We start from the raw sequence: 288,358 nt of genomic DNA, 5'->3' as shown, positions 1-288,358 counted from the left end.
CTTGTATCGGAACCTGCCATATCTTATCAAACCTCACACTCTTCCTTTTCACCCACCAACTAACCATTTTGTTCCAACCAAGTTGATGTGTTGAAACTCTACATCCTGTCTTATTTTCTCTTTGCCACGGGACCTTTGCTAATGTCACTTTCTCCACCAGGCTGACCTCTGGTCCTCGGTCCTTGCCCATTACTACCCTCACTCCAAGAAACTTAATCTGGCAAGCCCACCGTAACCTAACATTCATTCATTAAACCCCCATTTACTGAGCACTTAGTAGTGCCAAGCCCTGCTTCTATTTTTCTTATGAATGTCTGTATGCAACTTTAAGTCATATAGGGTACATTTGTATGTGTATTCGTTAGTTTGTGTATATATGTATATTTTTTCCAACTTGATTTTTTTTTTAGGTGACTTGAGTTAATTTTTTGACTTTTTTGTAAGGTGTTCTGTGTTCATTAAGGTTATTGAATGAATGAATGAAAGAAATAACATGAAACTAGTTTAACTCAGAGGAATCTGAGGGAAATATTTAACTAGAATTTAAAAGTCATTCTAAGTCCAGCTTTGAGAGTTAGATTGTAGAAGATTCAAATGAGTGGCCTATTTCTGCACTGTGAAGTCTCCCTCTAAGTATTTTTGGTTGGAATTACTCATTTTTGACCCTCATTTATTCACTGTTTACATTATTTCTTCTCTATAGAAGTTGGCCAAAGACTGACATGTTAATAAATGTCATATAATTATTACAATGAATTAATGTGTATTATTTTTAGCCTCTGCAATAAAAGTAGAAGTTCCTTCAAGGCATGGGGACCTCAATATTTGAATCTTTTTTACACACAGACTTTAGAATTAATACAATTGTGAGTTTACAGTGGGTACTTCATAAATACTTCTTGAGTGGATAAATAAATTGAAAAGAAATTTACTTTTCCCTTGGAAGAAAGAGTCCTCTTTCCCTAAGTCAGCATTTCTCAATGTCGTAGCAGTGGTCCCCAACCAGAAATGGGCTTCATGGAAGACAATTTTTCCATGTACGGGGGGTGGTAGGGCCATGGCGGAGCTCTGCAGCCCAGTCCCTAACGGGCCAGACCAGTACCGGTCCACCACCAGGGAGTTACGGACCACAGTAGTACAGGACTTCCTATAATAGAATCACTTGAGATTCTTGTTAAAAATATAGATTCTTCAAAACCAAGACAAAAAGTAAACAAAATATAGATTCATCAGTCACACTACAGTCCTACTAAAATCACAATGGGGAGGGAGGGTTGGTGTATGGACCAGAAATACGTACTTTTAAAATTTTTTTTATTTTTTATTTTTAAAAATATATATTTAGTTGTCCAGATAATTTCTTTCTATTTCTAGTAGAGACGAGGTCTCACTCTTGCTCAGGCTGGTCTTCAGCTCCTGACCTTGAGCGATCCTCCTGCCTCAGCCTCCCAGAGTGCTAGGATTACAGGCTTGAGCCACCACACCCGGCCTGAAATATGTACTTTTACCAAGTACCTGAGATGATTCTGATGCTTTCTTAAGTTTGAGCACCATTGCCCTAAGTATAAGGTGGGACTATAAATAAGGCTCATTGGGCTGGGCATGGTAGGTGGCTCATGCCCTGTAATCCCAGCATTTTGGGAGGCCAAGACGGGAGGATCTCTTGAAGCCAGGAGTTCAAGACCACCCTGAACAACATAGCAAGACCTCCCTCCATCTACAAAAAATAGCTGGGTGTGGTGGTGCATGCCCCTAGTCCTAGCTGCTGGGAGGCTGAGGCAGGAGGTATGACTTGAACCCAGGAGTTTGAGGCTGCAGTGAGCTATGATGTGCCAGTACACTCCAGCCTGAGCCACAGAGTGAGACCCTGTCTCTGAGAAAAAAAAAAAAAAAGAAAGGCTCATGAAGGTAGCTTCTCAGCAGTTAAGAGTGTGGACACTGGAGCTAGACTTCCTGGGTTCATCAAACTGTATGTTCTGGTCACGCTATTTAACCTCTAACCTCCCTGTACCTCAGTTTCTTCATCTATAAAATGGGAAAAACAGTATAATTACCTCATAAAGTTGTGAGTATTAAATGAGTCAAATATGTGAGATGCTTGGAACAGAGCCTGACGCAAGGTAAGCACTATGTGTATGTTTGCAATTATCCAAATTTTAAGTAGCCACTTTCCAACAAAATAGTACATTTCTTTATAAAGCCTATTTTATTGTAGAAAACCCATCGAGGCGAGGTGGCTCACACCTGTAATCGTAGCACTCTGGGGGGCCGAGGCAGGAGGATCCCTGGAGCTCAGGAGTTCCAGACCAGCCTGAGCAACATAGCAAGAGCCTGTCTCTACTAAAACTAGAAAAATTAGCCCCAGACGTTGCGGTGTGCACCTGTAGTCCCAGCTACTCAGGAGGCTGAGGCAAGAGGATTGCTTCAGCCCAGGAGACTGAGGCTGCAGTGAGCTTCAATGATCCCATCGCACTCTACCCAGGGTAACGAGAGCAAGACTCTGTCTCAAAACAAAATAAAACAAAACAAAACAAAACAAAAAAACTCCAATCCACTGAGTTTGTCCTTTCTTCTTTTCTCCTTTTCTACTTTAGAAAAGTAGATGCTTCATCATAAGGAATATCGTTGACCTTAAAAGTGAAAAAGAAAAGTAGACACTTCATAGCAGTCTGCTGCCTACTGCAGGGTAAACCCGCACAAAGCAGGATCATTACCACGTGTTGATGAGCCAGAGGATCAGTACTCAATCTTTTGTGCAGCTTCCCCATAATTAAAATCACACAAAAAGGGCAGAGATTCCAATGAGTATAACATGTTTTCTCACTTACCAGAAGGTTAACAAAACACAAAGGATAACAAAACACAAAGCCTATTGTAGCAACAACCCTTTGGCCAAGTCATCTCCTGTCTCAAGTCTCAGTGTTGACTCCAGGGCCTCTTCTTCCTTCCTACTCCTGTCTCCAAGAGGTTTGCTAACTTCTGATAGACAGAAAACATTCCCAAGACGAAACTAGACAGCTTATAACAGCTTATGACTCCCCATCTCCCACCCTTTATAGAGTGAGATGAGCTTTGGCAACTGACAGCTCGAGGATGGATCCTTGAGAGCAGGTGGACCTGGGAAGTTAAGACAGTTTTTCTAGACTGGGCTTCCTGTTGCTGTATGAATCTAGAATAGATATGATTAACTGACTCAAGACTTTCCTCTTATCATGTGACTTCTGGAAAGTTACTTAAGATTAGAATTTCTATTTCCCTATTTATAAAAAGGAACTTACAATAGAATGGGAGTGCTAGAAGGAATTTCTAACACGATATAACTCCAGGCTGGGCACGGAGGCTCATGCCTGTAATCCTAGCACTCTGGGAGGCCAAGGTGGAAGGATCGCTCGAGGTCAGGAGTTTTGAGACCAGCCTGAGCAAGAGCGAGACCCCGTCTCTACTAAAAATAGAAAGAAATGATCTGGACAGCTAAAAATATATATAGAAAAAAATTAGCCGGGCATGGTGGCGCAGTAGTCAAAAATAAATAAATAAATAAATAAAGATTCTGAAGGCTGATCTGAACGAAATGAGTTATCTCACTTGATTGTTCACAGTGAGTTACAGGTTGAACTCCTTGTTCTACTACTTTCCCCCCTTCTCACTACTGCACTTGACTAGTCTAAACAAAAAAGATTTTTAAATATAATTTCAGATATACAGAAAAGTTGCAAGAATAGTACAAAGAATTTCCAGATAATCTTCATATTATAACATGTATATATATTTCTACACTTACATTTACATCCACACTTTTTTCTGAGATATTTAAGAGTAAGATGCAGACATGATGCCCTTCTAACTTTAATTTTTTCTTTTATTGAGACAGGGTCTTGCTCTGTCTCCTGGGATAGAGTGCAGTGGCATCATCATAGCTCACTGTAATCTCAAACTTCTGGGCTCAGGCGATCCTCCTGCCTCAGCCTCCCAAACAGCTGGGACTACAGGCACCGGCCACCACTTCTGGGTAAGTTTTCTATTTTTTTGTAGAGATGAGGTCTCCTCTTGCTCAGGCTGGTCTCAAACTCCTAGCCTCAAGCAATCCTCCAGGCTTAGCCTCCCAAAGTTCTAGGATTACAGGCGTGAGCCTCTAACTTTAATTCTTAACTGGAAATAACATACGGCACCCAGTAATTGTAATCTAGTATCGGTCTTTTCAGCAACACCCACTCAGACAGATAATAATCATTGTCAATAGCATCATTTTCAAATTGTAGCATCTTCTAACTTGAACAATGGGAGATAAAAATCTAGCCGTAAGAACAAAGAATATAGTCTTTTAGCTCAATAGATACTTACTAAAGAGAACTTTGGTGCTCTGGTGGATGAAAGAAGAAAACAGGTCCACATTTTGCTCATTTGAGAGTTGCCAAGCTCAACAAAGATGCCTTTTCCCCCCTTATTTTTCCCTTATATATGGAAGCATTTTCTTTCAGAGTAAGATGAAGAATTAAACTAACATTGCATTTGCTTTTATTAAATGAAGGATCAAAGGATCAATTCAGAGACCTAAAATGACCACCTCTGAACTCTCTAAGAATTCAGTTTTGTCCTCCACAGTTTCATTACTGTGTTACCTTGTTAGCTATTTCTCTTTTTGTTGAAGTTGCAATGAAATTGGAGGGTGTCAAATAGATATTGAACTAAGTAGAAGTTTCTCTTTCTTCCAATGACTGTCTAGAGCATTGTCTTCCAATGATGTTAATATTCATTAACATCTATTCCATTCAATGGATGCTTGCAGTACTAAGAAAACCCTCTTACCTGTTATTTTGAATACATTCTATCCAGATCTCCACGCGAATCTCGACTCCCCTGACATCAATAACTACAGGTTTTGTGAAATCGTATTAAGGGTACAGTGGACGGTTAACAGAGGTGCCCTTATATGAAAACTGCCACAGGAGCTCTGAGTAGCAAATGGGGAAAGAGTGTCAATTACAACACTTGGCATTTATTAAGTACGCTGGAATTCCACTGCTGTTCTTTGTGAACATAGCACCCTTGTGTAGGATGTTAGTTGTCATCACTGTAAGATCAGCATAAATCAGAGCAAAACGGCCTGCCGTGAGCCAAGTTCATTTCTGTAAGCAAGAGAGTTTGTGGCAACAACTTAATAGCAACAATTAGACTCGTATTTTCATTTCTAAACATAAACCTTTGGAACACACCTATTTGTCATATTTGAGAGGACAAATTTGTGAACACACCTAAACCTTAGCTATAATCTCATCATCCTGTGCTCCCAAGGTGAAGCTGGCTTCTTAGCAGATGAAATGCAACATGACTTACTATTTGAGTAGTGGCTTGTCTTGTAAGGTCCTGCGATCTTTCTGGTGCCAATGTAGCTTTGGTTAAGGTGAGAAGAAAAATACTTTATAACGTGAACACAAGTAAAATGCCCTTTATTTTTGTTGTGCAGATAGTCAAAAAGCTAATGGTAAAAAAAAATCCCAAATTATTGCCAGCTGTAGGAATGTAGTGTCAGTTATTTATTAAGCACTCCTGGCACATGATACTCTTTTATGTATTCAGGAATGTAGAAATAAATGAAAACATTGATGATGCAATTTCATTAGGTTACACTATGATTTATGAGGTTATGATTTTTCTCACAAAAATGTTTCTTTTCAGACTTTGATGCAGGATAGCAACTAGTTAAGGATGAGAGCACACCCAATATTAAACAAAAAATTCCCATATTGAAAAAATCCTAATTAAGTAGGTGTCATTGGAGCTTCCTGTTATTTTGTTGCACCTCGTTCATTGTTTAAAATGACATCTTTACTATAAGCAATGAATACCACCGAGTTTTGTCTTAACCAGATTCTTTCATGTTTTTTAGTTTATATTTATTTTCTCAGGTATTACACAGTTTTTTTTTTAAAGGAGGAAGGTGCTTGCTTCAGTGACACAGCTTCTGTAAAAATTCATTACATAATTTTTTTTTTTAGACAGAGTCTCTTTCTGTTGCCCAGACTACAGTGCTGTGGCGTCAGCCTACCTCACGGCAACCTCAAATTCCTGGGCTCAAGTGATCCTCCTGCCTCAGCCTCCCAAGTAGCTGGGACTACAGGTGCTTGCCACCACACCTGGCTAATTTTTTCTATTTTTAGTAGAGACGGGGTCTCTCTCTTGGTCAGGCTGGTCTCAAACTCCTGAGCTCAAGCGATCCTCCCATCTCTTACCTCCCAGAGTTCTAGGATTACAGGCATGAGCCACTGTGCCCAGGCCATAATTTTTGATATGGAAGTCAGTCTGTTAACTTGGGAGAACAAGTGGGCATTGCCAGAGGCTTTTCATAAGCCCCTGATAACTTTAGATGCACTTTAGGAAGAAGAAAAAATATTTTACCTGCATTATACTAAATTAACAGGATCTGTTTATCTTTCATGAAGCTCTTATTCTATGAAACACTGCCCACTCTCTGATATGCAATATAAGAGAACGGGACCATTTCTTACTATTGTGTTCTTTGGTGTCAAGCATACAGTATTACACAGTGTAGGCATTTGATATATATTTGATCAATTGGAGCAAAATCCAGTTTGCAGATAAAAATTCAATACATAGGGCAAAAAAGGATTGGCATGGGGAAAAAAAGCAACTTAGTTCTTCTAATGTTCCTAACATTAAAACCACATATATCTCTATTCAGAAATATATTACCAAATCCAATGGGTTACTATTTTAAGTTAAAGCTTAGAAAATAAGATAAAATACACTAAGAAAAGGTAATTTTTAATTTCTTATGTATTGGTGTATTGTTGTATTTGATAGTGTTGACATTCTCCTGGGAGAAATAACAAGGGTTCTTTTGTAACTGGCATGGAAAGAAAGTATTACGCTACTAATAGGGATGGGCAGCAGAAATTTCATAGAGCACTTAATTAAATCAGTGGGGGCTAACTAAAGTCACACCATCTTGGATGCTAATCCACCAAATTGATTTCTGATTAATCTCAGTCCCAGGCGTACCTCCAGGATTCCTACTTTATTTACTGTTTCTTGTGTAAGTCAAGCCAACCTTGATGTTATCGTAAATACGTACTTACCATAAATCTTGGTCTTAGGCAAATTACAGGCTATGCTGCACATAGCATCCCTGTCTGTCCCTGAAGGGTCAACCTTAATTGCCCTTCTCGTTCCTTCTGAAGCACATGTACCTTTACCCTACGGTATATACACCCTGGTCTGGGGCATGGTGGTACAAAGATCTACCTGTCTTATGGCCCAAGACTACGCTTCTGTCTGTAAATTCCCCGATAAATCACCCTCTGCTGCCTCCTTTGGTTTCACGGCTCCTTGTGTCTGGGGGTTGCTCTGCCCTAATCAGTTGTCAGTGCCAACTCCCTGTCACAGATGTCACGTCCTGGAATAGTCATGAAATAGGAAGTATAAGAAATGTCTAAACAGACAAATTATAATATAAAACTTAAATATAAATGCCTTTTTTATTAAAGAAATGAATGAAAGAAAAAGTCTTATGACCTTAAGCAAGTTCTTTAACAGACTTAAGCTGCCTTCCACACAGCTTAATATGTTTTTCAGGATCAAAAAGTTTTCATGGCTGAAACAGGAAATGACCAAAAGTAGTTACAATGAGAATAATAATGACGACAGAATAAAATATAGCACCATTCGTTCGGTAATGCAAATCACAGGCACTATGTTATTCACCTGATGTCATCCATATTTGTAACATTTTGCCAGAATTTGCCATTAAAGGGGTCTGTCGTGTTCAAGAGATTACATGACAGTGTGGCAGTCAGGAAGCCTTCATGCCAGTCTTGGGGTTCCAGCTGTCTGAGCTTCCTTCATTCTGCAAGTTATTTATTAGTCAGGTATTTACATGCTGGTATTCTCCACTATATAGTAATCTCTTGGAGGGCAAGGAACACCCCGTATTCATGTCTATATCCCAGTCTACCTTACATAATGCTTTGCAGATCGTAGGAACTCAGTAAATGTCATTTGATGATCTCTTTGTTAAATAATTGTGAAACCCAGTTTTTAAATGGCATTTCACATTAAATCATATAATATTCATATAGTATCGTCACCTGAAATGTTTGGTTTTCATTATACTCATTAAACATTTGACCCTTTCTTCAGGGGTCAAATCAGGTTCCTCCTCTGTGAGGCACTAATTGGTTGTTGCAGCCCTTAGTGACAGCTTCCTCTTATTTACTGTACCATTCCCGTGGCTGGGCATACTGGGTAGAGTCTGTATCGTCAGGAAGAATTAGATTTTTAGTTCGGCACAGGGAAGAAGGATTTCATGTCTCCTTGTATCCTGTAAGCATGGCGCCTTCAAGACGAAGGTGCCAAATAAATATTTGATGATGATTATAATGATCAATAAGTGATTTACTATCAAAGGGTTATACCAGTTACTTATAGCAACTCCCAAAATACTTCAACTACATGTTTTCTAGAAGGAAAGTTCTTTGGGAGTGACAGCTTTGCTCCCACCTCGGTCCAGGCTTCCCTCCCAGTCCCCTGCAGCCTGTCTCAGACTATACCCAGGCCCAGCTTTCTCTGTATTTTCTTCTCTTAGCTTTCCTGGAAGCCAGGGGATTTGGAGGAGGATCAAGTGGAAAGAAGGAAAGAAGGGAGGAAGGGAGGAAGGAAATTAAATTATTTTTCTATGACTTAGTTATGAACATAATGTACAAAGGGTGACAAAAGAACAGATAAGCAGATTTTGAGGACATTATAATCTATTGGGATAATCTGGATACACACAACTGAAAATATTTGAAAGTGTATAACACAGAAATACAAATGTAGGCGGGGCGCGGTGGCTCACGCCTGTAATCCTAGAACTTTGTAAGGCCAAGGCGGGAGGATCGCTTGAGGTCAGGAGTTTGAGACCAGCCTGAGCAAGAGCGAGACCCCATCTCTACTAAAATAGCAAGAAATTATCTGGACAACTAAAAACAGAAAAAAATAGCCAGGCATGGTGGCGCATACCTGTAGTCCCAGCTACTCAGGAGGCTGAGGCAGGAGGATCGCTTGAGCCCAGGAGTTTGAGGTTGCTGTGAGCTAGGCTGACGCCATGGCACTCTAGGCCAGGCAAAGAGCAAGACTCTGTATTATATATATACAAATGTAATATATAATATATAAAAAATTATATCCCTATACTCAGAGCCAGAACTAGTCAGAGAAGACCTGAGGGAAGGAGAGTGGCAGCAGGAGGAGAGAGGAAGGGACGCAGAAAGCAAAGGCAGGATGACAGTGGTTACTGTGAAGGAGGGACAGTGTTAAGTGAGGCTTCAGGGTGAATGTGGATGGCCCTTGTGTGAGTTAGGAGACTGGATTACTGGAGTGAAGCTCACACTCCATAGCAGGTTAAGAAACTGGCTGAGCTTCCTTTTTGTCCGACATCTTTTTTTTTCCTTTTTTTTTTTCTTTCTTTCTTTTTTTTTTTTGAGACAGAGTCTCGCTCTGTGGCCCGGGCTAGAGTGAGTGCCGTGGCGTCAGCCTAGCTCACAGCAACCTCAAACTCCTGGGCTTCAGCGATCCTACTGCCTCAGCCTCCCGAGTAGCTGGGACTACAGGCATGCGCCACCATGCCCGGCTAATTTTTTCTATATAGATTTTTAGCCGTCCAAATAATTTCCTTCTATTTTTGGTAGAGACAGGGTCTCACTCTTGGTCAGGCTGGTTTCGAACTCCTGACCTCGAGCGATCCACCCGCCTCGGCCTCCCAGAGTGCTAGGATTACAGGCGTGAGCCACCGCGCCCAGCCTTGTCCGACATCTTAACCAGGCTGCTGCAGTTGCGGCGCTTCTCCAACCTTCGCAATGACGCCCAAGGAGGACAAGAAGAAGAAGGATGCCAGAAAGTCGGCCAAGAAAGACAAAGACCTAGTGAACAAATCTGGGGGCAAGGCCAAAAAGAAGAAGTGGTCCAAAGGCAAAGTTCGAGACAAGCTCAACCATTTAGTCTTTTTTGACAAAGCTACGTATGACAAGCTCTGTAAGGAAGTTCCCAACTATAAGCTTATAACCCCAGCTGTGGTCTCTGAGAGACTGAAGATTCGAGGTTCCCTGGCCAGGGCAGCCCTTCAGGAGCTCCTTAGTAAAGGACTTATCAAGCTGGTTTCAAAGCACAGAGCTCAGGTAAATTTACACCAGAAATACCAAGGGTGGAGATGCCCCAGCTGCTGGTGAAGATGCGTGAACAGCTCAAACAAACTGTATATTTGGAAAAATAAAACTTTATTAAATCAAAAAAAAAAAAGAAAAGAAACTGGCTGAGAAAGGAGTGGGGGGGGGGAGGTAAACTGATAAGGGGCCATAAAGCTCTGTATAAATAGTCACAGTTTCTATGAGGAACTACTAAAAGCCAGGCCTTATGATGTATTCAAGCAGTGCTTGAGGAAGATCATTCTTGCCATAATAAAAGTAGACAACATTTACTGAACATATCATATGCCAGGTGCATATATGCAAGTGCTTTACATATTAGCCCATTTAATCTTACAACTACCCTATAAAGAAGACACAGTTATCTCTATTGTATAGGCAAGGAAACTGAGGCACAGATCTTGGGGTAACTTGTTTCCCTAAGACCCTATTGCTCCTAAATGGCAGACCTGGACTATGAACTCAGGTAGTCTGACTCTACCTGCTGTTACTGTCTATTATAAGACATGGTCTCTCTTCCCATAGAGCTATGTATCTGTGTGGGAGATAATAGGAGATTCTTTAGGAGGCAGTATTAGTCTAAGACATATAGTGATTAGACTCTGAGGTTGGACTGTGATCACAGAAAAAGTGAGGAAGGGATGAAGCTGAGAAGAATTCCCATGGGAAATCAATCAGACTTGCTAGAGGTATTTGGAAATAGAGGTAAGAGAGATTAGGATGATAAGAATGATGTCTGTGTTTATAGTATTTCCTTCCAAAAATATTTATTGAACACCTGCTATGTGCCAGGAACAATGTTAGATGCTGTGTTAGGTTAAGAAACAGCAAAGCAGATAGACAAAGTCCCTGAGCTTATCGAGCAAAATTGTGTTATTAGTAGAAAACAGGCTATACATGCAGTCTATGTCTAGAAAGAAACACAACAAACATGAAAGGATAGCATGGCTGATAAACTCTTTAACAGAGAAAAAAGGGAGAAAAACCACAGCACACAACTGCCCCTTTGTTTGCTTAACCACCTGTGGCTTACCTTGTTTTTTTAAGAGCTTGTTTTACAGAACTGGAAGAGTACTGAGCAGACAGAAAAGGGTGTGTACCTCCCCTCCACATCTGCCAGACCACATTCTGAGAAGTCTGATAAAGCCAGTCTAGCAGAGAAAACACACACACACACACACACACACACACACACACACACACACACACAAATTGCCTCCTGTTATCATCCTGCAACAATAACTGCTCAATCCTTTATCCCAATAAAAAGCCCAAACCTCTTACCCTCGGGGCCAGCACTTCTCTCTTTCTTTCTTGGTTGTGCCCTTTCCTCTCTTGGAAAGTAAAATAAACTTCTTCCTTCAAATCTATCCTAATCTTTGAGTCGAGAATTCTTTCTCATCCCGGGTTACGATGCTCCCACCCTAACATAACTGGTAATACTGTATAGGAGGAGAGCAAGATGGAAGCAGGAACATGGACAGAAGAGAAACCTATTTAGTTTTACAGTTCATTTACAATTTATCTAGCAGGTGTCCCAGTAAAAAGAAAAGGAAAGAAGAAAAGAGAAAGAAATCTATTGGATTTTAACATATGAATGTGTTAACTATTAAAAAATTATGGTTTTTTTGTTAAAAAAAAAAAACTGAGGTACTAAGCCTGTGTACCATGTACTAACACACACACATTTGCCTGTATATGCATAGACTTTCTGGCAATTCATATAAGAAACTAGCAAAAATGACGCCTCTGGGGAAGAGAATTGGGTAGGTGGGGAATAGAGGTAGGAGAGACAGTGATTTTTTACAATACACTATTTTGAACCATTTGCTTTTTATGTTTAAGAGACAACGTCTCATTCTGTCACCCAGGCTGTACAGTGGCACGATCATAGGTCACTACAGCCTGGAACTCCTGGGCTCAAGTAGCTAGGACTACAGGCAGACAACACTATGTCCAGCTCCATTTATGTTTTTATGAATTCAATTATTTAATATACTATGTACAAGCATTACTTAATTAAAATATTAAATGAGTTCTTAAAATAGCAAACAAAAACCTGAGAATGAATAGACGTTTTGTGAAGACAGAGGATCCCATAAGTTTTCGTTTGCTTGTTTGTTTTTTAAGAGGGTCTTGCTCTGTCACCCAGGCTGGAGTCCAGTGGCATGATCATAGCTCACTGTAACTTCCAACTTCCGAGCTCCATCCATCCTCTCGCTTCAGCCTCCCAAGGAGTGGCTGAGATTACAGGCGTAAGCCATTGCACCTAGCCCATAAGTTTTGAATTTGTTTTATATATTGGTGTGCTCTTCTTTAAATTGTAACTTTTACCAAATTAACATTCAATGAAAGCATGTGTGTGCATGCATGCTTGTGGTGGAAGGGAACTAATAAAAATTTGGTGTTGGTGAAAAAAAGGGAACTGAAATATTTTGGTCTTTGGTCAATGTGGGAAAAACTCCTCAGCTATCAAAATTCTGTAGATAAGTTTTCAAAAAAATGCCAAAGGCAGTTTCACTTGAAACAATAGACACTCTGTTGAAACAGGTTCAGGTGGTAGCCAACCTCCACCCGTAGGCTGCGGGGCTTTTGTGCTTTCTTGTAGAACTAACCCTGACATGACAGCTTGTACTGGGTTTTTTATTTTTATTTTTCTATTTGGGAGGCTGAGGCAGAAGGATCACCTGAGCCCAGGAGTTTGAGGTTGCAGTGAGCTATGATGATGCCACTGCACTCTAGCCATGGCGACAGAGCAAGACTTTGTCTCAAAAAAAAAAAAATTTTTGTTGTTGAGATTATAGGTTCACATGCAACTTTAAGAAATAATACAGATAGCTCTTGTATACCATTTACCTAGTTTCCCCCAATGGTAACATCTTACAAAACTACAGAACAATATCAAAACCAGGATATTGACATTGATACAATCTACTGATCTTATACTCCACTGCATTTGGTTCTATACAATTTTATCACATGGATTCATGTATCTACCACCTACCACCACCTTCAAGATACAGAATGGCCTTATCACCTCAAGGATCTTATTATGCCCTCTTATGACCTTATCCAACACTCCACCACACCCCCCCCATCAGCTTATTCCTTTTTTATTGCTAAGTAGTATTCCGGTGTGCAGATTATACCATGATTTATTTATTCATTTATCTATTGATAAACATTTGGGTTGTTTCCATATTTCAACTATTACAAATAAAGCTGCAATAAACATTCACATACAAGTCTGTGTATGAACATACACTATCATTTCACTTGGGTAAAGATCTAAGGGTGGAATGGCTGATTCATATGGTAGATGTATTTTTAACATTTTAAGAAACTGACAAACTCTTTCAAAGTGGTTGTACCCACACCAGCAGTGTAGGAGAGTTCCAGTTACTACACATTCTCTCCAAAACGCCAACCTTTTCTAAAAAACAGCTTTGAGACATAATTCACCCACTTAAAGTGTAAAATTGTTTTTAGTGTATTTACAGAATTGTGCATCTATCACCATAATCAATTTTAGAACATTTTCACCATCCCAAAAAGAAACTCCTGTATCACTTAGTGGTTACTCTTCACTCTCCCCTCAAACCTTTCCCCCTGGTCCTATGCAACTAGTCTTATTTTTTGTCTCTATGGATCTGCCTATTCTGTATGTTTTATGTAAATGGAATCGTACAATATGTGGTCTTCTGTCGGTAACTTTTTTCACTTAGCATACCATATTTTCAAGGTTCATCCATGTTGTAGCATGTAGTACTTTATTGTTTTTTATTGCTGAATAATATTTAATTGTATGGATATACCACATTTGTTTATCCACTCATCAGCTGATGGACATTTGAGTTGATTCCACACTCCTCTCTGACCTCTTAAATTGTCGCTATGCTAATAGATGTGTAGTGATCTTACTGTGGTTTCAGTTTGCATTTCCCTATTAATGATCCTGTATATCTGAAAAAGGCTTTATTTCACCTAGGGTGTTTTTGTTTGTTTGTTTGTTTGTTTGTTTGAGACAGAGTCTTACTCTGTCACCCTGGCTAGAGTGCAGTGTGGTATCATCATAGCTCACTTCAACCTCAAACTCCTGGGCTCAAGCAATCCTTCTACCTCAGCTCCCCCAATAGCTGGGACTACAGGTGCACACCCAGCTAATTTTTCTATTTTTTGTAGAGACGGGGTCTCACTCTTCCTCAGGTTGGTCTCCAACTCCTGAGCTCAAACGATCCTCCCACCTTGGCCTCCCGGAGTGCTAGGATTACAGGCATGAACCTCCTTGCCCAGCCGATCATAAAGTTTACATTCTAGTTAGTAGAGGGAGCTAGACAATAATAGTAAGCATAATACTTAGTATCTAATAGAAAAAATAGTAAAGATTAAAAGGAATTAGGATTTTTGGCAGGATCAGGTTGCAATTTATTTTTCAGAGACAGGATCTCACTGTTGCTTCAGCTGGGCTTGACCTCCTGGCCTCAACCCTCCACCCTCAGCCCTCCTGGCTGCTGGCATTACCGGGATGAGCCACCATGCCTGACTAAGGCTTCAATTTAAAATAGGATGGTCAGGTAGGTTTTATTGATAACTTGAGCAAAGGCTTAGTTTGGTGAGAGAGTGAGCTACGTAGATAAGAGGATCCCAGGGGACAACTAGCACAAAAGTCCTAAAACGGAACCAGTCCTGGTGTGTACTACAAAGAGCAAGGAGCCAGTGTACCTGCGGAAGACTGGGCAAGGAGAAAGTAGGTTAGAGATGGGAACAGACAGGGTGTGAGGGGTGGTGGGAGGGGGATGCTTTGAGACAGGAACACCACAGTGGAACCTTCGGTTCACCACATAGCAGAAAACAATGAAGAAATACCATTAAGATAATTGACAAAGTATACATTAAAAAAACGTGCAGTAGTGATTTAATTTTAGCCCCAAACTTTTGTAGCTGACTTATCTTCATAAATTGCCTCTAACACTTAAAAAGATAAGTCTCCAGCCCCAATGTCTTACTTATTTTGAATGGAAACAAAGGAGGCTTTCGTTTACTAATAACACTTGAGAGTTTTTTATATTATGACCACACAGTAAGTAGTACATCACATATATAGTACCATTTAGTCACAATGCAGTATTTGTGAAGGAATCCACAATGGACGTTTTGGTAAAAAGAAATTTATCAAATTGTTTTGCAGAACACAGAACAGCTAGTTACTAGATTAGGGACTTATTAAACATAACAGTCTGGTGCACGAAAGGTCAGGTTGCTTCAATTAGGTTCTATAATGTCCTTGAGAAGTCTTGCCCCAGTATAGTAACAATGATGACTTTAAACAGAATGATCTATATTTCAGCTCTAAGAAACTACTTTGTTCTTCTAGGAGGTGGGTGTTGGCATACTTTCTAATTTCACATGTACTTTAATATCATGTTTTACACAAGTCTAATAAAAACTTTAAAGAATTATCCAGTATTATTCTGCCTTATCACATAGAATTCATCTGCTTTGGAGGTAGTACTGGCGATTCTTTTTTTTCTTTCATCTTTTTTTTTTTCTTCTTCCTTTTACCTTCAAGTAGTTCAAGTGGTGATTCTTTTAAACAACTGAATGAGTGAGCTATGTAGTGGGGGTAGCATCTGGCCTTAAATGCCATTTAGATCCCTGCTTCTTTATAAGGGTGGCAGGACCTGCACAATGGCAGGAAAATAACCTTTACGTCCCTTCTCCTTTCCCAGCTTCTACACTCTAGATTGGCTACAAAATGTGGTCTCTTTTGACTAGCATCAGTCTCTTTTGCAACAAGATAAGCACAGAAACTAAGAGGACATGTTTAGAGTTTTTGTAAGTATTTGGCAGAGTAATTTTGTCTGCTGACTAGATTAATCTTTAAAACTGAGGACATTATTTTTGGTATTCTCTTAAAAATTCATTTTGACTTTTATTGCAGTTTACAAAAGCATCAGTCTGTGACAGACTGAAAATAAAAACTGGTACCTCATACACACCAAAGATTTGAGAAACACTCTTCACGATGACTGTTAACCCCAAATGCCATCAGAAAACTGCCTAGTGATTTCCTGCATCAACTCAGCCTTGTGGTTTTGAATGCCTGAATGGATTGGTCTCAGTCTCTGACACTGTCTGGTCTTTCCTTAACCTTGGTCTCCTTTTTCTGCAATCAGGGCAGCCACATACAGTGAAACTATCTGCACTGCACAAAGCTCAATTTTCAAGCTAGGGCTGAAATCCAGTGATGCTTAGTTGAGCTTGCCATTCCTCCAACGGGCTGCGTCTGTCCAGAGGAAACTGCCTTCTGTTTCACAAAATACTAGCACTGCATGGGCTAGGTTATGGTAGGTGGCTCAAGGGAATGGGTGAGCAACTGCAGGAACTTTTCTGTTAAGCCGTTCTTGTGTACTACTCAAACGGTTCATGTACATTGTAGAAATAAACAGATACGCAAACGCATGCCTGCAATCCTATCACCGAGGTAACACTTTTGAATTTCTTGTATTATTCAAAACAAAAAAGGTGATCACTTACTCTTGTTCTATAACTTGCTTTTCCTCACGTAACATGTTATAAAAAATTATGCCAATATGAATCTATATGAAGTCTTGATAGTTTCAACTTTTTCAATGTGTTTAACCAATCCTCTACAGGTGCATGGGTTTGTTCTACCTCAATGTGACATTTATTTAAAAGAAATTACTTGCAGAAAAGGTTAAAGATTCTTTCTGAAAGTGCTCAGAGGACAACGGTTGTTTCAGACAAGAGTCTCCATCCTCGTCATTTGGAGGCAAAGTAATAAAATGCTTCTTTTCTTCCTCCTCAAACCACTTGTCCTCATTCTTCTTACTGGGCCTTGTGGACAAGAGGCAGTGACAAAAGGTCTTCCTTAATCTTTAGATGGAGGATCCATAATAAACAACTGGGAAATTACATATGGAGACTGGGATAGATTTAGATCAGGATGGAGTATTATTAAGCCTTAAACAAGGAAGGAAATTCTGACACATGCTACAACATGGACGCACTTTGAAGACAGTATGCTAAGTGCAATAAGCCAGATGAAAATGGACAAATATTGTATGATTCCATCTATGTGAGGTACCTAGTCAAACTCAGACAGACAGCAGGGTGTGTGGTGTTGATTGACAGAAGTTGGGGGAGGGGAGATGGTGAATTATTGTTTAATGTGTACTGAGTTTCAGTTTGGGATGATTAAAAAGTGCTAAGTGTAAAAAAAAGTGCCCATAATCCCACAATCCTACCATAGCAAATCTGGGTTTCCTTCTTTTTATTTTTAAAAATCTTATTAAATTATTGCTCATCTTCTCTGTATTGTTCCAATTTTAGCATACATGCTGCCAAAGCAGGCACAGCCCGGGTTTCTTAACGCACCTTTTGCCTCGTTAAACTCAACATATCCAAAAGCATATCTTGTCTTCTATCCCAGTCCTCCTCCCTGTCCTGTCAGTGGAATGAAGCCATAGAAGTCTACGTTTTAACCTCCTTAGCCTCATATTTATCCTCTTCTGTTCCTGCCACTTCCTCACATTAGCCCTAACATTTACCTCTCTAGTCTAACTAGTCTCCTGGCCTCCAGCCTGACTTTCTGCAGTCTCTTTTGAAATTGCACAGGGATTACCTTTTTTGCCCTGTTAAGCCCCCGCCCCCCAACTACTCCAAATGCTTGAAATTTATTCAAGTATTTTTCTTCTTATACAGAAATCTTCTGGATGAGAACGATTTCTAGAGAGGGACTCAGCTGTGAGCTGCCAGTAGCCAATACTCCTGATAACTAAGGGAACAAACGTCTCAGCCCAGGGGCAGCTCTTGGTGTAGCTCGCTGGCACCCACTCCAATCTTTCCAGCCATCATTTTTTTTTTTTTTTTTTTTTTTTTGAGACAGAATCTCACCCTGTTGCCCAGGCTAGAGTGCTGTGGCGTCTGCCTATCTCACAGCAACCTCAAACTCCTGGACTTCAGCGATCCTACTGCCTCAGCCTCCCGAGTAGCTGGGACTACAGGCATGCGCCACCATGCCCGGCTAATTTTTTCTAATATTTTTTAGCTGTCCAAATCATTTCTTTCTACTTTTAGTAGAGACGGGGTCTCGCTCTTGCTCAGACTGGTCTCAAACTCCTGAACTCGATCGATACTCCTGCCACGGTCTCTCAGAGTGCTAGGATTACAGGCCTGAGCCACCGCGCCCGGCCTTTTCCAGCCATCTTAACTCCTACTCCAGCTTTACACCAGGTAGATGGAATTTCAACAAGCATTTCGTCTCTTTGCGACTAGATTTGCCTTAGAATGCCACAACCTTGCTTGTCATCTGGGGCAGTGGTCCCCAACATTTTGGCACCAGGGACTGGTTTCATGGAAGACAATTCGTCCATGGACAGGGGAGCAGGGGGCGGAGCTAAGGCAGTGACGCATGGCCTGGGGATTAGGCACTGCAGATCTAGGGGACTCCTCTTCAGTCATCTCAAAGATGAACTCCTATAAACCTGTCCCAACCTCCAGGCAAGGCTCTCCTCCGTGTGCATGCCTGTGTCATCCCATCTGCTTCCTCTAGATAGTAGAGACTAGACTGAACTCCAAGCGGCAGAGGTTATGGCTTTCATTTTTATATTCTCAGCATCTAGCACTATGATGGGCATTTAATTTATAGTAAATCAGTATTTTTGAAGTTCTTGTAGTTTCATCTGGTTGTATGGAATTACATAGGCTTTATGACATTAACCAGCACCCTAATTTTTGATGTTTAGGTTGCTTCTATGTACGACTTTATATACAGCTGTGTTATGTTTGTTCTGAGAAATTCAGGCTGTAAATGTAACATCAAATTGTCCTCCCTAGGAACTGTTTACCAGGCTACTAGCAAAAAGATGGTATATTTGTGTATTCTCATGAGCACTGGGTTACATTGATTGTCCTTATTTTGCAGGCTTTCAGGTTCCTCATCTCAACATCCTTTACATCTAAAATGCTAAAAGTGAGGCTGAAGTCACCAGAACCAAACATGCCATCAAGGATGGCGAGTTCGTGAATTATAAAGTCAGAAGTGAAATAACTGAATTCCCAAGTTTTAGGGGGGTGTGAAAGGCAGGCTTGACATAAAACCAGCAAACATTGATAGAATACTCAATGTATTTTTGCAAAAACTCAGAACAGGGCAAGGGTGTAAGCCCTTAGTAGAGAGCAGGATACAAGAGAATGAAGCAAGGCAAGACACCTACGGAGCAAAATACAAGTACTCACATTCAGATGCCCATTCTATACTTCCATGGCCCTGAAAGCCACCTTAAATTTTATTTTATTATGTACCTCACCTTAGTCACAGCTCTTGCCACTTCTACTGAACACGTATTAGGGGTCCTAACCAGTAAAATAACAAAATTTTTTTTAAAATTGCATTTCTATAAACTAGTACCATTTGGAAAAAGAAAGTAACAAGTCCACTTACACTAGCATGCAGAAACCTAAAATATACGTTACAAAAAATCATGAAAGACGAAAAAATCATAAAATACATCACTGAGAGAAATGACGACGACTTAAACGGAGCTATGTACCCTGGCTGGAAGACCCCAGGGGAAGCGGCTCACCCCTATCATCCCAGCACTTTGGGAAGCCAAGGCAGGGGAATTGCTTGAGGGCAGGCAACAAAGACTGGGCAAAGACTCATCTCTATAAAAAACAAAAAAGAAAACATAGCCAGCAGTGGTGGTGCTCAAACCTGCGGTCCTAGGTACTCAAGGAGCCTGAGGATGCAGAGTGAGCTATGATCACACCACTGCACTCCGGCCTAGGCAACAGAGCCAAACACTGTCTCTTTACAAAACACTTATCTATATTATTAGATCCAACTCAATTCTAATCATAACCTCTCACCTGGCTTTTTAGACCACTGCTATTCAAGACAAAAAAATTAGTACTCTGTGATATTATAACATGGATAGACTAAAGTGCATCAATGAAAGAGAATCTACTCCAGAAATAGACCTGCACTCACAGGCCCAAATTCAATGGCAAAAGAAAGTCCTAACAAATTTTGTAATTTGATGGTCATAAAATAAATGTTAAAGCCTACCTCATATCACATAAAGAAATTCATTTGAGACTGACAGACCTAAATGTAGAAGTTTAAACTATAATGTTATATGAAAAACCAGAATATTGCCATCACAATCTGGAGATAGGCAGATTTATTTAGATAGAAGGTCCATTTAAAAAACTACTAACTTAAGATGTGTTTGAAGATAACTTATGCTCATCAAAACAGTAAGACATGTGAAAGTCAACACACAATGGGGAAAAAATACTTGCAATAAACCTGACAAAGAACTTGTATTCAAAATACATCAAGGATTCCTATAACTCAGTAGTGAAAACCACCCTAATTTTAAAATGTGCATTTATATTCAAAGATATATTAAAAGGTCGACAAACATGAGAACATGTTCATTAGTCAGAGAACAGCAGATTAAAACCAGATACTGCTACACATCCAGAAGCCACAAAAATACTTGTATGCAAATATAACAATTTTACTCATTTGTCAAACACTGTAAACCAGTAACACAGGAGAGTGGGCAGAAAAATGGTGGCATAGAATGTAACACTACTCAGCAGCAAGGATGGCTGAACCTCAAAGATTTATTTGCCGAATAAAAGCATTACACAAAGTTTTGTGTGGCAGAGAACATCCTAGTCTATGGTGAAAAAAACTGAAGGATTGACACTGGGGTGGGGGTGAGGATTGCTTAATTGCCTGGGTAGGAAGATATGGGAGATGCTTCTTTTGTCCTGGTAAGGGTGTGGGGCTAAAATGGAAGGACCCCTTGAGTCCAGGAATTCAAGACTAGCCTGGGCAACATACGCGCGATCTCTGAAAATAGCATACTAGACACATCCCTTGGCAAGTCCCTTTGATGGTTTTCTTACCATCTTACAGTCATAGGACTCTGGCTTTGTTCCTCAATTTCATCATAGAGTTCTGTTGAGCATCCAGGAAAATGCTGGGTATTACACAAGTATTTTGGGAGTTCAGTTTTGGAGCAAAAAAATTTGGACAACTGCCACCATTCAAGGGACTACCAAAGAGGCTTGTGGAAGACCCTGAGAAGAAAAAGGTGAGGAAAATCAGAAAAAACTAATGGAAATGTTTTAAGAGAGTGATCAACAGTCAGAATATCTGCAAACTTGACTCTCAGGGTCAGAAACTCAAATCACATAAAAGAGGGAAAACATCATGGAATAGAGCCTCTGAAGACAGGAAGGAATGGAATCCACAAGAGCAGCACCTCTTCCATTATGACAGGAATAAGAGAAAGGTGGATAAGAATGTTTAGTTTGAATATGGGGAGCCAGGAATTGTTCACAATTTACTTTCCAGAAGAATAAAATAATGTTATATGACATTTACCACCTACCTATGTACCTATGATGGAAGCACCATAACTTATTAGTAACCCCCCAAATTCACTTACCCCTGTCCAGTAAATGAATCTGATGAAGTAGATAACACATACTTATGTAACACTTAGCTTTTCTAGGACCTCTATATCTTTTACTTGGGAAAATAGCTGGGTGCAGAGGCTCTTGCTTGTAATGCAGTGACTAGGGAGGCTGAGGCAGAAGTGACAGAGCAAGACCCCACGGCAAAAAAAAAAAAAAAAAGAGAAAAAGGAAAGAAAATATTTTCTAACTGGATTATTCTGAGAAAGATCAGAATATATACTGTCAGAAGATTTTTTCAGATTATAAGAGACTGTAGAACTTAAATTTTGCCTAGTTATGAAAATGATCAAGCTTATAAATTTGTTTTAGTTTAGTAGAGATAACTATGAATGAATTAAGCTTACAGTTTGATCACCCCAGCCCCCGTGTGTTAAGAGCCTAAGCTGTGATAAAGGCCAGAACCTTCCACCTTCAAACTTTGACTTCTCTAACTCCACACACACAAATGCACATTTTTATTGTTAAATAGTATAGTATCTGGTTATGTAGACTATTTAAAAAACGGGTCAACAGAAAACTTTCTGGATGTCACTAGACAATTAAATTTTTATTGAAAGCTTAAATTGCGGTACAGAAATACATTTCAACTGATTTAAGTCCAACACCAATGAAAGGAGAAATTATGGCACCAAAACTTTCCCTCCTCTATCATACTAAAGATTAATTTAAGATCACTATTCAATCTAGTTCTCATTTTTCTAGGCTGTGTTCCACACAAATGTGTAGGTTTTCAATATTAGAATTCTTAGGAAAGAATTCTATTAGGAAAAAAATCAGACCTCAAGCCAACAAATGTCATCAAATCTACTGGGATACTGTTCAAGAACAAAATCCACTATTTTTTGAGCTTTGGTCCTCAAAACATTAGGTGCTATGGTCATTACAGAATCAAACTGATCATGTTGACTGAAAACTTCCTCAATGAAACTTTCCATCAACATGCTTAAAATAAGTCAAAAGTGTTCCAATCACTTGATTTCATATCAAGTTGATTTTATGTTTAGAAACACTAAAAAAAGGTGTTTCGTTTATAAATACAGAAGGAACAAAACAGCACTCCATCAATCCAGTAACTATCAAAATATTGTGAGGACAAGAAATACAAAATTTAGTCAACTTTCCTATTCACTCAGTTGCTTAAATCCCACAGTATTTGCAAATATCTATAAGATGCCAACTCTTGAAAAGCCTGTATTTTAGTCATTTCCCATTGAGTACTTTGGAATTTTGTATGTTATGATTTAATGACTTATTTACTCATTCATATATTCTGCTTCACGGTGTTTATCTGAATAACCTGGATGGTTCTCATTCTGGGCAGTCACTCATTTGATCCTGTGAATTCCATGGTAAAAGAACACCACAGTTAGAGGAACAGATGCAGTCAGAACACTCACATGCATCACAAAAGTCACAGAACTTGAAGTCACAAGATGGAAAAAGATATTGAATCTGCTTTGAACCAAAGTTTACGGTACATTATTAATGGAAACTCATGAAAATGCCTGATAAAGTAAAAGTTAAGGTCAATGATCCAAGCTGACCTGACTTATTGAATCTAGTACAAACCTTATGCTAAACCTTCCTGGTAATCAACTTAGTAATAATAAAAACCCTTTTATACTACTACTTAGCAAGTTAGTAAAGGCATGGTACTCATTAGAAGCTAATTTCATTTAGTAAGGAGCACAGAATTACATATGATTTCCACAGCTCAGGCAGTACACCATAATCTCCATCTACAATTCTCTATGGGTCTTCCCTGCTAATTAACACTGAAGACGTTTATTTTTGTTACTTGCATCCAAAAGAGCCCAAAATTAAGCCCAGGGACCATCTCCCCCTTTCCCCATCTGGGGTATAAGATTTATATAAACCCACAGTGTTAACAGTGTATTGCTTTATTTGGAGGGTTTGAGGAAAGACACCTGGTGAGAGAAGAAATCAATCATAGGACTACAAATGCATGGACCAATAATTTTAAAATAGTAATACACAAAATAACTGGAATCATTTTCTTAACAGGACCCGACTTGTGGAAAAAAAAACTTTAATTGCTATTGCAAAAAACATCTGTATGAAGTAGAAATTGGTTCCAATAACATTAGTAAAGAATTAGTTCTAGAAAGTGGAGGTAACTGGATGTAAAATTCTGGCAGCAGTTTAATAGAACAGTCCCAGATGGTTTGGCTGAGGCCAACACCTAATGAGGACGAAAGCCTTGTCTGTGAGGAATTTTGGACGATACCTGGAGAAATATTACACTGTGCATAAACCAAATTGAATTGTTTTCACAAGTGTTGTAAAGTTCCATATAGTAAAAGTTTTTTTCTACATGCATGTCAATTTCACAGCAAGAGTGGCATAGAATACCTAAACACAGAAGAGAGCATTCATGCAAGATATCTAACTCTTTGATATAATAATGCATACAATTCAAAATGATTACACTATCATTACATCTAGGGCTTTCTGCAACTACAAGGTGGTGGTTATGGAAAGCATGGCCCCCAGTATTAACATCTAGAAAGCAGCCACCACCTTCTACGTGTGTTTTCTTTTTGCGTTTTTTCTTCATTTTTCTTAATCAACTCTGCTGTTGTTGCTGCTTCTTAGCAAAACTGGTAAAAACAAAATTGTAATCACTAAACATAGCACTCTGGCAATCAAGACGTTTAAAGCCTTCAATCTTCTGGGGCGAAGCAAGCACTGTCCGACATTTAGAACTCTGGGGGAAAAATTTAAATAACCATTACTGTTTCCATTCTGCACAAACATTTTCAAAGAAAATAGATACATAATAAACAGACCTTTATCTTAATGAAACTATAGCATCTGAGTTATTTTAGCTGCCTTCCTCTGGGGTGGATAGAGTGGGGCATCTTATGGTCCCCCACCAGGCCTGAGATTAGGGAAAATAAACAGGACAAGAGGAGTCCATCAATTGGGTTAGATATTAAATAAGGACTGATAGAAGTCTAACGAAACACAAAGCTTCTTTTCATCTACTGGTAGCTTCAACTAGTATTATCTCTGGATATCTGAGAGACTAGTAATGTGTCCCATCTTAGAATACACCTTATCATATGCCTCACTGTCTTCATTTCCCTTAAAATTTTATTGCCAATAGGAAATTACATTACCTGATTAACAAACAACGTGGTCACAAATTTTCCTGGCTTGAAGACTTCAACAACTTTCCTGATCAGGTCATCATAGGAGGTCTGACTTAAGTTTGTTTCAAAGCTAACATAAGAAAATTCTGGTTCTGGAGTGATGTGAATAGTCCAATAAGTTCCCTTAGAGAAATAGTTTTACGTTAATAATGGAAAGGGTACATTTAAATATTTAAATAATTACCAAAGCAAGCTATAACTACTTACATCCGATTTCATTCCATTCATTGAATACCCACAAGGATTGAACAATGTGGCATCAATGACAGAACCTGGTATCAGGTCACGAATTCCACTCTCCTAGAAAAAAGAGCACAGACTCAATTAAAGACTTGAAAAATAACCTGAAAACGAGTTTTAAAAAACTTTAGTGACCATGTTAGAGGTGAACACAGCCATCTGTGGAAAAAAACACAAAAACTTAGTGGCCATGCTGAAGAAGCCAGCAACAATCACTACTGAAAATGCTTACACGAGTGACATCCTTTGCAGTAACACCGTCTTTCATGTAGAACTGGTCCATAACTGCTGGGTCAAGCTCACTCATCAGAATTTCCAGGGTCTGATCTGGCTGACTGATTACTCGACTCTCTGGGAAATCCAGAGTATACAAGTACCTAAATAAAAGTAAAAAGTAGTTTTAAAAAATGACAATTGGCAGTTTAAAATAAATCTTATACAGAATAACAAAAGATCCACAAAATCACATCAAACATACCAACAGTCAGAATTCATACGTCCCATACAATATGCTGCTCCATCTGTTAATAGAAGAGAGTATCAAATAAACATAACAGATTGGTTTTACAGGATGGCTTATTACCACCCTCCCAATAAGCAGAATGACACTATCTGCCCCCTATCAGCAATGTCATCAGTGCAGGGACACTTAACTGAGTAAATGCCCAGAGAGGCAGGATCCCCTCGCCCAACCTGTACCCTCTCTTTTCAAAAAAACATTTTTTTCTGGCCATGATTCAGAGATATATTTCAGCTACTGAGTCAATCTAAATGGTACTGAGAAACTGTGCCTTACTCTCTCACTAAAACTTCTTTAAGAAAGAAATGGAATTTTGCCCCCATTTTATCTACTCTCCCAAATAAATACAAGTCATTTTATTTCACCCCAATTATCACATAAAATGCCAGACCAGAATTTCTTAACACAAAGGTCTGTGAAACCACTGGACATTTTTCTAGAAGGAATAACATCCTTCTTCCTATGGTCAAAAGACAGGAGTTAGGCACAAATTAAAGCATCTTGCTAGATGAAGATTATTAAGGCTTGCTCAGGGTGAAAACCCGGAAAGTATGTATAGGACAGAATGCGGTTAATGGAAAACTTAGATAGTGATCATAAGGCCTGTAAAACAGATGCAGAAGTCTGGAAGAGTCGGGAGGTTGTAAATCTAACTCTGACCAGACAGTTGTGGTAATGCTGGCAGGAACCAGTTACTGTTCAGAAAACTACACCCTCCCCAAACTTCCATCCAAACCCCCTATAAAACCCACCACTCTCCCCCATTCCTGGTGTGGATGCTCTCTTCAGCCTCTACCCATCTGCACCCAGATGCTCAAATAAATAGCATTTTGCTACACCTGAGGCTGCGTTTGTCTCTCTCTTGGCTCCAGACCTAACAAAGATGAAGACTCCCTCTGCTATATGAAAAAACCAAGTGGCAAGTGATCAATTCCACAATCATCTTATTTCATCATTTCAACAGCACTGACTTGGGATGCACGATTATTGTTACTAAGGACCTGTTTACACAAACAACACCTTTGTAATAAGCTAGCTCATTTATCTTAACTAAAAACATTTTATCTGATTTTTATGCTCTTTATAAATTCTGCATATCTTGAATTATAAGCTCACTATTATACTGAAAAATATCCAAGTTAAAAAACTGAAGTATGGAAGAGTATACATAGTGTGCTATATTTGAATACATATACTATGATATACAAAAAGACCTCTGAAAGGTAATACCTTCTAAACTTAAGAAGAAAACAGGTTTAAATTCTATTTAAACTTACTTGGGAAAATTGCATTTAGAAACTCTATTTCTTCCTGGAAATTCCGGTGTGGGTACCCTTGGTGAGAAGGCTTCATGAAATTCTTACGAGAATAAAAGAAGCTCTTAAAAAGAAAAAAGGTGGATAAACTGAAGACACATTTATTTTTTCTAAACTAATTAACTATTTTCTACATATCACAACTCAGAATAATCAAAACTCAAGTATTACCCAATGCTACTTTTTTTTTTTTTTTGAGACTGGGTCTCACTTTGTTGCCCAGGCTAAAGTGGCGCCATCATAGCCCCTACAACCTCAAATTCCTGGATTCAAGTGATCCTCCTGCCTCAGCCTCCCAAGTAGCTGGGACTACAGGGGTGCACCACCATAGCCAGCTAATTTTTTTTTTTATTTTTTTGTGGAGACAAGGTGTGGCTATGTTGCGCAGGCTGCCCAAGCGATTATTTGGCCTCTGCTACCAAAGTGCTAGGATTGTAGACATGAGCCACCACACTCGGCCCCAGTGTTGTACTTCTAAACTATACACATTAGCTACCTGAGCTTGATCCCATTATAGTCTTAATGTACATTTATAATATTGCAATTTTTTAAAATTCTGGAATAGAGAATAAATTGCCCAGTCTCCTGATAATGGCTCATAACTGTTAAGACAAAGTTCATTTCTAATCTGAGCTTTTTAAGCCATATAAGCAAAAATTTTGTAGAATATTATATACATTTAGTTTTAAGTTAGTGGTCCAAGTTAAGCACACACTGCTTTAGATTTCTTACAAGGATCAACAGATAACAACAAAAACTGTATTATGCCCTAATGACAATACATCCTTTTCCTTACAAAGTGAAATATTAAAAATCAACAACTGCTCACCAGGAAATTATACCCTAGGTAAAAACACCTTAGTTCTTGAAAATTATCAGAAATTAACTCAATACTGACTGCTGGTCTCCAACATAACTCTTCATTATAAAGTCTGGATAATTTCACTAATTAAATTGTTCTTGCTTTTCCTTCTTTTCTTACCACTTCTTTATAAATAACCACATCAAGAAGTTAACTATTGAAGTGTCTGGCTTCTTCATGTCTTTCCACAATTTGAATTATCCCAACTCATTCTCTGCTTCCTCCATCTTTCTGCTGTTCTTAAGCAACAACCTAAACGTTTCAGTTCTTTCTCCTATGATATGATCATCTTACCACATGTTTCTTATGCATTATAACCGAGGTAGTAAGTATAAAAGTTTATTTACTAGGAACATAACAGGATAAGAATTCTAACACATTTACGTCCCCAAAAAAGGTTTTAAAAAGGTTTGGTTACTTACTTGAATTGAGTCAAACCCACTGTAATCCCTAGCAAGCTTCAACAGGGGAACCAGTGCTTTCAGCAAGAGGGTGGTACCACATGTCTTCAAAATGAAACGTCTCTTGGAGACAAACATGCTACTCTCACTGCAGTTGAAAAAAGTCATAATATTATAATGATGTCTATGTACTATTAAGAATGCAATTACCCTATTATGAATCATTTATAATTTTGACTAGTACTTTTTCTTTTAAGACCTAGTCCTGAATCCAGAACAAGTACTTTATACATGAAATGTAACAGCTTTCAGATGGTTGTCTATATACAATAGCCTAGCAAAATGTCACTGGTACATGCTTAGCACTATTTACTAATTTCCTACATTACCTCATCTTGTACCATGTTATTTCTGTAACCATCAGTATTTCTTTCATTAGATAATAAGCTCCTTGAGGAAAGGAATGTTTGTTTTTACTTACCACTATATCCCCAAGGGCTTGGCACACAGCAAGCATTTTGATAAATATCTGTACACGTCAAACACAAACTTAGTAAAACGTAGTGGGCCTTATGCACTTTATTTATTGAATAAATTAACTCTGCAACTATAAAAAAGTATAACTTTCTTTTATATATCCCAATATAGCAACCTTAGTTGTATGGTGAAGCTAATTTTCACTTTGCCCGAGGTTCTGATACTAAGACGTTCTTTTTGATACTAACTACGAGGAAAAGATGACAACCACGTTGAAGAACTAGCAGGTAAGGCTTGAAAACCTATTGCCCCAAAACACCCATATTAATAATCATTTTCTTTTACACAAAACAGATTACAGAACTAAGACTAAGAAGAACAATTTGATATTTCACGTGAAGTTATTATTAGGACTGAAACTAGCTAGCTAACACTAGTTCTACAGGACTTACCTGAGTACATAAGCTTCCTGCTTGTCAGTTTTTGTCACACTTATGATTGAACATTGCACATCCTTCAAAAGTATGTCCCACTCAGATCTATCATTTAATGAAAAAATATGATTAATTCACAATACGTATCTACTCTCACAAAAACTAAAGCTCTAACAATTTTCCAATTAAGATCACATTTTTCTTACAACATTCTTTATATCGTTCTAGCTTCTTATGAATACCAACATTTAGTTTCAAAATGGTCTATATTGACATATCCTAAAAGATGGATACACATTACACCATATGAAAAAATGTCATACTATATACTTACAACTTACTAAAAAATGGGCAAAAAAATGTGAATAATTCATTTACAGAGGAAATTCAAAGGCCCATAAACCAGGAAAATCATTAACTCATTACTGATTAAAGAAATTCAAGTTACAGTGGGATGGATACCCTTTTGTCTATCCAATTTGCAGGTTATCAACCTTACTTTAACACAATTTTTTTTTAAAAGGCACCATTTCACCACTCAAATTGGCAGAGTTTTAAAAAGCCTGTCTGACAGATTAGTCTGTTACTCTCATAATAAATGCCTTAAGAAGATGCCCATTTCAGATAGCAAAATGGAGCCTCATGGTGCGAACAAACCTGAGTTAATTTACGTGAGTTAAAGCAGACCTATGTACCTTCTTCTTTCATACAGTGTGCCTACTATAAATGGACAACTAAAATTAGTTCCAAGGGGCATCTTAAGATTACCAAATTAAAGGCTAGAAAGATTTTTTAAGGCCCTTAGTATCTGGCACGTCGTTATTCTACACTCAGGAAAATGGCATATCATTTCTTATCCAGAAAAGACCGTGTAAGGAAAATCCAGCAGCATGGCCAGCAACAAAATGTTTTATTCTCCTGTGTTAAAACAAACACACAGGCCGGGCGCAGTGCGCAGTGGCTCACGCTTGTAATCCTAGCACTCCTGGCTCACGCTTGTAATCCTAGCACTCCAGGAGGCCGAGGTGGGAGGATCGCTCGTTTGAGACTGGCCTAAGCAAGAGCGAGACCCTGTCTCTACTAAAAAAAAAAAAGAAAGAAAGAAATTATATGGACAACTAAAAATATGTAGAAAAAATCAGCCGGGCATGGTGGCGCATGCCTGTAGTCCCAGCTACTTGGGAAGCTGAGGCAGAAGGATTGCTTGAGCCCAGGAGTTTGAGGTTGCTATGGATGGCCCTCTAGCTCCAGGCAACAGAGCGAGACTCTGTTTCCAAAAAAATAAAAAAGCAAGCACACCACCACAAAGAATCCTGGTAGAATTTTGTGCTCTTCTCACCGTTTTTGCTAAAAGAAACTGTTACCGACCGGCCCAGCTGAGTACTGAGTCCCACCCCAAAATCTTTAAAAAGTAACGTTAGTTTTACTAATGATTATATAGTCAAGTTTTTCCATTTGACCATAACTAAGCAAGTTTTTAAAAGCTAACTATTAAGATTTTTAAAGGGCTATCTCTTTTTTAAAAGTACTAACGATTTGTTCATATATAGGAAAAAAACATACTGGGCCATGCTTTTGCTGTTTTGAACTAAAAAAATGTCATCTAGGCAAGAAAAAAACTGCAGGAGTTCTGAGTAACAAACTTTAAAAAAAAATTTTTTTTTTTTTTTTACATCCTCTTAAGGTAGTCAAGCAGTAGCTCCGAGTTTCATATTTGGAAGACTCAATGTCCACCCACGATGTACAAGCAACATTTCAGGACCCACAAGTATTCCAATTCCACAAGCACTATACTTTAACGCAAAAGTTACAACTAATCTAAAGGAAAACACAGTGAGTGCTCTTATGAAAGCCACAACTTTTCTGCTTTGCGACAATCCTTGAAATTTCCCCTGGTTTCTTCGCCTGATGAGAATGAAATCCTGCTTCACTTGACTGATGAGGATTAATTTACCTAATCCATATAAAAATCACCCACTATAATCGATATTAAGAATTCAAATACTGAATGTGAGGGTAAATAAAAATATCCACTGATTTAAGTATTAGAAGCATTACATTAAATTTGAGCAGAGTTCACCTACTGACTTCCCACTAGAATTTAGCACATTTGCACACATTCTCTTCCATCCACTGTACACACCAATAAATCCTTCCATAGCATCCCCTTCTTGGTTACATCCGCTATTTATATTAAGATGTTTAAACATGTTCCATGGCTGAGCTAGATACTATAACCTTGTTTCCCTGTATTTAAAAGCCATCTTGCTTTTTCAATTTTCTTTGTTTTCTATGAACTTACGCAAATTTATTTACCCTCAAAATTTCCCATCTGTGTCCTTTCAACATTTCTGTTAAGTGATACTTGGCCACAGTTGGATGCTAAGAAAATTAGCTCATCAGAAGCTCTATGCCTGTGGATGGGCCTTGTTAACTGTAGGCCTCACTATGACTGGGCTATTTCACTGGGTCCCATGTCCACGCTTTCTAGTTCTTAGGAAGGCCAAACAACCCAAATATTCTCATCTTTTGCTTGAACAACATTAAGATTTCTGGGAGGAAAATGAGGGTTAAGTGTTAGGGATCTCACACTCGGTATATAAGATTTCATTCCTTTTCTTTAGTGTAGTGACACTAAACAGTGCCTGTTGTCCCCTCATTTCATAAAGATCCTGTTTTGCTGCCTCCAGAGGACAAACCATTATCTATCTCATCTACAGACCTCCTGGCATCCCCCTTCTCATCTGACAATGAATCTGAAACAAAAACTGAGTTAATTAAGGTATACATTGGCAGACACACAGATAACTAAATCCTCATTTTCTGTACTCCAGCTTGTGGCTTTTACTACAAGCTATTCTCTCTTCCTAGAAATAGAGCACCATGTATTTGATCATGCTAACCAAGACACTTGAGAGTGAGAGAATGTCGTAATTATGCTGAGACAATGTATATACAGGAAACGTCACCCTACCTAGAAGCAGCATTGTTGTTAGCCCCCTTCCCTTCAGCTTAAAAGTCAACCCTTTACCCCTGCCAGATTGCATCTGTCAATTAAATGGTTTCAAAATTCACAAGGCTTACTGCAGTTTTGTATATGGTATGTCTATTAAGGCATTCATGTCAATCCCACTATACCTCACCATTAAGTTCTGCCCTCAAGCATGTGTTGTATCTGGCAATAATTCTGATCTTACTCTAATTCCACATAAATGAAGCTTACTTATTCTACTGTCACATAACTTAGTTGTTATAGAACCCATTCATTATAATGACAAATGTAGAAGTGGATTGTTCTCTTGTATTCTGCTGCCCCACACTCTTTCTGGGAATCCACTGACATGAATTATTAATAACCTTTTTGGTGCTGTCCCACAGGTCCCTAAGGTTCTGTACATTTTCTCTGAACCTTTCATCTTTCTGTCGTCCAGACTGGATATTTCCCACCGATCTGCTACCTTCAATGTCACTCATTCTTCCTTCTGTCGTCTTCTCCATTCTACTAAAGCCCCATCCAATAAACATTTTATTCCAGTTATTATATTTAGCTCCAAATTTTCCATTTTCTTTTTTAATGTCTATTTCTAAGTTTTTCTAGCTTTCCTTTTGTCTCAAGAGTGTCCACTCTTAATAGAAGGGTTAGGACAGCTGCTTTAAAATCTTGGGTCTGTGTTGCCTTGAGGTTTGCCTCTTGACTGTCTTTTCTTTTGAAAGATGTTGAGATCTTCCTAGTTTTTCATATGTGGAGTACTTTAGGATTACATCCTAGACAGTTTAATAGTAGTAAATAATTCTGGGTCGTTTATTTTCAAAAAATTGTTTTAGCAGACAATCACCTCATTAGGTTCAGGCTTTTAGTCTTTTTTTTTTTTTTTTTTTTTTGAGACAGGGTCTCACTCCACTGTCCAGGCTAGAGTGCCGTGGCGTCAGCTTAGCTCACAGCAACCTCAAACTCCTGGGCTCAAGCAATCCTTCTGCCTCAGCCTCCTGAGTAGCTGGGACTATAGGCGTGTGCCACCATGCCTGGTTAATTTTTTATATTTTTAGTTGCCCAGTTAATTTCTTTCTATTTTTAATAGAGAGGGGGTGTTGCTCTTGCTGAGGCTGGTCTCGAACTCCTGAGCTCAATCCTCTCACCTCAGCATCCCAAAGTGCTAGGATTACAGGCATGGGCCACCATACCTGGCCAAGGCTTCTAGTCTTTATCCAACCCCTGTGAGTTATGTGCCAGTTCTGATGTCAGGTTTGTTATGAAAGCCTTTGTCATGCTATTCAGATCTTTCCCACTTATGTGCTATACCCAATGTCCAGTCTGGGTCTTGCGGAGGTTGTCTATCCTGTATTTCAGTTTTCAAAGCCTTTGATGTGCTGTTTAGGATCAGATTCATGCATGAGCAGCTCAAGGTTGTTTGTATAAAATTTTATGGGATTATTTTCATCAACTCTCCCTGAAAATGCCTGGCTCCCAGGAAGGCCCCTTTCTTTATCCACTGTCTGTAAAGATAGGTCTTATAAGTGTCTCCACTCTGTAGCGCACTGCCTGTGACTTTCTCTCTGGCCAAGTGGGGACAGGAGAAAAAGAGGGAAAAAACCAATAAGGATTGCCATGACCCTGTTTGCTTTTAGGACCACAGTTCCTCTGGTTTAGAAAGAACTCCCCACCTCTTGTAGTTTTATGCATGTGCCTGACAGCCACATCTGCTAAAGGACTGCACAGGTCCACATAGAACAGAAAAAAAAAACAAAAGTAAAGAAGGGATTTCCTCCATTCTCTGGACCAGTAACAGACAGACTCTCCTGAAGCCCTTTCTTTGTCTGCACCTAATGTCCAGTTCCGGGTTTCTGGCTGCCAGAAACCAGCCCAAGATATATGAGAGGGATAAAAAGAAACAGGTATCCAAAACTGGGTTAATGGTATTTTAAGTTTTAGTTTCCTTCTTTAATTTATCTGCTAACATTTACTTCTTAGAGTCATCACGCAGCTGCTCCATGCATTCAGTCCAGGGCTTTCAGGTGCATTTATTGAGACACAGTGTAGTATGCTTCCTCTATCTTGACAGAAACCAAAATGAATGTACTCATTCATCATTAGTTAATAAACTCTGCATCCAAACCTTTCTTCAACAGTAATGCTCAAGTAGTCAGCATTTTTTTCAGAGTAGTAGTATAAAAGAAAGCAATTAATTGCTTTCAACACCCTAAAACAAACATATTAACCAAGTGAATATAAAAAAATCTATGACCATTGCTACGCTCAAGAAAAATAAGAAATCAGGGGACAAGAAAGGTGAAAGAAAACTGAGGAAATCAATACAATGCTATATATGAAAATAAAAAAGAAAGGTGAAAAACTAAATCTGAAACAGCCGACAATTTCAGCACAAATTATTTCTATCACATTTCTCTGGGGAAAATAGCCCACTTTTATAAATAAAGCTTTACTGGAACCTTGCCATACCCATTAATTTATACATTGTCTATGGTTATTTTCTCCCTACAAGGGCAGAGCTGAGTAGTTGTTACACAGACTGTCTGCCTTGCAAAATTTCCTTTACAGGAAGTTTGCTGACTTCTGTTTTAGAAGATAGATTTTCAGTGCCTTGCTTTCTGTCCAGATTAATGATGGAAAAGACGGAAGTGCTCTTTTACAGTTGACTGAGGCATTTTATAAATTACATATCTATGATTTCAAGGTTAGATGTTATCAAGTTAGAATGTCACACCATTAGCCTGGCTAATCTGAAGTCCCAGCTACTCAGGAAGTTAAGGCAAGGAGATGGCCTGAGCTGAGGACTTTGAGGTTGCAGTGAGCTATGATGACACCACTGCACTCCAGCTGGGGCAACAGAGCAAGACACTGCTTTGAAAAAGAAAGAAAGTCAGCCACATAAGGCTCAGTAATAAGAGATGGAAGGTGTCTGTGCTTTGCTCCCAAATGCGCTCTACACTGAAGGAGACTGAATCACTAGTCTATACTATAAACTATTTTACAAAATTGGTCTATTTGGCAATCCTTGTTATTTATTATAATGTTTTAAATGGAGTTCAATAAATCAAACTGATAGATATAAAGCTGAATAAAGAAGCAAGATGATTTTGGGATGTGCTCATATTACAGGATCACATAATACTGGTTTACACAAAGAAGTATGTAGATTAAATATTTCCTGATTTGAATTACTTTTTCTGATCTTAAATGCCACCTCATTGATCTAACTCAATGCTTCTCAACTGGGGATGATTTTGCCACCCAGGGTACATATGGAAACATTTGGACTCCTTTTTTAGTTGTCACAACCAGGGCGGTTTGGTAGTGTTGCTGCCATGTAGTGGACAGAGGCCAGGGGTGCTGCTACACAGTAAAATGAACAGGACAGTCACCCATAGCAATGAATTATCTGGACCAAAATGTCATGAATGTTGAGCTTGAGAAACCCTAATTTAACTCAAAGAAAGAACAGGTATTAAAATATTTTTTAAAAATATGATCAGATCATGCTATGATTCCAAAGAAACAGATGTTCTTTATTATTGATAATACATGCACTGAATGATCATAGTCACTATACGTGAAAAGCAACACTTTGGTGGTATGCCACATATTGTATTTTGAAAGTTTTCCTAAAGAGGCTGGGGTCTAATAAAAATAGAACTTGGGAATGTTTACCAGGAACAAGATACAATTAATATAACAAGACTTCCATGTTATCTGATTCAATAAACTTGAAATGGCTAATTTTTTTTCCATGTAAAAACTAAAAAAAGTAAATGACTAAGGTCAAGTATCATGAACAAGGATGCCAAGAATACACAATGGGGAAGTCAGCAACAAATGATGCTTAGAAAACTGAGGTCTACGTGCCAACAGAATGAAATTAGACCCTTACCTAACACCCTATACAAAAATTAACTCAAAATGGATGAAAGACTTATGTTAAGAGCTCAAACTATAAAACTCCTAGAAGAATACATAGGGTAAAAGCTTCAGGACATTAGCTCTGGCAATTTCTTGGCTTTGACACCAGAGGCATAGAAAACTAAAGCAAAAACAAAGGGAACATAAAACTTAACTTCTACACATCAAAGGAAATAATCTTAGCACTTTGGTAGGCTGAGGCGGGAAGAATCACTTCAGGCCAGGAGTTCAAGACCAGCCTGAGCAACATAGCTAGATCTGGTCTCTCTAAAAAACACCAAAAAACAAAGGAAACAATCAGAGTGAAAAGACAACCTACAGTAGGGGAGAAAATATTTGCAAAACACCTATATGGGGCTAATTAATATCCATAATAAAAGGAACACATGCAACTCAACAAAAAAGATGATAAAAGGACTTAAAATATACAGTTCTCCAAATAAGATATACAAATGGCCAAAAAAACATATGAAAGGATGGTCGACATTAGTCAGAAAAATGCAAATCAAAACCACAATGAGTTAACCCCACACACAATAGGATGACCATGATCAAAAGAGCAAATAATCACAAGAACTGCCAAGACCCTGTAATACTCTGAAATAAAAATAAATCAATAAACTTGAAATGTAAAAAAAAGGTAGAGTCAGCAATCATGGTGATTGAATGAGGGAGTAAAAGCAGTCTATAATTTAAATAAATATTTATATCATGCTAAAAAAAAATTGGTGAGATGGAGAAATTGGAACACTTGTGCCCTGTTAGTAAAAATGTGAAATGGTGTAGCCATTGTTGAAAATAGTATGGAAGTTCCTCAAAAACTTAAAAGTAAAAAATTTACCATGTTAAACATTAATTCCACTTGTGAGTATATATTCCAAAGAATTGAAAGCAGGGTCTTAGAGGTATTTATGATGCCATGTTCATAGCAGCATTATTCACGATAGCTAAGAGGTGAAAGCATCCCCAAATGTGGTGCTATGTGTGTATGATGGGTTATGCAGCCTTAAAAGAAGAAATCTTGCAAGAGCAAGACCCTGTTTCCACTAAAAAAAAATAGAAAGAAATTATATGGACAGCTAAAAATATATATAGAAAAAAAATTAGCTGGGCATGGTGGCACATGCCTGTAGTCCCAGCTACTCGGGAGGCTGAGGCAGAAGGATCGCTTAAGCCCAGGAATTTGAGGCTGCTGTGAGCTAGGCTGACGCCAGGGCACTCTAGCCCGGGCAACAGAGCAAGACTCTGTCTCAAAAAAAAAAAAAAGAAAGAAAGAAAGAAAAGAAAAGAAAAAAAGAGGAAATCTTGTCATGTACTACAAAGTGGACGAACCAAGGACATTATGCTAATATGAGCTAGTCACAAAAGGACAAATACTGTAGAATTCCACTCAAATGAAGTGTCTAGAGTAGTCAAAAATCATACAAAGTAGAAAAGTGGTTAACAAGGGCTGTGAGGAAGGGTAATTAGTGCTTAATGAGTACAGAGTTACAAGATGAAAAATTCTAGCAATCTGTTGCATAATAGTGTGAATATAATTAACATTACTGAACTGTACCCTTAAAACAGTTAAGATGGTAAATCTTGTTATATGTTGTTTCTTACCACAATTTCTAAAAAATTAAACAGACTGCTGATGGCATATAGAAGGAAAACTTTTATGACAGGGTTACACTTTTAACACCTGAGAAGGTGGTAAAACACAGATTTGTGAATCCTACCCCCAGATCCAGTGGTGTCAGATACTGAGGATGGTGCCTGGAGATTTGCATTTTAAAAGCTTCCAGGTCATTAGATTACTCATTACTTCCTACAGTTAAATGGCTGGTTTCAGAGTTTATGTAATTCATCCAAAGTAGAGATAGACTGAAGCTTGCCAATTCTGATCTAAGCTCACAGCCTGACTTAGGTCTGATTCTGAGACTCTCACTACCACAATACAGTTGGGTTACCTCTATACCTTACCCCAGGTGAAAAACATTCTAAAACACGTGATTATTCTTGAGTAAAGCCTAGAATGACAGAAGTTAAGATTCTGAGATGACTTCCTAGGGCAGTTTTTTTTCTTGATTTGCACATTCACTTTTCCAAACCACATAAAGATTCACTGGAAAGCAGGATAAATTTGCACATTTACAATTATCACAGGTTACATTACATTAAAATCATCATACCTAGGGCAGTTAATTCATACATCCAGGAAATAAGCCTCCCTCTTTTGTTCAAAGATTTGAATCCAGAATGCAGCAACCCTGCTAATTATAATCACAGTACTATATTAAGTTATTTCTCCTTTTTTTTGTGTGTGTGTGTGTGTATGTGAGAAAGAGTCTCACTTGGCTGCAACCTCAAAGCCCTGGGCTCAAGCGATCGTCCTGCCTCAGCTTCCCTAGTAGCTCAGACTATAGTATAGGCACGTGTCCCAACACCCAGCTAATTTTTCTACTTTCAGTAGAGAATGGGTCTCACTCTTGCTCAGGCTGGTTTTGAACTCGTGAGCTCTAGCAATCCTCATGACTTCGCCTCCGCCTCCCAGAATGCTAGGATTACAGGCATGAGCCACTATGCCCAGCCTGAGTTGTTTCTCTATTAAACGTTTATCAGCATGGTTACTACTACTCTCAGTTTTATTACCACTTTCAACGTGTGCTTCTTAAAGATAGGTGCTTTGGAAACAAGTTTAAACCTTTTAGAAATTCTGAGGAATGTAATGAGAAGCTTAATTCAGTAGGAAGCTTTTCTACTCCAAAACGTTACACTAAAAGGTTTTTTGGCAAAGGGTTGTAAATTCCTTCAACGTAAATTACTGATACTACAGTCAAGTAATGCATGAGTTCTGGTAAAGTTAATGCTGAAGTGTGATTTACTATCTTTTAAACAGCCCCAATCCTTTACTGAAAATTATTTTTTAGTTTATAAAATTTAAGTAAAGCAGAGTAAGGATAACAAAACATCCCACCAGTCCTAAACATCATTTCCAACATTAGAGATTCTAGTTTTTATATTTTCATGTATAACTAGATTTAAAAACCTTTAACCTTTTCAAAAATCAATAAACATTTATCCTCTTCACCTCCACTAGAATTTCCCATCTAAACCCACCTCATTATTAATTAGCTCAAGGCTCATGAATTCTAAAGTAAAAGGAAAGGATTTTACAGTTCTGAAATTCTGTAACCAACATTTCTTATTTTCCAGACTTCCTCCTTACTACTCCCACCCTCCCTAAAGCTGCCATTTCTAATAAAATAAAAGGCTTTTGTTTGGTACAGCATTTTCGTGCAGCAACTAAGCCATTTTTATATGGTCACTGATTTATTCAACATTCTTTTAAAATCTGAAAAATTGGGCAAAACTGCCCCCTTATTATTTCAACTTCGAATCCTGTGTGAAATAGTTGAGCTTTTGAAGTCCACAAGTCATCCATTCCTTTATTCACCTGCATATGCCTGGACTGCTTTTCTTTCTTTTTTTTATTTCAGCATATAATGGGGGTACAAAATTTAGGTTTTGTATATTGCCCTTGCCCCCCCATTAGAGCTTCAAGTGTGTCCATCCCGTAGATGGTGCGCATCGCACTCATTATGTATGTATACACCCCCCCATCTGCCTGACACCCGATTAATGTTATCCTGGACTGCTTTTCTCCAACAGTATTCTTGAACCCAAGCCACACCAGCGAAGACCTTCCTTTGTTTAAAAAAACAAAAAAAACAAAAAAACCTCTCATATAGCAATAACAAAAATAAATAAATGGGACTTAAAATTAAAAAGCCTCAGGACAGCAAAGGAAATAACTAGCAGAGTAAATAGACAACCTACCGAATGGGAGAGAATATTTGCAAACTATATATCCAACAAAGGGCTAATATCCAGAATCTACAAAGGACTCAAGTCAGCAAGAAAAAAACCCCATTAAAAAAGAGGCAAAAGACATGAACAAAAGTTTCTCAAAAGAAATGGCCAACAAACATATGAAAAAATGCACAATATCACTAATCATCAGGCAAACGCAAATTAAAATCACAGTGCGATACCACCTTACCCCTGTCAGAATGGCTATAATAAAATAAAAGTCAAAAAACAACAGATGCCAGCATGAATGCAGAGAGAAAGGATGCTTATACACTTGGTGAAACTGCAAATTAGTGTAACCTCTATGGAAAACAGTACAGAGATTCTCGAAAGAAATAAATATAGACTCATCATTTGATCCAGCAATCCCACTACTAGGTATCTACTCAAAGGAAAAGAAATCTTTTTATCAAAAAGACACCTGCACTTGAATGTTCATTGCAACACAGTCCGCAACTGCAAAGATGTGGAATCGACTTAAGCACCCATCAATTCATGACTAGATAAAGAAAATGTAGTATCTGTATACCATGGAGTACTTCTCAGCCATAAAAAAAAATGAAATAATTTCCTTTGAAGCAGCTTGGATGGAACTGGAGACCATTCTCCTAGTGAAGTACCTCAGGAATGGAAAAACACCACATTTACTCTCTAATAATTGGGAGCTAAACGATGGGCACAAAGAGATGTAAAGGACATTGGAAACCAAGAAGGGGAGGGTAGAAACTTATCAGGTACAGTGAACTGTATTCTGGTGGTGGGCACACAAAAAGCCCCAACTTAAGCATTATGTAAGGTATCCCTGAAATAAAAACATTTGTAACCCACTAATATTTTGAAATAAATAAAAAAAGAAAAAATTCTCAGTATTACATAATTTGTTCAGATTATAGTCAAGGTAAATTATACTAAACAGCCTAAAAGAGAGAAGTGTTTAGTAAAAAGGGTGAACATTCAGGAAGAGGGTACCAGCTTAACTTGGTGTTAATTAAAGCTGGGGAAAAGGTGAGCCTATTTTGCCTTAAGTGAACTCTATCCCCTTATACCATACACAAACTCAATTGTAGATGGATTACACATCTAAACATGAAAGGTAAAATAATCTTTGGGGTTGGGGGGGACATCTTCCATTCCTTGGGAAGAGGAAACAGAGGGAGGTGTGTCTTTCTATTTCCTGGAAAAAAATATATGGAAAGGGTTGTGATAATTTCTTCCTTGAATTATGGAACACTTCTGAGAAACCATCTGGGCCTAGATGAGTAAAACAAATTCAAGTTATGTAATTGTTACAGGACTATTTTCTGTTTTCTATTTCTTCTTGCATCAGTTTTGGAAAAGTGTTTTTCTAGAAATTTTTCCTATAATATCCTTACCTTTTTAATGTCTTTAAGCATCTGTAGTAATGCTCTCTTTGGACATTTGAGCATCTGAACTCTCTTAATATCTTCTATATCTTTATGTTTAACATGTTTTATAAACAGATCTACTTGTTTATTTTAATCCAGTCTTTTAGTCTGTCACATTTAAATGTAATTTCTGAGGGTGGGATATGAGGCAAGAGCTTTCTGGCCTTCAAATTTTTATCATTAAGTAAAAATAAAGCCACTGATGATTATTCTGTAGGATGAGTTACACTGAAGCGGTCAGAAACTCTCCGGTGACCCTATTTTTTTTCTCTCCTTAAATAAAAGTAACTATTAATACATTGAATTGCTAGGGCACCTTTCGATGTGCAGTCTTTTAGATTCGAATGTGAATTTGTTTCTTCTCTAGCCTTGTGTGCTTGAAAGAAAGGAAAATGAGAAAAAGTTTTTATCTTTTTTTCAGACAGGGTCTTGGCTCCCTTACCCAAGCTGGAGTGTAATGGCACAGTCATAGCTCACTGCAACCTCAAAGTCCTGGGCTCAAGCCATCCTCCTGTTTCAGTCTTCTGAGTAGCCAGGACTACAAGCACCCACCACCACTATACCTGGCCAATTTTTTTTCTTTGGTATCCTAGCCCCCAGGCTCACACCAGCCTCCCAAAGTGCTGGGATTATAAGGCATGAGCCACCCTGCCAGGCCAGATTTTGCCCTTTTAAATTTAAGAACAAAAATCAAAAATAAAAGGTAACACTTTTGGCCAGGTGCTGCAGTGGCTCAGGCCTGAAATCCTAGCACTCTGGGAGGCCGAGGTGGGAGGACTGCTTTACCGCGGGAGCTCAAGACAGCCTGAAAAAGAGCAAGACATCTTCTCTACCAAAAATATAATAGAAAAAATTAGCCAGGCATGGTGACGCATGCCTATAGTCCCAGCTACTCACTCGGGAGGCTGAGGCAGGAGGATCCCTTCAGCCCACAAGTTTGCAGTGAGCTATGATCATCACGCCATTGCCCTTTATCAGGGGAACTGAGTGGTACAAAGCTAGACTGTCTCAAAAAAAAGACAACACCTTGTACTGTACATACATTAACCTGTTTATTCTCAGAACTACCACAAGGTAGATACCATTATTGTCTCCATTTTAGAGATGAGGAAATAGCTCACACAGCTATTCAAATGCTGTTTGAAATCAAATCTTGTTATTCCAGAGGCCAGGCACTTAACCATTTCATTATGCATCACTCTTCCAGATGACTGATAATCTTCCATGGGGTCACTGGGGCTGGTACCCCACCTCCTCAAAGACCAGACTATCAATGACTCCTTCTTGCTGGCCCTCTGATTTTAGGTCAGCCTCTACTTTTTTACCTCAGTAAACAACCTAACTAGTGCATCCTTGCTTGAGTGGTCACTGAAAAATGTTCCCACAAAGGTTACCACTAGACCTTTCAGTTAAATCCAAGATGATTTTCAGGTCTTTTTCTTGCATATCCTTCCAGTGAAAGTTTTTACATGTCTAACTGGCTTTATCCACAGCAGTTGTGATGTGGTGGTGGCCTCAACAGTGGCTTAATGAATGTTAAATGTCCACAAAATGGATGGTACTAAATTATGAACTCTACAAAAGGGAATATTCTGTGCTTAAAGTCTTACCTTTGGCCATCATTTGAAGAGCCACACCGAAGCAGTAAAAGTACAAAGTAAAAGTGGCCTTTAAACATTTAAAGAAAGTAGGCTGCCTTTTTAACCATGCCCCTTTGATTCACGAAACTATTAATAGCCAAAAAAGCCCAAGCTTAAATTCTGGCATTTTTTTGCCTAAGATCTTGAGTGAGAACAAAACCCTCTCCCTTTTATTAAGAACATATACTCACAAATCATTTAAGGCTTCGAACATTTAAAAAGCCAAGGCAACACAATCTTTGCCATTCATTTTCTAAGACTGTTCTTAACCATTATTTCTTCTAGGTAGTAACTTTGATCGCAATCGTTTTACCAAACGCCTATCACAGACACCAGTTTTCCCATCTGTGAAATGGTGGAAATATTAAGCTTCCCTGTGGTCACTGAGAAATGTAACCGCTTCCTATGATATGACGTAAAGCCTTTCTTTAGTCCCTTGCCTGGCACATAGTAAGCACTCTAGACATTATGAGTGTCACCCAAAGCTTGAAAAGTGAGATTTGTCACATTTTAGCTATCACGATTATTTTTTTTTTACGATTATTTTTTTCTACAACGGAATCACTCAAGATACACTACTATCAACTGGGTTTCCCAACGTGCCTTAAAGTCTCAGCAGCACGTGTCTGCCTGGATTCTCTTCTCCAGTTGCTTTTTGTCAAGGGACGGCTGCAAGCGCAGCCAACATTCCTAAAACGCCCATTGGCCCACACCCTCGGGCCAGGCTCTCCGTCGCGCCCAGGAGCTCATTGGTCGCCGCCTCTCAATGAAGCGGGCCATGCCGGTTCCTCGGCCACACCGCCACCCTCGCCGCACTTGCGCGCGGAGGAGCCAGGGGACCGGTGGAGGGGCCTAGGAAGGCAATGGGTTGCGCTTGGTGTGACTGCCGCCGGCAACAAGGCCCAAGCAGCCACAGTATCTCCTGTGCTTTTATTTGAGCTTTATTTCCGCAGCAAGACCACTAAAACCTTTCTTCTGCGCGATCAGGCGGGAGTGGGGCCCCAAATTCCTTTGCTCAAGCTTAAGGTATTAAAGGTATTACGCCCTGGGTCAGACGGGCCTCTACCCTGCAAATGCAGGCAAACCTTACTCCACCCTGCACCTCTCCTCCGCCCCGCTCCGGTCCCCCGGATCCTGCCGACTCGGTAACAGGTTACACAGCCCAAGGTCAAGAGACTCGGGAGCAACCCTCAGCGGGCTCCGCGGCCGCCCCAGGGGCCGTGCCTCCCACCTAGCCGCCCAGACGAGGCTTTGGTGCAGAGCGCGTTAGGGCAGCGACGGGGCCCCGCCACTGCGACACCACTGCTCCCGCCCAATCCCCGCCGCCCGAGCGCCACATGCTGCCTGCGGCGAGCGCGGGTGGAAGGCCTGCTCGCCTGTCCCTCAGACAAGGCCGGGAGGGCCCACTCTAGCCAGCGCCCGCGGCAAGACCGAGTCTCACTCCGGACCCGCTCCCTCCCTCCTCCACTCCCCGAGCAGGCACGCCCAAATTAGCGCCTGACTAAGCCCGCCGAGCCACACCTGCCGAGAGGGAACCCGCGCACCCCCGCCGACCCCCCAGGGCCCCGAACGCCAGCTAAAGGGGGAAGTCGGGAGGCGCGGGCCGCAAACCACTCTAAGCGGCGCCGCCCGCCCCGCCGGGGACGTTACCTGAGCACGCGGCCGCGCCGGCCTGCTCCCCTCCCCCAAGGCAGTGCCTGGACGGCAACGGCGCGGGAGAAGCCGGCTCGAGCCCCGCGTGGACGCGCCCGCTCCCCCCAAAACCGGGCACCCTCCACGACCGCCGAAGCGAATCCCGCCCGGAGACCCGGCCCCACCTGAAGACTGCAGGAATCCGGCCCCCAACCCGTGTTGGGTGCTTTGCCAGTAGCGACACCCCCAGGCCCGGGTATGTCAGCGAATGCCCCGGGGACCCACCTCGGGATAGTGCGAAGATCCCCAGATCCTTGGTTTGCGTCAGGTTGCTGCCGGGAGAACCAAACCTCCAGCAGCTTCTCCGTCCCTTCGAAAAAATGTGCAGCTTCCATCACCGTGAGACTAGCGAACAACCAACAACCACAGAAAATCAACTAAATTAAACCTCTTCTCCCCGCCGCTGCCGCCGCCGCTGCGGATTGTTCCAGCTGTGTTACTAAAGTTCAGGTTCCTTTTTTTTTTGCTATAATTTTATATTAACTTTTTTTTAAAAAAGGACTAATAAAATTTTCCCGGCTTCTTTTTGTGAGCGAAAGTTGAACGTGAGTCTGTTGGAAATAGAGGCAGATACAGTTCAGTCTCTTGTAGTTCGAAGCTTCCCCGTTAGAGAGAGTAGAGCGAGCGCTAGCTAATGTCGCCGGCCATACTGTTTAAGCGAGGGCGATGCGTGAGCGCCGACCTTATATACCCCGGCTCCCTGAAAGCCAGGAAGTGACGCATAGCCCCGCCCCCACGGCCCATAGCTGCCGTCGCCCGTCAATCACTCATCCCGGACTGGCGGCTGGCTGGCGGAAGGCCTGCAGCGAGCGCCGGGAGTTACCCGCTGCGCTACGGTTCGGGCTGTCGCTGTCCTCGGAGTAGGGGATGGTGCTGTGTTATCCAGCTGGGAACTATAAACTTGAGGTCGAATGCACAGTGTGTGGGGAGAGCGGGAACGGAGGGAGGAAAGGCTGTGCGGCGCAGCGTGCAACAACTGGTTAGCAGAAAACATGGGAGCGTCCTTAGGGGTGTTGGCGGGGTTCGGCGGGGGCGGGGGCCAGTGCTCTGTTGGCGTGGTGGTTTTGATCCCGTGCAGTCACCGCGACTGTCGAGGTACTTGGCCATTCTTTAAAGTGTGTGTCCCCGAGGCGAACGCAGCCAGGCATTAAAGCTCAGCAGTTGTCCGTGACGCACACGTTGCCAAGGGTCGAATTAGAAGGCGCTTTAATTCTGCTCACGCCTTGGCTCATGTGTGAATGAATGCAGTTCTCGACCCGTTTATACAATAGCCAGAAGCATTGTCTCCCTATCTCATGAGGGAAAAGCAACGTGGCGCCCAGCCTTGGAGGGCTCCGGCTCTACCCACCTCCCACCATGTGGCTCGCCAAGCCTCGGAGTTGGCTGAGCGCGGCAGCCTCCGTGAGGCGCTGGCAACCCCGTGCTCCATTAGGTCAACTGGTGGGAATTTTTTCAGAAAAACTATTTCTAGAAACTAGATTTGTTAAATGTAATTTGAAACTATTTGATATGTTTTTCTTTGAATTTTCTTAAACTGATGAACTATTAAAAGGGGTTCCCCACACCCCCTAAATTTACAGTGCCATTAAGAGGGGTTTACGTGGACATTAATATAACAGGGATTCCAGAGCTATCACTAGTGGTAATTTAAAGAACCATCCATCTAATATTTCATTAATCAATGTAAAGTATAAAATAGTTGTCAAGTTGCGGTCAGTTTAACCTGAGGTGGTAAAATTATGGCAACAAAAGTTACGATTTTTTACTTGGAAATGTGGGAGAACAAAATACCCCAACCTGACATAAAAATTACCACTGTCACAAGACAGAAAGACTTTTCCCTATCATCTTTAGAGAAAAACTTTCCTCAAAGTGAAATAAAATAATGTCAGCATGAAAAATCTACTGAAAAAGACATGGTTTGAGTTTGCACTCTAGATACCCTGCAGGGTAATACTTGTCTTACAAGAACTGAATTCACATGTCTCCATGAAACCTGTTGAAAGAAGCTATGTTGTGAGGTAGGTACACATATTACTCTTGCCATGTTTTTAAAAGCATCCAACTCAAACTGGGGATTGGGACAAAAGATAATAAATGTTGCTTATTTTATTATAATGATAATTAAAGAGAATGTGGTTATTATAGTTGGAATAAAGATAAAAGAAGTATTTCTGTTTTACAAGCTATTCAGTTATTTGATGGTTGCTTATTGAAATGAAGACTCTGCCTACTAAACCACTTCAAACACTAATTGTGGTATAAACATAATTTGGCTTATAATTGCTTATAATTAGTTGCTTCTCAATTACTATTATGTTTTTCCCTAATGCAATTTTAAGTTAATATAAAAGTGCCAAGAATCTTGGCAAAGTAAATCCTTGTTAATTTGATATAGGATAATTTAAATAGTGTCTACCAACTGGATTGGTCCTTTATAAAATGTATCATTTTTCTTAACCATCATTATCATCTTTTTTTTTTTTTTTTTTTTTTTTGAGACAGAGTCTCACTTTGTTTCCCGGGCTAGAGTGAGTGCCGTGGCATCAGCCTAGCTCACAGCAACCTCAGACTCCTGGGCTTAAGCGATCCTACTGCCTCAGCCTCCCGAGTAGCTGGGACTACAGGCATGAGCCACCATGCCCGGCTAATTTTTTTGTATATATATTTTTAGTTGGCCAGATAATTTCTTTCTATTTTTGGTAGAGACGGGGTCTCACTCTTGCTCAGGCTGGTCTCGAGCTCCTGACCTCGAGCGATCCACCCGCCTCGGCCTCCCAGAGCTAGGATTACAGGCATGAGCCACCGCGCCCGGCCCATCATTATCATCTTGAAACTCAAAATCCTTTGTACTAATTACTAAGTTGGTCAGTTAATCTTTGCTTAAATATTTCAGTGAACTCAGTTTGTCCAAAACATATTTATTATCATTCCTAAACTAGTTTGCTTTCTTATCAGCCTTATTTCTATCAGAGTGACCACGTTTCTTTCTTTCTTTTTTTTTTTTTTGAGACAGAATCTCACTCTGTTGCCCGGGCTAGAGTGAGTGCCATGGCATCAGCCTAGCTCACAGCAACCTCAGACTCCTGGGCTTAAGCGATCCTACTGCCTCAGCCTCCCCAGTGGCTGAGACTACAGGCATGTGCCACCATGCCCGGCTAATTTTTCCTATATATATTTTTAGTTGGCCAGATAATTTCTTTCTATTTTTAGTAGAGACGGGGTTTCGCTCAGGCTGGTCTCGAACTCCTGACCTCGAGCGATCCACCCGCCTCGGCCTCCCAGAGTGCTAGAATTACAGGAGTGAGCCACCGCGCCCAGCCCACGTTTCTTAAAAATGCTTATTGGGGCCGGGCGCGGTGGCTCACTCCTGTAATCCTAGCACTCTGGGAGGCCGAGGCGGGTGGATCGCTCGAGGTCAGGAGCTCGAGACCAGCCTGAGCAAGAGTGAGACCCCATCTCTACTAAAAAAAAATAGAAAGAAATTATCTGGCCAACTAAAAATCTATATAGAAAAAATTAGCTGGGCATGGTGGCGCATGCCTGTAGTCCCAGCTACTCGGGAGGCTGAGGCAGTAGGATCCCTTAAGCCGAGGAGTCTGAGGTTGCTGTGAGCTAGGCTGACGCCACGGCACTCATTCTAGCCTGGGCAACAAAGTGAGACTCTGTCTCAAAAAAAAATGCTTATTGGATAAAGTACTTTGCACATAAAAGGCTGCTTGAAAGGCTTAAAGGACCCATCCCCTAGGAATTCTTAAGGCATCTTAAAGATATCCCCCCCTTATTCTCTTTAGTAACCATTTCTATTAGGATCTCTTGCAAATTTAAAAAAATCCTTACTTGACTTCAGCTATCACCTAATTCTTTTGCTTCCCTTAACAGCAAAACTCCCTAAAAAATATAAAGACATGTCCATACTTGTGGCCTCTACCTCCTCATCTCTGCTTCAAATCCTCCAAATGGGTATTTTATCCCTAACACTTGAAATGGTGCTTCTCAAGGCCCACTTCTTGCCAAAGCCAGTGGTTCAGTCTTTCAATAGATTGTGGTATCATTAGCTGTACCTTCCTTCTTGAAACAATTCCCCAAGTTTTTGTGTCATCTCTCTTTTTTGGTTTTCCTTCTACATCGGGATTTTCTTCCCAATGCTGCAGTGCTCTTGGCTTCTCTGCCCTATTTCCTAGTGACCTACCTCATCCAGTGCATGACTTTATGACCCATTCATATACTCATGGCTTTCAAATTTATATCTCCAGCCCAAACATCTCCCTTGATTTCCAGACCTTTAGGACACTTGCCTGCCTGACTCCTTGAATGCCTAATAAGTATATAGAAACTAGCATGACTAAAAGAGAGCTGTTCCTTTTCACTGCAAAATCTGCCCTGTCTCCACAAAAACAAAAACAAACAAAAACCCAGCAGTCCTCAACTTAAGCCCCCTGGCTGACCTCTCTGCCTCCACTCTTGCCTCATTATGGTCTACCCTTCATACAATAATCACCTCATGAAATAGTAGTTCCTCAAATCCCAAGTCATCCCTTTTTTTTTTTTTTTTTTTTGAAACAAGGTCTTGCCCTGTTGCCCAGACTAGAGTGCAGTGTCGTCATCATAGTTCACTGCAACCTCCAATTCTTCGGCTTAAGAGATCCTCCTGCCTCAGCCTACTAGTGCCAGCACGCTAGGCTAATTTTTCTATTTTTTGTAGTGTCAAGGTCTTGAACTCCTGGCCTTAAGTGATCATCCTGTCTTGGCTTCCCAAGGTGAAGGATTATAGGCATGAACCACCACATCCTGCCCAAAGTCATCCTTGTTTCCATTATATCCTGCATTCTCCTACATCCAGTCCATCATTAGCCTTGTTGATCTTCTAAAGCATTTCAAGAATTTGTCCTCTTCTATCTCTACTTCTACCACCCTAGTTCAGAGCACTAAAATTAGTTCCCTTGAACTATTGCAGTAGCTTTCTAACTGTAGTAGGTCTCTTTGTCTTCACTTTGCCACCTCACTTCATTTACCATGGTGCAGCCAGAGAAATTTTTTAAAAACATAAGCCCATGGCCGGGCACAGTGGCTCACGCCTGTAATCCTAGCACTCTGGGAGGCCCAGGCGGGAGGACCGCTCGAGGTCAGGAGTTCGAGACCAGCCTGAGCAAGAGCGAGACCTCGTGTCTACTAAAAATAGAAAGAAATTATTTGGACAGCTAAATATATATATTATATATAAAATTAGCCAGGCATGGTGGCGCATGCCTGTAGTCCTAGCTACTCAGGAGGCTGAGGCAGGAGGATCGCTTAAGCCCAGGAGTTTGAGGTTGCTGTGAGCTAGGCTGATGCCACAGCACTCACACTAGCCCGGGCAAGAGAGCGAGACTCTGTCTCAAAAAAAAAAAAAAAAAAAGAATCAACATCATACTTCATGTATGTTATATCTATACTTACATAGACACACATTTAAGAATAATAAAGGCTTCACTGTTGTAAAATGTTCCTTCGCCACCATGTTCAACCATTTGAAATATCCCCCTAATTTTTGAGTATCTCTGGTGTCCTAAGAGAAGCAAGAAAATTGAAACTGGACAATAGGAAACGATACTTCATTAGGCCAAAAGCTATTGCATTTACACTGAGAGGAGGAATTTGACAAGTTAATTATTTTGTCTTTTCTCTTATCTGTTTCTGCTGTTCAAAGTCCTCCCCACATTCCAAAGCAAGGTCTTTCTTCTACTTTAACAGCAGCATAAACATTTATGGCACTTGCATTCAGTTGCCTTTTGTTTTGTAGACATAGAGCAAGGGATGTGAAGTGTTTCCCTGGGGGTTAATTGGTGTTATTTCCAGGAGTGGATGTTTCAGTTTGTAAGTCACACTATGCCAGCAGTGTGTACTGGATTCCTACTGACAAAGGTGCCCATGTGTTATTTTTAAAATACATTTTTGGCCAGGTGCAGTGGCTCACACCTGTAATCCTAGAACTTTGGGAGGCCAAGGTGAGAGGGTTGCTTGAGGACAGGAGTTTCAGACCAGCCTAAGCAACATAGTGAGACCCCCATCTCTACAAAAAATAGAAAACTTAGCTGGGTGTTGTGGCACATGCCTGTAGTGTCAGCTGCTCCAGAGGCTGAGGGAGGAGGATCGCTTGAGCCCACGAGTTTGAGGTTACAGTGAGCTATGATGATGCCACTGCATTCTACTGGCCTGGGCCACAGAACAAGACGCTGTCTCAGGGGCAAAAAAAAAACCAACCAAAAAAACAATCAGACAAAAACAGAATAGTATAAATAAGGAACATTTAAAGAACAAAAAAAGAATGCTAGGAAATTTAAGACAGGATAGCTGAGTTTTTTTTTTTTTTAAGTGGGAGATATATTTGAAGAAATCTCCAAGAAAGAAGGACAAATCCAAGATGAAAAATAGGATAGAAATGATAGGAAAATTAGTCAATCAAAGAGTCCCCATATCCAAATAATCAGAGTTCTAGCCCAGTGTGGTGGCTTCTGCCTGTATTCCCAGCTACTTGGAAGGCTGAGGTGGGAGTCTATGGTGAGCTATGATTGTGTCATTGCACTCCAGCAGAGGCAACAGAGTGAGACCTCATCTCTAATAAATAAATAAATAAATAGTTTTAGAAAGAAAGGAGGTAATGGCCAGGCACAGTGGCTCACGCCTGTAATCCTAGCCCTCGGGGAGGCCGAGGCGGGTGGATCGCTCGAGGTCAGGAGTTCGAGACCAGCCTGAGCAAGAGTGAGACCCCCGTCTCTACTAAAAATAGAAAGAAATTATCTGGCCAGCTAAAAATATATATAGAAAAAATTAGCCGGGCATGGTGGCGCATGCCTGTAGTCCCAGATACTCGGGAGGCTGAGGCAGTAGGATGGTTTAAGCCCAGGAGTTTGAGGTTGCTGTGAGCTAGGCTGATGCCATGACACTCACTCTAGCCCGGGCCAACAGAGTGAGACTCTGTCTCAAAAAAAAAAAAAAAAAAAAAGGAAAGAAAGGAGGTAATTATCAAAGAAAATATAATAAAAAATATTAGAACAGAAGGACATGAATTTCTACAATGAAAGGGCTCACCTAGTTTCCCTGGAAATGAATGAGAAAAAAAGACCCAGACTAAAGCACATAATTGTGAAATTTCAGAACACTTTGGATAAAGATTTTAAAAGCTTCGATAGAGAAATAATAGGTCACAATCAAATGATAAAGAGTCAGAATGCACTGAACTTCTCAACAGCAACACTGAAGCTTAAAGATAATGAAGCTTCAAAATTTTCAGGAAAAATTATTTTTAACTGAGAGTCTAGACCCAGAGTCAGGTAGTATCTAGGCTTCTTGATAAGCACTGTGTTAAGCTGTATATATATAATGTTTTATGCAAAGTGTTTGTAAAAGCAAGTTGTCACTACAACTTATTATAACCTATTAACAATCAATAAAAGCAAATTATCACTACAAACTTTAAAAATCAGCAGTAAGCTGGATGCCATGGCATATGCCTGTAGTCCCATGTACTTAGGAGGCTGAAACAGGAGGATCACATGAGCCCAGGAGTTGGAGGCTGCAGCAAGCTATGATTATGGCACTGCACTCCAGCCTGGGCGATAGAGTGAGACTCTGTCTCTTAAAAAAAAAAAGCCAATAAAATGTGATTATTCTGTTTTTTAAATCACACATAGAATGGTATTAGGATTAGGGCAATAGAACCAAGTATTAAAAGACTGTTTAAACTTCTGTTCATGGATCATTCTGTACTCTTTTTGTTTGAGAAAGATAATACCTGGAAGAATTGGAGCACTAAACTATCACTATCAATATGTTATCTCTCTTAGGATATTTTTATGTGGAGCTGAAGAACAAAAGCTGTTGTAGCATCTGGAAACAGGTTTCATTTGGTCACTCAAAGCTCCCACTCACTTTGGAAGCTAGAGAGGCAGTTGGGGACCAAGAACTCTTACCACCCACCCCAATTTTTAATATAATAGACCAAGCTATACCTGCCACACACCAAAATCCCGCCTGGTTTTGGAATAAGGAGAACAAACAACTTGATCCTTCTTCCCTCCAGAGCCTGAACTCCCAGCTTGAGAGACGGACACTGAGAAAATCCAGCTCAGGAAGTCCAACTTCAACCTGTCTGGTATCTAGGAACTTGAGATACTAATTGTTTTGTCCCTACCCACATCCTCTTTCAGAGAATCTGCCATCTATTAATTTATAATTGTGTCAAACTATAATTTGTGAGTCAATTCTATAAAAAAGCTATTAAAATTTATTCCTTTTTTTGTTGTTGCAGTACACTTTTATAAAAAAGGCTATTAAATCTTGGTTGCAGTTCCTGACCATCAGTTTTTTTGTCGATTTAATACATAGTTTTGGGCCGGGTGCGGTGGCTCATGCCTGTAATCCTAGCACTCTGGGAGGCCGAGGCAGGTGGACTGTTTGAGCTCAAGAGTTTGAGACCAGCCTGAGCAAGAGTGAGACCCCCATCTCTACTAAAAGAATAGAAAGAAATTAGCTGGACAACTAAAAATATATAGAAAAATTTAGCTGGTCGTAGTGGCGCATGCCTGTAGTCCCAGCTACTCGGGAGGCTGAGGCAGGAGGATCACTTGAGCCCAGGAGTTTGAGGTTGCTGTGAGCTGGGCTGATGCCACGGCACTCTAGCCCAGGCAACATACTGAGACTCTGTCTCAACAAAAAAAACAAAAACATAGTTTTAAGTATATATGAAAATTCTCAGAAATTTTTCATTTATTTCCCTGATCAGCGTTCTTAAAAAGCTGAAGAAAATGGATTTCTGCAAAAAACAAATCAAATTTTATTAACATATCAACCTAGATATAGAGCTTATCTGGTAGAGTGGCCAGACTCTAAAACAGTAATGGGGATTTTGTAATGAGGAGAATTATTGTTTAAGATTATAACTTTAATACACTTAGTAAATTAAAGTCTAAAAACAAGATAAAACTCTCCTTTTTACATTGAGATAACTAATGTAACTGACAGTGGCTTTGCTAGATGACAGTGCTCTTGGTTCCTCACTGCCAGACATGGAAACAGCCCTCCACATCACAATCAAGATAGTTCCTTTACATTATTTTCTTGTTTTCTAAAGAAGTAACATTACATTTTTTGTGGAAATGGAGTTTTATTCTTGATCTTTTGTTGAAACTTTAACAAACCATATGGTGTTGGGATTTTTGTTTGAGAAAGTTTCTATTGAGAAATTATCAAAAGAGGGAACTTTAAGCCATGCAGAGAACCTACCCAGGTAGGTATTCATAAATATACCTAACCTTCTCATTTTATATATATCTAGCCTAGCATTATTTATTCAAAATCTACAACTGTAATTTTAAACTTAGCAAAATGTTGTATCTACTGTGTATTTAGCACTATGTGATACAAAAGCATGAGATCAAGACTCTTCAAAGGACTATACATAAAATCCACAAAAATAGAAATTTATACATTTCGATATAAACTCAACTAACAAATTTTATTCTATAGAATGTAAGAATTATGAAAATTTAAAGAAGAAGAGATCAATACCGTTATCAGAGATAAAGTAGATTTTTTTTTATGGGGACACATCAGGTAATTATGGGTACTTTGGTATCTGGTCATATTAATATCACAGCATATATGCTTTTAAAGTAGCTTTTTAAAAAAATTAGCTTTCAATTCAATTCTGAATAATAAAACGCATCCATTTATTTATGTAAGTCATACTGTTTAGAATTATTAAATACTCATGAAAGAAGACCAAAAACGAAAATCAGCTTTATTTTGGATGAAAGGAAATAAATTACTTCTGTCTTAGGTAATTAAAAAGTAGAATATTTTATGAGTTTAATTAGTATGCCTAATTCTTATCTACTCTGTAACAGTGAAGTCACAACATTGTTACTTAGTTCACACCCAGCGGGAAATATGAAAACTTTTCCATTCACTTTGATATTTCCACAACCTATGGCATATTTAACATTACTTTCACTTAGCCTTAAAAAGAATATAAGCTTTTCTCTTTTTTTTAGGAATTTGGGTCTTACTATTTTGTCCAGGCCAGAGTACATTGGTATGATCATAGCCTACTACAGCCTTGAACTCCCTGGCTCAAGCAATCCTCCTGCCTCAGCCTCCTAAATAGGTGGGACTACAGGATCGTACCACCACACCTGGCTGATTTTTTTTTTTTTAATTTTTAAGAGACAGGGTCTTGTTATATTGCCCAGGTTGGTCTCTAACTCCTGCCTCAAACTATCCTCCCACCTCAGCCTCCCAAAATGCTAGAATTATAGGCATGAGTCACCATGCCTGGCCCCAAGAATATAAGCTTTTCTTAAGAAAAACAATATTTTAGTTAGCCAGTCATGCTGGCACGTGCCTGTAGTCCTAGCTACTCAGGAGGCTGAGGCAGGAGGATCACCTGAGCCTAGGAATTTGAGGTTATAATAATCTATGATCAGGACACTGCACTCCAGCCTTGGTGACAGAGCAAGACCCTGTCTCTAAAAAAAAAAAAAAAGACAAAACCAAAAAACCCCACACTATTTTAGGAGGTAATTACTTCAATTTGTATAATTATTACTTTAATTATTTAGCTAATTGATATTTTAAAGCTTATTTTTTTTAAAGAAAGCAATTATGTGAACAAGGTGTAGCAGTAATTTTAGCTTTGCTTAGCTTTGCCCAAGTAGACTGGTATTAATGTATTGACTTCGTCCACTTGGAATTATAAATCGCTCAAGGAGTGATTCCTTTCCCCATTATATTCATTTATTTTCCTTTTCATGCACCTTGCTGACCTACATAAAAGTTAGCTGTAACTCATTTAAATTCAGGTCTACAGAGTGAAGCGCTGTATTGCTTCACAGGGCTGTAACCTGAAGTGTGAGCAGGGGAGCGTCAGCATTTTCCAAAGGCAAGTCTTTAGCAACTAAGGTGTGGCATCACCAGTACTGAAGAGCACGATTCCAGTTAAACATGTTTCTGCTCTGCATCTTCCATTGTGCAGTACATGCTCTAATTTATAAGTCCTAATCCTTAAAAGTAGGGAAGACAAGCCCACCTGTAAAATGGGGAGTGTTAAAAAAAAAAGCAAGGAAGAAAAACAAAAAACACCGTCCAAAATCAAAAGTCATCTACAGCCTCTGAAAATTCCTGCACATAAAGTATCAGTCACTGGATTTTCCTTCACCCCTGCCAAGTTCCACAGCCTCAGAGTAGGCTTCCCAACAGGAGCTGAGAGAGCAGAGCGGGGCAGGGAAACGTTGCTGAGTGACATGGGGTACAGGTGTGCAGTGGGCCTAGCACAGGAACCTTGACGTTGAGCCTTGTGCTTCCTCAGTCATTCCACAACGTAATGGAAGAGCTGCAATATGATGGAGATAATGCAGGATTGTGGACACCACAGGGGATACAGAGTAGCAAAATAGAGAATTTCTAACCTCAAGTGTTAGTTCCAAAAGGTCAGGTAGTTTAAGAATGATACGGTTACTTATATCTCTGAGTTTTCCTTGTTAGTCTCCCCTCTGCCCCAGAATATTCTTAGGTTTAGGTATGATCTTTATTTATTCATGAATTAATTAGTTAATTTATGACTAATTAGTTAACTAATGAATTTAAACATTTATTCATTCAACAAATATTCATTGAGTACCTATATGGCACTGTGTTAGGTACTACTTGTTAAAATTGAGACTCTTATGTTGATATTGTGAGGTTTCCATAAAAAGTTTGTTATAAAAATGAAAATGTATAGAGCTCAAAACCAGCAATTCTTTGAATTATTTATTATTGTTTAATTTTATTTTTAAGATGGAAGCTAGAGAATGAGCCTTTCTTTGATATGACTATGGGTTCCAAAACAGATATTTTCCAGTTGCTGAAGGAGGTAGCAAGGAAGTCTAAACATAAATAGCTACATAACATGTATTGAAAATTCATGGTGGGTGTGGTGGCTCATGCCCTTAATCACAGTGCTTTGGGAAGCTGGGGCATGAGGATTGCTTGTGCCCAGGAGTTCCAGACCTGCCTGGGCAACATGGTAAGACCCTGTCTCTACAAAAAATTTTTAAAAATTAGTTGGGCATGGTGGTTTGAGTCTGTAGTCCCAGCTACTCAGGAGGCTGATTCTGGAGAATTGATTGAGCCTAGAAGTTCCAGGCTGCAGTGAACTATGATCAGGACACTACACTCCAGTTTGGGCAATGGAGCAAGACCCTGTCTCAAAAAAACAAAAAAAAGAAAGTAAAATTCATTATGTTGCTGGAGTTTCCTTTCAAACCAAAGCTCTCGATTTGACTTTAAATAATTCAATTTATACACTTTTTTTTTTTTTTTTTTGAGACAGAGTCTCTTGCTGTCACCCTGGGTAGATAGAGTGCAGTGGTATCATAGCTCACAGCAACCTCAAACTCCTGGGCTCAAGCGATCCTCCTGCCTCAGCCTCCTGAGTAGCTGGGAGTACAGGTGTGTGATACCACACCCAGATAAGTTTTTCTATTTTTAGTAGAGACGGGGTCTCACTCTTACTCAGGCTGGTCCTGAACTCCTGAGCTCAAGCGATCAGCCTCCCCAGAGTGCTAGGATTACAGGCATGAGCCACTGCCCCCAACCAGCAATCAGTTCTGAAGGGGACACCGGCTTGGTGTCCTCCAAGTCAATTCTGACACTTTGTACCATTAGATAGCATCAGATCCCACAGGTTGAGGGCTCAGTCCTCAAGACTTTCCCCTCTTCAGATACCAGCTGAAAGTCTAGGCCTCTGAAACTTCTGACTGACCAGCTTCAAGTTGGGTTTCCAGGACCCACTTTATGGGTTTGATTAATTTGCTAGACTGGCTCACAGAACTCCAAGAAACACTTAACTTACTGACTTATTATAAATCGGTAAGATGCATAGGGCAAGGTATCAGGGAAGGTGCCTGGAGCTTCCACGTCTTCCCTGGGTACACCACCCTCCAGAACCTGTGTTCAGCTATCCAGAAGCTCCCCAGACTCTGTCCTCTTGGGCCTTTTATGGAGATTTCACTGGATAAGCATTACTGACCACCATGTAGAAATGTGACTGGACAAAAAGGGTATAATCTAGCAATAAGAGACTGAGTGGGGAAAGCCAGCAAGGCCTGTCTGTTCAGATTCTTCCTGGCCTGTCTGTGCAGCATTCCTTCCTCCAGGGTATTGGGCAGGACCCCTTGGGAATTGAGGGTCTTGTGACCTACAATCAGGCAAGGTAGGTCAGATAATTTCTTTCTGGCCATCTCCAAGACAGAAAGGGGTTGGGGGAGATTCCTGCCTTGGGGAGAGAAAGAAGCAGGTGAAAGGAGGGCAGGAGAAGGTCAGAGAGAGTGTTTTCTGAGGCCTGATTCTGAGGCCCAAAGCGTCCCAACATTGTAATAAGAGCTATGGCCACATTGACTGAGTAGTTATTGAAAAAAAAGAAAGAAAAGAAAAAGAAAAAAACAGCTATGGGAGTTATGAGCCAGGAAAAAAAATGTGTGTGTGTGTGTTTGTATATATAAATAAATTTTTGGGGGGGGCGCTGGTGAAGTGAAGCAGTAGGAGTGGAGAAGGAACAAAGAAATCTGTGTTTCCTTCCTTCCTGTGATCAATTCCTTGTAAACAATAAACAACACAGCACTGGGACCAGCCAAGAGGCAGGAATACATATATCATAAATCACACTTCCTCTATTTACCTTCCACCATGGGATGATGGAGCAAGAAGGCCCTCACCAGATGCCAGCCCCTCAATCTTCTTGTCTTAGCCTCAAGAATGTGAGCCAATACATTTCTAAATTACCCAGTCTGTGGTACTCTGTTATAGTGCCACAAAATGAATTCAGATAGAAATTTCACACCAGGAGTGAGGTGTAGCGGTAATAAATACCTGAAAATGTGGAAGCAGCTTTGGCACTGGGTAATGTGTAGAAGCTGGAAGAACTGAGGAGCAGGCTAGAAAAGGCCTAGATTATCATAAACAGAGCGTTAAGGGCAATGTTAGTGTGGACTCAGAGAACTATAGGGAAAGTCTGAAACTTCTTAGAGAGTACTTATGTGGTTGTGGTCAGAGCGTTGGTAGAAATGTGTATGGTAAAGGCAATGCTGATGAGGTCTCAGATGGAAATTGTTACCTAACCAAAATGGGGTCCGCTCACCGGGTGAGCTCAGCCAAGCCAAACACTGAAGCCCAGAGTTGCAGTGGCAGAAAAGAGCTTTATGGGAGGGTGCCACGCCAGGAGAATGAGCAGCAAATACTTAACACTCAGATTCCTAGATATCTTACAAGTCAGAGTTTTTAAAGTCAGGGGTACATTTCAAACAGGCCTCGATCAAAAAGGTGGGAATTCCTGATGTGGGGGAGGCATTGATTCAGAGATTTTTGGAATGTTAGGATGGGTGTGACAGGCCCCTCAGGGGGAAGTTTAGAACAAAGGATGGTGATCAGAGTTCAATCCTCAGTACCCCCCTTATCTGCATATTCCATCAGGTGGGGGTTTCTGCAAAGGAACTCCAGAACAGAAGTTAAGATGCCATCTTTTAGTTTCCATAGGGAACCAAAACACCTCCTGGCTAGTTTGCTTGCAGGGCCATTGTTCTCATCAGGCTGCCCATTCACTTTTCAAGGCCAGTAAGATGCCTGGAACTTCCCCGGAAGGAATTCAAGATTTTCCTTTTTCCCTTGTGTGGCATCCCCCCCTACCCTAAGGCCTCTCAGCGGGATACCTGCTTGGTTTCAAAATGAAAAGGGTATTGGGCCGGGCTTGGTGGCTCACACCTGTAATCCTAGCACTCAGGGAGGCTGAGGCGGGAGGATCGCTTGAGGTCAGGAGTTGAAGACCAGCCTCAGCAAGAGTGAGACTCAGTCTGTGCCAAACATAGAAAAATTAGCCAGGCATGGAGGCTGAGGCAGGAAGATCGCTTGAGCCCAGGAGTTTGAGGTTTCTGTGAGCTAGGCTGATGCCACGGCACTCTAGTCTGGGCAACGAGTGAGACTTTGTCTCAAAAAAAAAAAAAAAAAAAAAAAGCCTGAAAAACAAAATGAAGAGGTTATTGGAAACTGGACTAAAGGCCATGCTTGCTACAAAGTGGAAAAGAAGTTACCTGAATCATGTTCACTTCTACAGGCTTTATGGAATGCTGAATTTAAGAGCAATGAATTAGGACAGCTGGTGGAACAAATTTCTTTCTTTTTTCTCTGGTTTCACCACACTTTCTCCAAAGGTGGAAGAAATTTCTAAGTAAAATATTGAGGGAGAGGCATTGCTTCTTTTAACTGTACACAGTAAAATGTGAGAAGACAGAAATGGTTTAAAGATGGAATTTATAATTAAAAGAAAATGAGAATTGGGTGACTTGAAGGATTCTCAGCTTGGTTGTATGGCAGAGAATGAAAGAGCAGGCCTGGTGTGGTGGCTCACGCCTGTAATCCTAGCACTCTGGGAGGCTGAGGCGGGAGGATCGCTCGAGGTCAGGAGTTTGAGACCAGCCTGAGCAAGAGCAAGACCTCATCTCTACTAAAAATAGAAAAAATTAGCTAGGTGTGGTAGCGTGCGCCTGTAGTCCCAGTTCCTCTGGAGGCTGAGGCAGGAGGATCCCTTGAGCCAGGAGTTTGAGGTCACCATGAGCTAGGCTGACGCCACGGCACTCTAGCCTGGGCAACAGAGTGAGACTCTGTCTCAAAAAAAAAATTTTATCAAGGTCTTCCTGGGGGACAATGTCTAGAGGCATTCAGAACGGTCCAGTATTTGACATAGTCATAGGCTTTCTTTCAGTACAGACTAACAAAACTAGGCTGTCTTGAACCCCTAGTAATAGAATTGTTTACCTTTATACCAAGAAGGTTGAGAAAGCACCAGAATCCACATGTGGCATGTTTCTAGGCCAACTTTGAGGGGTTCATGCTGTGAGGCCTAAAGTTCTTATGAGGTTGTCTAAAATTAAAAACCATGTCAGCAGGGATTATGGTGGCTCCATGTGTGCTAAATGTATCCATGATAGCATTAAGTGTGCTTTCCTTATCAAGGAGCAGAAAGTCCTTGTGAGTGCACAAAGCACAGAGTCAGAAAGCTAAATACAAAAAGGAGACTTTTGAATAATAGAAAAAAATCAAAAGACTAAAAAGAATTTATGGAATTCTTCTAGCATACTGAGAGAAAAATGAACAAAATCCACTATTCTTTATACTCTTTGGTAATTTTTTAAAAATTTACAAAAAGTATGCATTTATATTTGCATATACATTTTTAAAAAGATTTGGATGACACAAGCCAGATGGTTAACAGTGGTTACTACTTCTGTGGAATAAGATTGGGGCTATTCAGTCTGGATTTACATTTTTTATATTATAGACCCTTCTATTGGTTAAATGATTTTACAATGATCATATATGATTTCTGTGTTTCAAAAATGACTTCTAGGAGGCCAAGGCAGGAGGATCACTTGAGGCCAGGACTTCAAGACCAGCCTGAACAAGACCCCTGTCTACCAAAAATAGAAAAATTTAGCTGGGTGTGGTGGCATGCCTGCAGTCCCTGCTACTCAGGAGACGGAGGCAGGAGGATTGCTTGAGGCCAGGAGTTTGAGGTTGCTGTGAGTTATGATGACACCACTGCACTCTACCTGGGGCTACAGAATGAGACTCTGTTCCAAACAAACAAACAAACAAAAAGACTTCTGAATACCTAAAAAATGAATCACAAATAGACTAAAACCAAGATGTCTTCTTTCCAAACAATCACCACCACTCAGTCTAGGTTTCTGTCAACTAATCAAGCAAACTCTTAGAGCAGGAGACAGGAACCTTTGGTCTTAAGGCCACATGTGGTTTTCTAGGTCCTTAAGTATGGCCTTTTGACTGAATCCAAATTTTACAGAACAAATCCTTTTATTTTTATTAACATATTTTTGTTCATCTTTTACATTTTTATTTTATATTTGAAATGAATATATTTAAAATACCAAAGAATAAAATAAGTTTCAACCAAATAATCCTCCCTTATTGACTGGCACAATTAGAACATTAGTAAGCCCTAAGGGCTAAATTGACCGCTGCTATACTCATGATTTAGTTCTAACTTCCCCTGCCTGACTGGCTCCACTACCCCTCAGGGCTGATTGGTGAGAGTACATGGGATCCATTACACCAGTCTGTTATCAGCTTTTGACAATGGTGGACTGAGTTTCTGTTTGAAGGGAATTGGTGAATACTTGCATAGCTGGACAATATTTTTTTTTTGAGACAGAGTCTCACTCTGTTGCCCAGGCTAGAGTGTTGTGGTGTTAGCCTAGCTCACAGCAACCTCAAACTCCTGGGCTCAGGTGATCCTTCTGCCTCTGCCCGAGTAGCTGGGACTACAGGCATGCGCCACCATGCCCGGCTAAATTTTTCTGTATATTTTTAGTTGTCCAGCTAATTTCTTTCTATTGTTTTAGTAGAGACAGGGTCTCGCTCTTGCTCAGGCTCATCTTGAATTCCTGAGCTCAAATGATCCTCCCGCCTTGGCCTCCCAGAATGTTAGAGTTACAGGTGTGAGCCACTTCACCCGGCCGACAGTATATTTTACTTTGTCTGCTTAACAGCCCATCATGTCAAAGGAAACAAAGAGAATGCTGAAAGGAGAAAACATTTTTTTAAGGAGGAATTGCAATGTTATCTCTTTTTTTTGCTAAAGATGAGATGATTTGCTTGCTTTGTGATACTGCAATACCAACATTAAAGAAATTCAATGCTCATCAGCATTATAACACCCATAAGGACCACAAATGTTTTAAATTAGAGGGAGAGGCGTGAAAGGTTGTATAGCAGAAATTAAAAGATGAAAAGCAAAAGCAAAGACGATTCTTTCATGCAGCAATAAGACTTGGAAATAATGCCACTGAAGCAACTTATAAAGTAGCTTATATACTCAGGAAAAAAGGGAAGCTATTTAGTGATGTAGAAATTGTGAAAGAATGCACTGGCAAAGCTGTAGGATGCTTAGACCCCAATAACATTTCAAAGTACAAACATTTGCCTCTTTCAAGGAGAACCATAACACATGAGCAGCATGAATTAGCCTTCAACAGCTACAATACTTCAAAAGGAAAATATATATCATTCAACTGTTTTGGCTGAATCAGCTGATACTACTGACTCAGCACACGTTTTATATTTCCTTTGGGTCATAACAGAAGATTTTCTTTGCTAGGAAGAAGTACTTGCTTTGGGCACTCTTGGGAATAGAACACAGGGAACAGATATCTTCAACAACTTTCAAGATAAATGTCAATGTTGTGACATTGGACTGAGTTTGGTAAAGTCAGTGAGTGTATGTGTAGACACTGTACCTTCCATGACAGGAAAACATGAAGGGTTTATTGCACAGATTAAAAAAAGTATTAACAGATCCAGATGCTCTCATTTCTTTTCATTGTATTTTGTATCAGCAAAATCTCTGTGCTAAAGCTACTATTTTAAGTGACACTTTGCAACAAGTTATAAGTATTGTTAACTATATTCATGCAAATGCAGCACCGGTATGGGTATGGTATTGACATGGTCAGTTTTGTAACATGCTAAAGTTGAACAATGAGGTATTCAGTGTGCCATATCATTCTAAAGTGTTGGCTATCACAGGGACAGGTGTTAGCCAAAATTTTATCTCTGGGAGAACAGATAGTTAAATTTTATCAAGAACAGAATCAGCAATGTGAATTATTAAAAGAAGATTTCTATAAGAATGCAGCACTTCTGTGTGATATCATGTCAAATCAAAATGACTTGGATATTTCTTTGCAAGGTAAAACTAAGTCTATATAAGATATGTGGCAAAAAATTCTAGCATTTCAGAAAAAGCTATCTTTTTTCAAAATACTTCTTCAAAAGGAAATTTTAGATGAACATTTTCCCCAGTTAGCAAAGGTCATTGATGAATAGGATGATATATGCAAATCATTTGAAGAATACACAGCTGTTATAGACCCATTAAATGGAGAACACAATGAAAGGTTCACTGACTTTGAGAATCGTGACACCACACTCAAGTTAGCATTTCAGCCTCTCCTACTTGATATCACCAAGCCACCTAAAGAACTACAGGTGGAACTGATTGAGCTCTCAATAGATGACATTTTAAAGTCATTGTCTGATGCTAAGGAAGATCCTATTGAAATATGGAAAAATGCAATAGAATACCCAAGCCTTTGGCTACATGCCCAAAAAATGCTTTCTTGCTTTTCACTCACTTATTGCTGCAAATCTATATTCTCCTACCTTACCCAAACCAAGATGCCCTTAAGGCCACAAATGACTTATAACCTGTCTAGAGGATCTACTGAAACTGCGGACCTGCATTCTGCAACCAAATATTCAAATGCTTTCCAACGAAAAGCAGACACAACAAAGTCATTAAAAGATTAGTTAACTTTAAAATTAATAAATAGTTTTCATTTTTTGAAATTATTAAGTACATAGTAGTTAGAGTTTTACAAAATAATGTATATTTTAAGTATATCTAACTGAAGTTTCTTTCTTTTTTTTTTTTGAGACATAGGCTCACTCTGTTGCCCGGGCTAGAGTGCTGTGGCGTCAGCCTAGCTCACAGCAACCTCAAACCCCGGGGCTCATGTGATCTTCCTGCCTCAGCCTCCCAAGTAGCTGGAACTATAGGTGCACGCCACCATGCCTGGCTAATTTTTTCTATTTTAGTAGAGTCGGGAATCTCACTCTTACTCAGGCTGGTCTGAAACTCTTGGCCTCAAGCCATCCTCCTGCCTCAGCCTCCCAAAATGCTAGGATTACAGGTGTGAGCCACCTTGCTCAGCCAAAATAAGATTTTAAAACTTTTTTTTTTAATTTCAGAAGATCTTTAGGCATAAACAGTCACATTTCTAAGTAAATTTATAAAATCCAATTTCAGAAATTTCTCATAAAATGTCTAAAAACATTTTGAGTTTAGGGAGTACTGACCTCAATTCTCTGGAGTCTGTGTGTCTCAGGAAAAAAATTAAAAAATATTTTGAGTTGAAAAATAAAAGCAGATCAATATCTTATGAATTCAAAAATGCCTCTGTATTTTGTAGAGCTCTTTTCACAAGGCCATGACAATAATTATTTTTTTATCCACATGCCATGTGAGTTGAAAGGTTTTATGAGTAAGTACAGTTCATTTTAGATGCATTTACTTTAAAACTCTATGAAATTTTATTAAAAAAACCAAAAAAACCTGAAAAAGAAGCAAAAAATACCAAAAATATTCTATTTGCTCATTCACTTCTTTCTTTCCTCCCTCCTTCCCTTCTCCCTTTCACTCTCCTCCTTCCTTCCTTCTTGAATGTGGTTAACAAGACTGAACCCTTAATAAGTGCCTAACCCTTGCTGGGCTTTTTGGTAATTATGAATGTACATTATGGTTGATTTATGTATTTCTTTAGCAAAAACTTCTTTTCTTTCTTTCTTTTTTAAAATATCCACAGTGTTCCTTAATTGTTTCTTTATCAGGAGAAACTATTCCTTAGCCCACATATTCATGTTTCATAGCTCAAGAACACAGATCAGTGACACACTTCTATGTGATTCAACCCAAAGAAATTCTTTATATTTCAAAATCACTTTTCACTCTGAAAGATACCAGCCTTCCTTATCTCCTCAAAATAATTTCTGTAGAAATCTGCACATGCCCTCTTTCTTCGTTTAGCCACAGCAAACTTACAGAGAGCTGCAACTCCCAGGGATACAACGAATGTTCCAACAATATGAAACTGCAGACACCTGGCCAAAAGGCCACACATCTGAGGTTTTGTCAAAGCACTGGAAGCCATGGTAGTTACTGTCCTTGATAGGTATGTCAATCTCAGCACATCCTTCCTGGCTAATGGAGAAATTAACTGCCTCCCAATTTTTTGCCTTCCTACGAGGTATTAGGCAAAGCACCAGCTACCAGGAATTCAATAGTGAATAAAGTATGCTCCTCCCTATTCCTGAAAGGAGTTATGATTCAGTGGGAGACACATACACACCGGTAAATAGTACAGTTGTCCCTCAGTATCCATGGGGGATTGATTCCAGGACTCTCAGGGATTCTCAAGTCCCAGATATAAAATGGCCTGGTATTTGCATATAACCTATACACTTCCTCCCATATACTTTAAATTATCTCGATATTACTTATAATACCTAATACAACGTGAATGCTATGTAAATAGTTGTTATATTATATTGTTCAGGGAATAATGACAAGAATAAAAGTCTGTACATGTTCAGTACAGACCAAATTATTTTTTCCTGAATATTTTCCATCCACAGTTGGTTGGATCCACAGATGCAGAATCCACAGATACTGAAGGCTAACTGCATTTACTTCCCCTTCAGGCACTCAGAATGAGACAAGAAAAGCAAACCTGAGCCCAACCTACAACCTGAAGCTAGCCACAGAGCTGAGCCAAGCTAGATCAGAAACCACAGAGGATCTGCACACCAGGAAGCATGAAAATAAATGCTGGCTGTTAAGCCACTGTGTTTTTGGCATGGTTTGTTATGTAGCATATTACAGTAAATGTCTGGCTAATGCATATTTTGGAGTTTCTTTGTTCATCATTTCTCTTTGCATCTCATGTCTACTTGTACTTTCTTTTAGCCTAAAGTTTGTCCTTTAGAATGTCCTGAGAAGGTGGGAGGGGGAGGAGGAGTTGGGTTAATTCACACCTAACAGGTACAATGCACACTATCTGGGTGATGGGCACACTTATAACATTGACTCAAACTGTACAAAAGCAATGCATGTAACCAAAATGTTTGTACCCCTGTAATATTCTGAAATTAAAAAAAAAAAAAAGAATGTCCTGAGAGTCTCTGGGCAGTAAATTCTCTGAATTTATACTTACTTGGAAAATTACTTTATTGTTCTTAAAATAAAATTTTTCAGTAAATAAGTGTAACTTGACCATTTTTTTCCTCTGAAAAGAATAAAGGTATTATTCTTCTGTCTTCTGACTTTCTGTCTTTTCATTTTATTTTTTTAGAGATGGGGTCTCCCTGTGTTGCCCAGGCTGTAGTGCAATGGTGTGATCATAGCTCACTGTAGCCTGAACTCCTGGGCTCAAGTGATACTCCTACCTCAGCCTCCCAAGTAGCTGGCACTACAGGTGTGTGCCACCCGGCTTGTCTTCTGACTTTCATTGTAGCTGTTAAGTCAACTATCAGTATAGTTATTGTCCGTTTGTAGGAAAGCTCTCTTTTCTCTGGCTGTTTTTGATATAGTAACTTTCATTTTGGTGTTCTGAAATTTCATTATAAAGTAACTAGGTATAGAGTCTTTTTATTTGATGGAAATTGGGATTCTTGAACACATGGATTAGTGTTTATAGTAGGCAGAATAAGGCACCCTCAAAGGTATCAATGTCCTAATCTCCAGAACCTGCGAATGTTAGGTGACACAGCAAAGGAGGATTAAGATTGCAGTGGGATTAGGATTGCTAATCAGATGACTTCAAAATAGGAAGATTATCCTGGATTATCTGGGCAGTCCCAATATAATCATAAAGTTCTTTAAAAGAAGAAAAGGGAGGCAGACGAGATCAGGAATGATATGATGTGAAAAAAATTTAACTTGCTGCTTCTGGCCTTGAAGATGGAGAAAGAAGGCCATGAACCAAGAAGTGTAGGTGCCTCTAGAAGCTGGGAAGGGCAAGGAAAGATAGTCTCCTGGAGAGCCTGCAGAAAGAAACACAGCCCTGCCAACATCTTGATTTCAGCCCAGTGAGACCTGTATTGTACTTCTAGCCTACAGAAAAAAGTGGTAATAATGTTGTGGGGTTTGTTTGTTTGTTTGTTTTTTGAGACAGAGTCTTGCTCTGTTGCCTGGGCTAGAGTGCCATGGCATCACCTAGCTCACAGCAACCTCAAACTCCTGGGTTCAAGCAATCCTCCTGCCTCAGCCTCCTCAGTAGCTGGGACCACAGGGGTGTACCACCACTGCTGGCTAATTTTTGTATTTTTTGTAGAGATAGGATCTGGCTCTTGCTGAGGCTGGTCTGAACTCCTGACCTCAAGCAATCCTCCTGCCTCGGCCTCCCAGAGTGCTAGGAGTACATGTGTGAGCCACCCCACCAGGCCTTTTACTCAAATTTTGTTTTTTTTTTCACCCCCTCTTTTACTCAATTTTTCAATGTTATCTTTTATTTCTTTAAAAATATTAAACAGTCTTATTTTATATTCTGTATCTAATAATTCTAGTATCTGAGGTTTTTTTGAGACAGCATCTAACTCATGGTATCTTATTTTCTTGTGTGTTTTATGACTTTTGACTAAAAGCTCATGGTTCTCATCATCTGTGGAAATTGTTTGAAATCTGGGTTGAAGAGTGTTTTCCAGAGAGGATTTTCTTTTGCTTATACCAGCTGTCTAGGGACACTACCAACCTAGGACAAACTTAAAATAAATTTTTAGCATAAGATGTTTGGGACCACATAGATATTAAGAGCTATGAAGAGTCTGAGATTTTACCCTGTCACAGTTGCATGGATATTGGCAGAAAGACATGCTACTCTTGGGTCAGACACAGTTTATTACTCAAAGCAATAGCAGTAGTCAGAGTATTGGTTTCCCAAGTCCCAATTCCCACAGGGCAACACAAAGTGGGCCAGGTGACATCTGTACATGCAGGGGGTGGTTCAGGAAAGCAACCCTGAACTTAGGGAACATGGATGTTTTGTAATGGGCAGTAAGCATACCTTTCTTTTTCTCCCCAGAGATAGTCATTACCACTATCTTCTAACACTATAAACAAATCTGGCCTCTGGTCTGGAGGGAGATGTCTTTATCTTCCAAGACTGCTGAGTACACAGCAGTCCTACACTAAAAAGATAGTGTGGAACAAAGGCAGTTAGTGTCTCTGCTCACCAGATGGGCAGAAATGTGAGACTCATGAAGAATTTCTCCCATAATAGGTAGTTTGAATCTGAGCCATGAAACTATGCTTGTATTTAAACAGATGTTTTTCATGTCCCATTTGGCATTTTAATTTTCCTTTTTCTTTCCTTCCTTCCTTCCTTCCTTCCTTCCTTCCTTCCTTCCTTCCTTCCTCCCTCCCTCCCTCCCTTCCTTCCTTCCTTCCTTCCTTCCTTCCTTCCTTCCTTCCTTTTTGTAACAGGCTTACTCTGTATCTAATCTGCCTTACTGCCAGGGTGCCTGAAATGCAGGGAGACAATCATAATTGAAGCTTGGGGTTCCATGAATCACCTAAAGGAATGAATGCTAAAGGCTGTTCAGCCTTCTGCTCTTAATCCAGAAAGCTGTCAGGTTTGGGAAAGAATATTGTTAACCAACATGTCTGGGAAATGAGGTTTTTCAGTTAACTAGGTTTTTCTCCTCCAATTACCTAAAAACTTTCCTGTTTTGGGATTCATACCATCCCACATAAGGTGGCTATACAAAGGATTCTCTACACTGTATATAGTCACTGCACATAGTGCATTCATTGACTGGTTTGGGTTGGCACCTTTATTTTTTTAATTTTTATTTTTTTCTTTTCTTCATTCGCTTTTTATGTTTTTTCTCCCCTTCTCTGTTATCTCAGGTTGGCATCTTTAGAAATGCAGCATATTTCCAATTTCATAACTTTAATATAGGAACTACTTGGATCCCTGCAGTGTTAACACTCTCTGAAAACCTGCTACTCAAAGTGTGGCCCATGACCGGCCCCAGCAGCAGCACGGGGTTGCAGTTAGAAATGGTGACTCTGTAGCCATAGAGTACACAGAGACTAGTAAAAGGAAAAAAAAAAAAAAGAGAGAGGAAAATGGGACTGCAAATTAGTGCAACCTCTGTGGAAAAGAATTTGGAGATACCTCAAAGAGCTAAAAATAGAAATACCATTCGATCCAGCAATAGCACTGTTAGGCATCTACCCAAAAGAGCAAAAGACATTCTATAATAAAGACATCTGCACTCGAATGTTTATGGCAGCACAACTCACTATTGCAAGGATGTGGAATCAGCCCAAGTGCCCGTCGATTTATGAGTGGATTATTAAAATTTGGTATATGGATACAATGGAATATTACACAATTATAAGAAATGGCAGTGACCTAGCACCTCTTATATTTTCTTGGATAGAGCTTGAGCCCATTATCCGAAGTGAGGTATCACAAGATCGGAAGAACAGGCTCCACATGTACTCGCCGTCAAATTGGCACTGACTGATCAACACTGTGGTGCTCACACAGTAGTAAAATTCTTCAGGGATTAGGGGGTTGGGGGGGGCGGTAAACTCACAACTAATGGACACGGTGAGCATTGTAGAGGGGAAGGGCATGCCTCTAATCCTCGCTTGGGTGAGGCAAAGACATAAAATGTAACCAAAATGTTTGTACTCTCATAATATCCTGAAATAAAAAAAAAAAAGAAAAAGAAAAGAAATGGAGACTCTCAGCTTGGGTGACACAGCGGGACCCTGTCTCTCCAAAAATGTAAAAAAATTAGCCAGGCATGATTATGGGTTCCTGTAGTCCCAGCTACTCAGAAGGCTGAGGTGGGAGGATCGCTTGAGCCCTGGCATTCGAGGCTGCGGTGAGCTATGATCACACCACTGCACTTCAGCCTGGATGACAGAGCAAGACCCCGTCTCTAAAAAAAAAAAAAAGAGAGAGAGAGAAATGCAGACTCTTAGGCCCCTCTCCAGCCCTACCAAATCACAATTTGCATTTTAACAAGATCCACAGGTGGTTCTTATGAACATTAATGTTTGAGAAGCACTACTCAATGCTCGAAAAAAATATTTTGAAGAAGTTTCGGTTTGTTGCGGATGACTTTAGCAGTAATAAAATTTGGAGGCATTGTAATATAACTGCGAAATCATGGTTTTAAGAATTAGAACCTGAGGTCCACTCCCAAAAACAGTGTGACCTTCAACAAGTCCCTTAACATTTCTAAATGTAGGTTTTTATTTCACAAGATTGTTAATGGAATAAAAAGACATAATGTAAAAAATGTCTATGATGGTGCCTATCACATAGTTGCACAATAAATGTTGGTTTACTTTCTTTTCCTTTCTCATGCCTTCCCTAGAGAGAATAACATAACTTTTTCTCCTATTATTCAAGTGTATAGAAAACAGTTTTTTTATAAATCTGTGAGAAATGTCATATATTAAAATGATTAACATTTGTTCATAATAGGTGAGATACAAATCTCACCTATTCACCTAAAATTCCACCTTCATGGAGACATACAAAAAAAATTTAGATTAAAACAAAAGTTAAAATTAGGCAGAGCCAAGGAGTTCAAGGCTGTAGTGAACTGTGATGGCACCACTGCACTCCAGCCTGGGTGACAGAGCATATCCTATCTCTAAAAAAATTAAAATAGGCTGGGCGCGGTGGCTCACGCCTGTAATCCTAGCCCTCTGGGAGGCCGAGGCGGGTGGATCGCTCGAGGTCAGGAGTTCGAGACCAGCCTGAGCAAGAGCGAGACCCCGTCTCTACTAAAAATAGAAAGAAATTATCTGGCCAACTAAAATATATACATATAGAAAAAAATTAGCCGGGCATGGTGGCGCATGCCTGTAGTCCCAGCTACTCGGGAGGCTGAGGCAGTAGGATCGCTTAAGCCCAGGAGTTTGAGGTTGCTGTGAACTAGGCTGACGCCAGGGCACTCACTCTAGTCCAGGCAACAGAGGGAGACTCTGTTGCAACAACAACAACAAAAAAAAGTTAAAATAATTGAAAGTTGAGTAGGAAAAGATGTTTACTATGTAACCTAACACAGTTACTACAGGTGAGTTTGAAATGTAATACTGAGCTTCCTAATCACCCAAGCTAAAAGGAAAATTCAGTAAATTACATAACGAAATTATTCCAGAAACAAATTTCTTCATACTAAGTTCCAAAAGGAACATATTGTCTATGGCCATACCACCCCAAATGCGCCCAATCTCATCCAAAAGGAACATTTTGCATGAGTCCTTGTCCAGGGAATATCAAATATTTTAATGGGATATATTTTAATGGTTTAATTGAAAGTAGTTTTTACCGTAATACAAATGTGACTTTTAAGAAGTCTCTTTTTTTTATACTATTAATAGTAGACTAAAGGCAGATGGAATATAGGCTGAAATTTTCTCCTCGAATTACTAAAAAACAGCAGAAATAGAAAGAAAATTTTTTAAGCTGCCTAGAAATGGATTATCTCTAATCCTTAGAAAACTTAATTTACATAATCAAAGGAATATGTTATGTATCAGTTATGAACATGGTAAAACTTCAGCCTGAATTATTCTAACCTGTAGAGAAAGCATATAGGCAACTGCAAGGAAACAATTTTTGCTACCTACCAAAACTCACTAGCCTATAAATAGTATCAACTTGCTCTTCCCACTAGGTTCATTCCTGGTAAAATAAATGAAAGTACATTAAAAAAAAAAAAAACCCAAAAAACCAAACAACCTCAGTCAGGACAGAGAAAAGTGAAAACATTTAATTTTTTTTCCTCTCGAGATGTGGTCTTGCTCTGTTGCCCAGGCTGAAGTGCAGTGGTGTGATCATAGCTCACTGTAGCCTCCATCTCCTTAGTGATACTCCCACCTCAGCCTTCCCAGTAGCTGTGATTACAGGTGTAAGCCACTCTCCTAGCTTAAAAAATTTTTTTAAATAAAAAAAAACCCAACCTTACATGTCTTACTTGTGCTTTGTTATGATTTTTTTTTTTTTTTTTTTGAGACAGAGTCTCGCTCTGTTGCCTGGGCTAGAGTGCTGTGGCGTCAGCCTAGCTCACAGCAACCTCAAACTCCTGGGCTCATCAAGCAATCCTCCTTCCGCAGCCTCCCGAGTGGCTGGGACTACAGGCATGCGCCACCATGCCCAGATAATTTTTCTATATATATTTTTAGCTGTCCATATAATTTCTTTTTATTTTACAGTAGAGACGGGGTCTCACTCTTGCTCAGGCTGGTCTCGAACTCCTGAGCTCAAACGATCCACCCACCTCGGCCTCCCAGAGTGCTAGGATTACAGGCGTGAGCCACCACGCCTGGCCGTGATTACTTTCTTAAGACTTCTCAAGAGTGCAATTATTAGGTCAAAAGGGAAATGCATCACAATTTCTAAATTCATATTGCTAGACTGCTTTCAAGAAAGATTATGTTAATTTACCTTCACATTGAAAATGTATAACATCACCCAATTTCCTATCATTTATCGTTATTTTATTTTTTAAAAATTTTTTGTAGAGACAGGGTCTTGCTCTGTTGCCCAGGCTGGTCTTGAGCTCCAGGGCTCAAGTGATCTTTCCACCGAGGCCTCCCAAAGTGCTGGGATAACCAGCATGAGCCACCATGCCTGGCCTAACTTTCCAATCTATAGTGAAAACCAAGCACCAGTCAATTAAATATTTGCCAATCAGAGAGGTGAAAGTTGATTCAGGGATTATTTTCGGTTATACTGTCAAAAGAAAGGGAGTCAGGGAAGCAGAATGATGTAGGGGGGAAGAAACCAAGTTGGGTTATGGTCTTAGCTGGAGGCTAGCTGAAGCTTCAGCCTGCTCCCAAGGGGAGCTCTTTCACCACTACGGTGCCACCTTGAGGCAAGGGGACCACAATATGTATCAGTTGGTCACTGGCTGTGAGCTGCCTCTGGGAGAGGTAAGTAACTTCTTGGATGAAACAGCTCCCTTTTTTCAATGGCAATTCTTTAGACTCTACAGAGAAGACAGCAGTGAACTTTTAGCAGCAACAATCACAGCTCAGGGGTAGGGTGCCTTCCTGTAGCGAATATTGGTGGGTATAGGAGGTCGAGTAGTGTCTCCCCCATTCTGAGCCAGAACCTCAGAATGTGACCTTATTGGAAAATAGGGTCTTAGAAGATGTAATTAGTTAAGATGAGGTCATACCAGATTAGAGTGGTCCCTAAATCCAATGACTGGTGTCCTTATGTGAATAAGAGAGGACATACAGAGATACATACACAGGGAAGAAGGCCTTGTGAAGATGAAGTCAGAGATTGGAGTTATATGGCCACAAGCCAAGAAACACCTGGGGCCACTAGAAGCTGGAAGAGACAAAGAAGGATTATTCCCTAGAGCTATCTGAGGGAGCATGACCCTATTGACATCTTGAATTCAGAAAAATGAGGGAGCTGGTATTGCTCATTTATATGTTTTTCTTGATTATACATTTAACCAAAGACCACACAGTCTTTTTTATTTTTGAGACAGGGTCTTCTTCTGTCACCCAGGCTAGGGTGCAGTGATGTTATCATAGCTCACTGCAACCTCAAACTCCTGAGCTCAAGGGATCCTCTTGCCTCAGCTTCCTGAGTAGCTGGGACTATAGGGATGTACCACCACACCTGGCTAATTTTTCTATGTTTTGTAGAGATGTGGTCTTGTGTTGCTCAGGCTGGTCTCAAACTGCTGGCCTCAAATGATCCTCCCACCTATGCCTCCCAAAGTTCTGGGATTGTTAGGGCAATAGTTAGGATCTCCAGCTCTTCTAGGGACAAGGGTGCCCTGCTTTGATGATGTCTCAAGCAATTGCTCCACCTGGGAAGAAGGATAAATACGGGCACTCGGTTTTGGTGCTGCCTCACCCTTAATCCTATCTTGAGCAACACTTGGGGAAGGAGGGACTGCTTTATTAATCCGGGAATTCCCCAGTCCAGGCATGAGATAGGATTTAGAAAGTGACCTAGAGTAACCTAAGGATAATTATTATGCCATTAGCTTTTTTATTTTTTAATTTCCCCAGAGTACAGAATGTAGATGCCATTAGCTTGAATCTCCATTGTGGTTCACCCCCCAGGTGGGCTTTTGGAGAGGGAGCTCATATAAGCCGATGGAATTTTGAGGACATCTGTTGATCATTTGATAACATACCACATCTCCGGAGAGCCTTCCCTTAGACTGGGCTAATAAAAGGAAACACTCTGAGAATTCAGGAAGAGAGTGAGTCTCTCTGTCTCTCTCCACTCTCGGAGACAGACCCGTTTTGTTCTATAATAAAGAGCTGCTCGTGTGAAACTGCTTCCTTTCTGGGGTTACTCTGTTGTATTGGCCCTGCTGGTGGTTTTTCCAAGATAATAGTCTGGACTTGACACTTTGTGCCTGGTCATTCTTCGGCCAAGAGCACACCAAGAACCGTAGGCAGAATGCTACCCTGACAGGATTATAGCCCTGAGCCACATGGGCAGCCTATTTATTTATTTAGAGTCAGGACCTTGCTTTATGGCCCAGGCTAGAGTATAGTGGTAAATCATAGGTCACTTCAGCCTTGAACTCCTGGCCTCAAGGGATCCCCCCACCCCTGGCCTACCAAAGCACTGGTATTACAGGTGTGAGCCAGTGTGCCTGAAGGAGTTTTGTTTTAAAAACAACTTTAATCAAACTAATTTTTACAAAAGTTTATAGGTATATAGACTAGGTATTATTTATCAATCAATAATGCTAAGGGCAATGAGAAAATATTCAACTAAACTATTCCTGAGAATAGTCAATTAGCATCTTGCAATTCTTTCCCCAGATTTACATGCTGACAGTGGCTCCCAGGGTAACCGGCCCCATGAACAAATTTCAGTGACTCCTATATGTTTTTATAATCCCCTCCCTTAACTATCTACTTGACCTTTTGAGTTGTTTCCCAGAAACGGTGGATTTTCTGCAAGACAAAGGAGGTGAGATTCTGAAAGTGTCCCCCCTCCCCTGGGCAGACTTCCCAACCTGCCCCCAATTCATGTAGCCCCTTGTTAGTTATACCATGACCTGCACCAAGGCACCTCTCCTTTAAAAGCCCGTGATCTTTGTTAGGTTAGTCTGAGAGATGGATTTGAGACTGCTTCTCCCCCGACACCCCACCATTCTCCCGACAACCGTCTGTGGTATTAAAAAATTCCATTCTTCTCTGGCAATCCTCATTGTCTCAATAATTGAATCTTTGTGTGATGAGCAACTAGACCTAGGTCAACAGCTCCTTGTGGTTTCTACAACGCCAGTTTCCAGTTTAGTTCAATCAATTCCTAAAATTAGGCTATCTGAAGTGTTCTTTTTTTGTTTTTTACTGGTGCATAAAATCATTTTTAATTTTTCTAGATGCACTTGCATCATCAAAACTAGTACTATATCCCAATTCTATTGCCATACATATTCTCTAGGCTATTGTAGATGGTAAGTCAACAGAAGAGGGAAAAAGTCTTTGGATACCTGAAGCATTCTTTTATTTCATAAATTATTGAGTGTCTACGAAGTACTAGAAACTGCTAGGCACTGGATATTTATTGGTAAATAAAATAGACATAACCTTGCCCTTGTACTGTGATTCTTGCTTCTGGTTAGAGATGGGTGTGAACTGAACATACATGTTTCATTTCCCTCGTAAGACACCACTGAAATAAAGATTCAGAAGTACAAAGAGGGATAAATCTAATGCAAAGACACTTGGGAATAAGCTTTCAAAACATTTCTGGAAGACTGCTGACAAATGTAATAGAGTATAGGAAGCTGCAGATCTCAGCTACAAGGCCGGAGAGACGCAGGTGGTTTGCCAGAAACCTCTGTGAAGTGCCGGGGCTACCAGAGTTGGCATTCAAGGGAGTCAGCAATGGACTTCAGAACTGGGACAGTAATTGAGGAACTCCATATAAAACAGTTGATTTTCTCTTAACTATTCAATTTCCCCTGTGGGCAAAGCGTTGTCAGAGCAATGGCATCAGACATTTAGCATCAATCCTAAAATAGGAGTGCTGTTCTCTAAGAGAAGGGAAATGTTAAGGCCCCTAATGTAAATGTTAGATCCTCAGAGGAAAATGAAAGAGGCATTATAAATGATAGGCATTAAAAATCAACCTAAAAAAATTCCTGCCGATTATATGGGGCAGGAAAAGAAAAAAAGAAAAAAAAAAAGAATCAGAATCAATCTAAAAGGTCCAACATCTCAAGAATGAGAGTCCCCAAAACAGGTGCAAAATTGAGCAGGAAAGTAAACATCAGAGAAAATGATAGCACAAAATGAATTTAAAATACCTACACTCAAATACATCCTTCTGAAAGATTATTTCTTCAAGATTAAAGAACAGGTCATAAACATTTCCATGGAAAAAACAGGACACTTAAAAAGAGATAAAGCAGACTTTTAACACATCTGAACCACTGAATGTTAGAAAATAGTGGTGCCTTCAGGGTTCTGTGGAAAATTCATTTTTAACTTAGAATTGTATACACAGCCAGAAAAACAATCAGATCTAAGAGTTTGGAAAACAACCATTTCAATCCTTGCTCACTGAGGAGCTCATAGCCTGGCTGGGAAGAAATATAAATGTTATATGTACGAGGTAAGAGAAGTGGAAAGAAGTCTGTAGGGGTATTAACAGGATGGATGGCCCAGGCGCAGTGGCTCACACCTGTAGTCCAGCTACTCGTGAGGCTGAGACAGGAGGATCCCTTGAGCCCAGGAGTTTGAGGTTGCAGTGAGCTATGATGATGCCACTGCACTTTAGCCTGGGTGACAGAGTGAGACCCTGTCTCAAAAACAAACAAGCAAATAAAACAGCATGGATGGATGAGGTGCACCCAACTCAGTCTCAGGGAAGCCAGAGAAAAGTTCCTGGAGGAGATGATCCTGAGCTGAGCCTTAAACCATGAGGAACAACTGGGTAAGTCTCCTCAATAAATTTCCCTGACCTAGATTAGACGGTGATAGGAAAAATTTTATCTCCATATTAAAATTTGACTTCTACATAGCTGATTAACTGATGATGACTAAGGGCATAAGCATTAAAAAATAGCCATAATTTTGCTTACCACTTCCATCGTGTATGCAGTGAACCTGACTTGCAAGATTTGCAGCTCGGTTTTCCCCATGACTAATGCATTGGATGCTAGGCACACCCACCTTTCCTTTTGGCTTGAACAAACTGTTGAAACCATCACTTTTTTCTTTCACTGTGGGCTCTCCACCTGTGCCAAGTACACTCAACTTTTTAATGTTTAGACCAAACTTTTCAAATTCCTTATTGGTGTGTGATTAGGTCTTATTAATTATTCATGGCATTATCATTTAGTTGTTTTTTGTTTAAAGCATAGGGCAGGCTGCATTCCAGTGTCAGGGAACAATTTCTGGTATATTGAAGCTGAAATGTTTAGAATTGGGGCTAAAAAGTTGAGTATACAAGAATGACTGGCAATGTCATATTTGGGAGGTTTTTTTCTCTTTTTCTGTTTTTGTAGAATCAGTAAGTCAGAGTCAAATAACTCCTACGTAGTCTTGCTACTACTTTGAAGAAATTTGATTTTTTCTTTTCTGAATTAAAAGAGAAAGTCCCAAGCCTTTTGAAATAAGCATCCAGTTTGATAGCAGGACTTGTCAACTTTGTTGTTATTGTTTTGTAGCAGTGTATTTTTTTTTTTAATTTTATAAATTTTTCTTTAAGTTGTCATCCTTGTGCAAGGGCCATGCTATCTTCTCTGTATCGTTGTAATTTTAGTATATGTGCTGCTAAAGCAAGCATACACATGTATTTATTATGTATTTGAGGACATCCTACGTTTTCCCACACATGATCTACTAAAAAATGGCAATAAAAAGAACAAAAAGGTTTTGTATCCTGTCTATAGAAAATACTCGCCTAATTTTTAAGGATCAGATTTGTCCACCATGCCATGTTTTTGTCATTAGCTAGAGCCATACCACTAAAAGATGAAGAGGGCGTTTTTTTTTTTTTTTTTTTTTTTTTTTCTGTGATAGTCTTGCTCTGTTTCCCGGGCTAGAGTGCCGTGGCATCATCCTAGCTCACAGCAGCCTCAAACTCCTGGGCTCAAGGGATCCTCCTGCCTCAGACTCCCGAGGAGCTGGGACTACAGGTGCATGCCACCACATCTGGCTAATTTTTTCTATTTTTAGTAGAGACAGGGTTTTGTCCCTCTCTCTCTCTCTCAGGTTGGTCTTGAACTCCTAACCTCAAGCCATTCTCCTGTCTTGGCCTCCCAGACTGCTAGGATTACAGGCGTGAGCCACCTCGCCCGGCCAAGAGGGAGTGTTTTAATAACATTCTTGTAGTTAGACTCTCCTTTATGGAAAGAAAATGAGTAAGAAAGTCCAGCGTAGGGATGCCAAAGATTCCCTCCCACTCCCACTGAATGTGGTGTGGGATGAGGGCAAGGGCTTTTTTTTTTTTCTTTTGTGCCTTTTCAGGATGGTCTCTCATTCAGTGACAGAATCAAGGCTTGGGCACAGCACTGGGTTAAATGGTGTCCCCCTGAAATTTATTGTCTACCTAGAAACTGTGAATGTGACTTTATTCGGAAATAAAGTTAAAATAAAGTTACACTGGATTAGGGTGGGCCCTAAATCCAGTATGATTGGTGTCTTTATAAGAAGAGAGAAATTTGGACACATAGACACAGAGGAAAGACGGCCCTGTGAAGACAGAGGCAGAGACTGGAGGTATGCTGCCATAAGCAAAGAATGCTAAGGACTGCAGGGAACCACCGCAAGCTGAAGATACAAGGAAAGATCCTCCCCTGTAGGCTTCAGAGAGAACAGGACCCTGCAGACATCTTGATTTCAGACTGCTGGCCTCCAGAACTGTGAGATGATAAATTCCTGTTGTTCTAAGCCACTCAGTTTGTGGTAATTTGTCACAGCAGCCCTAGGAAACTGACACAGGCATTAATCAAACTCTTCTTATACCCCATTAGCAGTAAGTGGGCAACCTTCCCTTGGTCTGGCCTGAGTCCTCATCCAACAGGGAGGAGCCTGACTCTCATCCCACTGTTTCCCATTCCTCCTCCGCAGCTGATCTGGCACCCACCCTGTACTAAGGAGACCAGAGTCTGTTTCCCCAAAAGCCTTCAAGCTTAGGCCATCTTTATTTAAAGGAGCTTTGTCCTCAGACTTTTAATCAATGTTTAAGTAGTCTGAATATCCCTCCTGGAAGAGTAACAGGTATTTAAATGGCTGTTAAATGCTCCGAAATCTGATTGGCCAGAGAAGCGTTGCTGGTAGAGTGGAAAGGGCAAAGGCAAGAAAGGCCTCATACCGAGACCGTGGACTTCTCCAAGGCAGTGGTAATTACACATTCTTTGTATTTCACAAGCTCTGTGACCCTTGTGTACACTGAGAAAGAGGAAATCACGACTGATATCAGCCATATGTAGAAAAAAAGAAAGCAGTGGTAGTCATTTTAACATATACAAAACAGAATTTAAGATAAGGAGGATAGAGTTATTCTGTGGGATCATTTAATTGTGATAAATGGCAATATTGATACAGTAGTCTCCCCTTATCCATGGTTTCAGTTACCTGTGGTACAGTACAATAAGATATTTTGAGAGAGAGAGAAACACCACATTTACATATTATTATGTAATTATTATGCTTGCTCTATTTTATTATTATTGTTGCTCTATTTTATTATTATTGTTGTTAATCTCTTACTGTGTCTAATTTATAAATTAAGCTTTATCACAGGTATCTGTATATAGGGAAAAGCAATGTATGTAGGATTCAATACTATCCAGGTTTTGGGCATCCACATGGGAGTCTTGGAATGTATCCCCTGAGCATAAGGGGGGACCACTGTACTGGACATTGCAGTCTTTGTCCTTTATAGTCTTAGAGACCTGGGGTTAAATCCTATCACTGATGAACTGTAACACAACATAAATTATCCTCCTGGAGCCTCAGTTTTCTTATTGGTAAAATGGAGATAATATAATACATACATATATAATACATACAGCAGCTATGAGGATTAGTTAACTCATGTCTGGGATTCAATAAATGTTAGCTCTCATCATCACTTTATTTACTTTCTAAGAAACATACCAAAGCCATCATTCTTTCCTCAAGCCCCTTGCCCTTATTTCCATGCTTTTTTTCTCTGCATTTGATCATGCTTTCCACTCCATATGAAAAATAAAGTTATGATTTTTATTATATTGAGGCTAGGAATCACCTTCACCTTCTCAATCCCCTTTTGTTCATGTGTATACAATCTTTCTCTCCTCACCCACCTTTGGAAGATGCCCTTTCCTCCTTTCCACGTGAAGCTACATGTGCCTGGATCCTGCCTGTTGGGGCTCCATATATTAGCCCCATTATTTCCTGTGGTTCACCTTTTCTTTCTTTACCAGCTCTTTTCCTCAATATATGAAAAGTTCCTTTCTCTTATTAAAAATAAACAGAAAACAAAACTCTCAATCTCTCTTAACCACAGTAGCTACAATCCTATCTTTCTCCTTTCTTTCTTAGCCAGGCTCCTACATTTTTTGCCCACTTAAATCATATTTATATGAAAAGGAAACATCTCATGGATCAAAATTCAAAAAGGCATGCATACCACAAAAATTCTGTCTACTCCCAATTCTCAAGTACACAGTTTCTCTTCCCTGAGCAGTTTTCTGTAGTCTTTTTTTAGAGCTAAGTCTATGCATATACAAGCAAATGTGTACATTTTCTTTTTTACAAAAATGTTAGCATATTATAAGTGCTCTTCTGATTGTTGCTTTTTTCATTTAAAATATATCTTGCAGGTCTTTTCATGTCAGTACATAAACAATTTATTCTCCTATTGTTTATGTCTTCAGAAAAACAGATGCCAAGATAGGATTAGACACTCAAGAGATTTATTGGAGGTGATGCCTGTGAGGAAGAAAGGGGAGGAAGCTGGAGGAGCCATCAGGCTGTGATGCAGGTCTGACCCCTGTGAAGGGGAGAGGGAAGGAAGGAGGGCTGGGTAGGCAGTGACTTAGATGGTAACACAGTTCTAAGAAAGTTTTAGCCAGGCTGATAGAGAGCCCTCAAGCAAAGCCACCATTAGAGGAATCCTGCTTCCTGTGGGAATGGGCCTGCCTTAGAATCCTTGCTGTGCTCAGTCATGGGCTGGGAATAGCTCATGGGAAGTGCAGCCTAGGTGCAAATGCTATAGGTCCAGAGCTCAGCAGCTGGCACTTCCCTGCAGAAGGAGATCTGAGAGGAATATTTTCACAGCCTTCATATTATTTTTAGGGTTGCATAATCATTTATTGATGGAAGTGCCATACTTTATCTAGTCCCTTCCCCATCAAAATTTCTGTTGTTTCTAGTCTATTCTTACTACAAACAAGGCTCAGTGAATAACCTTGTTTTATATTATCACGCATGTAGGGGGAGTATCACAAGTTGGGCTCCTGGGGAAGCAGAGTCTGAGATAGAGAATAACATATCACTTTATTAGGCAGTGTACTTGGGTTCTATATCTGTGGAACGGAAAGAAAGCAAGCAGCATTGGGGAGATTAAGCAGTTGGTTTGCAATGCATTCTTAGTGATTGTCTCAATTAACCCCACAGGGAGTTCTGAAGACAGGACGATCTGTTAGAGTCATCCTAAAGTGGGGTGAGAGATTTGGGCTTTTTATGCTCCTGCATTGATCAGTCATTGAAGATAGGTCGTTCTGGGAAAATGGCATGAGCTTCAGGTGAGGTGACTCTTCAGCCAAGGCAATTCCTGAAGAGGGCTGCCAGCTGAAGGTTGACTGTGACAGCACTCCGAGCAGCAGCCTGGGAGAATACATTCTTTAGCCCTGAAGAGGGATCTGGGAGGCACATCACAACATCCACCACAAGGAATAAAATTGTTGGATAAATTCCTAGATGGTATTGCTGAGTCTTGGCATATATACATTTGTAATTTTAAAAGATGTTGCAAAAATAAAAAATATAATGCATATATTGGTAGGTATTTTGCCAATATATACTTCCACTGGCAATGCAGGAGAATATCTGTTTCCCCATATCTTTGGTAACACAGGGTGTTGAAAAACTTTTTCATTCATTCATTCATTCATTCATTTATATACATATATATGTGTGTGTGTGTGTGTGTGTACACACACACACACACACATTTTTTTTTTAGAGACAGGAGGGACTTGCTCTGTCACCCAGGCAGGAGTACAGTGGTACAGTGGTGTCATCATAGCTCACTGCAGACTTGAATTCCTGGGCTCAAGTGGTCTTTCTGCCTCAGCCTCCTGAGTAGTAGCAGTTGAGTATTAGTAGTTGTCCTGGGACTACAGGAACATGCCACTACACCTGGCTAATTTAAAAAAATTTTTGTAGAGATAGGCTCTTGTTATGTTGCCCAGGCTGGTCTCGAACTCCTGGCCTCAGGCTGATCCTCCTGCCTCAGCCTCCCAAAGTGCTGGGATTATAGGTGTGAACCATTGTGCCCAGCCCTTTTAAATTATTTCAGTTAAACTTTTTAATAATCTATATATTTTTACAAACATACTTTTCCAGTTTCTATATACTCTTAGTACATATTCATTAAATCCTGGCTCTGCAATTTACTAGATGTCTCAGTTTGTTCATATGTAAAATGGGAAAATAGAACATTGTTGGTTTTCAGAAAACAATACCCCCAAATATGACACTTTGACATGTTGAACTAAAGAAGCAGCCTCAAGGTCTCTCTGATCTCCCCCTATTCCTTTGTATCTCAATCCTCTGCCTGTTCCAAAAACGTGGATGAGGCTATTCTCTTAAGTTCCCTTATTTACCTAGAAACCAGACCTGCCATAGAAAAACACCATTGCCTTTAATCTTCTCCCTGAAATTTCTTTAACCAGAGAAGATTAAATTTCCCATAAGAGAGGAAGAGAGTGAAAATTAGACACCACATCTAGAGCCCAGACGAATTTTATTCCAAACTATTGTCTGTTGTCTTGTCCCATTTAGTTCCCAAAGAGAACCATTTAGCAACACTCATCTGAGCATTGGGCCCACTCGTTTCCCCTAAAAATCATTTACGTCCCTTCAAAATTGCCACATTTTCCCCATCTCCCTCTCCCCTATGAAGAAGAGTATATAAGATTCTGAATCTCATTAAATAGTTGGGTAATCAAATCATTCTCCTGTGATTTCTCCATGTTTATGCACATTAAATAAATTTGTATGACTTTTTCTCCTATTAATCTGCCTATTGTCAGTTCATTTTCAGCGAATCTTCAGAGGGCAGAAGGGAAGCTATTCTTCCACTCCTACAACCTGCCTTATAGGGATATTTTGAGAGTTTAATGATATAATGAATGCAAAACTCCATATTTATAAATAACAAACAACCAAAAAGTATTCTCCACACCCCACTCTCATACACTAATGACTTCTAAATTTGTACATTTAGGCTAGACTTATTGACAAGTAAAAATATTCATCTGCTTACTTGTTATTTCTACCTTGATGCCCCATACGCACTTCAAATTCAACATACCCCAACCAAACTCTTTTCTCTAAAAAATTGCTCCTGTTCCTGTGTTTCCTAGCTTTCTGAAGTTTCTACCATATGACTGAAGCAAAAACCTTGATGTTATCCTTGATTGTTCCCTTGCCCTAAACCCCACATTTAATTAATCACCAAGTCCTACTGAGTTTTATTCCTAAATAATTCCAGTATATGCCTTTTCCTCATAATCAGCACTGCTCCTCCATGGTTTGGATCCTTATTTTTAATCAGTGTTAATGCAATAGCTTCTTTACTACTTTCTTTCTCACATTCTTCCAATCTATCCTGAACACTCTGTCAGAAAGATTTTTTGAGTACACAAGAGTTATAGGCCAGGAGTGTTGGCTCACGTCTGTGATCCTAGCACTTTGGGAGGCTGAGGCAGGAGGACTGCTTGAGGCCAGGAGTTCGAGACCAGCCTGAGCAAGAGGGAGACTCTGTCTCTACAAAAAATAGGTACACTATTGGGCGTAGTGGTGCATATCTATAGTCCCCGCTACTTGAGAGGCTGAGGCAGGATGATGGCTTGAGCCCCGGAGTTTGAGGTTGCAGTGAGCTAAGACGATGCCACTGTACTCTAGCCAGAGCAACAGAGCAAGTCCCTGTCTCAAAAACAAACAAACAAACAAAAAAAATCTAGAAAAAAATAAATAAATAAAATAAAAAAATGAAAGGACTGATTATAGTTCTTCTTAGCTCAAAGGTCTTTAGTGGCTTCCTATTGCTTACAGAATAATGAAATCTAAAATCTCTGCTCAACATATGTAGCTTTTCATAATTTGACTTCTGCTTATCTGTCCAGTCTCCTCTGGACTGGATAAGGTTTCCTTTTCCTGCTTTAATCTGTAATATTCAAACTAATTGCATTCCTCAGAATATATCATGTTCTCTCATGATATATGTACATGCTGTTTTGTCTCACATAATTCTGTGCCTCCTACTCCCCTACTTGTCCTTTGAATAAGGTCCTACTCATTCTCTAAATTTTGGCTCAAACCCACCTAGTTCATGAAGCCTACTATGATTCACCTAGAACTCTGCCTATTCTACCATTGCTCTTTGTACTCATGCAGTATATTTTTAATTTGCTTGTACGTTTATTTCTTAAGTAGGTTTAGTACCCAGGTGGAAAATGACCAATTTTTGTCTGGTATTTCCAGCACTTACTGTAGTACCTGGCAATAAAAGCAACTCAGATTCTTCTAGATTGAAGATACCTTCTGGGTCTGAGGAAGTTTTCTAGGAGGGGCTGTCATAGGAAATAACAATCCTTCCTCTTTTTCCCTTCTCGAGTTTTCCAAGTTTCTTTCAAAACCTAGCATGTAGTGCACTATTAACTTTCCTTATCTATCACTTCAGGTAGAATTGACCACCCCTTTCTTTGTGCTTCTGCTGAATGTGTTATATAAGTCCTATCCTAGCACCAGTCATGTTTAAATTTGTATCCCAAGCATCTGAGACATTAGGCACACCATTGTAGGGGAGGAAAAAAATGGCTTCTCTCTACTCTTCTAGGTTCTTTAGCTGGTCTATAAATTAAATTGCCATAAATCATATTAACAGGAGAAAAGTAGTTTTAATTAGGTATGTATGTTTGGCAGTCCCACAAAATATGAGACTCAAAGAAGGGACAGATGATAGCATAGCATCCTGACCTACACAAAGGAATGGGCCAGGAGAGGTGGTCCCAGCTGTAGGTTTGGGTGGGAGGATCATTAAGCCAAGGAGTAAGTAGCCTGGGAAACATAGTGAGAACCTGTCTGTTTAAAAAAACAAAAAACAGGCCGGGCGCGGTGGCTTAGGCCTGTAATCCTAGCACTCTGGGAGGCTGAGGCGGGTGGATGGTTTGAGCTCAGGAGTTGCAGACCAGCCTGAGCAAGAGTGAGACCCCGTCTCTACTAAAAATAGAAAGAAATTGTATGGACAGCTAAAAATATATATAGAAAAATTAGCCGGGCATGGTGGCACATACCTGTAGTCCCAGCTACTCGGGAGGCTGAGGCAGGAGGATCGCTTGAGCCCAGGAGTTTGAGGTTGCTGTGAGCTAGGCTGACGCCACGGCACTCTAGCCTGGGTGACAGAATGAGACTCTCTCAAAAAAAAAAAAAAACAAAAAACAAAACACACACACACACATAAAAAAACACAAAAAACAAAGAAAAATCAAAACAAAACAAAAGAATTGGGGGTTGGGACTTCTGGGGCATGATGGAGACAAATTAAGGGAGGGTTGTGGGTAGAATGTAAGATGACTAAAGGTTGCCTTGTTATGCAGATAAGTCTCTCAGGTGATAAAAGCCGACTAGAAGCAGCTCTCCTCTGTAGTACTGATACCTCATTAATGAAATTTTCCTTTATATAGATGTAAATTTCTCTTTACAAAAAAGGAGTTTTATCTCTTCTTTTAGGCAGTAGAGGGGGAGGTGAAGCACTTTTCCTGTGTGGCTGGTTCTCAATTTCTTTTAGCTCAAAGTAATCAGTATGTCAGAGTGGCATATTTTGGGGTGGTATATTCTGGACTCCTGCAGCCATATTTTGTCCTGAGCTCCAGCACCATAACGAACCAGTGTTCACCCTGATTAAAGGGACTTTCTTAAAGATTCTAGGGGAATCTCACCTTTTATACATAGGCTGTAAAAAATCCTTTACAATCCGACTCAAACAATTGTTTCTAAAACGATGCATCCTCCAGGCACTTTAATTGTCCTTAGACAGATGGCCAAAGCTTGGCTACCACAACAGCATATGCTAGGAGAGAGCTGACGAGCGCCAAGCAAAGGATGATTGGTTGCCGGGGCTCACAAGTTACAAGTTATCCTCAGACCAACGCAGGAATTAAAAAACTGCTGAACGTTCAGGTTTTGAAATACGGTTTATGCATCCTAAAGAAAAAAGATTAACCTATCAGGAAGAACCGAGCACATCCAATTACCAATCAAGAGCGGGAAAGAAGCCAAAGCCTGGGGATACCCACGCACCGACGAGGACGTCATTCCCCAGTCCCCGCCAATGAGCGGCTGGACGGGGGGCGGGGCAATAGGCGGACTAATTGCCTTAGAAAACAACGATCTGCAGTACAACTGTGCTAACCACTGTTCTCGCAGCTGGAGCAAACTCCTGAGCAAGGCGCTGACTGCATGCTTTCCACTCTCCTGCTCTCCTGGTGCTAGCCACAGTGGAGCATCCCTTATCCACCAGAACAGGGGCTTCCTTTCCACTACGATCCACAGAATCGCAAACAGCACATTGTAACTTCGCACTTTCTACCTTCCCAGGAGCTGGGCGTCCGTTGCTACCTGAGGGGTGCGGCCCAAGTGCGCAGGCGTGCATGCCTTGCGGGGGCGAGGCCGTGGCGCCCCGAGGTAACCTGGGAGCTGTATTTCCTACGCGGCCCGAGCAGCCCCTGCTTCTCAGGCCTTCGGGACTACATTTCCCAGGAGCCTCCGCGACACGGGGCGGGCGGGCTGGCTCGTTAATGAGCTCGGGGAAGCTGCGGCGCGGCCCACCAGGTTCCAAAACAAGGAAATGAAGGGGGGAGGCGGGATTGGGGGTGTCTGCGGGAGCCGCCGCCGCCGCGGAGGAGGAGGAGGTGGAGGAGGTGGCTGCCGTGGCCGCCGAGGAGTCCCTTGCTGAAGGCGGCCCGCGGAGCGGCGGGCGGCGCGCGCGCGCCCGAGAGGCGGCTGTTAGAGAAGTGGAGCGGCGGCCACGGGGGGAGGAGGAGGAGGGACTGAGCGGCGGCGGCCCCCGCGTCCCGGTGCCTCTATGGGGGAAGCAGACAATGGATTATGATTTCAAGGCGAAGCTGGCGGCGGAGCGGGAGCGGGTGGAGGATTTGTTTGAGTACGAAGGGTGCAAAGTGGGACGCGGCACCTACGGGCACGTCTACAAGGCGAGGCGGAAAGATGGGTAAGAGCAGGGGCGGGGGGAGTAGGCTCGCTCCGGTTCTCGCCCTACCCGCGACTCGGCGGGATGGGTGGGTCGGAGCCCAGCGGGCCGCACCTGAGGGGCGAGGCGGCGGTGGTCGTGGGGCTGCGTCCCGAGGCGGACTCGAGGGACTCCCATTCTGCCCGCCCCCCCCGCGAGGCCCCATCGCGCCCCTCGAACTCCCGCGGCGGAGCCTGGTCGGGGGCGTCGGTGCGGTCGCGGAGGGCGGGCGCCCTCGGCGTGCGTGGAGCCGGTGGCGGAACTCGAGCTGGGACCTCGGTCGGAGGTTGAGTGTGTGGGGTCTGGTCTCTCGGGGGAACGCGGAGGGCTGGGAGAGCTCCGCCGATGAGTTACCGCTCCGGCCCTGGGCTAGTGACGGTTGTTGGGGAACTTCCAATCGGCCGAGCGCCTCCCGAGGGCGGCGGTTTGAAACCTCGCCGGGTAGCCCGTTGGGCGGACGAGCGCCGGGATCCTCGCCAGCCCCGGGAGTCTGACCTGTTGGGCACCGCCGCCCCTAGCCAAGCCCCCCTGCCTGCGGCCAGCCCGCCTGTTGGCCCCTCAGCACAGTCTACCCGTCCCTGTCTTATACCTGGGGACTTCTGGACCCCTCTTTCCACCCGCCCCGGGTTTCTCATTGTCACATTCTGAATTCTGTACCTTCCCCCTCGAAGGGGACCTCCTGACAGACTGCATTTTGCAAGCGACAACTTCAGAGTTCGCTCAGTTCTTTGGTACCTACCCACCCACCCCCTTGTGTATCTGGGGTATTATGCCTTCCACGCCATCCTCTGCCAAATGACTGCGTGGTGGGGCTTATCGAGCACCTAGATTATCAAGAACAGAATATGGAGTGACATAGAGCTGGGCCTGAACCTTTGTTTTTCTTGGAGTTGAGGGAGAACTGTAGGAACCCCCTGGGAAGCCTCTGCCGATTGTTCTCTTAGGAGAAGACGAGCTGGGTAATGTATTGAGAACGCCTCTCCTTCCTCCTGGAGGGCGGATGAGCTCGTACAGCAGGACAGGTGGAACCAGCTCCCCGCCTGCGATGGGTAGCTTTAAACCATTCATCACTTCTTGTCCCATCCTGGCAGGAATTACCCTCCCCCAAGGTTAGGGAGCCTAGGAATGTCGGGGAGCCTGTCTGTCATAGACTGTAAAGACGGTCAATCTATACGGAGAGACTTTTTAGGATTGTAACGGAACATTTCTTAATAAACTGATTATCAGCCACCAGTGACGTTACTAAGATTTTAAGTGTTGGTTCTGTTTCTGCACGCTATTGTAATTTATGTGGTTGGTTTTTGAACTCTAGGACCAAAGTAGGTAGGCTGTCTGCGCGCTAATTTCATACAAGGAACAACAAAATACAACTTTATTTTTTTTTTTTTTTTTTTTTTGAGACAGAGTGTCACTTTGTTGCCCGGGCTAGAGTGAGTGCCGTGGCATCAGCCTAGCTCACAGCAACCTCAAACTCCTGGGCTTAAGCGATCCTACTGCCTCAGCCTCCCTAGTAGCTGGGACTACAGGCATGAGCCACCATGCCCGGCTAATTTTTTTGTATATATATTTTTTTTTTAGTTGGCCAGATAATTTCTTTCTATTTTTAGTAGAGACGGGGTCTCACTCTTGCTCAGGCTGGTCTCGAACTCCTGACCTCGAGCGATCCACCCGCCTCGGCCTCCCAGAGCTAGGATTACAGGCGTGAGCCACCGCGCCCGGCCCCAAAATACAACTTTATAAAATGTTTTATCATAAACTATCACGAAAATCAAAAAGCACTATCCAGGTGTAAAGCATTATTACTGCAGATGATTTTTTCTCTTGTAATAACTGAACAGACCCCATGGTACTCAGTTGGCGTAATTCTTTTAGTTAATTACCAGGTGTTTTTGAATATATATCATGGAATGTGAGGTACTATAATTAACTTATATTTTGTTTTTGGAATATCCACTCTACCTGTTATACTGGTGTTCCTGTGGAAATCTTATCAGATATATTTGGGGGAAGCACATCCAGTTTTCCTATTTGGACATTGTTGTTACAGAATAAATCAGAGTCTCCCCGCCCAGCACCCCCATACTCCTATGCTAACATTGTAATATACTTTATTTAGAATTTTAAATATGTATTCTGATTTTTTTGTTAAAATAACTTTCTTTTATCAGGTAACTTTTGAGAAGTTAAAAATTCTGCTTCTGAATTGTATTTGAATAGCTCAGGCTTACAACAAAAAACAGATAATCCCTGCTTCTATATGTTCTTTTTAATTATTTTCACCTCTAATAAAGTTCTTGGTTCGAATATACTTCCTTCTTGAGTGAAATTTGTTAATTAGAATTAATAAAGCTGCCTTAGTAGAGTAAGATAAGCTTGTGCATCTTCAAATTATAATGCTCTTTTTGTTTTTTGAACTTTTACGATCTGAAAGCATTAGTTCCAATCACTATAGTACATGTAAGAAAAACCCTAATAAAAAGGTTTTTTGCTTGGACCAAAGGTTTGTTTGAGATTTACAGCTTTACAGTGAAAACCCACATCGTTTTTAATTTTTATTTTTTAAAATTTATTTCTTATAAACAGGGTCTTTCTCTGTTGCCGAGGCTGGAGTGCAGTGGCGTATCATAGCTTACTGCAGCCTCAAATTCCACATCTTTTGTGGGTTGGTAGTGGGATTAGTGTTATGTGCATTGATACCAGCAATTTGAAAGAACAAAAAGTTTTTAGTGATGGTTCTAAACTGTGATCCAGATTTGCATAGTAAAGGATTTTACACTCTGATCACGGTAAATTACAGTTTAGCTCTTTCCAGATTTTATTTTGGTTAACTCAGAATATACAATACTATTTTAGGGAGCAAGAGGGAAATCACACAGGTATGTTAAAGAAAAATTATTCTGGTGTATATAATGTAGTATATAACTCAAAAATTGTTCAGGTCTTTAGAAGAAACATTGAAAAAAGTAACCACATAAAATATCATTAGAAAAGCCTCTGCTCATAGTTTAATACTATAGTTTACAAAACCTGAGAATGTTATTTCCCTTGAAATATGACTTTAGGCTATGTTATGTTACATAAATTTATAACAGGCTGATTTACATCTTGAGTTTTTCACTTTTGTAGAGGTGTTTTGTTTACCTTTCTGTTTTGAAGGAAGAGAGGCTTTTGACCAACTATCTTTTAAAAAAAAAATCAGGCTCAGAAATGAGAAGGCCAAAGCGGGGGAGGGGGAAGAATAATAAAAAAAATCAGGCTTAAAGTTAACCTTGAGGAATAACAAGTTCAGAATATTTCTAAACTTTTTAATATGAGCAAGAATTTGTAAAAGTTTTTCTTTATTATTAAAAAGTCATACACACATGGTTACAAATCTCAGGACTACATTTCTTCAGTTGAAGACATTTTTAATTTTGATTGATAAAGGAATATTAAAAAGTTCTTTTGTCAACAGAGGTTCAGATGAACATGATTCCATAGCATATATTATGTCTGAAAACTTGTACCCTACAATACTACCATTCAACTTTGCAGACATTTAGTCTCTTGAATCACTCCAATAAAAGAATGCTCTTTGGATATGTGTTTTTGAAAAATACTTAGTAATGGAAAGTGAAATGGCTGACGGACATCTTACAGAGTTTCAGTTTTGTCAGGGTTTCAGATGAGTAATTGGTGACTACATAGCTTAATGTATGTCATGAAATTCTTCACAAATGTAGTAAGTACATGTAGATACATAAAGGTAAATAATAGACACAATAGTATCTGCCTGTGTTTGATGGGTTTTTCACAATTGGTTTGTAGTTAAAATAGATTTTCGTATTTGCATTTTTATTGGAGACCTCCAGAAGATTAAAGAGGTATCAGTTTGAGCATAGTATAATAGAACTTTTAAGAATTTTAGATCATCTAGTTCAACTTCCTCTTTTTACAAATGAGAAACCCAGAGCTTTGAGAGGTTGTCATGGCCATAGTCTCACAGCAAAGATGAAGCCTGTAATCCAGGTCTAACTCTCAATTTTTGTATTTTATAGTATGTTTTCCTTCCTAATACTATGGGAGGAAAACCAAAAAAGGCCATGTTACCTCCAGTCTTATTATTTATTTGTTTTGAGACAGAGTTTCACTTTGTTGCCCAGGCTAAAGTGCTGTGGCGTCAGCCTAGCTCACAGCAACCTCAAACTCCTAGGCTTAAGCAATCCTTCTGCCTCAGCCTGCCGAGTAGCTGGGACTACAGGCATGTGCCACCATGCCCGGCTAATTTTTCTATATATATTTTTAGCTGTCCGTATAATTTCTTTCTATTTTTAGTAGAGACGGGGTCTCACTCTTGCTCAGGCTGGTCTTGAACTCCTGACCTTGAGCGATCCTCCTGCCTCGGCCTCCCAGAGTGCTAGGATTACAGGCGTGAGCCACCCGTGCCCAGCCACCTCCAGTCTTATTGTATAAACTTTTTCCATGCAAAAGATACATTTATACCAAAAAATATGGAAAGGGAAAATATATATAAGGAGCATTTTAAAAAGTAGAAATGTAGGCTTGCAGATCCTACCACACACGTAGCTGCTTTTTTCATTTTGTTTCTCTTCATCCTCTGTGCCACCACTTTTGCCCATTATCTCTGATTCGGACAGTGGCTGAATTAGTCACAGCTATTAACCTTTCCTTTTTCTAGTCTAAAATCCAAATTGCTGCTAGTGTCATTTTCCTATAAAAATCAATCATGTCATATCTCTTTTTGGAAAACTGTGCATTCCTTGTGGCTTATATGATCAGATGCAATCTTAATTCCTTAGTTTGGCATGTAAAGACATTTGCATTTGGATCCTGAAGTCTATAGCCTTTACACCTACCACCAATTCCCTCCTTTTTCCAATGTATTCAAACTATATACTTCTGTAGCATTCAAATGCTTGTATTCTCTGGGACTTACCGAGTCCTTTTATGTCTCATTTTCTTTTCTTTTTTTTTTTTTTTTTCTCTTTTGAAGACAGAGTTTCAATCTGTTACCTGGGCTAGGGTGCTGTGGCATTAGCATAGCTCACAGCAACTTCAAACTCCTGGGCTCAAGCAGTCCTCCTGCCTCAGCCTCCTGAGTAGCTGGGACTACAGGCATGCGCCACCATGCCCGGCTAATTTTTTTCTATATATATTTTTAGTTGGCCAGCTAATTTCTTTCTACTTTTAGTAGAGATGGGGTCTCGCTCTTGCTCAGGCTGGTCTCGAACTCCTGAGCTCAAACGATCCTCCCGCCTCGGCCTCTCAGAGTGCTAGGATTACAGGCGTGAGCCAATGCGCCCGGCCTCATTTTCTTTTCTACATTTAAACTAGAATAGTGTTGCTTTCCTATTCCTCCCTCCCCCTTTCTCTTACTCCTGCAAACCTAGCAAACTCCTGCTTATACTTAAATACCCAACTCAAATAGCTTTCTTCCTAGAAGCCTTATTCACTTAGTGTACACCTTCGTTCTTATGAATGTAAAATCACTGTGAGTGTTATTAATATGCTTTATAAACAATTAGCCGCAAAGAAGTCATTCTGTGTCTAGTGTCTTGCATAAGGTTAGGCATATAATACACACTTGAAAATTACCTTGAGTAAAAAAATGCCCTAAATTGGTAAATGTACTTCACTGATCTAAAAAGCAGATTTAAATCCTTTTTAAAAATAAGTTTATTTACTTTCTTTAAAAAGTGGTGTTTTCAGTAATTGTTTTGAAAGCCTGAAATACAGTGATGTTGCGTTAGATAGGTGGTTAGATGTAGATATTTCTATAACACTAAGTCTAGTGTATTTTTTCTAAGAAATCATGTGCTGCTTTTTGAGACAGTTGATACATTTTTTAGTAGAAATTGCTAAGGAAAATAGGTAATTTTTTTTTTGAAATATTAAGCATTTTTTTCCTTTTTGGCCAGCTCTTTTAGAATTGCTAGGCTGTAGTAATCTCTATTCTGTGCTTTTACTAGCTATTTTATAGAGATGCTTAGAAAATGTCAGTATTCAAATGTATTTTAGGAGATTTTTTGATATGGATTTGTGGCAAAACTTAAATATCTTTAGCACTTAGAAAATGAAGTGGACATTGGTTTATGTTTAATTTGTCATTTTTGCAATGCAAACCTTTAAAAACTATTTTTGAGTCCTAAGGGAAATAAATTTTTTCAATGAAATTTGATAGTCTAGAGGAGTAGCAGTGGTCAACAACTTTTTTATGTAAAGAGGCAGATGCTAAATATTTTAGGCCTTGTGGGCCACACTGTCTCAGTTGCAATTACTCAATTCTGCTGTTGGAGTGCCAAAGCATCCACAGATAATATGTAAACGAATATGAATGAGGATGGTTGTGTTCCCATAGAACTTTATTTACAAAAGCACATGGTTGGCTGAATTTGGTCTACAGGCTGTAGTTTGCTGACTCTTGGTCTAAAACAGTGGTATCCGATAGAACTTTCTGCCATGATCTGAAAATGTTCTGTGTTTGTGCTGTCCAGTATGGCAGCCCCAAGCTACACGTGGCTCTTGATCACCTGAAATGTGGTTACTGTGATTGAGAAACTGGCTAGCAGCTATCACATTGGACTGTGCAGGTTTAGAGTCTTTTGAACAAGTGGCTTAGTAACACATTTATAATTCTGTGATCCATGAAGTAACTTTTCATTTTTAAAAATTTCTATTTATTTTTTTTGTAGCTATAATACAGCATGACATTCAAGACCTTTCAATAAAAATGTATAAATGGGCTGGCTGTGGTGGCTCACGCCTGTAATACTGGCACTTTCGGAGACTGAGGTGGGAGGATTCCTTGAGACCAGGAATTGGAGTCTGCAGTGTGTTATGATCACACCACTTCTAAAAAAAAAATGTATAAATGAGGGTGTGGAAAAACGAAATAGGAAAACTATTCTGTGTTCTTTCAAGTTATAGGAGAAATTTTGAGGCTGAAATAGCTTGATAAAACAAAGCAAGGCCGGGCGCGGTGGCTCAGGCCTGTAATCCTAGCACTCTGGGAGGCCGAGGCGGGTGGATTGTTTGAGCTCAGGAGTTCGAGACCAGCCTTAGCAAGAGCGAGACCCCGTCTCTACTAAAAAATAGAAAGAAATTACATGGACAACTAAAAATATATATAGAAAAAATTAGCTGGGCATTGTGGCACATGCCTGTAGTCCCAGCTACTCGGGAGGCTGAGGCAGAAGGATTGCTTGAGCCCAGGAGTTTGAGGTTGCTGTGAGCTAGGTGGACACCATGGGACTCTAGCCCGGGCAACAGAGTGAGACTGTCTCCAAAAAAAAAAAAAAAACCAAAACACAAACCAGTACTTGATTATTTGATTACGTTTTCAAAAAAGCATTTTGTTAAAAAGTGTGTTTAGTAAGTTTATGTTCACAAAAAAATGCACAATGTAACATAAGTCTTCCCTTTCCCAGCCACCCTTTCACCCTTTTCCATTTCTAGAGGCAGTCGTTCTTGGTTGTCCTTTAGAGAGACTTTTATTTTTAGAGATGGGGTTTTGCTCTGTCACCCAGGCTGGAGTGCAGTGGCATGGTCATAGTTCACTGTAACCTCAAATTCCTGGGCTCAAGTGATCCTTTTGCCTCAGCCTGTTGAGTAGCTGGGACTACAGGCACATGCCCGCAAGCCTGGCTAATGTTTAAATTTTTTGTAGAGAAGGGGTCTCAATATGTTGCTCAGGCTGGTCTGGAATTCCTGGCCTCAAGGGATCCTGTCCTGCCTTGGCTTCCCAGAGTGTTGGGACTATAGGCGGGAGCCACCGTGCTCCTGCCTTGATGTTTAAAAGCTGAAATTTTGTGTTTTTAAAGGCCAATTTGTTCATTATCTTGTAATGTTGTGACTGTATAATGTTAGTACTACTTTTGGATTCCAAAACAAAGGGAGAAGAAACTTTTTTTCAGAGTATATTTTAATATTTTGAATAACTAACACGACCATTTCTTTAAAAACAGATAGTGTCTAGAACCATAAAGAGCCATAAAGCTATTTAAAGATTTTTGTCCATTTATAAATAGCTGATAGTCCAACACTTCCTGTAATAGCTGTTCTGAGTGTGCATTGTGAAGGATAAAAGAGAGTCTCAAGAGAGAAGACAGGATGTAATTCAGGATACAAGTGTGCAGCAGTTGTTATTTATTGAGGGTTTGAGTTCTTACCCAGAAGGGAGTGATGGATCAAAGAGAAATAAAAGCCTGTAAAGTGCTCAAATAATTGATGTCCTTATAAAATATCTTTAACTTCAAATATAATAAGTCTTGCTAAAGGAAAATATGCCCTTCTTATAGAGGCTTTAAACCTGCTGTGTATTTTCTATTTAAAAACACTTTTCTGGGAGGTTTTGTGGTGGATAATTCCAGTTACTAATCTGAATGTGATGAGGGAATGGATTTAATTACCAGGTTGGCCAGTTAACTTTATTTTGTTCTGCAACCACAAATCAAAACCCAATCATGGCAAAATATTTTACAGATATTTGTAGATATTTACATTTGTACAGAAAGGTAAGTCCATGGTTGCTGGAAAACTAAGGTAAAACTTTTGCCTTCCAGGTGGTTAGTTGTGTCTTTCTGTAGGAAATGACTTAAATAAGCTCACTTATATAGGTACCATGAAGTTCGAGGCATAAAGTGTGTTGCTTTTCACAGTAGTTTCCTTTTTCCCTTGCCCTTTTGCAATATAATTATTTTAATTGCATTTTAAGGGTGACTTAAAGTAAATCCTATTGTTTTGGGTTTAAGTGCAAATTTAAAAAAGTTGGACTTTCTTCTGAAAAGTTTTATATAATTTGACCTTGTGTAATTTATAAAACCAGAATTCTGTTAACTTTACTTTCTTAGCAATCTCTTGGTCTTTGTAGTATAGTTACATCAAAGTGGAAATATTTTTTATATTTATGCTACTAAAAATTGTGAAATAGTAGTTGTGCATGGTAGAAAGCCTCAACAGTACAATCGTACATAAAATGAAAAGTAAAAGCCTTCCTCCTTACTATCTATGGCTGTGTCCACTTCACTTAGAGGTAACTGCTGTTAACCATTTCTGTTTTTAAGTTTTGCCGGTGCTTACCATTACAACTTTAAATAATATCCATATAATTCAATTTCTTTACTTTTCTGTTTTTTTTGATACAGAGTTTCTCTCTGTTGCCCAGGCTAGAGTGCCGTGGCATCAGCTTAGCTCACAGCAACCTCAAACTCCTGGGCTCAAGCCATCCTCCTGCCTCAGCCTCCCAAGTAGCTGGGACTACAGGTGCTCACCACCATGCCTGGCTAATTTTTTGTTTCTGTTTTTAGTTGGCCACCTAATTTTTTCTATTTTTAGTAGACATGGGGGCGGGGAGCTCTCACTGTTGCTCAGGCTGGTCTTGAACTGCTAAGCTCAAGGGATCGGCCTCCCAGGGTGCTAGGATTACAGGTGTGAGCCACCATGCCTGGCTTAATTAAGTTTCTTTATTTATCAAATTAATTTCTGTTGACTTTCCCTTAGAAAAGCTGATACATTTTGAGAAATCTCACTACCTCCTCCGTTTTCCCTTTTTGCATCTTAACTGTCAAATTATTACTTTTATTTCAAAATTTTTCTAATAAATACTTTTTATGGGTTTAAATTACAAATATAGGTCAGGTGCAGTGGCTCATACCTGTAATCCTTAGCACTCTGGGAGGCCCAGGTGGGAGGATCGTTTGAGCTCAGGAGTTCCAGACCAGAGTGACTGAGACCCCGTTTATACTAAAAATAGAAAAAATTAGCTGGGCGTGGCCATGAATGCCTGCAGTTCTAGCTACTTGGGAGGCTGAGGCAGGAGGATGGCTTGAGCTCAGGAGTTTGAGGTTGCTGTGAGCTAGGCTGATGCCATGGCACTCTAGCCTGGGTGACAGAGCAAGACTCTGTCTCAAAAAAAAAAAAATTATAAATTTAACTTTGTTTTCTTTATTTATGAACTTAGATGTTATCTCCAGTCTTCTCAATGTGAATGTTAAAGGAAGTATTATAATACATCTTTCCTATTCTTTATCATCATATCCCAATTTTCAAAGTATAATTTTTTATAATGGTCTGATTTGTTCAGTGCTTTTTTGTCCATGGGTTGATTCTAAAAAGTGAACATTGGAAACCATTCAACAGCATTAAAATATTAATGGTTATGAATTTTATTTACTACTGAGTGAATTAGTATGTTTTAAGACACATGGGCAAGGAAATGTAATCTTGAGTGCAGTCAACACTCTGTATCCTCAGATTCCATGTCCATGAATTCAACCAATCATGAATCGAAAATATTTGGAAAAAAAGCAGTAAAAAATACAACAGTAAAATGCAGTTTAGCAATTATTTACATAGCACTTACATCATAATATTAGGTATTATAAGTAATCTAGAGATGATTTAAAATGCATGGGAGGATGTGCATAGGTTATATTGCAAATACTATGACATTTTATATCAGGCACTTGAGCATCTTTAGATTTTGGTAGTGGGGAGTAGTGTCCTGGAACCAAACACATACTCAACATTCTCCTTCTCCCCCCTATACTGAGGGATGACTGTATTAAATAAGTGCTACTTGAAACAGTGTTCCAGGTATTGAAGCCTATTGGTTGGTCTTCATTTATTTTGCTCATTCTTCAATTCTCGGTGTACTCAGCTAATAATTTTTCTTTATATCCCATATGTGGTTTTTCTTGGATTCTTTTTTGTTGTTGTTGTTAAGGATATCTTTTTAAGTAGCTTTTTCATATAGGATGTGTAGATTTTCTGAGTTCTTGTGTATCTGATAATATATTTTGTCTTCATCCTTGATTGATGGTTTGGCTGAATTTAGATTTATGTATTAAGAATAATTTTTTTTCTCAGGACCCAAAACTATTGCTTCATGTCTTCTAGTATCTCTTGTTATTCGTGGGAAGTTTCTTTTTTCGAAACTTGTTTTTTTCCTCCCTGGAATCTCTTAGGATTTTTTACTTTATCCACACGTTCTAAAATTTCACAAAAATTTACATAGAATATGTAGGTCTTTAAAAAAAATTAATCTGAATTTGTTTCCTATGTCTATAACAAATTATATATTTATTTGAATAGGTAACCTTTGTAAGTAATTTGAACTTCAAAAGTTAAAAAGTGATATTCAGTAGCTTTAGTCTCTTACCTCATCCTCCACTCCCTTACTCCCCCAGTTTTCCAATCCTGCCAGTTTCTTATGGATCCTTTGGTGGGCTTATTCTTTTGTCTTTGTTTTAGGGAAATTTTTATTTCCAGTTTTTTTATTCAATTATTTCTTCTTCTCCCTCTGTTACCTCTCATGTTCTCTTATTCAGGCATACTTATTAACAAATGTTGACCTTTTGGCTCTATCTTCCGTGTCTTTTAAATTCATGCTCAAAATTTTCGGCTCTTTCACCTTAGGTCTTTAGTCGGGGATCCCCATTCTTTTATCCAGCATGACTTGAATTCAGGAGTCTGGCTTCCTGAGTTCAGCAGGGACTTAGTTTAATTAAATAAATTCTCTATTAATATTTATGATTTTTCTAGTGTTTCACCATTATTAACAATTATTATTACTATTATTTTTTGAGATGGAGTCTCATTTCATTTGCCTGGGCTAGAGTGCTGTGGTGTCAGCCTAGCTCACAGCAACCTCAAACTCCTGGGCTCAAGCGATTCTCCTCCCTCAGCCTCCTGAGTAGCTGGGACTATAGGCAGGAGCAACCATGCCCGACTAACTTTTCTATTTTTAGTAGAGATGGGGTCTCCCTCTTGCTTAGGCTGGTCTCGAATTCCTGAGCTCAAGTGATCCTCCTGCTTCAGTCTCCCAAAGTGCTAGAATTAAAGGTGAGAGCCACCTTGCCTAGCCCCTTTACTAACAATTCCTAAGTAATTTTTTTTGTATTTATTATGTGTTGTTTTTAGCTTTTCCTTCTTAATTTTTTTTAATACTCTTGAGTACTAGGCCAAGACAATGGAAATATTTTTCTGTTTTCACTTATAAAAAAACAGTTTTTATTTTTACTTTTTATTTTTTAGGGACAGGGTCTCACTCTGTTGCCCAGGCTGGAGTGCAGTGGCACGATCGTATCTCACTGAAGTCTTGATCTCCTGGGCTCAAGGGATCCTCCTGCCTGAGCCTCCTGAGCAGCTGGGACTACAGACGCACAGCAATGCCAGGGTAATTTTTTTTTTTTAAATTTTTTGTAGAGATAGGGTTTTGCTGTATTGCTCAGGCTGATCTCAAACTCTTGGCCTCAAGGGATCTTCCCACCTCAGCCTCCCAAAGCGCTGGGATTACAGGTGTGAGCCACTGCACCCAGCTTATTTTTAATTTTTATTTATTTTTTTAGAAATGGAATCTTGCTGTGTTGCCCAGGGTGGAGCGCAGTGGATACTTTTTGTTTTAAAAGGGATCTTCCTCTTGTCTCCCAGGCTGCAATGCAGTAGCATTCATAGCTTACTACAGTCTTGAACTCCTGAGCTCAAGCTATCCTCCTGCCTCAGCTTCCCGAGTAGCTGGGACTACAGGCACATACCACCATGCCTGGCTAACTTTAAAAAAAAAAAATTTTTTTTTTTTTTTTTACTTTTTTGAGAGAGAGAATCTCACTATGTTGCTCAGGCTGTTCTTGAATTCCTGGCCTCAAGCAATCCTCTTGCTTTGGCCTCTCAAAGTACTGGAATTACAGGCATGAGCCACTGTGTCTGGCCAAAACTTGATTTTTAATGGATGTCTGTACTCTTCTATTAAATAACTAATACGGTGTTGTACTTAACCTTTTATTCTTGTTGAATGTTTAAGTTTTTTCCAGTATTTTGATAATACATTTAACACTAATAGATATTCTTGTGTCCAAATCTTGGTCCATATATCTGATTGTTTCCTTACAATAGTCTTATAAATTTATTTGCTGTGTCAAAGGGTAGTTGTTTCAAGGCTCTTAATATATATTTCCTAATTTCTTTTCACATATAGTTTTATTTACCACCACTAACAATATTAAAAATGCCCCTCATCTCAACCTCAGGGCCTTTGAATAGTCTTTGTCACAATTTGATAGGTGAGATGGTTTCTGTTTTAACCCCTAGGAATTAGAGCTGTTTTCTCTATGCCTTGCCTAAAGCTAAGCTAAAGGTCTGAGGAGGCTTATAATTACATCACTTTTTAGCTCCTAGGGACTGTAGTTCATGGTTGAGATACCTCTCCCTCCTCCTCCTTCACCAGTCTTTACCCATTTTATAGTTGGTAAGTATTTTGGGATCATTAAAAAGCAATTTTTCCTCGTAAAACTATATATGTAATCTTGTCATCCACATTTTTCTACTTTTATGCTAAAGATATGTTCAGAATTACAATTTGTTAGTATGTGACTCACCATGAAGTTTTCTAGTCATCTTAACTTCCTACTTTAATTTTTATGAGAATAAAATGTGATTTTTTCAAAGATAAATATTATATCATTCTAAAAAATGAAGAATAAACAAAGTTCCATGCTGTGTTTTGATGTAGAAATTGTAAGGAGCATTTTTTAAAATTTCAAACTAACTGGAGAGGGTAAAGAGCAGATCTAGCTGTCCTTTAAAACTGAGACAGAATACACATGAAGGTGTTTACAGTGTGTGGATGTGTCATTTTGGCTATGTGCAACAGCAAAACCGACTAATATTATCTTAAACAAATAAGGGATTCATTTTCCTCTTGTAACAAAAAGTCCAGAGATAGGGGGTGCAGGGCTGGTGTAGTTGTTCAAGGATATCACTCCTTCCCTCTGTCTGTTCTGCTGTTTTTGTGCTGGAGAGAGGGAACTTTCCAAAGTGAAAATATATATAGGGTGATAGAAAAGAGTACATAAATCAAATATACTTAATGATTTTTTACTTTAAAATGATCTAATTTTGAAACTTCAAAATGGAGTGAAAATGGAGTATTTCTTTGTCTTTTTATGTTGATCTGCATAAAGTAGACGTTTTAAGAACCTGTATGATTTAATTAAAAACTTATTCTCTTCTTAGATGTACTTATGGGTAGCAGTAAAAACACAACATAAGCCTTTGGAGTTTCATGGAATCTTATCTGGTTTAAATTGTTTGCCTCAAAATAAGTCCAGAAATATAAAATATCTCCCTTAAAATCACATAGTGTTTCAATGTCTGACATATTTCTGTTGACTACGTGAATAATTATATACAGGTTTTGCTAACTGCTACCCCATCACTTTTATCTATAATAGGATGTTTAATATAAGGGTAAGGAGAATTACAGTTGACACTTGTACAACAAAGGACTGAACTGCACTGGTCCACTTATACGTGGATTTGTTTCAATAAATATGTATGACAATTTTTTGGAGATTTGCAACAATTTGAAAAAACTTGCAGATAAACCAGGATCATTAGGAAAATATATTTTATTAATACTATTTATTAAGTGGAACTGGATCATCATAAAGGTCTTCATCCTCATAGACTTCACACGTGAATAGGCTGAGGAGGAGTAGGTCTTGCTGTCACAGGGGTGGAAGAGGTGGAGAAGGTGGAAGGGGAGGAAGAGAGGCAGGTGTAACTTTATGGAAATACATTGTAATTTCTGTCTTTTTTGCTTTTTCATTTCTCTAAAAATGTTTCTACATGGCACCGATCCTTCTTCCACCATTTGCTTTAGTTTCAGTACCCATATCAGAGAAGGGTTCATATTATAAAAGAAGTCAAAAGCAGTCTTGAATAACTGGAACCCTGCTGCCAGATTGTCTAATGTCAATTTATTTGCTGCACTGCCTTTTCTAAGACTTCTTCCTCATCATCTGGCACTGATTTGGAAGCACTCATCTCCATCAAGTCATCTTCTGTTAATTCTTCTGGTGTGTTGTCTATTAGGTCTTAAATTTCTCAAAGACCCATATCTTGAAACCCTTCCCTTCCCACCTTTTTTTTCTTTTTTTTGCCACATCTACAATCTCTTTGATAATTTCCTTGATTGGCTCTGTCATAAATCCAGTGAAGGCAGGTACAATATCCGGACAGAGTTTTCTCCTACAGGAATTTATCGCTTCCAGCCTGATGGCTTTCACAGCTTTTTCTATAATAACAATACGTCATGAATGGTGTAATCCTTCCAGATTTTCATGATGTTCTGTCTGTCAGGGTTCCTTCCAAGGCGTCAATGATGATCCTTTCCACAGAGTACCATGTGTAATGAGACTTAAAGGTCCTTATGACCCACTAATGTAGAAGCTGGAATAGAGACACTCTGTTTGTGGACAAGTAGACTACTTCGACACCTTTGGTATTGAACTCATGGGGCTCTAGGTGGCCAGGGGAATTGTCCAATATCAAAAGAATCTTAAGAGGCAGTCCCTTACTGGCTAACTACTTCCTGACTTCAGGGAGAAGGCATCAGTAACAATAATCCAGAAAAATGCTCTCATTGTCCAGGCTGAACATTGTCCTTCTTGCTGAACAACCAAAAGACTGGCAGCTGGTGTTTATCTTTTCACTTCAAGGCTCAGGGTTTAGCAGCTTTATAGATAGGGCCATCCTGATCATAAACCCAACCACGTTTGCACAGAACAGTACTTAGCCTATCCCTTCCTGTCTTAAATCCTGGCACTCACTTCTCTTCCTCACCAATAAATATCCTCTGTGGCATCTTTTCCAGAATAAGGCACTTTCGTCTTCATTAAACACCTGTTTAGGGGCCAGGCCCCGTGGCTCACACCTGTAATACTAGCACTCTGGGAGGCCAAGGCAGGAGGATCGCTTGAGCTCAGGAGTTCGAGACCAGCCTGAACAAGAGTGAGATCTCATCTCTACTGAAAATAGAAAAAATTACCCAGACATGGTGGCACATACCCATAATCCCTGCTACTCAGGACGCTGAGGCAGGAGGATTACTTGAGCCCAGGAGTTGGAGGTTGTAGTGACCTATGATGATGCCACTGCACTCTAGACAAACGACAAAGCGAGACTCCGTCTCCATAAAAAAAAAACAACAAAAAAATCCCACAAACAGTTCAAGCTAGGCACGATGGCTCATGCCTGGGCAACGTAGTGACACCTCATCTCTACAAAAGATAGAAAAATCAGCCAGGCACTGTGGTGTATTCCTGTAGTCCCAGCTACTCAAGGAAGCCTTTAGGAGGCCAAGGCGGGAGGATTGTTTGAGGCCACAAGCTCCAGACCAGCCTGGGCAACACAGTGAGACCTCATCTCTACAAAAAATAGAAAAATTAGTCAGGCACTGTGATAGGGGCCTGTAGTTCCAGCTACTCAAGGAGGCTGAGGTAGGAGAACCTTTTGAGCCCAGAAGTTTGAGGCTTCTATACTATGATGACATCAGTATACTCCCACTCCAGCCTGGCAACAAAGAGAGACCCTGTCTCAAAAAAAAAAAAAATTGTTCAGACAGATATCCTAACACTCACAGTTCTTTTCCTTACAGTGTAGAAGAGCAAATCAAATAGATTATGATACAGGGCTATAAATTCTGTTATATAGGTAAGTGCTGAATGCTGTGGTAGTAAATAAGTGGGAGGGGTTAAGATTGGGCTTTGAGGTTGTACTATCTGGATTCATAATTTCCACTATACCACTTAGCTGTGTGACTTGGATAAATTAACTCTGTGTCATAGTTTCCTCATCTATAACACAAGATAATACCAGTACCTACCTCAGAGGTGTGTTGTGAGGTTTATATGAGGTAATACATGTGAAGTGCTTACAGTGGTGTCTGACATATAACCAGCACTGCTGCAGGTACTTCTGGTTTTTTTTTTTGTTGTTTGTTTGAGACAGAGTATTGCTCTGTTGCCCGGGCGAGAGTGAGTGCCGTGGCATCAGCCTAGCTCACAGCAACCTCGAACTCCTGGGCTTAAGCGATCCTACTGCCTCAGCCTCGCGAGTAGCTGGGACTACAGGCATGTGCCACCATGCCCGGCTAATTTTTTCTATATATATTTTTAGTTGCCCAGCTAATTTCTTTGTATTTTTAGTAGAGACGGGGTCTTGCTCTTGCTCAGGCTGGTCTCAAACTCCTGAGCTCAAACGATCTGCCTGCCTAGGCCTCCCATAGTGCTGGGATTACAGACATCAGCCACCGCGCCCGGCCTCTTTCCCTATCCTTTTCTTGATCTATTTATGTAGGCAGAAGTCTGCATTGAGTGAAGATGTTTGCTGATTTTATTTGACCCAGTGGTACAGCAAATGAAAAGAATGTTTTGATTTTTTTATGTATTTGGTTTGTATTTTTAAAAACCTGGATTTTGTTTCTATATCTTATATGATTTGAAATAGAGAATTATTAAAAGAATGTTTTGATTTTTTTTTCCATGTGTTTGGTTTGTATTTTTAAAAACCTGGATTTTGTTTCTGTATCTTATATGATTTGAAATAGAGAATTATGCTGGGCACGGGGTTAAACCTGTAATCCCAGTACTTTGGGAGGCTGAGATGGGAGGATCACTTGAGGCCAGGAGTTCAAGACCAGCCTGAGCAACATAGTGTGAGAGACCCTGTCTCTAAAAAAAAGTTAAAAAAGTAGCAGGGGATGGTGGCATGCATCATAGTTCCAGCTAGTTGGTAAGTTGAAGCAGGAGGATGGCTTAAGCCCAGGAGTTGGATGCTACAGTGAACTAAGATCATGCCACTGCTGCACTCTAGCCTGGGCAACAGAGCAAGACCCAGTCTCCAAAAAAAAAGAAAAAGAAGAGATCTCATTAAGTTATATATAGTCTCCGTAGTTTCCATTTGATTGTATTTGTTAAGTAGTAGAGGAAGCTGTAGGAAGGTAAAGCCAATTATGTACTTTTAAAAGTGGCCAACTTTTGAGTTTTCATGTTAAAGAAGGGGGGAAAAAATACTAGGTCATTAAATATGAAATGTCCAATTTTGAATCAGAAGTGTAGTTTATGTGAAACAAGAAGCAGTACAATTAATCAAAGTATATTCCTAAACTATTCACACAGTTTTGCCATCATAGTGGTAGCCTGTTTATGGGAGCAGAGAAGAAGCTTGGAGAGTGAGTGGCGATGAAATCATCAAAGGCATTTTCCACAGCTTTGTTGAGAATTGAATATTTTTCCTTGCATTCCTTCCAAAGCCTGGAAGAAATGGTAGTCAGTTGGTGCAAGGTCTGGTGAATACAGTGGATGACAGAGAGTTTCCAAGTACAGCCTCTGTAGTTTGAGCAACGTTGTTTGTGTGACATGTGGTCAAGTGTTATCTTCCAAGAGGATTGGCCTGTTTCTATGGACCAATCTCGGCTGCCTAATCACAAGCATCCTCATCATTTCATCCAATTGGTTGCAGTAGACATCCACTGTAATGGATTGACCAGGTTTCATGAAAGTGTAGTGGGTAATAACAGCGCTGGACCACCAAACACACACCATGAGCTTTTTTTGATAAATATTCGGTTTTGGACTTGTTTTTTCACTTTGCCTTTATCTAACCATTGTGCCGAATGCTTGAGATTGTCAAAAGAATCCATCTTTCATCACACCTGTAGATGAAATACGGTGTAGAAATGGTTTGCCTTTATGTTGTGATAGCAAAGAACGACAAGCTTCAAGATGATTTTTCTTCTGACGCTCTTTTAATTCATGCGGAACCCATCTACCCAGATTCTTTACTATGCTCATTTATTTCAAATGGTCCAATAATATTGGGATAGTAATGTCAAACCTTGCCGCTAATTCACGGGTAAATTGAGATGGACTCGCTTCCGATATAGCTTTCCGCTCATCATTATCCACCTTGGTCTCAGGTCGCCCATGTGGCCCATTTTCAAGATTAAAATCACCAAAGTACAACTTTGCAAACCATCAACCTGCTGTGTGTTCACTAGCCACATCCTTCCCAGACACTTCATTGATATTTCCGGCTGTCTGCACTGCATTGGTTCCACGATGGAACTCATATTAGAAAATAATACGGGCTGGATGCGGTGGCTCACACCTGTAATCCTAGCACTCTGGGAGACCGATGCGGGTGGATCATTTGAGCTCAGGAGTTCGAAAACAGCCTGAGCCAGAGCAAGACCCCGTCTCTACTAAAAATAGAAAGAAATTATCTGAACAACTAAAAAAATTAGCCGGGCATGGTGGCACATGCCTTGTAGTCCCAGCTACTCAGGAGGCTGAGGCAGAAGGATCGCTTGAGCCCAGGAGTTTGAGGTTGCTGTGAGCTAGGCTGACGCCATGGCACTCTAGCTGGGGCAACAGAGTGAGACTCTGTGTCAAAAAAAAAGAAAATAATACGAATTTTTGACTTATGCATGGTTTCAGAAAAATTGCTCTAAAAAAATATGAAATATAATGACAAGCCAAAACATGCATTTTAAAGACTGAGGTTGTACCTTCACAATAAATATAAAACAAGATGTGTCTAAGAGAAATGTCAGTGATATCAACTGTCAAACTTAGTATTTATGGAAATCGGACTTTTCACACCTAATAAAGATATTCTTGCTGTTTTCAGGTTTTTTAAAAACTTACTTGTTTGAGACAAGTCTTGTTCTGTTGCCCAGGCTGGAGTGTAGTGGCATAATCATAGCTCAGTGCAACCTCAAACTGCTGGCTCAAGGCATCATCCTGAGTAGCTGGGACTTACAGGAGTGTATCACCACGTCGGGTAATTTTAAAATTTTTTGTAGAAATAGTTCTTGCCATGTTGCTCAGGCTGGTTTCAAACTGCTGGGCTCAAGCGATCCTCCTGCCTTTGCCTCCCGAAGTGCTGGCATTATAGGTATGAGACACTGTGCCCAGCACTCAGATTTTACTTTATTGTGCTTTTACTTGATATAGAAATTTATAATACTTCAAATAAAGCTATTATACTCTGAAAAGTTGTGCCACAAATGTAACAAGGGTTCTTTCCCTATTTATCTCTACTCTTCCTGCCTCTGCTCACATTTAGTACTCTGCATTGTGTCTCTTCCTCCTATATCATCTCTCAGGCTATGGACGCAAAATGGCATTTTATTTACCAGTATTATTTTTTCTTTTTGTTGACTACAGAGTTTCAGGAAAAAAGTGTCACTTTATTTTATCCTTTTAAAATGTCAGTTGCCCTAGGAAATAATTTAGTGTGTTTTGGTGATGGTGGGACTATAGGCTACAGTTAGGAACAGTGTGCTGCAAGGTAAGACAAGTAAGACTATTCTTGTTGGATGATTTGTGATAACTATTAGTGGGAGTTGGATTCCCTGTTAGGAACAGACTCAAGATTATTGTTCCATTTTGTAGTCTATGCAGAGGAAGCAAAATGTATAAAATTATGAAGGAAGGAAATGCAATGGCAAATCATTCAGGGTGGCTAGCGTAAGTCCTCAGGGTAGAGGTTGAAAATGCATTTGACAGAGAAAGGCAGAGCTTGATCCTGTGTGTCAGGCTAAAGTATTTGGCTTTTAACCTGATGGAGAAAGAGAGTAATAGATTCCAAATGGAATAGATTCTAATAGTTCCCACAATGGAAATAGTGAATTTTTTCTGATTGTAAAGGGAATACGTGTTTGTTGTAAAATGCAAATAAGCAACACAAAAACGTAGGCAGCAAAAGGCCCCTATGATCCTATTCACTAGGGATAACCATTGTGTAAGTTTGCTGTATAGCTTTATGGAGGGGAATTTTACGATCAGTTTTGCAACAGTGTGGATGGCAGAGAGGACGAAAGGGGGATGAGAGTGGAACCAGGAGGTTGTTAGCGAGGTCCAGATGAGAAATGATGAGGACCTGTTCCTTAGTGGCGGCTGTCGGGTAGAAAAGAGTTCAAGGGATGTTTAGGAGCTAGGATTCAATGACCAATTGGAGTGGGGTGAAGGACAGACAAGTGACCACGATGGTAGTTGAGTGGATTTCCCGGAATCTGGTACCAAATTGTGACATCATTTGACTGGGCATAAAAAGGAAAAATAGCAACAGCATAATTTCAGAGTGGAGAGTCTATTCTTTTTTTTTTTTTTTTTTGAGACAGAGTGTCGCTTTGTTGCCCTGGCTAGGGTGAGTGCCGTGGCATCAGCCTAGCTCACAGCAACCTCAAACTCCTGGGCTCAAGCGATCCTACTGCCTCAGCCTCCCGAGTAGCTGGGATTACAGGCATGCGCCACCATGCCTGGCTAATTTTTTCTATATATATTTTAGTCGGCTAGATAATTTCTTTCTATTTTTAGTAGAGACAGGGTCTCGCTCTTGCTCAGGCTGGTCTCGAACTCCTGACCTTGAGTGATCCACCCGCCTCGGCCTCCCAGAGTGCTAGGATTACAGGTGTGAGCCACTGTGCCCGGCCGAGAGTCTATTCTTTTGCTATTATTTTCCTCCTGTATTTTCAGGTTTATTTAGAATGGGAGGGTAGAAGTAAGAATTCAGTTTTGTTTCAACAGATAAAAGCTATTATATCACGCCCTTTTCCGTTACTAATTATGTTTCTCTCTTGTATTTGTTAAGGATAGCAGGTTCCTTTGAGAAGTTGCTTCTGTTTTGGTGTATAATTGTAGCATCAGCTTTCAAACTTTCACAAAGTTCATGATGGAATTTAAAAATTTTAATTTTAGGGATATGGGAACGAGGTGGGGTAAGGAGCCACTTGGGCAAGTTATTGGCAGAGGTTCTTTGACTCTGAAGTAAGAGCTGACTGGATCTTGGAGTTGGATCTGGCTTTTACTAGGGTCTGCTATATTTCTCACCACTGGGAGCAGGGCTATAGCATTTACTTCATAAAACCATGCTCTGTTATCTTCACAATAATGCAGTCTTGACATAGACACTGAGTTAGGGGACACAGTGAAGGACCCTCAGTGTCCAGGTAACTAAAGATGATCGGCTGGTTAGTGGCTGGGGCTTATGGCATTAAGGCATTCATTCTTGGGTGAGAAAGACATAGGTCACTAATGCTCATCTTTCTTGCTTTCAGATAGGCTTAAACATGAACTTTCATATAGATAAAATTTCTGTATTTAAAAATATTTCCATAGTAGGAAATTTCACACTTACTTTTGGTGGTTCATCTTTGCATTGAACAATCCTCACTGTTGGGGCATTTTTTATTCTATCTAATTGAAACGCCTTGGACCACTATTTCAGGGCATTTTTTTTTTTTTTTTGAGGCAGAGTCTTGCTCTGTTGCCCCAGGTACAGTGCAGTGACGTCCTCATAGCTCACTGCAACCTCAAACTCCTGGTCTCAAGTGATCCTCCTGCCTTAGCCCCTGGAGTAGCTGGGGCTACAGGTGTATGCCACCATGCCTGGCTGATTTTTCTATGTTTAGTAGAGATGGAGTCTTGCTCTTGCTCAGGCTGGTCTCGAACTCCCGAGCTCAAGCGATCCTCCTGCCTTGGCCTCCCAGAGTGCTAGGATTACAGGTGTGAGCCACTGTGCCTGGCCTTCAGGGTGTATCTTGTTTAGTTATATCCTTTTTCATGAAGCTGTTATAAAGAGTTGCCTTAATATACATGCACTGTCATAGTAATACATTTTTTCTTTGAGGTTTGAGAAGATCTGAGTAAGGACTATTGAAATACAACAGTCACAGAATTAAATTAACTGTTTAATTAAGTTCATTTAGGTTACTATCTTGTTTAGCTTCTTTATTATTATTACTATTTTTACTCTTTTTTTAATGCATGTTGTTACTTATTATTCTAAATATTATGTGGTGGGAAATAGGCTTTTCTTAGGCTTACTAATTGGACTTATATAATAGATACATAGAATTCAGGAGAGACAGTGTCCCTACAATGCTTTTTCCTACTTATGCTGGAAGAAATTAAAGAAGATCATGAGAAAGATACATCCTGAAGTTTTGGTGCTGGTTTTTGTTTATGCTTTAAAATTTATTTCAGAAAGTTTGAATTTCATTTCTATCAGTTGTGCTTGCTTGCTTGCTTTTTTTCTTTCAGAAAGTTTGAATTTCATTTCTATCAGTTGTGCGTTTTCTCTTCTCTTCCCTCCTCTCCCCTCCCATCTCTTCCTCTCCTCTCCTCTCCTCCCATAAAAGACCTTCGTTCCTTCTACCTGCTTCACTGTACTTTGGCATAGCTTCCATTACCTTATAGTCCAAAATGACCGCTGGAGTGCCATCTCCTTGTACAAGTTACATTTCCAGCTATGTTCCCTTTAAGTAGCTTCCTGGGAAGTCCTGTCCCATGACTTCCACATCTATCTCATTGACCAGTCCTAGCAGCAAAGAAGGCTGGAGAGTGTACATTTTTACCTGAGTGTGTGATGCCTGGAGTAAAACCATCATCTGTTTCAAAGGAAAAATGGGAGAATGGGTGTGTACTAGGCAGCCAGTAGTGTCTGCCACAAAGAGCATAGAGAATGGAGGTAGGGAGAACAATTTAGTACAGGTTACCTAAGTGGTAATACATGTGATCTCTTGATAAAAGAGAGATTGTTTATAGTCTTGAAATGCAAGAAAGTAACTCTGTGGTTAACTCTGAGTAGAAAGCTATTCTGCTGGGAAACCTAGAGAACTGAAGCAGTTATTTTGATACTAAAACTGTTCATAAAGTTCATGAAGGAAAAATTATACTTTAATTATTTTAACCTTTGAGTTAAAAAAAACTTTGCAGTTAAACTTCTAGTGAAATTAAATAGTTCAGTACTAACGGGGGTTAACATTTGTAAGAATGATAGGACCTTTTTAAAATAAGTATATAGTATGATTTTTTTTTCCATGTGACAATATACATTTAAAAGGAGTTTACAGTGGTCTTCTGGGAGATGAAATAATGGATGATTTTATTTTTCTTTTTCATACTTCCCTTTTAAGATTTTCTATACTTAGCATATATTTTTAAAAAAATTATATTAAAATACACATAAAATTTACCATCTTAACCATTTTTTTTAGAGATAAAGTCTCACACAGTACATCTTAATGATTTTTAAGTGTACATACGGTTCAGTGGCATTAAGTACATTCATATTGTTGGGTTGCCATCACCACCATCCATCCACAGAACCCTTTTCATCTTACAAATCTGAAACTCTTTACCTGTTAAAGAATAGTCCCTATTTCTCCCTTTTCCCCAGCCCCTGGCAACCACCATTCTACTTTCTGTCTCTATGGATTTGACTACTGTAGGTACCTCATGGCCATGGGATCTACAGTTTTTGTCCTTCTGTGACTGGCTTATTTCACCTAGCATAATGTCTTCAGGGTTGCTGGAGCATTCATGTTGTAGCATGTGTTAGAATTTTATTCCTTGTTAAGGCTGAGTAATATTCCATTCTGTGTACATACTATGTTTAGTTTATTTGTTCACTAATGGACACTTGGATGGCTTCCACCTTTTGGTTATTGAGAATAATGGTGCACAGGGGGCCAGCGCTCGGTGGGGGGCGTCACAACCCCGGCGCCTGCCCCTTTAAAAAAAAAAAGAAAGAAAGAATAATGGTGCTACGAACGTGGGTGTACAAATATCTTTTTGAGTCCTGCTTTCAGTTCTTTTGCCTATATACCCAAGTGGAACTGTTGGATCCCATGGTAATTCTATGCTTAATTTTTTGAGGAACTGCCATACTGTTTTTTATAGCAACTGTATCATTTTACATTCCCACCCACAGTACACAAGAGTTCTGATTTTTCTCTGTCCTCACCAACACCTGTTATTTTCTTTTTCTGTCTTTTGTTTTTCTGATAGTAGCCATCGTAATGGGTGTGAGATGGTATCTCATTATATTGAGTTTTAAAGAAAAGTTTATAAAATATTTGAGTTATGTAATTACATGACAAGTTCAAAAACCAAAATCACTCAATTTTGCTACTCTAACATCATTGTTATTTGGATATACATTAATTCTTTTAGACCTTTTGTTTTTAAAAATGTCTATTTTTTCTTATAGTTTCATATCATAAGTGTTTCTCATTTTGTTACTATTTTATACAACATCATTTTAATTTTCCAAGAAAATGTTGCAAATGGTGAAGAATATATAGCATGATTAAATACTTAAGAACACGTATAATTGTTTGGCTTCTTACATATAGATGGGTGCCTGGTTTGTGTGATTTTAATTTCACAGATTGGATAATGTGGTGACTAAGAACATGACTCTAGAAGTGGTCTGGGTTTGAATTGCCACTTGTGTCTGCATGCTGTCAGGCAAGTTTGTTAAATTCCCTGTTTCTCATGTCTCAGAGTTGTGAAGACCAAATGAGTTAATACTTATAGAGCTCTTAGAACTGTACCTGGCACATCATACATTCTATATAAGCCTTTGCTGCTGCTATTATTTTTTGGATGGGATTTTTATTTCTTTGGTTTTTAGAAATATATGCAATATGCAAGTAATTACTGTGTTCCAAACACAGTATGTCAAAAGCACTTGGCTTAGAATGACATAAGCATTGCCTTAGAGAAGAGTGTAGTCTAGAAGGTTGTTTTGGGAATTAAGATACATCTGAAGCTGATAGTGCTTGGCAAATTGCTAAATTCGCAATTTAATACAATCATCTCTTGGGGACTGTGTGCTGCTGGTAGCCATTTAGCCTTGACATCTATTCTAGTCTCTTTTTGCCAGCTCAGCCCTTTTGCGTTGCTTCTTTGGACTTCCTCACACAGCTTCCCAAATTCCTTGACTGGGCAAGGAATATTCCTTCTGGTTCTTAGTTAATGCCTTTTATTTAAAGTTGCTAATTTATGTCAAATGCACTGACTTAAATTTTTGCATAGTATAGTATTCTGTGATTTACACCACTTTAAATATCTTACTTCATTTGATATTCAATATAAATCTGAGCGATGGTGAAGGGGTCCTCATTGAACAACTCTGGTTATACTGAGAGATTGTGTGCATGATGTCACAAAGTGATTAAGTGATCTAGCTTGAACTTGAACTCAAATCACCTAACTTCCAATGTTGTATAATACTGTTTGTTCTTTGACATATCATCATGTTTTAAGGGAATGCTTTGTTCCTTCTTTCCTAATTATATGTAGATATTTTTAAAGATTTCTAAATAAATAAAATAATATGCCCCTTTCTTTTAAATTTAATAGCTGATAAAATTTATCTGATTCCTTTTTCTCATACACCAGCTGTATTTTGTAGTCTTTATCCCTATCACCAGAAAAGAATGAAATAAATTATGAGATCTAAATATTTTTCCTGATTAAATCCTTGATTTTTTACATGAATATTTTTTGAAAAGCATTTTATGTTTCATGCTTATTTTTATTTTTAATATTGGAACAAGGTAGATTTCCTCTGTACTGCCTAGCATATATAGTATCTTGCTCATTTCAACATTTACTGTCAGAATTAAATTAAATCTGGCCATTGGAATACCTTTACAGTACTACTTTACCTTTGTCCACTTCTAGGTCTATTTTTCATTGTTTTTCTCCTAATTTCTCAACAATTTCTGGTTCTAAGAAGAGAATGTACCTTGAGCTGCAGGGCCCACCACACTCCATTTTGTGAAGTGTATTTTTCTACTTAATTTTTTTAATATTCCTTATACAGTAGTCCCTCTTATCTGTGGTTTCACTTTCTTCAATGTTAGTTATCTTCCTGTAATCTGAAAATATTAAAGGAAAATTCCAGAAATAAACAGTTCATGAGTTTTAAATTGTGCGCCGTCTGAGTAGTGTGATGAAATCTCGTCTTCCTCCAGCGCTGTGCCACTTGTCTCGCCTGGGACATGAATGTCTCTTTGTCTGTCGTATCCATGCTGTAGGCACTACTTGCCCATCAGTCACTTAGTAGCTGTCTTGGTTATTCGATGGAAAAAACAGTATATATATGGTGTCTGGTACTAGCCCAGGTTTCAGGTAGTCACTCGGGGTCTCGGAATGTATCCCCCGTGGATAAGGAGGGGACTACTGTGTATGTACTGGCTCTCTCACATAATTTTAAAAATTGAATTGCTACTTTCAGTGTATATGAAATCTTACTTTATTGCTCTTTTAGTTTTTCCAGTAGTATAAATCATTTCTTTTGGTTAAGACTCAACTTTTAGTCTTTTCATATAGTTGGCTGCATAATATATAATGAACTGTGAATGTTATTCATATATTGTCGATTTGCTCATTGTCAGATCTAAAATCTGATTTCCATGGGAGACATGTAGACTTGTGATAGGCATTTGGCATTTTATGTTTTGGGCAGTGTAACTTTAAATCTACATAAACTTCTCTGCCTTTTGCCTCTGCTGTGTTCATAGATTCCAGGAGGGCTTCGTGTATGGACCTCAAGCGTTGGAGGTAGCAGACTTTTCAGCAGAAGGTAAAGCAGAGTGTTGCCTTCTGGTGTCATTGTGTGTGTGTGATGGGGTGGGTATGTGACAGGTGAGAGGTTTTTGCAGTTGTCATCACAAAATAATTTAAAATGATGCATTAAATGATTCACTTTCATAAAATTTAAAACCAAGATAATTACCTGCACAATTTTATTCAGTATTACTAAAATCCATAAAAAATAGAAAATTTTAGATAGAACTATAGACTCCAAACTTCACTTTCTCTGCCATTAACAAAGAGTAGGAGTGATTAAGAAAAGAGATCATTAGTATAATGTACAATATATACTGTATAATTTTCTCAGACCTAGCTTCACTATGATTTCTTCCTGGGAACTTGTCCAAGTCATTATTCATATGTTGTATTCTTCCCTGCTGTTCTTTTTACTGAAAGATTGCTTCACAATAAATAGAGAGGCAGCCTAATCCATGACTCATGGCTGGAGGATAGACATTCTTGCTATAGGTTCCATGTGCCAGAAATGTTAGTTTCCAATATGCTAATTACCTCTCTCTTCAGAACTTGTTAATATGCTCTTCTCTCAAGTTAGTTCTTGTTTCAGTAGAGAAACAAACACATCCCACATACTTGTAAAATATGTTTTTATAGAGACCTTCTTAATGAGTTGCTTTTTAAGAAAATAATGTGACTAGAGATCTGAAGTTCTGACATACGTATCTTTCCTGGGTGATGCTTCTTTGATTTTTTTCTTTCTTTCTCTTTCTTTTCTTTTTCTTTCTTTTCTTTTCTTTTCTTTTTTTTTTTGAGACAAGAGTTTTATTTTGTTGCCTGGGCCAGAGTGTAGGTAGCATCATAATAGCTCACTGTATCCTCAAACTCCTGGGCCTAAGCAGTCCTCCTGCCTCAGTCTCCCAAGTAGCTGGGACTACAGGTGCATACTATCACACCTGGCTAATTTTTCTATTTTTGGTGGAGATGGGGTCTAGCTCTTGCTCAGAATGGTTTGGAACTCCTGAACTCAAGCAATCTGCCTTGGCCTCCCAAGGATTGCAGACATGAGCCACTGTGCCAACCTGATTTTTTTAAAAAAAATAGAGGCCGGCGCGGTGGCTCACGCCTGTAATCCTAGCCCTCTGGGAGGCCGAGGTGGGTGGATCGCTCGAGGTCAGGAGTTCGAGACCAGCCTGAGCGAGACCCCGTCTCTACTAAAAAAAAAAAAAAATAGAAACAAATTAGCTGGCCAACTAAAATATATACAGAAAAAATTAGCTGGGCATGGTGGCGCATGCCTGTAGTCCGAGTTACTCGGGAGGCTGAGGCAGTAGGATCGCTTAAGCCCAGGAGTTTGAGGTTGCTGTGAGCTAGGCTGACACCATGGCACTCACTCTAGCCCGGGCAACAAAGTGAGACTTTGTCTCAAAAAACAAACAAACAGGCCGGGCGCGGTGGCTCACGCCTGTAATCCCAGCACTCTGGGAGGCCGAGGCGGGTGGATCGCTCGAGGTCAGGAGTTCAAGACCAGCCTGAGTGAGACCCTGTCTCTACTAAAAATAGAAAGAAATTATCTCGCCAACTAAAAATATATATAGCAAAAAAAAATTAGCCGGGCATGGTGGCGCATGCCTGTAGTCCCAGCTACTCGGGAGGCTGAGGCAGGAGGATCGCTTGAGCCCAGGAGTTTGAGGTTGCTGTGAGCTAGGCTGACGCCATGGCACTCACTCTAGCCCGGGCAACAAAGTGAGACTCTGTCTCAAAAAAACAAACAAACAAACAAACAAACAACAACAAAAAAAATAGAAGCCTTTTGCCATTTATGTGCCAGATATTATAGATATTACTTTCTGTGAATTTATGCAGCCATTTATGAACTTTCTTCAGGTATTTAAATAGAGGTTTTTTAAAAAAAAAACATCTATAGCAGCTAACATTATGTTGTATTCTTAGACATAAAGTTAATAATGTGGCTGGACTTTATATAGATTCTGAATGGAAATTAGAGGAATGGTTTTCTTATGTCTTCTGGAAATTATATTTGTTTAGATATTAATTAAGCAGCGGCACATTATACCTTGTATTCAGGCTGTACACCTTATATGGAGTCAGATAATATGTATTAAATCTCTACTGTATGTCCAACACAGGATCACTCCATTTTACAGTTAATGGAGTTTCACTGTTTACCTAATCTGGCTGTGGTGTATTTTTGTCACTAATTGAGAATAGATTATCCGTATCAAAGCATAGATAGAAGATTCCCCATCTAGCCCCCCATGAGACTATATGGATGGTTATAAAAATATTTTTAAAAAATTAATTGACCTTATTTTTTAGGGCAATTTTAAATTTATAGACAAATTGAGTAGAAAGTACAGAGTATCCACATACCCCCATACTGCCTTCCTCAATTTTCCCTATTATTAACATCTTGCTTTACTGTGATACATTCATTACAATTGATGAGCCAATTTTTTTTTTTTTTTTTTTTGAGGCAGAGTCTCGCTCTGTTGCCTGGGCTAGAGTGAGTGCTGTGGCGTCAGCCTAGCTCACAGCAACCTCAAACTCCTGGGCTTCAGCGATCCTACTGCCTCAGCCTCCCGAGTAACTGGGACTACAGGCATGCGCCACCATGTCCAGCTAATTTTTTCTATATATATTTTTAGTTGGCCAGATAATTTCTTTCTATTTTTAGTAGAGACGGGGTCTCACTCTTGCTCAGGCTGGTCTTGAACTCCTGACCTCGAACGATCCGCCCGCCTAGGCCTCCCAGAGTGCTAGGATTACAGGCGTGAGCCATTGCGCCCGGCCTGATGAGCCAATATTGTTACAGTATTATTAACTAAAGTCCATAGTTTGCATTAGGGTTTACTCTTTGTTCTGCATATTCTATGGGTTTTGCCAAATGTCCAGTGACATGTATTCATCATGACAGTATCATACAGAATAGTTCACTGCCCTAAACATCCCCTGTGCTCCACCTGTTCATCCTTTGTTCCCTCCCTGCAAGCCCCTGACAAGCAATGATCTTTTTCTATCTCCATAGTTTTGCCTTTTACAGAATGTCATATAGTATGTGGCATTTTCAGTTTGGCTTCTTTCACTTAGTAATATTCATTTAAGTTTCCTCTGTGTCTTTTCATGGCTTGAGAGCTCATTTCTTTTAGTGTTGAATAATATTCCATTGTCTGAACATACAAAGTTTATTTATCCTTTCACTTACTGAATGATATCTTGGTTGCTTCCAATTTTTGACAATTATTAATAAAACTGCTATAAACATTCATATGTAGGTTTTGTGTGGATATGTTTTCAACTCATTTGGGTAAATACCAAAGATTGCAATTACTGCCATATGGCAAGAGTATGTTTAGTTTTGAAAGAAACTACCAAACTGTCTTCCAAAGTGGCCGTACCATTTTGCATTCCCACCAGCAATGAATGAGCATTCCTATTACTCCATATCCTTGCCAGCATTTGGTGTTGTCAGTGTTTTAGAATTTAGCTGTTCTAAGAGGTGTGTAGTGATGTCTCATTGTTGTTTTAATTTGTAGCCCTTTAATGATATATGATGTCGAGCATCTTTTCATATGGTTATTTTCCATTTGCATATCTTCTTTGGTGAGGTATCTATCTGTTCAGATCTTTTGCTTAGTTTTTAATAAGGTTGTCTGTTTTCATATTGTTGAATTGTAAGAGTTCTTGGCATATTTTAGATACCAGTCCTTTATCAGATGTTTGTTTTGTAAATATTTTCTCAGTCCATGGCTTGTCTTTTTAACTTTGTTAAAAGTACCTTTCGCAGAGCAGAAGTTTTTATTTTTAGTCAAGTTCAACTTTTCAATTAAAAAAATTTTTAATTGATACATAATTGTATATATGTTTGGGTAAATGTGATATTTCTGTATACATATATAGTGTGTAATGATCAAATCAGGGTAATGGGCATATCTATCATCTCAAACATTTATCATTTCTTTGTGTTGGGAACATTCAAAATCCTGTCATAGCTATTTTGAAATATACAATAAATTATTCTTAACTATAGTCATCCTACTGTGCTATATAATATTAGAACCTATTCCTCCTGTCATTTTGTACCCATTAACCAACTTCTCCATAAACCTCTCTCACCCTACCCTTCCCAGTCTCTGGTAACCACTATTCTGTTCTGTACTTCTGTGGGATCAACTTTTTCAGCTCCAACATAGGAGTGAGAACATGTGATATTTGACTTTCTGTACTTGACTTCATTTAACATAATGTCCTCCAGACTCATCCAGGCTGCTGCCAGTAACAGGATTTCATTCTTTTTTGTGGCTGAATAATATCCCATTGTGTATATATATCACATTTTCTTTATTCATTCATCTGCTGATTCCCTATCTTGGCTATTGTGAATAATGCTATAATAAACAAAGGAATGCGGATATCTCTTTGACATACTGATTTTCTTTCTTTTGGGTGTATACCCAGTAGTGGGACTGCTGGATCATATGATACTTCTATTTTTAGTTTTTTGAGGAAACTTCATACTGTTTTTCATGATGGCTATGTTAATTTACATTCCCACCAACAGTGTTTAAGAGTTTCCCTTTCTCTGCATCTGTGCCAGCATTTGTTATTTTCTGTCTTTTTGATAATAGCTGTTTTAAGTGGGTGAGATGATATTACATTGTGGTTTTGATTTGCATTTCCCTGATGATTAGTGATGTTGAGCATTTTTCATATACCTGTTGGCCATTTGTAGGTCTTCTTCTTCTTTTTTTTTTTTGTTTGAGACAGAGTCTCACTGTGTTGCCCGGGCTAGAGTGAGTGCCATGGCATCAGCCTAGCTCGCAGCAACCTCAAACTCCTGGGCTCAAGCGATCCAACTGCCTCAGCTTCCCAAGCAGCTGGGACTACAGGCATGTGCCACCATGCCCGGCCAATTTTTTTCCATATATATTTTTAGCTGTCTAGATCATTTCTTTCTATTTTTAGTAGAGACGGGGTCTTACTCTTGCTCAGGCTGGTCTCGAACTCCTGACCTCGAGCAATCCTCCTACCTCAGCCTCCCAGAGTGCTAGGATTACAGGCGTGAGCCCCTGCGCCCGGCCTCTTATGTTTCTTTGCTGATATATAAGAAAGCAATTGACTTTAAAAATTTCAAAAAATTTTTTACTTTTTAATTATTATGGGTACAAAATGGTTGTATATCTTTAAAGGGTAAATGTGATGTTTTGATACAGGCATACAGTATGAATTAATCAAATTATGGTAATTGGGGTATCCATTACCTTAGACATTTCTTTGTTTTAGGAACATTGCATTTCTACTCTTTTAGTTTTTTTAAAATATACCCTAACTTACTGTTTTTTTTTTTAATTCTTATTTCAGCATATTGTAGGGGTACAAATGTTTAGGTTACGTATATTGCCCTTCCTCCCCCCGCCCAGTCAGAGCTTCAAAAATGTCCATCCCCTAGACAGTGTGGATCGTACTCGTTATGTATATATACACCCATCCCTTCCCCCACCCACATCTGTCCAACACCCGATCAGTGTTATTCCTAAATGTGCTCTTAGGTGATGATCAGTGAAACCAATTTGATGGTGAGTACATGTGGTGCTTATTTTTCCATTCTTGGGATACTTGACTCAGTAGAATAGGTTCCAACTCTTTCCAGGAAAATACAAGAGTTGCTATATTGCTATATCACCATTGTTTCTTATAGCTGAGTAGTACTCCATGGTATACATATACCACATTTTATTAATCCACTCATGTATTGATGGGCACTTGGGTTGTTTCCACATCTTCACACAATTTGCAATTGTGAATTGTGCTGCTATAAACATTCGGGTGCATCTTTGTTATAGAATGTCTTTTGTTCTTTTGGGTAGATGCCCAATAATGGGATTCCTGGGTCAAATGGTAGGTCTATTTGTATCTGTTTAAGGTATCTCCATATTGCTTTCCACAGAGGTTGCACTAGTTTGCAGTCCCACTAACTTATTGTTGATTATAGTCACTTTGTTGTACTATCAAATATTGTTCATTGTATCTAACTAACTATATATTTGCACCCATTAACCATCCCCACTTTATTGCAATTGATTTTTTTATATTAACCTTTTATCCTGCAATCTTGCTATAATTGTTTATTTGTTCCAGGAGTTTCTTTGTTCATTCTTTGGGATTTTCTCCATAAACAATCATGTCATTTCAAACAGAGTTTTATTTCTTCCTTCCCAATCTGTATACCTTTTCTTTTCTTTTCTTGTCTTGTGTTAGCTAGGACTTCCAGTATGATGTTGATTAGGAATGGTGAAAGCAGACATCCTTGGCTTGTTCCTGATTTTAGCAGGAAACCATTTAGTTTCTCTTCATGAATTATGATAATCTCAATAGATTATCCTACTCAGTAGTACAAAAAAATATAAAATACTGCTCAAAAGGGATCATAGGAAGACTTCATTGCCCCCCTCCGACAATTTCTTCCCTTTGCCTCAACTTCTATGAAAAAGATGGGATTAAATGGATGGTTACACAAGTACTTTAAATAATGGGATCCAGGCAGTTATTAATATTATAGTTTATATTTAGTAACTGTGTATTAGTTTGTTCTTTTATTTTCTTGTGAACTTCTGTAGGACAAAGACTGTATCGTATTGCCCAATATGCATTACACTACACATAAATATTTGTTGAATGAAAAATTTAATTCTGGGCCGGGCGTGGTGGCTCATGCCTGTAATCCTAGCCCTCTGGGAGGCCGAGGCGGGTGGATCGCTCAAGGTCAGGAGTTCGGGAACAGCCTGAGTGAGACCCCGTCTCTACTAAAAATAGGAAAGAAATTATCTGGCCAACTAAAAATATATATAGAAAAAAATGAGCCGGGCATGGTGGCGCATGCCTATAGTCCCAGCTACTCGGGAGGCTGAGGCAGTAGGATCGCTTGAGCCCAGGAGTTTGAGGTTGCTGTGAGCTAGGCTGACGCCACGGCACTCACTCTAGCCCGGGCAACAAAGTGAGACTCTGTCTCAAAAAAAAAAAAAAAAAAAGAAAAATTTAATTCTGGACTCCTACTGTAAACCTCCATCTTATTACAAAAGACAGCCAATGATGTCAGTCATCTAATCAATTAATACATCAAATATTTGATTGTTAGCTGTAAGGTGTTATGTTGGCTACAAAGACACACATGATAATGATACCTCCTCTCTGGAAACTTATTACCTGTATAAGAAATGTTAATTTGAAATACTGTGTTCCATTTTTACTGATATGTATTTGCCAAAAACTCATATTTCTGTTATCCCTTCCTAAGCATTCTACTTGAAATGTCTTTGTGGACTTACTCTGCAGTCTCTAAAAAGTTTCAGTTTTGATGTAGGAATTGACACTTACTGAGGCTCTAGTAGGTGGTAGACACTGTGCTAGGTGCTTTATATATGTGATCTCATTTATCTTCAGAATGATTGTGTAAGGTATTATTCCCACTTTACAGATGCAAAAACTGATAATATGAGGATATAAGTAACTTATTAGCTGTGTGACTTAGTGTAATAGGTATATGAGTCCATAGCCCAAGTTCTTTGTATCACACGCTATGAAAAATTTGCCATACAAAGTGGTATATGATGAATGTCATGTGTATGGTGCAGACATGTGCTTGGTGAACGCAGAAGAGGCAGCTTTGACCTCAGGCTTGGGTGTTCACAAAATTTCTGGAAAGCTTGACTTGATGAATAAGAGGAAAGGGGAAAAGAGAGATCGAGATCAATCAATATGAAGAAGACTGAGGGCCAAAAACTGAGTATTTTTTGATTGACAGCATAAAAATTTCTACTGTAGTAGTAAAATGCAATAGAGAAAAATTTGCCTTTTACTTTATTTATTTTTTAATTTTATTTTATTTTTAGAGATGAGGTATCACTCTCTCGCCCAGGCTAGAGTGTAGTAGTGTGCTTATTTCATTGTAACCTTGAATTCCTGGGCTCAAGTAATGCTCCTCCTTTGGCCTTTCAAAGTGCTGGGATTACAGATGTGAACCACCATGCTCAGAAAGCCTTTTATTGTATACAAGGACCTTTCTTTTCTATTTTTCTCTTAAACAAAATAATTTCTCCTTGATTTGCTTACACGGTATTGAATATGAGAGAGTAGATCACAGAACCATTGCATAACTTCCAAGTTACCAATCCTCAAACTCATCTTTTTTCACTGGGTCAGCACAATCAGTGCAGCAGTAATTGAGGGAGCAAAACCCTGGGAAAAAATGGAAGATCAAAGGAATCCTAAAAAAGGGGTTTCCAAAAATCAAGTATTAATATATTTATTTATCCTTTCTCCATATCTCAGTTGGTTAAGTACTCCACAAATACTAATTAATATGCTAAAGTCTCTGGAGTTACAAAGGCTTATAGGAGGCATCATTGCTTTCAGTGAACTTAAGTGTTTTGTTGGGAAAGAGTAAACTAAAATAACTAGAGGCAACTTAGCAGTGTTGAATACCAACTAATGTAGTATTCATTGTGAATACCGTGGGATCCTTTTCCTTAAATGATGTTTTTCGGTGTTCTGTCCTCTCTCCTTTTCTCATAACTTCAATATAACTAATAACTACATACTTTCACATCTCTAGCTCTAGCCCACATCACTGTTCTAAGCTACAGGTTTGTCCAAATGCCTTTTGGACATTTCCATTTAGACAACACCACAGTACTTTCAACTTTAATTTATCTAAAACTTCCCCGTTCTGTTCTTTTTAACTCAGTGAATGGTACCGCTGTCACCCATTGTCCAAGCCAGAAAGTTGGAATCATGCTTGCTGTTCTTTCTCTTGTTTCTTAACCACATGTTCTGTTGACATTATTTCCTAATTATCTATCAAATCCATTTGCTTCTTTTTGTTCCCTTTGCTACCATCCTAATTTAGACTGTAGTTACCCCTCACTTAAATTACTACAAAGGCCTCATAAGTAGTCTTCCTGTGCCATCTTCATACCTCCAAATTAGTCACAAAAGGATAGTTGCTTAAAATCTTTACCTTTGTTCCTTGGAAGGAAGTCCAGTTTCATTAACATGGCTTACCTGTTCTGTTTCATTTGGCCCTGCCCAAGCTTTAACTGATTGATTTCCCCTACTCTAAACTAGCCTCACTGTATTAAACTAGCCTCTGAGCCTCGACACATGCTATTCTCTTTTCTCAGAAGAGGAGTATGAAGACATGAAGATAATTGCTGTAGTGACTCCAGACTCTGGAGCCAGACTACTTAGGTGTGAATCCTTGATCTGCCAATTAACTAGCTTTGTGATGTTTGGCTAGTTACTTACCCTCTCTGTTTTCAGTGTCCTCATCTGTACAATGGGGATGGTATTAATAATAGTACCTGCTTCATAGCATGTTGTGGAGATTAAAATAGTTAATATAGTTGAGGTTCTTAGATTGGTCCTTGCCATATAGTAAGTACCATGTAAGTGTAACTATTATTATAACTCTTATTATAAGTGTGTTGTATTAGTATTAATTTTTGTTTTAAAGTTGATTTAATGATAAATGAAAAAATACTTTAATTTATCATTAAATGACATAAGTTTTTCCCCATAAGTTATGAGTTGATTGGATCATTATTGTATTTATTTTGCTCTTGGATGGGTAGCAGCTTTATTTTCCTAATTTCTTATTTTTCAGCCTTTTAAGTGACTAGAACAGGAATATGACACCTTTTCATGTTGGAAGGCTGCTTTAATTTAACTGTAATCAAATGAGACCACATTCAAGAAACTTCAATTAGATATACTTAAAAATGTACATTATTTTGTAAAAGTCTAACTACTATGTACTTAATAATTTCAAAAAATGAAAACTATCTGTTAATTTTAATGTTAATTAACCTTTTAATGATTTTGTTGTGTCTGCCTTTTGTTGGAAAGCATTTGAATGTTTGGTTGCAGCATGGAGGTCTGCAGTTTCAGTTGGTACTCTAGATAGGTTATCAGTCATTTGTGACTTTAAGGGCATCTTGATTTGCCACATGTGGCCTTAAGGCTGCAGGTTCCCCACCCTGGACTAGAATTTAATCTTGGGTTGATGTTCCTATTTTTTAAATTTTATTTTTATTTTATTTTATTTATTTTATTTTTATTTATTTATTTTTTTTGAGACAGAGTCTCACTCTGTTGCCTGGGCTAGAGTGCCATGGCGTCAGCCTTGCTCACAGCAACCTCAGACTCCTGGGCTCAAGCAATCCTACTGCCTCAGCCTCCCGAGTAGCTGGGACTACAGGCATGCGCCACCATGCCCGGCTAATTTTTCTATATATATTTTTAGCTGTCCGTATAATTTCTTTCTATTTTTAGTAGAGATGGGGTCTCACTCTTGCTCAGGCTGGTCTCGAACTCCTGAGCTCAAATGATCCGCCCACCTCGGCCTCCCAGAGTGCTAGGATTACAGGCGTGAGCCACTGTGCCCGGCCAGACATTCCTATACAATGGATCATTTGACAAGGTTGAGTTTACCTGAATTGTTATGCAGAAAAATTCATGTCAACCTATATGGAAACTTTTAAAAGAAAATGATTATTATACAAGTAGTTAATATTCATCATAGAAAAATCAGAAAGTATGGATAAGCATAAAGAAGGAAATAAAATTCTCTCCATTGTTAATATGTTATTCATTTATTTATTTTTTAGAGATGGGGTCTTACTGTGTTGCCCAGATTGGCCTCAAAATCCTGGGCTCAAATGATTCTCTTGCCTCAGCCTCCTGAGTAGCTGGGACTACAGGTCCCTGGCTTCCATTGTTAATATTTTAGTGCATATACAATAATACACTTCTTTTCTTACAGAAATGAGTACATGGTTTTGTAATTTGCCTTTAAAAATGTTATAAATAATGTAGCATAATTTATGCAACATAATTTTTAATAGCAGATAGATGACATTTTGATTTGACTTTATGATTTATGTGCCATGATGATTAAATGTTTCAAGTAAAGTCTTCCAAAGGAATTAACTTTTTTCTTTTAAGTGTATTTCAGAGATTGTGGATTATAAAGTTCCAAATGAGCTGGGTGTTTTGGCATGTGCCTATAGTCCCAGCTACTCAGGAGGCTGAGGCAGGAGTATCTCCTGGGCTGAGCCCAGGAATTTGAACAAGCCTGGGCAATGTACTGAAATCCCATCTCTATTTTTAAAAAATGTTCAAATGTTTTGGGTTCTAGCAAGGATGCTTAATATATTAGGAAAGAGGCTGTCATCACAGTAGTTATGATCAGCTAGGAAAAACGTGCAAAAAGCACATTTTATCCAAAGAAGATTCCTCAGTGACCTAGGTTTTGGCAGAGCCTTTAGTGGTATGGTGAAAAAAAATATGTTTATATTTTATAAGTGTTGATTTTGATATCTTGACTTTCTTTTTTGAGTATTTGTTTTTCATTGATACTTTTGAGATGATTTCATGAAGACTGAAATCTAAAAATGTACCTAAGGGAGCAGGTTATTGAGCTATCTAATCTGATGATTTAGTTCTATCAGATCTGACAGTGCTAGATTTGAGAATGACAAAATATTTATGTTTTTCTCCTTCTCTCCAGAAGGAGGTACTTGCTTTCTGGTGAATTTTTAGATATGATTACTTTTCCAATAAAAGTATTGCTGTTTAATTATCACTGTCAGTTTAATTTTATTTTTCAGAATGTATATCTCTACTATCTTTGGAGTATATAATTTTTAAAGAAATTTTTCCAGACTTTTTTATTACAGTGAAAATATTTTTTTAAGTTGATCAAGACTAATGAACAAGTTTATTTCAATGTAACAAATGTTTAGTTCCTCCTTTCTGCAAAGTACTTTGTTAGCTCCTATAGAATATGCAGAAATGAGTAAGATAGTCCCCCTTCCTCATTTGGGGATGGGATAAGGGGGATGAGTCAATTCCAAGTAATCATAATGAAATAGAGTATGGTGAGGTCCTTCAGGAGAGAGTTCTGAGCAAAGTGTTTGGTCTACTAGTGACACTTTTGCAAAATGTCATCAACTGTCAAAACTGATGAGCTTTTTTCCATTCTCTCGTATTTGACCTTGCTACTACATTTGATGTTCTTGCCCCCCTGCACTTTAATACTTGTACCTTGGCTTCTGTATACCACTCACTTTCTTATTGTTTTCCTCTTTAACTGCTGCTTTTTACTTACTTCATTCCTCAATTGTTTTTTATTAAGAAAAGTTTTGTAAAAGCAGAGAAGTTAAACTTCCGAACAATGAACACCCACTTACCCTCTGCCTAGATTCAGACTATTATTATCTTTCTGTATTTGCTTTATCTCTCTCTGTGTGTATATATATGAAAGTTTTTTGTTGTCTTTGAACCATTTGAAATTAAGTTGCAGATGTCATGACATATCACCCCCAAATACATGAATCTACATCTCCTTTATGAATGAATGCATTCTCCTTTATAAGCATAATACCATTATCCTATGTTTAAGACAGTTAATAAAATAACTGATTTGATTAATATACATTGTATGCCTGTATCAAAACATCACATGTACCCTATAAATATTATGAACCCTTTTAGTTATTTATTTATTTTTTTTGAGGCAGAGTCCCCCTCTGTCACCCTGGCTAGAGTGCCGTGGCGTCAGCCTAGCTCACAGCAACCTCAAACTCCTGGGCTCAAGCAATCCTACTGCCTCAGCCTCCCGAGTAGCTGGGACTACAGGCATGCCCACCATGCCCGGCAAATTTTTTCTATTTTTAGTTGTTTGGCTAATTTCTTTCTATTTTTAGTACAGACGGGGTCTCGCTCTTGCTCAGGCTGGTCTCAAACTCCTGAGCTCAAGCAATCCTCCTCCCGGCTCGGCCTCCCAAAGTGCTAGGATTACAGGCGTGAGCCACTGCGCCTGGCCTCCAGCATTCTTCTTGAAGAAAAAATTTGTTGGCAAGACTCAGGTATCATGTGATTTGATGAATGTCTTATTGGTAACACCTATTATAAAAACTGATAATACTGTACCATTTTGGATAGTGTATTTCTGATGATTTCATTATTTGTATTCTTATAATGTTTGGAAAAGGAAACATAAAGGACAAATTCTTCATCGAATTGTCTGTCTTCTAAGGGATGTGAGAGAGAAGTGTCTCCAGAAATGGTTCTCTCTCTCCCCCCGAACTTCTCACCCTCCAGTTCTTTCCTGGGCATTCAAAAGTCATCTTGTCTATGTGCTACTTCTTCTAGTCCAGTATCTATGGGCTCAAACCATTTAGTGGGAAACTGTACTATGGTAGGTCCTTAGTAAACATCTTTAGGACATCTCCTTTTTGAATTTTCAGATATTTTCATTTTTGGTTGGAGTTTCTTTCCATGTAAAAGAATCATTTAAGAGCAAAAGAACCTTCTGAGATCTAACATGAACCTTGTTCTCAGTGATGTCATCCCTTAATCAAACTGAAAACCTCAGACTCACCCTTGATTCATCCTTCTTAATCTTCCTTATCTATTCATTTGGTTCTGCCAATTCCTCCTTTAAAATGACTATCACAAGTATCCCTTCCCTTCTCCTGTCTTATTGTTACCCTGCTGTTATGAAGAATGTTAGCGTTGGAATTGGGAAATCTGGTCTCTGCTCAGCCTCTAGCTGTTGGCCTAGTTTCTTCATTGTTAAAGTGAAGAGATTATACAGGATTCTCTTAAGCCCCTATCAGAGTTAACATTTTATTTTCCTAATCCAGGTTCTCACTTTCTCACACCATTATAGTAACCTCCTAATTGTATTTCATGCCTTTAATCTCAGTCCTTTCTAATAAGATTAAGAATCATATGTAATTTTCATTGGCTTTAGAATAAAACCTTATGTTTCCATGTCTCTATTTAGGTCATGCCATCATTTCTCTGTTTAATGGTGTTATCATTCACACAATTAGACAAAGTGAAAACTTCATCCATCTTCAGAGTCATCTTCACCTTCAGACGTAGAATCAAATTGGTTACTAAATTCTGTCAGTTCTGACTTAGAAATGTCTTTTGAATCCATTATTTCTTCTCCTTTGCCACTATTCTAATCTGGCACTTCATCTTTTCTTATCTGAATGTTTGCTGTAACCTACCAAATGTTTGCTCTGCCAACAGTTTTTCTCTGTAGTTACCATGGTTATCTTTCTGAGCAAAGATCTGTTAACAAACCTTCTCTGTTCCAAAAACCTTTGACTCCTCACTGTTTACATACGAAGTGCAAACTTCTTTGTAGGATTCACATGGTTCCTTTCCTTTCCTTTTCTAGCCTAATCACTTGTCCCTCATCATCATACACCTGGCTTTCCTACCATACTGAATATAAGGCATTTCCTGAATATGTCTCTGTTATTTTTCTTATGCCATACTCCTATCTGGAATTCTCTGACCTTCTTGTCCCTTCTCTGGGCAACACCTCCCTTAAAGGCCTAATTCATTGAGTTACCTTCCTTAAAACTCTGAAGAATTGTTAGTTGTTTTCTCTCTCTGCCTGTTTGTTATGCATATCTCTTGGAGTGGGGAGCATATCAGGGTTACTCGTTTCTACTTCCTGCCCACTTAGAATCTCTTTCCAGGTGGATTGTGAACTCTCTGATGTCTAGCATAGTCAATCTCTAATTTTGTTCATCCCCAGCATTTGACACACTGTTGGGACAGATAATATGAACTAAGTAGTTGTTAGTTGATATAAAATAATAAGGCTCTTCTGTTGTCACTAGAAACAAAAAAAGACTTTAATTCTGTTAGTTTGAAGACTTTTCCTTCAGCCTTGCTTGAGCTTGAGTTCCCTTTTCTTTTCTTAAAAGATGCTTCTAAATTTTTTGTCTGCTATAGGTCCTTAGGACCAAATATGGCCCAGGGCTGGATACCTAGTAGTAGTATTAATAGGAGCCAAAGAGCCTTGGGCCAGTCTAATTATGACTATAACAAATGGAGTTTTGGGGCTGGATGTGGTGGCTCATGCCTGTAATTCTAGCACTCTGGGAGGCTGAGGAGGGAGGATTGTTTAAGGTCAGGAGTTCGAGATCAGCCTGAGCAAGAGCAAGACCCCCTCTCTACAAAAAATAGAAAAATTAGCCAGGCATGGTGGTGCGTGCCTGTAGTCCCAGCTACCTGGGGGGGCTGAGGCAGGAAGATGGCTTGAGCTCAGGAGTTTGAGGAGCTATGATGATGCCACTGCACTCTAGCCCAGCAACAGAGGGAAACTTTGTCTCAAAACAACCAACCAACCAAACAAAATGGTGTTTTAGCCCCAGACCCTAACTGTACTTATTCATGTAGGCTGCTGAATGGTGCTTTACCTCGCTACAGTGCTATGGGTAGACTAGGGGCTGGTCACCAATTTGGACATAATCAAAAGGTATAAGACTATCTTTTTCATTAAACTAATTCTGAATATTTCATTTATGAAATGTTCCTACTGATCTTGCTTCTCTAGACTTGAGAAATTCTTCAATAAATTATACTTAAATTCTACTACTAAGCCTGATTTTCTGCTTGGGATTAACCTTTCATTTTAAGAGAACAATTTTTACTCTTTGCACAGATATATGCTTCTTATTTTTTCTACTATCTATAGAATTGCTTGCATCAAGAATTTTCCAGGCCAGGTGCAGTGGCTCACACCTGTAATGCTAACACTCTGGGAGTCCAAGGCGGGAGGACTGCTTGAGCTCAGGAGTTCGAGACTAGCCTGAGCAAGAGTAAGACCCTGTTTCTACCAAAAATAGAAAAAATTAGCTGGGCATGGTGGCGCTCGCTGGTAGTCCCAGCTACTCAGAAAGCTGAGGCAGGAAGATCACTTGAGCCAGGGAGTTTGAGGTTGCGGTGAGCTACGATGATGCCATTGTACTCTACCTAGGCCGAGAATGAGACTCTGTCTCAAAAAGAATGTTCTAGAATATATTGCCTCAGATGAAAGACCTAGTAGAATCATCTAATAGAATATAAATTCTATATTCTAGAATTCTCTAGAATATAGTGTCTCAGATGGAAGACCTAATAGAATCTGCCAAGTTTACTTTTCTATTTTGTTGTTACATAATGTTCCCATTGAACAACTGTTTTTCATTGTGACTGGTGAGAGTGAAATGCTATACCTTATAGATATACAGGAAAAATGTCTTTGTATTAAAATTCTATATAGCATATATCATTCTTATACTACAAATATATATATTTTAATTTTCCTGGTTTTATTTAGTAAACTTTGATTATCTTTAATATGCTGTTGCTTTAATCATACTATCTAATATACACTAAAGTATAGAAAGCAGATTCCCTAAAGGCTTTGGAATGGGTTTGTCTGCCTTTCCGTTATGCAGAAATGAAAGGAAATGAGTTTTAAGGAAGAACTAAGCTGCCTATAAAAAGCAGGCTATCATAACAGTGTAAGCCAGCTTCATTTGCTTTTGAGCCTTGTCATGTAAAAGAAGAAATTATATTTTTATGATACTTTATATTATGTGTATCTGAAACATCTAAGCTGTAGAGTATGAATCGCTGCTACCACTTAGAGGAACTCCTGGAGAGGGGCACTCACATAGGATGAGAGCAATTAAGCATCCTTTCCCTAGGTGCCTAGTCATTGAAGTATTTCTGGACATTGTGGTAAAGGATGCTTCTCTAGTCTTTATACTAAGGTATTGGCATCTGCCCAAAGATTGGCATTGACATAGTACAGTGCCAAGGAGTCCCATATGCCTTGTGGGACCTTGCCCCTTCTTCATATGGTGAACCTCAGAGATGCCACATCATCACTTACCATCTGACAGTGCACAGAGAGAAGCTGTAATGATGTATGTACTTTCTTTCGTTCTCAGTTTAAACGTTGCAAATCTTAAAATTGCAGATTTTTGAGTACTTTATTAATTTAACAGATGGAAGTTATATTTAAACTTATTAAGTGAAATAATTACTGGGTTTATTCCATGTTCCTACCCATAAAATTCAGAGTAAAAGGCCTATGCTTCAGTCTGTTCTGCTCAAGCTTTCAAATTCCTTTGACAGCCTTGATGTGAAATTCAAAAGCCATTAATTTGATGTGTTAATTTTGCACTTTTTGACTTACTGCAAAGATCTTATAGTTTCCATAGCAACGATAACATATCCAGATTGTATAATATTCTTTACAGTATTAAAAATAAAACTATGCAATTACATGAGCTTCTGGAGTACTTCATTTAGGGGAACTAGGGATTGAAATATTTCTGTTGAAAAAAATTATGGTTTCATGTGAGAAATTTTTCAGAAAGCTTTTATAATTTTGTTTTAAGAATTTACTAAAACTTACTTATTTAGCAGTAGATACCTGGTGGTTAATTTAATTATTAAATATATAAAATTTACATTGTAAGCGTTGTGTTGGAGCATCTCAGGCACACGTGCTCTCACTCCCATACCCACACATACATTTAAGGTAGAGGGGGCCATTTGGCTTTAATTACATTCAGTCACTTGCTGCTTGTGGCTTCCGAGTGGTCTGGAAAACGAGTGGTCTGCAAAACGTCTAGTATTATGTTTGGGAGGAAACGGGATGGATAAAAAGGGAAAAAATGATCACTTAGATTTTCCCTATTTTTTTACTTTGCTCTTTAAAATATGCCTAAACTATCACTTTGAAAAATACTAAAAATTGTTTTAGTAGGTATTTTCAGAGTATCAAATTATTTTGGCTTTTTTTCTTTTTCCTCCTAATTCTAATTTAAAAGGCAATAATATAACAGTAGCACTAAAGTTAGTTAACATAACTTCTACATTGTAACACAACTTTTAAATTTTTTTGTATTACCTTTAATATATGTATAGACATATATATTTATATAGTATAATTTGTGTATTTTCTCAGTAGTATATGGCAAACATTTTTCATGTTTCTAATGACCCTCACGGCCATCATTTTAATAATTGCATCACAGTCCATCCTGTTGACAAATCTAGTATGTTTTCTGTTTATCAAAATGCTGCTTAATTATTTCCTGAATGCCATGTACTGGAAGAAAAATGGATATAATTTTCAAACTGATTGTGGGAGAAAGTAACCATAACTCAGTTATTTGCTCTAATCATAGATAAGTGTGAAAATCTTCAAAAGGCATTAAAAATGATGTTTTAAAATGCACATTAGGAATAACATCTTAAACTACTTTATTTGTAATTAAATACAGGATGGGGAAAATGAGGAATAGCTATTATAAAAAAAAACTTGGAGGGCATGGATTATACCCCCATTTTGAGAACAAGCCACAATGTGAACCACATTTATGGCATTCAGCTGGGGCCTTTGTGTGTCTGGTTCTGGTGTCAGTACTCTGAGGATACTCTCTTTGTTACACTAGCCACTCATCTGATAACTATTAATATTTTTACATGCTATATCACCATTATTGAACTGCTGTCTTCTCTTGGTTAAGCACCCTGGTAACTATTGGGGTTTCTTAGAATTCCTAATCCTGTATCTATTGTTTGAAAATCCCCTCTAACTACTGGATTTCTCCTAGAGTTCCTGAGAATATGATGGTGGTGGCTAGAATTTTGAAGTCTTTTAAAGGCTATTTTTCTTTATCCTGGTCATTCAACCAATTTTAAAGGCTTTTGATTGAGGTCTTGGGGCTTTTGAATGTCTCCCTCCTAGGTGAGAACCAGAGCGTTTTACTGGGTTCTGATTCCTATAAATGCTTCTTATACTATGAAATTACTTTAAATGCATCTGGGAGTTTATGTCTGTCAGTTATTTTTGTAGTGAATGTTTATAACAGAATGCTTTCATAGACTCCAGATAATTAAGACAGGAGTGGAATTATCTTGCAATATGTTTGAGTTTATATTTATGCTTGTTTATTCTTTGAAACTAGTGCTGTGTTTAATATCCTGTTCTGTTTCAATTTTGAATTTTGTGTTTTGGCTCTGTCTGGTGTTTTCGTGGTGACATGAATTTCTTTTGGTATTTCATATTTCTGTAGTTGAAATATTATCAAAAATAATAAGCAATACATGGCATAGTGAGAGTATTTACATATGACTGAAAAATTTAGTGTGTTTCCACTGTCTTTATAGTTATAATTTTGAATTTGAAAGTAATATATGGAAAAATAAAATTTTTTTTGTTTATGTGCAGCAAAGATGAAAAGGAATATGCATTGAAGCAAATTGAAGGCACAGGAATATCCATGTCGGCTTGTAGAGAGATTGCAGTAAGTGGATATAAATACAGTTATTTCATTATTGATATCAGGCAATGATTTAATATAAAAGAGTTTCATTAATGTACACAATGCATGGTTATTTCCCATATGTTAATTAGTTTGAGGATATTTTATGTAGAATGAGAAAATCTGCATAAACTTTAATTACTTGACAGTCATCTTTGAACATTCAGTTAATACTTAAGATCTGTAATCTTAGAAATACTGAACTAAATGATTTGATTAATTAAAATTATGGAATGCGCTTATTTTACTTAATAATTTAATGTTTATATTTCTGTAATTTTAGGACTGATATATGTCTTTATAAAGGGGTCATATTATTAAATCTTATGCATTTTAAATACTTTTAGTGAAAAATACAATTTAGTGATAGATTCTACTAGTTGCCAGAGAAATAAGACCATCATAGTAATAGGATAATCTCTTAAAGAAAGATAGTTCTGGTCAGGCACAGTGGCTCACACCTGTAATCTCAGCACTTTGGAAGCCTGAGGCAGGAGGATCGTTTGAGGTCTGTAGTTCAAGACTAGCCTGAGCCAACATAGTGGGACCTTGTCTCTGTAAAAGATAGAAAAATTAGCTGGGCATGGTGGTGCATGCCACCTGAGCTACTCTGGAGGCTGAGCAGCTGAGGCAGGAGGATTGCTTGAGCCCAGCCAGGAGTTTGAGGTTGCGGAGAGCTATGTTGAGGCCGCCATACTCCAACCCTGGCAACAGAGCCAGACACTGTCTCAAAAAAAAAAAAAAAATGAGAAAGCAAACTAGTTTCTTTTTTTTAGTCTTTATATAACACACCAGTGTATTTAATAAATGATTGTTCATAAGAATACCAAACATTTACTGAGTGTTTACTAGGTACCAGGCTTACTAAGTGCTTTCCAGTATTCACTTTAACTTCACAACAATTTTCTGAAATAAGCACTTATAATATCCTCATTTTACAGATCAGAAAACAGAGGCAAAACCATAAGTATGGCTTAGAAGGCTTACTCTTTTTTTTTTTTAAGAGACGGGGTCTCAATTTTGTCAGCCAGGCAGGCTAGGGTGCAGTGACGCTATCACAGCTCACTGCAACCTTGAACTCTTGTGCTCAGACAACCCTCCTACCTTAGCCTCCCAAGTAGCTGGGACTACAGGTGCATGCCACCACACCTGGCTAATTTTTAAACTTTTTGTAGAGAGAATGTCTTGCTATGTTGCTCAGGCTGGTCTTCAACTCCTGGCCTCAAGCAATCCTCCTGCTTTGGCCTCCAAGAGTTCCGGGATTACAGGTGTAAGCCACCGTGCCCAGCCAGAAGGCTTACTCTTATATTATCTTATTTCAGTTCTTCAATAAATTGACAATTAGGGCTTTGCCATGATATCACATCCATTAGGGATTTCTCTCTCTAAATTGTTAGATATTTATCTAAATCATTGTTATTTAATAATTATTAAATAATTGTTTATGTTGTTCATATCTATTAGGGATTTCTGTCACTAATTTAATAGCTATTGTATATATTGCCCTCAGTTCCATGTTCTGCTTCACGCATATGGAAACACACCTTCATCACTTTTAGTCATAAGAAAAAGTACTTTATCAAGAGCACACACGTGTGGCAGGAAGTTGTAGACCTGGATATCTGTCTGTCCTAGTGGCTAAGTTAGTGATGAGTCCCAGTTTCCTTATATGTGAAATAAGGGAACTATTAGGTCCCGTCTTCTCATAAATTCTTTGATTCCACAATGGGAGCTTCTCCCTGAACTGTGTATACTCTGAGGCTCAGAGACCTTGTCTTTTTATTCCTAGTTCCTCGAACAATGTCTGACATAGAGCAACTGCCTGATAAGTGTTTCTTGAATAAATAACCAAATGAATAGAATAAAAAAATTCCACTAGTGGTCCATGAGTTTAAATTTGCTTTAGAATATAAAATTATTATTTGAGAAATTTTAATTTGGTGGTTTTCCATTAATTATAAAGTGGTCTTTGTAATGCCCTACCAGAATAAGTATTTGATAAGTGATTTTTAGCTTCTTAAAATTCTTATACATTATTATATCAACCAATATAAATATCACTGGTGTGCTGTTTTGCCATCTTAGAGTAACATAATTTATAATAGCATTTTTCAGCCTTACCTTCCATGAGTTAATTGGGTAAACAGCTGAAATTTAAGGTATTGATTAATAGGAAATGGGAACCCAATTGTAGATGTCCTTTTTGAAACAGATTTCTATGTGCTGAGGAATCCGTGTGTGGGTATCTTTATGTAAATTTGGAGTGTGATGAAAAAACTTACCTTTTAGAGTCAGTGACAGCCTTTATGTTTTTACTGAGATTTTGCCTAATAGAACTTTAGAAAGTGTGCAGTTTCTAGATTGAATAATATTTTATTGCTACCCTAACTACTTAGCCCCAATATGACAAGGATTTTGTCACAAGTTTAGCATGGATATTATTGCACAATGGCTATGCATGTACATCTTACACATTAAGCCCACTAATACAGTTATATAATTATTGTTTTATGCATTTGTCCTTTAAATCATATAGAAGAAAAGAGTTACAAGCAAAAAATACATGTATGCTGTTTTTTCTGTTTACCTATGTCTTTACCCTTGTAAGTGTTCTTTATTTTTTTGTGTGGATTTGAGTTACTGTCTAGAGTCCTTTCATTTTAGCTGAAAGTTTCTTGTTAGTATTTTTTGTAGTGAAGGTGTACTAGTAATGAATTCTCTCAGTTTTTGTATCTGGGAATGTCTTAATTTTTTCTTTTTTCTATCTTTACCCACCTTTCCTTTATTTTTCTAGAATAGTTTTGCTGGATATAGAATTGTTGATTGATTAGTCTTTTGCTTTCACGTTTTTGACTATGTCATCCCACTGCATTCTGGCCTTTGTGGTTTTTGATAAGAAATCAGCTGTTAATCTTGAGAATCTCTTATAACATGAGGAATTTTTTTTCTTCTCTTGCTGATTTCAAGATTCTATTTTTGTTGTTAGTTTTGACAATTTGACTATGATGTGTCTAGATGTAGATCACTCTGAGTTATCTTGGAGTGTGTTGAGCTTCTTGGATGTGTAGATTAATTTTTTTTTTTTTTTTTTGAGACAGAGTCTTGCTCTGTCTCCTGGGCTAGAGTGCAGTGGCGTCACCATAGCTTACTGTGACCTTAAACTCCTGGGCTAGAGCGATCCTCCTGCCTCAACCTCCCAAGTAGCTGGGAGTAGAGGCACACACCACCATGCCTGACTAATTTTTCTATTTTTTGTAGAGATCGGGTCTTGCTCTTGTTCAGATTAGTGTCTAACTCCTGGCTTCAAGTGATCTTCCCACCTCGGCCTCCCAAAGTAGTGGAATTATAGGTATGAACTATCATACCTGGTCCGATTAATGTTTTTCATCAAATTCGGGAAGCTTTCAGCCATCTTTTCTTCACATAATTTTTCTGTCCCTTTCTTTCTTATCCTCCTGGTAGTCCCATTGTGCATTATAGGCTTGATGGTGTCCCACAGGTCTCTCTCTGAGGCTTTGTTAATTTTTCCTCATTCTTTTTTTCTTTTTGTTGCTCAGGCTGGATATTCTTAATTGTCTATCTTCAAGTTTGCTGATTGTTTCTTCTGCCTGCTCAAATGTGCTACTGAGCCCCTCCAGTGAAATTTTCATTTTAGTTATTGTTTGTTTAGTTTTGCTGGTTGATGTGGTGGAAGGACAGAGAATGCAAGGGAGTTGAGACAGTTGAGAGGGACTGATAGATTGGGGAGAATGGAGACACTACCATAAATTAAAAAGTAGATAAAGCTTGTTCTTTGTCTTCTTTCTTCTGTATGCCATAATATCATGTAACTCTTAATATTTTCTAGTTCATATAGGTGCACGTAGGCAAGAGGCTTTTGATGTAGAGACCATTAGGAAGGAACATTTTTACTCATTACTCCAGAGTGGTGGGACTGTGACTGCAGAAGAGCTGAGAGCAAGGTTGGATGCTGAGAGAAGAAGTCAAAGAACTTGTAGGCATGAGATGAACTTGGAAGAATGTGTACAGAAAGGGAAGAAGTTTAAGAACTCAAATGTATTACCACAATTCTCATTAGAAAAGAATGTCATATTACATTTTAATTTCATTTGAACATCATTGACCAGTATGAGGTATGAGGTATGAATTATAACCTCATACCTTTGTACAGTGCTTTACAGTTTCAGTATGCCTTAACAGGGAGTAATTTTGGATGATTAACATATCAGAAACATGTGAACATCAGCATTTTTATCCTGGGATTACAGGGAAATTCTAATATAAAATCTATTATTTTTGTGGCCTGTGTGACCATAATAAGGGTTCTAGGTTGGAAATGTGGTAAATACCATTAATTCAGATCTAATTAGTTTGTTTTGTGATTATGAAATTAAAATATGTTCACTACAAAATTCTCAGACAACTTATAAAAAGGATGGTAAAAGCATCTGTATGCCAACCCTTAGAAACAATCATTATTAATATTTTATGTATATTCTTCTAGACTTTTTTCTTTATAAAAATACAGAGAATTTTCCCCCCACAAGAGTGGGGAGTCCATTAACTTTTTATAAAATCTAGTTTTATTTGGAGTATTATGAAGGTAAATTTCAACTATCAAAATAAGTTGATAGAACATTTATTAATCATTCTGGGTTCTGTGGGATATAAAAAAAATTATAAGAAATTTTTCCTAAAGGCATCTAAAAAAGCAGAGATGTTTCCAAAGGAAGGGAAGAGAAGCTGAAAGGAAAATTAGTCAGGGGAAATAGGGCTAAGGGATAGATTGAGAAGGTGTCTTAGTCTGTTCTGGCCACTATAACAAAATACCATAGCCTGGGTGGCTTATAAACACCTATTTCTGACTGTTCTGGAGACTGGGAAGCCCAGTGTCAAGGCATTGGCAGACCTGGTGCCTGGACGGCCATCTTCTCGTTGTGCCTTCACGTGGCAGAATGGGCAATGATCTCTCTAGGTACCCTTCATAAGGGAACCAGTCCCATTCATGAGGGCTCTGTCCTTATGACCTCATCACCTTCCAGAGGCCCCACCTCCTAATATCATCACTTTGGGGGTAAGGATTTCAACCTTATGTTTCAAGTATTTCTTTTCCTCTGTTCCCACCATGGCAGTGTAGCAGGCTGCTGTGTAAACTTGAGTGGAATGCTTAGAACTTTCCTCTTGGCATAGAGAAATAAACCTTTGCTTTTTAAAATTTATGAAATGGAATTGATTGAATGTACGTTTGCTGAGGATTCCTCTGAGAAAAACTAAAATGTCTAGGAGCAAGGCTCCAATTCTCATTAATTTATTTATATCAACCTTGAAACTATTTTGTTAAATTTCATGTATTGAAAGTTGAGAAATATCTGTTTAGTCTCATTAAGCTAACTTAATTCATCTCAATTGCTTTTATGTTTCACTCAGTGCAAGTTTCTTTTTAAATATGTGTGTAACGTTAGGAAAGTATAGATTCGTAGAAATAGATGTGTAAATCAGGTATTTTACCCTTTTATGAAAGGGACAAAATCAAAGTATAGTATTAAGATTTTTGTGAAAACTACTAATAGTAGAAAAAACTTTTTTTTTTTGAAGTAGGCTTTTACAATGATGTTCTTTAGTTATTATTTTCTTAAAAATATTGGCATGATTTTTAAGAGAGTATAATTAAATAAATTATATATGAAATTGCCTTTAAGCAAGCTCTGTTTTTTGGTATGATCCTTGTGTTCTCCTTAATAACAAACAAAAATTTTACTTTTGTGATTGAAGACTCAGCATAGATTTTTCCTTATTAAAATGTGTTTTTTGGCTGGGCACAGTGGCTCACGCCTGTAATCCTAGCACTCTGGGAGGCCGAGGTGGGCGGATTGTTTGAGCTCAGGAGTTTGAGACCAGCCTGAGCAAGAGCAAGACCCTGTCTCTACTAAAAATAGAAAGAAATTATATGGACAGCTAAAAATATGCATAGAAAAAAATTAGCTGGGCATGGTGGCACATGCCGGTAGTCCCAGCTACTCGGGAGGCTGAGGCAGAAGGATTGCTTGCGTCCAGGAGTTTGAGGTTGCTGTGAGCTAGGATGATGCCATGGCACTCACTCTAGCCCGGGCAACAGAGTGAGACTCTGTCTCAAAAAAAAAAAAAAAAGTGTTTTTTCTTCTAATATATTGTGATAGTTAATATTTTTCTCAAATATATAATATATTTAGCTTGACAAAATAAAGAATATTTCTGCTAACTCCTATGATTAAAAGTGAAATCTTGTAAGAGTTTGGGAGTGGAGTTTGCTATGAAGATTCTGGGAAACTGATGCAGAGTCAGTGCATAGGGAGGAACCACGCTGTAGCATTTTCCATTTCTATTTAAGAGAGAAAAGGTGCAGGGAGCCAGCCAGCAAATAGACTCTTCAGTCCGGTGGTATATTTGTCTGCGTTAGTATATCTGTTAGGTCATCAGTCCCTTGAAAGGTGTGTGTGTGTGTGCGTGTATACCTTTTGGAATATATTTCAAGGTACTTTATGTTTCCTATGAGAAGACTAAGTGATAAATCTTTGTATTGTCAAAAGGTGACTTAAACACCTATTCTAGAAGAAACAGTTTGAAAAGAGATACTGGCTTTGCTCACTAGTTTCTTGTGTGTGAATGAGTGCAGTGTGTGTGTGTGTGTGTGTGTGTATGTATGATGGTGAAGGAAGATGGGATGATGTGGTGACAGAAGTCATAGATGTCAATGAAAGCTTTTCCACTTCCCCCACTCTAGGGAACTAGACTAGTTGGCTGTTAGTAGCATCTTTAGGTACCTATGGTAGCTGCAAGTCCTTTCCTTCTGTGAAGAACCTGGTGGGTTACGATTGAAGAATTGACTTTCTGCTATGTCATTATTCCTCCCTACTAGGTACATCAGTGGAGTTATTTTAGTTCTCCTAAAAATGTAAAAATTATCAGTATCATATTCTTCCTCTAAGCAATTAGATTTAATTGGGTATTCTCTATTTTTAGTGTTGTTTATTTTTCTTTTGAATAATATTAAAGCAAAATTGTGCTAGTGATATAAATGCAGAGTAAAGGATTAAAAATAAATCTGATACTTGGATGTGAGGGGCTTGGCTCAGAGCTCAAACATAAATGTGCAGTAAATGGTGGCAGTAGTTGTTATTATTACTGGTGACAACTTTTCCTACTTAAACTCTAATCAAAGTAAATATAATTTTTAGTTGAAATTGTTTTCACTGTGGTCAAAGTAAATTATTTTTAAGACTATAAATTTAATCTTAAAATGTATTCTTATAGAAGATACCAAAGTATAAAACTTAAAATTGTTTTTAATTTTCATTTTTTTTTTTTAGAGATAGAGTCTTGATATGTTGCCCAGGCTAATCTCAAATTCCTGGCTTCAAGCAATTTCACAGATCTGATTGCTTAGTTTTGCAAAAGATATAGGAGGTTATATAATAGCTTTATTATGATTAGAAATATAATAATACTGTATCATTTCAAGGAATTATTACAATCTAAGTTTGAGCTGTGTACATTGGCTCACATCTGTAATCCTAGAACTTTGGGAAGCTGATGGGTGAGGATCACTTGAAACCAGGAGTTTGGGACTGGCCTGGGCAACATAGCGAGATCCCTCGATCTCTACAAAAAATTTAAAAATTAGCTGAGTGTGGTGGCACGTGCCTATAATCCCAGGTACTCAGGAGGCTGAGGCAGGAGGACTGCTTGAGCCCTGGAGTTTGAGGTGGCAGTGAGCTATGATGATGCCACTGCACTCCAGTCTGGGCAACAGAGTGAGACATTGTCTCAAAAAAAAAAAAAAAAAAAAAATTAAATAAATAAATAATTATATATTGTTTTCTATTCTAGCCATTCATTATCCCTTCTTTTTTGTCTTTATGAAGAGATTCGTGAATTCCCATTCACAGTCTATACAAAATACAACTATTGAACACTGAATAGTTTATAAGAATAGGAAAGAAAAATAGTTGAGTCATTTTATTCAAGAGACTGGCCTTCAGTATAACTGTCCATATTTAATTTTTTTGAGACAGGGTCTTCCTCTGTCACCCAGGTTAGAGTGCAGTGGCATCATCATAGCTCACTGCAACCTCAAGCTCCTGGGCTCAAGTGATCCTTCTGCCTCAGCCTCCTGAGTAGCTGGGACTATAGGTGTGCACCACCACGCCCGGCTAATTTTTCTGTTTTTGTAGCGACAAGGTCTTGCTCTTACTCAGGCTGGTCTCCATATTTAATTTTAATAGCCAACCATGTAGTATTGAAATAACCGGTTAGATTCCTTCATGAGAGGGACTACAAAGGGCCCAATGCTATTATATTCTTCTTTTCTAAAAATTGAGAGATAAATCACATACCTTTTAAGGTGTACAGTTCATTAGTTTTTAGTATATTCACATGGTTGTGCAACTATCACCACTATCGAATTCCAGAACCACAAGCCCTGTACCCTGTAGTAGTCATTTCTTATTCCTCCTTCCCCTCAACTCCTGTGTCCACTAATCTAAATCTACTTTCTGTCTTTATGGATTTGCCTATACAGTATTCTTTTAATGTTAGCCTGTCTCCAGCATGTGATCCTACACTATGGGCTACAAAGCTTATTTCTCCTTGAGTCATTCTATAATCCGGGGATTCTCTGATTTTATCAGCCTACATATCACCTGGGGGATCTTAAAATACAGATTCTCATTCAATAGGTCTGGGGAGGAGCCCGATACTCTGAATTCTGACAAGCTCTGATGACACTTTAAGTATTGAGGTTCAAAGATGTCTTAGAATCAGAAGAAATTTAACTATAAACATAAATGAATTGTTGAATAGCAGATGGTCCTAATCTAGGGGAAATTGTTCTACTCTGTTGAGTTCACTTAGTACTGTTTCTTTTTTAATTATCTTGCAAAGTGATCATTTCTCTCCTACATCCTGACTATTTACATGTTATGGGACAGTTTATTATGGGCTGATTTGTATCCATAATTAGGTTAGTGAAATCGCATAGTTAAGAAAACTAAGTTAGAACTTGTTCTGTAGGGAAGAACTTGTGGTTTAAACATCTTCTGATAGTCAGCCTTACTTAATTCTTGAAAGAAGCTTTTCTACAAACTTTATGTTAGTAGATTATTAGTAGATGCAAATTAGTTCTCTAACTATCCAATTTTGCATGGCTTCCTTGTACTGTCTTTGGGTTGATTAGTATTGTCAGGAAGTAAAACAGCCACTATAGCTACCTCTTACAGTACAAGTTAAGCTGAACACAGAAAACTTTTTGAGAATTCATTAAGTTTCCTTCCTACTCCCCAATTAGTTTGAGCCTAATAAACCCCATCAAGAAAGTTCCTGGGCCGGGCGAGGTGGCTCACGCCTGTAATCCTAGCACTCTGGGAGGCCAAGGCGAGCAGATTGGTTGAGCTCAGGAGTTCGAGACCAGCCTGAGCAAGAGCGAGACCCCGTCTCTACTAAAAATAGAAAGAAATTATCTGGACAACTAAAAATATATATAGAAAAAATTAGCCAGGCATGGTGGCGCATGCCTGTAGTCCCAGCTACTTGGGAGTCTGAGGCAGTAGGATCGCTTAAGCCCAGGAGTTTGAGGTTGCTGTGAGCTAGGCTGATGCCACAGCAGTCACTCTAGCTGGGCAACAGAGCGAGACTCTGTCTCAAAAAAAAAAAAAAAAAGAAAGATCCTGGTTTGGCTGTTAAGACCCCTGATGAAGGCAGAAATAGGGGTATAGTTACCTCCAGCAAGGCTTATATTACTCCAGCACTCAGCCTTGCTCATAGCAGTGGAGGCCTATTTCCCTATATAGTTAGTCTCAGGACAACTATTGCTTTCTGTCTGGGACCCAGTTGGTAACTCTACTATGTAACTCAATGGATTAATATTCCTAAATTCAGTGAAATTCTGAGCCAGGTGCAATAGCATGCATCTGTAGTCCCAGCTACTCTGGAGGCTGAGGCGAGAGGATTGCTTGAACCCAGGAGTTTGAGGCTGTAGTGTGCAGTAATTGTGCTTATCAATATCCACTGCACTTCAGCCTGGGCAACATAGAGCGGCCCCATCTCAAAAAAATAAAAATAGCCAGGAAGGGAGGGATAGGGAGAGATTTTCTAAAGGACACAAAATTACAACTAGATAGGAGGAATAAGTTCTAGTGTTCTATATATCACTGTAGGATGACTATAGTTAGCAATAATACATAGTTGAAAGTAGCTACAAGGAGGATATTGAATGTTCCCAACACAAAGAAATAATAAATGTTTGAAATGATATATATGCTGATTATCCCAATCACTATACATTGTATGTATTGCAATGTTACTATGTACCCCACATATATGTATAATTATTGACAATTTTAAAAAATTTAAAAATTTAAAATAAAAAAATGAAACTCTGATTAAATATTCTTTGTCATTGCTCTTTATCTTAGTGTAAAAGTATCTTAATATCTATCTGCTTAGTATCAGTAGACATTTTAAGCAATCAGCACATATTTATTTAGTTCTATAAGCAATGGTTTGAGGGAGCAAATTCAATTAAGGGTAAAAAGCATGGGTTTTGTGCCTGACAGATTTAGGTTCCTGTCCTAGCTCTTCCACTTAATAGCTCTGTGACCTTGGATAAATTACTAATCTCCTTTGAATGTAAAAATGGAGAAAATAATATTATTTACCTAATGGGGTTTTGTGAAGATCAAGGGAGCTAGTGTGTAGAAAGCACTTAGCATAGTGCCTGGCATATAGGGTACGTTAATTATTAGATTCTACTATTATTAATCAGTTAGTATATACTGATTATTCTACGTGCTAGGCACTGTAAGTCTGTTGGAGGAGATAGCTAATAAGCAATTATTCACACAAATATTTACACAGTATAAGGGCTAAGGAAACGCACAGTACCATGGCAGGATAACAGGAGAATATCATCTAACTTTAGGGTATCAAGGAGAATTTCCCCAAAGAAGTAACAGTTGTGTAGAGATCTGAGGAATGATTAGGGAAAGAGTAGAGGGAACATTGTGTATAAGCCTGAGGTAGCATGGTACAGAGGATGCCAGTGTGCCTGGAGTGACAGATGATGTTTAGAGTGAACTGAGAGAGAAAGATCACCTAAGAGGGCCAGGTCTCATGGAGCTGTGTAGGCTATGTTGAAGATCTTGGGCTTTAGCAGGGAATGGCACTATCAAATATGTTTTTTTAATTTACTACTCTGACTGTGAATATCAATAGATGAGAGTAAAGATGGAGGAGATATTGGGAGAATAGTTAGAAAACCACTGCAGGCGGGGCACGGTGGCTCATGCCTGTAATCCTCACTCTGGGAGCTCAAGGTGGGAGGATTGCTTCAGGTCAGGAGTTTAGATACTGATCTCTACTAAAAATAGAAAAAATTAGCTGGATATGGTGGTGTGTGCCTGTAGTTCCAGCTACTTCGGAGGCTGAGGCAGGAGGATCACTTGAGTCCAGGCGTTTGAGGTTGCTGTGAGCTAGGCTGATGCCACAGCACTCTAGCCCGTGCAACAGAGTGTGACTCTGTCTCAAAAAAAAAAAAAGAAAAAGAAAAACACTGCAGAAATCCAGGCTAGGGAAGACAGAAAGAAGTGGAAACAATGTAGAGATTTTTCTGAGGTCAAACTGATAGAAACTGATGAATTGGATATGGGCAGCAAAGGCGAGAGAGGTCACAAAGATTTCTATTTCTTAATTTTATTTTTTATTTATTTTTATATTTTTGAGACAGAGTCTTGCTCTGTTGCCTGGGCTAGAGTGGTGTGGCATCAACCTACCTCACTGCAACCTCAAACTCCTGGGCTCAAGCCATCCTCCTGCCTCAGCCTCCCGACTAGCTGGAACTACAGGCATGCATCACCATGCCTGGCTAATTTTTTCCATTTTTTGCAGAGACAGGGTCTAACTCTTGCTCAGGCTGGTCTTGAACTCCTAAATTCAAGTGATCCTCCCACTTTGGCCTTCCAGAGTGCAGGATTACAGGTATGAGCCACTGTTTCCAGCCCATTTTTGAGTATAATTAATACTACAAGGCTGTGAATGATTGTATTCTGAAAAAGTAGTACAATAAGTGGAGTGAGGCTGCTTTGGCCATGGTGATCTTAAAGTTTTATGGATAAGGAAATTTTGAAGATGGGCTTTGAAATATAAACAGTGTGAGAGGGAAGGAGAAACATTCTAACAGTAAATGGAAAAATAGGTAGTCAGTGAAAGGGGGCATGGCAAGGGTCTGGGTGGTCAGTTACTAGTTACAGAACAATTTAGTATTTATCACAGCTCAACCAAGAATCTTTTGTACATAATAAGTTGAGTTTTATACTGTGTTCTGATATCCCTCATGAGAAATTATCTTATAGAACATAATTCTATCTCATGTTTCTACCTTTCCTCCTTACTGAAAAGTTCATATTCTTTAAACCCAGTCTTATATTGTTGACCTGTAACAGGGTTATTCATACTGCTCTGTGACAGAATGTTTTAAAGATGTGCCACTGAATGCTAATTGTCCTTTCCAGCTTGGTATCTTAGGGAAAAAATGGCATGTGATTTAATTTATATGAGAGTACCTTATAGACTTTATGGAATTATGAAAATGCAAAGTGTTGTTACTAACCCTTCCATATATTCCATGTTATTCTTCAGAACCTAAAGGTAAATATTTTTTGCTCTATAGCAAAATGACTACAATCAGTGGACTTTTTTCCTATGTCTTTGTCTGACTTTGGAGTCTGAACAACCTAACTCTCTGTAGGTAGGGTTCATTTTGGAAGTGTTTAGTGATATTTCTTTCCCACTCAATTATGGGTTTGTTTCCTATAAACAAAAATATAATTCTTTATTAACACAGATAAACCTAAACCACTGGTTCAAAATGTTCTTCTAAATTACCCAATTATGGTAAGATTTAAGACCTGTCCCCACCATTCACTTAGGTAGCTATAATTAGGTATAGAACATTTTTAGGCTTTACCTGTTATCACTTGTTACTTAATCAATGCCCCTCCCCCATTTTCTCCAGGCTTAAGTTGAAAGAACATTTATGCTTTGATTTTGAGGACTTGCCAGGACTGTGAATGGGGGTGATGCTTCAGCAGTTTTACCACACATCAAACTTCTTTTGTTTCCTTATTTCTTGGGAGGACCTAATAATAATAATAATCTGTTTAGTCTTACTCAAGACAACTGCTGTTAATTTGTCTTTGCTAATCAACAATCTCCTATTACCTCTTAAAGTATTTCCTAATACTTTTCCTCCCAAGTACAGAAAGAAAAAAAGGGTTCAAAGTGCTATTGCTTCATGATCATAATATGATCGCCCAGGCTGGGCAACAAAGCAAGATCATATCCCTAAAAATAAATAAGTAAATAAATATGCCTAAAACTATAGTGTGGTATCAGGAAATAATAACATATAAACACCTAGGTGGAAAATGAAATATACAAAATCACTCAGAATTCTAAATTACACAGATATGGGAAGAGTACTAGCCAGTGGCACTGTGAATGTGGAGATGAATGAAGTTAATTAAGCAAAATCAAGGGGTCGCCAACTGATATCTACTATGTAAGCTCCAAGAGGACCGAATAACCATGCTCCTTCACCCCCACCACAGTGTGTACTTGTCTTGTTGATATGGATTTTTTCTTTCTCTCTCTTTTTGGATATTGGAATAGATAAAAGGAATGCTTCTGAATAGTAGTGCTAGAGAGTTTATTTCAGAACCAATTTCTGTTGCCTTCAGTCAGTGATTGCAATTTAGTAATTGGAATTTTGTATACTTTCTTGCATTTTTAATGACTAGTTTTTGATTATTTCCTTTTAAAGTAGTTTCTTTTAGAATGTTTTCCAGTCTTAGCTTGTGCAATAAATGATTACCATCAATTATATACTACATACAAAAGATATGTTGGGTATTATTGGGACGTTATTAATCATTCTTTCTAAATAATGGAAAGAAACTATTCTAATATTCAGCAGGGGAAAAAGCATCACAATTTATACAAGCAATTTAGCTAGCTAGCATGAGCCTGTGGCTATGACTTTGTTCATATCATTTCTTCTTTTTTTTTTCAGCATTGTTTTAAGTTCTTTGATGTGTATTATTTAATGATCTTAGAGGTGGGTAGTGTCAACATTTTAACAAGGGAACAGGTACAGAGTGGTTATCCAAGGTTATATAAGGAGCAATGATAAACTTATGAGGTAATTTTTGTACTGGTTTTTAAAGGATGTTCTGGTGACTTAAACTGTTCTGCTATAAATGAGCATGTGTATTTGTCTGTTTTCTGTTGCCTACAACAGAATACCCGAAACTGGACAATCTACAAAGAAAAGTGATTTACTTCTTACAGTTCTGGAGGCTGAGAAGTCCAAGGTTGAGGGGCTGTATCTGGTGAGAGCCTTCTTGCTGGTGGGGACTCCAAAGAGTCCTGAGGCAGCTGAGGGTATCACATCGTGAGGGACTGAGTGTGTTAACATCTGTTCATATAATTTCTATGGGGCTTATTTAAGAGTTGAAGTATAAAAAGGCCTTTGATTATCATTTGTAGAAATCAGGAGTAGTTAGTGTAAGTTTGATTTATTTAGGACTTTTGGTCGTGGACACAAGAGAAAGCCCATATGTCATTTTATTGCATTTAATTTTGTCAGTGTTTTGTAAGTCAGGAGTCTAGTATTGTTTAGACTAAAAAATATCCAATTTTAGAAATGGGATTAACTTACCCCCCATATGTAGTTATTACAGTTAGTATTGCTGCTTAATGCCCATTCCAAAACTTAGTGGCATGAAACACTTTTTATTATGCACATCGATTCTGTGAGTTGGGAGGTCTGAGTTGTGAGTGGAGATGGATTTTCTCAACTCTGTGATGACTAGGATGTCAGTTGGGAAGATGTGAGGGCTGAGATCAACACACTTGGCTGCTGGAGGCTGGCACAATTTGATGGCTTATTCACCAGCATGCCTGGTACCTGGGCTAGGACTGCTGACCAGAGTGTCTACATGTGGCCTTGCTTCTGTACAACGTGGTGCCCTCAAGTGTTAAAGTGAACAAGGAGAAAGCTGCCTTTGTTGTTGGCAAAGCCATTGTCACTTCCACTGCATTCTATTGGTTACAAGTGAGTCACATGCACACCCAGATACAGGAGGGGAATTAGACTTCACCTCTTGCTGGGGGAATGACAAGGTTCTATAAGAGCATGTGGTATAGCAGTACGGTTGTGACCATCTTTAGAAAATACATTATGCTTCAATAGTCAAGTCTAATACTTGCCACTATTATTAGTTTCAAATCTGTATTTTATAATATAGACATTAGAGATAAAAGATCAGAAATTCTTTACCTTATGAATGGAGTTTAGAACTTTAGGAAGAGTCTGTGAACTGAAAGTTGAAAACAGTTTTTAAAAAAGCATCATTTTTTTCTGTTTTTCATAGAGATTGGGTCTTGCTATATTGCAAAAGCATTTTTAAAATGTAATTTTCTTTTAATCTGAAAATTGATTTTTTTAAAACTTTTTTTCCTTAAAGTCAAAATTGCTTAGGTATTTGTTTTCCTTCCCCTGCTTTAAACAAGTATATTGGATTATTAGTGTATCCAATTAGATTATTACAGTTTTTATTGTTGTATGTGAAGACTGTATAGAAGAGTTTCATATTGATAGGAATCAATGAAAATTTGCCATGTCATATGTATTTATGCAGGATCTAGTTTACGTTTTAAAAGATCACACACACACAGACAAGAAAAAAGATGAGAAAAGAAAAAGAAAGTAGGCCAAAACTTATGTGTCCTTTGATTTAACTCTAAAGATTGAACATACTGGAACACAAAAACCATGTTTTTTTCTTATCTGGCAAAGTTCTTGTTAATGGAAGCAAGAAGCCAACAAAGCTGAAGAGCCCTTTATATATGCCTAGCCAGAAAACATATTGGGCAGTGTGAATCTTTTTTGATTAGAAGGTGGCTTAATTTGAAAAGGCTGGGAACCTTACCTAAATTTGAATTTGCCCCAACACAAAAGCTTTATCTTACAAAATCTTGCAAACAAAAGAAGTGATATGATTGGAGAGGCCTTAGTAAAAAGCCCTCTGAACTCTGGATGGTTTGTGGTTGGGGGCAGAACACTGAAGGCCTCTTTCAGATGACATTATTCCTCTAGAATTGTTGACATTTTTTTTCTTGGAGTATCACAAATCAAGATTTTAAAGGAATTGGCAGCTATGCCATTTCCTTTCAGCGTGTAACCAAATGAAATTCTATGTTTCTTAGTGAAGCTAGCTTCTCTTTTTTTGTCCTTTAAGAGCATGCTGATGCCATCAAAGATTTTGTTTTGTGAACACATTTTGGAAACTGGAAAGACCATTGAGATATAAAACAGTGAAAAGTGGCTTACCGCAAAACTGATCGAGTACCTTGGTAACACATCTGGTTTTGCTGCTTTGGTGAAGGAAGAAGCTCCACAGGTCGTTATGAATGATTGCTTTTACATTGGCATCAAAGACTCTGCCAAAGATTGTGAAAGAAGTCTTGTCTAAGGTCTTGAAAGTCACACTTTATCCTAGTCAGGGCCTTGAATCACTGCCTTGTCAAGAGCTTCTCTTGAGAAATAGGAGTGGAATATGAAGTTATTTTCTATTCCAGAGAAATTTATTGATTCTCCAAAGAACATGTCTCAAAGAACTGGGAATTCTGATTCCATTTGTTGCTGTATATCTTCATGAATCAGGGTTTTTAGAACACTTGTGGTAATCTATTGGATTGTTAAAACCATTGCTGTGTTAAAAACCATACTGCTTACTATTCTAGCTCTTTATTCAAGAGAAACAGTGGCAGCTTCTAATTGAAATGGATTTTTGTGAAATTTGTTTTTATTTTCCTTTAATTTTATTATCTTTTCTAATCTAAGCATTCTTTTTATGTTGGGAGAATTTAATCTGTTTACACTAATGTGTTTATTCCTATATTTAGATTTATTCCTGCTGTCTTCTTTTGGTGTTTTCTGTCTCATGCTTTTCTCCCCCTCCCCCTTTTCTGACTTCTGTAATATTAATTACGTTTTCCTTATTTCCTTCTTCCCCCTGAACTTATGGTTTGAAAATAACTTATACTCTTTCTAATATAGCAATTACTCCTGCATTTTTACATACATATTTGACTTAAATTCAAGTTCATCCAGCTTCTGCCAGAGTAGTGCAGGACTTTAGAATCCTTGACCTCAGATCTCTTCCTCCTGCTATTTCTATTATTTTAGTTCTACCTTGTTTTCATTTTACTGCTCTCCACCCCCAAGTTTGTATATTTTAATTTCTTTACAGTTAGAGCTTCTTTATATTTACTTACCTGATTTTTCTTTTTTTTGTATACACTCCTTATTTAGGTATATTTTTTAATGATTCTTTGAGCAAGGACCTGCCAATGGCAAATTTTTTCAGTCTTTGCCTTAAATGTCTTTATTTTGCCCTCACTTAAAATTAGAAGTTAGTTTTTCAGCACTTTGAAGATTTCTCCATGGTCCTCTGGCTTTGAGTATTGCTGATGGGATGTCTGCTATCAGTGTAATAGTCTTGCCTTTCTAGGTAATCTGTGTTTGATTTAAAGGTTTTTCTCTTTACCTTTGATGTTTGGCACACTACACAACACAAGGTCCAGGACAAACAGCAAGTTTCCTTACTACTTCCCCAGGCCAGTGGATGGAGTTTTTCTAGTCATCTTTTCACTGACACTGTAGCCCTTCCTAGGGCTTTGGACTCTGTGTAGGCGGATAATTCCAGGCCTCAAATTATACACCTAAGGCACCATCTCTTGCTTTTAAGTGGGAATTTAGACACTCAGCCCCTAGGGCCTGTATCCAGGTCTCAAATTCTCATGCCATTACATATCAGCTCATTGCATTCTTTTGGCTCTGATTTGATTTCTCTTCATTTCTGGCACCTGCTGTCTTAGTCCATTGGGCTGCTATAACAAAATACCTTAGCCTGGGTAATTTATAAGCAACAGAAATTTATTGTTCACAATTCTGGAGGCTAGGAAGTCCAGGATCAAGGCACCAGTAGATTGGGAGTCTCGTGAGGGCTCACTCTCTGCGTCATAGATGGAGCCTTCTCCTGGCATCCTCACATGGAGGAAGGGGCAGACAGGTTCCTTAGGGCCTCTTTTACAAGGGTGCTAATCCCATTCATGAGGGCTCTACTCTCAATCACCTCCTAAAGCCCTACCTCTTAATATTATTGCGCTGGGAATTATATTTCACCATAAGAATTTGGCAGGGGGAATGAACATTCAAACCGTGGCACCTGGGGATCTTTCTGTCTTTTCAAATTCACCATTTAAAATGTATTTAATGGGAAGAATAAAGAAAATGAGAGAGTCTGGAAAAGATGAGTCATAGAATCAGAAACCTTTGAAACATGGAGAATTTATTTCTCCATCTCATGAGATTTTCAGAGTGCTGTTATAAATGTTATTTGAAGTGTATAATGTGTCCAAAGCTCTAAGTTCTTATTGATTGATTGACTGATTGTCTGCCTTATAAGATAAAAAGATTTAAAGTGCTATTTTGGTGTACACATAGCCCTTCTGGAGTGATACATTTGGTCCCCTATTTCATGTTTAACTTGAGGAATCTATCAGAGCCTGAGATTACTCTAAGCATGTTCAGATAATGTTTGACTATTCTAGAAAGATTATTTAATACTTCTTTAAACTTCTGTAGAAAGATTCTTTGCTATGATCTAAGGCAGTTGTTTTCAAAGCGTGTTTCCTGAGTTCTCAGCACCAGCATCACCTGGGATCATACAGGACACGCTGTTCCCAAGTCATTCAGTAGGTATTCTTCTTTGTCATGATTTTTAAATTAAAGCTTGATAAAATATTTGAACTCATAGGTGGTTCAGTGATTGATACTTTTTATAAATAGAAAACATGAATGTTATGGCTTGCTTTATATTTTTCTATAGGAATACTTGTTAATTCTATAGTATAATATGCTAAATGCTCCGATAAAATGATAATATGTTTATATACTTAAGATTGCCTTATACTTTAGCATCCTTTATTTTAAAAGAACATTTTTAAAAGTTACGTGCTAGATGTGGAATTAAGGAAATGTTTTATATCTTTAAATTAGTTACCTTTCTTTATATAATCTGCCTACCCTAAGCTCAGAATAGAAATTATAATATTAGTTATATAATTCCTTTTAATGAACCATATGGATTTAGAACATAATTATCATTGTTACACTTCCTTCCATAGAGAAAATGTATGCTTTCTTAGTAAATGTAGTATGCTTTTGTTCATGAAGAATGTCTGTAAGTGGCTCCAAACTATTTTAGGAAGCAAAAATAAAAATATTTACAAGTCACAAATAATTTAAAATTATTCTTATAAAACAAAGATGTTCCATAATTTTTGATCTATTGCTTAATCATATAAAAATGCTGTGAAAAGCAAACTGTGTGACTTTTCAGGATTCAGAGACTTTGATGATTGGGTTTTTTTTTTTGAGGGGGAATCATTTTTTTATTTTTTCATTTTTTAAATCCTATTCCTTCTATAAGACGATCATTTAAATAAAGTTTTTTGTCAAAGAACTGAACACACAAAATGAATGGTAGAGTAATTAGTACCATTGTAAAGACATTAAAAACTCCTTTTCTATCAGATTCTTAATTCATTAAGTACTTAAAGCCCCATACAGTGCCTTGTATATAGGAGTGTTCAGAAAATGTTGGTTGAGTTTAAATGGCGAAGCTATTTTTGACCTTGTTAATCTATTAGCATAATGTTGTCTTTTTCACTTAGTGCAAAAAAAAAATCAAAGTACTATTAGATATGTTAGGTGTCATGAACCAGTCCTCAGCACCCCAGAAGGCATTGTAAGATGTAAACTTAGAGGAGAAATGAAGAAAATGTTAAAGGAAAATAGTAAACATTCTACCAAAATATTGATAAAACCAGTCTAGATTAGATTCCTCTTGTATGTTTTTGGGGTGCTATGGTCTGAATATTTGTGTCTCCCCAAAATTCATATATTGAAATCTTAACCTTCAAGGCGATGATAGAACCTTTGGGAGATGATTAAATCACGAGGGCTTCACCCTCATGAGTGGGATTAGTGCCCTTGTAAAAGGGACTCAAGAGAGATCTCACCCCTTCTCCCATATAAGGCTATAGTGAGAAGATACTCTGGGAAAGTGGGCCCTAAGCAGACACTGAATTTCCTCATGCCTTTGTCTTGGACTTCCCAGCCACCAGAATTGTGAGAAATAAATTTGTTTATAAGCCACCCAGTCTATGGTAATTTGTTATAGCGGCCCACACAGACTGAAACAAGGAGTGTATGCTACTTCTATTTAGACTTGCTCTGTGTTTTGACTGGTGACCCTGGGTTCTGTTCTCAGTTGTTTCTATGTGGTTAGCTCCTGCTCCTATAGACAAGTCAGCCAGATATGGCAGTGAGAGAGCATAGTAGTTTCAGAGCTTTTCCCAGATAAGACAAAAATGACTCCCAGGTTAAGTTGCTGAAGAGCCAGAACAGATCTTCTCTCACAGGAGCCTCAGCATTTAGACAAAGCATGAAGTGAAAGCTCATATAACAAAACTGGTTGGGTTGGCTTCAAGACTAATTTTGTTTGTTAGTTTAGAAATTACTATTTTGTTTTTACTTTTTCTAGTCATAAGTGTTCATTCTTCTCAAATGATGTTTAGTACTTTGCATTGTTATATGTGATCTACTAGTTGTATATCATAGTATTTTCACCCCCTCTGTATATATTTTGTTAATTAAGAGCAAGTTTGACTAGGCTGATGTCTGGAAGGGTCTTCCCAACATCTTCTTCTAGAATTCTTAAGGTTTCATGCCTTCGGTTTAAGTCTGTTATCCATCTTGAATTGATTTTTGTGAGAGGTGGCGATCTAGTTTCAGTCTTTTGCATGTAGCTATCCAGTTTCCCAGCACCATTTATTGAAAAGAGATTCTTTTCCCCAGTGTATATTTTTGTCTGCTTTGTCAAAGATTAGATTACCATATGCAGATGGTTTCATCTCTGGATTCTCAGTCCTATTCCAAAGGTCTGTGTCTCTGTTCTTGTGCCAGTACCATGCTGTTTTAGTTACTATAGCCTTGTAGTACAGCGTAAAGTCTGGTAGACTGATACCTCCCAGTTTGTTCTTTTTACTTAAGATTGCTTTGGCTATACGAGGTCTTCTCTGGTTCTATACAAAGTGTAGAATTATTTTTTCTAGATCTGTAAAGAATGATGATGGTACTTTTATAGGGATTGCATTAATTCTGTAGACCACTTTAGGTAGTATGGACATTTTAACGATATTGATTCTACCAATCCATGAGCAAGGTAGATTTTTCCATCTGTTTACATCTTCTACAATTTCAAAGCAATCACAGCAGCAACAAAAATAAATAAATGGGATCTGATCAAATTAAAAAGCTTTTGCACAGCCAAGGAAACTATCATTAGAGCAAATAGACAGCCTACAGAATGGGAGAAAATATTTGCTCTCTACATATCCGATAAAGGGCTGATAACAAGAATCTATCTAGAACTTAAAAAAATCAACAAGAAAAAAAATCAAACAACCCCATCAATAAATGGACAAAGGAAATGAACAGAAACTTTTCAAAAGAAGACAGAATAATGGCCAGCACACATATAAAAAAAATGCTCAACATCTCTAATCATTAGATAAATGAAAATCAAAACCACAATGAGATATCACCTATCCCCAGTGAGATTGTCCTCTATCAAAAAATCCCAAAACAACAAATGCTGGTGAGGATGCAAAGAGACAGGAACACTCTTACACTGCTGGTGGGACTGCAAATTAGTGTAACCTCTGTGGAAAAGAATTTGGAGATACCTCAAAGAGCTAACAATAGAAATACCATTCGATCCAGTAATAGCACTGTTAGGCATCTACCCAAAAGAGCAAAAGACATTCTGTAATAAAGACATCTGCACCCAAATGTTTATGGCAGCACAATTCACTATTGCAAGGATGTGGAATCAGCCCAAGTGCCTGTCGATTCATGAGTGGATTATTAAAATTTGGTATATGGATACAATGGAATATGACACAATTATAAGAAACGACAGTGACCTAGCACCTCTTATATTTCCTGGATAGAGCTTGAGCCCATTATCTGAAGTGAGGTATCACAAGATTGGAAGAATAGGCTCTACATGTACTCGCCGTCAAATTGGCACTAACTAGGCCGGGCATGGTGGCTCACGCCTGTAATCCTAGCACTCTGGGAGGCCGAGGCGGGCAGATTGTTTGAGCTCAGGAGTTTGAGACCAGCCTGAGCAAGAGCGAGACCCCGTCTCTACTAAAAATAGAAAGAAATTATATGGACAGCTAAAAATATATATAGAAAAAATTAGCCGGGCATGGTGGCACATGCCTGTAGTCCCAGCTACTCAGGAGGCTGAGGCAGAAGGATTGCTTGAGTCCAGGAGTTTGAGGTTGCTGTGAGCTAGGATGATGCCACGGCACTCACTCTAGCCTGGGCAACAGAGTGAGACTCTGTCTCAAAAAAAAAAAAAAAAAAATTGGCACTAACTGATCAACACTATGGTGCTCACGCAGTAGTAATATTCTCCAGGGATTAGGAAGTTGTAGGGGGCAGTAAACTCACAACTAATGGACACAGTGAGCATTGTAGAGGGGAAGGGCATGTCTCTAATCCTCGCTTGGGTGAGGCAAAGACATAAAATGTAACCAAAATGTTTGTACCCTCATAATATCCTGAAATAAAAATAAATAAATAATAGATGAGATACAATCTTTAAAAAAAAAGAGCAAGTTTGAGCATGAAATTAGAATTGATATTATAATCTTCTTTTGCAATGATAAATTCCTAAAGTCAAAAACTATTTATCTGCTTGGAAAAATAGTAATATAGTAATAGTAAGAAATATATTACTAACAAATAGATGATTTGTACATAAGAAGTTTTATCTTCAATTTATTTTGTCAGATTCTACCTTTGTATGTATATTTTGATGGTGTGTAAAAATTTCAAGGGCACTACAGCTTCTTAAAGTAGGCTTTCTAGGATGATTGTGAATTAGAAGTAGAATTGTGAGTTAGAATAAGATTTGAATTCCTGTTTTTTAGTCTTTGCTCCTTCATTCTGTACTTACATGTGAGTTATTATTTATTTTCTTATGGAGATAATTGGAAAATACCTTATTGCTTTCTACCTCCAAGAAATTGCATTTCTGTGAAGATAGGTCCTCTATAAAGTCTAGTTGCAGTTCACCTAATAAATTTGTAACAGTCTGATATTTCTTGCTTATTACATTCTGACTCTTAACTAAGGCAAATCTTTTCTAGGTACTTATTTCTTAAGCAGATTTCAAATGGGAGAGTAAAGGGCCACTTCAGATAGCAAGTTGTTATTTAAAACTCTTTGAAATATCTTTAACTTTTGAGTCCAAGGTGGTGATTCACCTTTCACCGTCTTGCCAGTTTTTTGTTGAAACAACCTAAATGGTAGAATGTTAGAAAAATTTATATCAACTTTGCAAAATCAAAGAAATGTCTCAGTCACAGTGTCATCATGTTGAAGAGGTTTGGTATGAAACAGTGTAAGTAAGAGTAGAGGGAGGACACGCATCAGCCTGACGATTGCTGGCCAGGACATTTGAGGGAAACTTGCTTAGGAGGTTGGTCAGAGAGCCTGTCCCTCCATATAAACCTGGTAACATAGTCAGGCGAGAAGCTGGGGATGGAAACAAGAGTGGGTCAATAGGTGAAATCTCTGTTCTCCTAGTCTGGGTAGAGCTACAGGAGAATTGAGCCACCTCTCCAGTGTACATCGTGTATGCTGCAGCTACAGGGTCAGCAGAAATCACTGTGGGGGTGGCCTTCAAAAGTAGGTAGATAGAAAGGCATTTCCTACACCAACCAGCTTCAGGCTGAAAGGGAGCCTGTGCCCTATCCAGGAGTCAACAATGATCTGCATGATCTAGAACAGTGTAGACCAGCACTGTTCAGCAGAACTCTCTGCAATGAGGGAAATATCTATGCTGTCCAATGTGGTAGCCACTAGTCACAAGGGCTTTTGGGCACTTGAACTGTAGCCAGGAACTGAATAAATACCAAATCCTGAAAAAAAGGGCTTTCCTCTTTTGGATACTTTTTGTCTTAAGAAGTTAGTCCAACAAATGTACAAAGCTATTCATTATGGCTTTGTTTATAATATTAAGAAGCACATTTAGTACTGGAATAACATAAATATACTATTTAAAACAGTGTATTTCATACTCAGGCAGTGGAATACTATGCAGCTGTTAAAACTGCTGTTCTAGATAAGACATTTAGTGCCAGAAAGGTTGTTTACAATATATATGTTAAAGGAAAAGGAGCTGGTTACAAAACCGTGTGTTTAGTGTGTTACTATTTTTTGGTGAAAATATTATATGACTGCGTGTGTGAATAGATAGGTAAGTAGATAGAAAGGTAGCTAGTTAGCTAGATATGATCTGGAGCGAAGGCATCCACATATTTATCTTAATCCCTGTACTGCCATTTAGTAGCTGTGTGACTTTGTATAAGTTGCTTTAACTTCTCAGCCTCCTCAGTTTTTCCACTGTAAAAGAGAGATTTAAAAACATTGTCTTCTGGCCAGAACTGCCATCTTCTGGTAATGTGCCAAAATGACGAACACAGAGGGAAAGAGTAGAGGCACCTGGTATATGTCCCCAGGCCTTTTAGAAAACATGGAGTTGTTCCTTTGGCCACATACATGTAGATCTATAAGAAAGGTGATGTTGTAACATCAAGAGTTTGGGTACTGTTCTAAAAGCAGTGTCCCACAGTGTTACCATAGCAAAACTGGAAGAGTCTATCAATAGCGTTTACCCAGCATGCTGTTGACATTGTTGTAAACAAACAAGGGCCAGATTCTTGCCAGGAGAATTAATGTATTATATATTGAGCATATTAGGCACTCTAAGAGCTGAGACAGATTCCTGAAATGCATGAAGGAAAATGATCAGAAAAAGAAGAAAGCCAAAGAAAAAGTTAACTGGGTGCAACTGAAGTGCTAGCCTGCTCCACCCAGAGAAGTACACTGTGTGAGAACCAGTGGAAAAGAGCCTGAGCTACTGCAACTTACGCCCTATGAATTCATGGCAGAATAGATTTCAAAAAAATAAAGACCTCTGAACTGTGAAAAAAAAAGATGTATCTGCCATTGTGTTGTTTTGAAGATTAAATGAAATAGTTTATCTGTTTTGTTTAGCATGGTGCTGGTATTATCCAGTAATAAAAGCATAATAGCCATTTTTTGTGGTCATGGTGATTGTTGTTATCATATGTATATGTGCACAGGAAGAAGTTGAGAAGATACATAAAAAAATATTACAAGTTGTCTTTAGTTGGTTGAATTACAGGTGATTTATATTTTCTTCCTTGTGCTTCTGGTCTTGCGTTTGACCATATATTCTTTGTATTATTATATTTGTATCATATATTGTAATATTTGAGCATATGTCATTTTCAGAATTTAAAAATGTTGAAAACTTTCTACATGCCTCCTTAACATAAGATATACCAGTTAAGGGGGGAAAAAAAGACTCATGTTAAGTAAATGAAAGATTTGTGACTTCTAATATGGATTTTATTTTAGAATTGTACAACCATTTTTGTGGCTAGAGGGATCTGCAAAATTAAGGCCAATGGAAATATGGTAGTGTCATTGAAACACATTGCTACATGCAGAATTCTAGTTTTAATCATATTTACATCTGGAAAGACAACAAAGTATATACTGAGTTATATTTTAACTTGCATCCTTCATAATCTGGGCAAAAATAGCACATTTATTACTATTTGAAAATGGTTCTGTTTTGTGATTGCTTATTTCTGTGGTTCAAATTCAATAGCTCTAATGGTGATGTGGAATGTTTGCAAAGCTATAGACATCTAGTTAGGATATTGGTTTCGTGAATAATTTCAAATTTTGTGTTTCTATGATTTTTGGCAGTAGTCTTTTATATTTCACTTTGCTTAGAGTCCACATTATGTGTCAAGTTCTGTTCCAGGCTCTGGAGAATAAACGATGAATGAAAAAAAGGGTTCCAGCCCCCAAGTGGTGGTGGGCTGGTCAGAAAGATAATTAAGCAACTAAAACCACCAGATGTTAACAAGTATGTGATAGAAGTAAGTGGGTATAGTGGGGTACCAATGAAAGTGACCTGTTTTATTTTGAAACAGAGTGGGTAGGGGGCAGCGAGAAGCAAAGAGGAACCATCAGGAAAAGGCTTCAAGAATGTCTGCATGCTTGAGCCGAATCTTGAAAGTGGGCATTTGCAGGTTGGGACAGGCCTTTCTGGCAACTAAGCAGCTGTGGTATGAGGCACGGAGGTGAACATGGGCAGCCGGGAGGTGGTTTTGCTGTGGCTGGAGGTAGGATGCAAGCAAGAGGCCAGCCAGTGAGAAAGGTGGAGAATCAGGTCAAGGAGCTTCAGTGTTGATACTTTCAGAAATATTTTTAGGATAAGAGAGACTCCTGACACAGTATCATTATTTTCTTTGATTCAGTCTTTTAAAAAGTGCTCACAATTAGTAGATTCCAAAGATTTAGAATTGAGGCGTTCGGAACCATGGGAGTTTGTGTGAGATCATGGGTTTTGTTTTGTTTTTAAATGATGTGCTTCTTACTGTATCACTATGTTAACAACTGAAATTAGGTTGGTAGCCCCTGAGTTAAGAATACCCTTCCTGAAGGGTTCCCCATTTCCTTAGTTGTGTCCCTCCTTACCACCATACCCTTGCCAACCTCAGACTCCCACAATGTCTTATTGCCACTGCTTCAGGGACATCTTTAAAGGATTTGTGAATTTAGAAGTAAAGGAAGATAGGAAGCTGGGAAAACATACAGTGGTTTAGTAGCTATTTTGCCATACTCACTTGCTTATAAGGAGGCCATTCTGTTCTGTACTATAATCCTATGTTGCTTGATTTGTTTTTTTCCTACTCACTTTTCTAAAAAAATTTCAAATCTTCAACAAATTAGATATTCATTTGGGCTAAAACTAGCAAATTATTTTGGGAAAGGTCGTATGTGAAATCTGAGCAGATGTTTACTTTTTCTTTCTTCTTCATGCGTTCTTTAAAAATGTTGAAGTCAATCGTATCATAACAAAACAAAACAATACAAAAACCTCTGGCTGAGCCCTTGGTGCCTCTCCATTCATAGCGAGGAGATTTCTCCTCACCATTAACCATCAAGGACAGCTTAGCTTTTGTTGCAATCTGGCTTTGTTTCCACTCTCAGTTTAGTTCCAGAAGTATTTGTTAAATGCCCACACATGGCTGGCCTTGTTCTCAGTGTAGTAGATAACAGTGAACAAGACAGACATGGTATCTGTCTTCATGGAACTTACAATTTCAATGGTGAGAACTGTTCTTTCTGAGCTTCCTAAATACCTCCAACAGAGATTGACAAATCCAATAGGTACTTCCCTTAATACTTGAAATCGTTATCTGCTCTCCTCCCTTCTGGCAGGATGGAAACCTTTCTGTGCTTTCAGAACAATATCCTCTCTTGGGAGGAGGCTTCTACTTCTCTGAGCATACATCCTGAATCTATGTGATCTTCTTTCTCTTAAACATCTCCTTTTCAGACCTTTCAATGTTTTTGTTTTCCAGAAGTGCTCTCTACTAATTGCTCTTCTCATCTTCTCACGTAAAACACTTCCTGGGCAATCTCTTCTCCATGCTGATATCTCCCAAGTTCTTTACCTCTAGTTGAGGACTCTCTTCTGAGCTCGTCTGAGTCCAAAATCAACCTTTCTCCCCACCTCAAAGCTGTACTGCTTTTCCTTATCTCTAAATAGTACCATTATTTATTCAGTTGTTTGTACCATCCTGGATCATTAGCCTATCAATTACTAAATCCTATTGATTCTGTCCTGCCCCCTTTTTATCCACCCTCTCCTTTCTGTCCTTCTTGCCAGGTATTGTCTTCTTTCCCTCAGTCTCTTTCTCTGATATATTGGCCTTACTGCTTCTAAATTTCACCTTGTTCTATGGTCCCTTACTCTTGGGGCACATGTAGTTTACCTGAATCTATTTAGTTATGGAACCCTGTTTCTACTAAAAATAAAAAAATTAGCCAGGCATGGTGACATGCACCTGCAGGAGAATCACTTGAGCCCAAGAGTTTGAGGTTGCTGTGAAATATGATGATGCCAGTGCACTCAAGCTTGGATAACAGAGCAAGACCCTGTTTCAAAAAAAAAAAAAAAAAAAAAAAAGAATAAAGGCCTTAATGAATGGAAGGGAACAAAGGAAGTAAAAAGCTTGCAAGAGTTGGTGGAGAAAAGAGAGAAAAAGATAATGTAAGGTAAATAGTAAAGATACATGAAATTGGAGTTAGAGAAATTTTAAAAAGACAAACAAGCTTTATATGGTTGCTCAGACTACATAATATACAGTACATGTTCATGAAAACAAAGTCTTTTGATTTTATTCCCCTGTAATCCTTTAATTTTACTTAATTTACTGACTGAACTATGTTCATAATCCTGGCTAATCATTTTGTAGTTATCTACCCTGATCAAAGAAGCGATTGGGCAATAGATTGTGTTTTTAACCAGAATGAACACATCCTTTGACACCAAAAACAAAACAAAAACAAACAGACAAAAAACCCAACTTAAAATACATGCCCTGATTTATTGTTATATGTATATATGTTTGAACTATGTGGTCTTCTGTCCATATTCTGGAATTTTCAGATGGCTAACCACTTTAGAAATTGTTATTTTGGTGACCTCTTTATAGATAAACAATCTACACTTCTTTTAGTCTCATCCATTCTGAAGACGTTAATGTGTATAATTTATAATGTGGAGCTATTCCAGATATATGTGTATGGGTTCATTTTTTAGAATTCACTGAGGTCTTAGTGTATGTTGTATAGCTGTCTTTAGAGTTTTCTCTCTGAAGTTTTAGAAATTATATTTTTTCTCCATTACTATTTAAATTTGTAGCATTTTTAAGTTATTCATGCTAATAATTGACATAAAAACTGTTTAAAATAAAATGATTCTTGGTTTTAAAATGGAAATTAAACATCATTAAGATTTTTTCTAAGCACCCTATTCAAAATACTATTAATGTAATGTCTTACAGTAGCATTTTTCAAACTTTGTTTGAATCTGTTTGCTGATTCTTGCACTGATTCTCTTGCTTATGACCTATGCTATGCACTAGTGTTGTCAATTTTTTCTATTCAAGTCCAGTTCAGGTGATTTCATCTGGGGGGAAAATGCTGGTTGCAACTTAATAAACTGACTTCATAATCTACTGAGTTGTAAGCTGCAGTTTGAAAAACAATACTTAGAGTTTTACAAAAAATAATTTAAAAAAATGCAGAGCAGCATAAGGTAGCAAATTAAATTTACTCATAATTTGTTCCCCCAGGTAACTCCTGTTGACATTTCAGAAATATAAAGGGAACATATATGTATGATAAGAATTCATACAATATAATAATTGCTATATTCTATTCAAGCAATCTAAAAAGATATACAATGAAAAATTTTAAATCTTTACCTGCCTTAATACCTGGCCCTTCTGCACAAAAGTAGCTAATATAAATGGCTTCTTATGGCCTTAATGAAGTTTTTTATGTATGTACCACTATATGTATATCTTTTAAAAATATAAAAGAGATATATGTTCTGTTCCATCTTTATCATTTAATATTCTATCTTAGTGATCTCAATCTGAATAAGATACAGATCTCTCTTATTACATTATTTTTTAATGGCTATATAATATTCATTGTAGGGATGGACCTTAATTTCTTCAACCAGTTCCTTACTGATGCCATTTAGATACTATTAACCTTTAAGATTTTTCCCAATTTTTATAGATGAAAAATATATCTCTATTGCTTTAATTTGCATTCTTAAATTGAGATAGTCATATTACATTTTTTACTATTTTATGTTAATTTTTATGAAATGTCTGTTCAATTCTCTGCCCATTGTACTATGAAGTTTTTCCATTTTTCTAGTTGATTTTTATAAGCTCTATAAACCAAGCAAATTAGCGCTTTACTGTCTTATGATTTGATGATGTTTTCCAAATTTGTTATTAGCTTTTTGACTTGGTTCAAGGTATGTTTTCAGTACAAGATAGTTCTGTAGTCAAATTTATCAACTTTTTTCCTGGGTATTTTATCTAAAAGATGTTTTCTCCTTAGCAGATGTTTGTTCAAAGTTTGTACTGAAGTGTGTGAATAGAGCTTATGTTGGAGAAGAACATTTCAAAGAAGAGAGTCTAGTGACATTTGGCCTTTTTTTGTTGTTGTTGGAGACAGAGTCTCACTCTGTCACCCTGGCTAGAGTGCAGTGGTGTCATCGTAGCTCACTGCAACCTCAAACTCCTGGGCTCAAGCAATCCTCCTGTCTCAGCCTCCCAAGTAGCTGGGACTACAGGTGTGCACACCACCACACCTGGCTAATTTTTTCTATTTTTAGTAGAGGTGGGATCTCACTGTTGCTCAGGCTGGTCTCAAACTCCTAAGCTCAAGCTATCCTTCTGCCTCAGCCTCCCAGAGTGCTAGGATTATACGTATGAGTCACGGAGCCTGGCGACATTTTAAAATATATATTTTTTTCAAGCAGTTTTGAATAGACATTAAATATCAAAGCTCCAAAATCATTCCAAGAAAGTTTACTTTAAAGTTGATCTCCTTATGTGCATTGCTAAACACAAAATTATTAAAAGTTATAATGTTGTGAATCATTTTTCATTATTATAATTTAGTGATTTCTAGGTTCTTTTTCCAATAATTGTTTAAAATATTTTCATAAAAGCCACATGTGTAACAATGTAGCGCTTCTTTAAAAATTAATGTGGCCGGGCGTGGTGGCTCACACCTGTAATCCCAGCGCTTTGGGAGGGCAAGGTGGGAGGATCGCTTGAAGCCAGAAGTTCAAGACCAGCCTGGACAACATAGTGAGACCCTGTCTCTACAAAACTAAGAAACATTAGCTGGGTGTGGTAGCGCGTACCACCTGTAGTCCCAGCTACCTGGGAGGCTGAGGCAGGAGGATCCCTTGAGCCCAGGAGTTCGAGGCTGCAGTGAGCTATGATCATGCCTCTGCAGTCCACCCTGGGTGACAGAGTAAGATCCTATCTCAAAAAATTTAAAGTTAACACTATTAGTGGAAATACTGTTTTTAGGATTTATTGATTAAATCTAGCCAATGCTTAGTATAAAAAAATCATTTATTTCATCGTGGAAACTCATCGCCCTCTTTATTTTCTTATAATGCATACAAAATTTTCCTAGTAGAGTGGGAAGGCAATAGATTTTTTGTTTAATTGAAACAATACAGTAGCTATTTCCTGGATTATATTTGGGTCAGATGATTTAGTTGCTTTCCTTATTCGTACTGTTAAAGTTCCTGTGAGGTCTTCTGGAACTATAAGTGGTTAATTGATCTATGCCTTGATTCCATTGTGTTTATCGTCTCTAGAAGCATAGTGATCTGAAATGCATTGAATCATGGGTATTGGTAATTTCACCATCAGTAATTAATCAAAACTCTTAACTATAATTTATAAATGGTAGTACAGTTTCTTCTGGTATCTGGGGTGGGATGTCTGACCATTGATAATGCCAGATGTTCTGAAAAGTGGAACATCCAACATGTGTTAGAGAAGTTCTGTCAGAAGACAGAAGCCCTTCCACTCTCTCCAGACCCTCAGCCAGCACAGCCTAGGAGATGGGGAAAGATGAATTCCAAGGCAGTTCTATCTGCTTGCCTGTTTAGCAAAAGCAGAAAATGCAAACTGTTTATTTTAGAAATTAGAAAGTTATGGGTTAAGTGTAAAACCAGGTAGCCTGAGATTACACTGAGATGAAAATAAGGTTTACTATGGCCACATAGGATAAAGTTACTTTATTTTGCTTAATCAAATACCAACTTCAAGTTATTTTTCAGACTTATGATTAATTTCTTTGAGATATCTAATTTTATTTGAAAGGTTTTTTTTTGTAGGTGAAAGATAATGGCAGTTTGTGTGTGTGTGTTTTGAGACAGTCTCATTCTTTTGCCCCAGCTAGAGTGTAGTGGTGTCATCATAGCTCACTGTAACCTCAAATTCCTGGGCTCAAGCGATTCTCCTTGCCTCAGCTCCTGAGTAGCTCGGACTACAGGTGCCTGCCACACACCTAGCTAATTTTTCTGTTTCAGGACCCCAGACCATAATCGGAGTCTTTCTGTTACAACAAGAGGCCCGTTCATCCTGTGTGGTGAACGTATCTTGCTCTTACTCTGTAAACCTATATTGTGCTCTTGCTCTGTGAACTCACCTTGTCCTTTCTCAATAAACTTCTTCACACTCGCCTTACTTTGGGTGTGTCTGGTCATTCTTTGGCAAACAGTATACCAAGAACTGAGAACAGATGAGGTTACCAACCCTGAACCCGACAGGTTTCCAACAAGGAGGGTTGCAAGAAAAAGTTTTCCGATTACCCCATAATGAATCAGAAAATGAGTTAGAATGCCCCTGAGAATTCCAAGTGATTAAGATTTACTTTGTAAACTCTGTTTTGGTTTGTTTCTGTTTTATTTTTTATATTTAATATTTGTATATTCAGACTGCCATTGATTTATAAGAAGTATATCCAGTTTTCTCATATGGAATTTGTTACATAAAAGATTAAATTCTTAAAAAGAACAGATAAGCTATCATAGTCAAGGCGATGTGAACTTGTTATTTATTACACACCTCACTTGGTTTCAGATATCTCTCCGACCAAGTATATGCAGAACTTAGAAGTCAGAGAGAAAAAGAAACCAGATTGTTTGTTGTAAAATGGAAAGGGAAATAACTTTTATATAGTCATAGTATTAGAACAGAATCTACTAAAGGAGTGTTTTGAACATTTTGATAAGGAAATGCTATGGCATTTTCCATCTTAGCCTACCTCTTTCTAAGTTATCTCTCTGATTGCAGGGAGTGGATAGCTTTGGAATTTTCACTTAAGTACAAAAACAACAACAATAACAACTACTGTTATTAAGAATTTATCCTTTGCCAGGCATTTACATAGTCTCTCATTTAGTCCTCATAACATTCTTGCAAATAGTAGTGGTCATGAGAGTAAAAGCTATAATTTGTCAAGTGCTCAGTATGTTCCAAGCATTGTGTATTTAAATCTACTTTTATTCATTTATTCCTTATAGAAACTGTATGTATGTTTGTAACTCGGTATCTTTATTCTTCCATGAGACTCAGAAGGGTTAAATGACTTGCTTTATGTCATACTGCTAGGAAGTCAAGTCTCAAATGCAGTCTGAATTCTAAAATCTGCATTTTTTGCATTATACATACTGCTTCACTGTCATTTGTACTGGGTGGCAATGGGAAACACTGACCTTCCAGGAGCTTATGACTAGTACCTAAGCAGTACCACAGGGTAAAATAAAGCAAAAGATTTAGGGCCTCCTTGAACCATAGCTGGCTTACTGTCTTTATAGACCCCTTTTCAGAGTATGAGTGCCACCTGCTGGAAGGTTATAATGCATCTGATCTGCTTGTAAAGACCAGCTTCCAAAAGCCCTGTCGCTGGTGAGGAGGTGTCTCAAATGCTAATTCTTGTAATACATTTAAAAAATTACACAACTCAGTACTTTCTAAAATAAAGTCGTTGACACTGTTCTCAACAAGAGGAAAGACTGATGGTCATATGAATCAAGAGATCAAACAAGAATAAAAAGTTGGGTTTACTTTGATATGAGTGAATTACTGAAGTGTAAGAGGACTGAATTTCCATTCAGAGTACTCTTGAAAAGAATCAGGGTCCCATGGGGGTACCACAGACTTGGAGAACAGAAAGTGGGAATGAAAAGGGAAGAAAGATATGATGTGTAGATAAAAATACAGATGGCTTTTGGAATTTTGGTCTAGCACAAGGCTCCCCAGATTGAATCAGGATCCTAAATAGTGCTTTAGAGAAAAAAGATTAGGATTCTAACCTTAGATTATTATACGTTTAGGACAGTGAAAAGTGGCATTTTTAATAATTACATGCCTTTAGGGGTATCAGATAAAATACTGGCATGTTCATTGAGTATTCTTCATGAGGCTCCTTTGGGATCACATTACTATGCTGTGAGTATCTGGCACTGAGGATGTTATCGTTTAGTGTGGGTCACAGGAGAATCATGGTCTACTTAACTGCTGTTTAAATACGATTAAAACATATTTGCAGTTGCATGATGTCATGTTGAACAAATATTTGTGAGACGAGAGATTAAAGTCCATTGGTAAAATCTGATTTTGCCAAGAATTAGGGAAAGTTCAATCATGACCATCTCCCTCTTTCATTGTGTCCCTTCTCAGGTAACCACGTGAGAAGCGGCTGAGATAGTATGATGGTATCCCATTTTGGCAGGTAGATTTCTGGAAAGGGCTGTCTTTTTGTGTGTAGGTGTGTATTTTTTAAATTGTAAGAGCAACACTCATTATAGAAAAATAAAAAGAAAGAAAAATCACACATAATCTCACATTCAGAAGTACTATTCATGCTTTGGTATATTTTCTGTTTTATAAACACCATTTTATATTTTATAGCCTTTCTATATTATATCATAACATAGCTTTATAGCATAAGTTTTTCCCCTGTGATCAAGTACTTACATATATTTGAGACTATAATATGTGGATATACCATCATTTACTTATCAGTTTTCTTAGTATTGAACATCTAAGTTGTTTACTGTTATTGTTTGTTTCTTTCAGTAAATAGCAGTAGAAAATTTTGCTTTTTTTGTTTGCTTTAGTAAGTAGGGGTAGCGAATACCTTCTTGGTGATATTTATCCAAGGCCTAGCATTTTATTAGCAAATCAGCCTTGGAAGTAACTACTAACTGGATTAATCTCTGCTTTAGTTCAAGTGTGTCCTCCTTTAGCTCCTTTTCCTATGTATCATTTTCTTTAGGATTTTGTAGTGTTTACTGCACTCACAGCCCTTCCAGGAAACACTCTCATGGACTCCTTTGCTGTTCAGGATACATTCCAGGTTAAATATCTTACCTCGAGATATTCAGAGCTGTTTCTGTTCTTTACATCAAGTCAGCACTCTATATTTCTAGCAGAGTAGGTGCTAATGGAGAGGACTGCTGCTTTTTAGGCCTGAAGTGAATGTAGTTTGTGGAGAGTTAGTGTCCCTGGAATAGCTATTTTTGATATGGTCTATTCAATTTGTTAAAAACAAAATTATTCAAAATATCTTTTGAAAGAAAATAATTTATGAAAGAGTAGAAAAATTTTTATAAGTTTACAAGCCATTGACTGGTTTATTTTGTAAGAACTAGTTAAGTCAATAGATTTAAATTCATTTGACACACATTTTTTAAGTACTTACTATGTACTAGGTATCATTTTAAGCACTTGGGATAGAAAGCCAACAAAAATCTTTGCCTTCATGATGCTTATATGTTAATGAAGAGAATGGACAACAAATAACATATAAACAGCATCACTTCAAACAATGAACAGCTTCTTGTCCGTGGGAGTGACATATTTCTGTACAATGAATATTAAAGGATAGATTTCACAAAAGGCAAAGTTATGACTGTGATACAGATATAAAATGAATATACTTTAAAGATTTTATTTAACTTATTAAGTGAAGGAACCAAACCAATGTTATAACCCATTCAAAGGGTTATAACCCATTCACCTAGAATAGACACATGTATAGATCTTGAATATTGAAATGAATGTGTAGGGCCGGGCGCGGTGGCTCAAGCCTGTAATCCTAGCACTCTGGGAGGCCGAGGTGGGCGGATCGTTTGAGTGCAAGAGCGAGACCCTGTCTCTACTAAAAATAGAAAGAAATTATCTGGACAACTAAAAATATATATAGAAAAAATTAGCCGGGCATGGTGGCGCATGCCTGTAGTCCCAGCTACTCGGGAGGCTGAGGCAGGAGGATTGCTTGAGCCCAGGAGTTTGAGGTTGCTGTGAGCTAGGCTAATGCCCAGGCAACAGAGTGAGACTCTGTCTCAAAAAAAAAAAAAAAAAGAAATGAATGTGCAAAACTAGCTTTTCCACTTTTGGGGTGGAAAGTCAATGAACCTCTGCTGGACAGCATAGAACTTGCATGCCTTATAGATAAGAATTATTCTGCATTGCTATCAGTTATATATAATGTACACAGTTGTAAAATAGCTTCCATAAAATCAGAATGAGATAACTGAAAGGATGTACCCTTGACAATGCATTTTTTTTCCATTGAAGTACAAATCTTTTTCCTACCTGAGTTACTAGAAAACTTTTGGTTTTCTATAATGTCTTTAGAATTGTAGATAAGGAATTCAGGGATGTAGTATGTTTGATAGTGATAGTGCTTGCAGAAAAGTAAAGGTGCAGAAGTGTGGTTACAATTTTAAATAGAAGGGTCAGGGAGACTCACTGAGGAGGTGATTTGAGAGTAGAGTTAGAATAGATAAGGTTTGTGCCTGAGTAACTGGAACGATGGAGTTGCTATTAACTGAGATGGGGAGGAGCAGTTGGAGTAGAGGGTGGCGGCGGGTGGAGATCATAACCTCAGTTTTGGTCTTTAGACATTCAAGTAAAGACGTTGAGGCAGTTGGATACACATTAACTGGAGTTCAGGGAAGATGTGTGGGCTAGAGGTAAACATTTGAGAGTTAATGCATATAGGTGACATTTAAAGCCCCCAAACCAGATGAGATCACTTAAAAACACTCCTTTAACGTGTCAGGCATTGTGCTAGTCTCTAGGGTTACAGAGGTAAAGTAAGAATTGTCTTTGTTCTCAAGAAGCTTATGGTCTAATGGGGGGACAGATGTCAACTGTTAAAACAGTGTAAAATGTGCAAATATAAATTCAGTGAGGCCAAATCTGAGAGTCATCCACCACCCTCAAACTCACTTGTTTAGTGGTATGACCACGAAACAGGTACAGAAGGTAGTCAAAGTGTGGTACCTTTTCTAACAGGTGGCTTCTCCACTAACCCATTTTCCCTAGCATGTTCTCAGTGACAATGGAGAACCTCAATGGTGACACTTCTGCCTGTTTATGAGGCCTTTGCCTTATTATATATGGTCTTTGCCTTATCTCTTGCTTTGATTCCTAGACTTCTTCCTAGACATGTAGATGAGGGTGAAAGAGGAATTAGAAGGAGACATAGATAACATTAGACAAAGTAGACATAGGTGACATTAGTTTGCTATTTCTTTTCCTCAATCTACCTTCACAATTATATTTAGTGTCTTATAGAAACCTGTAGGATAGAAAAAGCATAACAGGCATGCAGAAATAGAAAGTGTATATTGCTATGCTAGAAAATGCAAATTTGGGGATTAGGGAAGAATTCCTAGGGAATGCATGTAGTTGTATACTTTACATTCTTCCCTTATGTACAGGCATACCTCAGAGATATTGCAGGTTCAGTTCTAGACCACTGCAGTAAAGTGGATATCACAAAAAATCAAGTCACATAAATTTTTCCCAGTGCATATAAAAGTTATATTGATACTATACAGTGGTCTATTAAGTGTGCAATTGCATTATGTTTAAAAAACAATGTAGGGGCGGGTGAGGCAAAAAAAATTTTTTTTTTCTTTTTTGAGACAGAGTGTCACTTTGTTGCCCGGGTTGGAGTGAGTGCCATGGCGTCAGCCTAGCTCACAGCAACCTCAAACTCCTGGGCTTAAGCGATCCTTCTGCCTCAGCCTCCCGAGTAGCTGGGACTACAGGCATGCGCCACCATGCCCGGCTAATTTTTTCTATATATATTTTAGTTGGCCAGATAATTTCGTTCTATTTTTAGTAGAGACAGGGTCTCGCTCTTGCTCAGGCTGGTCTCGAACTCCTGACCTCGAGCGATCCACCCGCCTCGGCCTCAGAGTGCTAGGATTACAGGCGTGAGCCACCGCGCCCAGCCAAGGCAAAAAATTTTTTAAAAAACACACATATATGCCTTAATTAAAAAGTACTTTATTGCTAAAGAATGCTAATGATCATCTGAGCCTTCAATGAGTTGTAATCTTTTTGTTGGTGGAGGGTCTTGCCTCGATGTTGATGGTTGCTCACTGATCAGGGTGGTGATTGCTGAAGCCTGGGGTGGCAATTTCTTAAAATAAGGCAACAATGACGTCTGCCGCATCAATTGACTCTTCCTTTCATGAAAGATTTCTCCATAGCACTTGATGCTATTTGATAGCATTTTACCCAAGTAGAATATCTTTCAAAATTGGAGTCAAAAATTGAGAAGTCAAAGCTTGGTGCTGCTTTGTCAACTGAGTTTATAGAATATTCTAAATCCTTTCTTGTTATTTCAACAATGTTCATAGCATCTTCAGGCATAGATTTCATTTCAGGAAACCACTTTCTTCATAGCTCACTACAGCTTCAGAAAAAAACAAACACTTTCTTTGATCATCTGTAAGAGACAATTCCTCTTCCCTTCCAGTTTTATCATGAAATTGTAGCAATTCAGTCACATCCATCTTTAAGCTCCACTTATAATTCTAGTTCGCTTGCTATTTCCACAACATCTGCAGTTACGTCCTCCACTGACATTTTGAACCATTCAAAGTCATCCATGACAGTTGAAATCAGCTTCTTCCAAACTCCTGTTAATGCTGATATTTTGACCTCCTCCCATAAATCACAAATGTTCTTAATGACATCCAGAATGGTGAATCCTTTCCAGAAGGTTTTCAACTTACATTGCCCAGATCCATCAGAGGAATCACTGTCTATGTCAGCCATAGCCTTTCAAAATGTATTTCTTAAAGAATAAGACTTGGTAGTCAAAATTACTCCTTGATTCATGGGCTGCAGAATGGGGCTAGGGGAATAGGGAGATACTGTTTAATCGAGTAGATTTTCAGTTTGGGATGATGAAAAAGTTCTGGAAATGGGTAGTAGTGATGGTGAATATACTTAATTCCACTGAACCGTACACTTAAAAATGGTTGAAGTGGTAACTTTTATGTTATATGTATTTTACCACAAGGAAAAACGTGATCTAGAGGTACCATGCAGCTGTAAAAAAGAAGAAAGATGTCTATATATTGATACTGTAGTAATACTGAAAGATATCCAAGATAGATTAAGTGTAAAAAAAAACAACATGCAGAACAGGGTGTATATCATACTATCTTTTGTGTAAATAAGGGAGGATAAAAATATAAATTCACATTTGCTTTTATGTGCATAAAGAAACACTGCAAGGATTAAATAAGCAGTTAATAAAAGTTGTTACCTCTAGGGAGGTAAGAGCAGTAGTAGTGAGACATCTCAGTATTTATCCTTGTATGTAATTTTGATTTTTGAACCATGTAAATATATGATTTAGTCAAATTAATTTTTTTAATATGTTACTTAAAATGAATTCATTGTAAAGGGATCAACAATTTTTAGTTACAGAGAATGTAATTTTTAGAGGTGTTGATTAACTATTGCTGCAAGTGTCATCCCCTCTCCCAGACAAGTGAGGTCCAGGAATCTGGAGTCTGTTCAAGTGTGTGTTGTTTCAGGAGCCTGGCTGAGATGCAAAAGTGAAGTTTCATCTTCATATCTCTTTTAGGGTGCATAGAGAACATATTTTCGGAAGAAAATAAAGGCAAACTCTCAAAGTTCATCAATACCAAGGAGTCAGAAAGAGGGAGACAAGTCATTATGCCTGGGGTGAGGCCTTTTACCAGGGTCCAAGGACTTCAAGGCTGGCCAAGGCAATGGGATCATTAAAAATATTATTTGACAGAGTCAGCCTAAAGTGTTCAAAAGCAGCAAATTTTAGCTGTAGCTCTACATCTCTCCAAGATGCAACTTTCTCTGATTCCATCATTAATGAGGAGCATATTATGTCTAACACTTGCATCTGAAGTAAGAAGCAGAGCTGCTTTATATTTCCTAGACAGTACCAACTGAGATAGCAGCTGATAGCTGAGCACGGCCTAATCTCTCTCCCCACCAAAGGGAGTAGGATTGTTATGTCTTCCCTAGTCATTTCCCTTTCAGCCTCCCTTTCCCACCTAGACCCAACAGGAGATGGAGGGAGAACACCAAGGCAGGCTGGGAAAAGGGGAAGGTGGGACAGCCCAGCCTATCCTAACTCTTAACTTCATAGCTGTGTTCCAGGGCATATGGGTTAGAAGCAGAATCCAGGGAGTCATATCCTGCAATCGTGACCAATTTATAGCTGGAAGAACACTTTAAGGCAAAGTTTTCAAGGTGTAGATGAACAGAAAGAGCTGAGGTACCGAGCCAAAATGAGAGAATTGAGAACTAGGAAGTCTGTAACTGAAAATAGTAAAGAAATAGGCAACTGGAAAGTAGTCTATAAAAATTCCAGAGATGGAGTTCAGATGATTTTACATGATTCCAGGCACTCAAGCTACACTTTGCTCATTTAAAGTTATTAAAGTTATTAGAATGGGTAAGCAGTTTATTTTTCTCTGCCTCATTGATCTATTTATAGGTCTGTCTTCCCTACTACGTTGTGGGAGTTGAAGACAAGGACTTTAGCTGTAGTGGAAAAAGCATGGACTTTGGAATCAGGAAGATCTATTTAAGTCTAAAACCCTTCTCTTTCTAGCTGTTAGACACTGGTCAAGTCATTTTTATCACATTGAACTTTGGGTTCTCTGTGCATCATTGGATTGTTATAAGGATTAAATGGGAGAAAAACATTTTGTATATAATCATCTTGCACATACAGCGTGTTCAATAGATATGTTCTTCCCTTTTCCTTATTGTATCTTCCACAGAGCTTTACATTTAAAAGTTATTCAGAATACTTATCAACTTGAGTTATGTTTCTACCTAGTAAATGTGAACCCTGGTTAAGGACAGCCTAAGGCAGGCATATTTATAAGGCTTTTACCTTGAACAGTTAATGTCATTGTTGTTAAATATTTTATCAAGCAACTGTCTATTACGTGCCAAATGCTGAATATTCACTTGCTGATCTGGTCTTTCTTCCATGTTGTCAAAGTCCAGCTTAAGCTTATTCTTTGTGAGGCCTATTCCTTTTTTTTTTTCTATTTACAGGACCTCTTCTCAACTCCTATTTTTGTCAGTGGATATAAGAGTCATTTCCTTATACTCAATTCAAACAAAACCTCAATCATACAGTCTAGGCATAGATAAGTATAGAGAATGTTGAATATCTTTCTTTCTTTTGTCAAATATTTATTGAGCACCAATACTGTGCTGGGGTGGATATAACCAGTGTCAATATATGATTACTGCCTCCCAAGGAACTATTCCTCCAGTAAAAAAGATATGCATGTACCAAAGTATAATTAATTCTTTACTGATATGATTTGCTTTTGCTTACCATTTTACATTTTACCATTTAAATTGATCCTGTTTTAAAAATGTGCACATACACATAGAAAAAGGATTGGAAAGATGCACCAAGATGTTGGCAGAGCTTATCTCTGAGTATTGGTATTTGGAGTGATATTTTTTTCTTTGATTTTGCTTACCTGGATTTTCTAAATTTTTAAAAATTTCATTTTGAAATAGTTATAAGAAATTCATCATTTCCACCTCATGCTAACAGAATAGTGACCTCTCTCTTTCTCTTGCATTTAGCTTTTGCGAGAATTGAAGCACCCTAATGTGATCGCATTGCAGAAAGTGTTCCTTTCTCACAGTGACAGGAAGGTGTGGCTGCTGTTTGATTATGCAGAACATGACTTGTGGGTAAGTATAAATTCACTATATTTTTAGGATTATTTCATATAGGTATGGAGCACATATGCATATGGTACATATTGCTAATGTACAGAAAGAAAAGATTGCTCTGATAAACATAGTTCAAAATAAATATAATATATCCTATTTCAGGCTGTTAAAGATACTCAAAATAAATATAATAAATGTAAATGTTGATTTTAAAGAATTTGTGCAATAAACATTTTACTCAGAAAACAGTATTTGTAATATTCAAAAATTTCACTTCAGAAAATTTTAATGAGTGGGATATTATAATTTTATGCAAGTAATTAGTGGCAGTTTATTACTATGTGTAGTGAAAATTACTTTCTTTTGTTATACTCGTAGTAGTTCAAATTTAACTAGCTATGTACTTGTGAATAGTTTCTCTTTCCAAGTTATGGTCAACCTCCCGAAGCATTTTTCTATTTAAAACTAGCTCCACCAGATAGAAGTATATGTATGCCCATAATAATTAAAAAAAATTTAAAAAGAAGTATATATGTGACTTTGCAAATTTTAAAGATACTTTATCAATATATGATAAAAGCAAAAATTTTTAATTCTTTCAAAATTAGGAATCGGACATTTGAACATTTTATCTGAAGAACTGCTAAAAGTAAAAAAAATTCAAATTTGGCAGTAAGTTAAAATTATGGGTAATTAAATTTTGATTCAATATGGTGTGGTTTGTCATCTATATAAATTATATATCTGTTTAGGAATAACTTTAACAGACTCAGGTATTAAAGGAATTTTCAGAATTCTTTTATAGCAGATATTGACAAGAATCTCTAGTATGTTTTTCTCAGTATTTTTCATGGATGTTCATAAAAATTGTATTTTCTCTGTTTTTCTATATTCTCCTATATGACTACCAAGGTTTAATTGATAATGTATGTACTTCACTTTGAACATCAGTGGTATGATGAAAGACGTAGTGCATTAGACTAGTCAAATCCTGTAGAACTGTCCTGTACAATACGGTGCACACATTCATTGTACCTGTTTCTTTTCTTTTAATGTGGCTGTTAAAAAGTTGAAAGTTATGTATGTGGCCCCCATTATATTTCTAATGGAAATTGCTGCTATAGTATAAACTCTAATTTTCTATTATTTCTTAAAATCAAGTGAATGTTATTGAACAGTTGATAAAAAATAGGAAAGCTGCATAAATAGCTCAATGATTTTACATACCATTTGGTCATTTTAAAGTTAGTAGAACACTGATGACTTTACCAGTATTATTTAAATAGGGTTTTGAAGGCCCTTAGTGTCCATTAGGCATGTTTTGGATGGAGAGTGGGGTGGGGATGGAGGTGGCAGTGTGGGGGCTGGGGAGCAGGTAGCATTTCTTCCCTTTCATTACAATGTTTTTCTAATTCACAGTATAATATGTGGATGAAAAAATTTGAATATGATGATCCAGTTGTATATATTTCAGTGGGATTGAATTTCCCATTTTTCTTTCTTTCCTCCTTTTTAGTGATTACCTATTTAATATTAACTCCTAGGAATGTATCCTAATTCATTCTGTGCCAAAAGAAGGTGGAACTTTCCCAATAATTCAAGTATACACATAGTCAGTGATGTTACCCAAATGTACTTAGTGCTAACTTTTTATAGAATAGTAAAGATTTACAGTTTTCTTCTTCTTTTTTTAAATCTTTCATTCTGTCAGTAGAGAATATGACTAACGCTATTCTTAAGCAGCTGTTAGATATCAACCCTTTTTACCTTTTGGTCATATTTAATGAAAATCTTAATGGTTTCAGTAAATCTAGTCATTTTGACCCCATGTTAACATGATTACATTCACCCCCAACATAGATTCAGTTTTAGTTGACCTTATTATCCAAATTATTTTTCTTCCTGTCATTACTAGCCTTTAATAAGTAATTTTAAAATATAGAGCATTTGTTACAGCCTTGATTGTATTTTATCAGCATAGATATTAGCAAAGAATATATTATTATAGTATGTTTTGTTTTTTTATTTTTAGCATATTATTAAGTTTCACCGTGCATCAAAAGCAAATAAAAAACCCATGCAGTTGCCAAGATCTATGGTTAAATCATTACTTTACCAGATTCTTGATGGTATCCATTACCTCCATGCAAATTGGGTGCTTCACAGAGACTTGGTGAGTATGATTCTTTTAAATTCATCAATATGTTTTTTTCTCCTCTTTTAAAAAATATCTTTTCTTCTTGGTACAATTATAACAAAACATTAATTACAGAAAATTTTGAAAATACACATAATCAAAAGAAGGAAATAAAAACCAATCAAAAGAGTACCATTATTAACACTTGATGTATGTATGATTCCACTGTATTTATGCATGGCTATAAAATGTCAGTGTGATTTTTAAGCAAATGATTACTGCATAATATTAATGGAGTAATTGCATGTGAAAAAAGTACATTTCAATCCAGTTTGTTCTTCATCTTGTTGTTCATCATTAGTAAAAACATAATTAAAGACTAGGTTCTCATGGTTTTCCCTTAAGATCTAAACTGAAATGCTGACATGGCATCTGGTAAAAAGAATTTTGTTATCAGCATTAACAATAAATAAATGAATAAATAACTCTTAACAGGTGGGGTATACTTATTAGGCAAATTAGCCATAATTCAAATGTTTGACTTTAATTTTTTATTCAGTATACATGTAACAACCATTTATTAATATCAAATTAGGCCGGGCACGGTGGCTCACGCCTGTAATCCTAGCATTCTGGGAGGCTGAGGTGGGCAGATCGCTTGAGGTCAGGAGTTCGAGACCAGCCTGAGCAAGAGTGAGACCCCCGTCTCTACTAAAAATAGAAACAAATTATCTGGCCAACTAAAAATATATATAGAAAAAAATTAGCCGGGCATGGTGGCGCATGCCTGTAGTCCCAGCTACTCGGGAGGCTGAGGCAGTAGGATCGCTTAAGCCCAGGAGTTTGAGGTTGCTATGAGCTAGGCTGACGCCACGGCACTCACTCTAGCCCAGGCAACAGAACGAGACTCTGTCTCAAAAAAAAAAAAAAAAATCAAATTATATGCTAGATATTCATCTTCACATTGTTGTCAGTTTATGCTGATGAGTTTTTTGTTTGTTCTTAAGAAGATATGATTATGGAATAGCTGTAATCCTCATTTTATCCTCAGTTTATCATTGGAAGTTTTGTTTTGTGCTCTCTATCCCCAAAGTTATATCATGATCATTTTTGTCTTAGGCTTTTGAGAATTCTAGATATATGGTAGGGATACATCTAGGTCGATTCCATTTTATTAACTGAGGAGAGGTGTTTATTAAAGAAAAAATGAATGTGTAAAGAGACCTAGTTAGTGTCCCTCAGTACCTTGTCAGTCAGGCCTAGTGATACGACTTCATCACCTCTTGCTGTGACATTGTAATTAAATTAAAGCCAGATGATAGTGCCCACAAAAGATGCATTTACCATTTTAACAGAAATGGTAAATATAATTTTTATTTTAACAGAAATGATAAATTATAATTTTTAACTGAAAGGTTCTTCAAGACTTCCACCTAACCGCTTTACTATTAGCCATAAGTCAGCATGTTTTAAAATGATTGTTGAGTATATGAGGTTGTTCTTATCATGACATGACCTCCTTCATAAATGGGCTTTTAATCTGCTATGTACTTAATTTAACCTATGAGAGTTATATTTTTGAGGTTATAATCTTGTTTAAATCATTGATCAGAGTCTTTTATTGAGGGTTAATTAATTTGAGCTCTTCTCTCTTGTTTCACAAAATTGTATATTTTGTTCTAAACAGCATAGTTTAATACATTTTACTCATGATACTGTCACCTGACTATCCACTGGTACTAAAACTCAGTATGACCAGGACTCAGTTTTCTCCCATCCAAACTTGCTGCTGCTTTAGTGTCCTCTATTTTGGTTATGGCACTATACTCTTCCTCGCCTAGAAACTTCTTTTATCTCTGCAGACTCTTTTTTGCACTCTACATACAGAACTTGCCAAATTCTTTCAGTATTGTCTCTAAAATATCTCTTCCGTTCATATCTTTTCTTTTTTAATGTCTCTGATGCTAAAACTGAACCATTCATCTATTTTTATCTCTAGTGCCTCACTCCTAGTTCAGGCCTTTATTATATCTTTCTTGTGTTATGGTACTAGCCTCTTAATTTATCTCCTTGTCAACGATCTCTTTCTCCTCCAGTCCACTTTAGACCTTCTAACTAATTACTCAACTCCTGCTCAAAAACTTTGAAATATTATTTATTTTTTGACACAAGCTCTCCCTCTGTCACTGGGGCTAGAGTGAAGTTGTGTCATCATATTTATAGCTCACTGCAGCCTCCAATTCCTGGGCTCAAGCAATCCTCCTGCTTCAGCTGGGACTACAGGCATGTGCCACCAGGCCCAGCTAATTTTTCTATTTTTTGTAGAGATGGGGGTCTCCATTGCCCAGGCTGGTCTCTAACTGCTGGGCTGAAGCTATCCTCCCACCTTGGCATCCTAAAATGCTAGGATTACAGTCGTGAGCCATTGTGCCCGGCCAAGAACTTTGAAATAGTGCCTCACTGCTTACAGATGAAAGCTCTAGTTCCTTATTTGGCTTTCAGGGTCTTACCAGATGTAGCTCCAACTGTTTTTAAAATTCTTCTCTATTCCTGGTCATTTTTCACATATACTTTACTACTAAACTATTGGTTGTTCCTGTATCCTACTGAGATTTCCTGCCTCAATGGCCTTTATTTCCCCTGTCTTAGCTACGTATTCAAATACTTCTTGTCTTTCAGGGTCCAGCAGAAATGTTAAAACTTTCCCTCATGTCCATTTCTACCTGGAAATAACCTCTTCTTGTTATTGGTTCCTGTTGTGCTTCATTTTTACTTTTCTCATGGTGTTTGCCTATTAGTATTATAGTAATTTATATAGATGTCTTAGATCGTCTCCTGGCCTGTAAACTTCTTGAAAGAGCAGGGTCTACATCTGCTTCTTTTTGTACACCACTACCCCTGTACACAAGAGGTGTTGAGAAAATATTTCCTCCGTGAATGAATATTATCAGTGGGGATATTATTACATTTTTTGGATCAAGTATTTGAACACACTGTCCTCAATGAACATTTATTACTTTCTTGTATGTCTAAAGCGTGGAGGGATAGGGACAGTACAAACAGGACTGCATCAAAGACCTTATTCTCAAGGAGCTTCCAGTCTGAGAGAAGAAATGTGATATGCCCACAATTATACTGTAAGATAGATGAGAGAGAATGTGCTTATAGCTGCATGAGTGGTATAGACTAAATGGTATTCAAAGTCAGAAGAGGTTCTGAGTAGGGGTTAGAGGAAAGTATCAGAGAGCAGGTGGAAGGCCGGGCGCGGTGGCTCACGCCTGTAATCCTAGCACTCTGGGAGGCCGAGGCGGGTGGATCGCTCAAGGTCAGGAGTTTGAGACCAGCCTGAGCAAGAGTGAGACCCCGTCTCCACCAAAAATAGAAAGAAATGATTTGGACAGCTAAAAATCTATATAGAAAAAAATTAGCCGGGCATGGTGGCACATGCCTGTAGTCCCAGCTACTCGGGAGGCTGAGGCAGTAGGATTGTTTAAGCCCAGGAGTTTGAGGTTGCTGTGAGCTAGGCTGACGCCACGGCACTCACTCTAGCCCGGGCAACAAAGCGAGACTCTGTCTCAAAAAAAAAAAAAAAAAAAAAGAGAGCAGGTGGCATTTGAGCTGGACTTTGAAAGATGAATAGAATTTAAATAAGGGATTAGGGGATGAAGGTAACCTAAGGGAGTGTTGGATGTAAAAATTCTGAGGTTAGAAAGCACTTGGATTATCTCAAAAAAGGGCGTGGTATTCTGCCTGGCTGAAATATGGATACGCCGAATTGGGGTAGCATGAAGTAAGACTAGAAACATGGGTTGGAGCCTGATTGAGACAGGCCCTAAATATCAGGCTAGAGAGTTTCGGGGTCTTTTTGTTTGTTGAAGTACTGAAAGTTCGTGAGCAACAGAATGAAGTTTTTTCCCTCACTAAAGAAACCACCACTGATTATTATTACTTTGTCCATAGCATGAACACAATATTGAAAATGTGTTCTGAATGTGGTTCTGATCTAGGATAGCACTTGTTTATGTTTTACCCACACATTTACTGAATGCCTCCATTCCTCAAATAACTCTAATAAGATTTGAAATTTTGAAGCAACAGGAATCTAGGCTGTAACAGCCTCCCAATTCTTTTCACTGATCATGAGTCCTGTTATCTGTATATATTGTCATGGTTTTGCCAAAGTACTTTCAGGAGTAGAAGATTTAAACTGTATTTTTACTTTATAGATACAATCTGTAGTAGATACAGAAATATAAATTATACCATGTATGAATATGGGGATGATGGAGACATTTGAAAAATCATTTTTTTGTGAGCTTAGGAATAGAATTGCTGTTTTAGTCAATGATTAATTTTTTTTTAATGCTTCGTTTTCTATTGCTATAAGAAATCTGGCTTTACGCTATTTGTTAGTCACCACCATTTCAGAGTGCTCACCAAATTTTCATTTGATTAGAAACCTGGAAAATCCATACAATTAAAGGTGTTAGAGAGTAAATATAAATTTGCAGTGTAATAATATAACCCCTGAAAAAGTAAATAAAAGCCAGTGTTTTGGACATCACACATAGAAGCATTACATCATCAAAAAGATTGGTATTTTTCATTATGATTGATTTTTATCAAGAAGAGTATTTTAATTACCTCATTTGGATCCTAGAATTTAGTACAGAAACAGAGAATTTAAATAAAGTCACCAAAAAGATCATTTAAATTGAGGAATTGCTTTAAAAGGAAAGGAGAAAGAGAGCTAAATATATTCATCTTGGCTGAGAGACAGTGAAGTAGAGACATAAGTCTACAAATATTTGGAACTTGTAAACACCAAGAGAGAAAAGATGTATTTTAATTTCGCAGCAAGATATAACTAAGAGTAAGAAGATGAAATACAGGATGACTCATTTTTATGGGATTACTATTTTGGTCAACTGGAGGAATGCCAAGACATAGTTTATCTCTTATTCAAAATTATGAGCTTCTTAAGAGCAAGGTCCGTATCTCAGTAATTTTTGTGGTCCTCGCATTGGCATATTGTTTGTGTTCATAAGTTACTTGAATTCAGCAAAGCATCTGACAGTTTCACATTATTCTTTGGCAAATATAGAGAATTGCTGGCTAAATGATAACATTATTAAGTGGATTTATGGCTCCTTAGTTTTAGAATATTGCTATTGGATCACTGGCATAAATTGAACTATCAGTTAGACTATCTTTTTTCCATCTATTATATCCCAGTACCTAACACACTATAAGCACTAGGTCTTTACTGAATAAAGTATTTGAATGGAAGCTCCAAGACCTTGACCCTAGCTCTATCTTTTAAAAGATATTTGTGGAGGTTTCATTTCAAAACTATACCTTGGGTTTTGAATAATAATTATTTTCATATTAATGAGTGAATTTGTGGTCTTTTGAAGTCTATAGACACAAATTACTATATGATCTACAAACATGGTATGGTATATGGAAATTTTATGAGATCCAGTTGAGAGAGAAAATCATTTTTTTTCCTGAATCTTTTGGGTTTTGTTTTTGATTAGTATCTACTAAACATTTTTGGATTGTCAAAAAGTCATTTCTGTCACAGACCAACAGACTTGTTTATACTATTAGAGATCTACTAGAATAGTAATAATAACAAAAAACCCTTTCCAATACTTTGAGTCAGATATGATTTCAGTTGATTAAAGAAAATGATGCAACCTGTAGTCTTAGCTACTCAGGAGGCTGAGGCAAGAGGATTCCTTGAGCCCAGGAGTTTGAGTCTAGCCTAGGCAACGTAGCAAGATCTTGTCTCTAAAAAAAAATTTTTTTTTTAATTAAATGATATTTGGATCTTGTTGTTATCCTTTTTATTTAGTGGAAATATAATAAAATGCCAAAAGTCCCCTTCTTTCATATATAATTTTTCCATGTATAAAATTTGTACAAGTGATAGGGTTTGGAGTTCTAAAGAGCTAAAAAATATTATTATAAAAAATGTTATAATTATCCCTTCCCTTTTAGAAACATTCTTCAGTGATATATTTTCAGAATTCAGAATATGTTCCTTAATTTTCTCCTCCTCTCCTCTCCCCTCCTCTTCTCCCCACCCGCTATTTATTGAACCAAAAGTTTACTTAGTACAGAGGGTATGTTCAAGGGAGATCTAGAATTCATCACTTTGAACATACCTAGAGGTTTCCATCTTTTTAGACAGTCTGAGGCCTATGTTTAACACTAGCATTAGTACTTTCTTATTTATATATTTGTGTAAAGCAGAGGCAAAAATGCGAAGAAAAATTTAAGTAATGGCAAAAACATTGTTTTCCAAGGTGGGTAATTCTGCTGTGTTGTAACAGCTAGCTGAGAGGCACTGAAAAGACACCATGCAGAAGCATGAAAAAGATCTTTAGCAAAAGAGAGTATTTAAAGACATCACTGTTTGAAAGTCCAGTACAGTGTATATGAAAGTCAAAGACTGCCCTCTGTTTTTACTCAGCTGGAAGAAAAATGCTGTACTGTTAATCTTTCTGAAAGTTTGATTAAAATAAGTGCTCAGTGGTTACAGAAATCTCTGTGTGCAGCACAGTTTCTCTTCATATGTGGCCTGACAAGGAGATACAGCAAGTCTTTAATTTTATCTCGATTAAACAGGGCCTGATAAGGCAAATGTGTTATACTTCAAGGAAACCCTTAAAATCTTACTGGAACCCTCATGCCAACATTTTGCAGGCGTTTTAATATTGTTTTAGAGTTTTAGCGTTACTTGGTTCTTATGGAAGCTTTGAGAGCCTATACTTTAAAAAAAAATTATTTCTAAGATAGCTAATCTTGATCCTTAAGCCTCAGTTTATTTTTTAATATCTGTAAAATGGGGATAATAATAGGTAATTTACGTGGTTATTGACCCCCAGACTTACATCCTGAGTTCCTGAATTCCTCCTAATTTCCCTTCTGTACATTCTTTCTTGATCCCATCAGTAGCCCAAAGATGCCCTTTCTTTTAACCTCTTTCCTCCCCAGAATTCCTTTAGCCTGATATTCTTCCTAGCCCCTTCTGCTTTACAAAGTAGAGACCTAGTATAAATACATGAAACATGCCTCTTAGTGTTTTAAAAATAAAAAAAAGTAGACTATGTTTATTCCTGTTTATATTTAAATATTGCAAATATTTTTGTCAAATCTTCATATTTAAAAATATGAAAGTTTAAGCTTGATTAAGTGAGATCAAAATTAACAAGTTCTTCAAACGTTTATTCTTCTTTCTTGAATGAGATCTTAGTGAGTGGCTTTGGAGGTAACAATTCCATGCTAGTCAAATGACTTTCTATTTGCTATTTTTTTTTTGATTTATTAAGTTAACATTCTACTGAAAGGCAGTTATGGCAGGAGGTAGTACTTATTTTAATATGATGTAATCATTCTAATTTCTTTTAAAATGCAGAGCTAACAATTAAAAAGCAAAATATGGCTTGGATATCTTCTAATCTGTAATTTTAGGTGATTTAGACAATTATAAATCTTGTCATGCTGAAGAATCATCCTAGCATTCTTGCCGGTAACCTTTGGTTCCTAACTAGTTCCTTAGAGCTGGATCCTTGACAGTCTTGGCAGGTGTGCAGTCTGGAGGCCTTTGATGGTAGTGATGTCATTTATGAGCAGGACTCTTGTCCTTCTGCCACTACATAAGGCCTTGTGAAGATCAGATGAGATGTTTCTTACAGGGCTTGCTCTGGATACTGTGACACACACCTTACATACATAAGGAGGTAGTATTGAGGTGTTTTCTAAACATGGGCTTTTTCTTTTTTTTTCATGACAGTTTCTCCATCATATGTACCCATCACCCAGTAACTGGAGCTTTCAACAGAGTCCTGCACATTTGTCAGTTTTAGTATTATGCTCCACCATCTGTTCCATAGGCAGAGGATACACACTAAGAATCACACTGCCATGAAGGCAAGCTTTAAAGTGGACATGGTTTGACTCATAGTGACATATAAGGCCCCTTAATGGTTAGCTCAGGGACAGGGCTTGTTTGATGTCCCTGACTTTAACATAAAGTTTTAATAGCCTGTACTGACAAACACATGTGTTTAAAAGGCTGTTTCCCAAACTTAGAGGGCATAATCAAGATGTATTCTATAGACAGCAATGGCAGGAACTGGGTAGGAACCAAAGGTACCAGACAGGAGTCCCAGTACTTTGAGGTCTGTGATAAAAATTGAAGAATCCATTCAGGCATGCTAATTTTATTAAATTAATTTCGTTGAGGTAGAATTTATATACAATAAAATGTACACATTTTAATTACAAATTGATGGGTTTTGATAAATGTGTACTCACGTAATTACCACCATAGGCATTCTGTTAAACTAGCAACATAGATCCCTTATTGAGAATGCGAGGATCTTGTGTGCAAGAACTGATAATTCATTTTACCGGGAAATTACAGATGATGGTTATTTTGTAGGACCATATTCTCAACTAAGCACACATCTGGGTAGAAGTCTTCAAGAGGTGAGGGCCATAAATCAATTAAGTACTGTTCATTTTCCCAGTGTGCTTTTGCTCTCACAACTCTGGCCTGGAGTGCATCTCTGAGACAACTGGGTTCTTACCTGGATCTGCCACTGTGTGTAGAGTGAACTTGGTCAAGGTTCTGGGCCTTTCACCTCTGTGGTCCTCTGTTTTTTATCAGTAAAGCTAAGGTTTGATAATTTCCATCTCTGACACTCTTAATTTTTCATGCTAATAAGATTGACTTATTTGATTTGAATGTAGATGTTACACCTGTAAACAGAAAGCTACTCTCTACTAGTGTTGCTTCTCTGAGGAGAGACTGTACTTGTTAATGAACAGGATAGAATCCCAATGTCTTTGTAGCTTTATGCCTGCCATTGATGTCAATGTGGAATATATCTTGATTATACTCTCATAGTGACCTTGACGTTAGTTAGGTAAATAGCCTTCTAGATACATGTATTTGTCTTGCATTGAGCTTTTTATAATGGTTGCTTTTTACTGATTCTTGTTAGAGAAAAGAAAACCTTATCTCTGCTGTTCAGGCCTATAACCACTCTTAGAAGACAGACAAAGAAGTGCATTGTTAACTGTTGGCAGTGCTGGGTTGGCAGGCATTGTTTACTGTGAATACCAAAGTTTGATTAACATAAGTGTTGTATTACAGATACCACTAGACCAGTTTAAGGTAAAATGAAATTAATCACAGCATTAATATTTTAGGCTGCTTGTGATTTACAGATAGCCTGCACCTTGCTCTAAATACATAATTTTGAACTGGAAAGGCATTTTTGCTTAGAAATAACATTTTAAACAGTAGTTAGGTATCTGAAGTATGACATCAATGGAATTGTGGAAACTAATTGTCATTTTAAACTAGATTATTTATTTCTAACTGAATTTCTATGAAGGGAAGTACTGGTTTACAGACTCAGAATATTTGCATTACAAACATATTTTAACTTCCTAATAAGTACCAGACACTACGCTGGTCACTAGGAATACGGGGATTAATAAAATACAATCCCTTCCCTCAACAAGTGCATGGTGGGGAAGATTCTATTGATCTACAGATCATCATAAAACAACAAGGTTTACAAACACAATTATACATTCAAGGATCAGCTAAGCATAAGGTACTGAGAGCAAGGAAGGAGAAGACCTAACCAGTTGGGATGGGGGCTCTTTTGGAGGAGCCATATTGTAGGGGCCAAGGGAAACTTCCCCTTTACCCTCTGAAGGTTCGCTAAAACATCAACTCACAAAAGGCAGATTATTTGTAGAAAAGGCATACAAACTTAATGAGTATATGGGGAGAGTCACAGAGTGATTGCCCAACCCCAAGAGGGGGAAGTTTGGAAGCTTATATACCACCCTGGCAAAACAGGTTATGGGGAGGGTGAGGAGAAGAGGAATTGCCAGGGAGAATGAATGGATCGGAGATTAACTTGTAAATAGTTCTCTTTGACAGTCTGTTCAGGTGTGATTACATGCTTGGTTTTATGGGGAGGGGAAGAAAAAACAGTTGTTTTCCTTGGTGGGTCTGGATGTTAGGTAGATAAAGGAACTTTACCATTTTGGGGAGAGACTGTAGAGATGTGTCAGAGAGACCTTGAGGCTTCTTCAGTTCAGCATGTCAGGGAGCCATATTTTGGGGTATTGGTTTCTAAGCCTCAACAATACTGAGCTGAATCTAAAAGGATAAGTAGAAAGTCAAGTGAAAAGGAGTGGGTGGAGAGAGCATTTCAGGCAGAGGAGACAGCGTGAGTAGGGGCATAGGGTAAGAAACTTTGGTGTTAATGGGGCAAAGCAAGAAGTAGTAACAGAAGAAGCAGAAGAGAGCTAGGGGCCAGATTATGGTGGCTCTTAATTGTCCTATTTAGAAGTTTGAATTTTTCCTGTGGCCAGTTTCCTAAGCTGGGCAGGTTTTTGTTTAAGATAGACCAGTCAGACAGGCTTATGGAGAGTTGGATTGAGGATATGGGGATAGCAGCTTTATCAGGTTGTTGCAGTCAGGTGGTTGAGAAATGAGGAAGGCCTTGACTAGGGGAGAGGTGGTCAGCATAGACAGTAGGGGAGATAGTAGGTAAATAGGATGGAAGGTAGTCAAATCTGAGGATTTATTAGGTTTGAAGGATAACGGGGAAGGTGGAGTTCAGACTTCTGCTCTTGTTCACTGAGAAGGGAATAACCAGGCAAAGAGGCAGTTTGGATAGGGAAAAATAAAAATTCAATTTGGACAAGCTGAGTTTGAGATGATTGTGGAGATGGCCCGCCCACATACAGTTGGCATATCTCTAAGATGTATGGAAGCTTAGAGATCTAGAGGTATAGATTTGGGAGTCATTAGCATATAGGTGATTTCTGAAACCTTGAAATAAACTAAATTCAGAATTTTTTTTTGTTTTATTTTGTTTTGTTTTGTTTTTTGCTTATAAATGATCTTATTCAAGTTGAAAAATAAGAATTTTTAAAAACCTGGCTGGGTGTGGTGGGTCATGCCTGTAATCCCAGCAATTTAGGAGGCTGAGACAGGAAGATTGCTTGAGGCCAGGAGTTTAAGACTAGCCTGGGCAACATGGGCAATATAGAGACTACCCTGTCTCTAACAAAAAAGAGAAAAATTAGCTGGGCATGGTGGTGCACACATGTAGTCCCAATACTCAGGAGGCTGAGGCAGGAGGATCTCTTGAGCCCAGTAGTTTGAGGCTGCAGTGAGCTATGATTAAGTCACTCCATGCTAGCCCAGGCAACAGAGGAAGACCCTGTCTCAAAAAAGCAAAACAAATGAACAAACAAACAAAAACCCATACTCAGAAGTGAGCTTGTCATGTTTTGGGGTAAGTGCTTACTTTAGTTTCTTCCAACTTGTTTTCCAATTGGGAACTTGCCTATCAAAGGACACTAATACCTCATCCCATAGCTGGATGGATTATGAGTGCTAACCATTGGTAATTTAGTTTATTCATTTATTTGTTTACTCATTCAAAAACTATTTACTAATCATCTAGATTTCAGCAGATACATAAAGCAGTGGCAGAACTATCCTCCCTGTCTTCTAGGAGGTAGCAATTACAATGGTCAGATTTTCTATATTTTAAAATTCTTCATTATCTGATCAATGAGGTTGTTTTAAGGGGTAAACAGTTAGGGTAGACTAATGCTATTAGCAAATGACTATTTACTAAAAAAGAAAAAGGCATAGATTTTATTCTTAGGTAGTTCTCTATTAGTTATGACACAATCTTATTTGTTCAGCGTAAACAATGGAGAACAGTGTAAAGAAAGGAACATGAACTTGAGGATTTCCTCCTGGGAATGTACTTCTGTATCAGATATGAGGAGGGTTGTGTCACCACTATATTTAAATAAAAGTATAGTTGTAGCCATTACTATCAGGCCTGTACTGTTCATTGTTTCAGAAACTAGCCTAATTGATATTCTGATTGTCTTTGTTCCTATTATTCAGGATTATAGACAATTGTGTTTGTTTTTTTCCTCTAATCTTTATTGGTACTGATAAGAGCCATATTGTGAGCTTCATATTTTTATTTCAAATGTCCTGGGATGGGGAGTGCAGAGCAAATGTAGTAGAATGATTGTGTACCTTTAGGCTGTTCTATTTATGATGTGCCAATTAACTGACATAAATTTAACCCTGTGAAAAAATTGATTCTATAAAAGGAAAAAGCAAATCTGGAGTACATGTAAAACATCATGAATATAAATTCAAGAATTAACTAAATTCTGCTAAAATGTAGATAGTTCATGAATAGCTTCTGAGTAATCATATTATTTATCATGTGTTTCCCTTCCTTTTGCCTTTAAAATGCAATTTAACTAAAACAAAGCCTGTAGCATTGATTTGTCTGTCTGATTTTATTGCCAATAACTTAAACGTGAGGCATCCAACTCCTGCCATTTCTACTGTTTCTATGGTAACCAAAGTGTGCAAACCCAGCAGTATCACTTTCTTTCACAGCTGGCATTTTGTGTTCACAGTAAGAAGAGGAGTTTTAGTAAAGCATAGTCTGTGTTAATTGGGATGTAACTAGGTCAGAACAATTTTGGTATCCTTTCTCATCCTTTTAGGTTTGTGTGTGGTTGAAGTTGTGTATGTGAGAACTGCAGTTTCCTTTTTTTTAAGCACATACTTTCACTGAAATTAATCATCATTAAAGTTAGTCTTTTGAAAATAAAGCACATCTGTAAATACAATTCAGTATAGAATCTTGAGGATTGGATGGAGTTGCTCTGAAACCTGTAGACCCTTAAATATTTGCATTAAGAGAAATGAAATGATAGATATGAAACTGCTTTGGAAAGTTAAATGCATTTTAATGGTGATTATATTATTTATTTTGTTGTTATCGTCATTATTATGAAACATCAAGTGTCTTGTAAACTTTATATTTATTTACTTGTTTTGAAGGGAACAGGTCATCCCAGTTAAGGGATGCACATTTAAAAATGACCCTCGTCTGCGAGTCTAGGTTTTAACCTGCCTACAGGAGGCCTCCTCTGTCGATACTCCCCAAGCTCTGGGTTCCTTTTTCAGAATGTACAGAAGAGCTCATAACTCACTGTTCTCCTAAATAGTGTCACTGCCTCTGGCCTCATCTTAGACTCTGCATGGGCAGCACACACATAGAGCTTCCATAGCCTTCAGTATGTCATATCAAAGGTATTCTCTCCTAACTTCAGTACTAGTTAGATCTTCTTCTCTCTCATTCCATCGTATCCTCATGTCATTGTGGTGCTCATAGTCTCTGTTTCAACATAGCGTGACTGCAAGAGCTTCTAACAAGAGTTAGCTAAGTGATCTAAAACCAGCTTCCTGTGTTTCTCACACTCAGCAGCTCATAATCTATTTTTATTTCTTATATGAAGCAATTTTGCTTCCATATCTCATATTTTGTAGTGTTTTTTATCTTACTATCTTCATTTGGGAAGGGTTTAAAGGTCAAGCTTTAAGAATGGCAAATAATATGGCAAATGGCTTATTTGATAATTTTATACTTTTAAAAATTGTTATGTGCCTGAGATCCCATTCTCACTAAGGACTTCAAAAGTGTACTCTAAATCTGCCTTTACCTTCTTTCTAACTGCCCCAAGCACTGTGACCTTGCCCTTGCCCTTCTGCCAACCTTGTGGCAGCCCTCACCAACTCTCAGAGCATAGCCTAGACAATGCTCAAGAAATGCTGATACTAAAATGACTTGGCCAAAAATGGAACCATTTGCAACAGCAAGCAAGCCCTTCCTTGGGTTTTTTCTCGTTAGAATTGCCACAGCTGTATTTCTCTGTCCTTCCTGGCCCCCAGTTTTATCCCTAGCCTTGTCTTCAGTTTATTAGGTACACTTTTGCCTCAGGCCTTGCAACTTTCTTTTTCCTCTGCCTGCACCACTCTTCCCTTAGATCACAGCTTGCTCATTACTGCACTTCCTTGAGGTCTTATCCCAAATGCTACCTTCTCAAGGAGGTTTTCTCTGAAAAATCTAAAATAATGCTTAAATAATGTTGAAGATACCTCCCCAACCCACTTGGAACAATTCCTATTCACATTCCTTGCTTTATTTTTTGTCTTTATAATCTTCTTAATATATGATACTTACAAAAGAATATTTGGAACATTTATGTAATTTACAAAGCATAGAAATACAGTGAACTGTCAAGAACCTGCCACTTAACCCAGTAATGGGAAGATTGCCAATAAAGTGCTTCTGTTTATGTTTTTCCCCCATCCTATCCTGTTGCTCCTCCCTAGGGGTAACAGATATCCCAGATTTTGAATCTGTTATTCTCTTCTGTTTAAAATAGGCTTATCACATTTGTATGTATGCCTAAACAGTATGCTCTTTAGCTCTGCTTGGTTTTAAGCTCTGTGAAAATGGCATCCTGTTGTATGTAGTCTTCTAAAACTTGCTTTCTTAGTCAACATGATGCTTCTAAGATTTGAACATGTTTTTACATTTACTTGTAATTCAGTGATTTTTCACTGCTGTTTTGAAATTCATTGTGTGACTCTACCACAATTTCTTTTTAAATTACAATCTGGTATATATAAAAGTGGAATTACTGAGCCAAAGGGTATACAGTTGTTCACTTTTGCAAGGTGATGCCAAATTGTTTTTCAAAGAAGTTGTACCAATTTATTCTACCACCAGCAATGTGTCAGAATTCCCACTGACCCACTTCCTATTCAACAGTTCTTCATTTTTAACCCTTCTAGTAGGTATAAAATGGTATCTCACTGTGATCTTAATTTGCATTTCCCTCATTATTGATGAGGTTGAACGTCTTTTCATATGCTTATTGGTTAAACGTGTTTCTGCTTTAGTTAAAATGCCTGTTTAGACATTTTGCCCATTTTTCTACTTAGTTGTTTTTTATACTGACTTGTAGGAGTTCTTTATTCTGGATACCAAATCTTGTTGCTTGTATGTGTTGCAAATCCTTCTGCCAGTTTGTGCTTTGTCTTTTTATTTTCTTTATCTTTTGATGATTGGAAGTTTTTTTAATACAGCCAAACTTATTAGTCTTTTATGATTAGTGTTTTTTTTTTGTCTTTTAGTCTTGTTAAGGAAATTCTTCCTACCTCAGAATCAAAAGATATTCTACATTTTTTTCCCAAACATTTTAAAGTTTTGCTTTTTACATGTAAGTCTTTAATCTACCTGAAGTTGATGTGTGTATGGTATGAGGTGAGGATTGATTTTATGTGTATTTTCCATGTTTGGATAACCTGTCATGCCAACACCATTTAATGAATAGTTCCTCCTTTCTATACTGGTCTCAAGTTCCTTGTACCTCAGGATCGTGGGTCCATCTAGGTTCTTTGCTCTATCCCATTGACCAGTTTGTCTGTCCCTGCACCAGTATCATACTGTCTTAATGACTATAGCTTTGAAATGAGTCTTGACATCTTGTTTTGAGCCAGATTCCTCTTCTTACCCTTCTACCCCAAATATATTCTTCTTCATGAGTATATTGGCCATTCTTAGCTCTTTCTTCTTCCACATACATTTTTTATTTAAAACAACACAAATTCATTCTCCTACAGTTCTGGAAGTCAGAAATCTAAAATCAAGGTGTTGGCAGGGCAGCATTCCTTCTGGAGGCTCTAGGGGAGAATGTGTTTCCTTGTCTTTTCTACCTTCTAGAAGCTGCCTGCATTTCTTGGCTTGCAGTCCCACATACATTTTATTTTATTTTATTTTTATTTCACCCTACATGAACTTTGGCTACCCACATACATTTTAGAATCAGCTTTTCAAATTTTACACAAAGAAAACCCTGGTGGGATTTTGACTGAAATTACTCTACATTGAGGATACACATAAGTATGGAGAGAATTTGCTGTATTTTGAGTCTTCTTACCTGTAAACATGGGATCTTAATTTATTTAGGACTTTTTACATGTCATTCAAGATAAAGTTTCATGGTGTTCTGCAAACAAATCTTCAAATCTTACACATTCCTTTTTTTTCCTTTTTTTAAATTTAAGAGACAAGGTCTTGCTCTGTTGCCAAGGCTGGAGTTGCAGTGGCATGATCATAGCTCACTGCAGCCTCCAACTCCTGGGCTTAAGCCATTCTCCCATCTCAGCTTCCTGAGTAGCTATGTCTACAAGTGTGTGCCACCATACCTGGCTAATTTTTAAATTTTTTTGTAGAGACAGGGTCTCACTAAATTGCCCAGGCTGGTCTTGAACTCCTGGGCTCAAGCGATCCTACTGCCCTGGCCTCCCAAAGTGCTGGAAGTACAGGTGTGAAATACTATGCCTAGCCAGAGTTAACATTTTATCAACTGCTCTTTTGAGCATTTCTCAAGATGCTTGTGTCATTTTCTTCTTTAATCTGTTGAGGTGGTGATGAGCTTTTATAGATTTTCTTATGTTAAGCCATCCTGGCATTCCTGTTCTTGGATTTGGTTTACTAATATTTTGTTTCATATTTTTGCATCTATACTCATGAGTGAGGTTGGCCTGAAATTTTTCTGTTTCATGCTTTGTCTGATTTTCCTATCAAGATAATACTGGCCTTCTAGAATATGTTTGGAGCATTTCCTCTTTTTCCATTCTTTGAAAGTATTTGAGTAATATTGAAACAATCTGTTCATTGAAAACTTAGAAAACTTCCCCCCTGTATCATATGAGGTTGGTATTTTCTCAGGAAATTTTTAACTACAGTTTCAATTTATTTAGCACTTCTTGGTTTCTTCAGGTTTTCTAATTCATTGTGAATCAATTTGTTCATTACATTTTCTTGATTTTGTTTATTTTGTATTCATTATAAAATTAATAGATACAAAGTTCTTCATAGGATTCTTTTATCCTTCTATCATCTCCTGGATCCATAGTTATGTTCCTTGTTGTCATTTGTGATGCACTTTATTTGCACCTTCTCTATTCTCGCTCCAGTTGTCTCACAGGCTTCATAAATCCTCTCTGGTTCGTAGATTTCTGCCCTTATCTTTACCTTTTTACTTCTACTTTCTTTTGGTTTATTCTCTCCAACTTCCCTCTCTTTTCTAAAACTTCTTAACTTGGGCATATAATTAATTCATTATTTTTCAGCCTTTCTCCCCTACTAACATAAATATTTGAGGCTATAAAGTTCCTGAAGTGCATTATTGGCATCTGCTGTCAGGCCCATGCTGCCTTTCTTTAACTTTCCAGCCAGAAGGACACGTTATTTGGAGTGGAGGTAAAAGTTGTAGATATCCCTAACGTCTTGTAAGATATGAGACCAGCATGCTTTAAGGAATGTTTCCTTTCTTTTTTTCTTTTCTTTTCATTTTTAGTAATGGGGTTGAACTCCTGGGTTCAAGGGATCCTCCCATCTTAGCTTCCCAAATAGCTGGGACTACAGGCGCACACCCACTGCGCCTGGCTTGTTTCTTATGGAGCATGTAGTTGTTCTGGAAAGGTAGAGTCCCTCTGAACACCTAATTGTGGCAATCTTTTATATTTTCCTTGTTTTGTTTTGTTTTGTTTTTCCACAGTATTTATCAATATATGATGTGCAGTATACTTGTTTATTGCCTTTCTCTTCTCACCAGAATGTAAGCTCTATGAGGGCAAGGATTTTTGCCATTTTTGTTTTCTGCTGCATCTTTAGTGTCTAAACCACTGCCTGTTACTTAGGATGTGATCTGATCAATCAGTATTTGTTGAATGAATGAGGGAGGAGAGGATGGTGTAAAAAAATGAAAAGCAATGTCAAATCTTGAACTTTGGCCTTGAAATGCTTTTATACGTTCCTCTGTGACCCTTGTCAGAGTTAGGGTGTCCTTACATTTCCCTTGACTATTGTAGCCCATTTACAGCTGGTCTCTCTGCCTCTCTACTTTGTGGTGCATTTATTCTTTCTACTCCGTCCTTCACATCACTGCCAGACTTGCTTCCTAAATATAGATCTGATTATCTCACTGTTCCGTCTTGGCTTTGCCTGTAGCATAAATTCCAGTTTCTTTAATGTGGCATTTTATTCCCGACATAGTTTTCTAGTCTTATTTCTACACTGGACATTTTATGCTCTAGTCACATCAAAACACAGGCTCCCAGTATACCATGTCTATGTCCTTATGTGACCATCCCCTTAACCTGTAGGGGTCTCTGAGCCTGAAAAGTCATTCTTTTTTTTTTTTTTTATGCTTATCAAAATCTTAGTCATCCTTACTTAAAGTCACCCAAAGTCACCTTCCTAAAGACTATCCTGATGTACAGTGGAAAAAATCATTCATTCGCAGCAATTTTTCTTTTTCTTTTGATACTTTTCATAATCTGCCTCTTGTTCTAAAAAGCTATCTCTATCTTTCCCTACCAGATTTAAGCTCCTTAAAGTCAAGGTCTTCATGTTTTATTTCTCTTTGTTCCTTGAAGGTCTGAAGTACAACATTTTATACATAATGGGTCTTTGATAAATATAATAGTTGCCAGATTTGTATTTTGAAGGTCCAGATTCTGTCTGATGCTATTTTTCTCTTTCTGCTGTGGTGAACCAATCCAGTCTTATGTTTTCAGTTATCACACTCCAGTGACAATAACTTCAAACCCAAATCTTCCTGTTTCCATTCCCCGGGCTAGTATACCTTAGGCATTTCACATTGCTCAAACTCAGTATGTCATCTCCTTCTCTTGGTTATTTCCCATCCCAAACCAGTACCTCTCATAATTTTTCTATTTCCATAAAAAGGCACCTGCATTCTTTTAGTCACACAAACTCAAAACCTTGGCAAAATCTTTACTACCCCCTTTTTCTTAATCTTTTGACTTGAACCAGTCGAAAGTCCTGTTAATTTTCTCCTCTGAAATGCTTCTCAGCTCCATACCTCCCTCTTTGTTTCTGCTGACAAGACACTGGACAAAACTCTGATCACCTGACACCCAGTTCCATTAGCTCCCACTCTCCTGTATTCTCACTGCCTGTAACATGAGGGTCAGATTACTTGACCTGGCATTTAAGACTATCCAGATCTAGGGTTCATCCTACCGCCCTCAACATGAGCCCTCTCATTTCTGTCCAGTGAGACTTATTATGTGTCCTGTGCATCCCTGTTTACAGCCTTTGCCATCTCCTGTGGCATCCTTGCCTTCCCTGTACTCTGCCATGTTGGTTCTTTTTCAGGATCTGGCTAGTGGACACTGTTCCCACCCCCGGCCCCATGAACATTTCCCTTAACAGTGAAATCTCTAGTTAATCACTTCCTCCTTTGAGGTATTTTTTTAGTGCTTATTGTTTTCATTGAAATGTTCAAAGAAAATCAAATTGGAAGGAATCTGAAAAGTAATCCAGTTTAACCTCTAACCCGAGACCTCAATTCTCTCTACCTCATACATAGCATTATCTTCTAATATTATATGATGCTTCTTAATTTTCTTTTTACTTACATAGTGAGCATCTGGAGTTTAGGAACGTGGTTTTTACTGTGCTTTTGTTTTTTCTCTTAAAGCTTAGCATGGTTCTTTGTTCCTAGAAGACACTAAAATATATTCATTGATTGAATAAATGAGTCCAATAAGATAAAAACAACATATTTTCTCTCTGAAGAGTCTACACCGGAGACTGACTTGTCTCCCTCACCCAACAAAAACCTATCTCCACAGTTTCTGTTTCCAAATGTGTGCAGATGAGGATGACTTAAAAAATGTTAGGGATACATTTGCAGCCTACTGTTTTCTTTATATAGCTCTGTATTAGCCTTGGTTTTTATTTCCCTACATCTTGAAATTATATTTGGAATATCTTGCTTTTGCATGTACTATAGCTGATACATGAATTGTAATGGAGTCTGTTGAATGTTAATCATGTTTTCCTATGGTAATTTAGAAAATATTTAACAAGGAATATTGCATTTGATTTACTTAAATAAAGGCAGTTATGTTGTGGTTTGAGATTTTATAGAAAAATTTTTAACCACATAAGCTCTTTGTTGGCAGTAAGCAGACAGTTTATAATTTGTGCAGATTTAAAAATTATTAGTTTTATTCTACAGGGTGAGTAGAAATGATAGCTTTAATTGCTTTGTAGTTATTTGTATGATATAATTTTGAAAATAAGGTATGTTTCCATGGCAAGGATGTTTCTATAAAGTTAGTGCTAACTTCAGGTATGTCAAATGCTTTAACTGCTATGCAGAGGGTACTTAATATTTGATTATAGTTTTGATAAAAATACAGAAATGATATTTTCATATAAGAACTTTTCTCCATTTTAGAGCATGTCAAAAGAATAAACATAGTAATTTGAATGCTCTATTTTTATTTCTAGAAACCAGCAAATATCCTAGTAATGGGAGAAGGTCCTGAAAGGGGGAGAGTCAAAATAGGTAGGTAATATTCCTAAAATAATTTATTAAGAAACTGAAGTGACTGCAAAGATGCTTTCCCTTTTTAATACCCTTATTTAAATAGTTAATTTTAAAATTACTTCCTCATAATATTTTTAGAAAAGATGCTGGAAAATGTAGATAGATAGTCTATCAAACCCCTGGTTTTTTCCCCAAAATAAGATTCTATAATTCTAGGTTGAGGCATCACTGGAAATTAACAAGCAAGCTCACAAAAGCATTCATTCCCATACAGTATCTCAAGCATGTGTTTATCTCACCGCCACTGTCCTGCACAGTCACCCTAAACATAATTCCCTAAATCTTGCTTTTGTCTCAGGTTTACCAAATGTTCTCTCTCTGAATACTTCCCTCCCCACCCGGAACTAATACATACCAACCCTCACAGGTTCTCCCCACTTAGCCACCCCAGGTCCACATGTCCTGTGCCAGGTACTAACATATCTTTTCCAAATGAATGTATATGTTTACAGCCTCTTTCACCTGCCTGTCTTAGATTAAGGCACTGGCAGAGTCTTGCATCCCTGAAAGTTCTAAAAGAAATCAGCCTCATTTGTACCTGTGACATATTTGGAGAGAAAATGAGCTAAGAAATGCTTTATTCTAATTCCTTTTAATAGAAATTACATTAATTGGATGTTCAATGCTTTTTAGAAGGAATTTGAAAGAAATTTTGTTCATCAGACTGCATTCTCTGCCATTAGAATATAGCAAGCATGCTAGAGGTAGTGAAAAATTGTGCTAACTTGACCTACTACAAATTCATGCTGTCCTACTTCAAGCCTGCCCTGCCACTTGTTTTTCTACTTCAATTAACTCCCTAGCCCAATTCCTGAAGAAGCTGTTCTAAACCAACTTCCTTTTCTTTAAACCTCTACTCAGATTCATTCAAAAGCTTGTTGATGTTAATTAAGTACCCGGTGGCTGCTTTCCTTCTCTTCCCTCCCTCTCCCCTTTCCACCACTCCTTCTCACTCGGTTCTATTTTTATTTTACTCTTACATTTCTTTTCTTAGAGGCATTTATTGAGTCCCTACTTTTTGCCAGACACAGGTGAAAGGAGGGAAATAAAGGATGGTCCCTCTCTGTGAGAGATAGTAAAATAAACAGTTTACTATACAGTGTGATAGGTGCGCAGTTCATGTGTTACCTCATTTATTTTACACAACCATCCTGTAAAGGTAGATATTACAACAGATAGGGAAAACTGGAGTTAGAGAGGTTGTAGCTTGCTCAGCCATTCAAAGCTAAGACTTGAAGTCCATCCAAGTCCTGAGATTCTTTCCCTACAAACATCCCTGCCTAGTGATAACCAGAGCTGTCTGGTGTGACCTCACTGACCTCCACTCTTTGGTGGCTCTGCCTTTGAAACAGCCTCAGCGAGAAAGTGATTCTTCCCTTCCTAAGTCCCATCTACTTGTGCCCTTCCTAGCTTCTAAATATCTTCCTGCCATACTTAAGCTCGCCATGTTACAGTATTGCCATTTTCCCTCTGTCAAGTTTCTCCTCCTCACCTTTAAACATAGTCCTTTTCCCAATTTTAAAATAAATCTTCATATTTATTTTCTTGTTTTTTTTAGTATCATTCTGTTTATTTCCCCTCTTGTTCCTCTATTTCTGGAACACATGATGTTCACCCTTTGGTTTCAATTACCCTAATTTATTATAATCTGGTCTCTAATTCCATCCTTCTATCAAAATTCCTCTCTAAAAGGACACCTGTGACCAATACCTTACCAAATCTAGTGGCCTGTATTAGTCACCATTCTCCTTTACTGCAATAAACCATTTGTTCATCTGACCAGTCTGGCTTTGAGGCTGTCTTCTCCCTTGGTCTATGTGACATAACATAATTCCACTTTTCTACCTACAACTTTTGCTGTTCCATCTGTGTTTTATACATTATTGCCTCTTACTCCTGTTAACCTATTGTTTCAAGACACTCTAGGCACTAGCTTGGGACATGGCCTCCATCTACAATTATTTCTTTAGGGAATTGACAAGTTATGGCCTCAAAATCTTGGATTTTATGAAAATGGTTCTAAGATCCAGATCTGAGATTGTGGTCTCTCACCCTAGTTGGAGTCTTTGTCTCTCTTTACATGTACTGTTGGCAACTTACACCCTGTTGTCCCAAACCAGATTTGTAGTCATCTTTTTATGTTCTCCCTTGTTTGTACCATTTATTACATTTATCCCAGTCACTCAAGGCTAGTGTCTTCTCCTATTACTCCTCAACATAAAATTCTGTACTCTGGCCAAGCCAGTTAGTTACCTTACTTTTCAGAGTTTTAGGATTATTATTCTACCCAAAATTAGGGATAAAACCAGGGTTAAAAGTAAGCAATAATTAATGATAAAGATCTTGTGGACAAGCAATCTAGCTGATTAAAGTGCCTTTAAATTTTGTTTTAATAGCCATTATTTTTTAAAAATTAGTAATACTGATGCCTGTGCCTAATGCTTTAATACAGTTCTTAAAGAAAAGCATAGCTGAATAGAAAACACTCTGTGCCTTTCCCTGTATCTGAGCCTTCCCCTCTCCAGCCACCCACAGACTTCCCAGGCCTTACCTAAAACGTTACTGCCTGCCTTTTTCACTATGCAAAATGATTCCCCTTTAGGACCAGCCCAAGTTCCACTTTCAATTTAGTCCACTTCTAAAGAAATTTATTAAACATTGTTCCAGATAATACCAAGAAGAAGACATAGAAGAAGACATAGATCCTCCCCCCAAGGGACTTAACATTTAGTAGAAACCAGTAGCACCTTTCTTTATTCTCACAGTACTTATTCCTTTTTTTAACTTTTATCTACTCCATGTATTTTGTCATTTCTCCTCCACGTAAGCTCCTTGGATGGTAGACCTTGTCTGTTGCTGCTTTTGTATCATTTTATGCTGTCTAATGAGCACCTGCACCCGAATTTTACTTCTGCTAGCCATTGACTTGAACAAGTTCATCCATATCTAATTTTAGGAAAACAAATGTTATAGTAATCTTTAGGTTAGTTCCTTTTGTCTAAATTAATAATTATTTGAAAAGTGGTTTGAAACTCTCTTAAAGTTCATAAAATAGACAGGAATTGTTTTTAAGAGTATTTGTTATTTCCTTCTGGCCTTGATTTCATCTGACAGTGAGATGAGGCTTAGGTAAAACTAAGGAGGTAGAGAATAAAGGGAGAACCACTGGCTTTAGCCTTTACTTCAAAATGCTTTTCAGTGGATGAAACAGCATTGCATCGGACAACTTTGCATTAACAACAATCAGCATCTATTAAATATCTAAAGCAGTGCTTTGACTATTGTGTAACATTATAGAATAATAGGTATAATATTGAGAGCATGATTTTAAATATTTTTGTTTGCTACAGGGAAACTGAATTTAAAAAGAGTAGGTATCCACACAGGCTTCCTTCGATAGCTTTAGTTTTTAAGAGCTGGATACTCCAAAGCATTCTCAGGAAGTCTTATAAATTATTCAAACTCTAAAGAAACAAAATCATTGTAAATTAAAATTTTAACATATGTCATATCATAGCATGTTAGTTTTAGATTAAATGACACTATAGTTGAAACTTTTATATGCATTTGTGCATTTTATAGTACATTGGGGCCCCTTATATAATTAAAATGTTCTGTGTATATTATATACTTCAAATTATAGAGGTTTATCATTCTTGTGACCTTCTCTTTGTGACTTGCAGTTATCATATGTATAATTTATTGGGTGTCAGATCAGTGGTTAAGAATGTAGCTCCTAAATTATAACATGGTTTTTGTTCTAGTACTGGCATCTGTACTTACTATTCCTTTCCTTACTATATCCTGGACAACTCATTTAACTGCTTTGGGCAGAAGTGGGGAGCAAGATACTTATTAAACCCGTGTTCTTATAAGGATTAAATGAAGTGATACATGATATATGTAAAAGCCATTTATAAACTGCAAAGCATTTTGTAGATATCAGGTATTTGTTATTTATGAAATCTTAAGAAAATTAGCCTCCAGGACCTTATTATAGTAGTAAGTATTCTTTTTACTACTTTTGTATACCCCAAATACTTAAATTGATTAGCTTTGGTTTAGACCTTTGTTAAATGCTGAATTATAACAAATTATCTCTTATGTGTTCTATTTATGTTCTTGGAAATATGTATGTGATGTGCTGATTTCAACAGCTGGCTCTCTGGGGGGAAAAAGTCCCAATTTGTAGCATTTGCTGTTTTCCATGATGTAAATACTCCCACCGTAGCCAATTCCTAGTCACCAATATACTGTCACTGAATGCAGAGTTGGGAAGAGACCAACAAATCAGCTCTTGTGAGTTTGTAGGATCTGGTTGCAGTACACACTGAACTAAGATATACTCAGTTTTTAGATGCGTAGACATACAGAAGTCATAATTAATTGTGGAGACTTTTAGTCTACTTTAGATTTTAAAAACATTGAAGAATGTTATCGTAACTGTGTCTAAAAGCCCAGAAATCTGAAGTCAGACCTGGCTTTTAATTCTGACTCTACTTCCTAGCTCTATGACCTTGACTAAGTCAGAATATCTTTAAGCCTCAATTTCTTCATCAGTAAAACAGGCACAAGAATAGTATCTACTTCAGAGGGGAGATACTAAAGATAAATGCAGTAATTCCTATCTGGTGCCTAGTGTAGACCTTTGATTAAAAAGGGAGGAAAAGGATTGCTTTATAAGGTTAGCAACTATTGTCAAACTTGCATATTTCTAATAGCATGTTGAACTGAATTTTATATTAATTTATTTTATTTTTTAGCTGACATGGGTTTTGCCAGATTATTCAATTCTCCTCTAAAGCCACTAGCAGATTTGGATCCAGTAGTTGTGACATTTTGGTATCGGGCTCCAGAACTTTTGCTTGGTGCAAGGCATTATACAAAGGCCATTGGTAAGTTAAAGGGATTTCCTGTCTTGCCATTGAACTATCATAAATACCAAATGGTATAATAATAAAGCTACTCGATAAAAACCACTTTATATATCTTTGTAAAAGTCCTGTTGTCTTCTATATTCCTAGATTTTACATTCTGGTAGATTTGGGTTTTTAACTATATAGGAAAATATGGTTCTTTTAAAAGAAAGCATTTTCTGCTTATTTCCTTATGTTTGAGGGAAAAAAAAAAGAATTTTCTTTTAGAGAATAGAAATATCTGATCCTGTTGAGTTGCTATGGAAATAATAACATGCATATTTGATTTTGTATTTACCTAGCTATTGATTAGAAGAACTGGAGAGAGGTTTAGAATTGTTTTCTTCACAAAAAGAAAAAAAAGAAAACAGGAATAGTACAGTATTAGAGAGAGCCCCTTCTATTTGGGGAAAAGTTAGTCAGTCATATCCTTTCCTAAGCAAGAAACAATGACTAATCTTTCTCTCTTACCTTACAGTTATCAGAATGGCAATTCTCCTTTAAGGTAGGAAATAGAGTCCAGGTAGATTAGCTGCTCAGCTTCTTGCCATCTCAGCAAGTGAAAAAACTGAGTAAGAAAACCTGTTATAAACACACTCTCTGTAGGATTTAGACACTGCCTCAGAACAGAGGCTTCAGAGATTTTGCTACCTGGTCACCATAGCATCCTCAGAGGGCCCAACTGTGAGTTGAGGGAGTCAGCTGGAGAGAGCCCTCCTCAAACCTAGACATTTCTTTACAGGGAGTAAAAAGTGAGGGTACAGGGACAATAGTTGTATCTATTAGAAGTGCTAGTTCTATAAGGTACCTAAATTTCTATGTTAAACAAGCTTATGAAAAACCTGGTGGCACCCAAAGAACTACAAACAAAGTTCTCACATTTGATAATAAACCTATTCATGAGTAAAAATAAACAAAAATCAAAATATAGTAAAGTTCTCATTCATCAGAAGGTCTGATTTCTACAAAACTCAGACACCCAGAACACATTTATGTTTTGCCCAGGGACTGAGACACTAGCACAGTGCTGGAATTTTGTAAATATTTTATAAAAATACTGCTGAATGGTCCTGTTAAATTAGTGAAAAAGCCTCTGAGTAGTGTCAGAACTGTGAGGAAAACCAGAATGTATCTGACAGAAGAGGAATGTGAGACTGACATTAGACCCGTACTGGAGCAGTTGAGCCTATGGTAAGGCAGCGGTCAGAGGCTGCTGCGGCCATGCTGCCAGCAGTGGACGGTGGCAGCTGTCTGTGCAGGGTAAAGGAAGGAGGACCCTGAAAGCAAGTGGAAGGGCTGGAGTGGCCTTAAGAATGAGGAGCTAAAATCAGAGCCTGGCCCTTTTTACATTCCAACAAGTAACTTTCACTGTGGGGCAGTATTTTTGAAACTTTTAGGATTATAAGCTTGTTTTTTCTATTATTTGGGTCTCTTCTTACTCACTATTGAGAAGAGTCAAATCCCTTAGACAATCTCAGAAAGGCACCAGAAGATAGGAAGAGACTGAAAGTAAGCCAGGGAGAGGAGGGATGTGAGTTGGAAGTAACAGGTACTGCCTTAGAACAGGTTTGATGGTGCTAACTCAGGGCCCAAGGAGGGATAGAGGAGGCAGTGTTCATAGAAATCCAGACGTCTTGGGCTCTCACCAACTGCTAGTGTATCTGTACCTAAAAGGGAGATTTCCATTAAGAAAAGGCAAATTCAGCCAAAATCTTCTGTTAAACTAAGTGCCTGTCCCACTCTCGGAGAATCTAATGCAGCAGGTCCATGGTAAGGCCCATTTTTAACACGTATCCTTAGGTGATTCTGTTGTGTGTGACCCACACACTTTGATAAGCACAGTTTTGTGCATATTTTCTGATTAATTTCTCTACTGTTGAAATGAAAATAGATGTGATTTTTTTGAAATAAAGGCAATTTGGTATGAATTGAAAACCAATTATATTTCTTATTTCCTCAGGGTAAGGAGAATTGAAATTGAATTTTAACCAGCCTGCAACTTACTTGCTCAGTAAATGAAATTTACCACTTGAAGATAAAAACATAATCACTAATTTCTAATTTTAGACAAGTCCCAATTATCCATTCTGGAGAGAATTTAGAAGAAAAGTTAAGACAGAGAAAATAATCCCCAAAGCAGTTATCTTTGGGCTTGAAATATATTCACAGCAGACATACATAAGTAAATACATAGTCACTCATTCCCACTCTTCTCCATACCTGGTCCATGTTAGAAATGAGTATTTATATTCAGAGCATAGAAAAAAGAAAGTGTGATAAATTTGATATCAGTGGAGTGATATTTAGTGGGAGAGAGAAGTGACAATGATGGTGGCAGTAGTAGTGGTGGTGGGGGGTGCATGTATGTGTGTATCAGAGAACAAGTCATTGATACAGGAAAGAGACCTGAGAAGCAGGGATAGATGGTGCAGGAGCCAGGTGACCATTTAAAATTATAGGCTAATGTGAGGCAGGAAACCCTAGAATTTAATGCTACCCACCACTGTGAGATTCCTTATCTTAGCAATTCATAAGGAAATCTAGATCTTGGCTCCTGTCCTTTGAGTAGAGGACAGACGAGGAATTGCATGACTATCAGCAGGCAGTAGTAGTCCCAGCTGACTGCACAGTACAGGCAAATGGGAGAAAGAGAGATGGGACCATCAGAGGCAGCCATGTTGGGGTCAAGAGTGACAACAAACACGATGTGGGAGAGAGAAAAGAATTAAAAAGTAGACACTGAACAGTATTGTTACTCTGTTCTGTAGTGATGATGTTCATGATGGTGATGACCTTGCTGCATCATTAAGGAAGATTAAATTATTTTTTATAGCCTCTTACCATGGCAGGTAGTGTTGTAATAAAAAATGGTTATTAAAGGGATATGTTCCCATTATCCAGAAGGCTAACTTGTCTGGAAAGAAACTATTCCTGATGGGGTCAAAAAAGTGAGGGGTTACTATGTAGTTTTTTTCCATTTGGCAATTTGTTTTATGAACTAGCATACTGACACTCATTCTAGCTAGTATTCCCCCTATCTGCTAGGAATATTTTCCAAGGCCCCAGTGGATGCCTGAAACCACAGATAGCACTGAACCCTATATATACTATGTTTTAGCTTTTTTTTTTTTTCTTTCTGAGACAGGGTCTTACTCTGTTGCCCAGGCTAGAGTGCTGTGGTGTGATCATAGCTCACTGCAGCCTCCAACACCTGGGCTCAGGTGATCCTCTTGCCTCAGCCTCCTAAGTAGCTGGGACTACGGGCACGCACCACTATGCCCAGCTTATTTTTAAATTTTTTGTAGAGATGGGGTCTTACTGTATTACTCAGGTTGGTCTCTAACTCCTGGGCTTAACCCATCTTCCCATCTTGGCCTCCCATAGTGCTGGGATTACAGGCGTGAGCCACTGCGCCCAGCTGATACTGTGGTGTTGTTTTCTTTTTAATCTGATAACCCGGATGGCCATTAAATGGCTAACGGGCAGGTAGTGAGTGTACAATGTGGATACACTGAATAAGAGATGATTCATGTCCTTGGTGGATGGAGCAGGACAGTGTGATATTTCATCACACTACTCAGAATTGTACACAATTTAAAACTTATATATGATTTGTTTCTGGATTTTTCCATGTAATGTTTTTAGAACATGGTTGACTGCGGGTAACAAACCACAGAGAGCGAAACCTCGGATAAGTGGGACTACTGCAATTACACTTTTTTCTTATTTAGCTTATCTATAGAATGTGATGCTCACAGTTGCTAGGCTACTAAACACTGTGTACTTTTCTATACTATACCATAGTCCTTGCATTACTATCTTTTCTTTTTTAAAAATACTTATGTGGCTGGGCGCGGTGGCTCACGCCTGTAATCCTAGCCCTCTGGGAGGCCGAGGCGGGTGGATCGCTCGAGGTCAGGAGTTCGAGACCAGCCTCAGCAAGAGCGAGACCCCGTCTCTACTAAAAATGGAAAGAAATTATATGGCCAACTAAAAATCTATATAGAAAAAATTAGCTGGGCATAGTGGCGCATGCCTGTAGTCCCAGCTACTCGGGAGGCTGAGGCAGGAGGATCGCTTAAGTCCAGGAGTCTGAGGTTACTGTGAGCTAGGCTGACGCCATGGCACTCACTCTAGCCTGGGCAACAAAGCGAGACTCTGTCTCAAAAAAAAATAAATAAATAAAAATAAAAATACTTATGAAATGGCATTTATTTAAGTGGACAAAGGTGAATTATACATCTCACAAGAGTTAATTTCCTTATACATTTGGAAATTATACATTTCCTTATACAATTTCCTTATACATTCACAAAACATTATGAATATAATATGGTCTCAGAATATAAATCACAGTTCAATGTGTACAATTCAATGGAATAATCTATAACTGGTAATTTTAAATAGTTAATAGAACTTTTTAAAAAAATGCCTAACTTTATCCTGGGGGTTGGAAGGAATAAAGATGGGGTAGCATCTGAGTGAATATGTTTAGATAAGATCTATCCCTCCTGGTGTCATGCAGTGCTTATATATACTTGTATTATTTATGAATGTCTAGACTTTACAATTTGTTGAAAAAACTGAAGCTGGTAGTGTTTCAGACAAAAGTTCTTTTCCAAATCCTTTTATGTGGTGTGTAGTATCTATTTAACACTTATAAATTCTGCTCTATCATTATTCCTTTGATTACTTTAAGGGACTCACATCACCATATCTGATGATAATATTGTTTCAGTCTATCAGATCTAACTATTATGCCTGGTATTAGATCATCAGCTGAACGCTTGGGTGATTAAATTATTAATAGTGGTTAGAGAGGCTTTTGCCTAAATCTAAAAAATTCATTGCTTGCTAAATTGAGTTTCCCGAGTTTATCTTCATCAGAAAATTTACAAGTAAATGTTTTTTATTTGGCTTTCAATCTGTTACATGATACAGCGATTTTATGGCATTTATATGTTATTGCACTTACTATATTTTGTACATTGATTTACTGAAAAGTATTTTTATCTGTAGGTTGAGAGTATACTCAGGAATAAGCAAGGAAATACAATAAATGTGTACAAAACTTGTTTTTCTTCCTTCATAGATATATGGGCAATAGGTTGCATATTTGCTGAATTGTTGACTTCAGAACCTATTTTTCACTGTCGTCAGGAAGATATAAAAACAAGCAATCCCTTTCATCATGATCAACTAGATCGGATATTTAGTGTCATGGGGTTTCCGGCAGGTAATTCATTTTCCTTTTCAAGATAATATCTCGAGTCATATTTAAAAATCATTTCTTTTCAAAAGCATATTTTATGTATATTTTAAACTAAAATAATTATGAGATTTTAAATAGAATGAACACATTATTTTCTATAACAATATTCAATTTTTTTGTAAGATAAAGACTGGGAAGATATTAGAAAGATGCCAGAATACCCCACACTTCAAAAAGACTTTAGAAGAACAACGTAAGTTAATTCCATATTGTTTTAGTCTGTTTGTGCTGCTATAAAAATTACCTTAGACTAGGTAGTTTATAAACAATAGGAGTTTGTTTTCTCACAGTTCTGGAGGCTGGGAAGTTCAAGACCAAGGCACCAGCAGGTTTGGTGTCTGCTGGGGGCTGTTTTCTGCTTCTAAGATGGCACTTTGTTGCTATGTCCTCAGATGGTGGACGGCAGTAGGTCAAAAAGGGGTGAATGCTATGTGAAGCCTATTTATAAGGCATTAATCCCATTCACCACTAATCACTAATCACTTCCTGAAGGCCCTACCTTCCAATGCTATTGCATTGGGAATTGAGTTTCGACATGAATTTTGGAGGGGATGCAAACATATCACACATTAATTATAGGTAGTAACTTCAATGGGAACATTTAAATTAATCTTTTAAAAAATGTAGATTAGATGTAGATTATTATTTAAACCAGAAACTTCAGATTTTAGCATATTAATTATGCCTATGATTTAAAGATCTTCCCGATACTGTTAACATATATGCCAGGTTTAGTCTGTAGAATTAAAAACTTTAAAGAATTTAAGGGTCAATAGATAGTTTAAATGTCTATTCTGTTTTAGCATGATAAAGGATTCAGTTCAAGGCCATAACTGTGGTAGCTTTATCTTTATCTGAGTGATGAAAGAGTGGTAACTGAAATGCTGGACTAGGAAACCAGGAAGGATGGCAGAAGGAAGAACATATGGCCTGGGATCTGAGTAAAACAAACTGGTGGAGACACATACATTGAGTAGAAATGAGAGGAGAGTATAGGTGATGGTGTGTAAGGACTTTGTTATAAATATGCACACCTGGAGGAAATGGTGGAAGAGTTTCTTTTTGGGCAACTTACCAAGGAAATTTCAGGACAGGATGGCTTATAGGAACAAAGCAGACATCATAAAGAGAAGTAGAGAATGGCATCAATCATTTCTGGCCCCTCTTTTGCACAGTCCTTAGTAGGGTCCTTTGCCTTTGTCCATCTCTTAAAGACAGCACAGATATCAAGGTGGTTCTTGGGCTCTCTTCTCACTCTAGAAGGCAGGCTCCATGATTTTCATGGCCACAATCTACCATCAATTATGCTGATAATTCCCAATTTATATATCTTACTCAGATTTCTTTTCTAAGTTTCAAGCCCATTTATCTAATTGTCTTATGGAATCCCAACCTGAATCTTCCATAAATGCTTTAAATTAAATGTCCAAAACTGAACTCATCATCTATTCTCCCAAACCTCTTTTCCCACTATATTTTCTCTTAGAAAATGGCTTCCTGATTGACCTAATTGTTCAAGTTAAAGACGTGAGAGTTATCCCTGATCCTCCTTTTGTCTCACTCTCTTCCCTTTTACCCCCAGCATCCAAACAATTAGCAAATCTAGTCCTAGTTCTTCCTTCTAAACGTCCTTTGAATCTTTCTGATTCTCTCCATCTATGCTACTACTATTATAGTCCAAACCACCACCTTCTTCTCCCCTAGAATCTTGCAGTGGCCCCCCTAAGTGGTATTTCTAACTTCACTCTTCATTCCAACTCACTGCCTGTACTGCAGGCGTCATCAAAAGCAAATTTGATCACGTCAGTTTCCTAGTTGCTCTGAATTTACCCCTGCTTTCCATTCCTTAACATGGCTTATAGGGCTTCCGCTTCTTCATCACCAGGTTCATCTTCTAACCACTCTCCACGTTGTATCCTGTAGCCTCAACACTGGGGATTTCTTTAAGTACCTCAAACACCCTGAGCTTTCTTTGACCTCTGGATTTTTACATATGCTGTTCTCTCAGTAGGATATAGTTTCTTCCCACCCCTTTTGTCAGATTCTTATTTCATTTTTTCTACTCATCCTTTAGGTCTTGGCTCCTCTGACCTTCCAGGTCTGAGTTAGGTGGTTCCTCCTTGTAGTCCTGTCGCATCCTGTGCTGCTTCTGTCAGCACTGGTCATCGTGCACTACAGTTAGCTTTTGAATACTCTCTGTCTTTCCCTCCAGATGTATGGATCATCCCTATTCTATATGCCATTATATGTGTCCCCAGGGCCTGGCACACAGTACATGCTGATTAATTACTTGTCAAATGGATATTGAATGAAAGTAGTTCAAGTAATTAAAGATACTCTAATAATATAAAAGATGGAGAAAATTAATGGAGGTACTTAATGTCTAACTCAGTATTTAAACACCAAACGGGAAGTTTTACATAAAATGATTATGTTCACAATAACCAGAAATAAAAGGAGAAAAATGTAAAAAGATAAATGAAATTTGGTTAGAAAAATAATGGAAAAATCCAGAGGTAAGAGCCCATACTTCTTAAACAAGCAATCCTACCCAACATAAAAACAGGCTGCTAATACATAGGACAAGAAGGGGTTTGTTAAGAATTAGTGAAATCTAGTACAGTACATAAAAGTCACTAAAGTAAAACATAGTGAAGAAAAAGATTCTAGAAAATATTATTTTAAATGACATAAAAAGTAAAAGGATAACCACTTGTTTTTATTGTATCAAATAAAAAGAACCCAAAAAATTGCTCTTAAAATGAATTGGGAAGAATGACAACAGAAGTTTCTGTAATCTCTCCAAAGTGTCATCTCCAATTAGTTCATTAGAAAGCAAGGTAAAAATAGAATTAAAAGGAAATCATTAAGTTGATTTTAAACATTGAATGTTCAAATGAACATAGTCTGATAAATTGCTTCATGAAGTATATGAAGAGTTTGGATATCTTTGAAAACTGTTGCACTCCTAAACTGTAGCAGACCTGGAAGGTGATAAGTTGGAAAATGACAAACAATTGAACTTGACTTTAATTCAGTAAGATAAGAAGAAACCAAAATGAGAACTGAGTGATAGGACATCTCAAAATCAAGACCTTTTATGTTAAGACAGAAACAAATAACCTAGCATCTGGAGTTAACCTAAGTAAAAGCTGATTCCACAGGAAGGCCACACACAGGTAGACAGACCCCATTTCTACATACACTTTAAGGTTTCTTCCCATTACCACACTCAGCATGTACCTTGCCAATAAAAAATTTGTGGTATTAGAGGAATTTTTTTTTTTTACACATGACAAAGATTTTTGAAATGAAAATATCTAGTGTTGGCAAGGGTACAATAAAATGGGCAATCTCACTCCTCAGCTCCTGGTGAGAATGAGTGCTTCTCAAACTTTACCTACATACAGATCACTTCGTGATCTTGTTAAAAATGTAGATTCTGAATTAGAATCTGGAGGCCTGAGAAACTGCATTCCTAATCTAGGCTCTCAGGTGATGCCCAGGCTGCTGACAAGGGCTATGTTTGTGTAGCAAGATTCTAGACCACCTAAAAAAGGGTTTAAAATAGTCATCCCCTTTGACCTGGTAAGTCCAGGAATTTATCCTGTGGAAGTAATCAGAGCTGCCACAAATAGCTGAGTACTTACTATATGCTAGGATGGTGCTAAGCCTTTGACCTACATTTTCTCATATGATCTTCATAGCAGATCTGTAGGGTAGGTATAATTATAAATCCCCATTTCTCAGGTGCGGAACCTAAAGCTTTCATAGAAGTTAACTAACTTGCCCAAGATCACACAAATGGTAAATGACTGAGCTAGGGTCCAGTAGGGGTCTGTGATTCTTACCTGCAGTGCAGTATTGTGTCCCTGCCATGTGCATCAGATTTACCTACAGGGACCTGTGTGTCACAGCTATTATTAAAAAAACAACACTGTACCAGTAGGAGATATACAATCACTCAAAATAATAAATTTAAAGAGTATTTGACAAGGGAAAATGTTTATGAAACCATATTAAGTGAAAAAAGCTATAACAATTTTTATACCGTGATTCCTATTTTATAAAAACAAAGGAAAAAAATGTCTGTTGGTAATATATGTATATGTATAGAAACACATGCAAAGGAAAATTATAAAAATTTTGACAGTGGTTCATTATCATTGAATTATTATGATTATGAGTAATTTAAGTTTTCTTCTTTATACTTTTCTGTATTCTCTAGTTGTTTTTTTAACCATGAACATATATTACCTATTATTAGACCTTTTTAATTTGAAATATGTCATATGTAGGAAAGAATATGTGTTGAAAATATAATATATAGCATATTTAGAGTAATAATATAAATATACCCCTTCACTCCCCTCTCAACCTAAGAAATAGCATATTGCTAAGATTACTAAAGGACCCTGTATACCCTTTCTCCCTGTTCACATCCTTCCTTGAGAGTAGACGCTGAGTGTTTGAATTTGTGTATATCATTCCACATTTTTCATCATAGTTTTACTCCACATGTATCTCTAAAAATTAGTGTTTTAATGTCTTTGAAGTTTATACAAATGCTATCATACTATTTTTTTCTGCAACTTCCTTTTTTTCCTCCAGTCAACCTTAATTTTTACTATTGTATAACATTCCATTCTGTTTCTAGATAACAGTTTACCCCATTCTTTCATCTGGGTTGTTAATGATTTTTTGCTATTACTAAAAGGCTGCTAAGAACATTCTTATCCATGTATCCTGATGTGTAGAAAAAGCATCTCTTACATTCGAGTATGTGCCTAGAAATGGAATTGCTGGGTCCTAGGTTATACACATTTTCAACTCCTAATGGTTAATAAATAATTGTTTTCCGAAGGGATTATAACAACGTAAACTCTGAAGTGTAATATGTAACAATTCCCATTTCTTTTACACATTTGCCAATATTTGGTAGTGTTCCTTTTTAATCAGAAAAAATCAGTGCTTAAACACATACCTTATAGGAAAACCAGTGTTGCAGCTTTTCATTAAAAATGTAAATTGCATGTGTTCCCAGTGACATGTGACTGTCTATGTCCTTGCAGGTATGCCAACAGTAGCCTCATAAAGTACATGGAGAAACACAAGGTCAAGCCTGACAGCAAAGTGTTCCTCTTGGTAGGTGCTTCTCTCCCAGGCTGAAATTTGACCCTTAGCGCAACTCTCACTTCGTCCCATTTACCCTGGAATTGTCTCAGCTATGCTTCTTTAGAAACAAAAAAAATTGGTGGCTACTGGGGCAAAATTAAATTTTTTTTCTGTTATGATGTCACCCTTTTCTTCTAGCCTTAATTTTGTTAATGATTTATCACAGAAAAGGGCTTTAATGTTGATGATTTCTGCCAGTTTTACATTAATGTGTGCAGTATACTAATCTGTAGTGAGCCGTTCACAATGTATTAGATATTAATCCTGTTAGATATTAATCAATACAAAAGACAAAATGTGGACTTGTAAACAACCTTTTCATGTGCTATCAATTTCCTATGTGTTATTCTAGCTTCAGAAACTTCTTACTATGGATCCAACCAAGAGAATTACCTCAGAGCAGGCTCTGCAGGACCCCTATTTTCAGGAGGACCCCTTGCCGACCTTGGAGTATGTATCCTGCCTTCCCTGGGTCCTTTGTTGTAGGTGGATGATGTCAGATGGTGGCTGAAAGCAAAAGGAAGCACTTGTTGCTGAAGTGTTTCACCTTCCTCATGAATACTACCTGCAGAAAAGCTGCTCAAGAGAACGGTCCTGTATTTTGAAACAGGAAGAGCTGTGTGAATAAAAATGAGTGTTTCAAAAACACTCATCATTAATTAGAAATCTGACCATTAATCAGATTTATAGATGAAAACTAAAGCTGATAACAGATGAGGCCTTTGTAGCCTGATCAGTCAGATCAGATATTAAACCAAACCAGTAGGGAATTGAGAAAATGCAATTCCAGAGCACGTGCATTCCACTGCACTACAGAACCCCTCAAAGCCTTCATCCTTGTCACACCCAAGTACGGACTTGGTGCTTGCTTTTATTAGAGGTGCAGTTTTTCTTGAGGAGAAGAAAAAGTATTTTCTTGTTGAAGCAAATACAAATTGAGTTATTGTTGGTGCTAATGAAGTTAGTGTGGAAAACCTTTTATGTCATATATGTTGACGAGCTAACAGCCATCAAGATTTGAAATTGAAAGTGGCAATTAGTGTAAAACTTCAGACGACTAATTGTTCTTTTCTTATTGCTTAAGTTGTATTGGGAGGTGTCCAGCAAACATCAGCCACAGAGAAAGAGTAGAAAATAAGTTAGGAAAAAAGTGAAATTTTAAATTAACAAGGTAACGATATTGTAGATTTTAGGTCATTACATGTTTTTTCTTTTCAATGATTTTTAGTGTATTTGCTGGCTGCCAGATTCCATACCCCAAACGAGAATTCCTTAATGAAGATGAACCGGAAGAGAAAGGTGACAAGGTATAAACTGCATGGTACACTTTCACTTCCAGAGAGTAAGGGAGGCAAAAAGATAACTTAGGTATAATTTAATATTTCCTGTATATTTAACCACCTTTTATTTAATTATGTTTGTATTTATTTATTTTCTATGGAAGTTTGGGGATTGTAGGCATACCTTGAAGTTTGAAATGTAATAAGCTTATAGAAAAATGAACTTCCTGGTTTGTTTTATAGCCTATTCTACTCTGTGATTCCTGATTCTTGCTCTTTTTGTTTGTTCAGTGTCATTGCCATCACTTTATGGAGGTGGCTTTTGCAAGCATTGCTCTGTTCTTTTATCTTAGCAGGATTTGTCAGCCACCTCCCCATACTGCTCCACTTTTCCAAAATCATAATGAAAAAGACTTCTAAAGACTTCTTATAGCTGTTCTAATGAGTACAAAACTATTTCCTCTGTGCTTTATGGCCTTCAGTAGATGTCTGTGACTGATTTGGAGGGTCACCATGCAAGTGAAATGACCTTCCGAGAATATTTGGAGCTTGGTACATCGACCTTTGGGAACACTGTGCTCCCCGGCTGCTCCATTCTGCAGTCCTTCTCATCACTTTAGTGTTCCCCATGGGGTGTTCCCCTAGATTGGTCAGCAGTCACATGTGCATGTCAAGTTTTTCTTAATTAGTTTCATACCAGTCTTGCTTTTTTTCCTTAAAAGAATCAGCAACAGCAGCAGAACCAGCATCAGCAGCCCACAGCCCCTCCACAGCAAGCCGCAGCCCCCCAACAGGCGCCCCCGCCACAGCAGAACAGCACCCAGACCAACGGGACCACGGGCGGGGCTGGGGCCGGGGTTGGGGGCGCTGGAGCAGGGCTGCAGCACAGCCAGGACTCCGGCCTGAACCAGGTGCCTCCCAACAAGAAACCACGGCTGGGGCCTTCAGGCGCAAACTCAGGCGGGCCTGTTATGCCGTCGGATTATCAGGTACTCCTCTGCAGTTTGTACTTTTTGATGTTTATATGTTTTATGAAATGGAAAATAGATCTATAATAGAGCCTTATAAAGTGAAGCAATACTTTAACATTTGACTGTACAAACTCTACAGTCCCATTTCTAGGACATTATGTGAAAATGGAGATTTTATCATATTTTATATAATTATAAGATCTTTCATATCTTGATCTGTTTATCCTCACAAGTGAAGGGGAAGGTGGGGAGGCAGGTACCTTCCCTCTTAAGGAAAATTCCATCTTTCACCTAACAGCTGCCTTATCAGCTTTGGTATATCAGAAAAGATAGTTCCCTTGAAAAGGGAAGGGCATGGTGGCTTACTTTGGGCAAAATTAATTGCATTCTTCAGAAAGATTTATTTTTACTGGGAGGAAAGAATCAGTAAGTAGCCACATAGATATAGAAGAGGGAGGGATGAAGACTGAGACTTCTGAGAAATAACTGTCAAGTCTCACTAGAAATAATTTTGAAACTAGGCAATACTTTTTGTTATTTAGATAAAAAAGAGAAGTACAGTTGTGCTACTAATCCAGAAAATTAAAGGAAATAAATCTAAGGATTGGTATTTGGCGAGAGAGGTAAAAATTCTCATTGTGATAACCGTAGGGAATCTTGCAAAAAGAAAAACCATTTTCAAGGTGGTAACAAGCTAAGAAAAGACCTAGGAAGCAGGGAAAACTTAAATGAAAGGTTGAAAAAAAAAAAGGTTTAGAGCCATGGTCCCTCAGGGAACTCATGGAAGCAGACACTTAGGGTAGAGATAATAGAAAACAAAACCACTGGCAAGGGAGCCATAAACTCACTGATAAGGAACTGGAATAAAGAGAAAAGTTAACAAGAAAGACATAATAAATAGCTGCTTAAACTGGCTTTACATTTTGAACATCTCAACAACTACTTCTCTGAAAACTTCTCTTCATGAAGATTCCCTGCTAGCAAAAGAGTATATAATACTTTCAGTTGGTTCCAATTAAACTAATCAAGGCTTCAGTTTGCTCTACTAAAAACAGCTTGCTATTTGGGTAGCAGGCATGAGCATATTTGAGTTTTGTCACAAAACCAGTTTTTCTGCAAACTTTAGTTTATCCCTGTTATATGAGCAACAGATGTTTACTATTAATATATAATGGTTCATTTTTGTGTTTCTGATTGTATTATATTAACCTGTGTTAAAGAAAAAAATTATCTAAACACTTGTTAAAGTTGGTAAGGCAGACTTCATTCCAGAGAGATCATGGCGATAGGTTTGGAGACCAGTGCAACGTGGTCTTGCGGTGGGGCAGAGATTGGACTCAACTCCAAGGAGGCCAAGTGGAGATTTATAACCAAGGAGCAGGGTAGGGGTCAGTGGATGGCAAATAACTGAGAGGAGCCATCAAGGATAAAGGGGCTCTTGGTGAAACTGATTTGATGGGATTATTGTTGAAGGCTGGCCAGGAAAATAAACTATCAAGGGTGGGAGATTTTTGCTAATAAGATTCCCCAAGGACAGAGAGGGAAGCCCAAGGTCAGGCCTAGTCAATCAGAGGACTCAGAGGAGACTGAGTTTTGGTCTAAGGAGAGAGTCTTTGTCACCTGCTTATAGTCAATTATAGACAGATTACTGTATTTCCTTCTGTTTTTTTTCCAAATTAAAAAATTCTTCAAAATGCTTTTCTTTTCTTTGTCCATATTATTCTGTCTACTTAAAAATAAACTTTCCAGGCCGGGCGCGGTGGCTCACGCCTGTAATCCTAGCACTCTGGGAGGCTGAGACGGGCGGATTGTTTGAGCTCAAGAGTTAGAGACCAGCCTGAGCAAGAGCGAGACCCCATCTCTACTAAAAATAGAAAGAAATTAGCCAAACAACAAAAATATATACAAAAAAATTAGCCGGACATGGTGGTGCATGCCTGTAGTCCCAGCTACTTGGGAGGCTGAGGCAGAAGGATCACCTGAGCCCAGGAGTTTGAGGTTGCTGTGAGCTAGGCTGACGCCACGGCACTCTAGCCTGGGGAACAGAGTGAGACTCTGTCTCAAAAAATAAAAAAATAAAAAAAATAAATAAATAAATAAAAAATAAACTTTCCAGCATATCTATGACATAAATGGATTCCTCAGCTACTTAGTTGGAGAGACTAGCATGAGGTGGAGCAGGGAGTCCCACTGCGTGTAATTCGTAGCTCATCTATAATCTACATATTTGTTCTTGATTTAGTGTGGAAGAGCTGTTGTACCGGCTGAGTCTCATCTGCTAAGTAAAAGCAGTCATAGCTAGCCTAACAATTGCTTGCAGGGCGTTGGTCTTAACATTTTCTTCCTTTTTTCCTTACCTCTTCCAATTTGAGGTCTTCTCAGGAATAAGACATCTTTATATTTATTTCAGTTTCCATCATGAACACTTTTAAAATGAAAAATTAATAGCCATATTTCATAATGTCTAAGAAAGACTAATGGTGATATTTTGTTATATTTTATTTTCCCTAAGTTACTTTTATCTCAGTTTATTCAAGGCCAGACTTAACTCAAATTTAACTAAAAATAGGGGAACTTTTGTCATGTTTTTCAGTGGGCTCCATTAGTAGGGTTTCAAGGCTTTTGGGCTGCTTCATCAATGTATATATTGTAAGCAAGCACAATTAGTACCTTGAAAAGAAGAACATTGGCTTTTTAGAAAGATACATTACACATTAGATTCTTACATGTTTACATTGTATTTTATGACAAAATTGCCGCTAATGACTTATGAGTGGAAAGCACATTTTTCATAATAAACTTCAAAATAAAACATGTAGTTAAAATTTGGAATTTTGAAAGGCTTCTTTCACCAACACAACTTATCAGTTATATAACTTAGCAAGGCGCAAAGCAGAGTCGTTTTTAACTAAGACTATCTTACTGCCCTGTTGTTTTGGACCAGATGTTGCAGTCCAGTTTGGCAGCCTGTGAGCATTGAGGGGGAGGATCTTGCTGATTTGTCTTTCCTTTAACCCCCAGTGCCACCTCAAGGTCATTTACATTTTTAATTCAAAGTAATAACTTTATTACATACGTTCTTTCCCACTTTGCTCACCAAAAAAACCCCCCAGCCTTCTGAATATATAGCCAAAGACACTGCTAGTTCCAGCTGTGCTATGTTTAACCAGGCACCTTTCTTATTCTGTGGATGGATTTTCCTTTTACACATTTTTTCATATTTGCCTTAGGTACTGTGAAGATGAAGGTTTCATTTAAAGTAATAAAGATAGGTTGAATTGAAATACATTTTTCTTTGTCTTCTCTTGAGGACAATCACATATGAAAATTGCTTTATTCTAAACATTACCTGAAGTTTATAAAACCCACTTATTGCCACCACAGCCTGCCTGACCTTGCCTTGCTCTGTCTTGCAGGTGGGGCTGGTGAACCCCTGAGTTTCTGCTTCTTTGCTCTAAAATAATGATTTCTTTTTTTTTTTTTTTTTTTTTTTGAGACAGAGTCTCACTCTGTTGCCCAGGCTAGAGTGCCGTGGCGTCAGCCTAGCTCATAGCAACCTAAAAACTCCTGGGCTGAAGCAATCCTTCTGCCTTAGCCTCCCAAGTAGCTGGGACTATAGGCATGTGCCACCATGCCTGGCTACTTTTTTAATATATATATATATTTTAGCTGTCCAAATCATTTCTTTCTATTTTTAGTAGAGACAGGGTCTTGCTCTTGCTCTTGCTCAGGCTGTTCTCGAACTCCTGAGCTCAAACAATCCTCCCACCTCAGCCTCTCAGAGTGCTCGGATTACAGGCATGAGCCACCGTGCCCGGCCTAAAATAATGATTTCTTAATCACAGCTTTGTTTCTAATAAGAAAATTAACACGTCAGTATACATTATGAATACCATTGATTTCAATGTGCCAAAATGGTTATTCTTGTTTGTAAATCTCAGTTTTGCAAAGGGTTAAATTTCACCCCAGAATTCGTCAGTATAAAAAGCGGTGGGTCAGCTTAAGTTTCTCCTCTGCCTTTGTTTGTCACTGTAGCTTATCTCCCAAAGAAATCTAGCCAAACTTTGCACCTGCCAGAATGCGTGGTTACAGTGGTATTAGGCTGTGATTTCAGTAAGCAAAATGTATTAACAAATTAAGTTAACTGTCAGCTGTGTGGCTCTGAATCAGTAGCCTCATGATAAAAATGGTTTATATTAATGTCTCTGTCCTCCTGTGATTAACATCTTGAGCCATTCTCTTCTTCCATCAGTAATTGCCTTTTCGTTTTTCCTTCTCTAGCACTCCAGTTCTCGCCTGAATTACCAAAGCAGCGTTCAGGGATCCTCTCAGTCCCAGAGCACACTAGGCTACTCCTCCTCGTCTCAGCAGAGCTCACAGTACCACTCATCTCACCAGGCCCATCGGTACTGACCAGCTCTACTCAGCCCAGGCCAGCCCAGAGCACAGACTCCAGCAATATGATGTCTGCATTGAAAAGAACCAAAAAATGCAAACTATGATGCCATTTAAAACTCGTACACTTGGGAGGAAAACTTTCTATATTGAGCATTTTGCAGGACTAATATCTCTTCTTTATTGACTTAAAGAAGATCCTTGTGAAGTTTCCCAGCACCCCTTCCCCGCATGTGTTCCATTGTGACTTCTCTGATAAAGCGTCTGATCTAATCCCAGCACTTCTGTAACCTTCAGCATTTTTTTTTGAAGGATTTCCTGGTGCACCTTTCTCATGCTGTAGCAATCACTATGATTTATCTTTTTGAAGCTCTTTTAATAGGATTTTAATGTTTTAGAAACAGGATTCCAGTGGTGTATAGTTTTATACTTCATGAACTGATTTAGCAACACAGGTGAAAATGCACCTTTTAAAAGCACTACGTTGTTTTCACAGACTATAACTGTTTTGCTCATGGAAGTCTTAAACAGAAACTGTTACTGTCCCAAAGTACTTTACTGTCATGTTTCTATTTATCTAGTTTCAGGGAAGGTCTAATAAAAAGACAAATGGTGGGACAGAGGGAACCTACAACCAAAAACAGCCTAGATCTTTGCAGTGACTATGCTTTATGCTGTGAAGAACTGAAGTATGTGATAATTTTTATATAATCATTCATATGGAACATAGTTCCCAGAATCATCTTATTCAGAATAGTATTCAGTAATTAAGAATTATAATTTTAACCTTCATGTAGCTAAGTCTACCTTAAAAAGGGTTTCAAGAGCTTTGATGAAATAGAGTCTCTGGTGACCCACACCAAAATGCTGAAGAGAATATCAACTGCACTAGGATTTCTTTAAGGAGTAATTTTGATCAAAGGACGTGTTACTTTCCTTTGAAGGAAAAGCTTTTAGTGTGCATTGTACATAAAGTTGGCTTCTCTAAAGAACTGTTGATTTCTTCACATCTGGGTCTGCGTGAGTAACTTTCTTACACAATCAAGGGTACTCAAGTAGAAGCCTGCAAATTAATCTGCTTTTAAAATAAAGAGCAGTGTTCTCCATTCGTATTTGCATTAGACATAGAGTGACTATTTTTAAAGCATGTTAAAAATTTAGGTTTTATCATGTTTAAAGTATGTGTTATGTATGTATGCAAAATTTTGCTGTTGTTACTGAAACTTAATTCTATCAAAAATCTTTTCATTGCACTGAATGCTTTCTTTTGCCCCTAGGAGAAAACTTAATAATTGTGCCTAAAAACTATGGGCAGATAGTATAAGACTATACTAGAAAAAGTGAATATTTGCATTTCCATTATCTATGAATTAGTGGCTGAGTTCTTTCTTAGCTGCTATAAGGAGCCCTCACTCCCCAGAGTCAGAGGAAATGTAAAGACTTAGAGCTCCCATTGTAATGTGTGGGGCAAGCAATTTGTGTTCTTCTGAATGCTACTAGCAGCACCAGCCTTGTTTTAAACGTTTTTCTTGAGCTAGAAGAGATAGCTGATTGTTGTATATGCAAATTATATGCATTTTTTAAAACTATTCTTTGTGAACTTATCTACCTGGTTATGATACTCTGGGTCCATACACAAGTAAAATAAGATTTTAGACAAAAGCCAGTATACATTTTGCACTATTGATGTGATACTGTAGCCAGGCAGGACCTTACTGATCTCAGCATAATAATGCTTATTAATAATAATAAGACTGTATAGTGACACTTACCAAGACTAAAATGAAACAGGTGACATATTCCATTGGAAGGAATTTCTGATCATCTCCATGATATTTTACCCCTTCCATTTTTTAAAATAAGAAATTAACAGCCCTCTGCATAATGTAGCTACCTGTATAAAGTTCTATCCTGTGCCCTGCAGCCTCATGGTCCAGAGCTGTTGGTCATCAGATGCTCACTGCACCCTGAGTACATGCCCAGTGCCCTGCTGGGTGGAAAACACAAAGGGCAGGGTGCACTTCCTGTCCTCAAGGAGCTTATGGCCAATTTGGGGTCAGTAAGCTCTCCTGGGATATCTATGCCATGTGATAATATGAAGGTCCTTTTGTTTATTTCTAAACCCACTTGGGTAGTTATCAATCCAAATTCTGCTCTATAGTAAACAGTGCCACGGAAGGATTTCTGTGTCTGTCCACCTTAGAGAAAGCCAGTGATTAAATATCACAAAGGGTACCCGTGTATATCTGCAGGTGTTCATAGCAGCCTTTCAGCAACACTTGCATGGCTCTTGTAAGCAGAACACACTCTACTAAGTGGTTGTAGGTAATTATAATGACAGTAGAAGCTCTGCTCCCCCCTTCAAGGGAGCTCACAATTAATAAAAGAAGACAAACCAAATGGATACATAAACCAAAATACCATGCCCCTTAATACTTTATAAGCAACTCTGATACACAGTTCTTAATGTGCTTATACATTCACAGGAGTACCCTGCTTTCCCTGTATTTTATGAATTTTACTGGCAGAACTAAACTATAAACTGTGAGGGCAGAGGGGCAGTGTTCTCCAGTACCTAGCCAGAAACCCCCGTTATACATGTGACTGGGTTTCTTGTCACCACACTGGTACTGGCCCTTCTCTGCTCTTTTCTTGCCTCAGGGTTGGTGTTGCCCATTGGTTCCCATCACTCTTTGAAGTAATTTTGGTTCATTATTTCCTTTCTCTATAAAGGGAAACAAAGCCTTTAACACAACTTAAGGGCCCTAAAACTGCAGGACCAGAGCTTTTTGAGGACAAAATTACCTTTGTAGTCCCCAAATGACCACATTCCTCTTTGAAAATTTATTAGATACTCTTATGTCCCCCAGGGATTCAGGACGGTCATCCCTCAGCCTCTGGGAATACGGAACCAGGGGAAGTTACTGAAAGGAAGGCATGAGTCAAAGTGAAGGTTTTCTGCTGTCCATATTACAAACCAGTTTTAGAGTTAGCTTTCTGGTAAGGTGTGCACTTGGGAAAAGGGATCCAAGAGCTTCAGGACAGATGAGCCCAGGATAAGGTAGCTTGGTACAGGGCTGATACTATGAGGCTGCAACAGTCCTTGTGATGAAGTAGATCATTCAATGACATATAAAAACCAAGGATCATGTATATTTTTATATCTGTGTGGTTTTGAAACTGTAGTACTTAGAATTTTGGCCTTCTGCACTACTCTTTTACAAATGTATTAAGAATGGAAAGGGATGACATTTACCTGTGTCGGCCTCATTCTTGGTGAAGCAACTGCTGGTGGTTCTCTATGTCTCTAAAATGATGCTGTTTTCCCTGCTAAAAGTAAAAGAAAAGAAAAAATAGTTGTAGAATGAGACTTGCAGCTTGATCTACTTTTGAAAAAATTTATGTAGCAGAAACTATACGATGAAGGAAGAATTCTATGAATATTGCAAATCCAAAACTCTGGTGATGTCTTCCTAGGGAGTGGAGAAAGGTAGTGAAATGGCAGTTAGACTAACAGAGACTTGAAGGATTCAAGGACAAGTAATATTTTATATAAGACGTAGCAGTTTAGGTCCCCATGATCCTCAAGAATAGTCACAAATACCATAAAACAAAGTTCATTGTTTTAGGATTTTTAAAAAATGTGTTGTACTTAAGGCCATACTTACTCTTCTATGCTATCACTGCAAAGGAGTGATATGTGTATGTATTATATGAAAAAAAAATCCTTAATGCACTGTTATCTCCTAAATATTTAGTAAATTAATACTATTTAATTTTTTAAAGATTTGTCTGTGTAGACACTAAAAGTATTACACAAAATTTGGACTGAAGGTGTCCTTTTTAACAACAATTTAAAGTACTTTTTATATATGTTATGTAGTATATCCTTTCTAAATTGCCTAGTTTGTATTTCCTATAATTCCTATTTGTGAAGTGTACCAGTTCTTGTCTCTTTTTTCAGTCATTTTCTGCACGCATCCCTCTTTATATGATTATAGAGATGACTGTAGCTTTCCACACTCAGCCGCGAGGTGTGTGCTTGGAGCTGGCTGCGCCCCAGCGAGCCCTGTGGGGTGTGGGACGAGCTGCCGCTTTGCAGCGGGTGTTTCCTGCTTTTGAGTTGTTCTGACATCCTTCTTGAAATGACTGTTAAAACTAAAATAAATTACATTGCATTTATTTTATATTCTTGGTTGAAATAAAATTTAATTGACTTTGCTTGTGTGGCTTTTTTAAGTGTAAAAAACTCTTGGGTGTTTTGGTGTTAAAATTTTGGTGTTAAGCTTTGGTGTTAAAATTTTTATCTGTGTGCCTAGAAGCTTTTATGATTATACTTGTCCTGCAGAGATATTAATACAAAGTCTCTCCATGAGTTGCAATATGTTATTTTGTTCAGGATGCTTATGTAGTTTTGTCACAAAACTACAAAAAAGCAAGGCTTGCAAATACCTCAGAAGTAAAATTACAGTTTTTAAAACATCTTTAGGGGAAACATCTTTTTTTTTTTAATGAAAATCAGATGACTTTTAGAAGAAAACAAATAGGCAGCATTTTGTGGATGGGTTTGGGTTGTGAGTTTCTCCTTTTATAAGAGCATTCTGTTGTTGCACCTAGCCAGCCCTTCTTTTATTTACCTGATGCATCATCTGTGGTTACTCCAATATTCAAAGGCATCATGGAGTGAATTGAACAATGTTTAAGTGACATAAAACTTTCATTTCTATTTAAAGTAGTCACTGCACATGTCCACTTGGCTGCTTCACTGGTTGGCATGGATTGTATGTTTAATACTGTGCTATTTGTAGGGTAGATCTTCTCTTGGAAAACTGTTCTTTGACCTCAGCTGCCTTTCTCACCAGCCATCTGTGTAAGAGAAAGTGGTGACTGAACAAACCCTTTACCATCCTTGGGAGAGCAACTGGGAAGTTTGTGTCCATCTCCCCAGCAGACTGTACATTCTTTGTGGACAGAGCCTGGGTTTTATTCTCTGTACTCCCAGCACCTGGCATGATGCCCAACACAGAGCAGATGCTTAATGTGGCAAGTCGTTAGCATCAGTTTTGCACACTTGCATAGAATTCCTGGATCATATAATATGCTGTATTTGTATACGGATGGGGATGAAGGTAATTTTCTATGAATAATGAAAATGCTAGAAATAGGCATCACTTTCTTAAAATAGGTTCATTTCTTATATTTTTGGCTTCAAAGTCATAATAAAATATCACCCCAAAGGAACAAACAATTCAGATTGCATCTGAGTGAAAAATCAAGCAAAATTAGTCCTCTCTGCCAATCTTCTGTAGAAGCCGTCTTTCTTTTGGCTGCCTAGAGGTAGGTGTTTTAAAGCCTCACGTAGCATCGTCGTTCTAGTAGACAGTAGGAAGCCAGTTTGGACAAACAACACACAAACCCAATAGGAAAATTTGTTTATTTTATACAAATAAGAGGATATAGTATAGGGCAAAGAAGTGAAAATGTTGACTTAAAACATCAAAATGTATCTCTTCAGCACTCTTTTTTGCGTAAGCTTTTTCCAAAAGTGCTGCCAAGTCTCTTTATACAAAGATGCTGTTATGAGCTGAATGTGTTCCCTCCAAAGTCTTGTGTTGAAGCCCTAACCCCCAGTGTGACTATATTTAGAGACAGGGCCTTTACAGAAGTAATTCAAGTTAAATGCGGTTATAAGGGTAGGGCCCTGATCCAATAGGAGTAGTGCTCTTACAAACAGAGACAGCAGAGAGCTCAGCTCCCTCTCCCCTCTTCCTTCTCCACTTTCCTCCCTTCCCTCTCCCCTGAGGACACAGCAAAAAGGCATCTGCAAGCCAGGAAGAGAGCCCTCACCAGAAAGTGATCCTGCTGGACCTTGATCTTCGAGTTTCCAGCCTCCAGAACCGTGAGAAAGTAAGTTTCTATTGTTTATGCCACCCCATAAACAATAGAAACCTATAGTAGTCTGTTATGGCAGCCCAAGCTAATACAAATGCTCACCTCACCTTTTAAGCTAGTAAAACCAGTAATCGTTGCTTGATCTCTGACTTCCCTCCTCCTCTATAGAGATCAGTTGTCTGCGAACTGATAAGACAGTCCTTACCTTACATTTCCAGTCTTTTCCAACATTTTGCGGACTTAATTTTACGTGACGCTTCCTTCTTACCTATCTGGTGTAAATTCAAAGGCCTCTAAGAGTCTCCTGCCCAAAGATTATCCCCATACTTGAACATGCCCATGCACCTACACACACTTAGAGATTATTCTTCTGTCTTCCTAAAAATTACCAACGTTCCTGGCAAGAAAAGCTGTAAATGTGTCTTTCCCCAACCCCCACCCAGATCATCATTCCTTACCACCCCCAATTATTTGACAAATACCTACTGTGAAACAGGCACTATGCTGGGCAATTAGAGATGCCAATGTGGCCAATGTGTATAAGACGTTCCGGGTCTTTTAACTAGAGCTGAAGAGGGGCAACAAGCCTGAGCACAGGGAACAAGACAAAGCAATGTGATGAGGATTATAAAAGAGGGCATGGAGGAGAGAGAGGTATGGCTGCCTGGGGTCACAGGTGAACTGGAGGGGAAGGGTTCTAGGCAGAGAAAGAAGCATGAACATGTATGAGTGAAACGCAAAAACCTGAGAATGATGTGTGTGTTTGTGTGTGTGTGTGTGTGTGTGTTTGGACAGGGGATGGGGGAGAGGTTGCAGATGAATCTGGAGAGACGCGTGAGTTTCAGATTTTCATCTTAGGAAGACCTCTCTCATGGTGGGGAGGACGTACTGAATAGGTCCAGCTTTCAGAAGGCAGACTGGAGCAAACTTCAAACATTGCAGACTTTTACCTACCTCTGGTCTTGTCCTCTGCATTTATTCTGTTACATGTATTTTTTGGTCCTGGAGAAAAACCCTTTTGAAAAATCTGGGTCCTCCAAGCAAATGCTATCCAGTACTGAGCTTTTCCTTTTGGCTGCAAGCCTAAACTAATTAAAACCTGTAGGCCTTAATTTATAAACAAGATTTGATGAAATTCAAGTGTAGGTGCCTTGTTTGAGTTGTAAATGTATGGTTAAAATTTTCTTTCCATTGACATAATTTATAAGCAGTAAAATGCACAGATGTTAAGTGTACAGTTCAAAAAATTTTGACAAATGTATACATTCATGTAACCAAAACCCAAATCAAGAAATAGAACATTTCCATTACTCCCCCAATTCTGTCATTCTCCTTTCTAGTCAATTTCCTCCACACCCACAGAGGCAACCACTGTTCTGATTTCTATCATTGTATATTAGTTTTACCTTTTTAGAATTTCATATAAATGGAATCATATAGTTTGTACTCCTTTGTGTCTGGATTCTTTTGTATAAAATGATGTTTTTAAGAGTCACTCATGTTGGGTATATTAGTAATTTTTTTTATTATTGCTGGATGATATTCCAGTATATAAATGTGCTATAATTTGTTTAGTCATTTATTTGTGGATGGATATTTGAGTTGGTTTCAGTTTGGGGCTATTATTAACGGACTATAGATCCCTGAAAGTATAGTCTTGGGGCTATTATTAGTAAAGCTGTGAACATTCTTCTATAAGTCTTTTTCCCCAAACTTTCTCCATTTTTTTTTTTTTTTTTAGAGGCAGGGTCTCACTTTGTTGCCCAGAGCTGGAATGCAGTGGTGTCGTAATAGCTCCCTGTAACCTTGAATGCCTGGGCTCGAGAGATCCTCCCACCTGAATCTCCTGAGTAGTTGGGACTACAGGTGTGTGTGCCACCACGCCCGGCTAATTTTTTGTAGAGACAGGTTCTTGCTGTGTTGCCGAGGCTGGTCTCAAACTCCTGGCTTCAAGCAATCCTTCCGACTTGACCTCTCAAAGTGCTGGGATTACAGGCCTGAGCCACCATGCCTGGCCTCTATTCCTATTTTGATAAGAGTTTTAATCATGAACAAATGTTGAATTTTGTTAAATGTCTTTTCCACATATGAGATAATGTGACTTTTTTCTCCTTTATGCAGTTAATGTGATAAATTACCCTGATTGATTTTTGAATGCTAAAACAACCTTGCATTCCTGATACAAATACAGAGGATAAAGCAATGGTAAGATGGAGGCAGAGACTGGAGTGTTGTGGCCACAAGCCACGGAATGCCAGCAGCCACCTGAAGTTGGGAGAGTCAAGGAATAGATTCTCTCCTGGACCCTCCAAAGGGAGTGTTGTCCTGCTGACACCTTGACTTTGGATTTCTGGCCTCCAGAACTGTGAGATAATAAATTTCTGTTTCTTTATGCCACCAAGTTTGTGGTAATTTGCTATAGCAACCACAGGAAATGAATACAAATTTGGTCATGACTTATCATTTTTCTAATTTTCTGGATTTGATTTGCTAATATTTTATTAAGGGTTTTTGTATTTGTGTTCATGAAGGACATTGGTCTGTAATTTTCTTGTAATGTCCTTGTCAGATTCAGTACCGGGTTATGCAGGACTCAAAAAATGAGTTGGGAAACATTCTCTCCTTCGCTATTACGTGAAAGGGTTTGTGCAATATTTTTATTATTTTTTCCTTAAATATTTGGTAGAATATACCAGTGAGGCCTTATGGGCTTAGAGTTTTCTTTATGAGAAACATTTTAATTACATGTTTGATTCTTCTAGAGGATATAAAGATATGCAGATTTTCTATTTATTCTTGAGTTAGTTTTAAGTTGTATTTGTTCAATTAATTTATTTATTTCATCTAAGTTATAAATATTTCTCATAAGATATATATTTAGACATGAAACTGCCAATTCAAGGGGAATGAACATCTTTAATTATGATAACATTTATTGAGCTAACATTTATTAAGTACTTTCTACATGCACTTTATATATACTAATTCATTTCATGCTCACAAGTATATGAGGTGGCCACTATTATTGTCTCCTTTTTTAAAAAAGAAACACAACAGAGACATAGGTTAAATAACGTGTGTTAGTCATACAGCTGATACGCTTCAGGGCCGAGCTCCTAACCACTTAGACCACTGGTTTGCCAGCTATACTCCCTGGACCAGCAGCGTCAGTATCCCATGGGAAATGCTTAGAAATACAAATTCTCAGGCCCCACTCCAGACCACTGAATGAGAAACTGTGGGGCTGGGGTCCAGAAATGTGTTTTAATGAGGCTGTAGGGTGATTCATGCTAAGTTTGAGAACCACTGACATACTATACTCTTCTCACACCTACTCCCAAATTACCTTCCAAAAAAGTCTGTATGCGTTTACACTTCCACTGGCAGTATCTGACAGTGCTCGTATTTCTTGGTCTTACTAAAACTCACTATGAGCAATTTCTAAATTGTGCACCAATCTGATAGGCACAAAGGAGTGTCTTATTCCTTTCAAAGTATTTTGGTCCTCCTTCCAGTGAGAGAGTCAGGTGCTGTCCATCTCTGGCCCCTGCTCAGACCTTCCTTCTTCTGCATGGGCTCTGCAGACCTCCCCTGACCTTCCCTTTTCAAAGGTTCTCAATTCTAACACGCCTAACCTCGACAGGCAACCATGGGTGCCAGACACTAAATTACCTTATTCTTTGGGAGTAGGGAGAAGCAAATAGGTTACGTTACATAGAATACAAAAATCTTGTTTTGCTTACTGAGCATAAAATGCAAAGTCTTTTTCAGTGCAGCTTTTGTTAATGAAAGTCCTTTTCTAAATTGTACATTTTTCTTGGGCTTTCATGTACCTCTTGGTGCCATTTACTGAATGTTAGAGAGGATGATAGGAATAGGAGCAGAGATTTGTAGTCATCCCAAGTGTCTTAGTTCATTTCATGTTGCCATAACAGACTGGGGAATTTATAAAGAAAAGAAATTTATTTCTCACAGTCTGGAGGCTGGGAAGTCCAGTATCGATCGAGGTGCCAGCATCTGACAAGGGCGTTCATGCTGCGTCATCCCGTGGTGGAAGGCAGAAGGGTAGCAGAGTGCGAGAGTGAAAGAGGAGACAGAACCCTTTCAGGGGCCAACCTGAAAGTGGAGGACCAAGGGGAAGAAAGGTGGAAAGAGCTGGGATCGTTAAGAACAGCATCAAATCAGTGAGTTAACCAGCCCTGGAACTGCCCTACCTCTGGATTTCTTTCCTGGGAGATTACAAATGTCCTCATTTTAAAAATCAATTTTATTTGGATTTTCTGGTATGAGCAGTCAAAACCATCCAGATATGGGCGGTTTAACCTGTCAGAGCCTTACTTAATGCCGCTGGCATGATTACAGAACATGCAAAGCATTATGTTTGGAAATGTTTACTATTAAAGAGCAGCGGCTGGTTACAAACGGAGTGTCTTCTACCATTATCACCAGGAGCTGTAATCTTTATGTTTAAATGAATGACTTTAATATTACTATTTTTAGTGTCTCTAAATTAGAAAATTAAACATTTATACCCTAGCAGCAGTGACAAGCCATGATGATAAACAACCACCAAAGCTCTGTAACAATGAAATCCATAACTAACTGCTGAAAGCCGTCGAGCCTCGCAGGAAGCAGAACTTGCACAGCAGTGCATGCCTCTCCCCTGGTATCGTGTGTCCTGCATGATGTCTGGGCTGAGATTCTTCTCCCTTTTTCCTTCAACAAATTTGCCTTGAGTCCTTCCTGTATGCCAGACACTAGAAGAGGTCGCCATCCTCTGTCCTCCGAGTCCTACCCCCACCCCAAAAGTCCAGCTTGGGCTTCATGTCCATGAAGCCTCCCAAATTACTCCAGCCTCCGCTGAACAACCATTTGGAAGAATTCATCCCAGATGCCCAGTCTGAACCATGTGGTTTGGCACTTAGTTACATACACCCTATATTTTTCTCTTATTAGTTTATGTTTTATTTGCCCCTTGACAGGTAAAGGTACGGTAGGTAGTAAAGGAATGGTGGAAGGAACCCCACTGAATGAACATAGTAAAGAGATGGTGGAAGTGATAAGAGTATTGTCTAAGGGATTACAGGCCCATGCTGTAATCCCAGCAATTTGGGAGGCTGAGGTGGGGAGACCGCTTGAGGCCAGGAGTTTGAGACCAGCCTGAGCAACATAGTGACACCCTATCTCTACAAAAAAGTACAGAAAATTAGCTGGGCATTGTGGTGTGCACCTGTAGTCCCAGCTACTCAGGAGGCTGAGCCAGGAGGATCATTTGAGCCCAGGAGTGTGAGGTGACAGTGACACTGTAACCTGGGCAACAGAGTGAGACCCTATCTCCAAAAAAAAAAAAAAAAGCCGCCACAATGAATTAGTGGGAAAATGCAGACTGCTGTTCTGCTGTGAGGTATTGTACTGGCAACCCAAATGCCACAAACCATGGTGCTATTAGCGATGTGACTTTCTGAAACAATAAACAATTTTTGGTAAAGATTAGAAAAAGCTAAAGTACAGCTTACCTTGATTTATGTGGTAGTCTCATTCCTAGCAATTCGGCGTATATTAAAAATATATAAAAAGTACTTTTGTTTCTATGGTAAGTGAGTTAGGTTCTAGGCTTACATAATTATAAATAGGGTTTTCACCCAATGAACGACTGGAAGGACATTCAAAAGTTGCACGTACCACAGGAGGTTTCCTCACCTGGGGCGTCGTCTCCCGTCGTTCAGCCGCCGCAGGTCAGCAGTGACGCCCATCGTTAGACAACCCCAAAGTCCCCACAGATCTCTAGAAAGGCCCCAGGGGCGGGGGGTGCTCGTTCTAGCGAGAGCCACTGAGATAGACCAAGGCCCCTGGAGACAAAACTGTTCCAGGACAAGCCGGACCTGGACCCTCAGCACTGAGGGCTCCGAGAGGCTGAGGTCGCCCCCAGCCCGCGCCGGGTCCCGGCCCTGGTTCTCAGGGGCCGCTCCGACCGGTCAAAGGAGACGGCAAGTCGGACGGGGGCGGGAGGGCCCGGTTCCTCCTCAGCGGTTTCCGTTTCTTCCACGTACACTTCTGTCCGAACAAAGGGTTCCTTGGTTTGAAGAAGCGTTACATGTTTTGGCAGTTTTGTTCAGCTTCGTAACTGCCTTTCCGGGAAGCGGTGTGCTCACCTTTTCATTCCGGCATGCCCCAAATGAACGTTCTGTTTGTTTCTTTCTTATAGTTTCTACCTCTCTATTGAGACTCCCCAGATATTAAGTCATTGTTGTTATAGTTTTCTTTAATTCTTTGAACATACTTATGATAGCTGCTTTGAAGTCTGTGCTAAATCTACCTTCAGGGCCCGTGCAGGGGCCCCTCTCACCTGAGTCCCACATCCGGGTGTTCAGTCAGCACGTTCTCTCTGCGGTTAACGCTTCATGGGAAGCCTCGTCATCGTCCATAACCGCTTCTAAAATTCACCATGAGAAATCCCTGTCCAGGGACAGAAACCTCTGGGGATGTGGAACAGCTAAGGAGAGAGGACTCCAGGATGAGAAAGGGTGGCCCGGCCCAGGGCTCAGGGCCTTCCGGAGGACCTGCCATCACAGGCGTCAAAAGGAGGGGAGGAAGCGCCTCCCGCGGCTCGTCCTCCTCCCGCGGCAGCCCCGGGGGAGAGCGCAGCTCCGCCTGGCCTCAGGCCCTCGGGCGCTGGAGGAACACGAGGCTCGCTGGCTTCAAGCTTCAGAGGCCGTGAATTCATCTCCGGGTCAGGTCAGGATGCCCTGGGAACCCGGGACGGGTTAGAAACACCCAAGTCCTTGGCCAGTTTCCGGTCCGCTGACTGCGCTTGTGTTTACCTTGTCTCCATCCGCCCTGGCGTTTCCTTTCCTGTCCGTTCATGGCCAGCCCTCCCCCGCCCCATCTAACAACTTTATTCAGGCATTGAATATATTGAGTCTGTTTACAGTGGAGCCTCTGGGCCTGGGAGCTACTCGTGAATATCTTCTCTTTGATCCATTGACAGTTTAACGCTCACAGAGTAGTAATATTTCTCACATTTCCGGTTCCCAAGGGACCACGCCAGAGTGTCTGGGAGAAGGCAAACGCCCCGTCTGCGTGGCGAGCTCTGGAGGGACACAGCACCGCTTTGGGTCAGGCAGACCGGAGTCCCGGCTCCTCACTGGCTAGTTAGTTGTGTGTGTGCCCTCGGGTGATCTGTTTAGAGCCTGGTGTACTAAACCGTGAAATGAGGATCACAGGGCTAATAAAATGACAAAATGAGATAAGGAACCTACAGCATCTGGCTAGGATGTTATTGATAAACATTACTGTCTTTTCGTGGCAGGGGCCTCATTTTCGGTGTAACTCAGACAACATCTAGCCCAGGACCTGGTTCCCAGTTGCTGCTCAGTAAGCATTTGTTAGGGGAATTACCTGTTGCAGCTGTCTTCTGCGTTTTTTGTTGGTGGTTTTCACACATTGCCGGTGCAGTCCTAGAAGTTCTGAGGAGGTGCCCGAGGGCCCAGGTGGGCCAGGGCAGGTGAGACCCATCGGGAGGGATTTCGGGAGGGAGAAGTTGGGCTCCAGGCCCATCCCTATGTTTGCACAGCTAGTTTACATTTACATTGGTTTGGGAACCATATTTTCTTTTCTAAAGAAGGGATTCTGTGATTTAAAGTTTGAAAATAACTGCCTTAGTTTAGAGGAGGAATTTAACTTTACAAATATGTATCTTTTGTTGTCCAAAACATTATTACAATTAAATAAAATAAAAAATTCGATCCAGTTCCTCAATCACACTAGCCATATTTCAAGTACTCAATAGTCACATGTGGCTAGCAGCTACCATTTTGGGCAGCACAGAGATAAACATTCTCATTATTGCAGAAAGACCTGTTAGACATTGCTGCTCTATATTTTATATTGTTTAAATCATAGGACGCGATTGACAGTAGCTGTATGCTCTGTGCTGTACCATGTTTGTGGTTTAAAGGGTATGCTGAGTTGCCCACAGAAGTAGGTTCGAGTCTTGCTGTTTATTAACTGGCTACGTGGCCTACCTGACTGGCTTCACACTCCCTCCTCCCTACCGGGGAGCTCCAAGTCACATCAGAGGTTTCCATCTATTTTACCTCCACGGGTCCCTTGATTGTTTCATTGTTCTCTTGGACCCACACCCATGTTTCAAATGAACTGCTTTATTAGGTAATAATTGGCTTACCCTTACACTTTTGTTAACCAAGGCTAATTATAACTACCAACAAAACCTCTGATCAGCCTAAGATTATCAGAATTCTCATACTGAGTTGAAGTAATTCCAGCCCAAACTTAGAAACAGGACATTGTGGTTAGCTTAGTGGCCTTATCTCTGGCAATTGTACATTTCCATGGGATGTCTTTCAAATATTGAAAATAACTTATTCATTGCTACTCTCTGTCCGCGTGACTACCTTCTGCCACCCTGAGGGCTGAAGCGTCCCAAGTTAGAAGTCTTCTGACTACAGGATCCCTTGAGATTTCTTTATATTTTGAAAGGGATTCTAGGTCAAGGGAGTGAAAACCTTTATACAAAATAAATTTAACAGAGTTTATTAGAGCAAAGAACAATTCAAGAATCAGGTAGCCCTTAGGACCAGAAAAAGCTCAGAGACGGCAACTCAACGTACCCTTTAAGCCCACTCTGCAAGTGGGCAGTGAATATTTAAGAAAGGAAAAGGCTGAAGGAAGCAGAAACAAGGAACAAAAAGCAGATTGATCATTTCAAAGTTACTTTCCTTGTAAGAGTGAAAGCAGAGGCCACTTCCTTACCTTGCTGGCTAAAACTGGCCTGTTGGGGATTTGGCATTAATTATGTTTCTCTCCTGATTTCTTGGAATGTCAGATAAGCAACTTAGTGTTGGTTTGGTGAGTGGAACTTTAGCATGAGTGACTCCATTTTGGTTTGGTCTGTTGGGGCCCAGTGCAGGAGCTCAGTACAAACCAATGGCTTCCTATAAATTTTATTGACCAATTCCCCCCTTCTGGTCAGGCTATCACCGAGGTGAGAGTGTGACCAAAACGTAGGGCATCAATGCTACTCTCAGTTACCATCATTCCAGGTTCTCAGCCTCACATCATTCATACACCATGGTGTCCTTGTCATAATGCTTTTCTTTGAGTTTTTGTTATTCTAGCCACAGAGAGGCCATTTGGCATTCAACAGATGGCTGCATGAAAACATTTTAGACTTTTTTAGAGGGAGACTACTATGACAGCAGTCAGGAGGATAGAACCAAGAATTTGGAGTATGCTCCTTAGCCAGGGCTCCCACTCACCAAAAAACTTAAATAAAATAAAAACAAAGGTTAATGGCTAGAAACTTGGTCTCAGAGTCCAAAGGGCAGTCAGTGAAAAAGATTTTCAGATGTTGGATTCCAAGCATCTTTTGCAGTTTGAATGTTTCTAGTGATGTCTGAGCAGCCTCCACGGCAACAGGCACAGAGGTCTGTACATCAGCTATTGTGCAGAGTCCTCTGAAGTCTGTACCAAATTGTCCAGCTTCAGCTTGCAGAACTTCAAGAAAAGGGCAATTCTTTTTTTTTTTTTCTTTTTCTTTTTTCTTTTTGAGACAGAGTCTCCACTCTGTCACCTGGGCTAGAGTGCTGTGGCATCAGCCTAGCTCACAGCAACCTCAAACTCCTGGGCTCAAGCGATTCTCTTGCCTTAGCCTCCTGAGTAGCTGAGATTACAGTCACACACCACCATGCCTGGCTAATTTTTCTATTTTTGGTAGAGATGGGGTCTCTCTCTTGTTCAGGCTGGTCTCGAACTCCTGAGCTCAAGTGATCCTTCTGCCTCAGCCTCCCAGAGTGCTAGGATTGCAGGCGTGAGCTACCGCACCCAGCAAAAGGGCAATTCTTATTCGTAGTGATTCCAAGTCAGAAAGGTGGAAGAAAATTGGAGATGTTAGTTTGGAGAGTCACAGCCTGATAGTGGCAGGAACCAAAAGAATTCAGGACCCAGGCCAGCTTATAAGTAAAACCTTAAAAACAACAAACAGGGCTAGAATCTAATAACAAGGTGCACTATACCTTTCTTCTGAAACATAACCTTTCACTCACCCCCATTCCCGCCAAAGTCAATCACAGCAAGGTCAATCAACCTGCAAAACAGGTCTAATTTCATTAAACACGGCCAATCACCCACACAAGTGTAAGAAGAATAACATATAAGGTATTTTTAAGCCTGCTTTGCTGGAACTTTTGATAAGGAATCTCAGATAAGAAGCCATGCCAAGGACTCACCATCAGGCTGTGCCTGTAATACTCTTAGATTTGGGGGAATTCGCCTCCTTTCCAGATCCCCAAACTATCAGGTTTCTGGGCCTCTTTTCATAAGGCTAGGAAACCTGATATTCCATGCACATTCTCAAATATGGCATTCCACTCATAGCCTTGGTAATAAATCTAGTGCTTTTAATTGTATTCTATTATAAAGAGAATACTTTATAATATTAGTATAAATTATAATATAAATGCTATTGTTGGACTTATGCAAATAACTATATTGTCATAAAATAAGAATACTAACAGTTTCTGAATTCTGGAGAAATCAGGTAGGGAGAAAAAAAGAGTAATTGTTTCAATTATGTTTACAAAGGTATAAATTACCAAATTGCTGTAAGCTATAAATAGCTTAAAAAGAAAACAAATTTCCTTAAATCTGGCTACAAAACATGAAAGAGATCATTAAAAAAAACATTTTTTTCATCACTTCATTGAGTCCCATATAATTAATTCTTGTTTTGCTTGATGTTGGATCAGCAGTTTATGAACCAAATGATTTCTTCATTAGAGTTCTGGAAGTTCTTACTCATTCCAATGGTATATTATTAAGTTATCAGAAAGCTATACTTTCTGGGAGTCCTTCCCATGAATTTCCTTGAAGACACAGACTTTAGGATTATAGTTGCTTGCAGAACCTTTGAGGAAAAGCATGCAGAGTAAAACAATTAACTATCTGTGGATGACAAGACTTAAAATGGTCATGGTTAAAGACCTGATGAGAATTCCTTATGACAATGACACAATTCACGTGGAAATTTTATTATGTCTGTGACATACAACATTTTAACATAATAACCAGAATTATGAGTGACAACATCATACCAGGACATATTAGATTTCTAGAAATGTCATACAATTTTTGGAACACTTAAACACTTAAACATCATCATTGCTTATTTGCTTCCCATGCAAATTTAACATAAGAAATAAGCCTAATTAGTTTAACATCTCTCCCTTATAAGGAAAGACAACAAATTCTTTTGAGACTTTTCAGAACCTCCCCTCACAAGATTCCAAAGTCAATTTGAGGTTAAAAAAAAAGACTTAATTTAGAATTTGATTTTGGGAAAGTTTGTCAAAACTATCAAAAGGTTTATGAATATCACTATCAAAGGTTTGATTTTATCAATATCAAAGGTTTGGTTTTGGGGAAGTTTGTCAAAAATATCAAAACACTTGATTAAACAGGATCCATAGATCATTATGAAACAATAACAGAGTGACAAAAGATTTCAAAGGCAAATATAGAAAATTTACACAGTTGGCAAACAAAACTTGGCTTTTTTAATATTGAGAAGAATCATTTTTCTTAAATAATCAAAAGACCTAATAAAAGACAACATGGGCAACACAAATATCTACTACAACTACTTTATTATGTCCCTAAACTTTGAAGTTGTTTTGATAGAATTCAGATATTTAAAAAGTACCTTTCCAAGGGACACATTCTCAGCCTCTTGAGTAATAGTGTTGATATTTAACTATAAAGTATTATTGAAATGTTAATGAAACACTTTCACTGTATACTCATTTAATTCTTACAAGCTACAACCAGTTGAGCTAACATTAGAACCAAAAAATTTTGAATTCTAATCCATAGCTCTTTCTGCTACAGAACCCTATTTACAAATGGAAAATTTTCTCTTCTGAGTGACATAAGCTTATCATGTGGATGGACATGTGTGCTTTTTTCGCAACAGTATATATTTCCCTTTCTTTTAGTTAATGCTAATCTGAACTTTCTAGGTGAACCGCCCCTTCCACCACACTCTGCCCAAATTCATGTGTTGATTGGAAGTGGGGCATTTGGGAGGTAATTCAAATTAGATAAGGTCATCAGGGTGGGGCCTCTATCATGGGACTGGTGACTTTGCAAAAGAGAAAGAGGGACCTGAGCTGACACACATGATCTTGCCTTCTTGCTATGTGATGCCCTTAGCCATATTATGATGAAGTAAAAAAGCCCTCACCACGTGCCAATGCCATGCCTTTGGACTTCCCAGCCTCTCGAATTGTGAGCTAAATAAAAATTTTTTCTTTATAAATTATCTAGTTTGTGGCATTTTGTTATAGCAACAGAAAATGGACTAAGATATCTTAACAACAAAACAACAACAGAAAATACATTCTCACACCTTATACATTTCCTTACCAAGAATATGTCTCACTTTCTTTGTATACAGAGTTGTTTCTCTTATTATTTATAATAGTTTTAATTACATATATTAATTCAAATCTTTAAATCTTAGTAACTTTGATTTCTAGAAACATGCTTTCTGGCTTTTTAAATTTCTTCAAACTGGGATAAATAGAGGGGAATGATTTGGGGCCCTTTAGTGCTAGGGATCCAGCAGAGGGGCCCTCTGGCTCACTCAACTTTGGGTAGATTAAACCTTTGTTTTAACCCCATCAAAGTCCATTTAATTCATCCCAACTTTAACAACTGTCTAAAAATTTTCCACTCTAAATTTGCATTTCCAAACATATAGCTCTTAGGTAGGAAAGAGTGTAACATTTACATCTCAAAGGCAGAAACTTTAGACTTTAGGTCTAAATACCATCATTTGCCAAAACAAAGAAGGGCATAGGCAAAAAGTCCAGTTAAGATGGTCAGCAAAGATGAGGCCTGTTAGGTAGATTTCTCAAAATAACAGTTTGAGTGCCAGAAAGGCATATTTTGGAGACCAATTTACTTAGATAGGTGGCTTTTCAACTTAGCTTCTGTTTTTTAATTAGATTCCTGAGTTAGAGGTGGAGCCCATTAATGAATAGGGCAGACAAAGTATTTTCTATGTGGGATAGGGATACATTTCATTATTGCTCTGAGCTTAAGATTTTGACCAAGACACAAAGGTGGTTAAGAAACTGAGTTGGTTGATCTGAGGGTCTAACTTATACAAATATTTTATCTAGCTTTTTTCCCCTTTCATGTACCTTAACAAAAAGTCTAATAAATTCAGAGTAAGCAGAGGAGAATAGAGAGAAAGAGAAGCAATTTGAAAATTTATTTAATCTTTTAGAATCTTCCTCATGCCAATAAAAAAAAAATTCCCATTTTTTCTGAAGCATTCGAGATCCTCTTTTTTTAATGGGCCTCAAACAGGAGCAATTTTGGGGGGGTTAAAGCTTCCCCATCATGGTCATCAAAATTATAAATTATTTTGGGTAAGATTCACCCATTTCTCTAGAACGTACAGCTTCTGAGATGGAGTCCCAAACTCCCTGGATTTAAATGAACCCATTATTTTCTGTCTTTCTGGAACCTTTCCTATAAGAGGTCTTCTGCCAAACCCGGTTTAGTTTTTGTCTGACCCAGTCAGACATCTGAAGCTTTCTTACAGTTCCCAGTCCAGTTTCTGTTGTGACTTCCACACCTGGTCTGGATCAAAAATGTCCAGATAAACATGGAGAACTTGACACAAGTTACAGAGCTCATATCCAAGGGAGACTTATGGGTGATGGCCTCCAAATGTACAGCAAGAAGCAGCGAGCACAGGCATCTCAGCCAGGGACCAAGCCTGTCTACTCACTGCTCCTGGAAGTCATCTCCAGGAGCTCCTTTGAATCTTCACTTCTGACACTTGATCTTCTCAAACAAAACCTCAGACAAAATAAATTTAACAGAGTTTATCTGAGCAAAGAACAATTCATGCATCAGGCAGCCTATACAACCAGAAGAGGTTAGAGAGCTCCACTCTGCAATGTGGGCGGTGAATATTTACAGACAGAAATAGGCTCAAGAAAGTAGAAACAAGGAACAAGAAGCAGATGGGTCATTTCAAAGTTACTTTCCTTGTAAGGGTTAAAGCAGACGGAACTTCTGTATCATGCTGGCTAAAATGGCCTGTTTGGGGATTTGGCTATTATCTCTCTCTCTTGATTGCTCAGAAGGTCAGATAAACAACTTAGTTTCAGTTTGGAACTTTAGCATGAGTGACTACATTTTGGTTTGGTCTGTTGGGACCTAGTGCAGAAGCTCAGTCCAAACCAATGGGTTTGTGTAAATTATATTTAACAAGCGGTAATGATCCTAAAAGTTCAACTTGAAAATTTAGAAAATCAATTAAAAGAAGCCAAGTTATCAAATATGTAAATCAAAAAACACCTAGAATATATAGACTTTTCAGTGTAGAAAACAGGATGTATTGTGTGACTGCATTTTAAAAGTACATATAGGGTGGAACTTCCGGCTATGGCAGAGGGAAAAGGTTGGCAAAATCTCACTCCTGTAAAATTGGGCAAAATTGGAAAAAACAATTCCAGGGCTTTGGAAATCATCCAAAAGGAAAAAACTAATTGAGGAGTATTTAGTCATGAATAATTGCTAAAATTTTATGTAAAAATGATGATAACCTGTGGCCTTCATGCCTGAAGCCTCCCGCTTCCCTGTGCCCTGAGCACATTTAGCCTGGTAAATTTACCAGGGCGATACTGGCTGTGAAAACCAGCAGCTTCACTCTCAGAGGGGAGTAGATTTGATTTGGAGTGGGAGGTGCAAACCTGTACCCAGTAGTGTTATCAGTGAAAGCAGCAAACTTGGTAGGAATTGAAAAGGAAAACTCAGAACTCTGCTAGCCTGTGATTGCAGTCCTGGTTGGAGTGAGCAGCTGATCAGCCAGAAATTTAATGGAGAAATCCTAGAAGTGAAAGAGACACTGAAAATCTATATAAGCTCTCCACATCTCCCTACTTTAAACAGGAAACTATTCATATGTACAGGGGAGAATGAAGAGAGCCTGGAAGAAAGTAAAAGTTAGGCAGACTTGGAAATACACTGAACTTTAAATGTATTCCTTCCTTGACCCACACACGGATCCATCAGCAGAGGGTGGATCTCATAGGCTTAAGGTATTTGAGTGCAAACTCTGCCCAATCATTGGCTGACCACTGAGCTGTGCACATACAGGGACAACCCTTACAAAGCCAGGCTAAAAATTAAACATTAGACTTAAAAACAAAAAACCTGAGCAAAGGCATTAGCAGCCACATGCTGTCAGAGACAAAGATTCTGCAAATTAAGTCCAGGCAAGTTAATAAAGTCAATAATTACTACCTCAAGAAAATAAATCAAAGTTCAGAGTTGCTATAGTATGTTATGTAAAATGTCAAGTTTTAAACAAAACTTGTGAGACATATGAAGAAACATAAAATCTAACCCATGCTCTGGAAAAAGAGCAAATAATATAAACTGACTCTGAGTGGGCCCAGAAATTAGATTATCACAGAGTTCAAAGCATGCAAGGAGGCTGCGGAGGCCTGCAGAGGGCAGGGCCTGCAGTCACCAGCGTGCCTGTGTGTCCACAGCTTCCCGGAGGCCCACTATGTTGGTGGAGAAGGCCCTGCCTCCCTTGGGGCTGCCTGACATCCTCGGGCCCCTCCCGTCAGGTCCTAAATACCACCCTCACCCCCATGTCGCTTCAGAACCTGCTCTGCTGGGGTTTGGCCATGGCCAGGACACACATGAGGAATCTGAGCAGAAAGCCCTTTAGGCTTGAAGGTCAAATCTTCCTGTTGAATGCTTTCATCCCCGCTCAGAGACCAGAGACTGGTCTGCCTGCTTCATATGTTTCCTGTTTCCCTGGTCTTGTGCACGCTTCTGTCCTCTGGGTTCTGCGAGTGCATATTGCTTCACTTGCCATCTGAGCCCCACTCTTTAGGCGCCTGCCTAAAACCCTATTGAAAGGCAACGCAACATGGCTGGTGAGCAGGTGGGCCGCAGTGCCAGCCTTCCGCCAGCTGATCAATTGTGGGCAAGTTCCTCCACCACTTTTTGCTTTAGTTTCATTCTACGTGAAAGTGGATAATTATACAACCTGTTTTCGTAAGGTTGCAAGAATTGAAAGAGTAAATACATATAAATGATGAAATAATGCCTGGCATATGGCACAAGGGTTGGCTCTTATTTATTTATTCATTCAACACATTTATTGAGCACCCACTGGCTACATGCTGCATCAGGTGATGGGGATACAGTGATGAACACAAAGAAGTGCTACCTTGCCCTCAGAAAGCTTAAGGTCTAGATAAGGGACATTCAGACTTTCATCAATAATCACGCTGCAAATAAGAGGAAATGGTGCTTCACGGGGAGGTGTACGGTGCTGAGAGGGTGTTCTAGGAAGATCTCACTGCGGGTGGGCGGAAATGTCCAAGCAAAGACATTTCATTTTCCTGCGCTCACCTTCTCTCCTGGCATCCTGGGTAACCACGGACTACTTCTGGACTGTGGTCCCTGAAAAGGAACCAGTTAACTAAATCAGTGCCCTGTGAGGGAAGCAGGATATTACATAAACATCAACCATCAAACCACATGCTAGGAAAACACAACCGAGCTCTTCTTGGCTCTTCCACCAGCCGTGAGACGTGGGGCAAAGTCTCAAATTTGGCTGGGCCTCAGTTAACCAGCCACGGAGTTAAATAGTCAGCCTTGAGGTCTGTCTGAGCCCTGGAGCCCCAGGGGACCCTTGACCTATGCAGCGGGCAGGGCGAGCCTTGGTGGATGGGTCCTGTACAGTTACGGAAAATATTTCAGAGCCAGTAAGCCCAAGGTGCCAAATGACACCAGAGGTGACAAGAAAATTTTTAAAATCTAATGACCCCATTAGACATAATTAAAACTGTTCAGACTCTCAACTTTGGGAGATTTTTTTAAAGGCAGGAAAAAAAATGATAAATATCTGACCAGTGGGCAGGGACTTATTTATTCTTTTAAAGCCAAGTCAGGGATACTGTCCACATGATTCTCGAAAGCTGGGTGGGCTTCCCTCTGAAAACGGACTTCCATGCTTCACCTCTCGAAGTGTGGTTGGTCTCTGGGCCAGCAGTGCCAGCAGTGCCTGGGAGCTTATTGGGAAAACAGACCCTCGTCCGACATACTGAATTAGAATCTGCGTTTGAACAGGCTGCCCTGGTGCATCGGAGCTTGAGAAGCGCTGGTCTGGTGGGCGCTGAAGGCTGCCCACCTCTGTGTCAGGTGTACTTTGAACGTGGCATCTTCATCTTAAAGGACCCAACAAGTCCTCTCCCTCTGAGTCTTCAGTTAACATAAATATCCTGAACTGGGGGTGGGAAGTGGGCGTCTGAAGCATTTTTGGTTTAGCAGTGTGAGAATCTCTAGCAAAGAAAAAATCTAATTTGCATTCCTAAATAGGCTCAGAGCACGTTTCCTTTATGGCTTTGTCATCGCTTCACCAAATTCACCTCCCTCCGTCCATGTCCAAGGCTAGACGGCTCTATTCCCTGGCTGGGTGAGGCCTGCCCCTCTCCTCCAGTCAGCCAGCAAGTGAGGTGTCACGTGGGTGCTGGGGTTCAGAGCTGGACAGCGGCACACAGTCCCTGTCTTTGGGGATGCCTTTGCTTTACTTTGAGTGTTGAAATTTCAAAGACTTGGGACTGTTTCAAAGACTTGGGACTGTTTACAGACAGACCTGAAAGCCAGGCTGATTTGACCTTTTCCTGGAGGTGATTGAGAAATATGACAGGGTCTTTGAGCCGGTTGGGGCAGGGTCACCGTTGAAGCAGTGGGGATGTCAGTGTGGGGGTGCTGGGCAGACTGGATGGTGGAGAGGACATGGGAGGCAAGGAGAGCTGGACTGCAGGGGTGCCGTGAGACATGGGTGCAAGGGCTATTGATTATGTACTGGTTTTCTATTGCTGTGTAACAAATAACACTGAAACTTAGTAGCTTAAAACATCAAATGTTTATTATCTCATAGTTTTCATGGCTCAAGAATTTGAGAGAAGTTTACTTGGGTGGTTCTGGCTGGGGGTACTCATGAGGTTGTAGTCTTGTTATCAACCCGGACTGCACTTATCTGAAGGCTCGGTTGGGGCTGCAAAATCTGCTTCCAAGCTTGCTCACATGCATGGCTGTTGCTAAGAGGCCTCAGTTCCATGCCATGTGGTTGCTTGTGACATAGCAGCTCCCTTCCCCCAGACCAAGCAATCATTGAGAGAGAGACAGAGAGAGAAAGAGAGAGAGAGAATGTCCTGTGAGGTTTTATGATGTTGCCTCGGGAGTGACACACACTCACTTCTGCTGTTCCCTGTTGGCCACACAGACCAACCCTGGGACAATGTGGAAGGGCACTCTGCAAGGGCATGGGCACCAGGAAAGGCAGACCACTAGGGGCTATCTTGGAGGCTGGTACCACAGTGGGAAACATGAGAAAGGCCCTGGATCAAAACCAGGAGGGAGGGAAGAGCAGGAGAGGACGTCTCGAAGGACTCCTGTGTCTGGAGCCTGCAAGCTGAAGTGTCTCCTCCTCAGAAAGGCCTTTCTTGACTCTACTGGCCAAACACGGCCCACTGCCCTCAAGGCACTCTCAGGTTATCCTACATACTTCTTCTTTGCACTTTTCACTCTCTGAAAATGCCTTCTTTACAGCTTTTTTGGTGTTTTTTTCTGTCTTCCCCCTCAGGAAATAAGCTCCTCATGGGCTGGAGCTTGTCCTGTTCATTCTGTGTCCCCAGTATCTAGTATGACATCTGACATAGAGTAGGAATCAACACATATGTGTCCAATGAACAAATGCATGAACACTAGGGAAAGGGAGGTACCTCTTGCCTAGAGTCGGGGGTTTGCACTTTGCACAAGGCAGGAGTGAGTGGGCCTTAAATCCACCTGGCCCCTGCATCGAAGTCTTGTCCTGGGCAAAGACTCCCTCCCTTGGGATACCTGTGTCCTCTTGGCTGGGGGTGCCCAGAGGGCTGCCTTATCCCCAATCCTGCCCAGGGGCCGTCTGTGCTAGCAGAGGCAGGATGGAGGCTGCAGTCCACAGTGCTATCCCAGAGACCTGTCTGCAGCTCACGCTGCTCTTTCTGTGTTCTTTAATCCTTTTCTTCCTGTTTGAGGCTCTCCAAGGAAAGGCTATAAAAGCCATTCTGCAGCCTCTTTTCCGGAGTAAATAAACCGTGCCCTTGAGATCCTTTTCTCCCCCAGTCATTTCACCGTCTTTGTGACTTTAAAGGTCTGGCTGGACAGGAAATCCACTTCTGGCTCCTGCTTGCTAAGTAGCATTGTCTGTACTGAGAGCCCAAGCCCTGCTGAGCCCAGGGGAAGAGGTGGACACTCTAGTTTGGGTTTGGTCCTTAAAGTGGAAAGAATCTTGATCAACACAGGATCGAATACTTTCCAAAGCAGCTGCACACAGTAATGACTATTTCTTGCATTTCCATGGCATTTTATAGTTGCAAACAGCTTTCCCATACTTACAATTCTCAATAGCAAACTATCATTACCATGAGCCAAAAAACATTCACTGAGCACCTGTTGTATGCAGAGGGTGTCATGCTAGGGAATACGGCTGTGAAAAGAGAGACGATAAATTATTTATCTCCTAGATTTATTGTTAGGTAAAAAAAAAAAAGTGACATGCAGAAGAATGTATGGAATATTTCTATTAATATTTGCATAAAGAAGCTATCATACAAGGGAAAATGCTCACACCTGGTCAACAGATAAGTTGGTTGTTCCTTGAATGGCCTCACAGGGAAGCATTATTGGTAAATCAACCACAGGCCAAAAATAGATGCTTTTATATGGCTCAATATCTTCAGGAGAATGCACAAGAAACTGATTACTGTGGTTAACTTTGGGTGGCTGGGATGAAAATAAAGCTTATTTTTCATTGTATTCTTTTGTATAGATGCTTGTGTGGCTGCAGAGAAAGGAACGCTTATACACTGTTAGTGGGACTGCAAAGTAGTACAACTTCTATGGAAAACATTATGGAGATTTCTCAAAGAACTAAAAGTAGACAGACCTACCATTCGATCCAGCAATCTCATAACTGGGTATCAACCTAAAAGAAAAGCAGTCATTTTATCAAAAAGACACCTGCACTTGAATGTTTATCACAGCACAATTCATAATTGCAAAGATGTGGAATCAACCCAAGTGCCCATCAATTCATGAGCAGATTAACAAACTGTGCTATATGTATACCATGGAGTACTACCCAGCCATAAAAAAGGATGAATTAATGTGTTTTGCAGCAATTTGGATGGAACTGGAGACCATTCTCCTAAGTGAAGTATCTCAAGAATGGAAAAACAAACACCACATGTACTCTGTACTCTCTAATAAATTGGAACTAACTGATGGGCATACATGTGCACAGAGGGAAATAAAAGTCATTGGAAATCAAGCAGGGGAAGAGGGGAGGAGGGAAGGGGCAAAAACCTACCTAATGGGTACAATGAACACTATCTGGGTGATGGGCTCACTACTGGCCCTGACTCAAGCATTACAAAAGCTATCTATGTAACAAAAACATTTGTACCCCCTTAATATTTTGAAATTCAAAAAAAGAAATATTAAAAAGCAAAACAAAAAATATTGTCATCCACTATCACATTATCACATCTGTTCCTTAAAAGTCCCTTTTTTTCCTACTGAAAAAGTAGAAGGACATAGTTCCAAAAAAAAAAAAAAAAGTAGCTTAATGAAAAACTCACTATGTTGTACTTATTTTTCTTATTTCAGACCAGGTAGAAAACCAGGTCATGGGTAGAGCATCCATTGGAATCCACCAGGCATAAGGTGTGAGTACCTCTCTGGTTCAGGGCAGCAGTCCTCAGCCTGTTTTGCAGCCAGACTATCCACGAAACCTGTGTCCTGCTGGCTTCAAGGATTTACCTCCCTACTCAGTTCCCAGTTCCCAGGGAGGTGCCAAGGGGCTCATAGGCAGAAAGTTCTGCCTGCTGTCTAGAGCTTATCTTGGGGGCATTGAGGGGGCTTTTTCTCTGACAGTGTCAGGCTCTCTGGCCAACGTTGGGCTTCTTCTAATGTGGCTCCTGCTCAGCAGCTGGGCTATTCTGCAGGTCTGGACAAGAGTCTGCACAACTGTCCTGATGCAATGGGCAGCCTGCCCACGACCAGCATGGTCACCCTGCCTCAGCTTACTGGGATCGCTGGGAGAAGATTTGCAGCACCCGCCTCCACTCTCTTTGAATTTTTGGCACCTCTTATTATGTGGCCTCCAGCTCCCACAATGGGAATGTTCCACTAGATCAACAGGGACCATTACTTGGTCCTCTGAGATCAAGTATCCGGAGACCTCTAAGCCAAGCCAGCACTGTATCTCTATGCAGTGCTCACCATAGCTACACCCAGGGAGGGCACAGTGCCTGGCATCAAGAAGGTATTTTTTAAAAGAATGACTGAGATTTTACCTCAGTTATTATCTGATTGTCATTATCTGCTGACAATCAGCTACTCAGATGGCCAAGGATTAATTTCCTAAGTGTCTCTGACCTACAAAGAGAAACATGTCGGAGCTAGGGAGGAGGAGAGGGTCCAAGCCAGGGGGATTTACACCCTTTGGATTATCTTCTCTCTCTTTCAAGGAAGTGGAGTCCTACTCCACTGCCACTTAACATTTCCAAAATTCTTGATGCAGGAGGAGGAGCCAGTGTTCTCCTTTTAGGTAAGTAGTTCTCTCTTAGAGAAATGACCTCAAGATGGCTGTTTGTTTATTTACATGTGATAACTAGAAACCAGAGTCACCCATCTATTCACGAATCCTGGAAAAAAATCTTGCTTTTAATAGCAGGTGTGGGAAGGGGCCACTCCAGAGGTGAGAGCATGTCCCTCGAGTGTTTCCCGGAAGCCCTGATACCAGACATCAGGGAGCGGGGCTGGGGTCAGGGGGACCGGGGTCATCCTCCCCACCCAGTGGCGCAGCTAAGAAGCAGGTCAGCCCAAGCAAGGGCAAGCATAGAGCCCTAGATTTGCAATTAGCACAAAGAGTTGATTCAACAGCCCACAAAGCTCAGTCTCCATAATCGTCCTAATTAGAAACCTTCTACAGAAGGAGGGAAACAATTTACACAGACTCCGGCATGAGCTCACAGCAATCGAGTTGTTTGTTTTTCAACCCTGAGGCTATAGACACACACCTCTCAAGAAATAATACATATGTATTTTCAAGACTGATATTTTCAGACACTCTAGAAAAATGTGGCAGTAGCAATATGTTGTGGCAAAACAGCCTCAATCTTGAGTGTCTCCCCCCGCCCTTGCATTTGTCTGTCTTGGTGAGTGTCAGGATTTTGTGAATAGCTTAATATTTCAAAAAATAAGTTACAACCTGTTGTTTCTTCTCCATTCTCACATAACTTTGAAATTTGAACATCTTTCCGTCTGCCTTTTGTCCTTTTCCACGGGGCAGACTCTAATGGTGTTTCCCCTGCTTAACGGAGCAGAAATTAGCACGCATTTCTGTTTACCAGTGACACTGTGCCTGGTGGAACAGTTGTGTCAGCATGTTCCTGTGCATTAACATTAATATTACTTAACTGTTGCCAGGGGACCCAGATCGAAAAGACAGAGAACATAAACCGTGGAGTCTCACTGATATTTTGCCACCAACACTCTTTCTCTTCTCTTTCCTCATTTGGAGCAGGATTTTTTTTTTTTTTCCCACTATAATCTCTTGGTCTAGTCTAGGGGAGACAACATCTCCAGCCTGGCTTCATGAGATTCACAGGGGATGTCAACGGAGCCCTTACCCCACCTGCCCTGGTTCTCCTGCATCCTGACAATAGCTGGTGAATAAGTCACGGTCTGTGCTTCCACATTGCCTGGGTTTGAATCCTGGTTCTAGCTGTGTGATCTTGGGCCAGTTCCTTAACTTCTCTGAGCCTGTTTCCTCCTCTCTAAGATGGAGGAGATGCTAGTTGTCGCCTCATGAGATTGTTATAAGCATTAATTGAGATGCTGCACATGAAGAGCCCAGTAGACAGTAAGAATTTGATAAACAATGTTTATTCTTGTCATCAATATCTTCATGGCTTTCTAGATTTTCTTGGTGACTGGTCCTTAGTGAAATGATGATAATGGAGGATAGTAGAGTCTCCATAGTGCACATAGTGGATGTTCAATAAACTCCATGTGATGAGTACAGTCTTCAGTTGGCCCCATACTGTGCTGAACACAGTGAATCAGTGATGGTTTGGAAAGCACATGAGACCTCCCCCAGTGTTTTGGGGTTGCTGCTTTAAGAAGGTCCCATTTATCATTTTACTGTGCACATAGAGCGATGAAGACTCCTTCTCATTTAAATTGGTGCCTTTTCCTGTAAACTGAGATAAAAAGTCCCCAAAGGCACCACCTCATGCTGCAGGGTCGGTATGGACAGTATTAAGTATCACCCATCACGCTTTCTTTAAAGCCAAAGTTTGAAGTATTTATTTCTTCCTTCAGTTCAATACAGAGTGCATTTTGCCACGAGACACTTCCTGGTGACCCAGTTTCATGTCCCCACTGTTTTATCTATGTAATAAATTAAACTCTGTTTAATTTCACTCTCTCTGAAAATGTACACGTTCATAAAAGCAGTTAAAATGATTACCACAGTTTGTACAGGGGGCGACCCTGGTAAAATTTCTTTATATATATTAATACATATGGTGCGTCTCCCCCAGGGGAGCCCTGGGAGCCTGCCCCGCTCCGGCTGCCGGTGAACTGCACAGGTACAGGAAAGGGCCGAAGAAAAGCAAGTGAGTGGCTCAGACTGCTGCCCAGGCTCTGGACTGAGGAGTGAGTGAGTGACTCGTGAGTGACCCCCAGACACTGTCCGCTGGTTTGCACACTCATAGCACAAAAACAAGTTTAGTTCCTTTGTGCTGTCCTGGAAAGTTAGCCAGCTCTTAGGTCACGTTGCCCGGAATCATGTGCTCCTGCCATGAAAGGCCCTATTGTGACAGCTGGTCAACAAGGCAAAGCAAAGTTTGCTCTGTGCATTAAAACCTGGAACATCCTGACTTTTTTACGTGCTGAGAAGTGTGTGCTTGGTATTGTATTAAAGTAAATGGGGAGGGGGAAGTTCCTTTAAAAATAACCAAAGCAAAGAAAAATAGATACTTATCTGCTCAGTGTCCCAAATTAGAGGCTTTTAAAATGACCTGAGAAATGGGCTTATTGCTTTCATTGCTTCCTTCCTTCTTGTTCTTCAATCTTCTCTGACGTTTGTCCTTGTCCTCTCCAAAAACTTCCTCTCACAGTGGCCCCAGCCTTCTGTTGGGAATTCCCACCCCACTGTGTGGATGAATGAGCAAAGCAGACTGTTTAAAGTGTTCAGTTAACCTGGACAAAAAGCCATGGAAATGCTTCCTTTATGGAGTTCCAGCTGGGTTTGGTGTGGTTCTTGCGGGCAAGAGATGCAGTTAAGTAGAACATCATTCAAAATACAGATCCTTAAGAGCTGACTATTTGACACTTAAGCACATTGCCTTTCAGAGGTGGGTGTTTGGGTGCAAAACCAAGATCTTAGGTCTTCCCGGGTGTGCCAGTGAATCTGTCCAGGTCTTAGTGTCCTTGTCTATAAAATGATATGTTGACTCTGACAATATGTTCAGCTCAAACCCTGGCTCTGCTTCTGCTTCTTCCTAGTGCTGAGATTCCATAATATTCTCAATTATTCTGGGACTGATTTGGTAGAAAACATCAGAGGGAATGGGAGCCTTTCCATTATCAATGCAGAAACTGAGGTAAGAGGTTGACATCACTGAAGGCAAATGTTGGAATGACGAAGACAGTGAGACACAATCAGCAACAGACTGTACTTGCGCTTTGACACACAGGAATCTTGATTTGAAGTTCCCAAACTCCTTTTCTGCTGGGAGCTCGCTGCTTTCAAAACAACTTCCATCTCAAGTCAGGAGACCTAGGCCAGGTCAGGGTCTGCCACAAACAGGCAAGGTCCCTTCTCCCACCTTAGTTTCTTCACTGGTTAGTGGGAGTTATGGACTTAGATGACCTTGAAAGACCAGCTAAGAGCTAGCATCCATCATTCCAGAATTTCCAGGAAATGTACACACTAGAACCAGGGTTCTGAAACAAATAAAAAACCAGACAAAATGTTTGAACCAACAATTTTTGACATTGGAGCACAGGCAGCACAGGACAGTGATTCTTGACAGAGTGGAAACAAATGAGGTGAGTGCTATGACTGCCCTCAGCTTACTGCCTGGAGAGAGTTCCAGGCCATGGAGCAGGGAAGGGGAGCACAGGTAGAGCACAGTGATATCCCTGAGTAGAGGAGATGGGACTAGAATCCCAGGGAGACCAATGACCTAGAATTCACAGGACAGAATACAGGAGAGGAGAAAGATGCACACACAGAGAACTCTGGAGTCCTACTTTGAGACTTTGTCTGAGTGTCTCTTTGAGTTTTTGTCTGAGTACTGATCAGCACATGCATGCAAAGAAACTACATGAGGCCAGGAAAGGACTCACCCAAAAGGATTAGAGGGAACAATCTCTAGAGCTCGTACCAGCCAGAGTTGAAAACCTTTTTAATTCATGGGGCATTGAGTAGAATATTCAGAAGGATATTGTCTTAGGAATGAGGTCTAATTAGGCTCAGACTAAAGGTTGCTCTGGGTCCTCCTAACAAGGTTTAAAAGCAAGTTTTGGCTGGGTATGGTGGCATGTGCCTATGGTCCCAGCTACTCAGGAGGCTGAAGCAGGAGGATCATTTGAGCCCAGGAGTTTGAGATAAGCCTGGGCAACATGGCAAGACTCTTAAAAAAAAATTTTAAAAAGCAAATCTTGAAAGGATCTTAAACTATTTACAAGTAACTTAACTGTGTCCCGGAACAACAGTCAGTATTATTTTAAAAATAAAAGAACATCCAGTACTTAACAAGGTAAAATTCAAGCAAGAGAAACATCAAGAAAATTATTGCAAGGCGTTAGGCAATATATATATATTTTTTTGAGACAGAGTGTCGTTTTGTTGCCCTGGCTAGAGTGAGTGCTGTGGCGTCAGCCTAGCTCACAGCAACCTCAAACTCCTGGGCTTAAGCGATCCTACTGCCTCAGCCTCCCGAGTAGCTGGGACTACAGGCATGCGCCACTATGCCCAGCTAATTTTTTCTATATATATTTTAGTTGGCCAGCTAACTTCTTTCTATTTTTAGTAGAGACGGGGGTCCTCGCTCTTGCTCAGGCTGGTCTCAAACTCCTGACCTTGAGCAATCCACCCACCTCGGCCTCCCAGAGTGCTAGGATTACAGGCGTGAGCCACCGCACTCGGCTGCGTTAGGCAATATTAATCAAATTGCTTGAAACCAGTGACAGAGAATCTTAAAACTACCCAGAGGACTAAAAAAAAAAAAATTAACCAGAGGAAAAAACAATTATGTCATAAACAGAGGAACAAAGATAAGTATGATAGCAGAGTTCTTGTTAGAAACAAAGCAAGTGAGAATACAGAGGAATAATAATCATTAATGAAAGAAAAATATTGCCAACCTAGAATTCTATACCCAGCAAAAATATCTTTCAAAAACAAATGCAACAGAAAGAATTTTTCAAACATACAAGAGATAAGAAAATTAATCTCCAGCAAATCTGTACTACAAGAAATTTTAAACAAATTCCTTCAGGCAGAAGGAAAATGATCCAAGGTAAAAATCTGGCTCTAAAAAAGAAATAAAGAGCTCTGGAAATGGAACTTCAACTAATTTAAATATGTAATAAGCTATGGAGGGGAACTCTTTCTATTGACCTGGAATTGGCTACCATGGGAAAGAAGTGAGGGCAGAAAGAAGGGTTGCAGGGACAGTCTGAGCTCATGTGGTTTGTCAGGGCCAGGAAATGTGTTCCCTGTGGTTCGAGTGGATGCTACTTAGAAAGTAGCTGGGTTTGTTCCATCTCCATCCCAAGATGGTTCTCTCTCATATTCCCCAGGAAGCTTCAGCTCAGTCTGTAGAGTACACATTTAATGATGGGAGCCAAAGGGCATGGAAGTGATTGAACCTGGATTTGCCATATCCTTGCCCTACAAGGTCCTCTGAGGGGCTCACACTTATCCTCCAGAGAAAGCCAGCATTTGGGTGCCTGCCTCACAGCCAGTCCAAGTCAGCTACCACTGCAGAGAAGGCTATAGCCATGGCCTGTTAGTATAAGATCCTCTGTCCCTTCCCTGTCCTACCTCTCAGCCCAAAACACTAGAGGAACCAGTCCTGAAATGGGAAAGTGGGGGCAGGGGGGTGGTGTCCCAGAAATAGGCCTCCAATCAATCAGGGTCCAGGTCCAAGCTTGCACTGAATTGGGGGTGGAATGGGGAGATGAGGTGCAAATAGTATCAAGTTGGGAATTAATGTTTTAAAGTAGACTGAGGTTTGATAATCTGCAAACAATTGGAAAACGATGGATCTGCCCAAGATGTTATTAAGAGATCTACTCCCCACTGGAGAAGGAAGACTTGGTATAGCACATTTGGAAAGAGTGTTTAAGAAATAGAAAAAGCCTTTTATGTTTTTAAGAAAACCCAAAACAAAAACTGTTCCCCCCCCACACCCCCAGCAGGCACAATCAGGCTTGTGAGGATGCTGTCTATCCTAGTGCTCTGGCTCCCAGCAGGGAGCGAGGTGCTAATGCGGCCAGGGAAGGGCTCAGGCGACCACTTCACCTTCACTGCCGCGCTCCTGGTGAGCTGCCAGCACCCCTGGGGCAGCCTTTTCTCTGCAGCTGTTCTTTAGTGCATGGCCTGTCTGCCTGGAAGGAAAACTGGAGAGGTGACCTGGTCCAGCAAGCAAAGTCTGCATGTGCCCTGTGTCCTATTTCAGCAGATGGAGGGTCTCCGAGCTCACCCTCAGGTCTGGGGCTGCCACGAGGCCCTGGCAGCTGCAGTCCAGGCTGCTCCCTCAGGAGAGCCACAGGTGGTGCCTCTGCCTGAGGAGGGGGTGGGGCGGGGCACCCACCTGGCTCTCCTGGGAAGGGGCTCTTGGCAACAGGTCAGCAGCAGCTGAGATCTGCCCCAGTTGAAGCCTTGACACATGGTTATTTTATTTCCCTTTTACTCTGCAAGTAATACATGTTCTATATAGAATAAATTAGAGCCTAGAAGTAAGCAAACAAATAAATATACACCTCCCATCATCTCACCACCAAACAGTATTTCCTCTTGAATTGGGTGAGCATATGAAATAAATATATATATAAAGAAAATAGATTAATATTGTGTACACATATTGTGGGACATTTATATTGTTTACAACTTTCTATTATCTTAAGGTGCAATGAACACTGTTGCATATAATTCTTTGTGCATATATTCTTTATAATTTCCTTTGAATAAGTTCCAGAAAAGAAGCTCTACCAGGTAGGATGCACATTTTCAATGTCCAGTAGCTGGGTTTCTGGCTAGTAGTGGTGGAGGAGGCCCTTGAGAGGAGGGTGAGGCCTCACAGAAGACCGTGGAAGGTGTGCTTCTCCTCTGCCTCCTGCCGTGTAACCCAGCCCTTCCCTCTTTCATCCTTTGATTCCTTCGCCTGCCATTTGCCCCTTCTACCATTTCAACTCTGGATTTTTTTCCCTCCTGTGCTCAAATCTCATTCTGTTTGAGGGCTTTGAGTCTTCCCTCATTGCTCAGCCTGCCTTCCTTGTGCTAGCTTCCCGAACTGGCACCCTGCGGTCACAACACGCTGCAGCAGCACCAGCTTCACGCCCTTAGACTTGTGTGGCGCAGGAGAGAGTGCCTTTTCTAGTGGTCCCACGATGCCCTACGCAGCTCTCTAGTTGGCCTGGTGTAGGTCACACGCCCATCGCTCAGTCAGTGACTGTGGCTGGAGGATATGATGTTCCGAGGGGTCTCACCTGGGCCACTTGCTGGAGCCCTGGAGTCGGGGGCGAAGCCTCATCCAGCCCCCAGGAGCTGAGAGCAGGAGAGGTGGAGCCTTAGATGCAAACCGAGCTCTGCTCTGGGAATAGTGGGAACATCCTTGGAACCATCTCAGGTAGACAGTGAAACTCTCCTTGCACAGGGGAGGATGTGACAAATGCACTATGTGGAGATTTTGCTTTTAAATGTAATGATAGGCAGAGTAATATCTGAAGAGTGACTGAAAAGAGCAGTAATAAGAATATTAAAGTAGATCAACTCCAAATGTGCATTCCCAGGACACAAATCTAAAGGGCATAATTGAACTTATCTAATACTACAGGTTTTTTTTCTTCAAAGAAAAATCCTTATGTGTCTTGGAAACACAAAAAGGATTCTTAATGAAGGCTAACCTAGTCTTCCTTTTCACCCAAGTTTACGGCGTTTAAAAATAAGTTCACAATTAACTGAGAATTTTTTCAGTGCCAAGTCCCAAGCTAGGCTCTTTACAAGTTGTTATTTTTATTCCTTACGACAACTCTTCTAAGTATTCTTAGTGCTCTTATTTTGTAGAGTAAACAGAGGCTGAGAGAGGTTATAAACTTTTCCGGAGTGACAGAATTAGTAGCTCTTACCAAGTGGGCAGGCCCAGGTTGTATATACCAGCATGCTTTTCTCTGCTAAGAAAACATAAAATTCCCTAAACCTGTGTTTGGTTGAATTTCTGAGGGCCCTTAGTGCCCAAAGTGCTCCTGCTTCTTCAGAAGCTGCAGCTTCAGGTGCTTTGGAACCTCTCGGTGGCTATGGGGACAGAAATAGCACCAAGTGGAGAAGGGATTCAAAAGAAGAATCTCAAATTTCAGGTATTGTACAGACAGAAAGATACACTACTTAGGTCCTTGCAAATGGATTAAAGGATGCCACACCTAGGTTTTCTGAAAGAACTCATTCCTTTCGGTGTGGCTGGACTGGTAAGGTGTGGGGGCTTCTTCAAAGCATTCCAATGCCATCTCCTGGTAAGGCCAGGGGCTTGGGAACCAACACACACAAGAAGTAAGCACCCAGTGAAGCACCTTGCAGTCCATTGTGTCTCCTTATTTCTGCAGGCTGAAGTTTCCTTTTAATTTTTGCATGACACCTTTAGTGCTATTTGACTTCTTGAAAATCTCACTCACAAGATTTCAAGTTTGAGGTGATATTATTTGTTACCATCTTGTTTGCTACCAGAGCTCCTTCTCTGTTACAGAAATTAGGAGCAGGAAAGCTAATACTTTCCCCCACAGGTAAGTCACCAGGATAACTTTTGAGTCTTTGGAAGGTGATGGTTCCACTCCAAGCTGGTAAATTCCAAGAGCGTACAAAGCTCTATTTGTAACCCTGTCAGATAAGAATAATCTGAGGTATGTTTTCTGTTTGGTACAGGAAATAAGAAGTGGATGATTACAATTTATGGAATTTGGAAGTCTTCTCTTCAGTCAGTATTCCTGATTTTGTTACACATATTTTAACAGAAAGAAAAGAAGTCTTTGAGGAGGGAGGCTCTGAAACCCATACTTTGAATAGGGACAGGTAAGGAGGGAAGTGTGGAATGTGTCCAGGGACGGTGTGACAGTGCGATTGCTTGGCTGGAGTGAAGGATACATGGCATTTTAGGAGAGCGGGGGGTAGGACAGGGCCAGCTCAGGGAGGGCATTGAAGGCTCAGCTATAGGGCTTAGGCTTTATTCTCAAAGTAGGGGTAGTTAATGAAGGTTTTTGACTATGTGGATCAGAACTGTGTTTTAGGGAGAACAATTTATTAACAATGTGAAATAGAACAGAAATAGAGGATGGAGGCAGGCAAGCCTGTGAGAAGTCTACTGGGGTCCCAGGCTGAGGTTGGGAGGCAGGCACTGGCATCAGCAGAGTGTCAGCATGGAAAAGATGTCAGGAGGGAGAAGCAATTGTCGACATGGAAGTTACAGACTGCGGTGGATATTGAAGCCACAGATAGTGCCAAGATTTCCACACTGGGTGAGTGGTGGGTGGTGCCTGTTAGGGTGGGCACTCGTAGTGCAGGATGAGAAAGAATTCTTGACATATGGCTGGGCGCGGTGGCTCACGCCTGTAATCCTAGCACTCTGGGAGGCTGAGGCGGGAGGATTGCTCGAGGTCAGGAATTTGAGACCAGCCTGAGCAAAAGCGAGACCCCGTCTCTACTAAAAATAGAAAGAAATTAGCTGGCCAACTAAAAATATACGTAGAAAAAATTACCTGGGCATGGTGGCACATGCTTGTAGTCCCAGCTACTCGGGAGGCTGAGGCAGTAGGATTGCTTGGGCCCAGGAGTTTGAGGTTGCTGTGAGCTAGGCTGATGCCACAGCACTCTAGCCTGGGCAACAGAGTGAGACTCTGTCTCAAAAAAAAAAGAAAGAAAGAAAGAAAGAAAGAATTCTTGACACAAAGATTAGGATAGAAATAAGTAAAATATTTATTTTATTAAGACTTTCCCCGAGAGAGAGGAAAGGGCACAGCATGAAAGTGAAAGAAAGAAAGACTCCTGGCCTCACAGGTAAGAGTTTTGGGGTTTTTATTGGGATAAAGAGGAAGAATAAGAAAAGAATAGTTATTGCTGCCAGCTGATAGCAGAAGGCAGCCGTGAAGCACCTGCATTTGTTTTTCCTTCTTTTTGTTTTCTTCTCTGTGAGGCTGGCTTATCAGGGTCTTTGGAATGTGGTCTGGCAGATGTGGGAGAGAACTCCTACCCCTGCTGTCTGCTTGGGAACTCTTCAAGTGCTATTAAAAACAAACTTTCAAAGACCACAAGGTAAGCCACAGGTGGTTAATCTTAAAGACAATGAGTTAAGCCACAGGTGGTTGATCAAACAAAAAGGCAGTTGTGTGTTGTGATCTTTTTCTCTTTTTTCTGTTAGATAGTTTACTTTTCTTTGTTAGTTTATTAGCAATGCCATCCTTTCATTCCCCCCTCTCTTTGGCTATAATTTATGTTTTTATTAATAGACTCGAGACTAGGGTGTTTGGATGAAGATTTTTTTTTTTGTAATTGTTTTTTGTTGACTTAGGGTTGTAGAATTGTAGCTACCTGAGAGTCTAATTGAGAGTCATTAAGGGGGAGTGGTTGAAATCAGACTATTTTAAAAGTCAGAGTAGAGGTGGGATAGGGGTTTTGTTGGAGAGAAATAGCAAGGGCTTGAATTTGGTTTTGTATGAATGTTATTAACTAGCGGAGAATACAAGGTCTGAAATTGAGTGTTAAAAGTAGAGTTGTTAGGGGTCCTAAGAGAGGTCTTAATCAAGAGAACCATGGCCACACATGGAGTTTGAAACTTACTAATTAAATCTATTAGAATTATCTTGTTAGTAAAGGGTATTGGCTTTTTTTTAACCTTTTTTTTTTTAGTTTTAAATGAGTTTTTAATGTTTATATTGTTATTAGAACTGGCTGTTAAAGTAACCTTGAATTAGTGATATCATAGACAGTGAGCTTTATCTTAATACCAGTAACTTAGTAACTATAGTTTTAAAGAAGGAAGAAAATAAAATAGAGCATTTAACAGACTCTGTATTTTAACTCTGTAGTGTCAGATTGACCGTTTGCATTTTTAACTTTTTTTTTATGTAATTTGTCTATTAATTTAAACGTGTATAAGAACAGAACATTATATGTGGAGATGAGTTGGAGTCTTAGAAAACCTGACATGTCTTTGAACTTTTCCTAAGCCAATTAATTAGAGATCTTTTACATATTTTGGTAGTGAAATATCATATACACATGATATAGTTAGACATATAAACATACACTCATATAGACAGGAGTAGATATTTTTAGGTGAAATAAGGTGGAAAATTTATATTTTAAAAGTACAGAGTTAGGATTTTAGACCTAAATATTGTACCATCATTTGTTTATATCAAGGGAAAGAAAAAGGTTCTATGTAAAGTCTCAGTTAAGTCTTTCCCGAGTCTGAGAAAGGAAGCCTTTGGTGTTAAAAGGAGTTGGGTGTCTAACTTAACTAGAAGATCTTTTTCCAGTAAAGGGTAGGCCAATTGGGTAGTATTAGAAAAGAATGAGTAAAGACCTGATCTCCCAGAGAGTACAGGGGAGTATACAGGGAGAGTTTTGTATTTTACCTTTTACTCCAAGGATGGAGATGAGGGAGGGAAGTAGAGGTCTCGAAAATTTAGGAAGAGTAGAGTAAGTGGCTCCAGTGTCTATTAAAATTGATTTGTTTACCCGTGACAGAGAGAGTTATCCTAGGCTCGGCCATCTCGATGTTGTGAAGTGGAGTTGGTTTTGAAGCCAGGCTGAAGTAGTCTCAGAAGGTCCATGGGTATGGAGGATGTCAGCTCAGGGGGGCCCACCGGTTCCGGAAGGCGAGTGTGCTCTCCTGTCTCAAGGAGAGGGCAATCTCGCTTTTAGTGCCGCTCCCTTTTGTAGAGAGGGAGGGCATGGTCTCAGGGGAGGCCTCCTGGGGCATGTCTTACTCCAGTGACCCCATTGGTTGTAGCTGAATAGGATTTAGTTCTTGGAGAAGTGCGTGGTGGTGGTGTCTTTTGGTCTGGGCCTCCAGGGTAACTCTGAAAAGTTTTTCTTACAGCAGTAGTCACCATTTGGAAAACTTTTTCTGTTTTAGGGCCTGCTATTTGTTCCGTTCCCTCTTGTTTTTCTCTCCTTTCTTCATCCCAGTTATTAAAGACCTTGAAGGCCAGGTCTAAAAGTTTTGTTTGTGGAGTTTGAGGCCCCTTTTTAAAGTTTTTAGAGTTTACATTGAATATTGGGGGCTGACTGGGAGATGGATTGTATTGTTGGGATAGATTGTCTCTCCCTAGTGTCAGGATCTAAGTTAGTAAAGAGGCGAATGGTCTCAAACAGTTGTGAAAGAAAAAGGGCTGGATTTGCATCCTGGATCTGAGTAATTTATAACGTCTTTTGACCCAGGGACCTCCTGGAGAGGGAGCTAGTGCACAGGCAGGGAGGGATTTTGGAACGGCTGCTTGGAGCCAGTGTGGCCAGGTGAGAGTGGTGAAGAAGAGGAAGAAGGGGGAGAAGTAGGGGAAAGTGTATTGAAGGAGGGAGGTGATATGGAGGGGAACAGGGGAGTGAAGACAGTGGGGGAGCTGGATGGGTAAGAAGTAATATGTGGCAGGCAAAGCGAGGATCAGGATGTCTTGCAAGTTCAAAGAAAGCCTGAATATAGGGGACTTCAGACCGCTTGTCGAGCCAGCGGCAATAACAGGTCTAGTTGTGTTAATAGAATGGTGTTATGATTAAGAGATCCATTTTGGGGCCGAACCTCCTGCTCCTCTAGTTTCTATTGTGCCCAGGCTGTATTGTAATAGAAAACTAAACGTTTGGGCTAAAGATCGGTAAGTCCCACAGTTGTCAAATTCTTAAGGAGACATCCCAATGGAGAGTCTTTAGGTGAGGCTGACTGAATGTTGACCATGGCAATAATTAGGAGAAAAAAAAAGGGAAAGACTTTAGGGATGGTCATACATTGAAATACTGAGAGTTTGAGAAGGGTGTGCCCCACTAGATAATCTTTGGGGTATTGATCAGACACCGGGCATCCCCGACTCTGAGCCAGACTGAAACCTAGGGTGTTGGGCAGAAAGTGGGCATCTCTGAGTTCTGACCCAGACTGAAACCTAGAGAGAAGCTTCCCCAAAGCCAGGCAGCCCTGGGTCTGGGTGAAGTCTGGGAGGGGGTGGTTAGGAGGTGTCTCTCCAAGGCACCCCTCCCATAGTGGCAGACCTGGCACCGGGGTTTCCATAACAACAAAGCTGCCACTCTTTCTTGAGTGTACGACCATTTCCAAAGTCCTAGAGTTTTACTGAGTTCTAAATGGCATTGAGGGCACGGAGAAGGATGTCCTGGGAATTGCACAGCAGAGGAGGGACCAGTCTCTAGACAGAGGCAGAAAAGTGAGTTCCCTGTGCAGGCCACCAATGTTAGAGAGGAAACTCATAGTGCAGGATGAGAAAGAATTCTTGACACAAAGATGAGGATAAAAAGAAGTAAAAAGTTTATTTTACTTTCCCCAAGAGAGAGGAAAGGACAGGACATGAAAGAAAAAAAAAAAAAGAGTGCTGGCCTGGAGGATAAGGGGTTCAGGGTTTTAATTAGGATAAACAAGAAAAAAAAAAGAATAGTTATTGCTGCCAGCTGATAACAAGACTGCTGTGAGGCGGCTGCATTTGTTTTTCCTTTTCTTCCCCTTCTCTGGGAGCTGGCTTATCAGGGTCTCTGGGATGTGGTCTGGCGAGTGGGGGAGGGAGCTGGCAGCCCTGCTGTCTGCTTGGAAACTCTTCAAGTGCTTTTAAAACAAACTCTCACAGACCACAATTAAGCCACAGGTGGTTAATCTTAAAGACAATGAATTAATCCAAGGGTGGTTAATCTTAAAGACAATGAGTTAAGTCACAGGTGGTTAATCAAACAAAGCAGCAGTTGTGTGCTGTGATATTTCTCTTTTTTCCTATTAGATAGTTTATTTTTCCTTGTTAGATTGTTTGTGAACAATGTCATTCCTTCAGTGCCGTGTAGACTAGGGAGAACATGGCGAAAGCACAAGTTTGAAAGACAAGCTCATCAGTGCCTTTGGACATACCGAGTTTGAGGTGTCAACAGGGCACCTAGGTGGAAATGCGCAGGAGACAATTGGAAATGTGAGCCTGGGTGTCACAGACAAGTCCAGGCTTCTGCTCTGCAGGTGAGTCACCTGCATGGAGGAGCTGGTTGATGCCATCACCCTGGATGAGAACAGAGGAGGTTTCCAAGGTAGCAATAAAAACTCAGGGGAACCGGGCAGGTCCTGGAAGAAATCCTGATTTGGGGAATGGGAGAAAGGGGCTGGGGAAACAGTAGAGAACAAGGAGAGCTCAGGGACCTGGGAAGCAGAGGAAGGACTTTGAAGAAGAGGGCGGTGAGCCGGGTTGTGAAGCGGCTGAAAGGGCGAGGACGGAGGAGGATGCTGGCCATCTCTGAGAGGACCCTGCCTGGACAGTGCTGAGGGTCAAAGCCAAACCACAAAGCATTCAAAAGTAGGTGGGAGTAATCAATGCCATGGAGTGGTACATTTCAAAATGGTAAAGATGGCAAATTTTATGTTATATTTTGCCACAAAAAAAAGTAAATGGGGGGACAAGGTTAACATTTAAAAAAATCATATTGTTCTCTACACTTTTATTTTTGAAATATTATCATAATAATTGCTTTGAAAAGTAAGTGAAGAAAGTAAGTGGCGAGTCAGAAATGGAAGGAGCCATACGGACCACACTTGGGAGAAATTTGATGGCTAAGTGAAGGGGCAAAAGGACGGTGGCACACCTCGAAAGGGTCCCAGCAGAGAAAGAATTCATTTTTCTTTTGATGAGGCAAAAGAACATGTTTCTAGGTTGAGTGTGAGAATCCACAGGGAAGGTGAGAATGTAGACTGGGTGGCAGTGGGTTAGCCCCCACGAGTCCAAGCCCCTGAGACTGGGAATGTGACCTTACCTAGAAGGAAGTTCTCGTAGATGTAATTAATTAAGGATCTTGAGATGAGATTATCTGTATTATCCCGGTGGGCCCTGAACCCAATGACAAGTGTCCCTATGAGGAACAGATGTGGAGAAGACACAGAGAGCTTGAGAAGGCCACATGGAGACAAAGGCAGGGATGGGAGTGACACAGCCACAAAACCCCTGGCATCACCCAGAGCTGGAAGGGGCAAGGAAGGATTGTCCCCTGGAGCCTGTGGAGGGAGCAAGGCACAGCTGCCATCTTGATTTCAGACTCCTGCCCTCTGGAACCATGAGAGAACACATTCTGTCATCTTAAGCCACCAAGTGTGTTGTGGTTATTTGTCACAGCAGCCCTAGGAAACTAATTGGGAGGGCAGGGCCTTGACCGCAGTCTGAGGTCCTGCAGCTCCTAGGACCGTGTCTCAGGCTCCTCAGTCCTCCATGTCCCACCGGGACCACAACTAGATGCTCAGTTATTATGAGTTTAGTAACTTTGGACTCAAATTAACAGGATAGGATTTCACTCAAACAAATAATTTTGTCTTCATTTTTTCCTTTTTTATCCCCACTGGATTTTAGAAAATCAACAAAGACTTCAGTACTGATGTCTTTCTCCATTGTTTAAGCCAAGACTGTGGAGCCCATGTGGCCCTAGGGGTTACGAGGAGAGACCTTCCCTGGGAGCCACACCTCTTGCTCTTGCACCCAGGCTGAGTGATGAGAGGGGCTGTGACCCAGGTGGCCAGCGAGTGGCAAAGGAGAGAACTCTGTCTCCAGGCCTCTACATCATGACTGCTGTGCATACGAGCTGCTGATTTAGACTGTCCTGAATTCCAGTGACAGAGAGGGCTGGACGCCTCAGAGGGTCACGAGGGGTCAGCTCTCAGCAGCCAGGACCAACCAGGCACCTCAGGGCGAGGCGCCCCGGGGCATGGAGATCGCCAGCTTCCCCCCAGGCCCTGCTGGGCTGCCTGAGTGGCGATTGGAGCTCAGGGGGAGACCCGCGCCTCCAGGCCAGGTCTGAGGGTCTGTTCTCAGGATTGAAGCGGGCAGCTCTTGGTCTGGGGAGGGCTGATGTGGCTGCCCTTCCTCCTGTGCCCAGGAAACAGTTTTTCCTTGCAGGTTTACAAAGCTTGAGGACCTCCAGGAGCTGTCCCCATCCTCCTGTGCTCTAGTGTCTGGCAGCCACAGGGGTGATCGCTGGGCAGGGTGGCCCTGGGAGAGATCGCAGCAGGGCAGGGCAGTGCCACACTCACTGGGCTCCGAGTCACCGGTACTGTCACCTCCTGGTGCCCCAGACCCAGCCTCTCCAGGTCGTGGGGCCTGCCCTTCTCTTTGGTCTCCCCCAGCCAGTGAGGCCCCAAGTCCTTTGCTTCTTTCTTGCATCACATGCCTCTGTCCTTCCTTCTCATGCCTGCTGGTCCAAATGTCCTCTTCTGGAACCCCTGTCTTTGTCCCTCCTGGACTGTCCACTGCTGCTCAGTTGTCCAGGTCTCAGTACTTGCCCACTGTGTGCAGGAGCCATCTGGACTCCTGGCCACACTCAGAACCCTCCTAGCCTGCTCCCCTGAGAGCGCCTGGTCCCTGCGCAAACCTCCCACTCTGGCCATACTGGGCGTTATTTCCCCTCTGCAGTCTCATTCCTGCCTCCAGGCTCTTGCTCAACCTGTTTCCTCCACTGGAATGCTGACTCCAGGGATCTGCCATGTACTCCTTTAACACCCAGTTTCCCACTTTCTCCTTAAAGTCATTTCCACTTCCTCCGAGCCTCAGAGCCTGTTTCCACGAAAGCTTCTTTCCTGTGCAGTGTTACCCTCTCTGGTGCCCAACCACCTTTCACCTGGGACAGTTCCCTGTGTGCGTGCGCACTCCCCCTCTCTCTTCCCCACATTTGGTCAGAAAAATGTGTGATGTACTTACCATGTGCTGGGCCCTAGAATATAAAGATGAGTCATACTTAGTCCCTGCTTTCTAGAAGCTTCTGGGTGTGGTGTGTATGCTGGATGCCTCCCACTGGCTCTTCCAGATCCATCCTCTGCCCTGCTCATGCCCGGGGCAAAAAGGCCAAAAGCCAAAGCAAGCAAACTGGCCCCCACATAACTGACCAGACAGCTTGGGGCCTGGCAGTGCCAGGGCAGAGCTGGCAGGAGCAGGGCAGAGGCTGACCCATGTGGTGCCGTCCACGGCCCCATTGCCCTCGGCTTCTGGAGGGCACCAGCTGGGGAGCCCCGGCAGGAGAACAGAGCCCGAGGGCGGCAGAGGCTGGATTCCCCTGCCTCTCGCAGTGGGGTCGCCCTGTCAGCCGTGTCATGGGTCCTGTTAGTTCCTGCTCTGCTCTGTCTGGATCCAGTGACCATGTGCTCCCTTCACCGTCAGGCTCGCCAGCCCCACACCTTTGCTAACAGTGCCTTTACCAAAGTCCCCCACGTGTCCACGTGTGCCACTGCTTTCCTGAGCAAGCCCTGACTGGTAGCCTGTCCCAGGGAGAAGTTGGGGGTGTGCACAAAAGTGCCGCAGACAAGAGAGACTGCACACACGCTGTAGCTTGTGCACAGCCAGAGGCCTGTGCACACAGTGGGCTTTTATGTCTGCAAAAGAAACTTTACTCTTTTTAATTGAACCCATATCTCACTCTGCTTCCCACATGGAGCATTTCATCATTTCAGGATGACCAAAGTAATTAAAAAAATTTTTTTTAAAGTCTGCTTTACTGAAGAGCTTCTGGCGAAGACCTTTGAATCTGTGCCCCTGAGGGCTGCAGGGCAGGACTCCAGCTGGGTAGTGTAAGACTTGCTGTCCTGACGTGGGTGGCAGTTGCTAGAACAGGGACTGTTTCGTTTCATTAACAGAGTGAAGCACGCTGTCAGCAGGCGGCAGAGCCACGGGACAAGAGGCAGCCACCTCTGACTCTGAAACATCCCATCCTAGCCACCTCCAAGCTCTTTCTCCTCAGGGTCTCCAGGAGAAGGTGTTAATCAGACAAGGGAGCCCCCTGGAAGAGGAATTATGCTGAAGTCAAAATAAAGTGTTCTGAAAATTCAGCTGCCATAGAACTGCTCCGAAGCAGAGTTCATATCCAGAAGGGCTGTCTTGGACTCCACCCAAGAAGTTTAGCTTTTAAAGAGCCTAAAGGATTCCCAGAGTATCTCTCGGGTGAGTGTGAGAGTCAGAGCCCACAGGATTATACGATATGATGAATGCCTTAGCACCCTGCGTAACCAGCATTTAGCAGAAATGAAAGATTGCTCAGCTGGAGCAGACGTGTCTAAGAGGCAAACCTTTCTTAAGCCCCATTAATGTACAACCTCAATCCACAACTGGATTCAATTACTGCGTTGAAAGAAAGGCATTTTCTCATAAAGCTGCTCTGTTTCCGTGCCTGGCCGCGAGCGGGCTGGGCCATGACAAAGACAAGCCTGTGTGTTGTTTTTGGTTGTTTTTCTTTTCAAGCTCTTCCCCTGGCACTGCCAGGCTCCAGGCTGTTTGGATCAGTTGTGTGGGGGCCAATTTACTTGTTTTGGCTTTCAGCCTTTCTGTTCAGCGGCAACGATAGAAGAACAAGCCAGTGTCTTGCGTGGCCAGTAGTGCCGATGGGCTACACGGCATGATTCAGTGGTCGCACCATGACCGGGTGCCCCTTAGAGGCAGTATGTGTGAGGAAAGTCAACACTCTGAGGAAGGGGTATGGGAGAGATCATGGGCAGGCTGGCACACATGGATCTGTTCTCAAATATTAATAACAACAACATATGGAGCACTTACTATGTCTAGGCTCTCTTACATACATTAGCTCATTTAATCCTCCCAACAGCCCTATGAAATGTTATTATTATATCTACCCACTTTACAGATAGGGAAATTGAGGAACAGAAAGGTGACACAATTTGCCCAAGGTTACACGATTAGTAAGTAGCTCAGGGCCCATGCTCTTGATCACTTCATTGTCAGAGTGTGGTGCAAAAACTTTAAAACCATGATACTGGCATTTATTCAGCTACTAAACATTTTTACGGTATTCTTAATTCATATTTTCCTTAACACAACTGAAAGACATACTTTCATTATTATGTGTGTATGTTTGAAGTCACAAGACTGGAGAGACCCATTTGGTCCAGCTTGCCTTGGGCAGACAAGATTATATATATTCTTATTTATAATATAAAATCATATATTTTATATATATATATAAAACATATATATTTTCCAGACAGTATCCAGCATGTAATAATGTTCTCATTTTATACATATATATGTATATATTCATATATATATTTTAGGGTCTGGCACATAATAGCAATGACTAATGTGGAAAGCCAGTGGCTTTCCTAAAAGATATTGCACACAAGGAAGTTGAGAACCAGCTTGCTTGGCCGTCTGATTGTCAGCCCAGGCTTCCTACATGAGCTTGGCCCTGTGATAGGAAAATCCAGGGCCCAGGCCTGGAATGAACATATGTACGGCCCAAGATCCACCCATCAGCTTAACTTACTGTGACAATTATCAATTTGTTGCCTCTCAGCTCCAAATTCACCCTTCATTGCTTGCTCTGAGAGAATGGACCTGGCCCTTGTAAGCAGTTCTCGTTTGCTGCTTGTGTGGTTAAGCTTTGTCGGGAGGGGCTGCTGGAGGGCCACTGTGAGAGGAGGGGGCTTCTCTTCCCAGTTCCAGGGACCCTGCTTTGTCAGGCTCCAGCAGCACACACAGCTTTCCCTGGAGCTTCAGGGGGCCAGCAGCAGTGATGCCTTCCTGTGGGCAGCTCCCCGGGCACCTCCTCAGGAGTGGCCTCTGCCAGAACCTCCTCAGGAAGCTTTGCAGTGGAGTGCCAGAAGTGGGGTCCCTCCCCTTGGATGACTTCCCTGGCACCCCCTTGGACAGCTTCCTCAGCACTCCAAAGAGAGGGTTTCTGGAATGTCTCAGCAGTGAGGCTCCTCGTGAACTTTTCCACCATCCTGAGAGCCCCTGCTAGCCCCTCTCCCATGAGGTCTGGATTCCAGCCCTGGGGGAAGGGGGCCTCTTCCCTGAATGCTCTGTCTCAGCCCTAGGGAAGATAGCTGCTCTCTGCATCTGCCATTCCTGTATTCTGTAGAGCTCTCTTTACCTTTTACTATCCAGTCTCTCATTATTCCAATCCTCTGTTAATAGCTCTTTTTTTTTTTTTTGAGACAGAGTCTCACTTTGTTGCCCGGGCTAGAGTGAGTGCCGTGGTGTCAGCCTAGCTCACAGCAACCTCAAACTCCTGGGCTTAAGCGATCCTACTGCCTCAGCCTCCCCAGTAGCTGGGACTACAGGCATGCACCACCATGCCCGGCTAATTTTTTCTATGTATATTTTTTAGTTGGCCAGATAATTTCTTTCTATTTTTAGTAGAGACGGGGGTCTCTCTTTTGCTCAGGCTGGTCTCGAACTCCTGACCTCGAGCGATCCACCCGCCTCGGCCTCCCAGAGTGCTAGGATTACAGGCGTGAGCCACCACGCCCGGCCAATAGCTCTTTATAGTTAACTTTCCTTATAGAAATTGGCATGTGATTCCTGTCTCCTGTTCAGACTCTAATACATTCTCTATATTTTTTCAATCTACCATTTTAAATAAGAATGTTGCCCCCTTTTTATGGAAAAGCATACAAGAATCTTAGAAGCAACAGGAACAAGATAAAAACACTTCCACCATAAATTTACTAATAAATTAGAAGGTTCTATATTCTCTTTCAATCCCTAGCTCTCTATCTGCCTGATCCTTACATAGTTGTAACTCTTGTGCCTGAGTCTGTCCTTAATGTTTATCAGTTAGTGTTAGTTCACGTAAGCAGTGAACTGCTTATAATCCACATGAAGCCACTGTGCATATAGGCCTTGCATTTATCGTCAGTTACGGCAAGGTAATATTCCCTTTTCTTCATATGCTAAAATTTGCTAAGCTAGTTCCTGATTATTGGATACTTGGGTTGGTTCATACTTTTCCGTATTATAAAAAGCGCAGATTAAAATATCTTTGTTCAAGTTGCACCAACCCCGTTTAACTTTTCCTCGTTTCTTCCTTTCTCAGTTCTCTAACAGCTAGGCTCACACCTCTTCTCACCAACAGACCAGAGATTATAGGGAAAGGGGTGAGAAATCCAGGGAGAATGTCTGCATAAGAAGGAGGGTGGAGATTTTAACTGAGCTAAAGGCTTCAAGAAGCAGCAAGTCCCGACTCAGTAAGTATCTCCTGCCAGGAATAGAACCAGTCTCAGAGATGGAGGCGGGGGTGAGGGGATAATTGGTGGGGGTGGAGGAAGTAAGAGTCGGGAAGCAAGGTCATTCCAGAGATCAAGATTGTCTTTTCTTGAGTCTCTCATATTATAACCTGTGACTAATGCATTAGTCATACTGAGCACGTGGAAACTACACAATATACACTAGAAAAACATTTTAGTTCTCAAGAATAGCCTCAAACTCATACAATGCTTAAGTAATTGAGAGTGGGAAGTACATTGTAAGTACTGCTCTCTGACATTTTAAACCACCAATAACTCAATTGTTTCCTGAATTCCCAGAGAGTCAGGGAACATGAAAAACTCTCTTTGTCACTCAACTAAGCAAATGTTAACCTCATACTTAAATCTATTTTTCACATAAAAGGGTTCCTGGTATGATGCCCTGACAGAGCTTGAGCATAGCACCCCTCATATTGTTGATTTTCTAATTCATGCATAATGCTTATCTGAAAATTCTTTATTTCACACTCATTCTTAAAAATAGTTTTGCTGCACCTGCAATTCTCAGTTATTTTCTCTTATCACTTTGAAGATATTATTCCACAGTTTTCTGGTTTCTTTTGCTGTATAAAGATGTGTGCTAATAATTTAATTGTTTCTTTGCAGGTGATCTACCTTTTTTCTGCTTTTAGGTCTTTTTGAGTTTAGCATTCTGCAATGTTACCACTACATTTTGCAGTCTGGGTGTAGATTTTTAAAAAGTTACTCTACATGGTATATGTTGTGCTTCCTGTATCTGTGGACTCATATCTCTCATTGGTTCTGGAAATCTTAATTCATTATCTCTTTGAATATTGTCTTTTTTTTTACTTATTTATATTTTTTAATTCAATAGATTTAGTGGGGACAAGTGTTTTTTTGATACATGATGAATTGTATAATAGTGAAATTAGGGCTTTTTAGTGTATCCTTCACCCAAATAGTACACATTTTACTTGATAGGTTTTCTTTGGTCTCCCATCTCCCTTCCACTGTCCCCCATTCTGAGTCTTCAAAGTCTATTATACCACTCTGTATGACCATGTGTATCCATTGCTTAGCCCCCACTTACAAGTGCATACATGCAGTATTTGTTTTTCTGCTCCTGAGATACTTCACTTAGGATAATGGCTTCCAGTTTCATCCAAGTTGCAGCAAAAGATACTATTTCTTTCTTTTTTTAAAATATTGTCTTTTAGTCTATTCTTTCTAATCTTTTCTGGGACTCTATTATGAGTATATTATGCTTTCTCATTCTATCTTTAATATCTTAACCCCTCTTTCATACTTTCTGTTTTCCTGTTTCTCTGTGCTGTATTGCAGGTAATTTCTTCAGACATATTAAATAATTCTCTTTTCAATTGTCTTATTTACTGTTTAATCTGGTCATTGAGTTTTTCAAACTCCTGACCTCAAGCGATCTTCCTGCCTTGGCCTTCCAGAGTGCTAGGAGTACAGGCGTGAGCCACCTCGCCCAGCCTGGTCACTGAGTTTTTAATTTCAACAATTATACTTTTAATTTATAAATGTTTTACTTGGCTCTTTTTCACATCTCCCTGGCCATATTTCATAGTCTCCTGGTACTGCTACAAGAAGTACCCATCTTGGATTTCTTTAAATATTCCATATGCAATACTTTCCATTTTGCATTGATCATTCCAATATCAGAGGTGTGGAAGTATAAATTTATTGTGTGCTATTCTTGCTTTCTCTTACATATGGTGGCTTATTCTCTTGCTGGTTGGTGATTTTTTATTCTGAACTCATTTTGCTTGATCTGTGGGAGGCCTGAAGACCTAAATTGAAGTTGTTCACTCCAGAAGAGATTGTCATTTGCTTCTTCCAGGACTCAGAAGGCTGATTGAGCCTCCTTCAAGGGTCAGGGTCTAAAACGAGAGATTTGACTTTGGCTTTTGCACCTTGCAGTGGGCCCACAACTTAGTAGTGTTGGGTTTTGTCCCAAGCTACTGCTTCCCGCTTGGATTTTAACTCATGCTCTTGCTTCTTTGTTTGAACTTTGGAGAGTCCTTTGGCCATCTGTGAGCCCAGCAGTGCATTAAAAACTATGTTGTGTCCAGAATGTAATAGAATTGTGGCAGAAAGGCCTTCAGAAGATCAGCTTTGCCATAATTGTGGGAATGGATGTCATGTGCTTATAATATTCAAAACATATGGACAAAGCAGCAAGATATGCCTGGGCAGAAGTAGACGTAGCCCACACTTCAAAATTTTAGAAAAGATAAAACAAAGATACAGGAAACCATTAGAGAATGTTTCAAAGCTCTCTATCTCCCTCTATATATATATCTGTATCTAAATATATTTATGTATAACAAAAAAGTTAGAGATGGGTAAAGAGCTGATACTCAAAGTAAGTACAAGATGTTAAGGGACTGAAGCTGGTATTCAGGGTGGCGTAAGCAGCATTAATGAAGACAGTGACAGGGAGTGAGTAAGGGCTCATTTCTGAGTCTCTGTTTATAAAAAGAGCCTCGCCTCACTGTTAATTTATTCCTCTGTCTTCATAATTATAGGACTTAGCTAGTAATTTCTTATATGAATATCCCTTTTGAGAGTCCCCCATAATTTCCTTATTTACAGAATGGGTGCTCATTAGAGTCCTTAGTCTTATCAGGTGGCTTTTATATGTGGGCAAGGAATGGACTATGTTATTTACTCCTTTGATGATCATCGTAGTTAAGGGGGCTGAATCAAACAACCACGTCACAAAGATATGCACTTTATTTCCCACTTGTGCATGCAAAGTTAATGTTTTTCCCTTTCAATATCCACTTACTGAGGTGGGGTTTGAGAGTACTGGTTTCTGTTTTTTAACACTAAAATCACTGCAGATTTGTCCACCTTTCCCTGTCTGACTCAGCCTCCATCTGGACCTGTGGCATTCTACTGAACTTTGTAGTTTTCTCTATTCTTCCAAACAAAACTATCTGAAACAGGGCCTACTTCTGGGTTGTAAATTAGTTGTAGAAAATTTGGGCTCTGAACAAACACCACATTTGAAAGAGTATGTCTTTCTTTTATTGGCTTTTGCTCTAAAAAGCAAAGGCTGAAAAACAGCTGTTAGCTGTTTATACAGTATTTTTTATTTAAGCGTTAGACAATAGCTGTTTTCTTCTCCACTTACAATGGCACATTTTTTCTCAGGCCGTTTAAGTCCTCTGTCCATGTGGCCACAAGTATTGGTATGTGCCCTCCTCCCTCTCCCTAGGTTTCTGGAGGAGACTAAGGGTTTTTTTTGTTGTTGTTGGGTTTTATTTTTCCCCTTGGCCTTTCTTTCTTCAGTTTCTGTTTTTGGTCTTGAAGTCAGATTTTGATCTTTCAGAATAGATGGCTAAGTTTGTTTGGTCCCAGGTCAGAACACTGCACACTACCTTTTGGGCCAACTGGATACAGGGATTCATACAAGACACTCAAGAGGAAGCTGCTATAGATGTAAAGTGTTGATGGTTGTGGCTGGATGACATGAGCAGGATTAGGTATGAACTTGGTTATTGCCATCTATTCTTGACCCCTGAACATTGATGGTTTGCTTCCTTTATTTGGAATTCAAAAGATAATTCTTTCCAATCTCCACTTCCTTGGGGATTCTCTGAGAACACTGCCGTTCATCATTACCCTCATGGAATGATGGTAAAGCAAGATCAGTAGGGCTTAGGGAAGTCTTGCAGATGAGTGAAAAACACTCCCTACCTTGCAGAAGGAACCAGCCAAAATGTTTTCCTGTACCCTTGTGCCATGTGTTAACATAGCAATTCCTACTACATAAGACAACAGTAACAACATCAAGTCAGTATTTCAGGTTTTCCTGGGATATTCTTTGCCTACAACCTGCCTCCTTTGAATCAATTTATTTTCTTTTAGTTGATCAACTTGTATTGATTTATACATGGGGGAATAGTCTAGCTTACAACTTCTGGAAACGACAGCTTCTTATACCTTGGTGAGAAGAGATAAGTGCTGGGTATGTCTCCCTGAGATCTCAGATATTCAAATCCTGCCTAAGGAACATCGAGCCCCTTCATTTATTCATTCACCACACCATGGGCCAGACCACCTCTAAACCAATTTTTAGAGCTTGGGAATTTTTATAAGGTGACATCTTAGAATCACTGTAAACTTGCTTAAATAAAGATATACCTAGATAAAAGACAACCTTTGTACCCTTCACAGGTACCCTAGGTATTCGCAAATCTATAGTGATAATGCCACCTCCAATTCCCTAATAATCTGCAGAAGATACTCTTCAATCTCATTCTTTGTCACACATGACTAAACAAATTTTGCTCTTAATAAGGGAACAACACATTATGATTGCTTCTTTTAGAATAATTGATCCAAATTAGATGATTAGAAAAATAGTTCCCACCTATGTAACTTGAAACAGTAGGTTTGCATGACACTATTTCAAAAACAAGTTTTGTGGTTAAAATAATACCTCCCTTTGGGAGATAAGAGTTTTGGCATATTAAAGGCTCCAAGAAGTCCCGTGACAAAGAAACATTGTGGAAGTCTGTTTTTGTGGGACCTTTACTAAACTCTCTCAGTACAGCCATTGGGAAAACAGGTCCTGAAATCTGTCTTGAAGTTCATGCTGTCAGCATCCTCAGGTACATGCTGCTTGGCAGCCTCAGGCCTGGGAGCTATGGTTTCAGCCTGGTTTCAGCCACCCCATCCTACTGCTGCCATCTCGCCACGAGTCCTCCCAATTCCCTGTGTTTATGGGGCACGACTCAAATCAGGAGCCATTGCCCAATAATGGCGCTGGTCAGGGTCCCAACACTTCCTTACAGCCTTGAGCTAAGAGGGGAGAGGTGCTGATGGTGGAGAAAAAAAACTGCCTCTTCTCCCTGGTTATCCTCCCCTGAGCCCTTGCCTATTGGGGGCTGCTTCTCTTCTGTGGTGCATTTGCTTTCTTTATTAATAACCATGTAGTTCATTTGCCATCCTGTTCTAGTGATGGACTAGTGTGGGTGGGCAGAGCCACAACTGGTGTGAAGAAGAATGCTGAACCACAGCTATTCTTCTAGAAAGGGGCAGGCATTCCCAAAATATCCCTAGCATGGAACATGAAGTCCAAGTTGAAATGGATATGCCAATCACAAGGACACCCGTGTGACTCTGTAAAGGTAGACAGTGACTTGGACGACTGTGCTGCAACAGAGACATGTCAGCCTCCTGAGCATGGAAACATCCATCTCAGTCCGGAGCTCAGAAACTTTTGTAAAACAGTGTGCCAAGGTTCTGCCCACTCCCCCGCTGGGTATCTGTGTGTGTGTGCGTGTGTGTGTGAAGAGACGAGGAGGAAGAAGAGGGAGCAAGCATGTTCTGGCCAGTCATTTTCTTGAACAGGGGCTGTGCACTGTTGCCAGCAGGACTTCTCAAATGAAGGTGTCTTGGCTCAGGCTGCTATAACAAAATTTCATAGACAGGGTGCCTTATAAACAACAGAAATTTATTTTTCACAGTTCTGGAGGCTGGGAAGTGCAAGATCAAGATGCCAGCAGGGTCAGTGTCTGGTTAGGGCCCTCTTTCTCATAGATGGCCAAATTTTCACTGTAACCCCTCAACATGGAAGGGGCAAGGGTTCCCTCTGGGGCTTCTTTTATAGGCACCGATCCCATTCATGAGAGCTCTGTCCTCATGACCTAATCACCTCCCAAAGGCTCTAATACCATTACCTTGAGGATTAGAATTTCAATACATGAATTTTAGGGGGACGCCGACATTTAGTTCTTAGCAGAAGGTGACTTCCATTTGTCAATGAAATCAGAGTGGGCATGTGTTGCTCTCGCCATGCATTCCACGGATTGCATGTGGTGTTGGGCAACAGGTTTATCTGGCCGCATTTATGCCCCTATCCACTATATGTGCACACTCTTCCCAAGGAGAGGAAGAAAAGCTAGAAACTGGTTGCATAACAATCATTAGTTTTATAGCTGAGTAAGTTATGAATAATAGTGCTTTCAGCTATTTCATTACCAATCTGCCCCCAGGAGCAAGATGAAGCTGATAAAATATTTATGGGCTAGTAAATTTTTTCTACTAATTTGCAAGGCTATAATAAAATCCATGAACTTGATGGCCTTCAGGAAACATAACAAGAACTAGGAATGTAGAGTAATTTGGAGCTAGAAAGCCTCTTAAACCTCTACAGGAAATGACTCCCAGAAAGCAGATGAATCACAGTATTTTAAACAGAAAACAATGATGTTAAGTTTATATTTAACCAGTTACAGCCTGAGAAAAAAATTTCCAGAAGGAAATTGTGGAAATTTCCTGCTTTCAATTATTCTTGCCTTAAAAAAAATAAAATTAAGTCAAGTATATAAAGAACAATATTCAAATAAAAACAATTACCGGAACACAGTGTATCTGGTAATGTGATATTAACTTCCAGGATGGTCATTCTATACAGCACAGACAGTCACATTGTGCCCTCTTGTGGCAAAAATGTTTTTACAATTAGAAGGCACGCCCTAGTGTATTTTATTAAATAACTAATCAGATTCCTTTTGGGGAAGTTTGTACAAGTGAAAAGATAGTTTGCAGAAGGTGGTTGGCAGAGTCGTTGCTCTTGTCATCCTTACACAGGGGAGCAGTAGTCAAAAGGAATCCTGATATTTTAACATATGCAGAGAAATACCCATCACAGAACGCTGTTTTTAAATTTTCTGTTTAATGTTAAATGTGCTCATTTTTAACATTTTATTATTAGTTATTCTCGTCCATAAATAATAGTAATTGCTATCATTAGTGAATAAGGCAGTTTGTGTACATTATCTCATTTAATCTCAAAACTATGAGGTTATATCAAGAAACTGAGGGTCAGAGACACTAAGTAACTGCTCTGGTTTACCTAACTATAGTAGTAAATGGAAGAGCTGGGATTTGAAATAAACTTTTCCCTGATTCCAAAAGCCTGTGCACTTTCCATTCTGCCAAGCTGACTCTTTAGCCAAATATTTCTTGAGTACTGAATACATGTGAGACATTGCTGCCGGGCGCCCTGGAACTCACAACGTGTAAGAGACTCCCCATCCTTCAGGAACTTAGGGCCTACATAGGGAAATAAAAACATGCATTGAAAAGAAACCACAATACAAGGCAGTATACAGGGAATATCCATGTAGAACTATTTTTTTATTTTCTATTTTCTTTCACATAGAACTATTTTTTAAACAAACAAACAAAGGATCTGTATAGTCATGTACAATTTTTTCCCATCAATGCAGAAAAGCCAGCTACTTTCTTCAATTATTCTATTAGGTTATTAACACATTAACTGCCACGTGAGTTGTATTTAACTCATGCTAGTTTTGAGCCCAGGGCCTGTGAACTATATGAAGATTCAATTCTCTGAAACAAATTCAATAAGTATGTTGTGCGTCACAGGCAATTCAAGTGGTGTGCAGTATAAAAATTGATTCTAGCACCATGTGAGTTGCATATAACTCATGCACAGAAAGTGATAAAAAATAACAAATTTTTCATCAAATTAGAAAGAATTGTTTTGTTTTTGAAGTTTTTAATCTATTTTGATAATAAAGCACAATGGCCCCAGGGGAAATTTTTTATTCTAGTGTGGCAGTCAATGTGTTAAGTATGAAATGTCTGACTTCCTTAAGTACTAAGTTTGACAGTAGATATCTCTGACATTTCACTTTGACGCTTCTTATTTTATTTTTATTGTGAAGGTATAACCTCATTCTTTCAAATGCATGGTTTGGCTTGTGATTATCTTTCAAAATTTTTTCTAGCAATTTTTGCGAAATCATGGATAAGTAAAAAATTCGTATTATTTTCGAATATGAGTTCTGTTGTGGAACCAATGAAGTGCAGACAGCTGGAAATATCAATGAAGTGTTTGGGAAGGATGTGGCTAATGAACGTACAGTACATTGATAGTTTGAGAAGTTCTGTTCTGATGATTTTAATCTTGAAAATGAGCCATGTGGGTGACCTGAGACCAAGGTGAATAATGATGAGCTGAAAGCTGTAGTGGAAGTGAATCCATCTAAAACTACATGTGAATTAGCAGCAAGGTTTGATGTTACTACTCCAACAATATTGGACCATTTGAAACAAATCAGCAAGGTAAAGAAGCTGGATAGATGGGTTCTGTGTGAATTAAACTAGCGTCAGAAGAGAAACCATCTGGAAACTTGCCTTTTTTTGCTGTCACGACATACAGGTGAATCATTTCTGCACCATATTGTTACATGTGATGAAAAGTGGATTCTTCTTGACAATTGCAAGTGTTCAGCACAACGGTTGGATAAAGATGAAGTGACAAAACACAGTCCAAAACCAAATATTCATCAAAAAAAAGCTAATAGTGTCTGGTGGTCCAGTGCTGGTATTATCCACTACAGCTTCATGAAACCTGGTCAATAAATTACAGCGGATGTCTACTGCAACCAATTGGATGAAATGATGAGGATATTTGTGATTAAGCAACTGAGATTCGTCAACAGAGACAGGCCAATCCTTTTGCAAGATAGCACTCAGCCACGTGTCACACAAATAATGCTGCTCAAACTACAGAAGTGGGACTTGAAAACTCTCTGTCATCCACTGTATTCACCAGACCTTGCACCAACTGACTACCACTTCTTCCAGGTTTTGGACCACTTCTTGCAAGGAAAAATATCCAATTCCCAATAAGCTTTGGAAAACGCCTTTTGGGATTTCATTGCTACTTCCTCTCCAGGCTTCTTTGCTGCTGGCATAAACAAGCTACCATTAAGATGGTGAAACTGTGTCGATAATTTAGGTGCATAGTGTGATTAATTGTACTGCTTCTTGTTTGAGATATAATAAACTACACTTTTGATTCAAAATCAGACATTTCCTATTTAATGACCTAGGACCTATGGCTTGCTTCTAAGCAGTAGAATATGGCAAAGCTGCTGGGATATACATTATTATGTTACATCAGTGCCCCTCTTGCTAAGGTCTCTTCTTCTTTGACTTTGAGCAAGCAAGTGATCATGTTGGGGAGCCCCATGTGGCAAGGAACTGTGGGCAACATCTAAGAGCTGAGGGCAATATATTGATGTCCTCAGTCCTACAACCACAAGAACCTGAGTTCAGCCAATAACTGCCCCCAGTTGATCTTGGATGAGATCACAGCCTGGCTGACACCTTGACTGGAAGCCTTGAGCCCCTACACAGAGGACCCACCAACCCCTGCCTGGACTCCTGACCCATGGAGATTGTGAGATAATAAATGTGTGCAAATTTAAGCCACTAAGTTGGCAGTAATAATGTTACTTAGTGATAGATAAATTCTTCAATTATTTTTTAAAGTTTTGTAATTTTAACTCTTACATTTAGGACTTTGATACATTTCAAGTTAATTTTTATACATGGTGTGAAGTATGGATCAAGGTTCTCTTTCTTTCTACCCTCCTCCACTTTTTTTTTCTTTTTGGCATATGGCTATCCAATTGTTCCAGCACCAGTGTTGAAAATATTCTCTTTCCCATTGAATTGCCTTGGGATCTTTGTCAAAAGACAACTGACGGTATATATGCATGTATTTCTGGATTTTCTGTTCAATTGCTCTATATATCTACCTTTATGCCAATGCATACTGTTTTGGTTATTGTAACTTTATAATCCTATAATTCTTGAAGTCAGATAGTATAAGCCCTCCAACTTTGTCTTTTTTTCCATAGATTTTTGACTATTCTAGGTGCTTTGTATTTCCATGTAAATTTTAGAATGCAAGTTCAGCACAATGTGAGAACATCCCTCTCTTCTGCTCTGTTGCCCTAGGCCAAGAGCCATAGCCTCCTGCCTTTAGCTTCCTCAGCCCCCAGTCACCTGTCCCCACTGTCTCACAATTTCAATGGACATTATGATGAGCTCTCTGGAAGATTTCCCTCAAGCTCCTCTCTGGACTTATGATGAGAAGTTGCCATCATCCTTCCCAGGGTAGCAGCAGCTCTCACCCAGGAACTGTTCCCACAAGCCCACTCCCAGTGGAGTTCCCAAGAAAGAGTCACTAGACTGTCTTTTCTTTTCAGTGTGGGTTGTGTTCTTAGTTACTTGCATTGAACATCTTCACCTGGATCTGTCCCAAAATTTGTTTTGTGTCCAATATTTATTATATCTTGTTGTCTCACTCAAAACTCCCAATTTAATGTTTTGTTATACATTTAAATTTATTTATCTATTTTAGAGACAGGGTCTCACTCTGTCTTCTAGGCTAGAATGCAGTGGCACAATCATAGCTCACTACAGCCTCCAACTCCTGGGCTCAGGCAATCCTCCCACCTCAGCCTCCCGAGTAGCTGGGACAGGCATGCACTACCACACCCCGCTAATTTTTTAATTTTTTGTATAGATGTGGTCTTGCTATGTTGCCCAGGATGGCCTCCAATTCCTGGCCTCAAGCGATCTTCCTGCCTCCCAAAGTGCTGGGATTACAAGCATGAGCCACCATGCCTGGTCTACATTTAAATTTAAATCTTACATATTTAAATAATTTCACCTAGGATTTTTAATTGCTTTGTAGAGGGAGGGATGCCCAGGGAATGGAGTCTGCAATACTATCAGAAACAGAAGTTAGCAATTATTTTCTTCCCCATTATTGCTGCTATTTTCTTCTTGTTTCCATTATAGTTATAGATTAATTGTATGGGATGTACAAATTGTTTCTCTGCAGTGCAGTCTCATCACAGAACACAGAGTTATCCTATTTGGGGAGGAAGAAGAAATAGAGCAATACTTCATCTTTTGAATATACTGGGAAAAAGAAAAGTGCTCAGAACCTGGTAACTTTTCAACACCTGAATGTCCCTCTGGTGAGCACTAAGCCCACCTCCCAGCTGGGGAGTGTTATGTAACAGCATTTAAATGGAAGATGAACTGTCTTAACCACATGCTGGTTCTGAGGCAGTTACTGCAGAATGACTATATAAATCCAGGTGAGTGCTTGTAAAACACAATTACACACCCACAGCATGGACTGAAACCATGTAGGCAGGCAATAACCACATGGTTTCTCAGGGTTAATAGTATGGCTATAAAAGAAATACAGGATCTCCTTTGCTTTTTTATCAATACGGAAAAGGCCAATATTCATCCTCAAATGTCTTTCTAGTTTGGGATGCATTTTTTTCTTAAAATAAATTAATACATAATTGATGTAGTATGTATGCATATGTGCCTTGGCTTGGGTCAATATTTTTTTTATAACCTGGTAGTACAAACCCAAAGGGAAAATTTTTTGAACTGGTGATTTGCTTGAGTTTCAAAACCTGCTGATGAGGATAATAATTACAATAGAAGAAAAAGGAATGCAGTATATGATTAAGGTGGCGTTTGAGTCAGTGGAGACAAGATGGGTTAGTCAGTGCACGGTGTTGGACAATTGCCAGTCATTTGGAAGAATGCATCCCTACCTCACTTACTCTTTACACCAATAAAAATTTCAGGTGAAGTTTTATAAGTAAGACAAAAACACAAACAAACCTTAAAGCACCAGAAAAAATATATATTTATGTATGTTTGTCTATATGTGTGTGTTTGTGTATGTGAACACATATTAAGCACATTCATGATAAAAATTTTGTAGCACCCCAGGGCGTAAAGTAAAAAGTAAATGTTCCCTTCCTCACCTGATCCCATGTTCTATTTCCCAGGAGAAACCAATCTATTAGTTTCTTGTGTATCCTTCCAGAGATAATCTGTGTATATTTAAGCATATTTATATATACCTTTTATTAAAAGATGTTTCTGTTAGATAGGAAAGATCATTCTAGTCACTTTTCCACAAAACATCTTGAACATCTTTCCATTTAGTACATATTATTCTACCTACTCATTATTAATGACTGGCTAGTATTCCATTGTATAGATAGATGTACCACTATTTAACCACTTTTCTTAAATTGCTTTTCGCATTAGGTAATGTTTTTGAAGTCTTCCCATAGAGATTTACCTCATTTTTCCTTGTTGCATAGTATTCCACTATAAGAATATACCATAATTTATTAATCTATTGACAGGTTGTTTCCAATTTTTCTCTATTAAAAACAACAAAATTTCTAGGCTAGGCACAGTGACTCATGCCTGCAACCCCAGCACTTTGGGAGGCCAAGGTGGGAAGATCGCTTGAGGCCAGGAGTTACAGACCAGCTTAGGCAACATAGTGAGACTCCATCTCTACCGGAAAAAAAAATTAAAAATTAGCTGGGCATGGTGGCATGCACCTGTAGTCCCAGCTACTCAGGACACTGAGGTGTCAGGATCACTTGAGCCCAGGAGTTGGAGGCTGCAGTGAGGTATGATCACGCCACTGCACTCTAGCCTGGGAGGAAGAGTGAGAGAGTTTCTCTAAGATATCAGTTCTTATATGTTTGAAGAACACCTTGGCTGTTGTGTTGAGGATAGACTTAGGGTCGGGCGGAAAGAACAAAATCAAGGAGACTAGTTGAGAGGCCATTGCAATAGTCCAGGTAGGTGATTAAATGGCTTGTCCTAGAGAGTGGTGGCAAGGGCAGTGGTGACAAGTGGTTGGAATGAGGTGCATTTTGGAGGTAAAGGTATCGTGATTTGTTGATGATTAGATGTAGAATGTGAGCAGAAAAGAAGTGTCAAGGAAGATTCCAAAGTTTGGGGCCTAAACAACCAAGACAATGAAGATGCCAGTTACCAAGATGCTGTGGGATGAGCAGCTTTGGGGAGAAGATCAATATCACAAAGTCTGTTTGGGACATGCTGAAGTTGAGTGCCCATCAGACTTCCCAGAGAGATGTCCAGAAATTGGAATTCAGGGAAAAGCTCGGGGCTAGAGATACCAATTGGGAGTCATTGGTGTAAGGGGATGGTCTTCATAAGAATGGTGTTTAAATTGATGAGACTAATGAGAGAGTGAAGAGAGAGATGAGGTCCGCAGACTCTTAGAGCACTCCAACAATTGCATACCAGATAGAGGAAAAAGATGCAGCAAAAGACACTGAGAAGGAGCAGCCAGTGAGGCAGGAGGACACCAGGGCAGTGTGGAGTTTCCAGGAAAAGGAAGTGATCTATTATAATTTGTTAAATCCTGCTTACAGGTCAAATAAGAAAAAGGCAAACAACTGACTGTAGGAATTCTCAAAGTGGAGCTCACTGATATGGACAAAAGCCTGAGTGGACCGGGCTCAAGAGAGGATGGGAAGAGAATTGGAGACAGTGATTTTAATTACAACTGTTTGGGAAAGTTTTGCTTAAAAGGAGAGTGGGGGAAAAAAGAGGCAGTAGCTTGAGGCAATGTGGAATCAAGTGAGGATGCTGACATCAAAATATCACAACATTCTTGTATGCTGCTGGGAGAGCCCAAGTGGAGAGGGGCGACATGCAGGGAAGAAAGGAGTTAACTGCTTGCTTGAGGACTGACGTCCTCGAGTAGGTAAGAGGAGATGGGGACTCCGTGCACAGGTTGCAGTACTGGCCTTAGGAGCACAGAGTTTGTCCTTCCTAGCAGTGGGAAAACAGAGTGCACTGGCATAAATGCAGAAGAGTGGTTAGATGTGGTGTTGGGAGTGTGCAGAATTTCTCTGCTAATTGCTTCTATGTTCTTGTTGCAATAAGAAGTTACCATGAGCCAAGACTAAGGGACTGGTTGATTGAAGGCAATTATGCCTGTGACAGAAGACAGATGGTCAAAGTTGTGCCATGGAAGATAACTGAATTAACAAGTAAAGACCATCATGCCTCCTTGCGAGGCAGGCTGGTAAGCCATCTTAGCAAACCAAGGAAGTATAAGGCCAAGCTTGGGGGCTGGGGAGAGCACCTACTGAGCAACTCACTTACCTTTTGTGGCAGTGCATTCATTCAACAAACACTGACTAAGAGCCTGCACTAGTCTAGGAGGGTGCGATGTGATCGTGGACAAGACAGCTCACTCCCTCTAGGAGTGTATAGCCTATGGACGTATATTTTTCTGTAAGAATAAATCTCATTTTTATAATTGAAGTAATTGGGGGGAAACCGATATTCTCAAGTAGCTGGTGAGAATAGGTGGAGGGAAGGAAGGTTGAGAGAACTGAAGAATGAATTTGCAGGGGGATGGGAGGCATAATTCTTATGACTTGGAATAGACACAAACATTCCTCCTTAGGCTCAACTCTCCTTTTCCTTAAGTTATGCAGAGCTCGCTGCTATGCGCAATGCTACCAAGTGACTGTGCAGACTTTGACAAGTCCCTTAATGTGCAAAGTGCACCCTGGATGAGGTGCTCTTTGAGGCCCCAGCCACAGTGCCATGATTTTGCCATGGGATCTGTTTTTCCTTTATGAGCAAAAACTCATAGAAGTTGGTTTTTCAAATTGCTGTAAAGAAAATCCATCCCAAATATTAACTGTTTTTATAAACCTCTTAAGTCATTCTGTCCCTTTTCTCTTTTATGGTTCCAAGTAAATCCAAGAAGGTCATCATTAAATAAACCCCAATCGTAAAAGACATGCGAACACTTAGTGCGCTTGGCTGCCTCTGCTCTTTAGCTGGCAGTAATAAAACAATGGATCCCAGCAGAATTAATTCCATCCCAAATCATATTCTGCAATTATTGTTTTGGCTCCTTTCTTTCATTATTGCAAACAGAATCATATTGAGCTCACACACTTTCAAAATGACTATTTGCTTCCCCATACTACAGAAAGTTGTATGGGATTTTCTATCCAAGAGCTGCTATTGTTTTTCCAGGGCACATTTATATCTCAGAGCTACATCACCTAATGCTTGCTGCATGCTATGATTTCCATTTTCCTCTTTTAATGCCCTTACTTAATGATTTTTTTAAAAATACAATTTTTAGTGTAACTTTTTTCCACCCTTTTGTTTTCAACTTTACACAATTGATGATTTCTTTATTCCACTGCAAACAAAGCAGTACTTGGCAATAATTAATTCTAGGCAACCACATCAAAGAAGCCATATTACCATCTCCCCTTAAGGGCTAATTACTAAATAGTTGGTAAAGGCATAATGTTTTTGTGTTATTGTTCTGGCTTTACAGATGTTTTTATTTTCCCTTGTGTGGTTCAATTATATTTATCACAGTGCTGAAAATTAAGTGATTCTAAGTTCCTTCTGCTATTGGATGGAATTGGTATATGATTGCACAAACCATTCTACAGGGTCTCCCAAAAGTCAACATACACAGGGAAAATGGGAAATCGTAGCTAAATGTACCTTTATTTATAAAATATTCATTATGAACTTTTTCCTTTGTAGTCTCCATATAAGGAAAAATTTTGTAATGAATATTTTAGCTACACTTTAACATTTAGCTACAATTTCCCATTTTCCCTATGTATGGTGACTTTTGGGACACCCTGTATATTTTGCAAGCTAGGATAAATCCTCAAACACTTTTCTTCATGACCTTAGGGTCCATCTATCCTTAAAACTTATGAGTTTTTCATATATCTTTGTATGAATTAGGATCCTATGTTGCAAATAACTCAAAATAGCTTAAATAACAAAGAAAAATATTGGTTTATGTAACAGAAAATCCGGAGGTAGTTGAACTCAGGTAATGTCTGATCCAGCAAAAAAAAAAAAAAAAAAGTCTTGTAGGAGAAAAATATTACAGAGTGTCAGAGCATTCATTATAAAAATATTAGGGCGGGGCGCGGTGGCTCAAGCCTGTAATCCTAGCACTTGGGAGGCCGAGGCGGGCGGATTGTTTGAGCTCAGGAGTTCGAGACCAGCCTGAGAAAGAGCGAGACCCCATCTCTACTAAAAATAGAAAGAAACTATACGGACAGCTAAAAATATATATATAGAAAAAAATTAGCCGGGCATGGTGGCACATGCCTGTAGTCCCAGCTACTGGGGAGGCTGAGGCAGAAGGATCGCTTGAGCCCAGAAGTCTGAGGTTGCTGTGAGCTAGGGTGATGCCATGGCACTCTAGCCGGGGCAACAGAGTGAGACTCTGTCTCAAAAAAAAAAAGAAAAAAGAAAATATATATTAGGTTAGGTTTTGAGATTGTATGATTTGTTTTGTTTGTCAGCAGCCGACGGTGGACATGTGTCCGTATTTGTGCATTTTAATTGGTTTCAGGTTCTGTGTGTGCCTCTGCTTTCATGTTATGATCTTCTAAAAATATTTTTAACATTATTTTTTTTTAATTGGCAAATAAAGCTGCATATATTTATCATGTATAACATGTTGTTTTGAGATATGTACACATTGTAGAATGGCTAAATTGAGCTAATCAACATATGCATTACTTCTATATGTATTTGTCAGCTTTTTAAAATTTGTAATACATTATAATTTCTTTTCTTATTCTAAATAACTTTGTATTTGTAATTTTTAATCTTCTAAAGTGGTTCCCCCAAATTGTATAAATCTTAAGTCTCACAATACCTAGATCTGTCCCTGCTAAAGAGAGGGTGAGAAGGTTGCTCCCAGAGGGAAATATTTTATGAATATAAGGGAGCAAGGACATCTAATGGCAAAAACAAGACAAGGCCCCTAAAATTTTAAATCTGTTCTCAACTTTCTTTGCTTTGAATTCTGCCTATATGACTCTGATAAATGTTTTTATTGGCAATGAAACAATTTAAAGGCAGAGATTATGTGTTAAACTTCTCTGGTTGTGTCCCCATTGATATGCAAAGTAACTTGTATGGAAAAACATGCTAATTTAGCAATACTTCTTTCCCGTACTGTGATTCCAAATAGATCACACTGTCATCCCTGGTATATGAGGGAGGATTGGTTCCAGGATCAGTCCCCCAATATACCAACATCTGCGCATACTCCAGTCCCACAGTCGGCCCTGCAGAACCCCCCTTCCCATACAAACACTCAGCTCTCAGTATACATAGATTTTGCATCCCCCAATACTGTATTTTCAATCTGCATTTGGTTGGAAACAAATCCGCATATAAGTGGACCTGTGCAGTTTAGACCCATGTTATTCATGAGTCAACTGTACTTTCTTTTTACTTGAACACACTTGAGAGTTTCATGGAGGAGTCCAAATTCCATAGAGGATTTACATCATAAAATTCAGAAGACTCTATATAGACATATTATTACAACAATAGCAAAACATGTTTATAAAACAAGACAGTGACCTAAGTCTTGGCCACTGACCCACTTATTTCAGATAATTATCTATTTACTATATCTCTAGTATTTGTTGAAATAAAACTTTAACTACAAGAATGATTTTGGGAGAGTCCGTGGTGGTGGTGGTGGGGGAAGGTCAAAGGCTTCTTCAAGTCAGTCCAGAATGTTAAAATGTCATATTTTGGGGTAAAAATATTTCAAATTAATTTCCTTCAGCTACATGAAGCCTCTTTTGTAATAGCATTAATAACATTCATGAGGGAGGTGCCCTCATGATCTAAAAAACCTCTTAAATGCTCCACTTCCTCATACCATCACATGGACCATTAAGTTTCAACACATGAATTTTGGAGGGGACACATTCAAACCATAGTACCAGCCACAGAGCCTGTTTGGCATGGTCACTTAACTCCAAGTACTGTGACTTTCCACTACATAATCCTCATTCCTTCATCTCTGGAGCACCTGTTGCAGGGTATGATGCTAGGTGCTGGGGATGCCAAATTGAAAAGATGAGACTCCTACCCTCTGGAGTCTGGCTGCTGCTGGAGATGAGTCAGCTTCCTGTTGGAGAGAGAGTTGGAGGCAAGAGGATGAAGAGTATCGGGAGTGGGGATCAGGGCAGCTTTCCCGGAAGAGGCACAGCACTGAAGCTAAACTAGAAAGGATGAGTAAGTGCTTGTTATAAAGAAACGGAGGGCCAGCGCTCTCAAGAGAAAAGACTTTATCCTTAAGCAGGAGATTTAGGGCGCCATGTCAGCCGTCTGTAGCAGACTGGCAGACAAAAACTTTTGGGCAGAGGGGTCTTTTGGATGACATCATTTGTCATTGCCCCACTCAGATCTGTGCCACTTTGTCAGGGTAATAGGCTCCTTCTAAATTGCTGCTCTGCCATCCCCTATGTGGTCTTTATTCAAGGGATTACATTATGAAAGAAGATTGGAGCTGGCAGACAGGTAGCAGGCCATGCCATAACTTCTTTGGTTGTTTTATACTTAGATTTACTTCCCACATCATGGAGTGGGAGACTGGAATCTCTACTCCAGTCAAAAATAGGTTGTCAAAAGGTTGTCAAAAGACTTAGTAACACACCCAAGTTTCAGAGGTGAAATACAAGAGCAAATTTAAGTCATTGCTCTAAAAAAAAAAAAAAAAAAAAAAAAATTCCTTTATGGCTACTACTTGGGCTGAGGGCTCCCTGGAGCAGGGACAGGTTGCTTCCAGATAGTTGCAATGCATTGTATTCTGCAACTCTCTGCTTCACACCCCAGCCCCTTAAGAAACACACTTTGGAGGAAGAACTAGGAAAATCTCTCTTTTGACTTCCTCAGACCTAATCCTTACTTTTTGGCTACTTCGGTCATTGTCACTGTGACAGGCAGCTGCCTCTGAGGTGTCATTGTTCTCCTTCAGCTCACTTACAGACCTGTAAACACAAACACATCCACACACACACACACACACACACACACACACACACACACACACATACACACATCTTGCACCTCTTTACCCATGCTGGCGAAATACACGTTCTGCTACATTCTTTACATTTCTAACACCGTGTTATAACATTCAAGGTTCCCAGCCAAAAATTTTATCCATTTCATGCTTTTATAAAGAGACCAATAGCAGTTATTCCAAATCTTTTGCACATTCCACAAATCCCCTGTTTCTTTTTTTTTTCTAGTGTAGTAAGAGGGAGAATATTTTATTCACAGAATCTTTCTTAACATGCTACATTTGTTTAGGAACCAATATTTTTAAAGCTGCTCCAGGTAGAGCCCTTAGCAGACGTGCAAGTGAAACACACCAGACAAAGACTGCTGTCCAGTACGAGAAACTTGTATCAGTTCTGAAAGAGACTGGGGGCGGGGGTGGAGAGAGAAGACGGAAGGAGGAGGAAAGAGAAGAGCCAGAGAGGGCAGACCACCATCATCTCAGTTGCCCAGGCTTGTAACCTCAGGGACTCCTCACTTCTTCACATTTCCTTGCCCTCCCCACGCATTAAGTTGCCAAAGCCTTTTCTTCTCCACCACTTGAGTGAATCCCCTTGATGCCCTGTCTACTGTCACCTCTCTTACCTACATCCTGAACACTCACCTCTCAGCTGACCTTTCTACCATCAACTTCTCACCCTCCACCCTCTGCCACACTCCCATTATCAAACCAATCTTCCTACAACAAACTTTGTTTATCACTCTGGACAAAGCCTTCCAGTGG

At 39.3% G+C, this 288,358-nt stretch overlaps 3 protein-coding genes, 1 long non-coding RNA gene and 1 pseudogene across 7 annotated transcripts; 3 read left to right on the top strand and 2 right to left on the bottom strand.

The window, feature by feature from the left end:
• The first annotated feature begins 9,820 nt into the window (after window positions 1-9,820).
• On the top strand, window positions 9,821-10,345 carry LOC123633164 (40S ribosomal protein S25-like). The gene has a single exon (XM_045544185.1). It carries the CDS (start codon window positions 9,855-9,857, stop codon window positions 10,221-10,223), a length of 369 nt encoding a protein of 122 aa, XP_045400141.1. The 5' UTR covers window positions 9,821-9,854; the 3' UTR covers window positions 10,224-10,345.
• Window positions 10,346-23,607: 13,262 nt separating this feature from the next.
• AMD1 (adenosylmethionine decarboxylase 1) lies at window positions 23,608-45,320 on the bottom strand. The gene is made up of 9 exons (XM_045544183.1): window positions 44,883-45,320; window positions 29,167-29,253; window positions 28,259-28,385; window positions 26,936-27,038; window positions 25,617-25,659; window positions 25,371-25,515; window positions 25,106-25,198; window positions 24,866-25,021; window positions 23,608-24,450 (listed from the first exon to the last, which is right to left on the bottom strand). The coding sequence occupies exons 1-9, from the start codon at window positions 44,990-44,992 to the stop codon at window positions 24,310-24,312; spliced, it is 1,005 nt and encodes a 334-aa protein (XP_045400139.1). The 5' UTR covers window positions 44,993-45,320; the 3' UTR covers window positions 23,608-24,309.
• A 122-nt stretch (window positions 45,321-45,442) lies between these two features.
• LOC123632213 lies at window positions 45,443-52,501 on the top strand. The gene is made up of 3 exons (XR_006733298.1): window positions 45,443-45,636; window positions 46,512-46,678; window positions 52,484-52,501. It is a non-coding gene; the product is annotated as an uncharacterized LOC123632213 (long non-coding RNA).
• Window positions 52,502-78,023: 25,522 nt separating this feature from the next.
• Window positions 78,024-78,123, bottom strand: LOC123633688 (annotated as a pseudogene).
• Window positions 78,124-87,325: 9,202 nt separating this feature from the next.
• Window positions 87,326-224,722, top strand: CDK19 (cyclin dependent kinase 19). 4 transcript variants are annotated; one of them, XM_045544180.1, is made up of 14 exons: window positions 87,326-87,390; window positions 114,966-115,027; window positions 134,117-134,192; window positions 175,884-175,994; window positions 178,009-178,149; window positions 198,393-198,450; window positions 203,256-203,387; window positions 208,501-208,644; window positions 208,804-208,873; window positions 213,753-213,825; window positions 214,208-214,305; window positions 215,084-215,162; window positions 215,858-216,124; window positions 220,388-224,722. In XM_045544180.1, the coding sequence occupies exons 3-14, from the start codon at window positions 134,169-134,171 to the stop codon at window positions 220,517-220,519; spliced, it is 1,329 nt and encodes a 442-aa protein (XP_045400136.1). In that variant the 5' UTR covers window positions 87,326-87,390; window positions 114,966-115,027; window positions 134,117-134,168; the 3' UTR covers window positions 220,520-224,722. The 4 variants fall into 4 exon arrangements, with proteins under 4 accessions (XP_045400136.1, XP_045400135.1, XP_045400137.1 ...); XM_045544179.1 differs by lacking the exons at window positions 87,326-87,390; window positions 114,966-115,027 and adding an exon at window positions 87,495-87,787; XM_045544182.1 differs by lacking the exons at window positions 87,326-87,390; window positions 114,966-115,027; window positions 134,117-134,192 and adding an exon at window positions 87,751-87,787.
• The last annotated feature ends 63,636 nt before the right edge of the window (window positions 224,723-288,358 follow it).

Source organism: Lemur catta, chromosome 2 (assembly GCF_020740605.2).
Source record: "Lemur catta isolate mLemCat1 chromosome 2, mLemCat1.pri, whole genome shotgun sequence".
NCBI lineage: Eukaryota > Metazoa > Chordata > Mammalia > Primates > Lemuridae > Lemur > Lemur catta.
This window is presented reverse-complemented; position numbering and strand designations above follow the sequence as displayed.

What these genes read in the sequence shown, in the direction of transcription:
- LOC123633164 (XM_045544185.1), top strand. Translation starts at nt 9,855, where the DNA reads ATGACGCCCAAGGAGGACAAGAAGAAGAAGGATGCCAGAAAGTCGGCC.
- AMD1 (XM_045544183.1), bottom strand. Translation starts at nt 44,992, where the DNA reads ATGGAAGCTGCACATTTTTTCGAAGGGACGGAGAAGCTGCTGGAGGTT. An exon ending in CAGGAAGCTTATGTACTCAG is followed by an intron (nt 28,386 to 29,166) that starts GTAAGTCCTGTA and finishes TTTCAACTGCAG; the next exon opens with TGAGAGTAGCATGTTTGTCT. An exon ending in GTGGGTTTGACTCAATTCAA is followed by an intron (nt 27,039 to 28,258) that starts GTAAGTAACCAA and finishes TTTCTTTTTAAG; the next exon opens with AGCTTCTTTTATTCTCGTAA.
- CDK19 (XM_045544179.1), top strand. Translation starts at nt 87,660, where the DNA reads ATGGATTATGATTTCAAGGCGAAGCTGGCGGCGGAGCGGGAGCGGGTG. An exon ending in AAGGCGAGGCGGAAAGATGG is followed by an intron (nt 87,788 to 134,116) that starts GTAAGAGCAGGG and finishes GTTTATGTGCAG; the next exon opens with CAAAGATGAAAAGGAATATG. An exon ending in GCATTATACAAAGGCCATTG is followed by an intron (nt 203,388 to 208,500) that starts GTAAGTTAAAGG and finishes CTTCCTTCATAG; the next exon opens with ATATATGGGCAATAGGTTGC.